General features: G+C 45.3%; 5 protein-coding genes and 3 long non-coding RNA genes across 18 annotated transcripts in view; 5 read left to right on the top strand and 3 right to left on the bottom strand.

Annotated features, from left to right (window-relative positions):
* Positions 1-4,123: 4,123 nt before the first annotated feature.
* On the bottom strand, positions 4,124-68,387 carry DDX31 (DEAD-box helicase 31). 2 transcript variants are annotated; one of them, XM_081179203.1, is made up of 20 exons: positions 68,139-68,387; positions 65,695-65,942; positions 65,106-65,181; positions 63,427-63,470; positions 62,326-62,396; positions 61,053-61,117; positions 60,566-60,610; positions 59,047-59,088; positions 57,236-57,300; positions 55,179-55,298; positions 54,735-54,841; positions 53,889-54,130; positions 52,687-52,848; positions 50,525-50,584; positions 43,342-43,392; positions 40,173-40,312; positions 32,477-32,558; positions 22,361-22,472; positions 14,933-15,110; positions 4,124-4,652 (listed from the first exon to the last, which is right to left on the bottom strand). In XM_081179203.1, the coding sequence occupies exons 1-20, from the start codon at positions 68,238-68,240 to the stop codon at positions 4,511-4,513; spliced, it is 2,154 nt and encodes a 717-aa protein (XP_081035329.1). In that variant the 5' UTR covers positions 68,241-68,387; the 3' UTR covers positions 4,124-4,510. The 2 variants fall into 2 exon arrangements, with proteins under 2 accessions (XP_081035329.1, XP_081035328.1); XM_081179202.1 differs by having other exon boundaries at positions 68,130-68,386.
* Positions 68,388-69,327: 940 nt separating this feature from the next.
* GTF3C4 (general transcription factor IIIC subunit 4) lies at positions 69,328-84,864 on the top strand. Of its 2 annotated transcripts, none has more exons than XM_081179199.1 (5): positions 69,328-69,837; positions 73,906-75,729; positions 78,235-78,365; positions 80,396-80,484; positions 81,549-84,864. In XM_081179199.1, the coding sequence occupies exons 1-5, from the start codon at positions 69,430-69,432 to the stop codon at positions 81,611-81,613; spliced, it is 2,517 nt and encodes an 838-aa protein (XP_081035325.1). In that variant the 5' UTR covers positions 69,328-69,429; the 3' UTR covers positions 81,614-84,864. The 2 variants fall into 2 exon arrangements, with proteins under 2 accessions (XP_081035325.1, XP_081035326.1); XM_081179200.1 differs by lacking the exon at positions 69,328-69,837 and adding an exon at positions 69,876-69,944.
* An 8,913-nt stretch (positions 84,865-93,777) lies between these two features.
* AK8 (adenylate kinase 8) lies at positions 93,778-215,436 on the bottom strand. 5 transcript variants are annotated; one of them, XM_081179233.1, is made up of 14 exons: positions 207,206-207,365; positions 196,174-196,258; positions 179,839-179,888; positions 178,346-178,459; positions 168,529-168,597; positions 156,915-156,996; positions 155,086-155,157; positions 154,091-154,291; positions 152,802-152,933; positions 151,050-151,139; positions 131,606-131,747; positions 102,356-102,436; positions 95,309-95,587; positions 93,778-93,932 (listed from the first exon to the last, which is right to left on the bottom strand). In XM_081179233.1, the coding sequence occupies exons 1-13, from the start codon at positions 207,287-207,289 to the stop codon at positions 95,332-95,334; spliced, it is 1,458 nt and encodes a 485-aa protein (XP_081035359.1). In that variant the 5' UTR covers positions 207,290-207,365; the 3' UTR covers positions 93,778-93,932; positions 95,309-95,331. The 5 variants fall into 5 exon arrangements, with proteins under 5 accessions (XP_081035359.1, XP_081035362.1, XP_081035360.1 ...); XM_081179236.1 differs by lacking the exons at positions 93,778-93,932; positions 207,206-207,365 and adding an exon at positions 215,201-215,436 and having other exon boundaries at positions 95,293-95,587; XM_081179234.1 differs by lacking the exons at positions 93,778-93,932; positions 207,206-207,365 and adding an exon at positions 215,172-215,400 and having other exon boundaries at positions 95,293-95,587.
* On the top strand, positions 95,594-102,328 carry LOC308578752. The gene is made up of 3 exons (XR_014004086.1): positions 95,594-96,209; positions 101,519-101,809; positions 102,140-102,328. It is a non-coding gene; the product is annotated as an uncharacterized lncRNA (long non-coding RNA).
* LOC308578754 lies at positions 133,096-135,200 on the top strand. Its single transcript, XR_014004088.1, has 3 exons — positions 133,096-133,671; positions 134,478-134,663; positions 134,998-135,200. It is a non-coding gene; the product is annotated as an uncharacterized lncRNA (long non-coding RNA).
* LOC308578753 lies at positions 138,783-140,776 on the top strand. Its single transcript, XR_014004087.1, has 3 exons — positions 138,783-139,062; positions 140,203-140,476; positions 140,565-140,776. It is a non-coding gene; the product is annotated as an uncharacterized lncRNA (long non-coding RNA).
* A 204-nt stretch (positions 215,437-215,640) lies between the features above and the next one.
* SPACA9 (sperm acrosome associated 9) lies at positions 215,641-230,166 on the top strand. Of its 4 annotated transcripts, none has more exons than XM_081179264.1 (4): positions 215,641-215,780; positions 219,148-219,303; positions 225,332-225,534; positions 228,654-230,166. In XM_081179264.1, the coding sequence occupies exons 2-4, from the start codon at positions 219,160-219,162 to the stop codon at positions 229,045-229,047; spliced, it is 741 nt and encodes a 246-aa protein (XP_081035390.1). In that variant the 5' UTR covers positions 215,641-215,780; positions 219,148-219,159; the 3' UTR covers positions 229,048-230,166. The 4 variants fall into 4 exon arrangements, with proteins under 4 accessions (XP_081035390.1, XP_081035389.1, XP_081035391.1 ...); XM_081179263.1 differs by having other exon boundaries at positions 215,751-215,890; XM_081179265.1 differs by lacking the exon at positions 215,641-215,780 and adding an exon at positions 215,897-216,102.
* A 4,204-nt stretch (positions 230,167-234,370) lies between these two features.
* TSC1 (TSC complex subunit 1) overlaps positions 234,371-247,126 on the bottom strand; it is a 24,149-nt gene continuing 11,393 nt past the window's right edge. The window contains exons 10-20 of one of the 2 annotated variants that reach the window (XM_081179190.1): positions 245,930-246,002; positions 245,195-245,299; positions 243,646-244,243; positions 241,779-241,822; positions 240,361-240,527; positions 239,399-239,581; positions 239,168-239,278; positions 238,675-238,797; positions 237,658-237,845; positions 237,148-237,306; positions 234,371-236,594 (exon numbers count right to left, since the gene is read on the bottom strand). In XM_081179190.1, coding sequence (XP_081035316.1) covers positions 236,105-236,594; positions 237,148-237,306; positions 237,658-237,845; positions 238,675-238,797; positions 239,168-239,278; positions 239,399-239,581; positions 240,361-240,527; positions 241,779-241,822; positions 243,646-244,243; positions 245,195-245,299; positions 245,930-246,002 — 2,241 coding nt within the window. In that variant the 3' untranslated portion in view covers positions 234,371-236,104. The remainder of the gene's footprint in view (positions 236,595-237,147; positions 237,307-237,657; positions 237,846-238,674; positions 238,798-239,167; positions 239,279-239,398; positions 239,582-240,360; positions 240,528-241,778; positions 241,823-243,645; positions 244,244-245,194; positions 245,300-245,929; positions 246,003-247,126) is intronic. The other variant, XM_081179191.1, reaches the window with a different exon arrangement.

The raw sequence follows: 247,126 nt of genomic DNA, 5'->3' as shown, positions 1-247,126 counted from the left end.
ATTTTCTTTTTATTTCTTTTTTCCTTCTCCCTTCTCTTTGCTCCTGTTTTTTTAAAAAATTAGATTTTAAAAATATTTCTTTTATTCTGGTATATAACAAAAAGATGCTTTGTATTGGGTATAAACTTTTGTACATCTTTTGATGAGTATCGATTAAAATAAAATGTGTGGAGAAAAAATTGTTCCTGCAACATCAGAGGGTAAAGTACCAACCATGTACAAAATACTAACTGAGGTAGAATTTGGACATCTTATGACCACAAAAATTCCCTGGGAAATGGACCTTGAAGTAATAATCTCCAATGAAAAATGGAAAACACTTTGAGTTGGGGGGCATAGGATGTTTTAAAACAGTTTCGGCCCAATTAATGGCATTCTCTTTGAAACGCATACATAGGCGATATATTTTCTGCTTGCAAATATCCCACAAGATACCAGGGGCAACATCAACCTGTTAGAAGGGATGTAGGAAGACTGGATCTTACATCCATATGGATGGTTTTGCAAATCTGTTTACCCATTTTTGGGTTTTGATATTTAAAAAAATGAGTTTAATATTCAAAGTGGACCTACAACCTTACCCTCTAACTTGCTTTACTTTGAATAAAGGACATATCTACTCCACCAATTGCTCATGAAGAACTTTTAATGTTCCTCCTCACAGTGGAAAACATGGAAATAGCCATGCTCGGGCCTGAAAACTGAAGTGTGATACTCCATAGCATGGACAATAGCCCTGACTGAAAAGCTGATGAGCCAGATTTGTGCTACCAAAGGGAATTCTAAGCAACAGCTTTTCTATATTGTGTGGCAACCATTTTTGGATGATATGGGTTAAGAAGACTGAGTTCTCATGGTAATATAGGGAAAGATTTCTTGGAGTGATTTGTAATAATTTTATTTGATATTTTTAAGCAACGTGGTTGATGTGTTTTGACTTACGTTTTATGCGTGATGTGAAGAATGAAAATGAATAAACATTATTTTAAAAACCTGAGCTTTTAACATTTGCAAGATTTTTTTTTTATTAGTTCATATTATGGTTTGTTCTTAGGTTTTGATTTGTTATACACCACCAAACTGATTTTCATAAAGGCTGTGTAAAAGGATAATAAAATCAATGGATAACTTAATTTAAAATGAGGCCCAGCCTTTCTCCTGGTGGCAGCCAGACAAGATGTATCCAGTTGGTCACAGAACAAAACACCTCCCATGGCTTATTCCGATAATTCAGGGGTCTCAGGTAGACAGTCTCTGCATATGAATGTTCCATTTAACTGCTGCTACAAACAACTGTTGCCTGGCCCATCTTCCATGAACTTGCCTATCTGTTTTGTATAAGAATAAAAATGGGGCCTGCAACAGGTGTGGAGTGTTGGTGGTGGCTGGTGGCCCTTGGGACTGGTGAGGCAGAAGGCAAGGAGACCAACAGTAGGCAGAGCCAGAGCCAATGACAGGTGGAGGCAATTCATTCAAGTTTTATGCCCACCCTCTTCCTTGCAATGTTCTGCAACAGCGAAACTTGGACTGACTGGAGGAAGTTAACTGGCAGTGCCACCCCCTGGACTGATTATAATTAGTTATAATTAAGGAAGGAAGCCATCAAATTTAACACATGAGGGGGCCCACTTTAACTAAATTGTATAATTTGGTATTTAAATAACCAGTATTAATAATTGTATTAATTGGATAATACTGGCATTGTTTTACTGAGGCTGTTATTGGAATGATATTGGAAAAACTGATCTCGTATGAAATATATAATTAGTTATAATTATTTGTTGTTATTATTATGACATTTCTATCCCAGCTTTCATCCAAGGAGCTCAAAATGAGAGTTGTTAGGAGATTCTTATTCCCCACAGAACTACAGTTCCCAGAACGGTTTAACAACCAACACCTCTTCCCAGGGAATATTGGGAACTGTAGCTGTGTGAGAAGTAAGGGGTCTCCTAACAATTCTCAGCACTCTGAATAAACTACAGTTCCCAGGGGTTTTGGGGGGAGGAAAGTAATGCCTGTTTAAAATGGTATAATAGTGTTTCAAATACATGGTGCATATGCAGCCTTAGATTACCATTAAAAGTTCCCCTGTCGTTTTTTCTTTTAAGAATGGAGTTTTCTGGTGCTCTACTTGGTGGATTCTTGCCTTTTTTTGTTTTTTAACCCCCCCCCCCAAAAAAAAAAACATCAAGGAAGCAGAAGCAGCTCATTAAGTCAAACATCTCCCTTTTGAAAGGTGTTGATTTTACATGAGAAAGGAAGCCCAGAAGCCCAGGTCAGGGGCTGAATTTGGTAAATCCCTAGGGTTTCTTTTTCTGTGTGTGAGTGTGTGTGTGTGTGTATAAGAAGGGTGTGAGAGGGCGGAGGAGGGGATTGTCCCCAGCTCTGGGGTTAATAAAGTGGGAAAAGAGTCTCTTTCAGAGGCATTGCAAACAAAGTCCCCCCTCCCCTAAAAGAATCCCTCTGTCCAAAGGCCTACATGGATTGACTTAAACCCAGGGGATAAGTGCTTTAAATTAATCTCATTGCCTAAGAATGAGGCCAAACAAAACTCTTTTAAAATCATATTAAAAATCTATCAAAGGAACAACTTGCGCTTTTCATTGAGAGAGAGAGAGAGAAAGAATAATCCAGCAACGGCCTTCCTTACATTTACACAGCCCAGAAATGCAAATCAAAGACGTTCTGTGCTATTTAATTGCCCTTGTAGCTCCCAGCCGATGCCATCTCGCACGTTAATGAACGACAACCCTTTCTAACACGACAGGAAAATGGCAAGATTGAAATTTGTCCTCACCAAGACACATTTGGAAATGAGTTGAAAGGTTTCACTTCGGCAAAGGGATTAAAAAAAAAATCAATTTGAAATATAGTAGGTGAAAGCATACAATCCTAGAAAGAAAAAGGGTTACAGACCAAAGCTGCTGGTGTAAATCAAAATATGAACTTGAAGGTAATAGGAATTGATAAAATAGTCTAAGGCTGAAACGCTCAATGGGACTTACTATTTCTGTGTAGATATGTAGCAAATAGCATTGGATGAACACATGTCCTGTCATAAAGGGTTTGGAGGCTAACAGGACAGTTGCAAATAACACGGGACAGAAATTCCAGATCTATTGAGCCACAAGAAATAAATGGATTTGAAAAATCATGGGAACACAAAAGCAAGCACATGGAGGATGCTGTCAGTTGCATCTCTCTTTAACTCACTGTTCTTGGAGAAGGCCCTAGCTCAGTGGTGAAGATTCTGCTTTGCGTGTAACATCTTGGAAAGCCACTGCCAGTCAGTGTAGACAATGCTGAGCTGGGTGGGCCAATGGTCTGACTCAGTATAAGGCAGCTTCCCAGAACTTTTAACTTGCCTCTGCTAGGACAGTTCTACTGTGTATCTGTATACCTGAATCACTCAAATCACCCTCAAAGATGCAAAGAATAATCTGTCCTCTGAGGAGGCTTCATGGTGTATCTCTGTATGACTGGCTACAGTACCCTGACCGGGGTGGGGGGGTCCCACAGCCTCTGCTGAAAAACCTCTAGCCAAGAAGAGCCCACCATCTTCAAGGCACTCTGTGTCACAGTTGGACAGCCCATTCTTCTGATATTCTTGATGGTTTCTTCTACATCTTTTCAAGCTCTATAAACAGCAGCATGGAAAGGTTTTCACCGCCAGAAGACCACACTCCCCTTGTGGCATACCAGTACAGTGGTACCTCGGGTTACATACACCTCAGGTTACAAACACTTCGGGTTACAGACTCCACTAACCCGGAAGTAGTACCTCAGGTTAAGAACTTTGATCCAGGATGAGAACAGAAATCGCACGGCAGCAGCGTGAGGCCCCATTACCTAAAGTGGTACCTCAGGTTAAGAACGGTTTCAGGTTAAGAACGGACCTCCAGAACGAATTAAGTTCGTAAGTTCAGACGTACCATTGTAATGGGCATGGGCAGAGCAATGGGTGCGACCCTTGTCTTTGTACAATGAATGAGGAACCCTGGCTTTTGGCCTATGCTGGCTGGAGCTGATAGGAGTTGGAGTCCGCCATCCATCCTTTGTAACGCAGACTGAAGAAGTCAAAGAGGTTTACACATATGTGTGTGCGCGCACACACTTTTCCATTTATTTATTCATTCATTCAATATATTTCTACAGCATCCTTCAAGAATAAAGTTCTTCCTAAGGCGGCTCATATTAAAAAATTACAATGAATATAATTAGGAGGGCCACCGCTTTCACCATTACCACTGTTTCAGGGGTTGCAGGCTCCACTCTGCATTCATAACCCCACTCCTCAAAAAAGAAAGTTTTGGTTAGAAGCTGTTACAACCAGCACACCTTAAATTTCATACAGGACAATGCTGTTCTGAATTTTGCTTCCCCTTCCCCTGGAGCAGGCTTTGAAAAAGGGGTTGTGGGGGAAGAAGCACCTCAATTTTGGGTGATACTCCCAGATTGCAGCTACTGTGAGTCTCAGCTGTCTTGGGAGAGGCTGAGAATTTCTGACTCATCTTTCAGTTCCCAGGCTGGCCAGCTTTTTCTTCCTCTTGACCTTAGATGCAACCATGTCCAAGCCACTCGAGTATTCAGACTGCAAGATTTCGGCCAGACGGCGCTTGCCCCGAGTTTTCTTGAGAAGAAACTCACGCCTGGGCAAAAGAAAGGAGAGAGATAAGGAAGGAGAAAACTGTTTTTAAAGGATTTGGTTTCACAAAGAGGTATTGTTGGATTTTAAAATTTAAGTGTGCACTCCTCAACGTTCCCACTTTGAAGAAAGTCTCACAAAACTTAGTGGAATTTTGGGCCAAACTAGATGTGCCATTCATTACATGATTAACATATCCAAGTTTGTTTGTTTTTCTAAAATTAAATAGCAGTTGTGGGGACGGGGGAGATCAGGACTTTGGCAGTACATGCAGAAGATCCCAGAATCATGAAGGCTGGAACATTATTTTTAGATGTAGAACAATAATGTGGTGACAGAACACATGCTTTGCAAGCAGAAAGTCCCAGATTCAATCCCCAGAATCTCCAAGTAGGGGATGGAATGAGGTTGGTGTGGGAAAAGAGCTTCATTCATCCTGACGGATCGGACTCCACTGGCTGAGTCTCCTTTCTTGAGTTCTTACCTTGAAAATCCATCTCCTGAGTAATCATACATTTAGGGTCAACATAATCCTAATCTCTCTCTCTCTCTCTCTCTCTCTCTCTCTCTCTCTCTCTCTCTCTCAAAAGAGATGGTAAGATACAGTTCCCTCTTTCAAAAGCAAGCCTTATTGCAGACACCCTTGAGGTGTGAATGCACAACAGGTGTGCAGGTGAAAGAGAACAGCAGTTCACACACGAGGAAAAAGCAAAGCACAGCTGAACCACAGAGACATTTCATATCTTCGCTCAACTCTCATGTTTTAAAAAAGCGCTCCCTTGTTCTGCCAGTAGTAAATATATGGGATGTGATATGCTGTACCTGCCCACCAGTCCCTCTCTTCAGGAACTGTTATAAGAGGGACTTGGGTTTGGAGCACATCCTATATTGTAGGATTCCCTCACAAGAGAGGTCAGACTGGCTCCCTCTTTGCTTTCCTTCTGCTGGCAGGCAAAGACCTTCCTGTTCAGATGAGCCTTTGAAAACTAAGGTGCAGGCGATGCTGATCACTGGGCTACGGTAGGGACAAAGCGGATTTGAATGGCTGGCTCTAAATGTGCTATTGTTATTAACTAGTTTCTTTTTATCATGTTCTATTTCATAGTGATGTTTTTAAATGTTGGAAGCTGCCTTGATCCCATCTTGGAAGAAACACAAATATATAAATACAACAACAACAAACAATGTAAAATGGATTTTTCAGCTGTCTCAAAATGGCAGGACCAATATTTTTGCCTCACTGGAACAACTGTTCTTCTAGTGATGAAGAGAAGAAGGGACAGCCAAAGTGCTGCCTCAAGGTGTTGCTGAACTACATCTCCCATCATCCCCGACTGTTGGCCATGCTGGATGCTGGGGCTGATGGGAGTTGGGAGTCCAACAACATCTGGAGGGCCAGTTGTTCCTCCATTCCTGCTCTGGAACAGCACTACACTGAGGAGAGGGTGTGATATGAAAATGCAGTAGTTTGGATTTGATATCCCGCTTTATCACTACCCTAAGGAGTCTCAAAGCAGCTAACAATCTCCTTTCCCTCCCCCCCCCCCAACAAACACTCTGTGAGGTGAGTGGGGCTGAGAGACTTCAAAGAAGTGTGCTTAGCCCAAGGTCACCCAGCAGCTGCATGTGGAAGAGCGGAGACGCGAACCCGGTTCACCAGATTACGAGTCCACCGCTCTTAACCACTACACCACACTGGCTCTTGCATGGAGTGCCTAGCTGAATTTTCTTTAAATAGGCTTAGAGAGGGGTCTTGGCTATTGCCCTGGAATGGCAGGCATGGGTGCTGCACCTGCCTCAGCCTACCCCACATGCTTGTTTTGGGGAGAAGATGGAGGCAACATGCATGAAAGCCAGTGGTTAGGGTGCTGGGCTAGGACCCAGGAAACCAGGATCCGAATCCCTGCTCAGCCATGAAACTTGCTGGGTAAAAAGACCCTAGGCCTAACCTACCTCACAGGGTTGTTGTGAGGATGAAATGAGGTGAGAGAGAACCTTGCGTGCCACCTTGAGCTCCTTGGAGGAAAGGTGGGATGTAAATGTAATAAATAAATATACAGCACTGCAATCTCTTCCTAGCAGATTTTAGAGTGAGACCCTCAGCAGACTGCAGGGTCTTTTCAGTTGCATCACCTCAGGCTTTGGAACTCCCCCAGGAGGTCTGAATGACCTTCCCTTCCCTCTCTGCTGTCCTATCAAAAGGCAGGTCAAGACCATTATTTCCCAAGTAGCTTTTGAGTTGGCTGGGATATTAATTCTGCTGCTTTCGAGTTGTCATTTATTTTTACGTGGATTTACAGGGTTGGATTCAAGTTAAATTCTACCCAGAGTAGATCCACTGAAATTAATTTACCCAGGTTAGTTGATGGGTCTGCTCTAAGTCTAACATCACATACAACTGGTGGTCTTTAAATGTAGTTTTGTACACTACTTTGGCAGATATTAGCTATTGAGTGCAGAAGAATGGCTTTAAAAACAAAACAAAAACAGACAGTCACAAATAAGGGTGGGAAGCGACAACAGCCCTGTGGTGGGCTCAAATGCTCTTTTTGCTGATGCACATGCAACACAGCCAGCTTTGAATTGCCAAAAACTCATCACAGTGGTGATGCTCGCCCCTCTTGGACCCGTGGTGCGTCTCTGGAGAAGAGGCCGCCATTTATCAGGGACCGTTTTCAACACGGATCATGCCGTCAATCCATTTGACGGAGGTTCCTCACTGCTTGCCCCATCCGGTGGCTGGCAGTGCCAAGCAATGAGGCTTGGCTACCTCTGGCTTAATGCTATCTGAACACCTGCTTTTCTACCCACTGAGTCAAATGAGCCATCTGTGGCTGATGTGTGCTGTGAAGGGGGGGGGATGGGAGTGTCTTACGGGGAGGGACGGTGGCAGCAGTAGGAGTGGGGCATAGCATCTATCAACTGAGATATGCTCCTTCAGACAACCTAGCAGATGTCTCCACTACATGGCAACGTTGGCTGACACTGAAAGGCATATCTCGGAAAGATTATTTTTTTAAAAAAGTATGTTCTCATCAAATCAGGACACAGCATCAACACACTGGTGGAGGCAAAAGGGTCAGCCTGCAGGGCAAAAGGTCCAGTAATGCTGCAATCTGCGACCCCTTCCTAGGGCCAGGGGTGGGGAACCTCTGGCCCATGGGCCAAACTTGGCCCGAGAGTCTGTTTCCTCACAAACCTGATGCCATACAGTTGGAGGGTGTTTTGTGACTCTGGGAATTAGATAAAGAACTTGTTCTCAGAAGCAGAGACATACTTAGGCTCCCATGCGCCCTTCACAAGGAGCTGTACAGTGCATCCCCCTCCCATCCACTGTGCCTTGGCAAGGATATGCTGGCTGCCCAGAGCAGCAGAGGGAGTGCATGGGTGGGAAAGTGGGCTCCTAGCCACTCTGAGCCAGGGTGGAGAGGCACATTTTTTGCACACACACCCTGGGCCTGGGCCCTTGGTGAGGGCCAAACTGGTCAACCCCCAGGTATGCTCTAAAGGACTGTACATCGTTTTGAAGGGGGAAACTATACAGTCTGGGTGTGCTCCCAGATTACATCTTTTCCCTGGAGTCTTGTGACTTCTGTAAATAGGAGTGCTTATGCCCAGTTTAGGCCACTCCTGAACTGGGACCGCCAGGCCTCAGAGGCCATAATCAGCACCCATAATCCCCGGCTACTGGCCATGCTCTTTGGTGGGGTTTGGGGGCCGACTGGAGTTGGAATCCAACCACATCTGAAGGGCACAAGCAGAGGTGCAGTCTAGGGGGGAAATAATGGAAACAGAGTTGAGAACATTACATAGGGAACCTGTGGCCCAATCCTGGTGTTGTACTCCAAATCCCTTCAGCCCCGGGCCAACAGTCAAGGATGATGGTGGGAGTTTTGGGACTGCAAATTTGGACTGCCCATGATGTAGACACCTGCAGATTCCCCATTCAGGTTGAAAAGGGTGAAGAAAGGAGAAAATATGAAGCAGAACGTTTAGGCAGGGAGCAATGCGCTGATGAAAAAGAGCTGTGGGTCCCCTACTGAGGCTCAGCGGCGCAGCTAGCCGCTCAGCCGCCTGGGGTGGCATGCACCCTGCACCCGGGGGCGGGGCAGGCCACCCATAGGGTGGGGCATGCCGCCAAGCCTCCAAGGAGCTGAGCGGGAGGCAACAGGCAGACGCAAGCCCCACACTGCCCTTCTGGGCATGGCAGATCCTGCAGGTGCCCAAGCCACTGTGTCACTCCCAGGAGAGACGTGTGGCTTGCGTGCACTGCAGGCCCCGCGGCAAGTGTTGCCCCATGCGGTGTGGCACCCAGTTCACCCCCCTAACTACACCTCTGTGTCTCAAACCACCCATCAAGTCTCATATCGTAAGAACATGAGAAGAGCCTGATGGACCAGGCCAATGGCCCATCAAGTCCAGGGTCCTGTTCTTATAGTGGCTAACTACAAGCCTGTGGGAAACCCACAAGTAGGACCTCAGCACAGGAACACTTTCTCCTTAAGCAGTTTCTAGCAACTGGCATTCAGAAGCATTGCTGCCCCCAACTGTGGGGCAACAGCATAGCCACCGTGGCTGGTAGCCATTGATAGCCCTCACCCTCCATGATACCACCCTCTCCCTTGCAAAACGAACCCCTTTCTTGATCTTGCACTTGGCCCAACTCTTCTCTAGTCTCAAAGCTCCCCCCACCCGCCGGACTCTATTTATTTCTGCAGCAGAGCACCATCCAGAGGAGGGAAAAACGCCCCAAATTCCTCCCTGGGCCAGGCTCCAAGCTTTCCCTGCCACTAATTAAGTGATATTAAGGAAGCAGCAAATGCCACAAGGAAATTGGCAGCTGAAAAAGGACTCCAATCTGACGATGAGGAGATTGCTTTGCAGGGGGAAAGCTCTGCAGCTGCAGCTTGGCCTGGGAGGGCTTCTTTGCCTGCGAGAGCCCGTCCTCTAAGGGGGCTGTGCCTGCCTCCCCACCCCCACCCCAAAAATAATCTGGCCAAAGAGAAAAGTTCAAAGAGCATTAGGATGTTAGGTCTGCTCATGCAATGTACTTCTCTTTCTCACAACCCTCTTCCACATGTTTCCCCCGACAAGGGCCAACTTCTCTCTCATTACTCAAAAAGCAATGCAGAAGAGGCTGTGTGTGACTTGCGTTTAATTAGACCTGATCGTTCTGTATTGGGGGCAATCGGGAGTAATCTGCAAAAGCTAAAATTTGAGGCTTGCTCTCATTTTGATCATGTAAGCTGAAGGACTATAAAACCATAGTTGTTGGTTTTTTTGTGTTTTTTTAACAAAACAATTTAAGAAGAAATATTGAGTTGTATAGAGTGTTAGTTATACTCAGTGTAGACCGGTTGAAATGAATACACATGGCTGACTTAGGCTCATTAACTTTAATGGGTCTACTCTGAGTATGTTAACTGGAGACAAGCCACTGTTTTTGTACTTGTAGAATATGCCTAGTCTTGGACATATTTCTTCTTTTTTTAAAATAAGAATAATCAGGCAAACTTTCAGGGCCAGATTTCAGATATGGAAAAGGACTCTGTACTACGCAGATCATGCCTTTCTGAGGTATTGATTCTTAACACAGGGAGAAAAATTACACATTCCACAGCTGTGCCAACTCCACACAGGCTTACCTGTGCAGACACCACAACCACTACTACCAACGAATATGTTTTTGGGTGCAGGATGCAGCTTCTGAAGAATATCTGCTTTCATTAAAACAATTAAAAATAATAAAAACTGAGCAAGTTTCTAGTCCTTATGGAGGCCAAACTATTTGTTATTTGTGTGTGAGAGTGTGATGTAGAACTTTGCTCTTTTTTTTATCTAGTTTTTAGGATTTTTTACTAAATGTTATTGGGTATATTTTTATGCAAACCGCATAGAGACTTATTATATTAAGCAGTATTAAAATTTTATGACTGGCTGAATGAATGAATAAATAAAATTACCTAAATAATAAAATAAATTAGGCATACTTCCAAACCTATGAGCAATATGTAGGGAGATCTGGGGAGCTGGGATAGTCAGCTAGATAGGGGGACTGAATGTTTTCAGAGTGTGGGGTTTCATGCCTCTGACTAGTTTCTCTCCCCACCCCCACCCTGTGCCTAGGCAAGCCAGAATAAATTATGCAAAGAAGCAAAAGTTTCAGAATATAAAATCCTGTAAAAATAACGAAAACAGCAGGCAACAGACCTTTTTTACCAGACCTTTCAGCTTGGAATTATACCCTCCAGAAATTCTTTTCAAAATAATGGTACTGTTACCCACTTAAAAGAAATTTTAGATCAATTAATCACAAGTCTTAGACCGTCTATCTATTAACAATTCAATTAAAACCTGCATCTACTTGAATATGAATTAAAAAATGAAAAACTACTCATGGGGTGGAGGAGGAAGCATACTTCCATAATACTTAACAGGTGACACAACCAGATCCACATAATATGTTTAAAGTGCATAGCTTCCCCCAAAGAATCCTGGGAACTGCAGTCCCACCACAGAGTACAATTCATAGCATTCTTAAACTACAGTTCCCAGGATCCTCTGGGGGAAATTATGTGCCTTAAATGCACACTGGATGTGCTTCAAATGTATGAGGTGGATCTACCAGTACCTGGTATTCTGACAGTGACAGGCAGAGAGAGTAGGAAGGGGGGACCCCCTTAGGTCAGAGGCGTGGAACCACCTGCAATGTCAGGGCTGTATTCAAACCCAGTCAACCTTTCAGGGGGTGCATTCCAAGGAAGGGTGTGGTCAAAGGCAAAATCCATCAGGATTAAAAGCTTTGTTTTACTTAAACTGCTTGGAGGATTTTGTTGATTAAGTGGTATATAAATCATGCTGTGCATCTTTTTAAGCAGCCCAGCGCCCTCATCCCCAAAGCAAAGGAATAGATCTAATGTAAGCCCTCCTCAAGAGTATACCCCCTGAAATTGATTGGCACGACCATCTTATGTACATTAATTTCAGTGGGTCTACTCTGAATAAAACATGACTGGATATAACCCCATAATCCATTAGACCCATTGCTATTAATGTTTTAACCTGTTTAATTTTTTTTTAAAAAAGAAAATAAATGTACTGAGCCCTAGCGAAAGCACTAAAAAGATCAATCTGGAAACACATCTGATCAAAAGTACACACCCCTCATGAATCTACAGTGGTACCTTGGGTTACATACGCTTCAGGTTACAGATGCTTCAGGTTACAGACTCCGCTAACCCAGAAATAGTACCTCGGGTTAAGAACTTTGCTTCAGGATGAGAACAGAAGTTGTGCTCCGTCGGCACAGCGGCAGCGGGAGGCCCCATTAGCTAAAGTGGTGCTTCAGGTTAAGAACAGTTTCAGGTTAAGAACGGACCTCCGGAACAAATTAAGTACTTAACCTGAGGTACCACCGTACTATATTCCTGTAGCGAGAATGACAGTACTTCCATGAATATCTCTCCCAGTGGGACGAAACAGCAGCTTGGAGAAGGGGGATGGGGCATAACAACCTTCCTCCTAATTTTTATCCTGCTCTTTGTCCAAAGAGCACAGGAATGCCGAGATGCTTCTCCCGCCTTTAATCTTCACAGCCACCCTGTGAGGTAGGTTAGGCAGATCAGGCGAGTATAACAGGCATGGCTTTCTTTTCAGCCAGAAACTCACTGGAGCTCTGTCCCGGCACCTCTCGGGTGGGTGCCATTGCCATTCTAAGAGAACGAGGCAGGCGTTCAGGGTGAGTTCCGGCACCTCTTTTTCTAAAAAAATAGCAGTGGTTATAGGGATCTGAACTTGGTGGGTGTCTTTGTTCCAAGATGCCACCCACTGGCTCTCTTTAGATCAAGAAGGGGGTTGGTTGGAAACATTAATCACCCCCCATCTCTCCTGATGACTCCCGAGCTGCTGTCCAGTTTTTGCTCTCTGCTAAGTTTGTGGAAATGGCAATGCAAGCTTTTCTCTCCCCCCCCCCCAACTGGGAGGGATGGAAAGGGCCCCCTAACACGCAACCTCTGGAAAAGAAGCGAGGGGGGGGGATAGCTTTAACAGAGAAACAACATCTCAGGAACAGAGGGAGACATTGTCCCCACCTGCTGTAATCCAGTGAGACTGCTGGTGTCAGTCATCACCCCGTTCCCTGCTGGGCTAAGGAGACATCAAAGCCTGCCCCATACCATCTTACATGCTCTTTATCAGCTAATCAGGCTATTCTTAGCTAAATAAAGCTCTGTTAAATCCCCTGCTCGCTGGGGCATTCCTGTCCTGCTGCCCATCTGCTGGTGAGGGTGAGCAGAAGCAGTCCGCAGGGAGAAAAAAGGCAGGGACAATGCGGTTCGTCCTGAATCCCCTCCCAACAACTGCTCTGTGGTTCCCGTCCCCCACCCAATCCTCCTGCACCCCCCAAAAAACATACTTCGTTTCTTTAATTTTGCTTCTCAGACGGCCCGAGCTAAAGGTGTCAGCGGCCCCAGCAAATCGTGACATGGATTAAGGGGGCCTTTATAATTGAACAGCCGACGCTTTGCGCAGATTGGAGCGTTGTTGTTTTTTTTGAAACAATTTTGCAGCAATGGAGTATATACAAAAAAAGAGAGGGACCCAAGTAAAGAAATAAAAGGAAAAACTGAGAAAAGCAACACAGGTATTTGCGAAAAGGAAGGCGGGCTTGGGAGAAAAGGTCAAGAATGAAACAGCAAAGAAAGAGAAAGGGAAGAAATTGAAAGAAAGTGAAGGAAAAGAAGAAGAAGAAGAAAGTAGTTTGGGAGTTGTTTCTTATCATGGTTTTCTTTGAATTAAAGCAAATGTGGTTTAGAGAGCAGTATATATGCATGGATTAAAAAGTATGATTTAGAAAAAGAAAAGCACACTTAAATAGAACACTCCACAGTTGAAGATTTCTTTAAAAGGGCAATCTGATGGGGCCTCTTATCTAAACATGAATGCTAAAAGAGGAGAGCATTCATGGCTTGGGAAATAATGTGGTGGCAGAGTGGTGAGGATTCAGAAAGGTGCAGAGAGACTGCATTTCCTCACACTCTAAAACGCTGATGATGACAAAGAGCAGGTCCCAGGGCAGGCTGCAACACTTTAAAATTCAGGATTCAAAAGTTTAAAAGAGATTACGGTCACAGGAATGGCAGGGCCCTGAAAAGGCACATCTCAGGTGTCTCAGGGTAAAGAGATGCATCTTCAGCATTCGCCTGCGGAGTGAAGAAGCCAGACTCACCCCTTTGCGGAGGGAGTTCCACAGCTTAGGGTCTGTTGCAGACAAGCAAGGCCCTCTCCTTGGCTGCCACCTGTCACAACTTGGTGGTGTAACTACCGAGAGCATCCCCTCTGCCAATGTCAGCACCCAAGAGGGTCTGTATGGAAGGAGGCAGTCCCTCAGATATTTTTGGCCTAAGTTATTTAGGATTTTATCCACTGAATGGTAGAGTCTGAGGTGACCCAATGACACTGACAGGCAGCAGGTCAAGGAGAGGCAGACACATCGATCTGGACCATTGGGCATCTTGGCTAGGGGCTGATGGGTGCTGCCATCCAAAACTGCTGAAAAGCACCACACTTAGGGCTACCCCTGGTAGACAATACAGAGCTAGATGGACCAATGGTCTGACTCAGTATGAGGTAGCTTCCTGAACTCCTAACTCTGGCAAAGACCTCCTCCTGGTGGCGGAAGAGAGGAGTGCATGAGTCTGGCATTGAGTGTGGGGTCCTTTCTGCTCATGCACCAATCATGCTGTACACAAGTACACAAAACAAGTGTTAACACAGAAAGGCTTCCTTTGAGTAGATGTACATTGCTGTATTGAGAGGAGGAACAGCTGAAATGGGGAAGGGTCTTGCCCAGGCCACCCTATGGCTCTACAGGTTAAAGCAGAACTGGGGAATCCCTAGAATATATTGAACTCCAAGCTCCTATTCTCCCCTGGCCATTGGGCCATGCTAGCTGGTACAGTTAGGACTGTACCAGTCCAACCACATCTAGAGGGGCTGCAGGTTCCCCACCCCAAATAGAAGAATAGGTATCCCCCCTTTTTCCTGAAGGATTTTCTCTTCTAAACAGAGGCATCCCTCCATTCGCTGTATGCAGTAGGCAATGCTGCTGCTTCTATCTGGAATGAAGGAGACTGTGACCCTCCACAGGCTCCTGCGTTTCAGCTTCCATTCTCCCCGGCGGCTCGTCATGTTAGCTGCAAGGGCTGGTGCGAATCTGGAAGGCCACCGGTTTCCCATTATTCCTATGTCAAACCCGCACACTGAGTTGGAAAGCAAAGCCTTTACCTTTTCTGCTTTTGGTTCTTTGCTTGCTTTGGGAAGGCAGAGGTGGCACTGAGATTCTTAGGGGCATCCCGGAGCCCAAAGCTCTTTGCCACATGGCCCAGATGGAGAGACTTGACGTGGAAGATGTGCTTGAGGCTGGCTGGGTAGGTTGCATACGACCGGATGAAAGACTGCAGAGCTGGAGGGAAAAGGGAGGAAGAAAAATGAATGTGGCCGTTAGGAATTTTCCTTTGCAAAAGGGATTACGTGCCATCGCCTCTCAGGTGAGATTATCTCCCTGTTGGGACACTCTTCATTTGAGCTCAAGCTCACCTCCAAAACAGATGCAATGTTCACTAAGCATATACAGAAAGCCAGTCACATAGCATCAAATTACCAAAATAAATCCCCTGCACTGGGCAACATCTGTGTATCACAACAGCAGTTAAAACATGGGTGGTTTTCAGAACTTGAGTCTGCAATTCTACATTAATATACTGAAGAAAGAGTCCCTCTGAACTCAACGGGGCTTATTTCTGGGTAGACACATAAAGGATCACATTTTTATTGCTTTAAAAAACCCACAAGTGCGTAAAATGTGATTTGATGTTGGGTTTTTTTCTGATTGGCATGGCTTAGGGACTAATTTTATTACAGAAGCTTCCCTGCCCATCAGCTGTGCAAGCTCTGCTGTCCATCCAGCTCACATGTGCAAACCGGAGGGGCAGCAGAGCTTGCACAGAGGTGCAGAGAGGTGGCTGCTGCTTCGCTACTCTGCACGCCAGCTGCTAGGCGGGGAGGCATCCTGCTCACGAGGAGACCCTCCCCAAAGTTTGAAGAGAATGTCCTCTCCAGGATCTGGGGAGGGTCTCCTTGCAAGTCAGGAGGACTCTCCAGGATGCTCCCCATTTCCGGGATCCACTTCTGAGTTCCCAGAATTGCATGTGTGCATGTTCCTGCACAAATACAGTGGTACCTTGGGTTACAGATGCTTCAGGTTACATACGCTTCAGGTTACATACACCGCTAACCCAGAAATAGTACCTCGGGTTAAGAACTTTGCTTCAGGATGAGAACAGAAATCGCGCGGCGGTGGCAGGATGCCCCATTAGCTAAAGTGGTGCTTCAGGTTAAGAACAGTTTCAGGTTAAGAACAGACCTCCGGAACGAATTAAGTACTTAACCCGAGGTACCACTGTACAGCATGCACATATGAGAAGTTGTTTGTATTCATATACATGTGTGTGTGTGTGTGTGTGTGTGTGAGAGAGAGAGAGAGAGAGAGAGAGAGAGAGATCTGTCTCAAATAATTCATGATAGCAGGTTGTCACCCATGGTAGTCCTACTCAGAGTAGGCCCACTGAAATCGAAAGACATGACCAATTTAAGGTGTTCATTTTAATGGGTCTACTCAAAATTTAGCCCTATGCATATTATCTGCAATCTGTATTATGAATTGTTTATTTGTAACGCTTGAATTATCATCTGTCATTTTCCTGTCGTAAGGTATTGGGCAGCTTACTACTTTTATTAAAGTCCCTTGTATCAGTAGCTCCCAAACTCACCCCACCCAACTTGAAGATTGCTGAAGGTCTTGGCAGGTGACTTAATAATTTTTCTGGCTGTTGTAACAATTGCAAAGCGGCATGCTGGAGCCTGTATGGTTTTCAACTGTATTCTTATTGCTCCTTTTGTTTCTTCTATATTGAAATCTATTGTGTTATAATATGCATCCCACAGAATCCAGACAATTCCAAACTGTAATTTGATAAAATACAAGAAGGAGAAATAAAAATGCAACTAAAAATCAATACAAATGTTTGATGTGATGGAAGGTCCGCCTAATGTCTTCAACCAGAGATCCGCAGACACACCGTGAAGCTCATGGACATAGTTTGGGAATCCTTGTCTTACAGTTTTTAGTGTCATTCTGAGGCTTGCCCCTCCCTCTCTGCTGACCCCAGATGGAGAAAAAGCAGCTGTAAAACAGCACAAACACTTCTTTTAAAAAACCAAATGCCTTGTGTGACTCTTGCAGGCCACCATAGGGACAGCTACTGCAATGTCCACTGAGTATTGGCTGTGAGTCCTGGAAGACTTGCACACCATTTTCCTCCTGGCCTGGGGGTATAGCCCAACTCCAGATAAGATACAGGGGCTGAGGCTGCTTAACAGATTCCTGGCCTGGGGAGTTTAGGGGGGTTGTCGCTGTTGAGTTTTTTAAAAAAACATTTTTATTTTAGATCTTCTTGTGATTTATGTGGAAATTGTTCAGTCCGGTTGTGTATTTTAAAAAATGTTTTATTTATTGTTCATGACTACTTCTGCTATGTTGTAGTTATGAATTCTTTTCATGCTGTAAGACGCCTTGAGCGTGGTTTGAACTGTAGAAAGCTGGCATACAAATAAAACTATGTAGGTACGTAGACAGTGGTCCCTCTGGTTGCGAACGGGATCCGTTCCAGAGGCCCGTTTGCAACATGAAAAGAACACAACCCGCAGCAGCATGTCTGCGCATGCACGGGTTGCGATTCGCCGTTTCTGTGCATGCGCGCAACATCATTTTGCGCATCTGCACATGCGCGAGCGGTGAAACCCGGAAGTGACCCTTTCCGGTACTTCCGGGTCACCATGGGACGCAACCTGAAAGAACGTAAAATGAAGCCGATGTAACATGAGGTATGGCTGTACTTGCAAAGGAGGCCACTAAAGATTTCGTGCTTTGCAGGGTTAGCCCCCAGTTCTCGTTCCCCTCCGATTCTCAACCCAGAATTCTCACATTTCTGGTTTTCAAATAAATCCCAGTGATGAGCTCAGGACCCCTCCCCACTTTCTCTCCCTACCCTCATCTCAGACCCCTGCCTCCCCACCCCAGACCACCCCAGTCCCTTAACTGCATCGAAACCTAACACTGCTCCCCCACCAGTCTCTTTTGCCCTTCCTCACTGAGTCAGTAGACCAGCACGTTTGCCCACAGCTTAAGCCTAATCTCTCAGGGGTGGCAGGAGATTGGGGTTTACGAACAGTAATAAAAATGTCATTTTAGCGAGATCAGTTCCTGGAAGGACTCTGGGAATCCATCAAAGCTCTGTTTGCCAAGCAAAGCGAACACCATTTCCCAATCAATGAGGGAGTAACGAAGGAGAGAGCGTTGCAACCCCTTCTTCTCATTTCACATCATCAATTTTTTAGAGACCCGTCTGGCGGGGGAGGGGGAACACAGGAAGAAAGAAAGGGGAAATTACCGGCGGGGGCGGGGGGGGGGGTGAGTTGCCAACCTTTCTAAAGGTAATGTTTGATATTTTAAGATGTTCAGTCACGACTTCAGGCCCAACTTCATCATACAGGTGGTTCAAAAGCCACATGGACAAGAGTTGCTTGGTTCAAAGCACAGAAATGCTGCCGGGCTGGCCTACATGTCTCTGCTTCTTTCCCACTCCACCACACAAAGCAAGTTCCTAGTCCATATCGGGCAGGGAAGAAGAAAAAAAACTGAAAACACAAGTCAGAGTTTGCCATTTTTGTGGGTATGCACACCTGTGCTTTCCCCTCCTGAGCTCAAGGCGAATGACCACAATACAGAAAACATCAGGGAAACCTTTATCTAAAAACCTTATTTAAAAAAGCAGAGGCAGTGGACTATGAAAAAAGCAGCTAGCAGGTTCAGTACCACTGTCTCCCCTAGTCAACAGCCTGACCGTAGATGGTCACAAGAGGCTTACGGAGCAATCAATAAAACAATTAATCAATTAGATTAATATGGCATTAAAAAATCAACAACCCAAGTTCATAGGTAATCCCCACCCCATAAAAATGCACAACACAACTCTGAATAGAAAGGTCTACATTAAATGTCTGAAGTTCAGCAGGGAGGCGGGGGGGGGGGCTGTCTGATCTCAGCTGGAAGGGGGATTTACAATAATGAATGCACAGTTCCTAGTGCACATGAGCTATATTGTAACTACCAATAGAGACTCTCACCTGAATAGCAAGGAAGCTACATGGCTGGCAAACCTCCTTTAGGAGGTTATTCTGGAGCCACGACTTAAATGGTCCCCCCTTTCTCATTGCACCCAGTTTGAATGTGCATCCCACCAGAACACAGAATTGAGGATGCCGTGGTCAACCTTTGAGGGGAGGGCAGCAACTACTAATGGTAGCTAATATGACGGATCCCATGAATTGCAGGGTGAGGGAGGGGTATCCAATGTTAGTCCTACTCAGAGTAGCCCCATTAAAACTAATGGACATGGCTCACTTAGGTCCATGAACTTTAATAGGGCCACTCTCAGTGGAACTTGGTTATATGCAATTCAAAGTAACTTCACATCTGTCAGATTGGTTTTGTGGGATCTGGAGTATAGCTATACAGTGGTACCTCAGGTTACAGACGCTTCAGGTTACAGACTCTGCTAACCCAGAAATAGTACCTCGGGTTAAGAACTTTGCTTCAGGATGAGAACAGAAATCGTGCGGCAGCAGCGGGAGGTCCCATTAGCTAAAGTGGTACCTCAGGTTAAGAACAGTTTCAGGTTAAGAACGGACCTCCAGAACGAATTAAGTACTTAACCCAAGGTACCACTGTAATGCATAACTTTGCATATTATCTTTGGGCATGTAAAAATCAAATGTATGAAAAGCAGTTGAAATTGTCAATTTGTCATCAAGGTTTGGAGTAAGTTTGTTGATTTTGCACATTCCCAATCCATGCTAAAACGAGTATGATCAATCTTTTGGGTTTCTTCTTCTTCTTCTTCCCCTCCCCCCTTTTACTTGTTGGCATCCGTCTGTCTTGAAAGACAATGGAGTGCGCCTCTGGGGGTTAAGTCAGACCGTTGGGAGAATCACAGTGCCTGCCATTTTAAATCTGCCCACACAATTCCCAGTGCTTTATACGGAGTCAGCCCATTGGTTCATACAGCTCAGTGTTGTCTACACTGACCGGCAGCAGCTCTCCAGCAACTCTCAAACAGGAGGTTTCTCCCAGTCCTACCTGGACTGAAACCAGGACCTTCTGCATGCAAAGCAGGTGCTCTGCAATGAAGCCATGGTGCTTCAAACAGGAATGTAGGAAGGTCCTTCACAGTCAGGCCACTAGTCCATCTAGCTCAGCACTGTCTACACTGACCGGCAGCAGCTCCCCAGGATTTCAGACAAGAGTTCTCAACCATCTGGAGATGCTGGTGATTGAACTCTGGGGCCTTCTGTGGGCAAAGCAGATGCTCTAAAAAGTACCCTGACAGTTAAGTCCAGTTGCAGATGACTCTGGGGTTGCGGCGCTCATCTATCTTTACAGGCTGAGGGAGCCGGTGTTTGTCCGTAGACAGTTTTTCCGGATCATGTGGCCAGCATGACTAAGCCGCTTCTGGCACAATGGAATACCGAAACCAGAGCAGCGCACGGAAACACAGTTTACCTCCCAAGGGAGTGGTACCTATTTATCTACTTGCACTTTTTGGCATGCTTTTGAACTTCTAGGTTGGCAGAAGCTGGGACAGAGCAACGGGAGCTTACCCCATTGCGTGGATTCGAACCACCGACCTTCCGATCGGCAAGCCCAAGAGGCTCAGTGGTTTAGACCACAGCACCACCTGCGTCCCCCACAGCCACAAGGGAAAGAGAGTTAGGAAAACGGTGGTGGTCAAGTCTCCACATGCCCCCCAAAAAGTTCTACAGGAGGAAACACAGCCCTTGGACTGCAAGAAGGGTTTCCATCCTGGCTCTAGCCACTGAGGTATGGGCCCTTCCTAAAGAACAGAGTGAGGATGAACAGCCAGATATTTTTTAAAAGTAGCCGCTCCTTTGGGAAGGGGTTCTGTGAGGCAACGCTGGCTACCAACAACATTGACCAGGTCAAAACATAAATTGAAGCGAAGAGCTTGGGGTGGGGAGAGAAGGCTAAGAAAGAGAGAGAGAACTGTGCATTTGGCATCGTTTCCGTTTGATTTCCTGCCATAAACAGGAGAGCCAGCTGCCGCGTTAATTATTCACCATCCTTGGCTTCAACAGAGGAGGAAGAATGGAGGGAGGTTTATGGAAGCCAGACGGTGTTTGGAAATCCTGCATATGCAGACAGCAAGAAAGATGGAGGAAGGGCAAGGAGGAGCCACCTTTGCATGGGACACAAAACTGGGAAAACACAGAGGGCGAGGGAGAGAGAAAGGGAAGCGTTTAAGATATTCATGGGAAATGCAGGGTTGGTATCTCTCCCTCTGCAGTCATCCAGCATTGCATAAAGGCTCAGGCTCTGGCACGGAAGAAGAGAATTGCATCTGCCTTTATGGAGCCCTCAACTGCATAAACTGCGAGCACCAATATGGGTTTGGTAATGTAAGAGCCTCTCCCCACCCCCACCCTTGATATCTTGTGCCACTGTTGATGGTGTAGAACGTGGCCAAGAAGATGCCTGCTGGTCAATTATGCCCAGTCCCACCAAGCAAATCCTGAAGACTGCAGAATTTGGAGGGTCACTGCTTCCTTGTCCGTAAAATGGGATGTGAGGGGAGAAATCATATTCCAGACTGGTTGTGTGCCAATTGCTCCACAGCAGAATAGAAAAAGGAAAAGGGGGGGGGGGAGTGGCCTTGGGATCAAATTTTAGAAGGTTTCTTCCTGGTTCTTCCTCCTGCTGAAAATGGGCCTGAAAGCAGTGTTCTCTTGCAGCCAACAGAATATGTTGCTTCTTGTGATTGGTTGTTGTGTGTGCAAATTGTGACTGTGTTGTTTGCAGATTCACTCTTGGGCTCAAAAAGTTCAGCTACCCTTGTGCTGAACCATAGTAGCATGATGGAAAGATGTTTCCGAGATGCCCAGGAAAATATTATTTTGCTTCTGATTTCAACTAACTATAGTTGCAGTGTTCAACTAACCATAGTTGCAGTGTTCAGCTTAACTGTGGTTAAAGCAAGAGGGTGGAATTCATTCTCGTGCCGAAGAGGGGAGGGTGTACATCTAGGAACATAGGAAGCTGTCAGACCATTGGTCCATCAAGCTCGGTGTTCTCTGCATTGACTGGAAGTGGCTTTCCAGGATTTCAGACATAAGGCTCTCTCAGCCCTAGAGATGCTGAGGGCTGCAGCTGAGACCTTCTGCATCCAAAGCAGATGCTCTACCATTGAGCTATGGTCCTTGCCCTATATAGGGTTGGCTGCTGAAAGCTGAGCTTGGTTATGACAGAGTTAGTACTATGGCATTTCACCTAAACCTATTAGAAGGTTTTAGCTGGTTTCAGAAGGTTGTTTTGGGGAGTTTTAATTGTGCTCTGTTACCCTGCTTGCTGCCCTGGGCTCCTTCAGAAGGAAGGATGGAATATAAAATATAATAATGTTTTAAGAAACACCACTCAATGATGAAATAGTAAAAAATGTTTTCCATCACCCCCTCTTCTCCTGCTAAAACTAAAAAAAAGGATTACATTCTAAGATTATCAAAAACAAAAAGACTCCTAACCTTTTTTGGCCCGCTGAACAGTATCTGCATTAGAGTGGACGTAATTCTCGAATTCCGTCTGCAAGATCGTGGCTCTGCGCCGCACTTCCTGGGGGTCATCGCTGTGGAATTTCTATAACAGACGAAGAAAGTGGGGGCGGGGGAAGAAGAATGAAGAATAAAGAGATTTTATACCCAGTTCTTCACTTCTGTTTATTCAGCTTATGAATCGCTCTGTCATGGGGACAGAGATGGGGGAAACGAACAGTAAAAACCACTGAAACGAAATATCCATTAAAACAGATCAAATGTACCAAAAGTGTTTGCCAATTAAGGAAGTCACATATTAAGTGTCCCAAGCAGAGGCCACCCTTTCCAGGTTACCAGACTTCCAGGGAAAAAACAGATCAGTTATTTAGTATTTAAAAACCTTTATGAGCTGGCTGCCTTGCCAACCAATTTTTATCATTATCAGCCCAAGCTGAAGAAGGTGGTGGGACAAAGAAAGAGGGTCCCCTCTGCTGATCTTAATGCCTGAAAGTATCAGTAGGGAGGAATATCTTTCAGATATTTGGGGCCAGGGAGAGGAGGGGTGGCCTGGGGAGACTCCTGAGGGCCAGAGAGGGACCCAGAGGGCCACATTCAGGGCCTGTGCTGCCTTATCTTTGAGTTTGCACTGATAGCCACCAAGCTCTCTGGGGTTGCAACTCCCCTCCCCTTCCTGAGATGTGAATGAAGCTAGCCAAATTCAACCATACAGCAAAAATGTCTAAAACAAAGAGCCCCTTCCCCAATATCATAAAAACCTGCTGGATACGGCCGATGGTGAATCTAGTCTAACATCTTCCTCTCATAGTGGCCAAACAGATGCCCCAATGGGAAGCCCACAAGCACAGCCTGAGTACAACAGCAACTCTCCCCTCCTGCAATTTCCAGCAGCTGGCTTTCAGAGGAACACCATGAAGGCTGGACAGAGCCATCATGGTCTGTATGACTGGCAGGTGAGATGATGTTACTAGTGCCGCCACTAGGGGCTGCTTGGTTAGAGGTGACCTGTGGCAGGGCCTTCTCAGTGGCTGCTCCCTATTTGTGGAATGCCCTCCCTGTTAAGATGTGCCTGTCTCCATCAGGACGAGGAGGAATCTAAAAGCATTCCTGTATCACCCAGACATTCAGTGGCTGAAATACACTGCTCCTGGCATTATGCGATCACTGTTGTTAAGTGTTTTTAGAATGCTTTAAAAAAAAATTATATTACTGACGTGTTTGCTGCCCTAGGCTCCTTCAGGAGGAAGGGTGGGATACCAACTGAATCAATTAAAAATATTACACACACACACACACACACACACACACACACACACACTCTTACAGTCTTCTCCTGAGATCATCCTAGGGGCAGCACTGACAATCTTCGAGATGCACACCTTCCAACGTATTTCTCTTCTTCCAGAGCAAAACCCCCTCACAGATCGCCTGCCACCTTTCCAAAATAACTTACATGGCCTTCAGCATCGCTAACCATATCTATGCGATGATGGTGCAATTTTACATAACATAGCAACCTGTCAGCATCTTTGAAGCCAATCTACCAAAGACGGTAGGCTCCCCTCCCCCCATCTTCTAATCCTTTGCTAAATAAGCATTTATGCCATTGGTAGCATATTCCCTGTTAACTCTGTGTCTCTCCCCTGTGCCCCCCACAACACCATTTTTTGGAATGCAACTGCCAGTATTGTTAAGAAGAGGAACGGGAAGAAAGCTTATGGAAGTAGAAAGAGGAAAAGGAAATGAAAGTACATATCCAACTGAGGTTTTGCTCAGAACAGACTCACTGAAATTAAAGCACCTAAATTAGTGATGACTGTTCATTTCAGTGGGTCTGCTCTGAAGTGGCCTAGTGGATTGGGCGGCTTGAAGAGGATGGTACAGATTTATGGAGGAGAAAGCTATCAATGGCTTCTAGCCACAGTGGCCATGCTCTGCCTCCAGTTGGAGGTGGCAATGCTTCTGAACCCCAGTTGCTAGAAACCCACAGGAGGGGAGAGAGCTACTGTGCTCAGGTCCCGCTTCCAGGCTTCTCATATCTGTGTGGCCACTGTTTGAACAGGATGCTGGACTGAATGGGACCCCTTCTGGCAGGGTTTAGCAAGGCTCTTTCCATGTTCTTCCTCCACCATCGGTGGCAGTATGCTTCTGTATGCCAGCTGCTGGAAACCACAGGAGGGGGAGTCCCTTGCGCCTGTGGGTTTCTGACAAGCATCCGGTCAGCCACTGGCCTGATCCAGCAGGCTCTTCTCATGCTCTTATACATCCCTATGTAAACAAGTGCAAGGAAGGCTTAGCTAAAGGTTTTGCAATCTAATTGTTAAGCAGCTTCCATCTTGTCTGAATGGTTTTCTTACATAAGCATTTAATAAAATGCTAGTGTTTTTGGAGAACAAAAACTCTGTTCCTAAACTTCCGCTGCCCTGCAACTACACTCATTCATGAGAAAGACTTTGAGAGGAAACCCTGAGGAACAATCTGTACCACTGTCCTGTGGGACATCTTCAGGAGAAGGAAAGGCTAAGGAGGAAACCCTACACAAATCTGGAGTTGAGTCCCTAAGACAGTTGGATGGTATCTTGTATGCCTCCTTCCGGCAACTCCTGCAGCTAAGCTGGTGTCAAATGTATTGCTCCGCTTTCCTTTGGACCACATCAGTGAGGCTGAGAGGGGGTTATTGTCATCTATACACACAGCCCAAGCTTGCACCCCAGAGAGTCACTTCAGTACTGCTACAGATGCAGAAATAATGTGTGAGGCAGCAATTATGAGCTACCGGCCTCTGCAGCCACAGCAGGTGCTGTGATTCTCCAGCAGTTTGACTTCACCCTCAGAGGTGCACTCCATGAATCCCTCATGATAGACAGAAGTGTGTGTCACTCACAATATAGTTGGGGAACAACAGACAATATAGTGCCCTCCAGATGTTTTTGGACTCCATCTCCCAGGAGCCCCGGCAGATGGCATGGCCAATGGCCAGGGGATGAAGGAGGTTGAAGTTGAGCAAAAGACAGTGGGCTACTCCTGTAGGAAGGCACGCTTCAACCAAAGCTGAACGCAATTTTAACAGCTCACATTGACTGCTATGGGGAATGGCCAAGTAGGGGCTTAACAGTTCAAAGGTCGTAGCTTGGTGGTAGAACATTGTGCTTTGCATGCAGACAGTTCCAGGTTCACTCCCAGAATTTCAAGGTAGGGATGGAAATGCCCCCTTGCCTGAAACCCTGGAGAGCTGCTACTGGTAAGTGTAGACCATACTGAGGTAGATGGACCAACATTCTGATGCCATATAAGGCAGATTCTGATTTACATGTCTCTAAAAGTAAGTCCCACTGAGTTTAGCAGGGTTTATTTCTAGGTAAACTGGTATAGGATTGCAACCCAAATCCTACTGATTTATCAGGAGAACTTTGAAGTGCATGATTCTTGGCTGCATTTTGCCTGAACTAAGCATAAATTTCTACTCAGGAGGGAGTGCACATTTCCGAGCCTAGATCTGGATTTGCAAACCATCGTTTGTGAGAAGACTGCATTAACTGTGCCAACTAAATCCAGGTTGCTGGCTGGTCTCACCAAAAGTGGAAAAATCTTTACACTCTCAGACACTTCCAATTCCATATATTCCAAAAAGCACATTCTGTGGCAATGGCTCGATGAGTGTGCTTTTAAATGGGCAATTTCTGTGTGGTGTTTACTTTGTTTACAATGCAATGCTGAAAACCAATTCAGATTTCAAACACCTAAGGGTGCTTGGTTACATTGTTTAGCAATGAGAAAAAGTCTTGCAATATATACCAAAATATGGAGTTAAAGGGGTGGAAGTGTTAAGATATGCTGCTGCTGCTGCTGCTGCTGGTGTGTGTTTGTGTGTGTGATTAAAAACAGAATGTGACAGTTCATGAGTAGAATAAATATACAAAGGGCACCTCCTCTTGGGCAGTGCCCCATATGTGGAATTATCTGCCCTGTTCAAATTAGTGGTGGCTAACCTGTGGCAGCTGGTGCCTATTGGAACTGGCAGGGCAGAAAGCCCAACAGTAGAAGGAACCAGAGGCAATGACAAGCAGGGTCAGCCCCATCCTCTCCTCCTTGCTGAATTCTACAAGGGGCTACACTGAGGCTAAGGAGGAAGAAGCTAACAGGCAGAGCTACCACCAGCACTGGAAGTAAGAAGGCAGGCAAGCAGGTAGGGGCTGTTGGAGAGAAGTCTGAGGTTGGTGTGGCAATGCCTCATTTGCCCTAATGGACCAGCCTTCTTTCCTATGTCCCTACAGGCGCTGGACTCCAACTCTCATCAGGCCCAGCCAGTATGGTCAACGGTCAGGGATGATGTGATTTATAGTCCAACAACTACTAGAAGGCCACAATCTTCCCATCCTTGGTTCAGATAATTTACCCCTTCTGCCATGTGACCTGTTGAGGGTGCTTTTTTCCAGCAAACCTTTGTTTTTAACAGCTGTTTAAAGTTATGATGTGTTGGTCCTGACTTTTTTAAAAAATGTTTTTACTATAACTGTTACTGTTATGCCTTTATCTGCATACACACAATGGGTTGTCTCCAGCTAAGTTCCACTCAGAGCAGACTCACTGAAAATAACGAGCCTACATTTCATAGGATTCCCAGACCTCCTGACGGCAACAAAACCACAACATGGTTTGCTTGTTTAGTGGATATATATCTCACCATTTCCGCCCTCCAAGGACCTTAAGGTGACGTACATGGTTCTCCCCCAACCCCATTTAATCCCCACAACAACCCTGGGAGATAGACAGGTCATGGGCCAAAGGTCAGGCAGCATGAGCTTCATGGCCAAGTGATGATCCGAACCCAGGTCCTAGTCCAAAACTCTACCTGCACTGCACCACACTGGTTTTTACAAAAGGTCATGCATATTGATTTCAATGGGTCTACTTTGAGTAGGACCAGTTGCAACCCAATGTTCTTTTATTTATATATATGAATATATGTCCATTTATGTACTTCCTTGTGCATTCTGGTGGACAAGCGACATACAATTATTATTTTTAAAGTGAGTCAAGTCTCAGCTGTTGTAAAACGCCAAAAACTTCCTTTCCTTCTCTCCCCCTGCTCCCCCCTCGCTCTTCGCCCACACCACCCCGATCCACCTTTTTTCTTTCCTTAAGCCTCCTGGGTGGCGAGAGAGTGTCACCCTCCTGCCATCTTTTTAATATGAATGTGAAATTAAGCGAGTTGCCCTTTCCCCCGGTGGACAGAATCCTCTGTTATTAAAAAGTAAAGCACTTTAATAATGAAAAACTTTCCCCCCTCCCCTCTCACCCCCCTCCCGGTGTTTTAACTGTTTAAAATTAATGAGAAGGGCAGAACGGTTGTCAAAAGCGTTATTGAAAGCGGGCAGCGAGGACGGCATAAACCCCGAAAATCCCTCCAGAGTGTTAAATAAACAGCGCTTCAGCCCTCTCCAAATCCCTCTGATGGTTATTGTATACATTCTGTATCTGAGCTCAGAATAGATCTGAGCACCAGGGAAGGCAGGAAAGGTTCCCGAATTCCAATAAAGGCCTCAAATTAAAGACAGCCCGGCGCGAATTCCAGGAGAAAATTAAAGAGACCTCAAACTTAAGTGACAGGTGACTTGCTTCTATGCCACAACTGTCTGGGGATTTAGTGATAATATGGCAATATATTACAAAGGACTCCTCATTCTCTCTCTCTCTCTCTCTCTCCTTCCACACCATTCCTCTCCCTCTCCCCCCCACCAAAAAAATCTTCCCACCTTTTAGGTTTCAGAATGAGGCATCTCTCCTTTTTCCAGAAAAAGAAGGGAGGAAGACTTGTTTATATATATCTATTTAAAAAACAATTTCATCAAGGGTGTATACACACACACACACACACACAAACCCCTATGTACAAGCAGGTAGAGAAGCAAGTTTGGGGGTCAGAGAGAGACAAACAAACAGGAAAAAAAGAAAAGAGAAGGAAATAGTGCGGGGGGAGATACAACACATTAAAAAAAGAAACCCACGCCACTAGCATCAACCCCCTGCCAACACACAGTTCCACCATTCTCTTTATACATCTTCTCATCCCCCCCCCCCCGGGAGCGATTTTATTTTTAAAAACTGCACTCTAATGGGCATGTTTTGATTTCTGCCTTCCAGGGTGGCTGGTCTGGGGAAAGGAAGAAAAATCTAAAATTAAAAACTGACTCAGAGCTGAAAAGGGAAAATACGCAGGACACAGACACACAAAGTACTACTTGCCACCCTGGAAATAGGGTAGAGTTGTAGCCAATGACCACACCTGTAACCCTCCCCCCTCAAAAATCCCCCCCCCCATTTTTGCTGCATTCGCACTTGACCTCAAACTTCCAGGTATATGCTTGACACATCATAGGCGCACACCTAAAGAAATACTGGCTAAAGCTGCACTTAACACTGCAGGAAAAATTAACACAAGCACCAAGTATTCACATTATGGTATGAACCTCTACAATAGGGACCAGGAACCTGCAGTTTAGGGGAAGGGCCACAGCTTCATGGCAGAACATTTGCCTTGCAAGTAGAATGTCCCAAGTTCAATCCCCGATATCTCTGAAACCCTGAAGAATTGCTGCCGGTCCACATATACAATATCGAACTAGATGTTCATTTGGTTCTGACTCAAATTAAATAGCCTTTAATTCAGAAACATGAGGACTAGAAGCTTAGTTCAGGAAGCACCATAGCTCAGTGGTAGAGCACCTACTTTGCATGCAGAAGGAGCCCAGGTACAATCCCCAATGGCGTTGCAAGCTAGGGCTGGGAGAGACTGCCAGAAACCCCAGAGGGGCTGGCAGCCCATGTATCCAACACTGAATAAGATGGACCAAGGGTTTCACTCAATATAAGGTAGCTTTATATATCCTAAGGGGGAGAGAGGCCACAAAGCAATGGGAGAGCAACTGCTTTGCATACAGACGGTCCTGGGTTCAATCCTTGGCAATCTCCAGGTAGGGCTGGGAGAGACTCCATGTCTGAAACCCTGGAGAGATGCTGCCAGTCAATGCAGACAACACTGAATGGGATGGACCCATGGTCTGACTCAGTATAAAGGCAATTTCAGATGTTGCGGGGAGGCCTGGCCAGTGGTCCAGGATGGTGGGAGCTGTGGAGCAACCTCAGTCTGGGAGGAGCCTCAGTTCCCCATCCCCAGTTTAAAATCATATGTCAGGAAGCTGCAGTTCAGGAATGGGAAACCAGTTATGGCCTGAGGACCACTTTTCCTTCTGGGCAACCCTCTGAGGGCCACATGCTAGTGGTGGGCCGGGCCAGATGCAAATGTAGAATTTACCTTTCTACAGCAGGCTAGCTTCTGCACACACTCACCCATCTGTCCTTCATCTAGGTAGACTGAAGAGGGACTGTCAAGGAACTAGGTCACATCACAGGACACAGCCAGGCAAAAACACCTGATGCAGGTCCAGTAAGGAGTGTGGCTTGGCCCCTGGACCTGAGTCTCCCCACCCCTGCTGTAGCTGGACCCTGCATTCATACCCTGCTGTGATCCGTAAGTTAGGATAGATGCCTGTTTAGATATAGCCTCCCACTGGAAAGACTCCAAAGGACCATCTCTGATGGCGTTTGGGGTTCAGCTGTTTCTGAGCACCTAATGCAACACAGAAGGGTTGGCAGAGGTCAAAATAAATACATTCACTCTGAGAAGAAGAAGAAGAGGAGGAGGAGGAGTAGTTTGGATTTGATATCCCGCTTTATCACTACCCGAAGGAGTCTCAAAGCGGCTAACAATCTCCTTTCCCTTCCTCCCCCACAACAAACACTCTGTGAGTTGAGTGAGGCTGAGAGACTTCAAAGAAGTGTGACTGGCCCAAGGTCACCCAGCAGCTGCATGCGGAAGAGCGGGGAAGCGAACTCGGTTCACCAGATTACGAGTCCACCGCTCTTAACCACTACACCACACTGGCTCACATAATAATACAGCTATATATATCATGATAAGGTGTGGTCACTATATATCAGCTAAGTAAACAGACATGACATTAAATGTAAAACCTCCAGCCATTCATGCTTACATTCAATGATTCAGTTATTGGATTAAGAGTCCCTCCTCAACTTTTCTTTTTAGATGCGACTGAAGTAAGCATGTAACCATGTACAGGTTTTGTTGGAACTGACTGGCGCTATTTTATTAAAAAGTCCTCTACTATGAATTTGTCTAATCCTCTTTTAAAGCCTTCCAAGTTGTTGGCCATCACTGCCTCCTGTGGCAGTGAGTTCCATAGTTTAACTATGCGCTGCATGAAGGACTTTATTTGTCCTGACTATAAAAGGGAGGCATCTTCCTTCCAGTTGGTGGTGGGCAGGAGGCAAGGTGAGAACTGCAATGCCTTCTCTCTTGATTTTTTTTTTTAAAGGGATACATACAAAACGAAGATTTTTGTTTTTAGCAACTTTTTGCCCTGCACCTTCCAAGCTTCTCTCTCACACACAGAGCGTGCCCCCCGCTCGGAGCCTCCCCCAGCCTGGCAGAAAAAGTGCAGGCAGATCAAATGTATTCTCTTTGTAGGCCGGTGAACATTCACACACCCAGACGCGGCCGCATATATATTTCATGTGCCTAAAGATAAAAAATACATTTTACAGGTGCTTTCGGCATCTTTTCCTCCATCAGCTCCTCAGAGAAGTCCAAACACACACACACTCTAAAGGGGTATTTATAATGGACATCAGTGAAGACTTCTGCAAGGAGAGAAAGCTATGATGAGGTTCATTCGGTAAAGCCTCATACACTGAAAAAACTGGAAGCACGCAAAGAACTGGAAGAAGGCAGAACACTCAGTTTCCAAGTTGATCAGCTCTAATTAGCACAAAGGGCCAGGAAACTTCTTCTCAGTGGCTAAAAAAGGTCTCTTTCCATGCTGACTGGGTGGCTCTAGGATACCAGGGACAGGGAACCTTCTGCAGAAATAATAAGTAGTTTCTGATCTGCTGCAAGGTCAAGGTCAACTTTGGAACACAGCTGTTCAAGGCAATCCCCAGTAGCTAACAATGGGCAACATGTATTGATGCTAGTCGTTTGGGCCAAAAAGAAAAAAACCACTTTGCAATGCTTTCCAAGCCTCATCTCCTAAACGGAGTTTCCGACTCACCATAGATGAGCAAGCAAATAGTTTGCTTTATACCAGGGTTGGGGAACCTTTTTCAACCTAAGTGCTACATTCCATTCTAGGCAACCTTCTAGCAGCCCCATGCCAGCAGTAGGCAGAGAGAGAAGCAAAAGTGGGTGCAGGAACAAATGCTAATTGACTCGCGCTCTCTCTCTCTCTCTCTCTCTCACACACACACACACACACACACACACACACACACACACACACACAATCCTCCACCCAGGCAAGCTAAAGGCATTACTAGAGTCCATGGACACATTCCAGCCAGGTAGAAACACTTAAGGAAGGTGTGTAGCAGGGAAGACATTTACTAATCTTTCCCGCTATACCTTCCTCAAACAGTAGCATCCTCAGGTGATGAAATGTCCAATTTAGATCCCACTCTTCACCATGAACTGATTGCAGAGGACTTTTTCTGTGGAATCTCCTCACCACAGACATGTGGCTGCCACTTTCCCATACAGCTTTCAATGAATGCTGAAGATGCCCCTCTCTGCCAGGCCTTTGACACCTGATAAGTGTGTGCTTTCAGGGCCCACCTTATTCCTGGGACTGCAATTCATTTTAGACTGTTTTAAATTCTGAATTTTGAATTGCCGTAACCAGCCCTAGGATCTGCTGGTAAAGGACAGGTAATAAGTTTAACAACAACAACAGGAAGAAGAGGAGGAGGAGAACCCCCAGACTGTGTACCTGGTCCTTCAGAGGCCCATCTCCCTCCAGAACAGGTCATTCACCTAATCCTCAAACCCAGGTTTAAGTGAAGAGTATAAGAACAGAGCTGGTGGACCAAATCTTAGGTCCATTCTCATTGAGCATCCCAGGAAGTAATGCCTCTTGTGACTAGGAGGAAGGACTGCTAACATTTAAACTTTCCTTCCTAGAAAGGAAGGAAACATGGAGGGAGAGAGGGGTTCCCTCTTCCATAAGAACTCACCTTATTTCCCCTCTGGCTGCCCTTGAAACGGTCATCTTTCATCAAGCTGGACAGGACAGATTCCATCTTCATCTCTGAAACACTGGAAGGCGAAAAACAAGGGATGGAAATATCACTCATGTTTTGTTATTTAGCGCATATTTTATTAAATCATGTCTGGAAATGGCACTTTAAAAATAAAATAGCGCTACATCAAGGGTAGCCCAAGGCGATGCCATTCAGGTTCTGCTGGGCTATAATGAAGGTGTGTAGCTTCATTTTTCAGCCTGAGGGCCACATTTCCCTTCTGGGAAACCTTCTGAGGGCCACATGCCAGTGGTGGTGGTGGGGGGGCATGAGTAAGAAAGCAACAAATATAAACATTAAAGGTAAAGGTAAAGGTACCCCTGCCCGTACGGGCCAGTCTTGACAGACTCTAGGGTTGTGCGCCCATCTCACTTAAGAGGCCGGGGGCCAGCGCTGTCCGGAGACACTTCTGGGTCACGTGGCCAGCGTGACGAAGCGGCATCTGGCGAGCCAGCACAGCACACGGAACGCCGTTTACCTTCCCACTAGTAAGCGGTCCCTATTTATCTACTTGCACCCAGGGGTGCTTTCGAACTGCTAGGTTGGCAGGCGCTGGGACCAAACGACGGGAGCTCACCCCGCCGCGGGGATTCGAACCGCCGACCATGCGATCGGCAAGTCCTAGGCGCTGAGGTTTTACCCACAGCGCCACCCGCGCAGTATGCTAGTTTCTATAGAAATACACTCTTTCTCTATCCTCCATCCAGGTATTTCACACAAAATACCGGGTGCTTATTCTATCTATCTATCTATTATCACAGGGCGGTTTACAACATAAAAACACATTACATAATGGGGGGGGGGGTGCAATAGCTTCCCCTCACACACACACCAGACACATTTAAGAGGCCATAGATTGTTTCATCAGCCAAAGGCTTGGGAGAAGATGAATGTTTTTGCCTGGTGCTTAAGGTTATTTAATGAAGGTGCCAGATGAGCTTCCCTGGGGAGAGACTTCCACAAATAGGGAGCCACCACAGAAAAGGCCTGTTATCATGTTGTCGCCTTCTGGGCCTCTCATGGGGGTTGGGCACAAGGAAAGGGCCTCAGATGATGATCACGGGGTCCGGGGAGAGGCAGTTCTTGAGGTACTGAGCTCCTGAGCTGTTTTAAGGCTTTATAGGTCAAAACCAGCACTTTGACTTGGGCCTAGAAACTAACTGGCAGCCATTACAGTCAGGTCAGGATTGGCATTATATGATCAAACCATCTTGCCCTGGTGTTCATGTGTTCACACATAAACACACACACACACAATCCAAAATGCCCACGAGCCTGTAAGGCACACCAATATTGTCATCTCCATATTGCAGATGGGAAGGACCAAAAGAAAGGTGTAGGGAAAGTAGCTACAGTCCTTCCTCATAAATGCGGCCAAAATGTTTACCTATGGTTTCTGAATATTGCCCTTTTTGTGGGGTAGGAGGGATGGAATGTCTTTAAAATGAGGCTATTGTTGTAGCGTTGCTAGTGCTGAATCCCACAACTCCTGCTTTAAGTTCAGGCTAGCCACCAAGCCATCCCCCCTCTTCCCTTCCTCCTTCCAGCAATCCTTCTGAGGACAGACCCTGCATCCATTTTACAGAGGGTAAGAACCACCACTGATGGCAGCTTGGTTGGTTTGCTGCTCATCAATGACGGCAGGCGCACCTGCAGGCTTAAAAAAATTACAGAGATTCATAATAATATGAGAGGCAAATGATGTGTGAAAAACAAAATTGTTCACAATTCCATATAGTCAATAATCATTTAAAAATTATTATTATTTACTCATTTCCTATCTCACCCTTCCTCCCTAAAGAGCCCAGAGCAGCAAACAAGAGACCAATCCATAAAACCCTCACCCAGTGTCCTGGGTATCAACTCAGTGCAACTGGGTTTTGTAGTTGTTATCTCAACCTTGGATTATCTTCCATTAACCTTTCTCTTAAGACCATGATAGCATTTTGTACAATCCTGCCTCTCCCCCCCCCCCCGATTTCTCATACACAGCTTTAAAATTTAGCTTCCTTTTGCATCCACATGGAATGAAACTGACATTTCAAAGGAGAAATAGACAAGGAAAGTGGAGGGGAAGTCAGCTCTAAAGTGTAATTTTTCTTTTGGTGTGTGTGTGTGTGTGTGTGTGTGTGTGTGTGTGTGTTTGCTTATGTCTCTCTTGGTTCCTTCGATTGAGACTTGCGGTTGTTTGGGGGTTGCAGGGGAGACGGGTTGAAAAGGATTGCATTGTTGTAAGAACAGCACAGGGGCTTCCTCGCCGACAGCTCATCAGACAATTGCTTTATTTCCTAACAGCTGCCTAACGAAGTTTATAAAAGAAAGCGGATCCCCGTGAAGGCATGAAGCCACACACACACACACACACACCAGCTTCAGCCCCTTTTTCTGTGACGTGCTCCCCGCTGAGTGAACGAAGTTCGCTTATATGCAAGGTTGCAAGCTGGCAGCATGCCAAGCATGAGGAGAGAAATGGCAGGGGTAGCAGGAGTAATTTTGGGGGAGGGGGGTGTTATCTTTATATCTCCAGGAAATCACTGTCAAGTGGGGAGGTGGGGGGAAGGCTTTGACATTTTCATTCACAAATGTGTCAGAGCAGTGGGGAAAACACCACTTCCTCTTTTTTAAAAAAAGAAAGAAAAGCGCTCTGCCATTCATATCTTAATTTTATGACTTAATATAATCAAGAAGAACCAAAAGGGGGTTATTGAGATCTAGCGCAGTGGTGAGGAATGATGGATCTGGACCATGTTTCCTCAGAGGGCAGTCCTGCCAGGTTCGGTGGGCCTTCCTTCCCCAGGTTAGACTGTGCCATGAATCACAAAATTGTTGGTTTTGTCTCTTGCCTCTGCTATGAACTCCTAATAATGTAAGGGGGCCCTGCGAGATGAAACCCAATTGTCTGTTCAGTTCAGCACTGTCTTTCCACAATGGCAATCAGATGCCTCTGGGAAGCCCACAAGCAAGGGCATAAGGGCACCAGCCCTTTTCTCACTCCCGATTCCCAGGAACTGAGCTAGATGAACCAAAGGTATGGTTCAGTGTAATGCAGCTTCCCATGTTCCTATTTAATGCAGCCCTTTATAAAGACTATTGTGTGGGGAAGGGCTGCACCTCAGTGGTAGAACACCCGCTTTGCATGCAGAAGGTCCCAAGTTCAATCCCCAACATCTCTAGGTGGGAGAAATACTCCTTGTCTGAACTCCTAAAGAGCTGCTGTCAGCTAGCACAGGTCCTCAACGCAGGGTTGTCCACACAGACAGAGTCTCTCTTCGTAATGTACTTTGCTGTACCGTCCATCCAACACCGCCAAGGGCATCGGTTGGAATCGTAGTTCTGTAAAAGTGATTCTTAGTAGGGCAAGTGGGAGCTTTGTCAGGTATCTGGCTTGGGCATACTCCATTTTGATAAGTGGGAACCATGGTGAGCTCTTGGTAGAAGCAATCACAGTTAGATCCCTTTCTGCATTGGACCTAAAGAGATAGTCTCTTAAGTGCCTCTTATCCATCTTCATGGTCACCTGAAGATCTTGTAATTGATATTGGGACAAGAGGCGTTGGATGCCACTGTCAGCTAGCGTAGACAAAAGTGAGCCAGAGGGAGGAGCAAGGGTCTGACTCAGTAAAGCAGTTTCCTATCTAACATTTCGTCCTGCAAGAACATTCTGCTGCTAGAAGCCAGTCTTGAACAAGATAAAGGGGAGGGCGGTTTCCAGTGTGAAACTGCTGAATTACAGCTTATTGAGAAGTTCAGTTCCATCACCTGTGGCCTGAATCTGTTTTTAAATCCTGCTATAGGTATTCATTGGTTTACCAATGCCTGTATGTAAGCGACGATGCTGCTTTCTGAGCAATGACTATATATAATTTTACCAAAAATGTACTAGAAAGAAAGAAAGAACTTATTCATGCAGCTCATAGTTAAACTATGGAATTACTCCTGCAGGAGGGAATGGTGGCCACCAACTTGGATGGCTTTAAAAAAGCATTGGGCAAATTCATAGAAGAGAAGGCTATTGACGGCTACTAACCAAGACAGCTATGCTCTGCCTCCACAGCTGGAGGCAGCAATGCTTCTGAGTATCGGTTGCTGGAAACCACATGGAGAGAAAGTGTTCTTCTATCCAGGTCCTGCTTTCTGGTTTCCCACAGGCATCTTGTTAGCCCCTGCGAGAACAGGATGCTGGACTAGATGGGTCATTGGCCTGATCCAGCAAAGCTCATTCTATGTTCTTATGTACATTTAAGCTTTATCACAGTCTGTGGGTTGCACATTGAAGTTAGTCACGTCCATCAATTTCAGTGGGCCTACTCTGAGCAGAACGAGCACTTACGACAGTCTTGTGTTCCTTGTATAATATATCCACATGATGACACTGCTAACATCTTCTCTCCCTCCACCCATGTGTACCTGTCAATGTATCTGTCAATAATAATAGTATTTCATGAATCCGATGAAGTGGGCTCTGGTCCACAAAAGTAGTACCTAAATTTGCTTTTTTCCTCTTCCCTCTCCATCACCTTTTCCTTTTGTGTTGCATCTTTTAGATTTTAAATCTTTGCATGGGAATGATCATGTTTTAGTTGATTGTATGTAAATTGTGCTGGGACTCTTTTCACCTGAAGAGCAGGACACAAATGCTCTAAATAAATAAAAAGACTAACAAATTTATTACAGCATAAGCTTTCATGGACTTAGAGACCACCTTGTCAGACACATAAAGCAATTTGTTCGCGTTAGTTAGCTCAGAGCAAATTGCTATCTGCCACGAATGTGCCCAAATCGTATTATTACTGTTGTCAGTTACATCAGTTCATTAAGCTTATTAGTTTAAAAAGGAGACAAGAGGCATGAGAAAAAAGAGACACGAGGCAGGCGACCAACCTTTCAGAAGGTGGCGGAACAGCTTTGCTTTCAAAGCACAATAGTTTATGCGCCAGACCAGCACATGGCCATTCTTCTGCCTCGTTTCCCACACTGAAATTGTCAGGATAAATTTCCACCAGGCTCCATTTATGAACGGAAAGGGCAATTAGATTTGATGCCACGTGTTGCCCTGGGCTTGGAACTGTCTATCCGGATCTGATCTGTAATCCATTAAGCCCACAGCCTGCTATCAGTCCCTTCTTACTTACACACAGGGATAATCCAGTTCCACATAGATAACTATCACACAGTAAGAAGCACCTACCTGTCCTAATTAGGCTCATGGATTCTGAAATGAGGACTTTATAAACACTCTACTAACCCAAGGTCCTGTCCCACAACAAAGGGGTCCTGACTCCTGTCCCCTTAAGATTTCCCCCAGTCCTCCTGGGAGATACTGGGAGCCTTTTCTAACTGGGGTGGGAAAATTTTACAGCTCAAGGGCACATTCAATTCTGGGCAACTTCTCAGAGGCCTCATGCCCATGACGAACAGGGCTAGAGGCAAAAGTGGGAGGAACAACAAATGCAAAAATTCACCTTTGTACAACAGGCTATCTTACACTCTCTCACACACCCCTCTCTATTACTATTGCTGCCATTGATAGTAATGAAATCCCAGCATTATCTATAGAAATTGTGGAAAACTTTAGAGCTACTGAACCACCTAATCCTATACAGTATACAGCAAATTGATTATCCTAGGCCAGTTTATCGAACCAAACAGCACCATCTTTGAAGAAGAGTGAAGTAGCAGCAGGCTTGGTGAGATCTCAAGACTTGCAGGAGTACAATAAATATTTAAGAAGAACCCACCCCCCCCACCTCCAAACACACACAGGGGGCATGAAATTGTGGTGACTGACTCCTGGTGGGAAATGATGGGGAACTTAGACCAACTGGGGAGATGGAATGGATTATAGTGGTAGAGGACATGGCTGACTGGCTGGCACCCTGAACAGGAAATCACCGCACTGCAACTTTTTGTTGCAGGTTCCACTTAGATGGGGGGAAAGTTATCGTATCAGTGAAGATGGGGCCTCCCATCAACAGAAAAGCTTTACACATACAAATCCAGAAGGCATAACCCAACAAGTCTCCTCCTCTACCACATGTTGTAACTACTGAGTACTCTTTTCACTTTTTACTCAATTATGAGGCCACCTCCTATTCTGTTTCTCTTCCTATTCTGCAGCCTCTCTCATACCTCCATTTTCATCTTTGTCCCCATTTGCACGTCTCCCCTGCTGTCCTTTTCTGCATCTCCTCCTTTGCACTCCCCGTTTTCATCTGCACCTTCTCCCCCTCCTCTTTGCCTCCTTTTACCCCTTGCAAACAGACCACCACCTTTCCACACCACCACCTCCCTATTCTCCTACATCTGCAGATTTATGTTCCTACAAGTTTAAGATGAATAGCATCTTAAAAGCAAGCTCGTTCAGTTAGAGAAGGCTAAGTGATGGATGGTGTGCATACATGAGTGTTTGCTTGTTAATAAAATACTTGCTGTAAATTACTACATTCTATTTGGAACTTCATCTTGAAGGCAACATTTGCTACCAGGAGTGAAGTGATATTTTAGCACTACTTTATCACTTACCCATGCGACAGCTGAGGAAAGGAAGAGGGGGAGCTTTGAGTAAAGCAGGGACGGAAGGACAATGAGAAGGAAAAAGTTGCAGTACAGTGGTACCTCTGGTTGCAAACGGGATCCGTTCCAGAGCCCCATTCGCATCCTGAAGTGAACGCAACCTGCGTCTGCGCGTGTTGCCACTTCCGCGCATGATGTCATTTTGAGCATCTGCACATGCGCAAGCAGCGAAACCCGGAAGTAATGTGCTCCGTTACTTCCGGGTTGCCGCGGAGCACAGCCCGAAAACACTCAACCTGAAGCTACTTCAACCTGAGGTATGACTGTATAAAACAATGGCAGAGGTTTTAATAAGGCATGGATAGAAAAACACTGAGAGGAATAATGTGGTGGTCTTAAGCAAGATTTCAGTACAGCTAGAAGGGAACTGAGAACAGCTTTGTTGTGTAAGCTTTTTGGTGTTGGTTTCTGTGTTGTACCCATCTCCACTATATCTCCTTGTTAAAACATTAAATAAATAAATCAGTATTTCTTCCTCCCCAATCTATTCAAACCTCTCCTGTTGTTTTAAACCTTCTCGCTTCCATGCAATGGTCTCTATTAATGGACTATTAATAACAATAACAATTATTATAAGTAATCGGTTGTGTCTAACTAAGTTCTACTCTGCATTGCCCCACTGAAATTAATGGGCCCACATTAGTCATGTCCACCAATTTCAGTGGGTCTACTGTGAGTAGGACTAGCACTGTTTTCATCATCATCATCATCATCATCATTTCTCCCATATCGGTCTCTACAGCCACAGCAGGTGCTGCAACGTTCCATTTGCTTGCCTTTACCCCCAAAGGCACACTCCTCAATTGTCTCCTGAGACGCAAAGATGCCAACCAACTGAGAATTTCATTAATTCTTTTTTTGTAATGATTTTTTTTTAAAAAAATCTATTTGAGAATCATACTTCGGCTGTCATTAAAGGCATCCTTCTAAAGAGAAGGTAGCAACTACCATCCATTTGTAATGAGACACAGCAGTGCAGATACCTTATTATTGGTTTAGCTAGGAAGTTTGGTTGGAGAGGAGAGGAGTGCGGGGGGGGGGGGAGTTTGTGACTCACTTAATCTTGCAAGAAGCCAAGAAGTTGACATATTCCGCCTCTGAAGGTGCAAGGATGAGCAGGCTGTTCCCGTGACTGCCAATCCGAGCTGTCCTCCCAACACGGTGGACGTATTCGGCAAGCGAAGCTGGAGGATTATACTTTAAAAAAGAAAAGAAAAAATAATGTGAGAGAGAGAGAGAGAAAGAGGAAGTTTGGAGAGTGGAGGGGAAGAAAAGGAATTAACAGATTGCATGGGTGGTTAATTATCAGAGAGAGTGCTGTGTCTGAGGTCATTTAGAAAAATAAATCCCAGGTCATATCAGCTTCCTTTTCCAAGGAAAGAAATGGCTTATCAGAACCCATCATCCTCATATCCCCGCAACCATCATTCACAGCTACAGTGGTAACAAGGGTTTTTTTGACATATGAATATGACACATTGGCCAAGCTGTCTTCTCACCAATTTTTTTAAAAAACAAAATTTGTTTCTATGCAGGGGGGGTGGGGGCATCAGTGACCTATTTGCTTCCTTTCTTAATATGCATCAGCTGCTCGCCATAGGCGCGAGACAAATAAACCCAGAGAGCGCACCTGAGTTGGTTCCCCTTAAAATTATATTGGCTTAAGTATACAGTAATTGGCTTGCTTAAAGCTTTCCGAGACCTGCTACTCAGCAGAGAGATGCATTTACATAGGCTTAGCTTTACAGTGTCATGGCATTTGATGGCTGATTCACACATTACACTGCTATCGTATATGTACCGTACACTGAGTGCACACTTCAAAAATGTTAAAAAATGACAAACGGGGGGGGGGGAGCTGCATTTCATACACTTGCAGAATCGCTTCACACATGCAAGGTCAATTCCTTAGGATGGACTACAACACAGGGCAATCACTCATATGTGCGAATCGGGTTTCGCAGACAGACTGATCGGGTTGCCTGCCCCCCCCCAAATCATTTCAAAACACACATCTTCTTTTTTGCAACAGGTTCCAGTTTATGCTTTTAATTAGCAAGCAAAGGAATCAAGGGTAGAGAACTCAAATGACACCTGAAGGTGAGTGTCATATTGTAGCGGCATCATATTTATTAAATTAATTTCTGAATTGCCTTCTTTGGAGGAGGGGGGAACTGTCCGTATCTGAGTGCCAGAGAATCTGCTCTGCACACAGAAACTTCCAGGTTTAATTCCCGAAATCTCCTGGCAGGGCTGGGAGATATCGCAGTCTGAGGGGAGAGGAGATAGCCATCTTCAAATATCTAACGGGCAGTCACATGGAAGATGGAGGCTTGTTTTCTGCTGCTCTGGATGCTAGAACCTGAACAAATAGATTCAAATTTCAAGAAAGGACATTCCGACTAAACACCAGGAAGAACTTTCTGACAGTAAGAGCTGTTCAACAGTGGAATGGACTCCCTTGGAAGGTGGTGGACTCTCCTTCACTTGAGATTTTCAAGCAGAGGTTGGACAGCCATCTGCCATGGATGCTTTAGCTGAGATTCCTGCATTGGAATCTAGACGACCTGCAGGATCCCTTCCAACTCAATGATTTTATGATTGCATGAAAACCTGGAGAGCTGCTGCTGGTCAGTACAGGCAAAACTGCACTAGATAGATCAAGGGTCTCACTCCATATAAGGCAGCTTCCTATGTTCCTGGAAAGCACCACATAGACTCTGTGGCAGAGAATCTGCTTTGCATGCAGAAGGTCCCAGGTTCAGTCCCCAAAGGCATCTCCAGCTAGAGCTGGGAGAGACCCCTTGTTTGAAATTCTGAAGTGTTGCTGCCAGTCAGTGTAAACAGTACTTAGCTAGACCAAGGGCCTGAGTTAGAATAAGGCGGATTCCCATGTTCCTATCTAGTACAGTCATACCTTGGGTTGAAGTAGCTTCGGGATAAGTATTTTTGGGCTGCACGCTGCAGCAACCCAGAAGTAACAGAGTGTGTTACTTCCAGGTTTCACCACTTGCGCTTGCGGTCAAAGTGATGGCACACGCGTGCGCAAAAGTGGCGAATCGCGACCCGCGCACGTTGTGTTCGCTTCTGGATGAGAATGGGGCTCCGGAACGGATCCCGTTCGCATCCAGAGGTACCACTGTATGAGCTTACTCTGCAGTTTCCTTATTCCCTCATCAGAAACCTAAAGACCGATCAGCAACAGCCCCGTTCCATCATTTTTCCCTGTGCCCTCTCGCATGCCTTCGACAGGCTGCAGGGCCACCCGAGACACACAGAGAGTAATCTAATTGCTTCCCACAGGTCTCTCCTCGGGCTTATCCGGATGACCGAGCCAAGCCTTCTGGACAAGCAGCAACTTCCGCAGGGTCTCCAACACACTGTCATCTAATATGGGGGGGGGGTGTCAACCTGCAAGCCAATCCTGCACCTGAAAAGAGGCATGACCATTCGGGAAGGAGGCAGCATTTATTTTATTTATTTATTAAATTTCTAAACCACCCTTGATCTGATTGCAGAAAAGCACTGCTCTCTTATTTACAGGCCAGTGGAACACCTGCTGTTAGGACTGGCAAAAGCATTTATGTTTAGAAGAGTATGTTGGTGAGATGTGCATGCTCATACATGGGGGCAAGTGTGTGCCTGTATGCCAGAGGTAGGGAAGCTGAATGCAGCCTCCCAGGCCTCTCTGCCCTTGGACACTCCTCAGACTACACCCCTCACTTGCCCTGATTTGAGCGGTTTTGCTTGGCTGGGATATGTCCTTGCTCTGATGCCTAGCATAGGAAACTGCCTTAGACTGAGTCAGAGCATTCGGTCCACCTAGCTGGTGACTGGCAGCACATCTACAGGATTTCAGGATTTCATTCCCGCCCGCCCCCCGCCCCCAAAATACACTGTCTTGGGAAGGAGGTGTAGCTCAATCACAGAGCACTTGCTTTGCATGCAGAAAGTCCTAGGCTCAATTTTCCAGTTTCTCCTGTTAAGAACCATCCTGCACAGCAAATGACCTTTGGGAAATAATTATGCCAGAGGCTGATTTTAGATCTTGAGAGGTCTAGCTAAAAGCCTAAGTAGAATCAGCAAGCCTGATGCCCACTCCTGATGCACAACCTAGAGCATACCAGAGCTCTGCACCAGGTTTCCGTGATGTTGAAGATTGATCCCTCCACCCATCAATCACACAACACACACATGCACAGGAAATAAAGGAAAGAAAAACTTACCTGTACAATCCAGGTAACCTGTGGCAGGTCTAATCCACGAGCAGCAACGTCCTTTGAAAATGAATAATGTATGATGAGCTCAGTTTTTATAAAGGTTTACGTTCACTGCATTTATTATCGTTTATCCTGTCATTCATCCAAGGTGTTCAGGAGCAAATTACAATCAATCAACGGTGGAGATGTTACACTAAACTGGGGTTTGGCACTCTATGGGAAATTGGGGCGGGGGTGTGGAGAAAGGGGAGAACCTTAACCTCCAAAAAGCTATTGCAATAAAGAAGGAAACAATTCTAAACTCAAATAAGAACATCCCCTATAGACCCACAAAATGGAAGAGCTAAACAAAAATGCTAGCAAGGGCCCGTGAACAACAATTCCCAATAAGTTGTATAATTAAATCAAATAAATATATGCATGACCTTATGTTCATAAGTTGTTATATAAAAAGATATTTCAACCCAATGCACTATGAAGAATGCATATCCACAGTCCTTTAAATAACATACTTCAGGAAAAATACGAAAAAAGTGTAATATTAAGAATGAGTCCTATGCTCATTAACTCCCTTCTCCACCTACATGCTTGATTTCAACAAATGACACACTACATCTGAACCGGCAGCTATGGTTTGCATTTTGTTTCTGAACACTAACTTAAAGCAGATTTTGCAAGGCAAAGTGAAAACCATTGTTTACTAGGAATTAACTCTCTTGAAGCCAAGCAGGAAAGGGGAAGTGTGTGCAAGCAAAGAACTTGTTCCCAAAGTAACAAAAGTTTACACATGAACCAAGCCAGAGGTGTGAGTCCTAACCTGTATCTGTCCCTTTGATCTCTGTGCTGAAGCCCAAGTTGTATGAGTTACATTGCACCCTCTTCCACTTTCTCTTGGACCTCTAGCTGTGAAGTCTACCTGGATATACCTTCTTGAGGGGCAAACTGGCTCATTTGTTTCTCCTGATTAGTTAGCTAGCACCAGAGACTTCCTATCAAAAAATGGACTTTCTTTAATAAACAGAAGCTTTCTTATTTCATACCGAGTCTCAGCCTGAACACTGTCTGTTTAAAGGTTTGCTCCAGCCATATGCCAACAAAACTTGGGATTTTAACAGCTGCAGAATCTGGGGCTCATGCATTCCTCAGCATGGAAACCTATACTGGCGGGTGAAAAATCCCTAACGCCAAATAAGAACACAAGAAAAGTCCTGCTGGATCAAGCCAAAGGCCCATCTAGACCAGCCTCAAGTTCTCACATGGCCAACCAGATGCTTCTAGCAAACCCGCAAGCAGGATCCAACCACAAAAGCCCTCTCCAACTGGAACTGCAATTAGCGATCACAAGTGTTGGAAGAGGATTTCCAAATTTTGTTTTTATATATGTATAAAAAAGCGTAACTATAAAATAACACTTTCCATCCAGGTCCAACCCAACCCTAGTTGAGCTTTCCTTTCGTAGCGCCCCCCCCCAAAAGGGGGGGGTTAAGGGATTTAAATTGGATTTGACCGATCGCTTCAGCTTATTAGATGCCATTATGCCAAGATATTGGATTTAGTTTTAAGGAGCTGCCAAGTTAAGAAGGGGGATTTATTACACCCAGCCGCGACCGGCGTCGAGTCGCCGCCTGTTCCCAGTCCACTTGATGAAGCAGATACACTGCCAAAAGAGGTTATTAGTTTAAGCAGATCAAGGCACAACACCATGCAAAGCCGTAATGAGTATGCAAATATATCATCTCTGGTTACAGCTCTTCGCCAGCATGGTTTTCGCTCTCTTCTCCTGCAATTAAAACCAGCTGCCTCCCAACACAAATCGCACTTGCATTCACTCACACCCCTCACGCACGGTCATTCTGATTCTGCAGGTGCAACTAGAGCCACATCTGCACCACACATTTAAAGCACTATGATGCCACTTTAAACAGCCATGACCTTCCCCAAAGAAGCCTGGGATCCGTTTGTTGTTAAGGGTCCTGAGAGTTGTTATGAAAACCCTATTCCCCCTCCCGGAGAGAAGTTTAACAATCAATTCCTCTTCCCAGGGCTCTCAGGCAAAGGCAATTTTTTGTACTCCTTGTCTGCCCACCATTGGCACAAGGCCCCTGAACATTTGTCCAGAGGAGAAAGTGGCCCTTGGGTTCCTGTCCCTGGTTTGGTGCAACAAGACAAGGAATCTTGAATGAGCATTGCAGCAGCTAGGCCCTGTTGTCTCACATACCACCCTTTAGGAACTGGCTTCTAAAATGAGACACAATCTATTCATTCCTTGCCAAAATGGCACGCTCAGTGGTCCTGGAAGCTGTATCCTCCTCTTAAACAAAAGTTCAGCAGTGAGTGTAATGCTGGAGAGAGAGGAAGAGGGTTCAGCCAGTAAACTCATGCCATGGACTATGTGCCCTGGGGCTTCAGAGTCCTCATCAGGCACAGAAGGGAATAGCAGCCTACAACTCCAGCTCCTACCATTGGCTAGCTGTTTGAAGCATCTAGATCAGTCAGGCCCACTATCAGTGCCCTGACTGCTGCGTTAGGGGAGGAGGTTAACTGAGAAGCACCTTCTACCCCAGGCTGGCAGAATGTATCCTCTGGGTTGGCTAGCCTGGTATAAATACCAGAGTCCTGATCCCTTCTGCCTTTGCCTGGTTGAGGGAATGGGGCCCTCATGGCCTGTTTCAGATTTCATTTCAAGGCCTCACTCAGGCTTCGTCCTCCTTGGTGGTTTTGTGCCTGTTTTGAAGGGTGGTAGGACAGAGATCTTGATTACTTGGAATGCTCATTTAACCCTAGTTCTCGACACCAGTGTCCAGCCACCTTCTCTTCTCCAGGGAACTTTAGCCAAATGAGATGATTCAGTTGGTGTGTGATATCACATACACACACCATTAAGTTAAAGTCTCGTAACATTTTATGGGAGTGCTATTGCTGTTCGCAGAGAATCTGGCCCCATCTACACTATACACTTAAGCAACATAATACCACTTGAAACAGTCAAGCCCCCCCCCCCAAAGGATTGGGGGAACTGTCCCTTGTTAAAGGTACTGAGAGTTGTTAGGAAACACCCACCCACCAATTCCCCTTCCAAACTTAAAATTCCCAGCATGTGTTAGCAATCAGTCCCTTTTCCTAGGGAACTCTGGGAACTGTAGCACCAGGAGGGAAATATGCCTCTCTGGAAATTTAAAGAGATACCCTTCTGGAGCTACTATTGTACAGCTAGCTAATTTCTAAACATACATACTTCTCTTTATTATCCTCCATCCAGAAAAGCAAAGGTATTACCTTGGGTTACATATGCTTCAGGTTACATATGCTTCAGGTTACAGACTCCGCTAACCCAGAAATATTACCTCGGGTTAAGAACTTTGCTTCAGGATGAGAACAGAAATCGTGCTCTGGCAGCGCGGCGGCAGCAGGAGGCCCCATTAGCTAAAGTGGTGCTTCAGGTTAAGAACAGTTTCAGGTTAAGTATGGACCTCCGGAACGAATTAAGTACTTAACCCGAGGTACCACTGTATTAGAGTTCAAAGACACATCTCTGCCAGGCGAAAAACACCGGAGAAGGATTTGAAGCAAGGTTGCTGAGAAGGCGTGGCCTGCAGAAAAAGAGGGTGGGGCTTGTGAAGGGGTGGGACGTGGGGAGACTAGTAGGCTGGAGTTTTCGCACAGGAAGTAAAAGAAAAATCAGTGAGCTTGGTGGCTTAAGAGGCCACAAAATTTGTTATCAGCAACCTTGCAATCAAAAAGGTCCCTTGTGAGCAAAGGCTGGGGGTCTACATGCAGTGACTGGGACTATGTGCACATAAAGCCCCCATTAGGTGGAGAAAGGAACAGCAGCACCCATGTCTTACCAGTAGTACGAAGCCTCTAGACTGGCTTGGCCTGGTATAAATACCATGAATGGCAAGGGCTCAAAGTTAGTTTTCTGTCTTTGCTGCACTTCCATCTCCACCGCTGGAGCTCTGGAGCTGAGGCAGGGGTGTTTTAAAAATCTTTCCAAATTTGGATCCTGTGTACAACCCCAATGTTCAGGACCCACCAACATCCCCAAGATTTAGGGACAGAAGAGAGAGAAAGAAATCTGATGAAGTCGTTCCTGAAAGGGCACTCAGTGGTGAGGCCTTGAAGGCCTTAGTCTTGACAATTGGCAGCCTCCGCAAGGCCGAGAAGGTGCAGATGGAAGGCAGCTCGTTCAGGTGCCAGGCTGTCAGTTGGATTAAAATGACTCATTTATTTACCAAAAAGAGGCACACACAAAGCGCTTTAGCTAAAACAGGGGGAAGCGCGAAAGAGAGGCAGAGTCGGAGGGTGGGGAGAGAGAGGGCCAAGCGGAAGGTAGGAGCTCTCATGACTTCCCAGCCTGCCAAGAGTCATTACAGCTGAGTGTCGAAAGCCATCAGCGGGGAAGGGACCCCCGTCGGCCAAGTGACAGATTGGGCTGCACGATTGGAGGAGGAAGGAGAGGGGGAGAGCGCAGAAAGCTGTCAGAGGGCGAAAGCGTTTGGCCGCGCCCGCCAGAAAACTGGCAGGATGAGTTAGCGTGATGGAGTTAACAGGCAAACAAATCTCCAAAATGATCTTCCTCTCACTGAACTTGCTCCCCCCCCCCCTAAAAAAGCAGAGGCACCTCCCTGAGAAAGGCAAGCAAAGAACTTCAGTGAAGGAGAAAGCACAGACATTTCGCAAGAGAAGCCCTGGTCTGTTTTTCAAACGTTAATTGGCGTGTTTAGGGGAAAAATTACAATTACTGCATAGGAACAGCATAGGAAGCTCTGGTGAGCCATCTAGCTCAGTATTGTCTACACCAGGGGTTATCAAGCTTGAAGGTTTACAGGGCTGCCTCTGGTCAGGTGCCCCAGACTGATTTTTCATTATTATTTTTACAAAAAGCAAGTCTCCAGCCCTTCTAGAAAGAAAGTTATACGGCAAAATGTGCAGGCACACACTAAGCGATTTCTGCATAGCTACCTCATATATTTTTCCTCATACTGAGGAATGCTGCATGGCTACCTCATATATTTTTCCTCATACTGAGGAATGCTCCTTGTTATTAGACAGCAACAGTCTGTCTGTCTGTGTGTGTGTGTGTGTGTGTGTGTGTGTGTGTGTGTGTGTGTGTGATGTACATAATCAGGACCAATAGGGCATAGCTGACTTCCCATGGTAAGCACAGTTGTTGGGGGTGGTTCTCTATTCAATTCTGTGTTATGCTGTGCTCCACATAAATCATTTTTGTGTCATGACATGCCCACTCCATGGCAGCCATTTTTTAACAGGCACCCCGAACACTCTGAAAATTTGAAAAATGCCCACTAGTCAAATAAAGGTTGGCTTCTACTATTAATTCCATGGTTTTGGAGGGGTGTGGTTGCCATTATTGTTTTTGTGCCATAGAAACTGGCACAGGGAAATAAACAGGAGATCCAGGGGAAACATACTGGTTACGACAGCAAGTGGCAAACACAAGCTCATGGGACTCACGCACTCTAGAGAAAGTCTGAAGCATAGGCTTTATACTTCTCAGGAGAAGATAATTTTGGGATCCGAAGGCAGAAAATCCAAGCAGCTTTCCTCACTACTCAGATAGTAGGAATTCAAAATCGAAACAAAAAAAAAACACATAAAAAGTCTTTCATTGGAGGTAGACTGCTGTAGCTGCACCAAACGGTCCCAAACAGTACGGCTGGCCATTCCTGCTTGTTCAAATAAAGGGAGGCCAGGTTACTCCAGCATTCTGTTCTCACAGTGGCCAACCAGATGTCCCAATGGGAAGCCCACAAACAGGACCTCAACTATGGCAACTGGAAATCCATAAGGACTAGCCACATTACAGCTCTGGCAATTGGAAATACAGCTGCTATACCCAAGGGCAGTCTGCTGCTAAATATGGATGCAGAGGACAGACAAGAAGAGAAGGCTACACTCTTCCTGCTTGGTTAGTGAGCAACTAAAGGCACTGGAAATTATCAGCAGTGGAAGGGAATTAGCTGCTGGAGCTTTGGGCCTGATCCAGCAGGACTCTTTGATGCCCACCTTGCTCCTATTCCCAAAACTTGCAACCATTTTCCAATTTAAAAAAAATAATCATCAAGCAAAGCCACGTTATGGCAACCCAGAACGTCAGAGGTGGCCAGAACTTTTCAGCTCCAATGGGTCCTGATTGCTGTTAATTTACACATTTATGGTAGGCAGCCATCACTGAGACACACAGATTTCCCAGGCTTAACAGCTGCCATGGCTAAGTGAGCAAATTGTGTAGTGATGCAGCAGTCTGAAGCAGTAGAGAGAAAGGTTACTAGCATCCCACAAGCAGTGATGGTCTTCTATCCGCCCTTGAAGCGAGTTTGAGTTTATAATAAAACAGGTTCTTGTGCTTTGATCTCAGTATTCTTAGTTTTCTAAGTTAATCAGGACTAGACAGACAATAGACATGGCAACTGGAAATCCACTGGGCATGCAGTCCTCACTCCTCCTCTATTTTGGACTCCTCTTACCCTGAATTCATTCCATGCCCTTCCCTGCCAGATGACAAGATAAACTGGGTGTCAATTATACTTGCTCATATTCAAAGCTATGCCAGGGACTGGTCGGATGCTAAAGAATGGTGGGAGGAACCAGCTGGGGAAACCTCAAGGGGAGAAGACTCAGAGTTGTGGTAGTAGGGGTTGGATGATGATGAGTGGTCAGAGAGAGAAGAGGAAGGAGGAGGAGGTGCCAGAAGCTGAAGCGGTAACAGGGCTTAGGGAGCGGGGAGAGTCTGTGACAGACAGCAGACCAGAATCAGAGGTAGAAGCTGAAGTAGAAAAGGAAGGAAGCAAAGAAGCAGAGATGAGTCAGGCTTGTGAAGCGGTATGAGTGTCTCCCCCTCCTGCTGCGATAAGTTACCTCCCCGCCCCCCCCCCCGGTCTCCCAGAACCAGGAGAGGCATAAAGTGGGAGAAGCAAAGACAGGCACGCAGGAACAGTCTCTGACCACTTGGGGAAAAACCCTGCAGAGGAGGAGACATAACCGGCTGTGGAGAGACAGGACTTTTAGTCTCAGCAACTGCCTCATGGGGACAAGACCTGAGTTGCTGTGCTCATCAGACATGCCACTCCTGTGCATATCCTGTTTTGCTAATGTAGAGTTAACTCCAACTTACATGGTGCGATACACTGCTCAACCGCTCCTGTCAACTTATTATCCAGTAACTTACTGTGCAGAGTAAAATGCTCGTCTTTGATTGCAAGAAGTCCTGAAAGACAGACGTCCTCTCCTAAAAGAAATGAAGGGATTTATGAAGCAAGCATCCATGTGCTTCGTGAGCAAAATGAATCCTGTAGATGGGCAGGACATGGATCATGAAAGGTTACAAAGGATTTGGGGGTTTGGATAGAGCCTATGAGACCTGTCAATGTGAGAGGCTGAGGAAAAAAAGATTATGCAAACTAATTATAAATAACCAAATATGATGCATGTTTAATTGGTTTTTTAATTATTTATACTGTAAGCTCCTTGCAGCAGGGACCTATCTTATACTGCTGTAACAAAAACTGTACTTGGATAGTGCTACACAAATAAGTAGATTAATTAAAGCCATTTAATTGGTTAATCATTGAGGGGGATTTCAACACAAGGGGCTAGGCAATGGGAAAACTTGTTGGTTAGATACTATCTTAGTTCTGCAATGGGGATGACATGGCTTTCCCCTCTAATAGTGACTGGTAGATTTTAAATTAACTAATTTACTGTCACACTAGCCTTCAAGGGCTAGTATGGGCTCTGGCTACAAATCCACCTAACAAGTTACCTCATTCAACTCACATCTTACCACCTTCTTTGCAGGAATATCATGGGGGATTTTGTCAAAAGCCTTACTGAAATCAAGATATACTATGTCCACAGAATTCCACCAAGCTGGTAACTCCATCAAAAAAAGAAATGAGATTTGTCTGGCCTAACGTGTTTTTGAGAAACCTGTGCTGGGTCTTAGTATTCACAATATCCTTTTCTAAGTGCTCACAGAACGACTGTTCTAGGACCTTTCCTGGTACTGATGTCAAGTTCAAAAGTCAGTAGGTACCTGGGTCTTCTCTCCCCCTCCCCTTTTTTTGTGAAGATGGGAACATTTGGCTACCTCCAGTCTGCAGAGACCTCACCTGTTCTTGTTTACATAATGCTGTCCATTGGCAGTAACAATAAAGCCTTGACAGACCAGTGGTGTCACTCGATATATTATAAGGCAATTTCCTAAGAGCCAAATCTGCATATCATATTAAAGGCACTTTTGCACCTAAAGTGCAGAGGTTTTAGAAATAAACTCTGCCAGCTGGGGTCAGGGCTGATAATTAATGAGAGCAGAATAGGCATGGAAGAGGACAGAACTAGATGCACCAGTGTGCGCCAAAGAAAGCAACTAGGCCAAGCTGCCCTCAAACCCCAAGCAAAGGAACTTGTATTGATGAGACCAGCCTGTGCCCAGCAGTGCTGTATGGGAGGCACAATTTAGTTCCATTAATGCCCTTAATTCGAAGATACAGAGGGCTAATTGCACATTGGGCCCTAAAAGACAGGATCTTCCCTCTGCTGCTGGCTTTGGAATGGTATGTTGGTTGTCTTAACAACTGGGGTTTGCATCAGGCGAGGCCAAGCCTACTCTGCCTCTCTCGGGTTGGAGAGAGGTTGGGAATTCCAAGGGCAAGAAAAGCACATTTCTAGGTGCCACGGGAAAGGAGCAGACGAGGACATAACTGCAGCTTCTTTATTTCTCAAGGTGTACCAGTTGCAACACAACTTGGAAATGTGACAGAGCCTCTTCCTGTTTAGGCACCCCACTGAGGCCCCCCAAGTCCTTTCGAAAACCAAAGTTGTCCAATGACAACTTCATAGATGAGTGAGGATTTGAACCCCCGTGTCGTCTCAGCCCTAGTTTGACTCTCTAACCACTACCCAATAGCTCTCACATTTCTTCCGTCTCTCACACGCAAGAAGGAGCACAGCTCAGTGGCAGATCAGCTGCTTTGCATGCAGAGAGTCCCAAGGTCAATCCCCGGGACCATCAGGTAGGGCTGGGAAATGTGCCCTGTATGAAATCCTGGAGAGTTGCTGCCAGTCAGTCAGTACTGAAGCTAGACAGACCACTTACTCACTATTAGGCTGTGGATAGTATCCAAGAATAGAGCCACTGAAAGAATAGACCTAATTTAGTCAGGGCTATCCGTTAGTTTACTCTGAGTAGGAATAAGCCCCATTTCTTTTTAAAGAACAATATCCCAAAAATGGCATGTGGAAGAAGCAGGATTCCTGATTGCCTTTGAAAACCTTCAGCCAATTTTGGCCGGCTCCTGAATGGGGAAGTTGGGAGAGTGGGCAGTTCACCTCTTGTTTCATGTCACCATGCAAGCGTGCGAACGTCAAGGGCGAAGGAGGAAGCCATGGCTGCTCAAGGTCCGCAGCCAAGACTTTGTGGAAGAGGGTGTGGTGAAACTCCACCTGCTCACAGCTGGAGAAGAAGACAATCATCTTGTTGCATTTTTCAAACTGTGGGAATAAGAACAGACACAAATCAAGGGCTGAGTGTACTGTGGAATTCCGCAGGAGGGTGGGGGGAAATTAACAGAAGATAAAGCTATTGGTGGCTACTAGTAGGCCTCTAAATACCAACTGCAGGGAACTGCAGGAGGGGAGAGTTGCTGTTGAATTCAGGTCCTCCTTGTGGGCTTCCCATAATGGGTATCTGGGTGGCCACTGTGAGAACAGGATGCTGGACTAGATGGGCCACCGGGCTGATCCAAGCTGGACTGAAGTGAAGTGGAAAGAGATCCCCCCCATATACAGTGGCACCTCAGGTTAAGAACTTAATTCGTTCTGGAGGTCCGTTCTTAACCTGAAACTGTTCTTAACCTGAAGCACCACTTTAGCTAAGGGGGCCTCCCACTGCCGCCACGCGATTTCTGTTCTCATCCTGAGGTAAAGTTCTTAACCCGAGGTACTATTTCTGGGTTAGTGGAGTCTGTAACCTGAAGCGTCTGTAACCTGAAGTGTATGCAACCCGAGGTACCACTGTAATACTAAAATTCAAGGACATCCAATGAAACTGACGTCAGGAGATTCAGGGCAGACAAAAGGAAGGACTGCTTTGCACAGCGCTCTAATTATGGCATTTGCTCTCACAAGATGTAAGAATGGCCACCAACTGGGGTAGTTTTCAAAGAGGAGGAGACAAATTTATGGAGGAGAAGGTTATTATTGGTGGCTACGAATCACAATGACTATGTTTGGCCTCCATGGTCAGAGGCAGTAATGCTTTTGGACACTGGCCGACGGAAGCCACAAGATGGGAGACTGCTCTTGTGCTGGTGTCCTGCTCACAGGAGGTCCTTTCTCACTGGGGCACCTCATTTTTGTCCACCGTGAGAGCAGGATGCTGGACTAGATGGGTCACTAGCTTGATCACTTCTTATGTTATTACATTCTAAACCACAAACCCTTAAGAGAGGGGTCATGTTAAGTCTACTGTAGGAAAAGATATGGGGAAGGCCCACCCATTAACCTGTCAGCCAACAGAACTAGAACCTCACCTTCAACTTCCCAAGGATAAATGCTGCCAGCGTCACAAGCCTTAGCTTGCTAGGGACAACCACAACATTCTGCTGGAGGTTTTCCGGTACAGCAAATCCTCTTTGTTCCAAGCTCACTGGAGCGACACCAGCATCCTCCTTAGCACACGCTTCTGTCTTGGAAGTGTTTGACCCCAGTGATCCTTCCGCAATGGAAATGTAAACAGGATCATGCAAGCTGATGTCAGCTAACCTCGAGACTCCTGTTTCAGGCAGGGGAGGAATATTTATTTAGTATCACTGTTTCTTTATCCTGTTCTTCAACATGAAATGGCTCCCAGAGGAGCTTGCAAATATTAATGAGATACTGGTTGAAAACTGTATTTCAGGGGTGGGGAACCTCAGGGCCAGGAACAAATGTGGCCCTCTAGGCCTCTGCCTGGCCCTGGGAACTCTCCCCAGAGCACAGCCTTCACTGGCTCTGCTCCATACCCTTCTTGAGTGCTTTAGCCTGGCTGAGAGATATCCTTGAACTCTGATCATGTGTGTGTGTGTGTGGAAACTAGTGTATTCTAAAAAGGTAAAATTTACATTTGCGCTCAGCCCACACTTTGCCTCTGGCTCCACCCACCACTGGCATATTGCCCCTAGAAAGCTGCTCAGAAAGGAATTCAGTCCTTGGGCGAAAAAAGTTCCCTCACCCCTGCCAGAGCTGCTGGGGGCCCTCTCAGGTCTGTCGCGTGGGTGCAGGTAGGGGTGGGGGAAGAAGTTCCCTGCAACCAATAACTTTCTGGTGAACTTCCCCATCTGCCCCTCCTCCCACAGTGGCTGCTGCAATGAAAATATGAGCACCTATGTAGCACTTACCATCTGTAAGCGTTGCCGACAAAAGAACGTTTTGCCGCTTCTCACCGTCAGCATTTATGGCATTCAGTATCGCAGTGACTGCCTTCTCAAAACCCAGATCCAGGATCCTGAAACACAGGTGAGAGATAAGGGGGGGGGAGGAACAGCACGAGGATAAGTAACACATCCAACTTTCCAGGTTCATGGTGGCAACCTGGCATTATGGGATCTCAGTAGCAGAGCATCCTCAGAAGGCCCCAGGCTCGGTCCCTACCATCTCCTGCCAGGAAGGGCTGGGGGAAACCCTGGAGAGCCACCCCCAGTCAGTGTAGACAGTGCTGAGCTAGACAGACTCCATATAAGGCAGCTTCCAATGTTCTTACCTGCTGTGTGTTGTCTCAAAGATCCCACCTCCCTCATGGGCAGCTACTTCCAACAACTGAGGATGCAGCCAGGACTGCTTACCTGTCTGCCTCATCCAGGATCAGCCACTGGATGTGGCGGAAGTGAATGCATTTGGTGGAGTTGATATGGTCCACCAGGCGGCCAGGAGTGGCAATTAGGATGTTTATTCCTTTGCGTAATCTATTTTAAATTAAATAAAAAAATCAGAAGAAGAGTGATTGAACACATGGGTAAAACAGACTAACTGTTAACAAAAGATCACACCTCGTTCATAAGCTCCTCCCTCCCTTTGTGATCTCTAATCCTGACACATACAACACACTGGACCTCTTTGTTTGCCAAGGTTCATGGTTTTCGTCTCGCAGGTGAATCTGCTTCCAAACCAGAATCCTTGAGGTATCCTGGACCCAAGTTGTTCAGGACTTTGCAAATCAAAACAGGAACCTTGATCCTGGCTCAGTAGCAGGTAGGCAGCCTGTGCAGCTTTTTTAATACTAGTGTCACATGTTCCTGACCCAAAACTCCCATCAGCAATGTGGCTGCAGCATTCAGCAGCAGATGAAGCTACCGAATCAGACCCAAGGGCAACCCCACCTAGAACGCATTACAGTAATCTAGGTTCTATAGCGGTGAGGCTACCCCTGTCCAAACCATGAACTTAGTCCTTCAGAGGGAGCACAACCCCATCCAGAACAGGTAACTCTCCCATTTTCCAAACATGGGAACCCCCCACCCGAAAAGGCTCTAAATAGAACACAGCATAAAGATAGCAAACATCATGGTTGAAAGAAAAAATTGACATAAATCAGTAAAACAGTAGCATGAAAGCACGTAAAAACAAATTTAAAAATAAGGAACTCAAGATAAACTTTAAAGGGGTACAATCTTACGGGTCGGGAAAAAGATTAGTCTTCACAAGATGTTTAAAGCAGCTCATGGCTGTTGCTTCACAAATGGCAGAGGGAAGGGTGGCTGTACAGGGGTGGCTGCTTCTTGTTTAGCTTGTGCAGAATTTCCCCAGAAGATCTAAGGCAAGGATACCCAACATGGTGATCCTCTGGATGTCGCTGTGCAAGAGCTCCTGTCATCCTTGACCATTAGTCATGCTTGAAGGGCCCAATGGGAGTGGCATCTAAGCTGCCCTTTTCTGACTCTTAAGAAAGACACACACACTTTCTTACTGCAAAATGGCAACATAGGAAGCTGCCTTATACAGAGGTCAAACCACTGGTTCAAGCACAGTATTGTCTTTGTTGATTGGCAGCAGTTCTCAAAAATTTCAAGCAGGGGTCATCCCCAAACCCATCTGGATTGAACCTGGGACCTTCTGCATGCAAAACAGATGCTCTAGCACTGTTGGTGCAGTCCTTCCCTCTTAAAAAAGCATGACATAGTTCCAAACAAATAGGAAGCTGTGTTATACCTAGTCAGACAATTGGTCCTTCTAGCTGAGCATCATCTAGGGTTTCAGGCAGGGCACATTCCCAACCGTACCTGGAGATGCTAGGGATTGAACGGGGGACTTCCTGTATGGAAAACAGATGCTCTACCACTGAGTCACAGTCCTTACCTCTAAAAAATAACTTCTAAGATCCCTGTTCTTGTCATAAGAAGTTGCCTTATACTGAGTCAGACAATTGGGTTCATCTAGCTCAGTATCAGACACTGAGAACATTCCCAGTCCAACCTGCAGGTTGAACAAAGGACAGATTCTCTGCCACTGAGATATAGTCCTTCCCTGTCCCATCAGTTGAGCAAACAGAAGAGCTTGCAAGAGACCTGGGTGGAACAGCAGATCTTTTTTGGGGGTGAGGGGAGCGGGGAAGAGTAGAGAAAGAATCTTACACACACCGACAGGGATCACAGGCTAAAGAAGCTCATCAACATTTTACAACCAGAGAGAGAAAGATGAACACACTTCCTGCTGGCTCAGCTGTCCGTTTTTTGTAAGATCCACAGTGGGGGGTACTCACAGCCTGATCCAAAGTCACTCTCTCCCCACTAATAAAAAAAAGGCACCCTGGGAGAAAGAGAGTGGCAGATGAAAGGGACTGGAGGGGAAAGAGTGAACTAAAAAAAAAAGAACCCCTACAGGTTTTATGAAAGTGATGTCCTACCTGGCTTTCTCAGACTTTTTCTTCTCTCCTCCCATCAACACGCCAGGAACAATCCAGGTAAAGGGCTAAATGGAGGAGGGGGAAGGAAGGAAGTGTGGTGGATAACTGAGAAAGTGGGGCACTCACATTTCAAACCAAGTTGCAAAGGCAGGGAGTTCGACAATGAGCGACAGGAAGCAGACAGGCTTTCCTTCGAAAACAAAAGCAGTCCAGCAACACCCCAGTGGTCTTCTTGCACTGATTCCTGCATTGACCAGGAGACCACATGATCTCTGAAGTTCCTTTTGACTCTATTATCAGGTGTGGGGAACCTTTGGCCCTCCTGCTGCTGCTGAACTACAACTCCCATCAGCTACAGCAAGCCTGGCCAAAGATAATGGGGGCTGTAGTACAGGAACATCTGGAGGGTCAAACACCCCCTACCCAACTTGCTCTCTATATATGATCCACATGCCATCTGCAAAGCCCAGGGGAGAGTTGGATATGTTCTAGCAAGCCCCCTCAGTTCACACAGCTTAAGATAGAAGGGGCACAGGCCAGGATGTGATGTGAATCAAGTGAGTGCCCTAGAACATGCTCCAGAATCCTCAGGGGTTATTTCAAAGCAGTGGAGACTGGCCCATTAGGATGAATGGGGCAATGTCCCACTAACCTCAGTCTGCTCCCAGACAGTCCACCCCTGCTTGCCTTCTCCCTTACAACCCATCCAGGGGTGGTGGCGCCTTGGCTGTCAGCTTCTGCCTCTAGTGTTGTCCCTTGTAGAATAATGTAAGCACAAGGCACTTATCCACAGTGGAGTGTCTCTGCTGCATCTCTGTATGTGACTGATCTAACGTGCTCCTTTCTATCAGGAGGCATGGCCAGTACACACAGAGATGTAAAGAGCCAGGCAGTGGTGGCTGATGGGAATGGTAGGGTGGAAGACAGGGAGACCAACTGTAGGCAGAGACAGAGCCTAAGACAGGCAGAGCCAACTAATTCAAGTCCCACCTCCGCAATCTTCCTCCTGCCAGCCCTCACTGCCTGCCTTCTTACTTTCATCTAGCCTGTCAGCTTCCTCCTCCTGGGTCTTAGTTTTGCCCTTTCAGAACTTAGCAGGGAGAAGAATGGGATCAAAACTAGAATGAGTTGGCTCTGCCTCCACATACTGTTTGGGGTCCCTGCCTTCTGTCCCACTAGTCCCAATGAACACCAGTCACCATTAGTTAACGGACAAGTCAATGCGAACAAGATCCCACCTTTGTCCATGATGTTGGTCTTGTAAGGAAGTAATGCTAAACGATGGCTTAATGTTACATGAACATGCACCCCTTGCCCCCAAACAGCACAGCTGATTACCTATGGCAAGCATGCATTTGCCTCCAAGTGACCTGGGAACTATTGTAGGTGCAGAGAGACACATGCACCCATTATAGTATGCGTTAATACAGTGCTATACAAAGGCTGTGCAATATCAGAACCATTGCTAAACTTTACATTCTATTGGGCAAGCATGGCCAATGTATGCTGAATTTGACCATTCAGAATCCCCCATCCCAAGACAGAGGGGGGAAACTGAAGAGGATTGAGGAACCTCTAGCTACCTCTCTGCACCCCAAGCTTCTCTCCGATTATCTCATATCTCCTTCTCTAAACAGTATCTTCAACCATGGGTCTCATGACACCTGTGGACCACAACTTCCATCACCCCTGAATATAGGGCTAAGCTGGCTGGAGATGATGGGAGTTATAGTCCAACAACATCAGGAAATCAAAAGTTGAACAACACAGAACTTAAAATGATTCCTACTTCCCCAAAAGTAAATATTTACCTTTAACAGTTTCTGGACAGTTTCAAAGCTCTGCAGAGCTAGCTGGAGAAAAGAAGGGATTAAACCAAATTAATACACATTCACACAAAATCGGCATTAAAACATCATTCTCCTTCGGCATAAACCAGTGGTTTTCAACCAGTGTGCTGTGGCACCCTGGGGTGCCTTGAATGATGCTCAGGGGTGCCACAGGCAACACTGGCCTCTGTCCCTCTTTCCTTCCCTCCCTCCCTTGATGCCCTCTCATCTCTGCCTTGCACAGCTGTTTGTTGCAGCAGCCCTGGCTACAAGCTCCCCAGGCGAATGTTGGCTCTGGGCTGACCAAGGGGTGCTGGTTGGCAGGAGCTGAGGAGGCCTCAGAGTAAGCAAGCGGGTGAGGGAACCCAGCCAGCCACCAACTTGCTGTTTGGAATGAATAGACAAGTGGGAGGCCGGGCAAGCAGGCAGGCATTGCGCTGGCCTTTCTTGTGCTTGCTGTGTGCATGGCCTGTCTGGGAGCCGAGTGCCTGGTGCTGAAGGGGAGCCTTTCCGCCATGCAGGCCCAGCAGCACCCACTGCTGCCACCCAAGGTAAGGTGCTGGCCCCATGTTAACCTTTGGTCAATCTCTGATGGGCCACTAGGGCTATGAGCATCCTCTTCCCAGGCCGTTGTGGGGTAGTGTGAGGAGGTACCTCTCCTTGGGGTGGGTGGGGGCAGCTCAGAGATCAAGGGCGGTAACAGTAGTTGCCCGGAGGACCCCCGAGAACAGAGAAGGAAAGAGGCTGAGGGAACACTCCACAAAGGAGGGTGTTCAAAAAAGGGTGAGAGGCTGCCAGCTCTGCAGGCAAGGGGTGACATAACCGGGCTCCTGACCTGCACAGGGTGCCACAGAAGGAATGGAGTTGGTCAAGGCAGCCATGGACTCAAAAAGCTTGAAAGCCATTGGCTCTCTTGCTATTGTTGTTGTTTGCATTTGTCTGTCTCAAGAGACAATGGAAGACTGTGCCATAGGGGGTAAAGTCAAACCACTGGAGAGTTACGGCATCTGCTATGGCTGTAGAGGCCAATATGAGAGAGACATGTTTTATTGCAGGTGGGGCCACTGAAGGTGTCCAGTTTCATTAGTGAAGATGCACCATGGCATTTCTTCTTTCTGCACTCCTTCCAGTGGTATACCCAGTCAGGCTAGTGGGTCCAGCTAGCTCAACACTGTCTACACTGGCTGGCAGCAGCTCCTCAGGGTTTCAAGCAGGGAATCCTTCCCAGTCCTACCAGGACCTGTTGGGTATGGAACCTGAGATCTTCTGCATGCAGAGCAAGCACTCTCTACCACCCTTCTTTCTCTCTCCTCCCCTTCTCCTCCCCACCCCTTCTCTCTCTCTCCTTCCCCCCTTTCAACCACCCCTTCCCTCTCTCTGTGCCCCTCTCTTTGTTACCCACATGCAATTAGGTTGAAGGCTGCCTGCTGCCCCCCTAGCAACATTACTAACCATGAAACCGGTGTGGTTAGGAGTTAACCACAAATGCCCAGCAACTTACCTCCCTGGTTGGGACCAGTACGAGAGCATACGGACCATCACTACGCTATGGAAACAAGAGGCATAGGGTAAGTGGCAACATTGGACACAGAGGAACGCGAGAGAGAAGGGAAAGAGCCCTTGTCATCTTCGACCGACCCAGCATGCCACAATTCCCCACAGTGCCAGAGTCTGCTTGGATCACTCTCTTTTCTCACATGGTGCTTCCAGAAGAGCTTTTTCAGGGACTATCAGAAAATCTCTGAGGGAGCCACAAGTCATGCCAATGAACTCAACCTTCATAGTCATTTTTAAAACAGCAAGCATCCTCCCATAAGTGAAAGGCACAAGAACAGCAGTCCTTGGTCCTGGTGGGGGGGATGCTCTCCGCCTTAAAGACATCATCCAAGGTTGTTGTGAGAATTACTGATAAATATGAAGTGGTTGAGAAAACCGGCTATTCTTTTTTACAAGGTGGAGAGAGAGAAAGCCCATTTCAACACACTCACCTTTATTTTTGGCTCTGCTCTTTGCAAGGCCTGTACTAGAGGGATTCCGTAGGCCAGAGTTTTACCTTCAAGAGAAAAGATATTAGATTTTAACAGTCATAAGCAAAACTGTGTGTGGAGTAAGGCACAGTTGCCTTCTACACCCAGAGCATAGGCCTTTATAAAAGACCAATTTCACATATCTCCTCATTCTTCAGATTAGGAGTGGGGAACCCTTTGGATATTGCCAGACTACAGTTCCCATCATCCTCAGTCTGTTGGCCATCCTGGCTGGGGCTGATGGGAGTTGGGAGTCCAACAATGCATAGAGGGAAACAGTTCCACAGCCTCCCTCCGTTTCTCTCTGTCTCTCTTGGGAATGTCTCTTCTAAATAAGAGGCATTCTTCCATCTTTTGCATCCATCTATCTCTCAGGAGGTGCCACCACATAACAAGATTGATTCCTTACAAGTGCAGAACAAGTATTTTGTGGCACCTGTAACATTGCCAGTTCCAGTGATTGAAGTGGTTGAGTGGGAACATATGGGGTTGACTCAACAGAACTACAGATGCTGTTGGACTCTAGCTTCCATCTTCCCTGGCCACGCTGCCTAGAACTGAAAGGAGCAGCGAGTTCCCTGTCCCTGCACCAGACATTTAGCCATTGACACGCCATGTCAAAGGTGGCTTCCCAAATCTAGCACAGAGCTTGCTCGCTTGCCAATGACATCACCACTGTTCTTTCCCCATGGTGGGCCAGAATCAATCAACTGCCCTACTTCTGTTAGATCCCTGAGACAACAGAGTGCCCACACAACTGACCATCACACAATGCAGTACAACCAAAGGGTCACTTTACACCAGGTGGAGGGAATCTTTGACCCCTCCACATGTTGCTGAAAGACAACTCTAATAGTCCCTGCCTAGTATCTGGAAGGTCAAAGGTCACCTACTACTCCTTTATACTATACAGTGGATGCTCGAGTTGCGAACGTGATCAGTGTGGGATGCACGTTCGCAACCCGCGTCTGCGCATGCGCGGGTTGCGATTCGGCGCTTCTGCACATGCGCAAAGCATGATTTAGCGCTTCTGTGCATGTGCGACTTCCGAAACCCAGAAGTAACCCATTCCGGTACTTCTGGGTTTCGGCAGTCCACAACCCGAAAAAACGCAACCTAAAGCGGCTGTAACCCGAGGTATGACTGTATTTAAAATTATTTGTAGGCCCCCTTTTAAAGCAAAGCCCAAACAAACAGCCTACATATACACACACAACCCCTCCCCCACACTTACCAGAACCTGTCTGCGATCTCACCAGTGCATCTTTTCCTTGCAATAGTATGGGAATAGTTTGCTTCTGAACACTTTTGCAACAAAAGGAGAAGTTAAGAAAAAACAAGACACGGTCTATTTTAGGTCGAAGTATTAAGAATGTAACAGTTGCTAGTTCATCTAACAGTGCTGGCTGATCATTAGTGTAAGCTAGAAAGATGCTGGTTCAGTCTCTTAGGTGATAGCTAATTAATACTTAGATAATAGTCAATGAGATAATAGTCAGTCTGTTAAGTAATTGTCAGTTAATAGTTAAATAATAAAATCCTAGAACTGTACAGCTGTAAGGGACCACAAAATCCATCTAGGCCAAGCATAGGCAAACTCAGGCCTCCATATGTTTTGAGACTACAATTCCCATCATCCCTGACCACTGGTCCTGTTAGCTAGGGATGATGGGAGTTGTAGTCCTAAAACATCTGGAGGGTTCAGTTTGCCCATGTCTGATCTAGTCTAATCCCTCACAATACATAATAGTTGGTTAAGTAACTAATATCTGTTAAGATAATAATAGGTTAACTAAATACTGTGGTGCAGCAGTGTGAACCTCCAGTCTGGGAATTAGAAAGCGTCCCAATTGCTGTGACTAAGCTGTTGATGGGTAGCATGCAACTCCCTTATGGAAACAGCTAAACTGGCTTCCTGTTTGCTTCCTACACCAACCCAAAGTGCTGGTGATGACTTCTAAAGGCCTGTTATTGTTTGTAACTGGGATGTCCAAAGGGATGTCCTGTGTGTTCCAACATCCCCAGGAACACACCCTGTTGGGACCTAGGACAAGACCTTCTCAGTGCTGTAACCAGGCTTTGGGTCTAAATCTTAGGAAGAGTTTGCAAGCCATCCAAAATTAACATTCACTGGATATCCCAGACTTCTAGTATCACGAGATTCACTTCCTCCACACCATGTAGAATTACATATTTATCATGTCTTTTCCAATCTGCCTTTTCTCCAAACAAAAATGAATTTGATTAATTGATTTGTTAAGTCATCAAACCCAGGACAGTCCCTAGGCAACTTACAATAAAAACTTCTATTCATGAAATAATTACACACACTTACCTGGTCATGCTAGATATTTTTAAGACAGAGATTAGGGTTGAAACCTGGTGGGGAGGTAGAGAGAAAAATAAAACATTTAGGGCATAACATGTTTGATCCTAGAATAGGACAGAAATAGCCAAACCAGTATCATGTCAAAAATGTTAAAACAGAGAGGAGAAGGGGGGAAAAGCAACAAGTATTTTAACGGGAACAGTCAACATTAGGGGAAAACTCAAGCATGGGCAGGCAAACTAAGGCCCGGGGGTTGGATCCAGCCCAATCGCCTTCTAAATCTGGCCCATGGACGGTATAGGAATCAGCATGTTTTTACATGAGTAGAATGTACCCTTTTATTTAAAATGCATCCCTGGGTTATTTGTGGGGCATAGGAATTCGTATATTTTTTCCAAAATATAGTCTGGTCCCCCACAAGGTCTGAGGGACAGTGGACCGGTCCCCTGCTGAAAAAGTCTGCTGACCCCCTGAGTGTAATTGCTGTTTAAGAAAAGACTCCCTCAGGAGGTTGTGGGCTCTCATTTGCTGGATATATATAATCAGAAGCTGGATGGCCATCTCTGCAGGAAGAGGGAAACTTTTAGGCCTACAGGACCAGATATTTTGACTGCTTCCACATCTGTGGGCTAACTATGGCAGGTGAGTGGGAGCCTAAAAAAATGCTTCTTTGCCCAATCGACACCAGTGCGCTGCCCCACAGCCTCTGACACAAAGCGATGAGCTGCATGCAGCCTGAAGCCTCCGACACAGCTGCCAGTACGCTAGAAAGAGGTGGCAGAAATCAGTTCCAGTGAGTTCCAGCCCCCCCCCCAAATCCCTAGTAACTTCAGATGATTGACGGGGGGCCAGGGGGGCGGCATCCCATCTACCTGCCAAAGTTTTCATAGAAGGCATTGTTAAAAATGAGCTTAGTACCCCTTTTTGTTTTAGCTGCAGTTTCAATGCAAGCCACTTTGTACTAAAGGAGTAACATATGGGAAAATTTGGCCCATGGGACAAAGGCTCCCCACTTCTGCTGTAGATGCTGCATCCTGCAATTCCAATCCTGCATTAAGCAAAGAGTTAGAGTAGATCTCCAAGGTCCCTTCTAATTCGATGATGAGAATGATCTAATTCTGGGGAACAGAGGAGGGGAAAGGTCCAGCTAACCCACCCCACAGGGTAAAGTGTGATACAGCTGGGGAATCTGTGGCTCCTCATATATTTAGTGGATTCCAACTCCCTTCAGCCACAGTCAGCAGAGCCAATGGTCAGAGATTGTGGGAGCACAGCAACCTCTGGAGGACTTAAGATTCCCCATCCCTGGACCAGATAAAACATAGTATCCACCTCTGATCTTCAGATACAGGCACAGCTGTCAACTTTTCCCTTTTCTTGCGAGGAATCCTACTCGGAATAAGGGAATTTCCCTTTTAGAAAGGGAAACGTTGACAGCTATGGATACAGGGTGGTATAAAAATTTAATTTAACACAACAACAACAATTCCAAATGAGGCAGCTGGCCCCTCTGCACACCAAAATAGTATTGTGGACATTGTAAATAATGCTTTAGTGCTGTATGCTGGGAACTGAACAGGAACTTTTGTAAAGTTGCACTGGATCTTTGAGGAAAGGCATTTAATAAATATCATTAACTACTCCTACACCTACTGAGACATAGCACAAAGAAATAAAGTACCCACCAAATGGGGATGGAGGCCCAGCTGATCAAAGGAGTCTGAAGTGAAAACTTTCTCCTGCACTTGCTTCACTGATGTTCTGTAGAAGGAATTAATTTATTAAGTTGCAACCTTGAAACATGGCTAGAAAGGATGGTCCCAACTTTGTAGAAGGGAGAGCGCTTCCAGTGTGCTAGAGGAACACCAAACCTGAGACAAACATGCATTTGTGGCAAGGGCCACAGGCACTTTGGTAGGGCAGGGTCAGAGGCAAAAGTAGACAGAGCAACTCATGTATTATTATTATTACTGTTGTTGTTTTGTTAACCTTTGTAGGCTACTTCTAAACACACTCACACATCCCTCTCTATCCAGACAAGCAAGAGTCCTTAGCACAATCAAGACTGGCAAAAGCATCAAAGGGGGCTGTGAAGAAAGACTAGTTAAGGGTGTGGCCTAAGAAAAGAGAGTGTGGTTGGGGAAGGTGGTCTACATGAAACTCCTAGGGCCAGACAGACAGGCCTGGAGGGCCACATTTTGCACCTAGGCATGAAGTTTTCCCTCCCTTTGGTTACCCACATTTTATCAGAAAAGCGGGATTAAAAATAAGTACCTCTGAATGTCTGGAATTTCAGGGTTGTTTTTGAAGAGGCAGGAAGTCTTAACAAAAGGTCTGTTGCCACTGGCGTCATTGTCCTTTGCATCAGTTAAAGGCTTCTGTGAAGGAAACTTTGGCAACCCTGCTTCTCTGATGCCACTTTTAGCTTTCTTCTGTAGTCTCCTGGTTTGGGGCGAAGGTGGAGCTGGCTTCCGCTTTAGTGGATTCCCTTCCTGGGGGCATTCAAATTTTATTTGCCCAGACTTAAGGAAGAAAAACAAGATGAAACAGGGGGACAGATTCAGCAACGAATGTCAGAATTAGCCTAGGCTTATGTGGTTCCCACCTCCCACGTGGCTGGGACTTGGCATTCAGAAGTTTTTGCTTAACCATATTTGTCATGGCATTTGGACTGACAAACCATGGTTCATGGAAAGTATGGTTAGTTTCAAACCAACAACTTCAAACCATTGTCTGAGACAATATACTTCTAAACACCAGTTGCTGGGAATCACAAGTAGGGAAAGTGTTGCTCATGGGTAGGCAAACTAAGGGCCAGGGGCTGGATCCGGCTCATTCGCCTTCTAAATCTGGCCCGCGGACGGTCCGGGAATCAGCATGTTTTTTACATGCAAAATGTGTGCTTTTATTTCAAATGCATCTCTGGGTTATTTGTGGGGCATAGGAATTCATGTATTTTTTCCAAAATATAGTCCGCCCCCCCAGAAGGTCTGAGGGACAGTGGACCAGCCCCCTGCTGAAAAAGTTTGCTGTCCCCTGGTATTGCTGTTTGTGCTCAGGCCCTGCTTGCAGGCTTCCCATTGGGGTGTCTTGGTGGGCCACTGTGAGAATAGGATGCTGGACTACCCTGACTGAGCACAGCTCTTCTACTGTTAGAGATACTGAATCTGGCTCACTTAAACCAAGGGTGGGCAGACTTCTGCAGGGCTTTTTTTTTTTTTTTTACGCAAACCCTGAAATTCACCAACCAGAGCCTGATACAAAAGGCATAAAATTAATTTTGTGCTCAGGAATTTGTCTTAAGTACCGGAACTTAAACTAACTTCACAATCCTGCCACATAAAAATCCATGCACCCACTCCCTAAAAATCTTAATTCTATTTCAGCAGTATAATGGAGAGGGAAAATTTATTAATTATGTTATTGCCACTCAGAGCTCTCCTAGTTTTGGGGCATTGCAATGACCTATCAGAGGATAGAAAAGCCTCACAATACTTCTAGCTTTTCAGGCACCATGTTATAATAAACATGGCCACAAAAGGATTATGACATATGCAAACAAAATATTTTTAATTTGGCACATTCTTTTCTAGTCTTTTTCTGTGGTATGAAATCATTTTTGATGAAAAAAAACCTTAGTTTCATGCAACATCACTGTTGATATTAGGTACAGAACAAAATCTTGCACTGCAGGATGTTGGACCAGATGACCCTTGAACTCCCCACTATGATTCTTTGACCCTAGGTTCTATATCAGTTAACAAAACTTGTGCATATTTTACAAAATCACGTCTCTTATTTGCTTAGATTTGCAGCTATAAGATGAGTGTGTCACAATTTATTTGCTGCATTTATATCCCATCATTTTTCTCCAAGGTGGTGTACATGATTCTCTCCCTCCTTGTTTAATCCCCACAACTATGCTTTGAGGTAGGCTAGTTAGGCCAAGAGGCAGTGACTGGTTCCCAAGTCATAGCAGAGAAGAGATTTGAACCTGGTCTTCCAGGTCCTAGTCCAACACCTCTAAGCACCACACCACACTGGCTCTCCAATATGATCTAATTCATATTGAGGAACTTTTCAAATTCTCCAAAAAACCAAGTGTCATAATGAGAGCCCCCCCATAACGAGAGCCCCCCCCAGAGCCAGATCACTGCCCTGACCACCACCACTGTACAACTTGTGGGAGCAAATCCCATAGTTTAATGGTGCCCTGTGTGAAAAAATCCTTCTTTCAGTCTGCCCTGAATCTCCCAACTTTCTGCTACTTTGGATGACCTCAGGTTCTAGTTTTATGAGAAGGGGAGATAAACCCATTCTCCACACCATGCATAATTGTATACACGTCTACTATGTCCTCCCTTACTCAGCCTTTTCCCTTAAATAAATTAGCCTCAAATGTTGCAGCCTTTCAACTCTATGAACTTAAATCAAAGACACTGTATGTACTTTTGTAACACAGTAAAATCTTAAAAAAAACCATTTAAACATGTTGCAGCCTTTCCTAATACTAGAGGAATTCCTCCAGCTCCTTGATCATATATATATTTTTAAACATCTCACTCACCCACATCCTTACTCAACTCCCAACCTAAACTAAAACGCCCCAACTGAGGTAGGTACAGGAGCTACTCCAACTCCGTTCACTCTGGCGGCCCCCTTTCCCCCAAAACGCTTTCTCCCTCACCAGCAACCTCAGACAAGCATACCTTTTTTGCCTTGCCATGCTGTGGCTTTGAGGCTGTCCTCTGCTGAGTGCGGGGCTGCAAACCTGAAGGACGCTGGCAGACGTTGATGAACAGCCCCTCATCGCAATCCATGGCTGGCTGAAACGAAGCACTTCTGACAGGGAGTTAGGGGACCCAGAAATCGATTTGATACCAGGCTTTTAGGGGAACAGCAGTAGGAACTCCCAATACAGACTCCCAGAGTTTTGCACACTTGAGTCATTACCCCACCAGCACCCACGTGCGTATGTTGGAAGTAGAAGGACCCCAAACATAGGTGTCTAATAAGATCCCTTGCAGAAAAGCAGAAGTGTAGTGGATTCTGTGTTAGAAAAAGTTAAACATAATCGCGAGTGTCTTAGTCTTTAAGGTGCCGCAGGGCCGTTTTTCCTGTTTGAATCGTGTTACTTTGGTTGCGGACACTCACAACAGACACACAAAAACATGATAATAGGAGCTGTGGTCTTTATTCCCCTCCGCGTTTTCGACAATTGAAAGGTGGATTTTTAGGACCCATCTTACGTGATTCCAAGTCGTTTTTAACATAGTGTTTTAATTGTTATATCCTGTCCTAGAACCTGAGGCTGGTGGTCTCATAAATGATAATGTTAATAATAGAGTCAGTGTGCTGTAGTGGATCCAGTGTCGGACTAGGACCTGGGACACCAATCTTCGAATCTCTTCACTCGGCCATGGAGGTCACTGGGTGACTTTGGGCCAGCCACTCACTCTCAGCCTAACTAACCTACCTCGGAGGGTTGTTGTGAGGGCAAAACGGGGAGAAGGAAAAGTAGGTGAGGTATAAATAAAAGCAACATAAAATAATAGCGTAACCCAGCAACGCCTGGATAGCCACTCCTTTTGTTCTCTACTTTTTAAGGCCAGTTTTAAAGTATGTACATCGCTTTGAGTTGCCCTGGTAAAAAAAAAAGCGAGTAACAATAACAGAAATTTAAACTAATGCTTGGTTAAAGCCCCCCAGGGATACTAAACAAAATAAAATAAAATACCGTAATTGCCTTCCTCTGCTAATACCAAAAAGCACCCGCACTCTCAAAAATCCAAATTCCTTTTCTCAGGCACTTAATTAGACACCCCTCGAACGGATTCTCCCTCCCCACCATACACGCGAGAGATAAACTAAGGTCCTTCCTCTCAGGCCCCACTAAGCGCGGCGGCGCATGGGCTCTCTGTGCTCGGATGGTGGGCAGTGACGGTTGGCGGCGGTGGAGCGTCGCGGGGGTGAAGGGGAGGGTCGCGCGGCCTTTAAGGCGGCGATAAGATGGCGATGGCGGTGGCTGAGGGAAGCCCAGCAGTGGAGCCGGCAGCGTCGCCGCTGACAGAGGGGAACGACGACGACGAGGAGGCTGAGCCGCCTCAAGAAGAGGAAGAGGAGGAAGACGACGAGGCGGCGGGACCGAGCAGCGGCAGCGGCAGCGCGGGGTTCCGCTTGACGGCGGTGCGTCGCGAGCCTGCAGTGCGGCTGCAGCACGGCGTGAGCGGTGTGGAGCCGCTGGCTTGGTCCGAGGACCACCGCGTGTCGGTCTGCACAGCCCGCAGCATCGCCGTCCTGGAGCAGCTCAGCGACGTCCAGGGCGGCGGCGGAGGAGGAGGAGGTGGAAGCAGCGGCGCTGACCTCGTCATCCACCGCACGGCCGTGCCGGCCCCCGCCGCCGCCTGTCACCTCAAGGTGGGCAATGGATGGCGACCGCTGCAGGGTGGGATGGGCGGCCGCGTCTAGGCATGCACGGCGTGTGCATGATCAACCAGCGGAACCCACCGCCACAGGATGCGGAGGTGTGTCTGTTTTAAAGGAGTTCACTCTCAGTAGGACTAACGTTAAGCGCAGCCTGTGCTCTCAAATGACATAGAGTTGGAAGGGACCCCCCCCCCCAAATCAGGTAGTCCAACCCCCTGCAATGCAGGAATCGCATGCAGACCTTGCCTTTTCTGCAAGGAGATAAAAAAGCATAACATGGTTCTTCCACTCTCTGCTTAATGAAGTAAGTGATCCTTATTTCACTGTAATCCAGCATGTTAGGTTAGGCAAAGAGAAACAGAGGCTGGCCCAAGGTCACCTAATGAGCTTTATGTGGCTGAGTGGTGATTTGAGTCTTACAGATCCTAGTCCAGGGTTAGGGGACCTCAGGCTCAGGAGCATGAATGTGGCCCCAGGCCCCACTCAATCTGACCCTTGGAACTCTCCCTAGACCACACCCCCTATTCAGGCCACACCCCCTCAGATATCCTGCTCCACACCTTTTTTTTGCCTCACTGAAATGTGCCTTCAAACTGCCTCTTTCTTGCCTGGGTAGAAAAGTCAGATGGTTGAAACCTCTGATATTTGAATGACTGGAATGTGCAAAAGTTTTGTTGTTGCTGCTCTGCCCACTTGTCCTCTGGCCCCATCTACCACTGCCGTATCCTCCCTATGAAGGGATGAAAAGGGTTTCCTGCACCTCTTCCATAGTCCAACACCAACCACTACACCACATGATAGATCTCCTGGCTATAAATAATAACAATAATTTATTTATTTATACCCCGCCCATCTGGCTGAGTTTCCCCAGCCACTCTGGGCGGCTCCCAATCAAATGTTAAAAACAGTACAGCATTAAATATTAAAAACTTCCCTAAACAGGGCTGCCTTCAGACGTCTTTTAAAGATAGGATAGATGCTTATTTCCTTCACATCTGAAGGGAGGATGTTCCACAGGGTGGGGGCCACTAACGAGAAGGCCCTCTGTCTGGTTCCTTGTAACCTCACTTCTCGCAGTGAGGGAACTGCCAGAAGGTCCTCGGCGCTGGATCTCAGTGTCCTGGTTGAACGGTGGGGGTGGAGACGCTCCTTCAGGTATTCAGGACTGAGGCCGTTTAGGACTTTAAAGGTCTGCACCAACACTTTGAATTGTGCTCGGAAACGTACTGGGAGCCAATGCAGATCTCTCAGAACCGGTGTTATGTGGTCCCGGTGGCCACTCCCAGTCACCAGTCTAGCTGCCGCATTCTGGACTAATTGCAGTTTCTGGGTCACCTTCAAAGGTAGCCCCACATAGAGCGCATTGTAGTAGTCCAAGCGGGAGATAACTAGAGCATACACCACTCTGGCGAGACAGTCTGCGGGCAGGTAGGGTCTTAGCCTGCATACCAGGTGGAACCACCAGATCTCTGGGTGGTTTGCAATAATTCTGGAAGGATTTCAGGTGTTTTAACAGCAGCAGTGAAATGAGTCCCACCCTTTGCTACTACTGAAACGAAGAAAACTTTGGGTAATCAGAAGTGAATTTTGGGGAAGTTAGGAATTCTTTTCATTTCCAGGCTCAGATTTTCTTGTGCTTGTCTTCCACATCATAGCTGGTTTGGTTTATTAACTCAGAGTTCTATCTTTTTAAAAAAACTAAAACAAAGTAGATCCCACAAACCTGAAGTCTGTGCACCTCCATGCTTTACATATCTAGAACAAGGCATGGCCAGCATGTGGAACTTACTGCTGCAAGATGTGGGCTTGACTGCAAGTCTCATTCTTGAACGATTGGGCGTGGGGAGAGATGGTAAGAGGGCTCTTAAATGAAAGCCACAGTCCCTCCCTCCTGCTCATGTCAAATGACTTTTAGTCAAATCAAGAATGGTAAACTTACTGCTCTCCAGATTTTGCTAGACTAGAGCTCCCATCATCCCTGACCATTTTCCAGTGTGGCTGGGACTGATGGTGATAGGAATGCAATGGCTTCTGTTTCCAGGCCCTCTTCAGGGGGGTCAGGATATCTGAAAGACTTCTTCCTCTCATTTGTAATGGCTCATAGGTTACAATCACCTTCTGAACAGGTTTTGGTGGTTGAGAATACCAGGCAGGGCCTTTTCTTCAGCAGCTCACTGGCCATAGAATTCGCTCCCCAAATAGGATTAGATTGGACCAATCCCAGTTGACTTTTGGGCAGGCAGCTAGAAATGTTTTTATTTCATCTGATGTTCAGCAATTGCTGATTGGGCGATTGATATTCTCATTCCATTTTCCTTGCTTTTTTAGTATCTGAATGATTCTGTTAACAGTGTTTTAGTTGTACTGATTTTCAGTGTGTCACAAATTGCTTTGGCCTAAAAGGTGGCATAAAAATGTTTTTTTATGAAAAAAGATAAGTAAAATAAATTTGGGTGGCTACTGTTGACAGGAAGCTTGACTCCATAGACTTTTAGTTCAATCCTGCTGACACTGTCTTACTTTCTGACAAGGACTGGACAGATCCATGGAGGATAGGGCTATGGGGTCATGATAACTGCCTCTAAGTACAGTGGTGCCTCGCAAGACGAAATTAATCCGTTCCGTGAGTCTCTTCGTCTAGCGGTTTTTTCGTCTTGCGAAGCAACCCTATTAGCGGATTAGCGCTATTAGCGGTTTAGCGGCTATTAAAGGCTTAGCGGCTATTAAAGGCTTAGCGGATTAGCGGCTAAAAGGCTATTAGCGGCTTAGCAGCTTAGAAAAAGGGGGGAAAGCGGAAAAAAATCAGAACACTTGCAAGACGTTTTCGTCTTGCAAAGCAAGCCCATAGGGAAAATCGTCTTGCGAAGCAGCTAAAAAACGGAAAACCCTTTCATCTAGCGGGTTTTCCGTCTTGCGAGGCATTCGTCTTGCAGGTCACCACTGTATCGGGTGTTAAGGACAAACAAGAATGTGATTGTCTTCATAATTCTACTTCTGAGTGTTCTTGGCTTGCTTGCAGCAAGAAACAGAGGAATGTATCCAATTTAGTTCTACTTAAAGTAGATCCCCTAAAATGAATGTATTTCAGTCCTCTCTTCCTTTAGGGTTTTGTTTTTTAAAAAAGCAATCAAGCAGTGTATTAATTTTATGAGATAAATAAAATATGAAATAAATATATCAGTTTCAGTGAGTATTCTGAGTAGAACTAAGTTGTAATACAATCCAGAATGCTGAATTGCATGGCATTGGGTCTGATCCAGGAGGGCTATTGCTCTGTTCTTACAAAGCCAGAAGGAAATGTGCTAAATATAACAGTTTGTATTTCTATAATTTCTATTACTTTGATCATTGTTAACTGCCTTTGCCTCTTTATGGAGCAAAGGTGGGCGATAAGAATAATAAGTTATAATAATATTTTCCTTTTCTCATAAGAATAGAACCCAATGGGGTCATGCAATAAAGCAGAATGGTGAGAGATTCAGGACAGACAAAAAGAGGGACTTCTTGGTGCAGCCTGTACTTAAACTATGGAATCTGCTGTCACATGGTGTAGTGATGGCCACTGACTTGGACTGATTTAAAAGGAGATTAGTCAACTTCATGGAGAATAAGGCTATCAGTGACTACTTGTCATGATGGTTATATTACCTCTAGGCTCAGAGGCCTCTGAATACTGCACCATTTGCAGGGGAACAATGACAGCAGGTGGCTATTGTGCCAGGGTGGTCCAACATGCAGCCCAAGGGCCACATGCAGTGTTCTGCTCACAGTTTCCATGTCAAACTACTACAGCCGCCCACTTGGTATAAAAATTTGGACCTCCCTAAGATAGGTCTTCAGTCTGATCTTACTGGGCTGCTCTTACGGTATTTAATGCTAGAGTGTTCAAAGTTGTGGCAAGAGCTTGCTTGATCAGATGTTTTCACCAGTATTGCACCAGGCTTTTGCTAAAAGTAGCTCATTTATATACCTTTAAGCTGCTACACCAGCCTTCATTTTGAACAAGCTAGTAAAATGTTTAATTGGTTTTTTTTTTTTAACACACTTATTCTTTTTCAGGTTGGTTCCAAAAAGGAAGTTGCTGAATGTAAGGAAAAGTTTGCCAGTTCTAAGGATCCAACCGTGAGCCAGACGTTAATGTTGGACAGGGTGTTTAACCCCGAAGGGAAGTCGCTGCCGTCAATGCGAGGCTTCAGATACTCCAGTTGGTCTCCGCTGGGCTGTGATGCAAACAGCAGGTGCCTTCTGGCAGCATTAACCATGGACAACAGGTTGACCATCCACGCTAACCTTGACAGACTTCAGTGGGTGCAGTTGGTTGACCTGACTGAGCTCTATGGAGAGCGCCTGTTTGAGAACGGCTACCGGCTTTGTAAGGGTGAGGGTCCCAGGGTGGATTTAGGGGACTTCTCCGAATTCCAGAGAAGGCACAGCATGCAGACCCTGGTGCGCATGGAATGGTCTGGAATCTGTACCACCCAACAGGTGAAGCATAATAATGAGTGTCGGGATGTGGGCAGCGTGCTGCTAGCCGGAATCTTTGACAATGGCAATATTGCCATCTGGCAGTTCCAGCTCCCATTTATGGGCAAGGAATCAATTACCTCTTGCAATACTATTGAGTCAGGAATCACTTCCCCCAGCGTATTGTCATGGTGGGAATATGAGCACAATAATAGGAAGATGAGTGGTCTCATTGTTGGGAGTGCTTTTGGACCCGTTAAAATCCTCCCCGTCAACCTTAAAGCAGTCAAGGGCTATTTCACCCTCAGGCAACCGGTGGTTTTGTGGCAAGAGATGGACCAGTTGCCTGTACACAGCATCAAGAGCATTTCTCTCTACCACCCATATCAGAAATGCAGCTGTAGCTTAGTGGTGGCCGCAAGAGGATGCTATGTGTTCTGGTGTCTTCTTTTAATCTCCAAAGCAGGTTTAAATGTTCATAATTCACATGTTACAGGGCTCCACTCTCTCCCAATCATTTCCATGACAACAGACAAACAGAATGGGACTGTCTACACATGCTCTATTGATGGGAAGGTCAGGCAGCTGATTCCCATCTTCACGGATGTTGCATTGAAATTTGAGCACCAGCTGATAAAGTTGTCTGAAGTGCTTGGCTCTGTGCGGACTCATGGGATCGCAGTGAGCCCATGTGGGGTGTACCTGGCGGTAGTGACCACAGAAGGCATGACCAATGGCCTCCACCCTATCACCAAGAGCTACCAGGTCCAGTTTGTGACTCTTAAAACATTTGAGGAGGCAGCAGCCCAGCTGCTAGAATCACCTGTCCAAAACCTTTTCAAGCAAGTTGACCTCACGGATCTTGTCCGCTGGAAGATCTTGAAAGATAAGCACATTCCACGATTCCTACAGGAAGCCTTGGAGAAAAAGATTGAGAGCTTTGGGTCCACTTATTTTTGGCGCTTTAAACTGTTTCTCTTGCGGATTTTGTACCAGTCACTGCAGAAGGCTCCCTCTGAGGCCCTGTGGAAGCCAACCCATGAGGACACAAAAGTCTTAATAGCACATTCCCCTGGGATGGGCACCAGTGAAGAGCATCAACAAGACAAAGGCACTTCAAAACAGGGCAGCAAGCAGAATCCAAGTGACATAATCCGAGGAGCAGATGTGGATGATCTGGCAGATGACTCTCTTGTCTACTCCAGTGACATAGGAGGACGGGAGCCAATGGAAGATAAGCTTCTTGAAATCCAAGCTCAGATTGAAGCAGTAGAAATGCATTTGACACGGGAACATATGAAGCAAGTGTTGGGCGAAGTCTACCTGCACACATGGATTACGGAGAACACCAGCATTCCCACGAGGGGAGTCTGCGACTTCTTAATGTCTGATGAAAGTTATGATGACAGGACAGCAAGGGTAAGTGCATCCCAGCATAAAAGCTGTTGGGTTGCAGTAGGATAGCACGGCTTAGTTTGCCCTATCAAATCCTGGCTTAAGAAACCAGGATATGCACCAGCTTCATGTATGCACATACAGCCCCATTTCTCTCACTTTGCTCCTCTCTTTGTGCAATCAGCAAAGCAACCATAGTTTCTCGTTATGTGTGACAAACAAACCACAATTCAAAAGCCAACTGTAAATCTTGGTGCATATTAAAATTTTAAAAAGATGGTCTCTAATCTGGAAAAGTCAAAGGCTACTGTGTCTAGGTCATTGGTGCAGGCTTCTGATGCCCTTCAGTGTTTATCTGTCCTTATTCACTAGGCAGATCTGGTAGCACTGACTGTGCTCCTGGCAAAGAAAGCAGGTCCCACCTGCCCATATTAGCAAGTTATAGTTTGGATTCCTAATAGTTCTTGAAGGTCTGCCAGAGGATCACAACTTCTGTTACTGGCTTCTGTAAATATCGTGGACTTGTTGATCTGATCTAATGCCAGATCTCATCAGGGAGCAAAGGGGAGGTGCTCTTTGCTAAGGCCAGAACTACCACAGTCAACTCTGCGTCACTCCCCTTCTGTGACGATTCTAACTACCATCAAATCACCTGTCTCAGGAAAGAACTGTGTGGCAGGAGCTGCCTTGTCCTCCTGGCCTGGGCATTATCTGATACTGAATTTGGTCTGGCGGGGTTGGGGTGGGAAAGGGTTGCTGGTCCCCCCAAGACAAGTGGCACCTGTATAGACAGTCTGTAAGGCAGAGGAGACTGCTTACTTATGCTAAACTGGACTGCGAGCAACTTTCTTGAAACCTACTTGTAAGCCACTTTTTCACAAATAAACTGCTTTCAAAACTTGTGAGTTACCCAGTGGTATATTAATATCCTAAATAAAATCAGTAAATATTTGTAGAAGTCAAAACATCACACTTTTCAGGAGGGAGTGCTAGGGCCTTCCCCTGCTGCCTCTCCAGTTGACATACGAATTGTAAGATCCTTGGGGCAGAGGTCCTGACCTTTTGCTTATGTCTTATTTACTTACTTTCATTAATGTGTATATATATATATATATATATATATATATATATACACACACAGTCCTTCACAATATTCAACTTTGGGTGCTTACAGTACAGTTTAAAACATAAAGTAATTAAATATGCAATAAACCAAATGAAGGTAACAAATAGCATAAATAGCACAATCCTGGCAGCCCCCCATTTACGCAGAGTTATGTTCCGTGGCACTGCACACATTGATTAAATGGGGTGTAATTGAAACCCATCGAAAAAGCCTGCAAACACCATGTTCCACCCCTGCTCTGCCCTCATCCAACCCTTTTAGTGATGTTTTTATGACATTTCCAAGTCACTTCCAGGTTTGGTGCGATTCGCATATACATGAGCAGACATACTGAATGTGCATAAACAGGGGGCTGCCTGTACATAGAATAGCAATTAAACTGGAAAGTAAAAAAAACAACTTCAATTCCAGTGGTTTTAAAATGTATATTCTTTCCATTACGATCTTAAAGTACAAACCGTTACAGTGTCTGAGAGAATAAAAATGTATGAAGCTGATGCCTTCTAGATGATAAAGTAGGGGCCAGGTAAGCTTCCTTGAGGCTGGAGCAGTCAGCAAGGCCTACTTGGATTCCCAACACCAAGATCGTTGCCAGGTACCAGGGGAAGGGTGCAGGTGGCCAGGAGGTTGGCATTGGGAGGGTGCAACCAGTCTGATGCCTGCACCATGCCAACCTCCCTTCTTCCTCTTGTTAACTAGCAGCAACCTTGGAATTGGGAAGCCAGGTAAGCACCACCACCCTGCCCTACTGACCAATCCTGACTTCAGGAGAGTTCCCCAGCTTGGGATACCCTAGATGAAGAAGCCGTCTCTTTTGTTTCCTTTTTAATCTGTGATGAATGCAAAACTCTTAAGAGCCACAGCAAAAGATCTTTCTGCTTGGTTGATGTGGGAGCAGGTGGTCCATAGAGCCCTGCCTCCATTGATGGTTCTACATAAATAACAATTGTGCAGTGCCGTGGTTGCCACAATCCCGTATTTTTCTGCAGCTTCCTAAGTAGCTAAGACTTGAAACTCTGCTGACATAAGAAAGAGTGTTCAAAAATATTTTATCATGTTCTCTTGAGTGGTAACATGCGCTTTGAGGCAAAGCTCCTCTCTTTTCGATTTACCTTCAGCCATCAGTTTTCTTCCGAAATGCGTGGGGGGTTAGGGCAATTAAGTTCCTCAGACTACCTGAGCGGCATGCGGAGAAGTCATTCACTCTGCATTTTGCATGCCTGAGACGCCTTTGTTGCTTTTTTATTCTGTTGTATTCCGTTTTAAGCAGGGCTTGGGCTTTTGCATCTTGTGTTCTTCAGAAAGCCTGCCTCACAACTCCTGTGAGATTTCCCCACCTTTCAGCAGGCAGCTGTCTCTTCCTATAAGTGCTGCTACTGACTGCTGCTGCTGTGTGTTCCCAGGTGCTGATTGGGCATATCTTAAAGAAAATGAACAAACAGACTTTCCCAGAGCACTGCAGCTTGTGCAAAGAGATCCTGCCGTTCACAGATCGCAAGCAGGCAGTTTGCTCCAACGGTCACATTTGGCTCAGGTAAGCCCAACTTCAAGCAAGCGCTGTCAGGTTCCCTTCTTTCTGATTTAGCCAAGTGGAGGGAGGGGGCAGGTGTTTATCAGTGGCTGTGAAATGCCTTTCTGCATGCCGAGGGGAGCAGAGAGTTAGAATCATGTTGATCTCTGCTTGCCTGAGAAAGTCTGCAAACAGGCAGGGTGCTTGCTTGCAAGGGCTGGAGAAGTATGGCTCTTAGGCAGTCAGTTTGAAATTCCTTTTCAATGCTATTTCAGCCTGTTGGCAGTTGTGTGCCTGAGTGTCTAACTTTTGCCACTTCCCTCATTGCCATCTTGTTCACAACAGACACCGGAATGTGGTGTACAGTGGTACCTCGGATTACATACTCTTCAGGTTACATACGCTTCAGGTTACAGACTCTGCTAACCCAGAAATAGTACCTCGGGTTAAGAACTTTGCTTCAGCATGAGAACAGAAATCGTGCTCTGGCAGCAGCAGGAGGCCCCATTAGCTAAAGTGGTGCTTCAGGTTAAGAACAGTTTCAGGTTAAGAATGGACCTCCAAAACAAATTAAGTTCTTAACCCGAGGTACCACTATATCGCTTTTGAGGTTCCTGGGAGGCAAGTGGGCATTCAACACCCAGAGGTGTTTCCCAGCCTGTGCTGTTTTGGACAGACCTGTAAATCTGCACCCCCCAAACTGTCTTTAAAATTGTGTCAGAACTTAAAATGGTTTTAACTTTGTGCTTATTTCTTGGTGTGTGTGAAATGTGTTTTATCTCAAGAAATTGCCTTGGCAGCCTAAGATGGGCTGAAACAAAGGGTATAGATTCATTAAGTTGAAAGAAATTAGCCAAAGGGATAGGAATCGGAATCTGACCATGAAACTACAAGTGCTGAAGCTGAATATTGAGCCTATTTGGAGTATGTTACCTGCCTGTGCTCAAGTAAAACTCTGTTGGAGAATTGTTTGTTGCTGCCAGATTGATTTGAAACCTCTGGTAGATCTGACCAAATGGATTCTGTTCCACCAAAGTTCCTGTCATTATAGACTTGTAAGCCTTTGATTGTGCTGTTGAATCTTGGCTGTTCTGATTTGAAACTAGTGTTTCCCGATTGCCTCCCTGACAGTGATGTAGTATTTTTTGATACAGTTTCCCAGTATTTTCAAATGTACTCATTTTAAAAACTTTTGTATACCCCTAAAAACATGTGTGTAAACCAACAGTGTGGTAGTCTCAAATACTGGTAGGTGGGCAACGTGGCCAGCTAGTTTCAGTAAGGTGGGTAACTGACATCACTACCTCAGATTATGCAGGATAGTTCTCCCATGCCAACAATGTTTGAAAAATAATGTCATCTGAATCATTATTTTGAGTGTATTTGCTAAAAGATGCTAACATTCTGTGCCCAGGCCATCAAAACTGATCTTGAAGCCTCAGGGCAGAACTAGTGGAAATTTTGCTTGACAAAATTTTGAGATTTGGAGGCAAGCCTATCATTGTAGCTACAGTGGTTAAATGTGTTCTTTTCCCACTTTATAGGAGAGATGAATTATGTGTCTTACCTGCTTTCCTACCCAGTCAAGAAATTCATATTTTTCCTGTACTAGACTTGGATAATCTGATTTGCTTTCGTTAGTTGTATTCTACATTTACATCCAACTGGTGATTTCTTTTTAGAAGAGTTTGGATCTAGACTAAGTTAGTTCATCTTAGGCCCCACTGAAATTATTGGGCAAGTTACTCATTACTCATCTTGTTTATTCCCATGGGAGCAGAATTCAATTAATTTCATCCAGTCCAGTATTTCCTTTCTTGGTATCATTTGAAACAGGGCTAGGGAACCTGTGCAGTTCTACAGAACTCCAGCTCCCAACAACCCTGACAGTTGGCTCTACAGGCTGGGACTGATGGGAGTTGGAGTCCAATAGCATCTGGAGGGCTGCATGTCCTCCAGCTATGATCCGAAGGGTGGCACAGATGGCATTCTGAGAAGCATCTGATCCTTTTAACCACAAAGGCCTTTCCATAATTCTTTTCCCACTTCTGCAGGTGCTTCCTTACCTATCAAGCCTGCCAAAGCCTGGTGTACAGAAGATGCTTGCTTCGTGACAGCATCGCCCGGAATCCAACCCCAGAAGGTGAGCTCTTTCCTTTAGACCTAGGAGTGGATGATGCGGCTGAGTCTGGCTGAGTTTCTGATCTGGGCAAAGATGCAGGCTCTGCATTGATCCACCCTAGGCACCTATCAAGCATTCCTATCAGATATTGATTTACCTTGACCTTTTTGTTAGGTCATAGATTCTCATTTCTCCATTTCAAAATCCACTTGAGATTTCATTCCAGAAGCTGCACTTCTTGGAATGGGGAGGCATCCTCTTTTTGTGTATCATAATGAGACTGAAGTCGTCCATGAAAGAAAAGGCAAGAAGATCCCAAGTTGCATATAATGCTGTTTCTTTGGTCCAATATGTTTTGAAGCAAATCTGTGCTCCCCAATAACAGTTTGCAAATAATTACATGTGTGAAGAATATTTGTGACCACAGAACAATGTGCTTTGTGGAGCCTCCCACCACCCTAACCCCCAGATTATTTTCTTCAAAACACTTTAGGCAGTACAGTGGAGCCTCGCAAGACGAAAAGAATCCGTTCTGTGATTCTCTTCGTCTAGCGGTTTTTTCGTCTTGCGAAGCAAGCCCATTGACGGATTAGCGCTATTAGAGGCTTTTAGCTGCTTTTAGCGGCTTATCTGCTGATTGGATCAGCTGAAAAGCGGCTTAGCGGTTTAGAAAAAGGGGGGGGGAACCATCAGGAACTCGCAAGACATTGTCGTCTTGCGAAGCAAGCCCATAGGAGATTCGTTTTGCAAAGCACCTCCAAAACGGAAAACTCTTTCGTCTAGCGAGTTTTCCGTCTTGCGAGGCATTCGTCTTGCGGGGCACCACTGTATTTATCTGTGTATAACATGCCCCCGTGTATAAGACTCAAAATTAAGAAAATGGGGGGGTTGCCCCCATGTATAAGACTATCCCCCTTTTAAACATTATTATTAGTTAAAAAACCTAGTCTTACATACGGAAAAATATGGTAGTATTCTGTGTACTGTACTGTGAGGCATTTCCCCCTATTGTCTCATGATTGGCCTTCTCTTTCGTTATCGCCTTTCCTCATTAGTTCTCCAACAACCTGTTTTCTTATTTTCAGATCCTGATTGGATCAAGAGGTTGCTGCAGGGGCCTTGCAGTTTTTGTGACTCTCCTGTTTTCTAAAGAACAAGATTGAGAGCCTGATGTATGTTTTTCCAGCGCACAAAGCACCACTCTAACCCTGGAAACTGCCTGAAGGTGCAAGCATGTAAATTACCCAGAAAGGAACTTTTGAGTAGAAGACAGTGAGCTGGACATGCTTAGTGGTCCAGCATCCCATTTCAAACCTGAGAGGAAGCAGAAAAGCCTTCTGTTGGGAAAACTTCAGCACAGACACTTTGGAAACAGCCCTGACCCATCCCAATTAAGCATTGGTACTTGACTCCTTTCTTTTCTTGTCAAGTAGGGTCTGGAATTGGAGAAATGCACCGGGGCTGACTTCACACCACCCTCCAGCCTGCTTCATTTGGCAATGGGATGCTTTTCGTGCAAAGATCCCAGCAGTGGGGGATACCGCTCCTGCTGCTGCTGCTGCTGCTGCTGCTACTACTACTTCATAGGACTTCATAGAAATTCATAGGACTTCATAGGAATTCATAGGACAGCAGGATTTGAGCCTGCTTTTTGCTCTTTCATTTATTTTTCAATAAATATTTTGAACAAATGGTGCTCACTGTGCCGGAGACAATTAAATATTTAGAAATAACATGCGGGTTTAAGAATATTTTTTAAAATGTCCTGCATGCCCATTACATGAGGGTGAAAATCCTGACCATTTCACTCCTACAGAGGTTGGCAATCAAGTCCAGTGGCTTCTTATAGGAAACGTTAATCCCTCTGTGCCAAATGTGGGAGGGTAAGTTTTAAAAGGCTAATCAAGCTATTTCAGCAGTGGAGCATGTCACAAAAGGCGTCTTTTCTAAAAGTCTGAGCATCAGCATTTCTGATCAAACTCTTCTTGCCAGTGAATTTTTACCCCCTTGCAGCCCAGTTCCCCCTTCTAATCGCATAATCCCCTCCCAAATTTTTGCCAGTGCCTTTTATTTTTTTTTAGCAACAATTATGCTTGCCAGGAATTCTTCTTCCTCCCATTATAGATGGATACATTATTTGTAGCTGTTGGCTTTGGCAGTCAATACGTTAGAAAATGCAACCAGGCAAATGTCTAACTTTCCCACCAAAGTTCTGTGGCCATTCAATCTTGTCTTATGAAATGAAGCTATCCAGCCAGAGAACTAACACTTGTAAAAATCCATTTTCTCTTTCAGTTTAGCTGCTTAGGGCTCTGCTTTCAGAGAGGTGGGGTGTAAATGTTTTAAATAAAATTAAAACATTTGCAGCTTGCTGTGGCAGAATCTGCAGCTGGATCCCTCCCACAGGAGGTGGTGATGGCAACCAACTTGCAGAGCTTTATAAGAGGATTAGACAGATGGATAAGGCTGTGTTCTCGCTCTGCTGTCAAAGGTGGTATGCCTCTGAATACCAGTGGTTGGAAACCAGAGGGAAGGGGAGACAGAGGCGCCAGCTTCTGAAGGTGAATGGGGGAGTGTGTCGTGGTACATGATGTCAGGATGTTGGAGGAGCTGGGGGCAGAGCCGAACGTGGCAGCAGTTCAGTGGCAGCCCAGTTTCAATGGCTGTGTCTCCTCCTGCTGCTGCTGCTGCTGCTGCTGCTGTTGTCACCATCAGGGTCTGTTTCCCTGCTCCTTCCGCTCCATGACTGGAGGAGGAGAAGCCAGCTACTGAAGCCATGCCACGCTTGGCCGCCTCTGCTGCTTTTGGACTTGGGGGCCCTCCCCAAAAAATTGGGAGGGCAAAAGGGCTCAGCTTCTAGAAGATGGCACCCCTGAGGGGAGAGTATTCTTGTAATCAGGTCCTGCTTATGGGCATCCCAGAAGGGGCTGTGCCACTGTGAGAACAGGATGCTGGACTAGATGGGTCATTGGCCTCATCCAGCAGGGTTCTTCTTAGGGTCTTACAAGCTGCAGCAGAATAAATCAGAGGTCCTACTTCAGTGGGGAGCACATTTGTAGCACTTCTCTCTGTAAATAATAAAGTCACCAGTAAAGAGTTCCTGCAGGTTAAAATCAAGTATTCTGCTGCATATGTAGGCTAAGCCCTCTGAGGACATGCCCTTCATAGGAGTGAGCAGGAATTCTCTAGGACTCTGTTCATAGGCTGTAGGTACACTTTTTAGTTGTCTTTGACCAAAATACTGCACTTTAAAAGGTGGAGGTCAATTTGGATTGATCAGCCAGTTCATGGAAATAGGAATTTATTGGCAGGGTGAACCGAAAGGGATCATAAAATGTTGTTGGTTATGTTAATCATTTTGTGCTTTGGGGCTGATGTTTTTAGTGCCTCTGATGACTTTGTTCTAATGCTTTCTCCTGAAGTTATCTACTGCTCCCCTTGTACTTTCCAAGAAGGTCTTTCACGCTGTGGGTATGAAAGATCCATGTAAGCAGGTCAAGATGATAGTCCTCACCCTGCAATTCCAGCATGAAGGTCTCCTCCAGTTTAAAAGGATCTTGAATAGAACAGTGAGTGCAGTCTTGAGAGTAACTACAAATCAGTGTAGACAACACTGGGCTCAATAGGTTGATGGCAAAGTAATCTACTTTTTGTTTTGTTTTTTATTCTGGAGATGAGTAGACCCTGCTGGAGGAGGCAGTGCTATTTCCCAGCGATCACTCCCCACCCCCCACCCCTAGCTCTGCCTGTTGGAGCCCATTCTCAGCCTATTGAGAGGACCTAAACAGTACGCATTAGGCAGTATGCTGGGTTAATTGGATTAAAACAGTGTAAAAGGCTAATTAAATATTGAACAATGTATTCTTGCTATGGTAAGCTGAGCAAGAGAGTGGAGTGTATGGAGCTGAATTCTCATCAATCAGCACTACTGAAGAACTCTACAAACTGCTGTAATAGATTTGGTGTTGTGTGGGAGGTTATATGCGGGCAAAATACAGCACCTGTACTTCTACTAGATGGACTTCAATTCTTTCCTGTATCGACTTTCTACTTCCTTCCAAAGGTAAATGCCCAGTATCTTTAGTTGCAGAGAGATTTAACAATGGGAGGAACCCACTGAACCCTCAGAAGCACATGAGAGCTGAGTTCAGACTCAGTTCTGTTTTTCGACTGTCTTGACTGTGACAAAACTTGTCAAGTGGCTGACTCAAGCCCATGGCAGTTGAAGGGGCCAATTTTTGATGAAGGAACATTGTAGAATCAAAATGGAGGAGCACCAGTCTGCTGTTGCTGACAAAATGGGTTTACAACTTAGCAAATTCTTCTGTCTTGTGACTTATTTCTGAATGCTGTCCTCATAACCAAACGACTCCCACTTCTGCTGTGTGTTTGTGTGTGTTTTTTTTAAAAAAACCCCACACACTGAATGTAGGAGGAGTTTATCCATCCCACTTTAGTTTTTTATATATATATATATATATATAAATAATTTTTATTAAAGATTTTCCTCGTTTACAAAAGCACATTCATTGTCTCTTTCTTCAGGTTTTGTTTTCTACAGATCAGTTACATTTGTTGTGAGACATTGGTGTTATATGCAGTATAGGGTTGGGAAGAAAAGAAGGAGATGGGAGAGGGGGTGGGGTGGTAAAGCTTATGTTCTTTTACTTAGTGTATGTGCCAGGTTTTTGTGTCAGTGTCACTTGGGTAGGTTCCCTTTCTATTCACTTGTTATGTTTCCTTGGTGGTGAGAGAGGCTGGGGTGGCCTAGGGACAACAGTCATACAAGAAATAAGCAAAATAACTAAACAGGTACTAGAAGTCACCCCAGAACTGGCCCTACTGAACATCTTCCAAGATAACAATGCCCACTCACACTATAAAGAGCTCATAACCCCCTGAGCAGCCAGAAACATCATAGCCAGACACTGGAAGGACCTGTCAGGAATAAACATGGAACACTGGTATCAAGTACATCCTTGTGCAAATTAATTGAAACAAAACATGTTTTCTATCTTACTCGTAATCCTGTACTCAGAACAAACATGAAAATTCAGTTGATCATTATGGTGTTGGAAGCCTGCAGCCAATAGAAGGAATGATGCGCTCGCCACAATATGTTGAGGTTCTACGAAAGAGAGTTATTCCAGAGCTGGAAAAGAGGTATCCTGACAGTGCTGGGATATTGTAGCAGGACCTAACCCCCTGTCACACATCAAAAGTGGTGAAGAAATCCATGACACAGCAGCAAATACAGGTACTTGATTGGCCAGAGAATTCCCCAGACATAAATCCCATTGACAATTGGTGGGCTATATTCATAAGTCGCCTCAATGCTGTAGACTGTATGACTATGGAGAAGCTCATTCAGGCGCTGATTCAAGTGTGATACAGGGATCCGAAAATCAACAGTGACTGTTCGAAAGTAGTAGACTCCATGCCAAACTGTGTTCAAATGCTGCTTAAAAATAGTGGAGGTCATATCTGTTACTAATGTACATATATGTGAGTTTTGTACATGTATATGTGAGTTTTGTACTGTACAATAAACTACTTAAATTCATTGTTTGTTTCAATTAATTTGCACAAGGGTGTAGTATGGGAAACAGCCTTACTAGAAAAGCTAACCAATAGACAAATAGATGAGGATGCCTTTACTGCTCCCCTTTATCACATCCCGCTTAAGTTGAAGATGAAATTGGGGCAGATCACAACCTTTCTTCCAAGGCTCAGAGTGAAAATGAAAACCATCCTTTCCATTATTTTATCGTCTTGCTTACAGAGGATAGATGGGACCAACCTCCAAGAACAGTTATTTGGAGTTTCATTCTTTTAAAAATCCAGAAACTAGAAGCAAGAGATGAGAATACTAAGTGATGTTAATGCTTGATCAGGCCAGTTGTCCGTCTGGTCTAACAACAGTTGGCCAGGCATCAGGAAGCTCTCATACAGATAACAATAATGAGCCCAAAAGGCTCTAGGGCACTGCTGTCCAAACTTTTTTCAAAGGGGGCCAGATTTGATGAAGTGATGGAGTGAAGGGCCGTGAGGGCCAACCAAAGTGGTTGACCTTTTTTAAATTTTGAATTGAAGTTGTTGAGCTTTTTAGGATTGAAGTTGTTGATTTTTTTTTAGGATATTACCCCAGGAAATAAACTGCCACAGGGGCCAGATTATACCAACCGGCAGGCCAGATTAGGCCCCCAATGTGGACTTTGGACATGAATGCTCTAGGGCAAGTGTGACTAACTTGTGGACCTCAAGATGTTGGATTCCCAACTCCCATCAGCCCCACTCAGCATGGCCAGTGTTCAGGGGTGATGGGAATTGGAGTCCAGCAGCAACATGGAGGGCCAGTGGTTTGCCACCCCTCCTCTAGGAGTATCTGACTGATCTAACCTGTAGTCTTGGAATGGGTTTCCTGTTTTCTTTCCAGCTACATTCAAAAGCTTGAATAGATTTCTTTTGACTCATACACCTCATTTGAAACAGGTGAATACAGAACTTTATGCCTATTGAATTAATATCAGTGTGGCTGTGCTCCCAGTACTTTCTCTGAACACTGGTTGTCGGCTCAAGATTTAATGAAGGCCAGCACAGCTTGACTGTCTAGACAAAGTCAGACTGCTCTTCCTTAAAGAATTGAGTGTCTTACAAGAATTAGGGCAGATATTTCTGATAGGCAATATGGAGTTAATAAACCTGCCCAGTCACATTGGGGTGGGGTTTTTTAATCACAGAGGTGACTATTATGTTGTGTTCAGCTACAAAATGTAGCAAATTCTCAACTAGCTTAACATTTGGTCTCCTTTATTAAAGGACAGGGGTGGGGAATGCTTCATTGTTATTTTTATGAAATAGAAACCAATGCCTGCCAGTCTGATGGATAGCGTGGGTCTGGAGATTGGGCTTCTGTCTGCCAAGGATGCTGTAACACAAGGTTGGCAAGGGCCACATTCACTCAGTGGGTGCAACCACTCCTCTCCCCTCTTCTCTCTTGTGCTTTTCCTCCCCTCTCTGCAAGGTTTCTGAGGGACAACACAGGTCACTCTTGCCAGTAATAAGCACTCATTTCAGGGGTGCTGCATGAAATTAGGCTAAGGGATGCAAGTTGCCTACCCATAGAACCATGGAAAGGTAGAGGTGGAAGGGATCCCAAGTTTCATCTAGTCCAACCTCCTGCTATGCAGGAATCTCAACTAAAGCATTTGTGACAGATGGCTCTCCAATCTATGCTTAAAAAGCTGCAATGAAGGTTGGAGTGTGAGACATATCACCTAATATTGGGGTGAAGTGCAACTTTGTCTTTACTGCAGGTTTTCCCCAAAACAAAGATTTGTTTTTCTCCATGGGTGTGAATGGCACCCGAGGCTTGTGAGGGAGCCTTAATCTGGTCCCAGCCCCCAGTGGTCCCATTAAAGTGTGAACCTGAAGTTCATTTAGAATCAGAATTGTAGAATTGTTGAAAGGGACTGTGAGAGTCATCTAGTCCAGCCCCCTGTGATACAGAAATCTCAACTAGATCATACAAACCTCCAGGGAAGAAGAGTCCACTACCTGCCATGGGGAGTTTGTTCCACTGCTGAACAGTTCTTACCGTCAGAAAGTTATTCCTGGTGTTTAGTCAGAATCTCCTTTCTTGTAACTTGAATCCATTGGTTCAGGTCCTACTCTCTGAAGTAGGTCCTACTCTCTCTGCAATCCATGTGACAGCCTTTTAGGTATTTGAAAATAGCTACCATATCTCGGCTCAGTCTCCTCTTTCCAGGCTAAACATACCCAACTTCCTCAACCATTCCTCATAAGGCTTGCTTTCTAGATCCTTTATCATCTTGGTTGCCCTCCTCTGTACACGTTAAATTATGTCGCGCAGAATTGGGCACAGTATTCCAAGTGTGGTTTGACCAAGGCAGAATAAAGTGGGGCCAATACTTCCCTTGATCTGGACACTATACTTCTGTTGATCCAGCCTCAATGAGCTTATGATCATTGCCCAACCCAACCCAAATTCGTACCATAAAGAAAGATCAATATATAGTCAGCATTTTTAAATTTATTAATTACCATTACTGGGAGTCAGAGCATGTAAAAATAAGGAAGTGAAACAAGCAGAGATAATGTTACCAGAGGTTCCTCATTGGTGAGAAGGGGTGCACTCTGCACATGCCCACATCCTTTATTTCTGAGACTCACAGTTCCTAATTAGATTTTTCACACTGTACCCCACAGGCTTCTTTACAACCCCCAGGTTTTGACCCTCTTTCAACTGCATAGTCCCATTGACCATGTTTGTGAATATTGAAATATTGACCACTTTGGGAGATCCTGCTATAGTGGGACAGAGCAACCTTGGGAACTACCCATTATGGATACAGTTAACCCTTAACAGCATATTTCATATGGCAAAAGAACAGTTCCTTCTGTTTCAAGGCACTTCATGCAAGTTTTTGCCAGAGAAGGTGGTGGGGTCTCTGCAATACAGAAATAACTGTCTTGAAGGAACCCTTCACCCCAAAACACTATATCCCTCCAACCCCCCTTGGTGGTATGTGGGATGCTGGGTCTGATGACACTGCAAGATGGAGCCAGAAGAGAAAATGTTTTCTGTGTTGCTGTTCTGCGGAAATGGGGTGAGGAGGAACATTATCCAACCCTCACGATATCGGTCCCAAATAAAAATGGGCTGAGATTTCCTTTTGAATTAGATTTCTAGTTGTAAAAGCTCACCTTTTCTGGCTCTCTTTTACAAAAGTTAAAAAGTAGCAGAGCCAGAGGTCTGACACACCAAACCATCAATTCCGAGGAGAAAAGCCATCAAAAATTATAGTCATTTGTAAAGACATTAATTATCCACCCGCTCAGCATAAATATAAAATATGTGTTATGTCTATGCATTGTTGATTTCTTAAAATGCTATGGTGCAATAAGGGAGTCTGATTAAGGGTTCATTCCTTAATCCAGTTAGGGCTTTTGCATCTTGGCTATTAAACAAAAAACAAAATCGATGTGTTGTAGAAAAGAAATGTTAATCAACTAGCTGGTTCTTGTGTTACCAAGCTGACCGCATTAAGACTGTGTTATGAAAATGCTCTGGTTCCCTCGAGGACGGTACATTACTGTGAATATTAATGCTGTATATATGGTTGACTTCTTTTGTAAATGTGAAACAGAATCTGGAGAATGTGTTTGGTATACTGCAACTGTAGCACTGTTATATTAATCTTTTTCTAAATAAACACACAACTTGTGTATCGTGTTTAAATAGGTGCCTTGGCAAAGTGAAGGAGAATGGGTGATCAAACATTGGATTCTTGGCCGATAAAGCATTATGCTGATTTATTGACCAATTTGTATTGCTTTAAAAGAGAATTGGACAAATTCAAGGAGGAGAAGGCTATCAACATCTACTAGCCATGATGGCTATGATCTACCTCAGGCTTCCTCAACCTCAGCCCTCCAGATGCTTTTGGCCTACAACTCCCATGATCCCTAGCTAGCAGGACCAGTGGTCAGGGATGATGGGAATTGTAGTCTCAACACATCTGGAGGGCCGAGGTTGAGGAAGCCTGATCTACCTGCATGGTTCGGGGCGTTAAAGCTTCTGAATACTGCTTGCTGGAAACCTCAGGCGGGGAGAATGCTGTTGCAATCAGGTCCTGCTTGTGGGTTTCCCACAGGCATCCAGCTGGTCACTGTGAAAACAGGATGCTGGACTAGATAGAACATTGCCCTGATCCATCAGTTTTTCTTGTGTTATGACAATTAGCCCAACAGAAGGGACAGCAAACCTGACTATATGTTACTTCCATCCTATGTGCAGTAGCTAGCCATGGGTAAGCCAGGGACTGAAGAGACGGAGGATTCTGAAGGGGCTCCCAGAGCCAAAACAGAGAAAGCTGGAGGGGACAATAGTAGCACTTCCTGCCACCTTTCTCTGTGCTTTATTCTCCTTTCATCTACTAGATAGAGGTCCTTCTTGCTTCTCAGCATGCAAAAATTCCATCAAATAAGCCCCAAATTTTGAATTAAGCTGTAACCCTAGTAGCAAGGACTCCATGAAAACCAGACAAATAAGAGTCTTACTGAGCTGAAAGCAGTACTACTTTGATGGCCACTTTAAGAACCAGAGGAAGAATGTTTAAGGACTGAACACTCAGCCCCACCCCATCAGTATCTATTGAAGGGGAGAGGCCCCATCCATGTACAGGCTTCATTCCATCCCTGTTAAATGACTTGCTAAAGTCATTGCATGACTTGGTCAAGTGGAGACTCTTCCCTGACCTGGCATGCAAGCCACTGCCGCTTACCAGAAGGTGTGAAGTAACATTGGTGTGGTATGAACACACTGGCCAAGCCAATCTGGTTCAATCTGATGACTGAACCTCGTGCACAGCGTGACTGGGGAGGTATGTGCAGGACCTGGTGTTTCTCTATGCACACTGAGCTTAGGCAGTTTTGGTATCATGATGGTTTGTGCTTGAGCATATTGCATATTGTCACAAGACGAGGTGAGTAACCATAGTTGCCTTGCTTTGCAAGGGAAGTCCTTGACACAGCCAATCCTCTACTGGAAGCCTTTTCCCCCTCCCCACTCTCAGCAGGAATTCCCACCATAATTCTGGGACATGATTGCAAGGGGTAATAAATTCCATGACTGCAGGTTCCCTTGAGCCCAAACCTCTCACCCACACAGGGGAGTCTGCCTGTTGCATCTCTGAATGACTTTGCTCGGGCCTTGCCCCTGCTGCATAAAGGATTCCGCTATGTCTCTGCCTAGGGCATGATGAGATCAGTTAAGCCCTCATAATGCAGGCATGTAAGCAAATTGGCTGCCTCTTCAGCCTCTGCCTGGAGCCATTCTGTTTGGCATTCCTCTATCCGGTCAGGAGACACACTCACAAACAGTGATGTGCTTTTGCACAGGGCAAAAACAGGTTGCCTCCTTCTGAAGTCAGATTATTTCTTACCCTTTTTTGTGCATAGCATGCGCTTCCAGTTCCAAATCAGACAGGAAGATGTGTGCCTGCTAGCAGAATCTGGGCAACATTTCTCTTGAGAATGTAGCAAGTTGGTGGATGGGACAAGAGTTGCATGTTTTAGGGGCCACACAAACATCCAAGGACTAGTTGTTGTCACCTGATGCACTCCTAGCTTTCTTTCTTGAGCTTGTGCTCTCCTTGCCAAATGTTTATTTGGCTGGAATCAGATGCTAATCAAATCCAGCCCAGCTCCCAAATTGGTTTTGAAGCATCGTCTTCCAATTATAAAAGTAATTCCTCCTCTCACCCGCTGAACCTTTTGTAGCATTAACAGGGCCTCTTACTATGCAAAGTGGATGCAAAGGCCTCTTTCGTTTCCCCAGTAATTAAATGAATGTCAATTGTTTTAGTTGTTTCTGAGGGAGAGTCCTACAAGAGTATTAGCATGTTCTGCTAACCCAGACGGCCTGCACTCCAGGCCTGGCGGAAGCCCTTGGGGGGTTGACCACTGACCCGAGAACTCTCTGGGCGGACACACCGGCTGCATCTCAATGAGCCGGCCTCATTCGGTTTCTCTGCGACTGGCTGAGCGGAACTAATATTGCCGACGCATATAGATGAAAGAAGGGGGGGGAGGGAATAGCTTTATGGCTAAATTAATTAAGCAGATGTACCTGTCTAATTAAAGAGCCACTGTCCCCTTTGTACCCTCACTTGCACGGCAAACAGTATTTAAATGCGCGGCCGAGCCATTTCGCCTATCAATATTTAGTAGGAACACTCTGATGGAGGTGATATTAGCAAGATGTACTCTCCATTTATTATTAATAGCCGCCATTCCAATTTATGCACGGGAGCGGCAGTGTAGCTTTACAAGCATTGGGCCAGGGCCTGGGGTGGAGAGGAGGCAGCTGCTGAGGTAAGCAGCCACGCATCCCACCGGTAAGGGGAAACCCGTCAGAAATGCCCCAGGGTCGAGCCACTGCAGCCCTTTCACAGGTGCCTGCTGACGTTATGCTGCTGAGCTCCAGCAATCCAAAGGTTGCCCTTGGTCTGATGTCACAGCCAGAAGCAAGAGGTGAGCAGGGGCTAGTGGGCCACGGGGATTGCTAGGTGACACCCCCCACATCCACACCCGTTGGGCTGGGGAGGACAAGGAAAGAAGTCCTTGCCTACTGTTGATCTGGAGCCTGGCCTCCTTGCCAGAGATTGCAACTACGTCCACAGCAAAATGGCAAAGGGGGAGCCAGGTGGCAGTGGCTGGAGCTGGAGCTGCAGTCGAAAGCCCATGCACAGAGGCATGGCAATGGGCTGAAGCCAGAGTAACCAGCCTGGGAGGGTAAGAATGTAAAGCAGCATATTGAGCTTTGTCAGATCCGCTTCCTGTGAGGTTGGGGGCAAAGATGGTCCTTCAGGAAACATGAAAAGGTCATTGAGGCCTGAGCTGGAAGCACATATAAAAGAGAGCCAGGGGGCTATAATAGGACGTAGAGAACCTCAGGCCCAGGGGCCAGATCTGGTCCTCCAGACCACACCCACTGTCCTCAGGCCACACCCTTCACTGGCCCTACTTCTCCCCCCTGAATGCTTTTGCCTGGCTGGGATGTATCCTTGAATTCTAATAATGCTTCTTTCTTGCATGGATGGAGCATAGAGAGGGGTGTGTGGGTCTGTGTAGAAACTGGCCTACTGCACACAGTGTAAAATCCACATTTGCCTCTGACTGTGCCCACCACTAGCACATGGTCCTCAGCAAGTTGCCCTGAAGGGAGTGTGGCCCTCAGGCTGAAAAAGACAGTCAACCGTGGGCTATAGAGAAAGATGGACCTATTGGGGGCCTTTTAGTGCAGAGGCTGCCTGGGCCTGCATGGCTCAATTCATGCTCTCCATTCCTTTGGTCAGAAGCGATGTGGCAGTGTGTAGATAAATTCCTCAGGTCATTGGCTAAAGACCGGAGAGGAGACCTGCTGGAAAGGAAAGGGGACTTCTAGCTCAGACAGACAGTTCATGGGTTCTCTGGAGTCCCACTCAAACATATGCTGACTCAGCAGGATCCTGGCCCCCTCCACCAAAGAAGACGCCTGGTGTCACCAAAAGGGCACAACTGGAGTCCATCAGCCATCTGCTGTGAGATGCACAGACCCTTCCCCCAAATATGTCTGGCTCTGAGACAGGATTATGGCCCTATTGTTTGTTTCCATTATTATTTATCATTTCCTTTATAAAAGGCTTTTATGTTCTGTTTTCCTCCTTCCCCCAACATTTCAATGGCACCTTTTAATTTTTTTCTTCCAGTGCAAGTCGGCCAACATCACACAATAAGGAGGCTGGAACGTAAGTTCAGAGAGCTTTTAATAGTCTGTTCTACATCTTCTGACCCAAGAACACATCAGGCAACATTTGGGAGGAATCAGATTTACAGCTTGCCTTGAACAATCATCCATATAGGAAAGGACAGGATGGGGTAGGGAAGAGGTTTTTCTTCTGTCGCTGAACCATGGGAATGAGCAGGACACAAAAATCCCCCCCAAAAAAGAAAAAGAAAAATCTTGATTGGTTGATAATCAAGAATGTTAAGTAAAGGTAAAAGTACCCCTGCCCGTACGGGCCAGTCGTGACCGACTCAAGAATGTTACCACCCCTTTAATTTATCTTGGGAAAACAAAACATCAAATTTACAGGGGGAGGTGTGGGTTTCTAGTCCAACTGGATGCTCTCAGGTCTAACTCTCAACATATGGATACTAGCAGTCCGCCGCCACCTATTTTAGGTCAGGTTTGAGGAACCTGTAGCCTTCCAGATGTTACACACCCAATTCCAACAACATCTGAAGAGTCACATGTCCCCCATTCATGATCTAAGGAGCAGCATTCCCTAGTGCATGCAGAGAGTGGAAGAATGTCTCTATTTAGAAGAGGCATTCCATGTGAGAGACGATGCCTCTTCTTAGATCAAAGTGGGACTCCCAACTCCTATCAGTCTCAGCCAGCAGGGCAATGGTTGGGATGGAGAGCCATAGGTTCCCCACCCTCTTGTAAGAAGCAGGGCTGTTTGCAGCAACACTTAAATCTAGATCAGGAAGGTGCCTTATCTCTAGCCCTGAGATTGGTGACCTGAGTAGGTGGAGCCAAAAGACCCTGCTCCACTAACTAGACAAAGGCAGGAGGAAGCACTCACAGTTCTGCTATATATACCAGGCCCAGAGGATCCAGAAAGTTTATGATACCTAAGTCAGTGGTGAGGAAACTGGCCCTCCAGCCTGACCAGACTGGAGGGCCCCAAGTTCCCCACTCTTATTATAGGGAATCCATCGAGGGCTTTGTAGGCTGTGGGGAACTTGTGTTTCCTGACCCTGTTGAGCATCTGCAACCTCCTGGGTGGAGGGGGTGGGGTAGCTTAAAGCAAAGGTTAGTGCAGGATTGATGTAAAACTTGTAGTTAAAATTTTGAAATAAGGAACAGTTAAGGATGGTAATTATATATGTAATACATGGGATATTTTATATATATATATATATATATATATATATATATATATATATATATGCATATGCAGGGTGTGGGTGTGGGGTGTGGGTGGGTGTAAAATGCAGGGGATAACACACACACATATATCCACCTCCCCCCTTTTGTGGAGATAGATAGATAGATAGATAGATAGATAGATAGATGATAGATAGATATAGATTTCCCCTGCATCTTCTTGGATATATATATGGATCCACAAAAGGGGGAGGGAAGTCCAATGGAATATGTGTACTGTTTTGTTTTTGTTTTTTAATTGGTGTTTGCAAAAATTTGAAAATAATTTTAATTTTTTTTTAAAAAAGGAAAACAACGTAAAACAAAGCCAAGCCAAGCACTTGCCTAATCATTTTCAAGAAGACACTTCAAGCCATTTCTAGTGGAAAGCCTAGGGTGGTGGGTCGGGGATTGACAATGTAGCTTTCAATGTACTCAAATACTGTCTGAGGGTCTTGGTCGCCATTGATGAAAATGGCATCTTCAAATACAGTCTCCAAGCCTTCAGCGATCCTCAAGTAAGCGTCCACTTTGAGTTTCACAGCCTCTTCCAAGTCCCTCGGATGTATCAGGAGGCGTTCACTGGCCTCCTTGGAGGCTGCCGGTTGGTACAGTGTGTGGTACCTGGAAATGGGGCAGAACAGTAAAAAGCTCAGAGACGAAGCTCTACCCTACCTTTTTAAGAGTGTCCTGGTGACAGCAGGAATGGGGAACCTGTGGCCTTCCAGAACCTGTAGCCACAACAGTCAATGGTCCAGGGATGAAGGGAGTTGAAGTAAAACATCTGGAAGGCCACGGGGTCCACCACACCTGTTTTAATAAACAGCATTCCCTACTGCATGTAATACATGGAAGGATGCTTCTCTTTAGAAGAGCAGTCTCTCATTTGAGAGAGGGGAGTGCCTCTTCTTCGATCAGCAACTGTGTGGCCCTCCATATATTGTGGGACTCCCACCAGCTCCAGCCAGCATGGCCAATGGTCAGGGGATGCTGGGAGTTGGAGTCCAGCAACATCTGGAGAGCCACAGGTCCCCCAATGCTGACATAACAATATATAGCCATAATTCAGAAAAAATACTCTTTAAAAACACAGGAAAATTGTTGGCAAAAGTGCTCACAATTCAACCAACCAACTGACCAGCCAAAGCTGGGGAGGCTTGGCCTACAGTTTTCTAGCCCCTGAACAAAGATTTTTTTGTTTTTAAATGGCAAGTCTTGCATTCAAGTTTACAGCCTTGCCCCAAAGGTATGTTAGGGTGTGAAACCTAAGACGCTGGCAAGTTAGCAATGTCATGTGACTTTAAGTAGTCAAGCTCGTTAAGTTGTTAAGTTGTTAAGTTGTTAAGTTGCTCAGTATATAAAGAGTGTTTGTTTTCTCTGTGTTTGGGGCGTGAAGCAAAAATGTCCGAAAGCTCCGGAGGTGTTTCTGTTATCTTTCTGCAATAAACCTGTCTTTGGAAAGACAGGCTTCCCTGTGTCCTTATTTCTTTGCTGCTGAGACTCTGAAGCCTTGTACTGCAACAAGAATCTCTGCACTGGACTTAATTAATGCTCTGCAAAGAGAGCTGTTGCTGGTGGCGCAGCGGAAGCGTTTACTGGACCAGTACAAACTCTCTTAGGTTATGGACTCCTTCTACGTTTCTACAGCTGTATTGTGTGCAGAGAAAGTGAAAGCAGCTTTCGGATGAGAGAAGACCGGCTTGGTCATAAATCCAGCTCTTAAAGGAACTGAGAGGCTGCAGAAAATTGAGAGAGCTACGTAAGTGAAGATTTACAGCTTCATTAGCTGCAAAAGGCTAGCTTGACCTCCCGTTGTGTTTGTGTTTTGTTAACAAAACCAGAGGACGGTGGTAGGTTGCTAGTGAAGAGACGAAAAAAAAAAAGTTTAAAAGGCTTCAGAGGAGGCTGGAGGCGTCTGAAAAGTGAGTAAAACAAATCCCAAGGGGAAAGAGAAGGAAGGGCACACAGAGGGAGTAGCAGCAGACCCAAAGAATGGCAGCGGAAAATTTCCAGGTTCCCTTTACAAAGTTGAACTCTGCTAATTACGTGCAGTGGTCTAAGAGGGCTCAAGTCTGGTTGGAAGCCAAAGAAGTGTGGGCTGACTATGTCCAGAGGCGAAAGCCGTTTGTGGCTGTTGCAGCAGATGCCACAGCAGAGCAACAGGCTGCTGCACATGCTCAGAACAGGGAACATGATAAAATGGACACTAAAGCAAGATGCATGTTGATGGTATCGATAGACGATTCCCAATTACCTCATGTGGAAAATTTAAGGACTGCATTTGAAATTTGGGAAGCTCTTAGGCGAATTCACCATAGAGCCACGCCCGGAGAGAAGGTGAACATTATACGTGCTTTGTATGAGTTGAAACTGAAGCCAGAGGATAGTGTGGTTGAACACACGTCACAGATGACTGAGTATTTCAACCAACTGTCATCTTTAGGTGTGAATTTTCCTGAAAATATTAAAGTTTATACTCTGCTTAGCAGCCTGCATGCAGGGTTTGAAAACTTAGTACTAACTTTACAAGTTTTGCCAGAGGACCAGCTGAATATGAATTATGTGACTGGTAGATTGTGTGAACAAGAATATCAACATCATCGAAAACGTATTGATAATTCAAATACCCCAAGGGTTGGATGTTCAGATAATTCCCAATGTGGGAAAACTAGCAGGCAGAGCTGTAAGGAAGCCTCACAAGTGTCTGCTATGGCCAGCAAGTCATGTTTTCGATGTGGCAGCAGGTTTCATTTGATAGCAAAGTGTCCAGAAAAGCAACAGGAATTTCAACAGTCCAAGGCCAGTTTCCGGAGTTACAGGGGAAGACGACGTGAGAACTACAAGAATCAACGATCCAGAGGGGGAGCAGGTGCTGATAAGGGACTATCTGCAATGGCAGCACAACAGAGTCCTAAAAGGAGCCAACAAACTTTGAAGTGGATAATTGACAGTAGAGCAAGTCACAGTTTAGTTCCAGCGACATCTAGTGGCAGCTTGATGAACTGCAAGACATTGCCAGTTGCAAAAACCGTGACTATAGCAGACAATAGTAAACGAGAAATGAACCTTAAAGGCACAATTTATGTTAACTGTTTGCAAACTAACCTTCCTGTTTTTGTTCTTCCAGGAATGAAGAATGGACTTTTGAGTGTGTCATGCCTGGTAAAAAGTGGTTTTAAGGTTGAGTTTGAAAATGATGTGTGCATCATTACGAAACAGGGAAAGGAGCTAGTTAAAATTCCCTGTGAGGATGGGCTTTTTGTTTTGGTTGAAGAGCAGTTAGCAGCAGGTAGATGTTCAACAGGTGAAGCGCAAGCTAAGTGTGTAAATAAGGCTCCTCATACAGGTTGTGCACATCTACTACACAGAAGGTTAGCTCATATATGCTTTAAGTATGTAAGCAAGATGCCAGATTTAGCTGAGGGGTGTAACATTAAACCCTGTCCAAATTTTCTGGATTGTTGTGCTTGTAAACATGCTAAGGTTAAGACATGTAACTATCCTAGATCTGATAGAGTAAGCAAGAAACCCTTTGAACTTGTGCACACAGACGTGTGTGGCCCTATGCCAGTCAAATCGCTTGGAGGTGCGAGATTTATGCAAATTTTGGTGGATGACTTTTCAAGGGCTAGTTGGGTTTTCTTTCTGAAAGAAAAATCACAAGCAGCTTCCATCCTGATGGATTGGATTGAAGAAGTCGAATGTAAATTTGACACCAGGGTACGTAAAATACAATCAGATCGTGGTGGGGAATTTGTGAACCACACGCTGGAGACATGGTTAAAAAGGAAAGGTATAGTTCATAGACTTACCAATCCCTATTCACCACAGGAGAATGCAGTTGCCGAAAGAAAATTTCGAACATTACAGGAAGCCATTACTGCTTTGCTGTTTGATTCTGGACTTCCACAGCGTTTTTGGGCTGAGGCTGCACTGTATGCGAATTATACTTTTAACAGAGTGTACAATAGCACAGTAGGCAACACTCCTTACTTCATGCTATTTGGGAAAAAACCAAAAATTGATCATCTAAGAGTTTTTGGATGTCGAGCTTATGTGCTAGTGCCTAGGGCACAACGTAGGAAAGGCGATCCTAAGTCTAAAGAAATGTTTTTCTGTGGTTATCAAGCAAACACAAAAGGTTGGAGATTTGTGAATGTAGAAGGCAATCAAACGAAAATCACAATCAGCAGAAGTGCGGAATTTTGTGAACAGGATGGTTGGAATAAAATTCATGGAAATCCTGACATACTATTTGATGTGGTGAACAGTAGCAATGAAACTCAGGCCCCAGGGCAGGTATTAGTTCCAGAACAGACTAAGGAATTTGAGTCTGAGGACAAGGGTGAGAAATCGCCTAGTTCACCCAAGTCTGTAAAGTCAGAATCTTCTAGCTCTAAAAGTTCACCTGTACAGCAAGAGAGACATGTAAAGTCAGAATCAGAAAGTTCTTCAACTACTAGTGACAAACAGGTGACAACTAGTGATTCTGGGTCAGAGGGGGAAACTGAAGGAACATCGCAGGAACTGTTAAGGCGTTCTCAGCGTACCAACAAAGGTATACCTCCTGAAAGGTACCAAGCTATCAGTGTTTGGGCTGGTTTGGCAAATTGCGAACCTGAAAGTTTTGAGGAGGTTGAGCAATTACCCCAGGAGGAGGCCAGTAGATGGCGTGAGGCCATGCAAAAGGAGTTGAATTCTATGAAAGAACTGGGTGTGTTTTCCATCACCAAACTGCCAGAAGGTGCCAAGGCAGTAAGTTGTAGGTGGGTGTACAGGATAAAGACAACAGCGATGGGGAAAACAGAGTACAAAGCAAGGCTTGTAGCTCGAGGTTTTACGCAAAGAAAGGGGTTACATTATTCCGAAGTCTATGCACCCACTTCAAGGAGTGAAACCCTACGGGCACTATTAGCAGTTGCTGCTCAGAAAGGGTTCAAAGTGAATCAATTTGATGTCTCTACAGCTTATCTTCATTCAGACTTGGCTGAAGAGCTCTATATGGAGCTACCGCCAGGATTGAAAGTTGGTAAATCAAATCAGGTATGGAAACTACATAAATCTATTTATGGACTCAAGCAATCTGCTCATAATTGGAATGAGTGTTTGAATGACATTTTGGTAGGCATTGGTTTTAGCAGGAGCAAGGCTGACAATTGCTTATATTTCAGAAGTTCAGGAGATGCTCAAGAATCTTTGCTTGTTTATGTAGATGACCTGATTTATACTTCAAAGACACAAGAACAAGTAAAAAAACTAGCCAAAGAGTTAAATAAACACTTCAAAGTTAAGAATCTTGGTGATGTGAAGGTCTATCTTGGTGTTCAGATAGATAGGACCCAAAATGGCAGTTTTCTACTGAATCAAAAAGGCAAGATATTGCAAATGTTGAAAAAGTTTAACATGACGGAGTGTGCAGGTGCTAGAACACCAATGGAAATGGGTTTTGTAAAAGACAATGAGTTCAAGGATAGTGCTGAATTCAAGCGTGCTGAAATCTTTCAGTCAGCACTGGGAAGCTTACTTCATCTTTCGCAATGGAGTAGACCAGATATTGCTTACGCTGTTATCTTACTCAGCAGAGAAGCTTCGAAACCTAGTGTAAATGCATGGAAAGGAATTCAAAGAGTGTTAAGATATTTACAATACACCAAAGATTTTTGCCTTGAATTGTCTTCAGAAGGACAAGCACAGATTACTTGTTGGACAGATAGTGATTGGGCAAATTTAAAAGATAGAAAATCAGTGTCTGGCTGTGTAATAAAATTTGGTAACTCTCTGATTGGGTGGAGATCCAAGAAACAGAACCTAATTGCTTTGTCGTCAACAGAAGCTGAGTTCTGTGCCTTGTCTGAGTTATGTAGAGATCTAGAATTTTACAAATGCTTGGCACAAGAGATGTATGAAAAGGCCATCACTCCAATCACTGTATGGGGTGATAATCAACCGTGTCTTAAGTTAGCACAAAATGGGCAGTTTAAAGGTCGTACAAAACATTTGGATATCCGCTTTCAAAATGTTTGTCAAACGGTAAAAGCAGGAATTGTTAAATTAAATTACTGTCCCAGTCATGAAAATCAAGCTGATGGTTTTACAAAACCGCTTGGGTTTCAGCGGCATGAAAACTTTTGTGAAGAAATGGGTCTGAAGTAATTTTGTTTTTTGTATTGCCAGCGAGAGGGGGTGTTAGGGTGTGAAACCTAAGACGCTGGCAAGTTAGCAATGTCATGTGACTTTAAGTAGTCAAGCTCGTTAAGTTGTTAAGTTGTTAAGTTGTTAAGTTGCTCAGTATATAAAGAGTGTTTGTTTTCTCTGTGTTTGGGGCGTGAAGCAAAAATGTCCGAAAGCTCCGGAGGTGTTTCTGTTATCTTTCTGCAATAAACCTGTCTTTGGAAAGACAGGCTTCCCTGTGTCCTTATTTCTTTGCTGCTGAGACTCTGAAGCCTTGTACTGCAACAAGAATCTCTGCACTGGACTTAATTAATGCTCTGCAAAGAGAGCTGTTGCTGGTGGCGCAGCGGAAGCGTTTACTGGACCAGTACAAACTCTCTTAAGGTAAACTCCCTTCCTCTTGCTTGTCTGGATGGAGGACAGAGCAGTGTGTGTGAGCGTGTGATGAAACTAGCTTACTGTATAAATGCGAAAACTGACACTGGTTGATCTGCCCACATTTGCCTCTGGCTCCTACCATCACTGGCATGCAGCCCTTGCAAGGTTGTCTAGAAGGGAAGGCAGCTTTTCAGCTTAAGAAGGGTGACCCACCCCTGGAGTAAATGCAAATGCAGACAGGGTCACTGTCATTCCAATGGAAATTCATCTCGCCCTAGTGGTGAAGGCTGTGACTAGGTCAGGGGTCTACAACCTTTAAGACAAAAAGAGCCACTTGGACCCGTTTCCGAAGGGAAAAAAACCTGGGAGCCGCAAAACCATTGCGACATTTAAAACAAATATATCTCCAGAGCCACGATCTGACAGCGGGCGGGAAGGTGACGTCAGGACTAATGCACGCACCGCCCCCATGCAACGTCACAGCCAGTACAGCGCCTGCCACAGTGGGGAGTGTCAGGGCGCACAATGCACCTCCTCCCCTCGCTAGTATCCGCTCCGGAGCCGCGGCAAAGGTGTAAAAGAGCCACATGCGGCTCCGGAGCCGCGGGTTGCAGACCCCTGGACTAGGTGCATATGCCTGCTCAGTTTGCTGTCCAGGTGAGGCTGCCTGTTGGGAAGGGTAACTCAGGGCTGTCTTTGAATTGCATTTGGAGCAGACATCCCTTTAAAAAGTGAACTGTATTCTGCAAAACAAAAACAAAAAACACGCCGCCCCCCTAGATTTGGATAAATTTTCCAAAGCAGGGAAACTATCCCCAGCACACTTGCATTGGTGCTACTAACCTTTCTCCAGTGACTGGGTCAAGCATACGGTAACACAGGCGCTCCAGAATGGACTCAGGTGTGATGTGCAGGAAAAACACCCTATGAAGAGAGAGGAGAGGGGAAAATGTTCAGTTAATGCCACTAGCAGTAACACACTGTTTTCTGAGAACAGCTGGATTCTTCCTATATGGTAGGCCCGCAACTTATGCAGGGGTTATGTTCCAGGGATCAAGCCTAATGCCAAAATCACGTATAGTCAAAACACATTGGGTTCTGTGGCAGGTGGGACTGCCAAAGTCATTTCCACCCGTTTCTGCCCCCTTTTTTATTTTTAATAGGTTTTTTTTTGCCATGCAAGTAAAGCTGAAAGCACACAAATTAAATGCACCCAAGTTGCGGGCATGCTGTATCCTAAAGAATAATGATCTTTGATTAACAATACAAGAAGCTGCCTCAGTCCAGGGCCAGGGTCTGTTCCCGTCACCTGCCTGCACTTGGTCCTCTAACCTGCAGAAGCCTTTTGGATGCTGCGGTCTCTCTCAGTTAGCCTCCAAGTTAAGAGAGATAATTTCTCTTCCATCAAAGGGACCCTGGTGGTGCTATCTGGCTGGAATGTTCCCAGTAGCACCAAAGTGCTGTGTCTAGGTGCCATTTTAATTTCCCACATTGCCCTCATTGGAGCATCATTAAAATGGTGGCCTTTAAGGCAAACTGGAGTGTCACAGCTTTGAAAAAGGTGAATTCCATGCTAGGAATCATTAGGAAAGGAACTGAAACTAAGAGTTAAACTGTGGAACTTGCTCCTACAGGAGGCAGTTGTGGCCACCAACTTTGATGGCTTTAAAAGAGGATCAGACAGGTTCATTGAGGAGAGGGCTATTGATGTCTACTAGCCATGATGGCTGTGTGCTACCTCTACTCTCAGAAGCAGTGATGTCTCTGAATGGCAGCTGCTGGAGGTCACAAGTGCTTGCTGGCTTCCCATTCAGGCATCTGTTCAGCCCCTGTGAGAACAGGACAATGGACTAGATGGGATCATTGGCCTGATGCAAAAGGGCTGTTCTTATGTTGGGCTATTATCCTTCTTCAGGCATTACCAGTAAGCCCTCGTGGAGCCCAGGAAGCTCAGTCCATTTGAACCATTCAAAGCAAGGAAAGGCAGGTGACCTCTCCATAGAGGATGTGCCAGAGTTCCTTCCTGTGCTGGCTCCTTCCCTAGATTTTATTTCTGAGCATGCCTTAAAGTCCAATCTACACAGAGGGATGAGCTGGAAGAAATCTGCCCTGTATCACTGCCAGTTGAGAGTTATGCATTTTTAAATGCGCCCCAATATTAAAAACTCCCTGCCACACATAAATATTGTTTATTTAAAATGAGCACAACAAAGGCCATGATTGAACCTTTGTCCTTGATCTGCTAGTTTTCTCTTTGCATGGTGTGTGTTTTTGTAAGGGAAGTAACTGAGAGGAGCATTTGAATCTGGAACTCCCCCACCCACAGGCTGAAGAGGAGCAATCTGTTCCACCACTCATTCATCATGTATATCATTTTGACCCTTGGGAGAAAAGCACCAAGACTTACACTCCTGGGCTATCCCAACTGACTACAGGAGTGTGCTCCTATTTTCAGATGCTCCCCTGAGCCCAAAGCTCCACGTGTGTAGTAGGCCAGCACTTGAGGGAGATGACTATGTTAACCCTCTCTCACTTCTTTACTATATGGAGGGGAATTTTTTATGCTCATTCATAACTACAGCCACCACTTTCCAACCCTGAAGTATGAAGTGCACCCCAGGATTTCTCATGCCTCAAGCTTCATAATGCAGAAAATATCTTTACCGAAAGGATATTGGAAGAGGTAACTTGGAAGAGGGGGAAATCTCCTGTTTATTATTTAGCTTTCTGTCTTTCTCCTGTTCCCTAATCCATTCCAAATTCTTTGTAGAAATGAACTTTTATTTTATTCTGGGCGGTGGGGAATAGGATATTTTGCCGGCTTTCCTCAGAATGCAATTTCTCCCTGCGGCTGGCTTCAAGGCTATACTGCTTAGTTTTTATATTTCATTTCAATTCATTTGGGGGGGGGCATGCACGTGCCTCTCAGACCGGTTAGTGTAAGCTTTAGACATTCACCAAAGGGAACATTTTATCCTTACTGGGGAGAATCAGATCAGATGAAAGCCGGAGGGTTCTATCACCGTGGCATGCACGTAGCAAGATTATTTGGCTCCTTTGTAGAACTTAAAGTTATGAAAATCATCGCGCTGGCTCTTCAAATGTTTACAGATAATGACTTCCACTTGCATTGAGTTAAAAAAAAACACACAAAAAAAACACACACCTCAGCCCAGCATTAAAAATAAAAAAAGCAGAAGATCTCAATGATTCCAAAGACAGGAGGAGAATATAACAGTTTTCAACAGTCTTTTATCCTTTACACTCCAAACATTTTGTTTCTGCTTTGTTTCTGTTGCCCAACAACCGTCTAGAATTGTGATTGTCACAACGGGTAACTAGTGATAAAGTGTATTGAGATGAATATTCTAGCAGAAGGCAGGGAAAGGCGCACGCGGGGGGGGAGGCAACAATGTCTGCTTATACAGTCCTGATAATTGATACGGCTCCCCCTATTATTTTCCAAAATAAACAAAACAAAACAAAAAAAGAAGGAAAGGATTATAACCTGCCATATCAAGGAGCCTTGTCGCTACTCATAGTCACTAAGTTGAGAAAAAGAGAAATGTAGCAGGAAACTGAGAAGGAAAAGCCAAAGACCCACCCCTCGTAAGAAGCTGCCAGGAAGATGAACAGTGGAAAAGCCTTGTCGGAAATACACATTTTGTGTGTGGAGAAAGCGTGTCTTATTATTCAGTCTGGTGTCAGCAATAAAGAAAAGCAGAGGGAAGGAGGGGGGGATGTTGTAGGGAGTCAGGTGGGTAATTCCTGACTCAGACGTGTTCATTGCCTAAATCAGCCATGGGGGAACGTTTGGCCTTCCGGGTGTTGCTGAACAACAGCTTCCATCAGCCCCAGGAAGCATGGCCAATGGCCTGAGATCATGGGCACTGTAGTCTAGTAACACCTGGAGGGTCAATGGGACAAGCAAGGGACAAGCCATCACCAAGCCCCTACTACAGGCTTCCTCAACCTCGGCCCTCCAGATGTGTTGAGACTACAATTCCCATCATCCCTGACCACTGGTCCTGCTAGCTAGGGATCATGGGAGTTGTAGGCCAAAAAATATCTGGAGGGCTGAGGTTGAGGAAGCCTGCCCTACTATATCTTGGCATCACCCAGCAGTTGAAGAAGGACGCCATTTAAATGTGTCTGTGAGAGAGGGGTTATTGGTTTGCCCACTTTTGTTTTTATGTTTCGGGTTTTCATTTTGTGTTTTTATGTTGTGAACTACCCTGTGATCTTTGGATGAAGGGCAGTATACAAATTTAACAAACAAACAAACAAACAAACAAACAAACAAACAAACAAACACATTCTGAAGAGGATTACAAGGCATCTGTCCATGCTGCCAGAACTGCACAGCCCATCCTATTTATTGGTCTCCAGGGATAATCAATTTGGTTTCCTGAGCAGAAGATTCGGAGCTGGAGAACAGAGGACAGCTCCAGCCCCACCATTAGGAAGAGCAGCAGGTGTTTGCGGGGGGGGGGGCATACGGATGTAATCAGGCAGCAATTTCCATCCAGTCCTCCGTTCTTCACAATCAGCACTGTTTCCATTCTGCTAGGGTTCAGCTTCCACTAAACCTACATTATTACTCCCACTGTCTGCTAAAAATTAATTACAAAGAGTTGTATCCAACTAAGTTTTGCTCTGCCACTGAACTACAGCCCTTACCCAATTGTTTTAGCTTTTATAGATTACATTAGTATTTTTACTGTTTAAAATTTTTGAACCAGCCCCAGCGGGCATGGTTAATAAGTGCCCTATAAATGCCCTCCCTCCCAAAAATGTATAGGGTTCTTTCTACATGTGTAGAGCAGGTATCTGAATAGATATCAGGAGTGGATGCAATCAAACTGGGATGCTGAGTGTTGGGCCCTGGGTTGGACAATGGAAATCTGTTGGATGTGGACCAGATGGAACGGGAACATTCTTGTGGGCACAAGTTGGGACTCCTGGGTGCTAAACTATGGAACTCACTTCCACAGGAAGTGAGTTGGTGACGGCCACCAACTTGGATGGCTTTAGAAGAGGACTGGACAAATTCATGGAGGAGGATAATGACTATGAGTCATTCTGGCTAAACTGCCTCCAGTTGGAGACAGTAATGCTTCTGAATACTAGGAGGGGAGAGAGCTGTTATGCTTGGGTCCTGGGAGAACAGGAAGTTGGACTAGATGGGCCATTGGCCTCATCCAGGAAGGCTCTTCTCATGTTTTTAGTGGTGGTTGTTGCCCATTGGGCCTTGTAGGGCAGAAGGCAGTGACCCTGCCAGTAGACAGAGACAGAGCCAATGACAGGTGAGGCTGGAAGCAATCAGAGGTGGGGCCAACTCATTCTAGTTCTGTCCCCATCCTCCTCCCTACAAGGGCAGCACTGAAACCATGGAGGAAGAAGCTGCCTGGCAAAGCCAACCCCTAAAGAGAAAAAGCAGGCAGGTGGGGTAGAGGGGCACAGGCAGGCTGTGGTTGGTGGGGCACTGCCCCTATATGCCCTAATGGACCAGCCTCCTCTGGTTAAAAGCTACTTTTAAATTTCTGCTTTTATTGTGAGACAGCAACTTTCAAAAATAGAAGGCCATTCATCTTGTTCTCAATTTGCTAAAATAGCCTATACATCTTCCCCTTGGTAAGCAGGGACCAGCTGCCTGCTTTCCATTCTGCATGCTCTGCACTCGGCGGGGGGTGGGGGCAGGGGGGGCCACTGGCTGATCCTTGCTTAAAATGGGAGCATAACTGATAATGCCACAACTTCCCCCAGCTGTGCCTAAACCTGAGAGAGAGAGAGGGGTTACTGCTGTTAACTATTCAGTTGCCAAATGTTCCAGGCCTGCCTTGCCATGGCCCCAGAACAATACAGATCCACAGAGAGGAAAGAGGCGGTGAAATCCAGTCTTCCTTCTTAGCCATGTAAGGCTGTCATCTAGGGCAGGTGCAGGGAATCTTTGGTGTTCCAGATGTTGCTAGACTACAATTCCCATCAGCCTTAGCCAGCATGGCCTGGGATGATGACAACAGTTCAGGAATATCTGGAGGGCCAAGGGCTCCCTCCCCCTTGATCTACGGTGACACTGCAGAGTGAATAGCCTAAGAGGTTCGCACAGAGACACTTCCTGCTCTGCCTTGCCCCTTCTGCTTCTAATTAGGAAGGAAGGATTTGATGCAGTTCACGTTCAAATCCACACTTTATGATACAATACATAAACTGTAACACAGCTCTCCTTCAAAATTCACACTTCTCCAAATTTTGCAATGCAGTCCTCTCTAGCCAAATGATGTGTACAAAAATGCAAGGAGAATCTGCTTCAGCTTTTAAACTAACCACAGTTCTCAGTGGGAACTTGGTAACTGTGGTTACAGCCAAACTACAGTTTAGTGTTACAAGGCTCTCTTTGCTGAGTCTGATGACTGGCAAACCGAAGAAGGGGGAAAGAGCCTATTCAGGACATCACAATCTGCCCAACTGATTCACAGCTTTTTGTACTTCAAAGCAGAAAAACTGACATGGCCTTCATACAGGAGAAGTCTCTCTCATCTTACCAAATCCTGAACATATACAACTTTGTTCTGATAATATTATGTAGGGGATCAATCAGCTTCAGGGCAAACATGCCCAGTCTAATCCTCCTCCCCACCCCACCCCACCCCGTTCCAGTCACTAAATCTGCTAGGAATCAGGAATATCTGGTTGTAGCCAATGAGCAAACCCACTGAAATTACCAGATTTAAGTTAACCATACCCACTAATTTGATAAGACTGCTCTGCGTAAAGCACTGAATACAACCCATCATCCACTGAGGGGGTGTTATATAAGCATACGGAGGGAGGGGAAGCACAGGCAATGCAAACATTTTAAAGGCTTTTCAAGATGTCCATAAAGTTTATTTAGAGAAATTGCTCATAATGCCCCACTTTTTTAAAAAGAAAGGAACTGGTGGTATCAGCAACTGCTCCTGAAATGACATCACATCTCTTCACGCAAACACACAAACACACACACACCACCTCTCTCATTTTTATTCTCTGCCTCCTCCTTCCTCTCGTTTGTTATTCCATCATTGTCAGATTCCCCCCAGAGTTTGCTCCAATGGCACTTCACAGATCAGGAATAAAGATGGCAGCAGCAGGGAGCTCCTTCAGTGGACAACTGAGCTGGCCCCATTTCCCCTAATTGTGAGCTTAATCGCAGCTCGTCTCGGCAAGGAGGGGGCTTCTGTGGCTTGGAAGGGAGTAGAGAAGACAGAGCCTTTTGCTGTTGGAGCCACAGGCATAATCTGGATCCCGTACAATGCCAGGAAAGAACTTTTGTGATGCTGCAAATGATCCTGAACACATACAGGGAAGGGATGTATCTCATCTCAATATCTCCAGGTAGGGCTGGGAGACTCCTTGCCTAAAACCCTGGAGAGCTGCTTCCAGTAAGTGTAGACAGCGCTAAGCTAGAAGGACCAAAACTCTGGCTCACTATGGCAGCTTCTTATGTTCCCCTTGGGCTGCCCAGCAGACTTTCTACCCTGCAGTTGGGGCTGCTATTGAAATGTCAGCTGGCTTGCTTGCTTCCCTACCTGCCTGGCTCTCGGTCGGCAGCCCCAACAGATGCCTTCCAAGCCTACCATGTTGTCTGAAGAGGCCTGAGTGCTTAAGTTTGGTCAAGGACAAATATGATGACATCACACAAGGGCCGGTAGACAACCTCTCATCACTACAGCCATAAGGTGAGGGAAAAGCAGGTCAAGACAACTGAACAGCATCAGAACGCAGATGTTTGTTTTGGCTACATCATCTGTGCCAATTTTCTACATTAACATCAAAATAAGATGATAATTGGCACAGCTGAAATGCAAGCTGAGAAGTCCCAGGTTCAGGTGTCACCTTGGCCACAACCTCATCCACTGGCCTTTGTAAGCCACTGCTTTGGCCCATCACTTTCCTGGAGCATCAGCCACGCTTAGTGAGAGCTGATGCGAGTTGTAATTCAGAAGCATTCAGAGAGCAACGCCCCCCACCCGCTTTAAATACCTGAAAAATGCTATTTAAATTGCCAAGTATTAGTATAAAGAAATAGCGTGTTTTAACACTGTCTGTGTCCACAAAGCAAAGTTAATCCCTTTGGCCAAACGATAGTGGCAGAAACTTTTCCAGGGGCAAGATCTATGCCCTTGAATAGTCTTAATTTTTTGAAGAAGAAAAGGAGACACATTGCAAATGCAAAAGAGGGAGAAGGGGGGGGGAGGAAAAGAGCCGATGATGTGTCACTTTACACACGTGTCAAGAGTAACCAATTTCCTAATAGGGAATAAATTTCCCCCATTTAAATACTGTCAAACAGAACCTCTCCAGCCTAATAGGGTTCGCTTCTGGGGAAAACGCAAAATAAATCGGATTAAATATTTATATTTCATAGTATTAATTAAGAGGCAGGAGGGAGGGAAAGAGTGGGGAGGAAAGCAGTCCATCAAGAGAACCCCAATATGTTCAGCGCGTCCCCAGGAAGCCAGAGAAAAGGAAATTTCACAATCAAGTGTGTAAGTGTTCCAAAAAAGGGTGCTGAATATTTTATGAATATTTGTCATAAGACAGAAATAATAACCACCGTGCAGAGCTATTAGAATTAATATTTATGCTGCCCACCATGAAATATTCATGGGGACAGAGAAACGGGGGGGGGGGGAGAGACGGGCGCCCGTTAAGACAAGAAATAATTTACATTGGGTTCGGTTTACCCGCCGGCTTGATGTTTAAAGACGGGTTGACAAGGCTCCGTATGAATCCGTCAGTCACTTCCAGCCAGTGGGTGGGGTGAAGAAGGGAGGGATGGCAGAAGCAAAAGTGGGGAGTGGTGCCAGGAGGAGAAAGGGTCCAGGCTGCTGACAGCTCACAGATTGAGTTTCTGACAGCCCTTTAAAAAAAAAGGGAAAAAAGACCCTAAACGGCCCCCCCTTCTTCCATTGCCGGAGGCGGTCGGTATTTTGCCACACCGTACATCCGGCACTCTCCCCTTCCATCTGCTGAAATTAACGAATTAATGAGTGCGATCCATTTTACAGTGGGGCCCCAGGAATGTTTACTGGTGATTAAATTATAATGCAGGAGGAGCTGTATAATTCATGAACCAATTAAAGGAAGTGTTAGTTGATTTGATGGGAAGCGCAAATACAAAAAGCATTTAACTAATAGGGAACCGCGGGCCGCCCACCCGCCTCAGCTCTCTCGGATTACGCGGCTAATTGCTCTGCTTTATAGGGCTGTCACAGATAGCCATGCATATTTCATTGTTCTCAAAGACTTCAATTGTTTGCATGCGTGTCTCTACTGTAAGATGCAGAAGCCCGGCCAAATTTCGGTGTAGTTAAGGCACTCCCCCGTTTCAAAGGCCAAAGAGGAGGATGTGGGGGTGCACCAGGTAGAGAGGAGCGGGTGCCCGATGCTTGGGGGGGGGGGAGGAGAGAGAAACTTAAGGCCACCGAATTGAATGTCACTCAGCAATTACGTGATTAAAAAAGTGTGGCGTACACACACAGCCATCTTTTCCGTTGTGGCCTTTTCTAGATGCTTGTTTGCAAGGCTCTCTCTCCAAATTTATTACTGTGTTTGCTAAATGCTCCCATTTCCTCCACCTTTTTTTTTTTTTTTTATAACAGAGATTGGGGTGGTGAGGGGCACGGGGAAAGGTATGAAAAACTAGGGATTCAAATCACTCCAGAAAGCACAGCCTTCTGTGGCTTACGCTGATGGCCACCAACTTAGATGGGTTTGAAAGAGGATTGGCCAGATACATGGAGGAGGAGAGGGCTATCGGGGGCTATTAGTCATGATGGCTGTGCTCTGCCACTGCAGTTGGGGGCAGCATTTCTTCTGAATACCTGTTGTTGCAAACAACAGAAGGGGAGACTATTCTTGTGCTTAAATCCTGCTTGGGGGCTTCCCACAGGTATCTGGTTGACCACTGTGAGAATAGGATACTGGACTAGATGGTCCACTGGCCTGAACCAGCAGTCTAAGAAGAGACTTCTGGCCTCTGGGCTCCCGGCCAAAATGATCGGCCAGATTGGGTGGTGAGGGCCAGCTGCCCATTGAGGCAGAGGCCTAATGCCCCACTTGTACAATAATAATTGTACTGGCCTTGAAACATGGAAAGCATTGGAAATTGGGTAAAGAAATGTTAAATAGATTATCCCCTGGCACCCTAACATTGGGAGAAACAGAAACAATACAATGTGATAATCATTTCATATTTTAAATTAACAGCATTCTTTGGGGGTTTAAGACTGAGACTAGGAAGAGGGTAAGGCTATTGATGGCTACTGCTCATTCTAGCTATACGCTGTCTCCGGTCCTGCTTGGCTGCTATGAGAACAGGCTACTGGAGTAGGTGGCCTGATCCAGCAGGCCCTTCTTATCTTATCATGTCTGATGTCTTGGGCCAATGCTTGAGCTAATAGCTCTGCAAAGTGGACATGCAGTGGACTGGCAAAGGAATTGCTATATTGGCTGGTTTAGGAGGCATGTTTCTCACTCGCCCCTCTTTGTACTGACAGGGCACTTGGCAAAACGAGCCTGCCATCTTGGCTCAAGCTGACCAGCCACAGGCCCTAGAAGCTTAAGAGAAAACTGATTCTTAACGAGAATGAAAAGAATGTTGCTTTTCACACAAAATGTTGTGGTGTGAAAAACAGCCAAGAAGATTTGAGCTGAATGATAAAATGACGAGTGGAATTTTAGTACTGCTCTCCTGAGAGGCAATGATGAGATGCATCAGGAGTTTATGCTCTTGGAAGAAACCTATGCATTTCTTCTATAACTTCTGGATTTTGCTCTCCTCTAATACAGCTGGCCCCAATGCTTGCTGGTTTGAATTTAAAGCAAAAACTACTTGATATTTCTGTGGGGTAGGAATTTCTCTGGGGGCAGGGGGGATAGGTTGTGCAAAGAGTCCTTCTTTTGATGACACTGGAAAGTACCACCATTTTCTCCTGACGTGCTATTTAGTGATACCCAATTTCAGTGGTTGGCGGGGGGGGGGGGGAGGTACAGTTGCAGGGTCTGACTTCCATCTGGGATGCAGACCTAGATGCTTAGTCTCTGCTCCTTGTTCTAGCCTTCTCACTCCTCTAGAAAGTACTGTTAGCATATCCACTGAGCAATCTGGTTTGGTGCTGCTGTTGCTAAATGCCAGATCAATCCATAATAAGACCATGCTCATCCATAACTGGATCATGGATGAACAGGCTGATTTAGTCTGCATTACTGTGACTTAGATAAGTGAGCTGGGTTGTCTTGCTTTATGCAGCTGGGTCCACCTGGGTACTCAGTACAGCTAGGCTAGGCTAGAATTGGGGGGGGGGGGACTTGGAAGGAGGTGTGCTATTGTCCATCAAAGCACTACCCCCTTGAACAGAAAGCCTCTTGATCTTGGGACAGGGTTGGAGGATCTGCACTTGGATGCCAGGCCATAGAGAGAGTTTGGGGATGCTGCTGGTTTACTGACCATCCTGTTGCCCAGAAGCATCCCTGAGAATCCCTGGTCAAAGTGGCCTCTAGGGTATTGCTGGAGGACCCCAGGATGATAGTCCTGGGTGACTTCAATATCCATGTGGAGGCTACTACTGGGTAAGCTCAGGACTTCATGCCCTCCATGACAACCAGGGGTCTCTCTCAAATGGTTCAGCACATCAGGCAAGGCACACTCTTGATATAGCCTTTGCCCCTGTACAAAGGGGTATAGGATGTTAGTCAGCCAAAGGCCTGGTTGAAAAGGAATGTTTGCACCTGAAACCTAAAGGTATATTAAGAAGGCTCTATCTGATTCTCCCTGGGGAGAGCAATCCACAAATGGGAAACTGCTGCAGAAAAGGCCCGTTCTCGTGTTGCCACCCTCTGGATCTCTCATGGAGGAAGCACACCAAGAAGGGCTTCAGATGATGAACACAGGGCCCAAGTTGGTTCATGTGGGGAGAGGTGGTTCTTGTGGTCCTGAACCATTTAAGGCTTTATAGGTCAAAATCAGCACTTTGAATTGGGGATGGAAACTAATCAACCACTGCAGTGAGACCTATAAGTTACCAGAGCATAGGCAACACTAGTAAGGCTACTCCTGTCCAGATAGGGGGAAGCTGGGCCACCAGATGACATATTGAGGATGCAATGGAGGCAGCAAAGTATGCCTCTTTTACTGCCTTCATTGCCACTAGGTAGGCTCGATGATGAGCCCTCACCAGTGTTCACTTGCATTTGATCAGATCTTTCCTCCATTCACATTCAAGCCATCTCCCATTTTATTTCTTCACCCTAAGCTCTGGAGGATACCAGGGAGCTAAGCAGGCTCCACAAGGTGAGAGAGGGAGGTCAGGGGCAATTGTGTCAACAGTCTGATACATTTGGATAATCCATTCAGATGTTCCAGAGGTCAGCCAGGGCTTTGACAGAAGTGCCAGTCATATCAGCCAGAAAATCTCCCAAAGCGATCTGGAAACCCATTGGATCCATCAGCCTCCAAGGATGGGTCATCCCTTCTGCAGAGAGGGAAAGGTGCTGAAAGCCTAAATGTCAACAGGCAGTGATCATACCATGACAAGCTGAGAAAACAAGGTCCAGAGTATGGCCTGCCACAGTGTTGGGTCACTGACATGTTGGGATAGTCCCATTCTTGTCTTGGCAGCCATGAAGTCCTGAGGCACCCCAGAGCCAGTCATCTCAGTATAGATGTTGAAGATCCCCCAGAACCAACAGTCTGGGAGGCCTCAACACCACCTCCGAGACCAGCTCTGTCAGCTCAGACAGGGAGACAGCTGAGCAGCAAGGCAGGTGGTAAAGCAGCAGAATCCCTAATCTGTCCATGTTTCCCAATACCAGGAACATACACTCTAGTTCCCTCTAACTGGACAGAGATCCTGGAAAGAGAGATGGAATCAGCAACTCCCCCTTCCCACCCTTCAAATCTGCTCTGCTGCTGTACTGAGTGCCAGGTGGTGGGTACAGCTGGCCCCACCCTGCTCACCCACCCAGGTCTCAGTGATACAGAACAGATTGGCCTCCTCATCCACAATCAGATCATGGATGAGGGAGGTCTTACTCCAAGCCCACCTGGCATTCAACAACAGCAGCCACAGAGCCAAGTGCTGGCTGATAAGATAAACCCAATTCGCCAGATTGGAGGAGGGTGTGGAACATGGCAAAGTCACTGGCTGCCTGTGCTGTGTGCCCCTTACCCAGCCTGCTCAAACCCCTGCCCCATATTATACCTCCCCTGAACTACAGTGACTGGGACAGAGGAGGAGCTGCTCTCCCCAGCTCCTCTCTTCCCAGGCACATCCCACAAAAAAATAATAATTTAAAAACATACAAGATAGAAACAGTTAAAAACAATTTAAAACAATTTAGACAACTGGAGCAATAATAACAAAATTGAAACCAGCTAAACAATACCATAACCCAAATGTCCTGAATGCTGACAATCTTAGTCTCCCTTTGGAACGGGGCAATATAGAACAGCACAATGAAACAGGAGGCTGACATGATCATTCCGGGGCATCTCCCCCCATTCCACATTTGTAAGAAATCAATATTTTAGTGTGACAGAGCCTACACTTTGGAACTCCTGCCTATTGTGTCTCTGCTGTACCTTTTTTAGCACTTGCTAAAAACATTTATGTTTAGGCAAGTCTACCCAAGTCTACCCAAGTCTATACATTTCATTAAATAAAATACATATCCCTACTCCCACCACTCTTCGTATATCAAATGAACCATCCCATCAGGGTGCAGGATTCAACCTAACATGTGGCATGAATATGTCACTGGACATCAGTTAAAGCTTCCTGCTATCAATTGGATTCGACTTTGTGATGACATAACTGAAGCATGTGAGAGCTCCTGACAGCGGCAATTTAAACAGCTGCAAGCATGCATGCATGTGTGCATGTATCCAAGGAGAGCAAAAAAAAAGATATATAACATTGCAAGAGAACATATAAATAAATAAGACAACTGTTCTAGAGAGATTGCACTCTTCGTAAATACTTGAAACTCTCTGCAAATGCTGAAAGCCATGCACATGTATTATCTCTGTAGTTCTTCCAGCGGCGTAGCGTGAGTTGTCAGCACCCGGGGCAACGCAAGTAATTTGCGCCCCCTAACCCGGGGCAAGGCACGTAATTTGCGCCCCCCCACCCCCTAACCTGCGAGTTGCCGCTGGCGCTGCTGCCCAAACGACGCCGCTTACCCGGAGGAGGAGGGGGGCAGAGAGGCGAGGAAAATGCAACGGCCCAGCAGCGGCAGCGGCGGAGGCGGGGCTGTGAGGAGGGGCTGTCTGGCGCGTCCTCCGCGGCGAGCGCTGAGAGCCGCTGCCTGCCGGGCGCCTTCAGCCGGGCGCCGCGAGACATGCGGCTCTGCTACAGCCTGCGCCCAAGGCTCTTCGGCGACTCCGAAGGCAGCGAGCGCGCCCCCCCCCAGATGTTGCGCCCGGTGCGGCCTGCCCCCCTTGCACCCCCCACGCTACGCCACTGAGTTCTTCAAAGACTTTTCATATAAAATATCTCCTATTTGTTTGTAATATTTCCATTTCCTTCTGGACTGTGGACATACCAAGCATCTGAAGCATGTGACTTCCTCCAAAGAATCCTGGGATCTATAGTCTGTTAAGAGTACTGGGAACAGTAGCTCTATGTGTGGGGTAAACCACAGTTCCCAGGATTCCTTGGGAGAAGTAGTGTGCTTTTAAATGTACTTTACATGTATGGCATGTATACAGCTCAAACATTTCTGAATGGCCATGTTTTCAAATGAGCTCATTCGGCATTCAAATGACAAAACTGGACCAAGTTGTCTCCCTTTGCCCATTGAACAGGGGCATTATCAAAAGACCCTCCAAGAGGTTACTAGAGGTTTATTCCCCCTTTTGAGATGAATTTTTCATCTTGAAAGGTCAAACTTCCAGCTCCTTTGATTCCAGCTAGCTGCATTTCTCTGCTCTCAGCTTCATGGTTCCCAAGACACAATCAAGATGGGAGGAAGCAAGGCATTTTGGCGACCAAGTCAGAAAATCCAAATGGCACTTAAATAATTTACAGAATTATCAGGGGGCACCACCAGACGGCTGGAACGAACATCACTGAAATGACCAGGGCCTTCTTTCAAAAGAATTGCAGTGCTTCTGAACAGGTCTCATTCACTTCGGTGGATGTGTGTGTGTGCAGGAGATGGTACCCACTGGGTTTTCCACTGGATGGTATCAAGGGGTGTAAGAAAGCATTGGTTTCTATTCTTCCTTGTATTCGTCACCTGCAGCCCTGTTTCCATTCTGATGCAGAAAGCCACATCAACTGTCTGTCTGCTGTGGTGAGATTACATAATTTATGCAGTTAATTGTGTAAACTTCACTGCTATTACTTCATCTCACCCTATTCATTTAAATGCAAAAGAAACACAATGAAAATGGGGTGTGTAATTAACATTGATATCCCACCTTTCCCCCAAGGAACTCAAGGTGGAGTACACAATTCTTCCCTTCCTTTTTTCCTCAAAACAACCCTGTGAGATTAGCCTAAGAGACTGTAACTGACCCAAGATCACCTTGTGCACCTCGTGTGTTGAGCTGGGGATTTGAACACTGGTCTCCCAGGTTCTAGTCCAATGCTCTAACCACTGAACCACACTTGCTCTCATTGTAGCTAGCAGCCACTGATAGTGAATTTGTCTGATCCCCTTTTGAAGCCACCTAAATTGGTGGCCATTGACACCTCTTGCAGGTGCAAATTTTGTCATTTAGTTGTGTGAAGAAGTGCTTATGGTGGAAGAGAGAAGGAGAAGGAGAAGGAGAAGGAGAAGGAGGGAGCAAGAGAGGGAGAAAATACTGATTTTCCCACTGGTCCATTAGCCTACTTTACTGTCCTGGTTTGGCAGCATCTGTTCTATTGCATCTCTCTAGCCGCTGTCTCTCGCCGGACCCTCCCACACAGTCAACCTCACTGGCCGCTTGCCGAGGATGGACTGTGAGGAGTGTTATTTCCACCGAAACACATCCAATATGTCTCATTTCTGAACTGAAACCCTTTTGTCTTTTCATTGCCATCTTTCAGGACGCTCCTCTAGTGCCAAAGGGTTGCACTTCTAGTAACAGTTGCTTGTGTATCGTCCAGGCTTGGACACTCAGGAGAAAAAGAGGCTCGTCATCCTGGTGCAGTCTCTTGGCTAAAGTACAAGATGTGAAGCTAGGAGGCTTTGATGGAACTTGGGGTTTGCCAACTGTCCTTGGTTTGGGGAAGAAAGCCAGAAAAACTGTCCAAGAAGAAGCTTTTTTGGTGCCAGGCACGCGTTTTGAAATCTTTATATGGCTGAGTGAAGACTGAAACCTGTTTGCTGGGTCAGCATTTGGGGGTGGGGCAGATCTCCATCCCAATTTGGACAGGGATCTGGGTCAGCAGCAGCAGCCCCTCATAGTGATAGGAGCCTTAGAATGGGAGTGAGGAACTTCTTTCAGTCCTAGGGCTGCATTCTGTTGCAGGTAATGTGCCAGTGGTGGGTAAAAGTGAGTAGAACAAATCATGTGAATTTTACCTTTTTACAGAAAGCTACATTCCAAGCATGAAAACACCCAAGCTTCTCCTTCTTCATCTTTCACCAGGAAAGTGAGAGGTATTGCTCACATGCTGTGTTGCCTGGGGAGAGTCGCAGGGACTCCTAGAGGGCTGTATTTAGTTCCCAGGCCTGAGGTTCCTTATGCCAAGAATATTTCAGCCCTCTCTACCCCCCACCAGGACTGCATGCCCAGAAGCCTTTAATACTGGGAGAGGAATGTCTGAGAATTGCGTCAGAAACAGAAATGGGAGTGAAAATTCCTACGATTTGCACATTCATACAAGGTCAGGAACAGAAATCAGGCAAGTGAGTACGAGTGGTATTGGCTATTTTTTTTAAGTCTGCAAATGATAGGTAGACAATCATGCTGCTTACTGTATTGTTTTTGATGTTTCCTTTCCACTGAAATACATGGAAATTCATTATGTAACTCGTTAAGTTACAACCACAGCGTATATTGGGGACAAATAACATCAGTTAAAGTGGAGGCTAAAGTGCAGCAGAACAAAAACAGCACTGGTTGGTGCAAAGTCAAGATAGGATGGTAAATGCTGTCTCCTTACATCGCTATGTACATATGCACGATGGCCAATTCACGCTCCTCATCATTGTACATGCCTAATTACATCTCTAGATAAAAAGGCCCTCAGTGGAGATGTATACACCATACATTTAAAGTACACCTTCTCTACTCAAGAATCCCAGGAAGTGTAGTTTACCTCCCATGGAGCTACAATTCCCAACACTCTTAGCAAACTATGGTTCCCAGAAGTAGGGGGTGCTTTAAGTGTAAAGCATGTTTGCAGCCTTTATTTTGCAAAACATCATCAACAATGCCTAATTCAAGTCTGGTCAGATTTTAATTTTCATGGGTCACTGAACTGCCCAGATCAAAAATCAAGAGCAAAAGTTATCTGAAAGCCAACACCCCTCCATTTTGATGGGTCCAAACACAGCCAGTACAGCAGCATTAGGAAAAAGCTCTGCAACTCATTGCCTTGGTTGTATATATATTAAAAAACAAACAACCTTTTTCTCAATCCTCCTATCACTACAGCAACATATATATAACCCATCAAGATTAGTACCCTGAGACTCTCACTCATCTGATTTCCTCTGATCTGCTTATTACTCAACAACTAAATGTTTCACAAAGCCATTTCCCAGAGAAATATTTATGGCTCCCCAATGTTTATTGAACCCTCCATCATGATCAAGGTTTTATGAGCACTCTGTACACAACTCTGAATTAAAAAACATAATTCTTGCTCCATAAAACCTCAGCTTGATGTGGCATTTCTCTCCCTTTATACGAGTCAGCTTCAGAACCCCTTACAGGAGAATTTGTTCGCAGACAAGGAATATTTCTCAGCCAGAGATGGTGGCTGTGAGGCGCTCTGGTTGCATAAACACAATGCGATACAGCGAGAGCCAAGCCTGGAATTGATTTTCTTGGAGGATAAGGCTATTGCTAGCTACTGTGCTCTGCCTCCACAGCTGAAGGGAGGAATGCTTCTGAGAACCAGCTACCCAAAACTCAAGGAGGGGAAAAAGCTCTTCTGCTCAGGTGCAGCTTGAGGGTTTCCCACAGGTGTCTGGTTGGACACTGTGAGAATAGGATACTGTTTGACAGTCTATTGGTCTGATCCAGAAGGGCTCGTCTTATCTTATGATTTTTCTGCTTCTGTTACAGAGGTTAATGCAGCCTTCATCAACATGGAGCCCTCCGGATGTTTTGGACTAGAACTCTCATCAGCCCCAGCTAAATGGTTGGCTACAGCCCAACTATTATTATTATAGCCTTGTAACTGGAATATAAAAGTTAGGTTCTGGTAGTTGGTCACCCCTCCTCCTCTTTGCTATTTCCTCCAAGGGGCAACACTGAGACTAAGGAGAAGGAGGAAGCTGCTGGGCAGTGCCACCCTCTGGGCTGGTTGTAAGAAGGCAAGCAAGTGGGGTCCAGCTGAGTGCAGACTGAGGTTAGTGGGGCAGTGCCCCCCCACTCCAATGTGCAAGCCTCCACTGCTGGAGCTGGACTGCAAAATAATGTTGGTGGTGGTGTGTGTGTACTGTAGTGTGTGTGTATCTTCCTATATACATAAAAGTGTAAGGCTGTTGTCATTATGTGGTTTGCATAGCCATGAACAATAGGCAGGCAGATGAGGAAACAGCATGGGTGGCAGGTGGTCCAAGCAAGCTGTTTAACCAAAGAATGAAGAAGATTCAGAGAGAGGCTTGGCAAACCCCTCTTTTAACTGCCCCCCCATTAAACTTTCTAAGGTGCCTCCCCCACCTTTTGAAAGGGGTTGGGACAAATTGTGAGGGAGGAGGGGAAGTATAAAGGGAGGAGGGGTTGGGAAGGGGTGGAGGAAGGGAGTGGAAAAAAGGTCGGAAGGTAAGTGGGGTTGGAAGTGAACAGAGGTGGCAGCCCCATGGGCAGGGGAGAGAAGTGGGGGAGAGGGAGAGAACGTGTGGGTAAAACATTGCTCTTTCCTGGCTCATTCTTAGGGATTTCAGAGATCCCTGTATCCAAGTCCTATTGCTCTTGCAACATCTGTGATGACTATATTGCTTGTGGCACAGTGTCTCGCTCTCCCCCCTCCCCCCCTCTATCTGACCCCCACTATAGATCTCAACGGTTGTTTTACCTTGTCAATGTTTTGTCTATATTTGCTTTAACCCAGATGCCCCCGCTTTGCTGGCAGCTGTGGGACTTGGTCCCCTCTCTCCTATCAACAATAATTAGGCCTTGTAAGACTAATGGAAGAAATCGTGTCTAATTACCTTGCTGAAGACCCAATTATACTATTAACATTCACAGGCTAGAAGCTAATGATGAGGAGAGCCTTTCATTTGCATAGCATTAAGTTAATTGAGCTGGAAGCTATAGGGCAAAGAGTAGTGGGGGGGGGGCAGGGAGTGATGCTGGCAAGGTAGAATTACAGAATGGATAAGGATGTCCAGACCGGGACAATTAATCTGACAGTTTTATTAATTAACGGCTATCTGACTACCTAGAAGGAATAGCATTTGGCAGCCTTTGTGTGTGTGGGCGGGGGGGACAGCTCACCTCCTTCTTCCTACCCAATGTTAAGAGCCTGCCCTACTGCTGATTATGTATTATGGTGCAATTTGTGGATAGTAACAGCGCTGTCTCTTTGAAAAAGGCTAGTCTGCAAACTTTGAAGCATACAGGGAACAGCCATGGAGGCAGAAGCTCCCAGGTTCACTCCTCAGCATCTCCTATTCAGAATCATGAGAACTGAAGTCTTATTTTATTTTCAGATTAAAGATTAAAGACTCAAAGATATAGCACATGTTCTGAATGCAGAAGGTCTCAGCTTCAATCCCCAACTGACCTGCTGTCAGCAAGTGTATTGAGTTTGACAGCGCAAGGGCCTAACTCTGCATAAGACAGCTTCCTATGTTCCTAATTTTACAACACTTGCATACAGCCAGAGAAAGGATTCCCAGTTCACAACTCAAGTAGCTGCCTTATCCAGGCAAAGTCCCATCTGTTCTAAAAGAACTTCCCCGAGTTAAGGTTCCCACTTAGCCAACATAATCTGGCTTTCTGCTTTTATTCCCAAAGTTCCTGGGAGCTGGCCAGGTTCAAAGGTAATTTACATTTTTGAGGTAGCTGCTTCAAAAGTTAATTGCCCCACAGCTCTCAAAAGGCAGATAGCAAACCTAGTAACAGACTTCCTTAAACTAAGTTTTAACCCTTCAAGAAGCAAGAACGACCTTTCCACATTTACTCAGAATAATAATATTCATCAGTTCCCCTCCCCGCCCTCCAGCACAAGCACAAACAGTGGAAATAAATAGTCAAATGTCAACAGCTTAGAAATAACAGGACAGCTTCATTTCCCTCTCATATATTTCTTTTTCCTCTCTCATTTACAATGTGCCGCTGTCCTACGACGTGTGAAAAAGACCCTGACCTTCCCAGTCTGTCTTAAACCCCCAAAGGATGCTGTTAATTAAAAATATGAAATTATTATCACATTATATTGTTTCTCTCAATCTAAGGTGCCAGAGAATAATATATTTAATATTTCTTTACCCAATTTCCAATGCTTTCCAGGTTTCAATTTCCACATCCTGCAAGGCCGGTACAAGTGTTGTACAAGTGGGGCATTAGGCCTCTGCCTCAATGGGCAGCTGGCCCTCACCACCCAATCTGGCTGATCATTTTGGCTGGCAGCCCAGAGCACATAAGAAGAGACTGCTAGATCAGGTCATTGGTCCTTCTAATTTAGCATCCTGTTCTCACAGCAGCCAACCAGATGCCTGTGGGAAACCCACAAGCAGGATTGGAGCACAAGAACACTCCCCTCCTGTGGATTCCAACAACAGGTACTCTGAAGCAATGCTGCCTCAAACTGCAGCAGCAGAGCAGAGCCATCATGGCTAATAGCCCTTGATAGCCCTCCTCTCCTCCTCTTCCTCCTCCATGAACTTGTCTAATCCTATTTTAAAGCAATCTAGGTTGTTGGCCATCACTGCCTCCTGCAGGAGGCAGTTCCACAGTTTGCACTGCATGAATAAGTCCCTCCTTTTTTCTGCCCTGAGCATTCAACTTCCCTGGATATCCACAAGTTCTAGTGTTACGAGGGAAAGAAAAACTGCAGACTACTATCCACCTACTTTCTCCAGGCCATGCTGGTTATAAAATTCTATTGTGTCACTTCTTACGTTTAATCTAAACTAAAAACTCCTAAACACTGCAACTTTCACAGGGGGTCACTTGATCCTCTCAATCATTTTCGTTGTCCTTTTCTGAACCGCAATATTGGATAATGCTCTGACCTTCAGAAGCAGCTTTCTTGGGGCTCAAGGGGCTGTAATGGGAAGCCCCCTGCCCTCCCCATAAACACTCAGTGCCTGTCCAGGAGGAACACTACAAATAGTCCTTTGGATCTTAGCCTTTCACATTATTGCTAAAGATGAAAACAGAGTTGTAAATTGCAAGGCAACCACAGGGTCCACGTCCCAGTCACTGAATTGTCCTGGGCTTGCTTGATGATTACTGTAGCAGTGGCAGCAGAAACACCTGCCAGAACCTCCCTATGCTGCTACTGACTTGGTGGGCAGAAAACATCAGCTCTCAGGCATGATGAGCAAAAAGATCCAACAACTGAGAATAATCCTGGCATTAAGTTTTGGAGAGTGTCTAGTCCCCCACTGTCATTCCAGCAAGACCAGCAGAAGATCTGGGGAGATGATTTGATCCACTGTGCCCTCCCGCCCCCAAGAAAACCACCATTTCCCCTGAGAGTTTGAAAAACTGGGCATCTTTTGACTTCTGGGGAGAAGGAATGGCAGATGACTGTCTCTCTGTTGACAGAAGATAATTATGTGGTAGTTGATGACAGTCAGACAGATGGTCTGACTATTATAAACCACTCTAGAGATAAGAGTGATCCAGGTAGATAGAACCTCAAATGCTTTGATCAAGGTCATTTTTTGGAGTCTGCACCTGGGAGCTTGGAAGGGGGCTAGAACGAGCTGGTAAGCTGAGGAGTCAACACCATGCCCAAATGCCACGTAACAACCCTTTGTGGGTATGAAGACCCTCATCCTCTCTTTCTTAAATAAAAGAAAAACTGTAAAGTGGAGAGATCTCTTTGATATTGGTGAAAAATGACAATCAGGAAAAGTTTCTTCTTGTTTCGTTTCTTTCTTTTTCAGTAGTAGACAAGAGAGGGAGCCCTTTCTGTGGCTATTCTCATATTGTGGGATTCTCTCCCAAAAGAGGTCAGTCAGACTGGCTGCCTCTTTGCTTTCCTTCTGCTGGCAGGCAAAGACCTACCTTTTGAGACCAGCCTTTGGAAACTAAGGTGCAGGTGATGCTGATCACTGGGCTGCTGTTGGGGCAAAGTGGATTTGGATAGCTGGCTCTAAATATATTCGCATGTATTTTAACTATTGTTATTAACTACGGTAGTTTCTTTTTATTACTTTGTATTTTATAAGGTTGTTTTTTAAATATTGGATGCAGCCTTGAATCCCATCTGGAGAGAAAGGCAGGATAATAGAATAATAATAATAATAATAATAATAATAATAATAATAATAATAATAATGGAAGATTGTGGAATGCCTTCCCTAATGAGGTGTGCATGTGTCCATTATTAGTAACTTTTCAGGAAGAATGTGAAAACATTCCCATTTAGCTAGGGATTGAGTGGCTGAAGAATACTGATCCTGGAAACCATGAGGTCATAGGATGGAAGAATGTTTTTAACTGAAATTGCTTTTACAATGTTTTTTTTAAAAAACTCTAACTGCTTTTAGATGCTTTTGATTGCAACTGTTTTTAGAATGTTTAAATCTGTTTTATAATTTATTTCATTTTCATCTTTAAAAATTGTATCTCTATTAACTGCCCTACAATCCTTGAGGAGGAAGGTCAGGTTACAAACTCAGTAAATTATAAAATTAATGATTTCTCATCTTCTTTTCTTCATTGATCTTTGTGTGGTGCCATTTTGCAAAGCAAGCGTATAGAATGGGATAAGAGCCCAGTTTTTTAAATTTATTCAAGTGTTGATTAATCCAGCCATCAAAAATAATCTCTCTCTCTCTCTTTCTCTTTCACATACACACGAGCACTTTTGACTCTGGACTCCAAAAACTTCCCTCATTAACTTGTTGGGATCTTAATTAAGTCACGTACCTTCATCTCTCCACTTTTTTAAATATTTTTTCGATTGGCCACGGAAAGCAGCAGGTAAATGTTAAGAGGAGGAAAGAACAGAAGATTTGAAGTTAGGTGATCTTTAACCAAAATCTTTCTTCCAACTGAAACGGGAGCATCCGCAGAATACATATTCAGCTATAAGTATTCCTGCCCACGTCTGGCAAACTCACGGATAATGGCACCATGTGAAGGTCACTGGGGTTCTATTAGCTCAATTAATAGAGGAGTAAGATAGGGCTAATACCTAGCTCTTCAAACGGCTAAAGAATAGAGCTGGTAGTAATAGAGTTATTAACCTCTCTCAGCCATTGAATTTTGCTGCTGGTTCAAACTCCATCTCCTAGTTCAGGCCTCCATTAATAGGCTGTTTATTATCCCTAATCCAACCTGAAAATCAGATGCTGGAAGATGAAGGCCTAAATAATGACCAAAAGAAAAAATGCAGGAAGAATCATCCAAATTCCCACTCTTCCCTCACCACTTAAAATTTGTTCTTAAAATTTAAAACACTCATCCTATATCTGGTTTTGGGAAAGTGGAACATATTACCAACAAAGCAGAAATGCTGGGGGTTAGGGGAGTGATCCAATTAGAGAGACCCACCAGAGCCTTTTAATATTGGCTCAATCTGTGAAATATTAAGAGAGAAGTATAGACAAATTACATTTTATTGGAATTGGGCCTGGAGCCTTTTGCCAGCCCATTTGGGCACTTTCTGAGTGCCCCCAAGAGCTTGGAAGGGTCCCTCACTGGCTGCACTGCCATTCTCCACTGGCCCCTCTGATGCTTTTTAGTGGCAGTGCCACTTTTCTATATGAGCCAAACTCATCTCCTATCCAAGCATAGGTGCCACCAGCCCCCTCAATATTTGTAGCAGGGGACGAAGCCCCCGCAATGTTGAGGGGATGGACGAGGCCTCCTTCCAACAATGTGCGCCACATCCTGACAATGCGTGTGCCATGTGGCATGCCCTGCCGCCATCACCCCCTACCTACGAATGTGGCTCAGACTGCCCCAAACTGATGCCACCATCTGCCCACCCAGCCACCCAGCACCTTCCCTCTGCTGGCTCTCTGCCACCATCACAGCAACTAGACCAAGGTCTCCACTGCCACTTCGAAGCATCCACTGAAGCCAGATCCAGCTGCAGATGTACTTCCAAAAACCAGGTCACACTTCCAGAAGTATGTCTGCAGCTGCACACATTACCTGGCCAGAGTACTGCACTTTGGAAATTTTGAGAAGTGTGAATCCTGAAGGATAGCTCTGTGTCGGTTCAAGTTTCATTTCGGGAAGTGAGAATTTGGTAAGACCGCCTTTAAATGCAAACTGAATCATGGACTTCCGGGTTAGCGCCATCGGCAATGGCGGAGTTCCTCTGACTGAGAGGAACCCGCTCCGTGAGAATCGGGTCTTGCCGCCGCGGCGAAGGCGGGGACCCCTTAAAAATCCCAGGCAGAGGAAGCCTGGGAATGTGGGATTCGGCGGGCACCAAGAGCGCCTCCCCTACTAGCGGGGAAACCCATTTTGGGGCTCCGGAGCGACGTGGGGTGAGCGGCATGGTGCTTCGAACGATTGCTACTTTCACGGAGTGAAGCCGCACAGCTGTTGCCGGAGAGCGCTGACTTTTTCCTGTGGACAATTGGATTTAAAAGTAACTACCCGTGAGTAAAGTGAAGAATTGGAGTTTTAAAAGTTGAATTAATTTGGCACTGAAGCGGGAAGGTCTAAACTGGAAGTCCGCCTTCCGCTTTTGTAAATAGATTGAAGCAAAGACATTGCAAGCTAAAGTATGGAAAGTCGTTTGTAAAGGACTAAATTTTCATCAGTTAAGAACACCAAACCCCCCTTGGAAGCAGGAGAAGAGGGGGGAAATCTTAGATTGTTTAAACCTGCAGGAGAGAGAGTAAAGAAAGATAAATTTCCACCGTCTTGAACCTGGGAACGGGGTGTCAGAGACAGACGCTTTGGGGAAGTTCATTGACTGTAAATAAAACGCTTTTTGACAGATAGTTAAAAAAGAGAAACATATTGATTCCAATGTTTCCTTCTGCATATAAAAAGGAATAAAATATCTGGAAAACGAAAGTAATTTTGTTGCTGGAGCTGCTTTCAAAAAGACGGATACAAACAGAAATTGTTTCCTCTAGAGGGAGCTTGTGATACTGTTGCTGGAATCGATCTGGGGAATTTTACAGCTGCAGAGATTAAAGATCGTGGGAACCTGACATTGACCTTGAGCAAGAATGTGTCTAGAAGAAGTTTTAGCGCTTGCTCTTTGCAAGACAAGCGCTTTCCTGGAACAGCTAAATGAAAAGATGGATTTGATGACTGTTGCAGTTAGCAATTTTGGACAAACGGTGAATACCTACATAGAAACTACTCAGGAACCATCTCAGGAATTTGCTTTGACAGGGCAAGTTGTGCAGAAGACAAAGGAGGAGGTTGTTGCTGAACCTCAAGTAATAGAAATGGAGAGAGCCACAGCCTTGCAGGAAAATAAGTTGTTGTTTCTGACGACTGAACCTGGAGAAAGTCAGATTGGGAGAGATGGAGTACTGTTTGGTTTGGAGATGGGAAGCTGGATGGATCCCCCTATGCAGGAATGTTCTGACTTTTGGGATCTGGTTGTGGGCCAGGGGGAGTTTGGAGTTGTGGGGGCCCTTAACTTTGGAGGGACTTTGAAACATGCCTTCAAATATCTTTTGGATTTCAGTGCTGACTGTGGAGATTGGGCTGACCTGTCAAGAAGGGATAAAGACATTGTCAAGTTGGAGTCTCCCCGAGATCTACCCCTCAGTGAGAAAGGAAGGAAATTAAGAATAAGATCAGCAGAAGATAAAGTAAAGTGCAGGTATAAACATGAAGAAGACCTGCAGAAGGGACATGGAAAAGACTTAAGAGCCTCGGATAGAAGGTCACCAGGTTAATGGACTAGATGGAAGGGATAGAAAGGACTGACAAAACCCGAGACCAGGAAGAAGAGACGATGGATGAAGATTGGAAGAAAGTTCAAAAATTCATTTAGAGAGTTAGTGTAAAATTAACGAGTGTTAGAAAAATGCTGGAATGAAACTATTTGGCTTTAGTAGAAATTCTATAAGGAATTATGTATAAATAAGTTTTAAGTTTTAAGCTCTAGGGCTTTTTATGGTAAGATAAGCTTAAAATAAATTAAGGTAATTTCATGATAGAATATAGTGAAAGATGGAAAGGATTTGCTGAGATAATTAATTAGAATACAAAAAAGGGAGGTGTGAGGAGGTCGATGAAACAAATTAACGAAAGATAAAGATTTGGGAATATTGGATTTGTTTTTAAATTTTTTGTTTTTCCTTTTTTTGTTGTTGGTTTTGATGTATTGTGTGTTTTGTATTTTTCTTTTTTTCTTTTTATTGACTTGTATTGATTAATTCCTTGTTTTTCTGATTATATATATATATATATATATATATATATATATATATATGCAGGTTTTGGTGTCTTCGGGTGTCTTCCCGTGTAAGAGTTGGGGTGTCTAGGCGACGTTTCGACGAGGTCTCACTCGTCATCTTCAGGCTGGTGCTTTCGGCTTCTTGTTACTGGAACAGAGCTCTGTTCCAGTAACAAGAAGCCGAAAGCACCAGCCTGAAGATGACGAGTGAGACCTCGTCGAAACGTCGCCTAGACACCCCAACTCTTACACGGGAAGACACCCGAAGACACCAAAACCTGCATTCCTGTACCCGTGAAAATCTACGAAAGCATATATATATATATATATATATATATTTGCTTTCGTAGATTTTCACGGGTACAGGAATGCAGGTTTTGGTGTCTTCGGGTATCTTCCCGTGTAAGAGTTGGGGTGTCTAGGCGACGTTTCGACGAGGTATATATATATATTTCTTTTTTCTGTTCTTTTCCTTCTTTTCCTTCTTTTTCTTCTCCTTCTCTCTTTTTTATTCTCTGTAATTTTAAACTTTCAATAAATATCATAAAAAAAAATGCAAACTGAATCACATTCCCCCTCCTGTCCCATTCAGTGGAATAGTACTTCCTCATAGGGATGCTCCGTTTTGTTATTATGCTTGATAGGCTGCTCCTCTAGGTGTCTATATAATCGTTGTTATAAGCCCTTGGGGCAGGTGGCCATCACCAGGTATTGCAGTGAATTCCATAATTTAAAAATTACATTGCTGTGTGAAGAAGTACTTCCCTGATTGTCTGTCAGTACAGCCAACTCCTGTTTTGTGCATGTTCAAAAACGAGTGACAATATATGCGCGAGCTGTTTTCGGACCAGAAGGAGGATGTGACGGGGCATAACAGGGCATAACGGGGGCAAGGGAGGGCTTATGCATGCTCCACCGAGGTGCACAATGACCTGGAATGTAACCCCCGTGCAAAATGTGGGTTGCCTGCATGTCCTTTGTGAGCCTGCCGTTGTTCATCTTGCTTTGGAGGCCAACGCTGATTTAAACAAAATTTAATACCTTCTCTGTTGGCAGTGTGAAATACATTATTTCCTTCTTTGCTTTAAGGGCAGATCTCTGGGTGCTGTTCCTGAGGTTGCAAGAGATCTCTCTTTTTTATTATTACATATTAAGGAACTTTATAGTCCAATTTGCTCCTTGTAGTTTGGGGGGTGGGGGTGTTCCTCCCCACCCTTTCAAATAACTTGATTTTTCATTCTTCCCTGCCATCAATTACTGAGTTTCTTTCCTCTACTCTTCCATAAGACGGGAGAGCCAAGAGACTGATACTGCTCAAAGGTATATAATTCAGTATTATTTGCACCAGGTTTATGAGATGGAAGTCAGATAAAACATCGTAGTTGAACACTAAACCATTTATTACTTCTAAGAAACAGACTCACAAGTTTATGTCCCGACAATAATTCTGCCTTTTGATCAACCAGAGAGGTCTACTCGGAGTTCCCAGCACAGAGTAACGGACCTTTCCACCAATAACTTTGTTTACTGATGTGACGGGGTTTTAATAATAAAACTTGATATATATGTAAATTTATTTTAATCTAATTTCATCAACCTGAGCCCACCTAAAAATGAGGAGGCAGAAGGGGAGATGCAATTGGTTCAGGCTGTGATTTATACCTTTCCACTTCCATTCCCAGATTGATTTCCAAGCACTAATTCTATCTGGGTTTCCCGCAGCCCCTCCCCCGCTGAAATCACACTCCATTGCAGACAGTGTGTTTTATAACCTGTGCCAGAAGCAACTGATTTACAGCCCAGCTTCCACCAGACCGCTAGCTGTGCTTCCACCAATTGTTTCTCTCTCGCCCAGTGCTTGTCAACAGCTTTGTGTGTGTATGTGGAAGGCATCAGTCTCAGAATCAAATCAGTTTCTCCGTCCCCTAATAAAACACATACACCCCTCCCATCATACTCAGGAATTTCCACACTCATGCAGGAGTGTAGTGGCAAATTCAGAAGTGAAGGGACCTTTTGTGGGAGTTGTAGCCACGCCCCTTCTAAGATTATACAACCTTCTGAGATGATGAAATAATCTTATAACTGCACAACAGTAATTACAGATGCATTGCAACAACAAATGCAGGCTTCCATGTGCTGCTTTTCAGCCAGATCTGCTATTTTCTGCGAACGTACATAGCCAAATGATTTGGTGTGCTCAGATTATTTTCTTCCAGAGTGGCTTAAGATCTGTTTCCCTTGAAGTTCTAGTCTATGTAACAGAACTTGCACTCCACTCTCTGGATACTTAAGCACTTTGTATTTTCAGAACACTTAAATGCTTAGTTTTGGAGCTTACAGTGGCTAATGGGGTGGCTCTAGGATGCTAGAGGCAGGGATCATGCTCTGGAAATAGTAACAGGCCTTTGAAATCCCTGCCCCCACTGACCCCACAGCATTACACCACTGCATTCACATCAATAATCCCTACCTGTGGCAAAAGGTGCCCTCTACAACTAGAGGCACATCCAGACTGCTCTAATTTAATGGTCTGGATGTCCCATTTCTGCACATGCAAGGCTTATTCTCCTGAGGCTTCACAGGTCTATACAGGAATGACAGCTTGGAGAATGGCCTGGGTGCCTTTTTCAGTCTACATTCCTTCATGGGCAAGCTCCCAGGGGCCACATGCCAGTGATTGGTGGGGCCACAGCTGTAAGCAGACAGATCAACAGTTGCCGCTCATACATTCTGTACCATGGTTGACATTCCAGCCAATCAAAATCCAGAGGCTTCCACCCCACCAGCACCACCCCACATCTCCATCCTCCACACAGGTAAGCGAGAGCCATGGTCACAGTTCAGAGACAGAGCATTGCTGGGGAGGAGTGTGGCCTCTGGAGGGCCATGGCTTATGGAGGGTTGTCGTGGGCAGGGAAGAAGTGCAGGGATAACAGAGGGTATTCACACAGAGATTTGGGGGCAGGGCAGAAGGGAAGATTCAGGACAAGAAGTAGTGATGCTCAACAACCTAGGTGTGTTTAGAAGAGGATTAGACCATGGAGGAGGTGGCTAATGATGGCTAATCTCTGCCTCCACTGTCAGAGGCATTATGTCTCTGAATACCAGCTGCTGGAAACCACAGGAGGACAGGTTGCATTTGTGCTCAGGTCCTGCTTACAGGTTTCCTACAGGCATCTGGTTGGCCACTGTAAGAAACAGGATGGTGGACTAGATGGGTCACTGGCCTGAACCAGCAGACTCTTCTTATGTTCTTATGGGAGCACAAATACCCACCACTGCCTCAGAGCAGGCTGTGAAGGAAAGATCACTGCTCTGCCTCTGAGTTACTCACACACAGAATGTCCCTGAAGAAAAGTTTCTTTGTTACCTGTTTGGATTAATATTTGCACGCTGCATCAGCTTTGCCTGGTCCTCATCCCGAGGGAATCCGTGGAGCACCCAGCCTCGGATGTGGCAGTCCAGCCTGTTCAAACGCTCTGACAGCATCTTTACAACAATGTTGTCTGCAACTGGATGGAGAGATTTGGGGAGAACATGCTGGAAATTGACATCATGGAAATGAAAGCACAGGAGAGTTAATTAAGGGTCCTAGCTAAGCACCCTACATTGATAAAAGTGAAGGTGAATTAGGTGGGATCGTTGGACATGGCTAATGTTATGCTGAGCCAGTAGTCAAGGTAGAGGGGGTGGGGTGGAGAGATGGTCTGCGAGATCTTTTCATACTCGGGATGTTCCCCAGACTGATGAAAGCAAAGAAGAGACCAATGTTCTAACTAAAGCCCTTGCTTTGGAGTTACTAGAATTTGCTTGAGCCTTACCTGGCTAGATATCAGAGGAAGTGATGAATTTATACACAGGCTAAGTGAGCTACAGTTTAGGGCCTTGGATTGTGAGAAGCCTATACACACACATAAATGACTAAATATCAAGTTTTATATAACTGGTTAAAAAATAAAGGAAATGGGAAAACAGACCCTAAAGCAGTCATTAGCGTTCTGATATGACAAAAATATTCTTAGTGGTTATATACTTGTCATACTGTGTTTATAAACCTGTGCAGAAATACCTGTATCAAATTTTCATCAGACCAGGTACCCATAAGGTGTCAAACCACACTAGTGCCAGGTGAGGGCTGGGTCAGTCCTCAACATATCTTAATCTGTCCCTGATCAGAGCCTAGAAATAGCTTGCTATTTCGGAATCATCACCATCATCAGTGGAGCAAACTGCCAAGGGTTCAATTGCATTATAACAAATTTGCATTAGTAATCCTTACAACAGCCTTCTGAGATAGGCTAGCATTTATTTTTTATCCCCACACTGTACAAGGGGACAAGGAACTGAACCCAGAAGACTAGGCTTGCGTTGGTGACTGGAATGAGATCTGAACCCAGGAATTCCTGGGGTGAGAGTCAAACCCGGGGATACAACTCACACTCTTGGACACAATGCTTCACCAGCACACAGGATCACGTGATAAGATGGCAGGTGACTAGACCCTTTTTAGTGATAGTCTCCTTACTTGTGGAAACAAGGTCTCCTTTTAGCATTAAGGTCCTGCTTGAAGGCTTCCCATCAGTCAATAGAATTCGTTTTCTTATGTTAGTTTCACTAATATACGTATTTGTTCATGCACACATTTCCCAAATGTATTCATTTTTGTGCACATTACTTGGCTAGACAATTGTAAAAATTCAGAGAAGTGTACGTTTTGAAGAACAGTCATGTTTTGGAAAGTGCAGATTCATAGGTGCAACTTTAAATGTGAACCAAATCAAATTTCTTCTTCTTCCCTCCCACTCTCCCCCTTGCCCTGCCATCCACAAAATAAATAAATAAATACTAGCCTACCTTAAAAGGCTGTTGTAAGGGTTGCTAAAGAAATGAGATAGTACCCCAAATAAAACAGAAACATAAAAACCCTAGAATCCACTTTCAGAGGGGAACAAATCTTTTGAGAATTTGGAGAACTGCACTACTTAGAACAGCTGCATTAAAGAAAACATCTGAGCAGGTTTTCAAAAGGCCAGGATGAAGAAGAGATGAAATCTACATCACTTCTATTTCCCTGTGATTAAAACAAATGAGGAGGCAGTAATGTATGGTAGATCTTCTCACATGGGGCTTCCTTGAGGTTGTCAGGAAAATTGGCTAGTCTCTGTAATTGCCATTAGGGTAAGACTAAAAAGCTAGCCCTAGATCTCTCAGCCTCAAGTGTACCACTAGCTAGCAAAGTTGAGTTCACAATCCTTCTGATGAAGTCATCAATCCGCCTGCTTTAAGGGGATTATGATGCATGAGAATTTCAAACCATCAGTTCTCTTTCACCCTAAATGTGTGCGAGTCTTCAGCCTCTGTCTTGGAGCTAGAGGGGTTGTGTGTGTAAGGGAATCTCTACAGACAGAGGTTTTTGGTCTTTGGAGAAGTCCAAAGGTAGATTTCTAGTGGAAAGGGCCCAATGGCTGGCAATGTTTGGTTAAAAAAATAAAAAGAGAGTATTCATCAGGGGTGATCATAAGGGAGTGTGTGCACAGGAGATGAGCCAAACTGAAGAATAGGATCCTGGCTTGTGGGAATCCCCAAGATGCTTGATTCTTACCATGCAAAGAAGCTGCCCACTCAGCTCACTTGTAGTGAAAACAAGCCAATTGGGATTGGCTGCAGCTCCCAGGGAGCATGAAGCCAGCACCTGTAGTGCAGCCAATCCCAGCAGGCTTGCCCTCCCCACCAATCAGCTGATTGGCAGTTACTGTAACCTTCTGACTAGATGCCATGTCTCCACCTGCCCCTCACCTGATGCCACATATGATGTCACGTGTGGGGCAGGTGGGCATGGGTTTTGGGAAAATGGCCTCGGCCAAACTGGGACCTCTGCAAGTCCCAATGAGGCCTGCAGTCTGGAGATTCCCTACTCCTGGGCTTATTGGACTAGGACCCAGAAGACCAGGGTTCAAATTCCCCACTCAGCCATGAAGTCACTTCCTCTAACCTGCCCAACAGGGTTGTTGTGTGGATAAAATAGGGAGGGAGTAGAAGCATGTACCTTGAGCTCCCTGAAGGAAAGGTGGAATATAAATGTAGTAACAACAATAATTTCTGAAGGATGCCACTTAAGCTCTTGCCAAATTCTCTTTACTCTATAAGCCAGCTACCTAGATCTATTATCTCTGTATGCTCCTTCTATTAATCAATCAATCAATCAATCAATCAATCAATTCCTTTCTCTTTTTCTTCCTCAGACAGAGCACTGAGTGGCTAATAATAAGGATGAAATAGGAGGCTAAAAAAGAAAGTTAAAACAGAACCCACTGTAAAGAAGAAGAAGCATAAAATACTCGGATAAACAAACAGGGCTACCTGTCAAATTGCGAATGCCCTGCAGAAATGGGAGGGACCTCAGCTGTGTGACCTGAACGAATATAAAGGTACCCCTGCCCGTACGGGCCAGTCGTGTCCGACTCTAGGGTTGTGCGCCCATTTCACTTAAGAGGCTGGGGGCCAGCGTGACGAAGCTGCAGCTGGCGAGCCAGCACCAGCGCAGCACACGGAAACGCCGTTTACCTTCCCGCTATAAAGCGGTACCTATTTATCTACTTGCACTTAGGTGTGCTTTCAAACTGCTAGGTGGGCAGGAGCTGGGACCGAAAGACGGGAGCTCACCCCGCCGCAGGGATTCGAACCGCCGACCATGCGATCGGCAAGCCCCAGGCACTGAGGTTTTACCCACAGCGCCACCCACGTCCCCAAACAAATATAAAGTGGCAACAAAATTGGCCAGGGAAAAAAAACCAACCTCCCAGAGCAGCTTGTTTTGTCCTGGTGCACTCCAGATGTTCAAGACTATGTAAGATCAGAAAGAAGAGCCTGGCTGCTGGATCAGGTCCCACAGGCCCACATAGTCCAGCATTCATTTCTCACAGTGGCCAAGCAGGTGCCTATTATGGGAAGTTGAAAGGCAGAACCTGAGCATAACAGTGCTCTCCCTGCTTGGGATTGCCAGCATCCTTCATTGAGAGGCATACTGCCTCCAGCAATTGAGGGAGAACATACTAGTCATTGTAGCCAGTAGCCACTGATAGCTTAATCCTTCATTAATTTGTCTAATCCACTTAAAAAGTCATCCACATTGGTGGTCATCACTACATCTTGAAAATTGATTTTTTTGGGGGGGGGATTAATCCCCACAATAACCCTGTGAGGTAGGTTAGGCTGAGAGGTAGTAACTGGCCCAAGGTCAGCCAATGGGTCTCCTCTGGGTCCCTGTCTGTTGCTTTAACCATTACACCCCACTGGCTTTACCCTAATATATTTTCCTGCAAAAGAAGGAGAAAGCAAAGAAGCAACCTGACACTTCTTGATCTCCACTCTAAACCCATAAATCCTTGATAATCCAAGAACCATACAACAATGTTCTTGGGATGCAAAACTTCTAAAATTCACATGCATTCACATGTGAAGCTTTCCTAACCCAATATCTTTGCCTCCTTTAGAAAAACAAAAAGGAAAATATTTCTGACATATATTGACCTACACTCTAAACCTATAAATCCTTAATATCCAAGAGACACATAACTACGTTCTTGGGGTGGAGGTCCAGGAAGCTCTCCATTCTAAGCAGGTGAAAGTTAGAAGCTTCTTTGATAGTGCTGTCCACTTACCCTTTTCCCTCCTCTTAGATATTTTCTCCCTCCTTCCCCCATTAGGTCTAAAGCCTTCCAACATTAATTCAGATGCCTGAGGGTTGATCTCAGGGTTTGACAGTTAACATCTTGCCCTGAATACCAGCTACCGCCAACGGCTACTTTCCCTGGATCGGCCTGTCATCCCTAAATTCAGCAAAGTGTGAGAGCAGAATACCTTATTATTCCACAAAGGTCAAATTGGTTTAATATTATTTGAGTCCTCCAGGGAAATCCCCAGTTTTCCTGCTGACCATGAAGTTCGCAGGAGTTATTTCTTTTTGTTAACAAATGGTTTCAGGAAGGGATAGTCTATTGGTTACAGTATGTGGCCAGCCAAGAATGACAAAACTAGACAAGACCTGGGTTCTGACCTTTGCTGGAGCAACACCTGTTACCCCCTGGGAGCTATCCTAGGTCCTGAATAACCTGGTTCTGACCTGTTGCATAGAAATCTTTCTGCTACCAGGTAAGCATGATGGCTATGTTGTAAGTTCCTAAATACCAGTTGCTGGAAACCTCAGGAAGCGAGAGTGCTTTTGCACTTGGGTCCTGCTTGGGGGCTTCCCCTTGGGGCATTTGGTTGGTAACCGTGAGAACAGGATGCTGGACTAGATGGGCCATTGGCCTGATCCAGAAAGCTATTCATAGGTTTTTAGATAACTGCTGCTGTCTTCCAAGTCTAACACCCTCAGACTTTACCAGCACCCTGGAAACACTTGACCTAATCTAAAGTAGGCACAGCATGGGAGCAGACGATTGGATACCTCTCCGTTGCTACACCATGAGATTCAGCTTTTGGAATAATGACACAAGCGCTCACTAAGCAAAACTTATTAACAGCCTGAATATCACATTTGGCAGAAGCTATTACTGGCTAGTGGTCCACAAACTGGTGAGTGTGCAATTTCCCATTGGCTCTCATGACCCAGACTCTGGTGGCCATTCACGAGTATGCTCATTCTAAGGCTCTCTGCTAGCGGAAGCATAAGCCCAGCCCTCTTGGATCAGTCCAAGTATATCTGATTAGGACTGGGAGAGATTCCCCTGTCTGAAACCCAGGACAGCTACTGCCAGTCAGGATAGACAATATTGAGCATATGGATCCATGGCTTGAGCATATGGGATCCAAGGCAGCTTCCAATGTTCCCAGTGAGCTTCCTAAGCTCAGGTCTCTATTTCAAACATTCAATCCATTTCAACACAATGGGCATCCTCAGAGAAAAGGCTTATAGGGTCTTCTTAGGGAGGCCAGCCTCATACTTGCAGAAGCCTTGAGGCAGACCACTGGTCTTCCTAATTTTACAATCCTAATGTGCAACAGGAGACTGAGTTACTCTTTCTGTCTATCTTTCTCTCCTTTCTCTCTTCCTCCATTGCCCTCCTCTTAAAAATAAATAAATGAACATTACACACACACACACACACACACACACACACACACACCAGTGGTGATGTTGCTTGTGCAATCCAGGGCTCATTTATGGGCCCTGACACACCAGTGGAATATCAAATGGCCAAACTCTGTTCTTGTTATGAGTCTTTGGGCTGGAACATTCAATGGGAAGATTGGCTCAGGAGGGTATGCAGTGTCACGCCCCAACAGCTTCTTGCAGCAGAGCCAGAATCAGACAAGGCCTCCTCAGAGAAGGAAGATCCCATTGCTGGTTCTTAGCACATAAGCGGCTCAAGAGGAGTCAGTGGAAACTGAAAACCCCTCTGAACTTACTATCCAGGAAGGTGCCCCACTCAGGGATGTGACAAATCCAGGGAATCCGCAACATGCTGACTGGTATGTCCCCTTCCAGCTGTAGAAACTGTAATGTCACTTCCAGGAGCAAAAATGGTGGCACAGTGCCAATTTAATGGTAGCATGAGGCCATCCTTCTAGTCCTGCTTCAGAGGAAGCCAGAATGAAACCTACTCTTGAGTACAGCTGTTGTGATGCACCAGGAAAGATGAAGCACCAGGGGCAGCTATAAAGCCTCCTAGTTGGTGCCTAGCCATTGCAACACATCAATTAGCTTAGCTGTCTATCGTTGGACAGTTGGGCCATTCTCCATTCTTGTGGTTAAGAGGAAAATCAGGGGAGGGGGACATGGCTAGACTACTACTCCCATATAGTCCTTGACCATCAGCCATGCTGGTTGGAGCCAATGGGAGTTGAGGTCCATGTGGGCACAACAATTTAAGCCACACAGCTGTGGTGGTGGGAACAGGGCAGTTATAGTCAGTTTGGGAGCTAGGGCTGAAAAATAGTTGAGTTGCATGGCATATCTGTCCACAGGTAGATGAACAGGGGCCCTCTTGGCTTTCCAGAATGTGCATGAGATCACCACGGATGTGTGTGTGTGTGTGTGTGTGTGTGTGTGAGAGAGAGAGAGAGAGAGAGAGAGAGAGAGAGAGAGATGGAAAATTTACTGAAGTTATTAGGCCTTGACTTCCAGGGGAGGAATATGGTGGACTGAACATCTTCTGTCAGCAGGCTGCAAAGGAGACAACTCCTAGGGGCCGGTGGGGCATTCCCATTCAAATGGTGTATGGTATGGACTGTGTCACGTGATCAATTATGTGGGAAGGGGTTTACTTGGGCCCCAACATTATTTTGTTCATCTTGGCATGCCTGGCAGGTTGCCAACAGAAACAGGGAAATAACCTCTGACGCTCTGAAAAAGCCATTTTCTAAACTGAGAGACTGAGAAGCTGTCAACTCCTGGGAACCCAGATGGGGGTGAGCGACTTAAAGCGCAGGAATAAACATTGTGCCCAAAAGCCATGTAACAGCACTGAAGGGCAAAGGGTCTGCAAAAGCCTCCATTTCTCTAATTATCTTTGATAAGTTTATAATTTACAACTGAGGACTCAGCTACATTCATAAAGATAAAGCGCTTTATATGTGTTATAACACTGTGACACCACATGGCGCTGTGGAGTCCCATCTTTTGCCAACAAGATTTCCCTGCATGAAGTTTACAACAAGTTTAACTGAATCGCCTTTTTGATGTGTCTAGATCCTGCCTGAGAGAGGTTTCTCTGTCTGCCGGTTGAAATTTACAACTGTTGTATGAGCTACTTTCTGGCTTTAAGAAAAGTTTATCATTAAATGGCTGAAGCCAGAACAAAAAGCATGCTCCGTTTGAACCAAGTAAGTTTTAAACGATCAAGGGTGTTTTGAATGCTAATAATTTTTATTTTCTTTAAATTTGTTTTCTCAGTGAAAGTGTTGCCTTGAAATCAAAACTAATGTTGCTACTTCTTATTTCCTTTGTGGGAACGTGGTTTGATAGCAGATAATGTTACAAAGATCTTAAGGTCATGACAGGGGGTTGAAGACAGGAGACTGTGAAGATCTTAAAATGGAGCCTGAATTGTTAATATCAAGAACATTCAGTATGGCAGATAAATTGCTGGACACTCCATTGGCTGTTGGTGTCCTTCAGCAATTGTCTGATGAGTAAATAAAAGTGATTAGAGCTGAGACTGGTGAATGAAAGCAGACCAGAGAAGGATGAAATGGAAAGTGGCATTAAAGAAGACACAGGGACTTCAGAGAGAAATATGGATGAAGGATTGTCAGAACAGGAGGGTGAAATGGATGCAACAGATGGTGAAATGGAGAAGTCCTCCATACAGGTATTTGAAACAGCCAAATGGATGGATAGATGAGAAGACATCCTGAGCTGGCTGAGATAGAGTTGAAAGGACTCTGTTTACAACTTTAGTGTTTTCCTTGGGAAAAGAATGGAAGACGCATAAATGGAAAAGGAATTAAAAAAAAAAATCAAGATGGAACACCACAGCACATACAACAGGAAATGGGAACGGAAGATATGGAACTAGGCACGAATTAAGAAACGCATAATAAGTAAAGAACTATGGAATAGTTAATATACTGTATAATCACAGCAGAAAGAATCTTGTGTGGACTAAGACAGAAAGACATTATTGTTTAATATGTTGAAGTTACTGGAGATAAAGTTGATATGTTTGATTAGAGAAAAATTATTGCTTACATTTATTATTAATAATAATAATTAGAGAACCCCTTTTGAACTTTTTGTGGAAAAAACCAAAATGAATTAATCTATTTGGATTGGAAGATTGGGAAAATATTATCTAACAGAAAGTAGATCAGTTGGGTGTCATTCTAGAGTGAATATTTTGAATAATTTATTTTTATGTAACTGATGGAAAATCAGAAGTCCTTTTTATTTTTGTTCTTCTCTTTTTTCCTCTTTTTAAGTTTTCCTTTGGTGTTTTCTTTTCTCTTTTTGTTTTTATTTAGATTAGATTCTTTTATCCTACTGTATTATGAAAGAGCTTTAACTGGCCTAACTGCAGATTGGAATGGGCCCTTCTTCCTTTAGGCCAATTGATTAAAGTTGTGTCAAATTGAGACCATACTATTTCAAAAGTCCAAGGGGACAACCACCTATGTGATGGATGAACAATCTAAAACTATGTTGATGCAAGAAGCAAACAACAGAGAACAACAGAAAGAACTTGAAGAGGAATATATCTAAAGATGGATGTGAGACACTTCAAAAGAAAGAAGAAAAGTATGTGTGAAACTAATGCCATTGCATCTCTTCCTTACAAGGGAAATTGTGAGCAATTTTTAAAAAGTCGAACCTTATTTTAAACCAGGCTATTGAGAAGCCTGCAATAGAATTGCTTTGGGGATGGGGGGCAGTTGTGATCCAGCGATCCATCATCGCCATTTCCATTCCAAGAGACCATCAGGTCAGGAAAGGTCTGTTTTTGCATTCAGACAAGAGCGGCTCACAGACCCAAGTCTGGATCATCCTCGCGCCTGCAGTAATCTCTTGGTGAAGCATTCCTTTCCTCTTCCTCCTCAGCTTCTAAGTGTGGGGATTTTATCTTGCATGAATAAAGATGATAAACTTGCACCTCTTTTAGTCTGCAAGGTTTTTCTCCCCCCCCCCCACTTCCTGCCCCCATGTCCAGCTGCCTTTTATTCTCCACTTTCTGTCTCTTCACGTGTGGGTGTTTCTTTTTTCTTGTCTGAAGATTTTTCTAGATTCCCACTTTGAAGATGACATCTAAGGCTGCATCTGGTCTAAAGTCTGCATTATGAGAATTCATGTAAACTCCAGTTCCCATTAGAAATTGAGGTCCAGGCCCTTCAAAGTGTGGCTAACATAATAAGTACAGGAGGCATCTAAGACAATCATTATTTCCTTAACACCACCGCTGTTTTTACAGCTTTTGAGTCCTACCGATGGAGGCTCTGGTTATGTAGCTTGCTAACGTTTGCCTATGATGTACTAATAAACAGAACAGTGGTGATCAGAGGCAAACCTCTTGGCGAAGTGAGTTTGTTTATTAAGCAGCGCCACCTGCAGGTGATACATGGTTGCTGCAATGTGGAGCTGTGCTCACCGAAGGAAGAAAGGTACATTTTTGGGTGCCAAGACTGAATTTTACAGAATAGGATAGATGCCTCTACCCCAAGACAGGGCGGGGGGGGGTGTTAGAGTGTGTGTGTGTGTCGAGTAGACAACAGTTACAGCTGCTACATCAGAGCTATGGCTACCTAGCATTGCAGCACACAGTTAAACAAGGGCACTTGCTCTTTCAGGAAGCAGGAATGGCCATGATCTTTAAGAGAGGATTGGACAAATTCATGGAGAAGGTTATCAATGATGACTAGCCACAATGTCCATCCTCTGCCGCCACAAACAGAGGCACTAATGCTTCTGGAAACCAGTTTCTGGAAACCACATGAGGAGAGAGTGCTCTTGCGCTCAGCTCCTGCTTGCTGGTTTCTCCCTGGCTGGGCACTGTGAGGCAGGATGCTGGTAAACATACTTAAGAATGTTTTTAAATATCGGCTTCAGTGCTGAGCCGGCCTTAATCTGGGAAAAGTGGAACTCAGGTGGGCCACAGGCTCCCTGCCCCAACATTAACTGATAAAATACTGCAGTGGGTGGTAGTGTGTCCATTTGTTGCCCTTTTCAGGGTTAATGCTGAGACTGCCCTCGGCTAGCGGCCTTCATAGGTAATGTTGTGATGGGGGAAGAGAGGGGCAATGAGTATTTCCCACCATGTAAAGACACACTTGGATCTTCCCCACAAGGGGCCCTTCTGCCCTGAACACCCTTTCTTCACACAAACCCCACCCAATGAGATCCAGCGTGGTATGGTGGTTACAGTGCTAAACTAGGACCTGAGAGACCAAGCTTCAAATCCCCGCCTTGGGTCAATCACTCATTCTCAGCCTAACCTACCTCACATGGGTGTTGTGAGGATAAAATGGGTAAGAGAACTATGTAAGCCACCTTAAGCTTTTTGGAGGAAAGATGGATAGAAATTAAATACAAAATAAAATAAAATAAAATAAAATAAAATAAAATAATTGTCAGAACAAGAGCATTTGGTTCATAGTAACAACTCTTAGCATTCAGACCAGTTGTTCCCCTAAGTGGACAGTACCGCTTTGCTTGTGGGGCTGTGGGATTACATAGGTAAAGGTAAAGGGACCCCTGACCGTTAGGTCCAGTCGTGGCCGACTCTGGGGTTGCGGCGCTCATCTCGCTTTATTGGCCGAGGGAGCCGGCGTACAGCTTCTGGGTCATGGGGCCAGCATGACTAAGTCGCTTCTGGAGAACCAGAGCAGCACACGGAAACACCGTTTACCTTCCCGCCAGAGCAGTACGTGCTTTCAAACTGCTAGGTGGGCAGGAGCAGGGAACGAGCAATGGGAGCTCACCCCGTCGCGGGGATTTGAACCACCGACCTTATGATCGGCAAGTCCTAGGCTCTGTGGTTTAACCCACAGCGCCACCCACATCCCTGTGGGATTACACAGGGGGTACTAAAAGGCAAGAGAGTGTGCTGGATGTGCAAATGACTATCAGACATTGAAAAGCTGGCATTACTGGATGAAGTTCATCAGTTTTGTTGAATTAATTAAACCAAACACTTTAAATTGAATTTTTAATAAATGTGCAATTAATTGTTACTGGTGTGAATTATATTGTGCTATTATTGTCCTTAGCGAGCTATGCAAATCACTGTTTTTGAATAATGCTTTCTATAGGATAGGGTAAGGGAACACATGTTTTAGACAATACTTTAGTGACCCTTGCAACAGCCTAGTTAAGGTAAGCTAGTACTGTATTGGGGAGAGAGAGAGAGAGAGAGAGAGAGAGAAAGAGAAAGAGAGAGAAGCAGATACAGAGACAGGAATAAAGACAGAGAGAAGGGAAGATCCACTGGCAGGTGGTTTATTTGTTCCTCTAACCCTCAGTTTTTGTCACTCGGGTTGGGAGGACAGACATAGCCCCATGAAGAAAACTCTGTAGTAATTCCCTAGTGCAAAATGTCAGGCTTGAGAATAGCAAATAGCAGGTGGGGGCAAGGAATTACTTCTATAGCACTGCTAAACAGCCAATGGAGCTAAAGGTGGAACATCCGATCCATTTCAGGTTCTTATCATCCCAACTTACGTTAGCTCACCACTTTTCCAGTTCTGTTGCAAAAAAATTTTTTAGAAAGCCCTTACGAGACTGTCTGCCTTTTAAGGCACATTTCTGTTGTTGTTGTTGTTGTTGTTGTTGCGATTATCATTATCATCATCATCATCATTAATTATTATCATTATTATCATTATCATTGTCATCATCATCATCATCTTACCTGCCCTCCCAGAGGAGCCCAGGGAACCACACACATTAATAATAACACCATCGAAAACATTTTAGTTAAAGGTAAAGGGACCCCTGACCATTAGGTCCAGTCGCGGATGACTCTGGGGTTGCGGCGCTCATCTCGCTTTATTGGCCGAGGGAGCCGGCATACAGCTTCTGGGCAGGATGACTAAGCTGCTTCTGGTGAACCAGAGCAGCGCACGAAAACGCCGTTTACCTTCCCGCCAGACCGGTACCTATTTATCTTCTTGCGTTTTGAAATGCTTTCAAACTGCTAGGTTGGGAGGAGCAGGGACCAAGCAATGGGCACTCACCCCGTTGCGGGGATTTGAACCACCAACCTTCTGATCGGCAAGTCCTAGGCTCTGTGGTTTAACCCACAGCGCCACCCGCATCCCCGAAAACATTCTAAAACCAACTAAAAACAACCACATTCATTCAACCAGTAATTTCAGAGTTTCCAGGAAGCTTCCTCATAAAAAGCAGAGCATTCCACAAGCAGGGAACCAACAGAGGAGACCCTGCCATGGGTCTAAGACCACTGGGCAGTGCCCCCCACAAGGCCTCACCAAGAGAAAGCGGAGTCTGAGATGATTGGCATATATATGATTTTGCAATGATTTCCCCTAATATAATGCACTCTTGTATTTCCTTTTCATGAATTATATGCATTTTTCAGGTACACTTTCCCCTAATATATACATTTTGCTGCAGGAGAACTCCATCGCAAAATTACCCCCCGTCACCAGGAGACTCGAAGAGGGCCGGTCAACGGGTGGATAAATAGAACTTTAGGAGAAGAGGAAATTAATCTGATTTTTCGTTCCTGTTTGGACTTGTGTGTATAGAAAGAAAAATGAAAGAAAAATGTAGAGGGATTTTCCATCCTCCCCCACCCCCCAATAATAAAAAAGAGAAAGTAGCTCTCTGCAGGGCCCCTACAGCTTGTGAAAAATTAAAGTCGACGGATTCAAACTGTCCTATTTCCACATCAAACGAGGAGAGGCACTGTGCGCTTCCCAACTTATCTTCAAACGCCCAGCACCCTCGAAAGTTTCTTGAAAAAAAGAGAAAAAGAGCGAGAGGGAGAGAGAGAGACAGGAAAAGGAAAGAGTCTCCAGCTCCCCCAAGTGCTGTGCCCGTTACCGTAGCCGCTGTCTCTCTCTCTCCTAATTATACCCCTGTGAGTTTATTAATCAACTTGTAAATTATTTAGAGAGCCATGCGTGCGCGTCTTCAGCTAGTACAAACACACGTGTGAGAAGAGGCGCTTGGAAAAAAACCAGCGGAGGGTCCCCCAAAGGATGCTCCGGCAATGTTGCAGGCTGCTTGCAGGATGGCTGGCTGGTGTGTGTGTGTTTGAAAAAATAAGAAATAAAACCGAGCTTATCTCCTCAGATAGAAAGATTTACCTAGCCTTTCAACTGAGAAATTATTTGCAACTTACGGATAGCAAACGATCCGCTACCACCCCCCAACTCTTCTTCATAAGAAGAGAAAGAAGGCTCTATTGTCAATTTTTTAAGCTGCCACTTTAGAGATAAGAATGTTAATTTCACTGTCAAAAATAAATAAATATGAGGGTGGGGAAGAAAAGCTGTGATCTTGGGGCCACCATGACATCCAAACTTGCAAAAACGAAAAGAGAGAATAAAGTAAATCATTGGGGAGTGGGGGGGGGGGGCGGAAACATCCCAGTTTATTCATTTTTTCTGCAAGAAAAGTTAATGTTGTTATAGTAAAGACTGGGGTTTTTTTTGTTAGTAATAGCAGAAATTAGGAGATTCCCAAATCCCCCTTCTTCTACTCCTCCCTGTTCTCCCTCCGCCCAGCCAATGAAGCAAGAAGAGAAAGCCACTGGGATGGATTCAAATATTACTATTTTATAAATGGAGAGTAGCAGAGGTGGGGAAGACACCAACACAGAGAGCTTGTGTCTAGCTCAATGGGGCTTGAGACAAAAAATGGGGGGAGACCTTATCTTTCTTTTCGTTGCTTTTGTTTTGTTTTGTCTATTAAATTTGTATACCACCCTTTCTCTTCTCTCTTGTCAGACTAAAAGTTGTTCTGACCATAAGTGAATAGCACCAATCAAGAGCATGCCAAGGCCCCAGCCTGTCCACAAGCTCCAGTGATGGGGAGCAACTGGAGAAAAGAGGGTGAATAGACCCCAGATCGGTTCTGAATAGACATCAGACTGGGAAACCTCACAATTAGTGAGGCAAACTCTGGCCCTCCAGGCCTTCTCTGGCCTTTGGAAGCCTCCTTCTTGACGCCTTTCCCCCAGCCTACACCCCTCACCAGCCCCACTTTGCACCTTCCTTGGATGCATTTGTCTGTCTGGGGTGTGTCCTTGGAACTCTGCTCTTGTCTCTTGCTTTCCTGGAAGGGGGACAGTGAGAGGCATGATAGCGTAGCAACTATCCTCTCTTGCAAAGGTAAAATCTAACATTTGTTGCTCTGTCTACTTTTGCTTCTGGCTCTGCTCGCCACTTGCATATGGCCCCTGAAAAGCTGGCTAAAGGGGAATGCAGCCTTCAGGCTGAGAAAGGTTTACCTACACCTGGGGGAGCAACCTGGAGGAGCCTGTGATCTTAACAATCAGAAAAAAAGGTGTGGGGAAAATTCTTAAGAGTGGAAGAGGAGTGACAGAAGAAGGGGCACTGAAGTTAGGAGTACTACAGTCTTTGACTAATATGACTTTTTTTTTATAAAAAAAAAGGTTCACCAAGTAGCCTAACTCTCTTTCATTTCCCCCAAGGTCTTCTGCAAAGCCACTAATGAATTCTTGTTAGTATTTACTCATGCAAATTCATGCTTTGTTATCTTGAGGAGGAGTGGATTAGCAAAATGATCAGACTTATTATTTGTCTTACAGCATAAATATTGGCTAGGATGCATCCCTTCATTCTGCTAAGATATGCCCCACTTAAGCCATAAAGCCACACAGATGCAAAAAAATATCAAAACAAACTTGGAGAAAAACAACTCTGGGATACTTATTGGTCATGTGGACAGAAGATAAAGCTCCAATGGGTGTCCTTAGGATTTGTTATGACCACGTTACAGTATCTTTGCCTAGTAGAGAACCCTAACATTTAAACCATGGGAATGGCCAGGATCCAAAGGACTATTTAAAATATCATCTCTCCCCACACACCTGGCCATTTACCCAATTAATCACTGTGCTCTGCAGGTGAGGGCCTCTGCAGATGTACCAACTTATCAGGAGGTCTGTTGGGCTTTTAGTGTTATGGCACCTACTCTTTGGAATGCCCTCCCTTTAAATATCAGGTCCCGTCTCTGTTGTCTTTTCAGCACCTCTTGAATACATCCCTCTTTCAACAAGCATTTCAAAGTTGAGATCTTTCTTCATCTGCATTGGAATTGTTTTTCAGATGTTTTGATTGTTTTGTTACTTGTGTATTTGCTGCCCTGGGCTCATAGATGAGGAGAAGGAGGAGGAAGAGGAGGATCTACCCAGTCATCCTCTGGATAAGAGATGCTGAGAATTAGCAGGGAAAGTCTATTGCCTTAAGCTCTTGCATGTGTGCTTCCCTTTAGGATGGGGCAAGGTAGGTTACTGTGTCAGTGGGACACCATAGTGGGACACAGTAATGACCTTTGAGGAGCACAGTTTTATGGAGATTAGTTTTTGTTATATCTTATACATTTCTGATACTATTTTACTTTTATTTTAAATTCTGAAGAATGTTATCATTTTTGAAGTAACTGATACATTGGAATTTTTTCACAAATTGAAAATATTTATGGAAAACACACAGTGGAAAAAGAGGATGTCAAGGAAAGTGAGAGTACCACCAAGTCTGTAAAAGAAGATGGTACTGTGCCTGACTTGAATTACAGTGACCCTGCCAAGAAGAACATTATTGAGGGCAAGTCTTGGAACACTTGATTGCTTTGGTCAGAGTTCTTGGCATACAAAACGTGGCATTCCATGGTACAACTAAAAAGTTGTATGGTACTAGTTGCACAGTGGAAATATTTTGAAGTTTGTAGAATATCTAGCCCTTTTTGATCCCATCATGAATGAACATTTGCACAGAGTTAAAGATCAAGAAACAATGGTTCACTACCTAGGAAAAGATATCCGAAATGAGCTTATACAGCTTCTAGCAGGTACTATAAAGCGGGGGGGGGGGAGCACATGAAAACGCAGCCCAATACTATTCAATTATTTTGGACTGCAAACCTGATGTTAGTCATATTGTACAAATGACAATGATTGTATGTTTTGTTGATGTAATCAAACCATCAGATAATGAGATATCTGAGCCTTAGGTTTTAAAAAGAGAACATTTCTCAGGATTTGTTCCACTAAAGGAGACTACAGGTGCCTTTAAGACAGAAACTCTTTTGGACAGCTTGAGCAAATGGGATTACCAAGTAAGAATCCGTATTGTCAATGTTCAGCAATGTGAAAGGCAAAGAAAATGGCACACAAAAGAGAGTCCTGGACATAAACCCATGTGCCTTTTTTGTGCCCTGCAATGCACTCTCTTTAAACTTGGTTGTCAGTGATGCCACTGTTGTCTGAAAGCAATTCAGTTTCCTCAGTTTAGATCAACAGATCTATAATTATTTCTATGCATCGACTCAGCGTTGGCAAATTCTAACTAACAATGTATCAGACTTAGGTATAACTGTTAAGCTGCTGAGCGAAAGAAGATGGGAGAGTCAGATTGATGCTTTGAAACCACTGAGATATAATCTTAGAAGTATATATGATGCTTTAATAGAGATCTTTGATGACACAAGCCTAAAAGGTTTATCTGGAAATGCTTCCCGAATTGAAGCTAAGGCCCTTGCTGATGCAATTTGTAAGTTCAGGTTTGTGCTGTGAACTTACAGCAATATCTCAAAGACTTCCAAATTCGATACCACCACAAGGAGTACTTCTCTTCATACTACAACAAAAACACCTGGATAATGTGCCTAATGGTTCTGTTGCTCTAAGGATCCTTCTCACACTTCCAGTTTCTCAAAGCTCAAACTTATAAAAACTTACACTTAATGTTGCAAAAGAGATTAGTTGGCTTGGCAACTATATTAACTGGACTTGCCCAAGCATCAGCCCTTGACCAGAAGGAACTGGTGGCAAAATTTGCACACAAAGTGAGATTTTGATGTGCCTGAAATTGAAACTTTTAAGAGATTCATTTTGAGCTTCGTAATTCACAAGATTATTCAAAACGATTTGTATGCTAAAACACTTTCTTTTGTATTTGAGAAAGATAATCAAAGATTGTTGTACTACTTATTCCTGCAATTTTAAACAAATTTAGCAGTTTCAAGTTTTGTGCTTTCCCTTTTTTTCTACAAGAATCTGTTTTTGAAAATCGAAGTTAGCAGTTTGGGGGGGGGGTGCATGTGTGCACGTAGCTAGCCTTGCCTGGGGTGCAAAATAGCCTGGCACTGGCACTGGGAAACAGGGAGGCTGGACAAGATAGCCCTTGCATCCTGATCTAGCAAGGACATAAGAGGAACCTGCCTGCCGTATCATGCCAAAGGAGGACCCATCCAGCCAAATAGCTTGTTCTCACAGCAGCCAAACTGATGCCCCAATGAGAAGCCAGAAAGCAGGACCTGAGTGTGACAGCAACATTCTCCACTCGTGATTCCCAGCAATGGTTATTCAGGGGCCATGCTGTCTCCAACAGGGAGGGGAGAACAGGAGAATACATGTGCTTTAAATGTATGGTGTGTATGCAGCAAATGCAAGCCTTTCTCCTTACCCTTGTGTGATTCAGCCACCACTGATGGATAATACAGAGTGAGGGGAAATGCCACTCTGTGTGCACAGCACACAGGCATCGCAGCCTCCTCCATGGCCCCCTACAGTAGGCAAAACTCTCCCTTGTGTATATCCTAGCTTTCGTGTATTGATGAGCATTTTATTAGATGTTGATGGTATTACTGTTACAGTGGTACCTCTAGTTACGAACTTAATTCATTCCGGAGATCCGTTCTTAACCTGAAACTGTTCTTAACTAGAGGTGTGCTTTTGCTAATGGGGCCTCTTGCTGCTGCCGCTGTGCCACCAGCACACGATTTCTGTTCTCATCCTGGGGCAAAGTTCTCAACTCAAGGTAACTCTTCCAGGTTAGCGGAGTTTGTAACCTGAAGCGTTTGTAACCTGAGGTACCACTGTACTATTATTACTACCATCACCAGTGGGCATTTCAAGAAAAGGTTGCTAGGAGGAGTGTTCTTGTCACAGCTCCAGCCAGCTGGCAATGACACTTTTCAGCAAACTCTATTCCATTTGCTCTCCAGTTTTCTTGCCCCTCACCCAATTGATAATCAGCCAACATTCTATGTTTGCTGAGCATTCTCAGTTCTCATTGGCTGTTTCAAATTCCCTCTTCTCTCAGGGTCCCCACAACCCCCAAAAATTGTTTATTTGTTTACTTCTGAAAACTTTGGGATTCCTCCAACCCTGCTTATTATTTACTCCCTCATGTGCAGACGGTACTTCTTTGGCTTACCTATGGATCCACTCTGAGAGAACAGAGTTCCCTATTATTTGATGACTGGTGATGGTACTCAATAAGCCACGTGTAGATGTCATGGATGGACAAATCAGTCCATTTCACTTTCTCTCAGATTCTCATTGTTCCAATCTTAAGTTTGGTGCTCCACATATCCATATCAGTTTGCAATATTTTTTAAAAAATATTTTTCCTCATGAAAACTCAACAGCATTTTAGTGCTAATCTCTCCTAATATACACATTTCAAGTATAATTTTGACTAATCTTACTGCATAATAAAATTGTAAGATGTTATCACTCTGTTTTCATTAGCTGCTTTCTGAGGTTCTAAAGGCAGGAGTGGGGTGGGGTGGCTCTGAAAAAAACAGTGTGACAATTGAGCAGGGGAGAGAGAGGGCAGGTTAATATGGGAGTTTTAGTCCTCTGGTGATGGGTGGGAGGCAAAGAGAAGGAATTGGGAAGGATAGATAGGGGAGCAAAGTGGACATCTGTGGGGAGAATGGTAGCAGGGCTGGCAAATGAAGCAAGCAGGGGCACAGCTCCTAGTATACATATATTTTTGAAAAGCGTTTCCCCCAAATATAACTAATTTTTTGTACATCATTTTTACAAGTACTGTCATGGATGCTTTTCTCTAGCAAGAGCATTTTTGCGCACACAACTTGACTACAGAACCACACAGTAGAATTTAGGGGTACAAGGGTTTCAGAGGACAGCTGGGTTTCAGTTAGCACATTATTTCAGAAAGGGTAAACTAAGTAAGTTCGCAAACAGAACCAAATTTCTTCCCCTGCCTGACAAGATGCATCCTCAGCTCCAATCATGCCACAAAGATGCCCCCCTCCAAACCCCAAGATTATGCATCTGTCGTCTGTTCCCCCCAACTTCCCTGCCTCCCCACAGATTTGTAAGCACTGCATGGGAAGTGCAGAAATGTGACCTTACCTGGCCAACCACTGTCAAAATACGGCTTAATGAGTTCTCCAAGTTTTGTCTCGTCGGCTACAGCTTCCTTTAGCAATTGCCCGCAGCAAACTGAGAGGAACGAGGAACAAAAAAGACATAAGGTTAATTTTTAAAAAGGAAGTAAGAAAGCAAAAGTAGAGGGGAGGGGAAAGGTGGATTGTGGGGAGGGAAGAGAGAGAGAGAAATGGCAAAGAAGCTGCATATTGGAAAAAGGGCACTGAATAAAATAAAAGACATGGGGGCTTGAGGTGGTTTCTCCATCTCACCTCTCTCTCTCTCTCTCTCTCTCTCTCTCTCTCTCTCTCTCACACACACACACACACACACACCTCTTTTTGCCCTAGCCAAACAAAAGCTGGAAAAAATATAGGATAATAAAGAATACATTTGGCTAGGAACATTTTTATTTTAAAAGAAAAATATACTAATCAAAATATAGAATGGAAAACAGCAAGTCAAGGGAGAGTCTATGGGTTGCTGACTGGTTATAAACTTATAATTACTGGAGGAGGAAGTTACAGCTTCCAAATTTTTCTGCTGCAGGTGCTGAGGAGCTCCTGGCTTCCTCATGTGGAAAGCTGGCCCAAAGGGCTGTCGGCTGCTAGTGCCAGAATGCTGGTAGCTGGAAAGGATTCAAGAGGTCCTTCTAATTCAGCGCCCCAAGAGCAAACAAATAGGAAGAATGTAAGGAGTGCACAGTGGCTGGATTAGGCCTAAGGGCCATCTGGTCCAGTTCTCACAGTGCTTGATGGCTGCCCAATTATGGGGCAGGAGCACAACAGCAGCACTCTTCCCACTTGTGCTTCCCAACAGCTGTTATTCAGAGCAACTGGCATCCCAGCAGCTGGTACAGAACTTTGATAGTGCCTTTTACTCATCTGGATGGAGGACAGAGGAGTGTGGGAGAGTGTGTGAAGCTAGCCTACTATACAGGCGGTGGCCACTTTAGGCACGTCCAATTCATGCGTGATCACTAACGGGAGGGTTCTGCTCAACTCAGAAAGTGCAGAATGGGAGCAGGTCAAGGTGGAGTGGACACAAGGCGAGGTGTGTGTGCTTATGCACACTCTGTTGGTGCGTGCAGGGGCCAGGAATGGAACCCCCGTGTTGCCACCTATACAACGGTAACATTTTATTCATTGTTCCACCCTCTTCTGCCTCTGGTCCCATTCACCACAAGCAGGTGCACTCTGGGAGGTTGCCCAAAGCAATGCCTTGCCATGACCTTCGCGAGTGCCATCAGTGGGGGAGGAACGTGTCACACACCATGCCACTCACTCTCATGTTCCTTGGGGAGTGGGACTCATGCACTCTGGCCAACCCCAAGGGGTGGCAGCAGCAGCCCAGCCCCACTGGGGTTTTGTTTATGCTGCAGCTCCCCATGCAGCTGAGCGTTTCTGGGAGATAAAAAAATGTGCCGGTACTACGTAAGCAATGCCAGGAAAAAAGCATTGCCCAGAAGGGAATGCAGCCTTCAGGCTGCTAAACATTCCTCACCTTTTCTCTAAGGATATAAACATGGAAACTTTAAATGTATATATATATATAAATGTACATACGTCAGTGCTGTCTTGTTAAAGTTACAAAAGTTTCTATTGCCTAGTGGCCTTTTATCAGGGGATTTTTGCTTTTGATCTGGGGTGGTTTGGAGAAATATTACATCCTCAGCAATGGACAGAGAAAGAGACAGCCTGAGACCATTGAGGATTTAAGACAGAGAAGGTAACAAACCATTGATGATGCCATATTTCCGAGAAAGTAACGATGCTTGCATGCTTTTCCCAGAGCCTGGTGGTCCACAAAGGAGAATCCGGGGTGAAAACGGGGCAAGTGTTCGAGGAGGAGCTTGGACATGGGTGAAGACTGACAAACAATAGAAGTGGTGGAAAGTTAGGATATTCAAAGGGTATCCAAAGGTAAGCACAGAGGAATAGCTGTGGGTAGTACTGTCCCCCCCCCCCTTCTGAAATCTGCTTGTTTTGCTTTGCCTAACAGTAGGACCCTTGCACCTTGCAGGTTAAGGAGACTGGCTGTTGGTTTCATGCCGGGGAGGGGGGCTACCCAAATATTAGAACTAACCCTACTCACAGCGGAGGGAAACAGTCCATTTGCACATAATTTATTCCCAAATAAATATCAGCTAACCAGAGACAGCTCTAAGCTGTTCTTCCCAGCCCAGCATATCTGCAGCAGAAACATAACAGGCCAAGCAGCCTGCTTACAAATGATGCTTAATTTGCAGTAAATAACCAAGTTAATTAGGAGTAATGATCCCCCAGACAGTCTCCACATCTAATTATTCTTTTTAAAAAATCTGGCTGCTTGATGCATCAACTGGAAGAAAAAGATGGGGGGAGATGATCTGGAGAGGATTTTTTTTCCATTCCAATTTTCAATTTATTTCACTGCATTATTAATTAATAATAATTAATATTCAGCCTGCATACATATATTTACAATTCAAGGCATGAATTGTTTATGAACGATGATGTGAACTTTTAAATGTAATTAAGTAATTTAGAGGTAATTAATTTTGTAAATTCCGGATATAAACCTCCAACTTGTTTACCTCAAAGTGTGGCGCTTGTGATTAGAAGGAAAGGCCCTTTTTCCAAATGAAAATATTAGCTGGGTGATAAAAACGGGCCACTGAAAGACTGTTGGGAAAGGGGACAATTAAAAAGCAAAAGAGAAAGAAGAAGAAATGTGCTTTGTGGCTGTCAATTTCTCAATTTTCCCTACGGAGAGCTCAAATGAAAGGAATCATTTATATACAAAGTCATGATAGCAAACCAAAGAAATGAGGGTACATCACAAATATGTTTGTGCTGAGATGAGGGTTTGTTTCATGAATTGTTCCACTCCAAAACAGGGCTTTTAGGCTATTTCATCTTAGAAGATCTGGGGAGTGGAATTTTCAAAGTGGGAAAGAAATGATGCTCACCCTCTGAAAAAGATGGACCTGAAACTGACCCTGTTGACAAAACCACATAATCTAACAGCTGTCCATCTCTTCCTACCCTGTGCAAAAACATCTGCGCATGGCTGGTCGGCGTTGATCAACTTCATGCAACTCCCAAAGGACTGAAGAATCCCAGGGTAGTCTTGATGGTATTTCAATATCCGCCTTGCGGTCTCCACTTCAGATATGCCATGCGGCACCTTCAGGCGCTGCCGTATGTAGTCCTCAGTTGGCCAATCAAAAGTTGTATGGTACACCTCTGGAAATGGGTTGGCAGAAAATATTCACTTGAACAGAGACTGGGCTGCATCCGCGCCATACATTCAAAGCATAATTAAAAGCATATGACTTCTTTCTCCTTGTCTAATGAAGCATCCTGGAACTGTAATTAATCCCCTCATGGGTAACTTGGAACAGGCTCATAAATGTGGCTGCCCCTGTTCTGTGGAACAACACTGCTGTTGAGACACTGGTGGAGGAAGAGGAGTGCGGGGGGAGCACATCGCCCCTGGCAGCACGAACCCGGCAGGGTGCCATTGTGGCTGTCCCCCCATGCTGGGCGCCCCACCCCCAGGACACGCCCCCAGGATGGCACGTAACGCCCCCAGGACACGTGCCAGCCCTGACCCCACCTGCTCTCTGCCCCCCCCCCCAGTGCCAGAGCATGAAGCTCCGCCACTGTGTTGAGATACAACAGGCACCCACAGTCTGCACTTTCCAGAAACAAATTAAGACATTTTTGTTCCATGAGCTTTCCTAACTGGATGAAAAGGATCTTTTATCAGAAGTGTTCACTCCCTAGCGATTTAGACTTGTTTCAAATGTATTTGCTGTTTTGGTGCTTTTAACTGTTAATTATCTTTTGTGTAAATTGGCTTGAAACAGTGGTTTAGGAGATGATTAATAAATCTGTGGTGATGGTGGTGGTGATGATATCCTAATCTACTGTATCCCCTGAGCTAAAGATTCCATTGCCCCTGCCACCTTTATCCTGCCATTCTCAGCCACCACTTCCCCATTTCTGTTAGCAAGAAAACAAAAACAACGCCACACCTCCTGTAGAAACATCCACTCTTTTCCCAAGATTCCTCTCAATCAGCACAATATCTGGAGCGAAAAGCACCACTAGGAAGGAAGAAAGGAAAAATAATTGCAAATACAACTGACGTTAATTTGGCTTTCTGGAAGCCTGATTAAAACAACAACAACAACAACAACAACAATTAAAAGTATGCATTCCAGATGTGCAGAGAGGACTTTAAAACATATAGTTCTGTATATGTGTGTGTTCCTTTTTCTCCAGGTATCAGGGAAGTTCCTAGATCTGGTGCCAACCTGGTGCCCTCTAGATGTTTTGGACTATAGGTGCTATTAGTCCCAGTCACCATGAAGGCTGGCAGGTTGTGAAAAGCTATGCTGGACTTACAATCACACTAATTTGCATGAGGCAAATTCCTCCAGGGAATTATTTCACACAACCCTTATTGCAAGGTTGGGGAACCTCCTGCCTGCAGGTCAAACCTGGCCCAACAGGCTGTTTTTCTGAAACCACACCCATCTGACTCACACCTGATGCCATATGTGAATAGGAATATAAGGTGGGTGGAGATGCAGCTGCTGAAAACAGAATTGGAGCTGGTTTGCAGGGAGTTCAACCCAGTTTTGTGCACTATCTTCCCCCATCCCAGCAGGGCAATTTTGACATGTGAGTGGGACACCACACCTGTCAGTCACCTAGTGTCAATATGACATCAGATGATTGACTCGTAAGTAGTCAAAGTTGGCCAAAATTCCTCTGCCTTAATTTCAATGGTGCAGGGGCAGAGATTTCTGGGGATAAGATGCTGTGATTTTCCTCCCCATTACAGTACTGTGCCAGGAGAAGAGGAACCTCTCCTTCCAGCTGTTCTGGTTCTCCATCAGAATCAGAACTCAAAGTATCACCATGTTTGGAAGTTTTTATATTTATGAAGTCAGTATAGAGTCTCAAAATTGGTCTACAGGTTTCATATTGGTAAGGCACAGCAGAGACCTACAATGCATGACTAGGCTGAAGTGAAGACGTTGAAGTAGAATTTGACAGCCCCTCCCATGTGCTCTCCTTTTGAAGGTATCTATCTCTCAAGCTCTGGGGTCCTCCCCACAGTTTAGACTTCTCCTGGGGTCCCAAATTCTCACCCCCAATCTACAAAGATCCTCCCTCTGGTCAGCCTCCTCTAGCTTTCCTCATCATCATCATCATCTGACCACTCTCTCTAAGATGCCTCCATAGGACTCATGATACTAGCTCTGGGCTGTGTTGGGGCACAAAATTGGGGTCATGAAAGTTGCCTGAGGCTTAGTAGACCTGGGCAGTGGTTTAGCCACCACTGCTCTAGGCAGTAATGGAATCCATGGAAATGCAGTGGCTCCTCCCACCCGCACGAATCATTGGTTCTTCTGATTTGGACAGTGAAAGTTTTTCCTGGCTCTGACTCCTGGCTTGATTCTCTAGCTGCGACTCCTGGATTGACTCCTGGCTCCAGAATGAGGCCTGTACTCATCAGCCTTGATGTTGACCCCTTTATAGTATTGGGCATTAGGAAATGCCCAGCTTCACCAGTCATGGGTGCTCTTCTGCCCCATGATATTCACAGAACCTATTGTTATGTCTATACTACTTTCTCTACCTCATTTCTGTCAATGAGGCTTACAAGTTTAAAACACTAAAGAAATAAATTATGTATCCTGTAAGAAGCCCTGGGGCAAGGGGGTAGGGCAGTCTGTTGTGTTTGACCTGATGTTCTCTTGCCTCTTCCTCATTCTCTTTCTCAAATGGAAGAGAGAGATTAGAAAGTCAGAAAGAATTTGTAAAAACACAGTGGAACTAAACATGTTCTTACCAACGTGCTTGGGAATGATGCCCATTGCCAGCAGCTCCCGGGCAAGTTCTCGACTTTGGGGAATAGCCTCCATAATCCAGCCCTGGTGAAATAAGACATATAACAGCTGATCATTGAAATGAAGCACATATTGGGTCGCGCTGCTGGGGAGTCATGGAAGGAAAGGTCTCTGGTTTGTGACTGCTGGATAGGGATGCGGGAGATACTTGATTCAGTTCATACTTCATCTGCACCTCCTGAAATAATACACCAACCAAAACAGAACCACCCTTCTCATAATTTTGCAGTGCATGTTTCCAGCAAACTGGTGTGTAAAATATGCATTATATTCATGAAAATAACATACAGAGATGCATTCTCTTAGGAGAAATAGCTTTGCAGAAATGCAGTATATTGAGGAAAAATGCATACAAAAATGTGCATGTTTGGAGAAACTTGCATTAAAATGCTGCTGAATTTTCATGAGACCTTTAAAAATTGCAGACCAATATACTTATTTTATTTATTGCATAAAACTTATGCACCTCGTAAAAGGCGGGGGGGATACCTCAAAGTGGTTTACAGCCCAATGTGGAGAACCAGAGACTGCAAAACGAGAAACAGAGAGAAACAAAAATCAACATCCTCATCCATCCCTAGTTTCAAGCCTCTGAGCAACTTTTCCCAGTACAAGGCCTATTGAAGCAGAATGCTTGTTTTATAGGAACAGAGATAGAGATATAAAGATAGAGATAGATACCCTTGCAACTCTTAAACCATTTTTATCTGCACACGTCTTTATTGAAATATTTTAAAAAAATGGGAAGAGAAGAAGTCTAGGTATTTTTGAAATATTCAGGAGGATGTGAACTCATACAGCCAACTTTTAAAAAGCTAAACCAAGCTAAAGAGGACAAAGGGGGAAAGATATGTGCATGTCCATCCCCCAAATTATAATGGAAAATGTGCTGTAATGGAAGCCTCCAAACCCCCAGAGCTAACGAAGCAGGCAAGCTAAAGAGATCTATATATGAAAAGGGCTGTTTGCTCCCTAAAGTCCTTGTTATAACCAGCTAAGTGCTGGACTGAAGATCTTTTTTATGATTATGTAAAACAAGACGAAACAGAAAACAAACAAAAAACAGGAAAAAAAACCACAAATACTTATGAATCTGTACTGGTCTGACTGAGGCTGAAAGGAGATGTAGTCCAAAACATCTGGAGGGTACCTGGTTGTCAAAAGCTGGTTTACGCAATACAGTGGTACCTCGGGTTAAGAACTTAATTCGTTCTGGAGGTCCATTCTTAACCTGAAGCTGTTCTTAACCTGGGGTACCACTTTAGCTAATGGGGCCTCCCGCTGCTGCTGCTGCGGTGCCACTGCACAATTTCTATTCTCATCCGGAAGCAAAGTTCTTAACCCAAGGTACTATTTCTGGGTTAGCGGAGTCTGTAACCTGAAGTGTCTGTAACCTGAAGCATCTGTAACCCGAGGTACCACTGTACCAGACTGGAAGCCAAACTGAACCTGAGCCAAATACTGAACCAAACCTCTCTCCCTGCACCTCCCTGAATTGGAAACCAACTGGAATCACTATTTGAAAGCCAACCAAATCAATCTTGAATTGCTAATTGAACATGGACAAAGACACAACTTGGGTGTGGAGAGGGAAGAATGGTTGGCATTTCAAAACAAATCGTAACAACTCACTAGAAGAATGATGTCTCTCAAAGAGAACCAAATCAGTCCTGGAGGTTTGCAGGCTTACTGAATGCTTGCTTACTGAACCTTTACAGTAGTACCTTTGGATACGAACAGGTTCCATTCCGGAGCCCTGTTCGCATCCTTAAGTAAATGTAACACGCGACTGCATGTCTGCGCATGTGCGGGTCGTGTTTTGCTGCTTCCGCGCATGCGTGTGCCATCATTTTGAGCATCTGCGCATGCGCAAGCGGCCAAACCCGGAAGTAACGCGCTCCGTTACTTGCGGGTCGCTGCAGAGCGCAACCCGAAAATATTCATCCCAAAGCTACTTCAACCCGAGGTATGACTGTACTAGCTTGAGGGAGGACAATTCAAATTGTAGCTGAGCACAAATCTAAGCTGAACCAAATCCTTCAGTGGCTTGACGCCTGACTATGTGGCACCAGTGTCAGCTGGAGCTGGGCAGCTGTGGGGCCCATGTGCTGGCAGAGCCCACTGGGGCTCCTCATAGTTGGTAGGGTGGTCAGTCATACATTTCCAAAAAAAGAGGATATGCATCACGAAAAGGAGAAAAGAGGGGTTAAATTGACATAACATTTTAATTTATATGTATCAATGCACTTTTAGAAATAATGTTTTAAATAGAAACACAATACATCAAGCTGCAGTGGAGGCAGACACCAGCTGACTTGTGTGCCTACTAACCAAGTAAGCCCAACTGCGGATAAGCTCCTACGTGCCATTTTTATGGCTCCTTGACCAGACTTGGGGACTGGATAGCTCTCAAACAGAAGCGTTCTTCAAAGGATCAGCTCTTCACAGCAATAGATGGTCCTCTGTAAACTAGGACATGTGGCTACAATAGTGCTGGGTGCCACAAGTAGTGCCCCCATACTTACAGGTGACAGCACCACCACTTACCTGGGTCACTAACACACATGCAGCCTTACCTGGTGGTGCTAATATGCTTCTTACTAGAATGAGCCTCGATTTTTAATTTCCTATAATTCAGGGGTCACCAACATGATGCCCACAGGCACCAGTATCTCCATCAATACCTCCTATGGTGACTGCAAAAGATCTCTTGGGGGAAAATCCAAACTGGTTATATACCAAGGACCCACTTATGCCTGACAAGCCAGCCCCATTCAACTCCCAGAAACACAGCTCGCTTCCATAGCAACACTGAGCAGTGGGGAGGATGGCATTTAAGACTGCTAAATCTGGCCAAAATTTTCCCTCTGCTTGGTGACTTGACCCTGCTGTTGCATTACTACCAGGAAATTTTCAGAGGAATATGGGAGAAAATTGTGTGTGGGTGAACATGTACCATGAAATATATATTTAATATTGCATTAAGCCATTGATAATTATCAGTTCCTGCCTTAACTTGAATCTGTAATCAATAGGGGACCCCAAAAGCTGCAGAACTGTTCAAGGGAAACATATCCCATGAGGAAGAGACCAAAACATTCTAATTACTGGAAAACACAACTGTCTGCTGGCAACTTCCTAATTAGCCCAGTTTTACTAACATGCTATGCCACGGATTTCTTCAGGAAATGGGAAAACAGTCTTGAGGCAAGGGTATCGTGGAAACCGTCCACTGTCACCACTGCACCTCCCAGCATCGTGTCTGCAACCAAAACAGCACCTACATTAAGGAAGTCCTAGTATCTGAAAGAGGTGGGGGAGGAGAATGGTCCATATCCTATATGGCTGACAGGCGGTGGTGACTGTTGCCTATTGGAATTGGCAGGGCAGAAGGCAGGGAGGTCAAAGAGCAGGTTTAGCCACAGCAAAAGACAGATGAAGCCAAAGCCAATGACAAGCAGAACCAACTAGATGAGGGAAAATAGTATTAAGCAATCTAAAATGGCTGTTTATAAGACTGCATAGATGAATCACAGTTCAGTGACAGAGCACATTCTCTGCAAGTAGGGATGGATGGATGTTTCCAGTCTGCATCCATTTCCTTGTGTGATAATTTGTAAAAGTTCTCTCCTGCTTCCACATTAATATGTGTTTTTTAAAAAATCTGTGTGAAGATTTCATGTTTAAATACGTATATTTTACTGCACTTTCTCACAGAATACAAATTTATAAACCTACTTCATTGGGGGGGAAATTTAATCAGGGAGTCAAACCATTAATTTTGTTTTATTTTTTGGTTCAGCCACAACTGAAGGTGTCCCAGTTTGGTTCTGGTTCAAGATAAAAAATGTTCAGCCTGTGCAATCGAATTGGTTCAGCTCCAGTTCACTAGAGATTATCTTTGTAGTGTTTGATTTCAACTGTACAAGCACAAGCACACAAGCATCTGTAGTAGATTAAGAAATAAATCAAAGTAATTTTAAGGAAGGAGGAAATGATTTAGTGAATAAACACTGAACAATTACTGTGATTAATTGACTTTAAGGTTTTCAATTGAGTTTTTCTTCCTCTTTCATAATACTAGAACTTGTGGATATTCAATGGAGTGGAATGGTGGAAGATTCAGGACAGATAATAGAAGGTACTTCTTCACACAGTGCATAATTAAACTTTTTAATTTATTATTAATTTAACTCCATAGTTGGAGGCAGTAATTGTTTCTGAATACCAGTTGCTGGAAACTACAGGAGAGGAGAGTGCTCTTGTGTTCAGGCATTGCTTGTAGGCTTCACATTAGGGCATCTGGTTAGCCACTATGAAAACAGGATTCTGGACTATGTGTCATTGGCCTGATCCAGCAGAATCATAGAATCATAGAGTTGGAAGGGACCTTGGGGGTCATCTAGTCCAACCCCGTGCCATGCAGGAATCTCTTCTTACATTCTAATCCACTCCCACAATAGGTAGTGATGGACAAAAACCTGGATGGCTTTAAAAGATGAGTAGACAAATTCATGGAGAAGGCTATCAATGCTATCAATGGATAACAAATTTATGGAGAAGGCTATCAATGACTATGTTCTACCTCCATTGTCAGAAGCAGTATGGGAATCACGAGTAGGAAGAGTGCTGTTGTGCTCAGGTCCTGCTTGCGGGCTTCCCATAATGGGCATCCAGCTGGCTACCATGAGGACAGGATGTTGGACTAGACTGGTCTGATCCAGCAGGGCTCTTACATTCTTATTTGTGATGGCATCAATGTAGGATTTTAGGGTGAATGTCCCCAGCCTCATACAACAGAACAGGACGGCTCCCAGATCCATCAGGGCTGGCTGACCACATATTGAAATCAGCAAAGTAATGCACCTTAGCACAGGAATGGGGAACCTGTCGCTCTCTAGTTATACTTGATCTCCAACTCCCTCCCATCAGTCCCAAGTCAGCATGGCTAATACTCACCAAAAGACCATTCAATTCAGAACTGGAGACCAAAGTTGGAGATTGCAAAAATTCTCCGTGGCTGAGGTCACTGATTTTTGCCCACTAAGTTCCATGCAAACATACACACATTTGCTACTCCACAAGTAGAAACACACCACCCCTGAGATCACATATGAAGCTAGTTCCCACATCCCAGTCTATAAAGTTTGTGATTTCACAGTTTAAGGCTCTAAGCAAAGCAACAACAAATGAAATGAAATAACTAAATAATAATAATCCAAGAAGGTAGCTCAACAAACAAGTTGCTTGTAATTAAGGCGCCATGCTAATACATTATAAATAAGCCCTCTCTAAAACAGTTAGATATATGGGTCATTCTCCACCTCAGCCCCCCCCCCAAGGTTTCCCAGTTCCAAGGCCCCAGCCAATCCCTAATTAGAATACATTATCCGTCGGCTTGACACTTCAGTGAAATGTCTAGCCTGCCGCCGAGGTGCAGCTACGCTCGGCACAGGGTTTATTGATATTCCGCTGCATTTCCTTCGCCATGCCCCCAGTGGCTCAGTTCTGTTTTATCACACATCAAAAGGGCCGTATGCTCAGGGCGCCCCCCCCCCTTGCACATGGCTCAGAGCCGGAGGTCTGGAACAGCTGCAAGTAGGATGGTATCACAGAAGGGACAAGCTCCAAACAGATGTCAACGATAAAAAAGGGGGGGAGGATAAGAAGACAACAGTGGTGGGGGGGAGAGGGGGAAGGATTGTGGCTTGGGAGCCAAGGATGAAGGAACAGCACAGAGTCCATCGAGGCAAGTCAGGCTTTGTGCAAATGCTGGTCGTTCCTGCCCTCCTGACTGCCATTAAAGGCTAATTAGTACCTTCACAAGCTAAGGATTTGTTTCTTTGCGAAGCAATTGGGAGGGAGAGAATGCTTCCCCACACAGGCAAATAATCCCCAGACGCTTGAATAAACGGAATAAAAGATCCTTCACACTTGGTCCCACATGTCTGTCTGCCTCTCCCATTTGATCTACTTTGAAACAGGGCACCATGCACGTACCCCAGTCATTTAAGAGCTCATCCATACAGTGGTTTAATGTGAATGGTAAGCTTCCTGTGCCTCCATTAATTTTTCCGTTGTACACATGGTGTTTTCCTCCAAGTCAGTGTCTTCCCCACACTTTCCCCACCCTCAATCTGGATTCCCCCCCCATCCCAATCCCTCTGCAAAAAAAGGAGATAGCATGAGAAAACCATAAGAACAGCTCTGCTGGATCAGGCCAATGGTCCATCCGGTCCATCATCCCGTTCTCACAGTGGCCAACCAGATGCCCCAATAGAAAGTCCACAAGCAAGATATGCACTAATATTGCAACAATGGTGTGTGGCAGAATGAACTTGCATGTTGTTGGGAGCAGGGAACCAGTGTGTGTGTGTGTGTGTGTGTGTGTGTGTAGGGCAGACCCAAGACATTCTGGTGCTGGAGATGAAGGAAAAAATAGTGCCACTCGTTCATCCTACATGCAGAATCAAACCAAATTGTCAGCTGACTCCACTTCAACCTGGCAACAGATTGGTCTCCACCACTACACTTCAGCTAAGCAGGGTAGCTTAGGGAAAGCAGCATGTTGGTGGGCTTCTACCACACACGCATACACCATGCTTTGTTTCTTTGGGGCAGCTACCTCACCTCCAAGTTACTGCATTTGTTCCATTTCACAATTTCTGGGTGACTGAGTTCATCGTTTTGGAAAGTTTGGGATACAATTTCTTTTCTTTTTCTCAAATTAAGGAAAATATAAGAATGGTAGAAAAACATGCTTTTTATATATGTAATTGTTTTATACTTTTTATTGTATGGTAAAATCAATTGGAGATGCTTCATGGGAAGAGATTTCTAACTGGAATGTAATTAAGGGTACTGGGAATTGTAGCTCTGTGAAGAGGATCTCCTAACAATTCTCAGCATCCTTTAACAAATTAAAGTTCCCAATATTTTTTTCTGTTAAATTGATATAAGAGTTCTTTGAAATGCATAGTGTGAACATGACCTATTTATTTCCTCACAGCATAGTTTTGAGCAGGCCATAACTACGCTGGTGGACTCGGTAACGTTTTGTGTGAAGGTCTTCAAATAATTCCTCACCAGGGCTTCTTCAATTCCTATAAATTAACTCTGCTACCACACTAAACCAGCACAGCTGTGGCTTCAAGGAACAGCCAGTCAGTGGGGCTGCAAGGACCTTATACGAACCTCGTAAGGCACTGCAACCCCAGTTCCCATTCCCACACATAGCTTGCTCTAGAACATAATGCCTGCCATAAGTTTTCTCGGTTTGCTAAGACCACCACCACTCCCTGCGTGATCCCTCAGCACCCTAACTGCATTTGGATTTGCAGAACAAGCCCTATGGGGTCCTGGAAGAGCCATTGATCAATAAAACCGTGTTCCTCCGAGGATACAAGCGACATCTATAAACCTGAGAGTGTCAAAACAACGGCACACAAAATCCGGCATTCCTACCATCGGCAGGATGAAAGCTGGGCAATTAATGCCAGCCGAATGACACCACCAGGAGAAATAAAACAAACAGCTGGTAGTACAGTGGGCTGGTGGCCCGCTCCTGGCAATCTATTAACATTTTTTTCCAGGATAATATACTGACTTGTGTTATGAACCACAACAGCATAAATCTGGCTCAAGAAGCAAGCTGACGGCCTCTGCAAGATTCAAATATTTTGGGGTGGGGTGGGGGGAAGTTTTCTATTCCAGAAAGGCACAAGCTCCAGATGTAGCGTGTTTTCCCTTCAAGGTGGACATTTAAAAAGTGCTATCAAAAAAGTATTGCACTTATAAGGCACTAATCACCAAGACGATTCCTGTGTGCTTGTGCTACAGCTGTTGTCCAAGGACAGGGGTGGTAGCATGAGCTGAGGTCACAAGCACCACACTAGATATTGAACAGGGCTGAGGCATGGCTGAGCAAGATACCCATGATTGTAGGAACATCTGAAGAGCCCTGCTAGATCAGGCCAAAGGTTATTGAATCCAGCATTCTGTTCTTACGCTGGTCAACCAAATGTCCGTTATGGGATGCCTCCATTATGGGATGCCTGCCTGAATGCAACAGCAACTCTCCCCACTTCCCAGCAACTGTTATTCAGAGGCAGACTGCCTCTGGTAAGAGACAGCCTTATCCTCCATTAATTTGTCCTCCCTTAAAGCCATTCAAGCTGGTGGCCATCACTACAATAAGTAGAACAAGTCCATTGTTTTTGTTCATAGTTCCTGAAGAAGTATTTTGCCCTGAATTGTGTTGAGCTGCAAGAAAGAGCTTTGCGTCAGTGAGCACTACAGCCTATTGTCCTTTCAGTTTTGTACCCATGGATTAGAATGTAAAGTTGTAAACTATAGTCACAGCTTCCCAAGCAAACCATGGTTTAGAGGAGTCTATCTCCTTTTGTTTGCCATCTGATCGGCTCATCCATCTCTGAGTGTGGTGGCTTCTAGGAATCTGGATTAATTGTCAATTCAGACATTTGCCAACCCATTTTTTTAATTCTGCTCTGCCAGTGTATCACAAAGCAAACCTCCTTTTATTAATCTTAACATTATGTCAAACCATCATTAAGCTTCCTGAACCATGGTTTGGCATGATGTCTGAATGAAGCCTCAGAGGTCTAATTCCTGTGTGCATTAATACACATTTATGCAAATACAAGAAAACCACACTAGATATTTGGCCCTGTGGGATAAATATCTATCTATTCATCATGAGTGAAGGGGTGGGGTAGGGAGAAGGATAAATAAACAGATAAATTACTGAAGCAGCTCAGCTTTAAAGAGCTCTAAGAGAAATCAGGCAGACCCAAATAATTCAAGCGCAAGTCATTTGCAATGCAAAAGTTTAATTCTACTTTGCAAATTCAAAATGAGCAGATAAATTATGGATTAAGGTGCACGGTATTTTGTACGGGCAAACTGACAACCACATTCCAGTCATTTAGATTTCCCTTCAAATCTCTCACCTCCCTTTTCCTCGAACAATTCAAAAGGACTGATGCAATTTTCTTGTAGTTGATAGAGAGGGAGGGACAGAGAGAGTGTGTGTGTGTATAAAATGGCACCCTAAAAATGTAATGATTGGCCATTTGAAAACAGAAAGCAGATGATAAGAAAAAGGCTTTTAAAAGTTAATGAGCTAAAAAGAATTAGCTTTCTTATATCTTTGATGCAGCCTATTACAAAATGAAAACCTGTAAATGAAGTAAAAATAAGAGTCAGTGTGGTGTAGTGGTTAGAGTACCAGATAATGATCAGGGAGACTCAGGGCAAAATTCAACAAAATTCCTGAGCTAGCCCAAGAGTTAGGGGTCAGCCAACAGGATTTCCCCTTTCTTCCCCCTCACCGTGCACTTTGCCATGCCAAAAGCTGCTCAGGAGGGTTGAGGGAACCCTCAGGACAGATTTAGGGGTGTGGGAGGGAGAGAATGTTCTGTTGTGCAAGGATAAGGTTGGTCACTGTGGTTGGTTACTATGAGAACAGGATGCTGGACTAGAGGGGCCTTTCATCTGATCTAGCAGGCTCTTCTAATATTCCCCCCCCCCTTTTATTGTTTTTCAAAGTTTCAACAAATACATGTTCTACATATTTTCTTCCATCCATTCCCTTTAGAACCCCCCCCCCCATGGCTTCCTATTTTCCCTTTTTTATGGGGCAGATCGTCAAAGAAATTGCCACCCATTATCATTCTATTCTTTATTCTAGTTAGGCTCTTCTAATATTCTTATCCTTCCAATATTTTTATTCATCCTTCAACTCTCTCTTTCCATCCATTTTCCATCCATTTACAAGAGGCAGTGGTGACCACCAATGTGTGTGGCTTTAAAAGAGGAAAGATTCATGGAAGATAAGGCTATCAATGTCTACTGGTCATGATGGCTAGGTTAATCTCCACAGTCAGTGGGAGTATGTCTGTGAATGCCAGTTGCTGGGAATCACAGGTAGAGACAGCTGCTGTTGTGCTCAAGTCTTGCTTGCAGGCTTCCCACTGAGGCATTTGTTGGCCACTATGAGAACAGGATGCTGGACTAGACGGGCCACTGGCCTCAGCCAGCAGCGCTGATGTTCCTGAAATACCAGGGAATTGCGACAGACACAAGGATACACCGACTGCCCATCCAGTCAGTAGCCTCTTCCTATTTCCTTTCATGAGGGCTGCTGGGACTCAAGGACAGTCTAAGAGGTCTCAGGTGAGTGGGGTAAGGCTGAGGGAAAGAGGCACAGCCTCTTATTTTAATTGTTCCAAAATTGGTAGGTATGCTGGTAAATGGCTACTACCTTTTGCAAGGTGATGCCTTCATGTTTTAGATTCTCTTTGTAACAACCACCTCTTAGAGGGACAGAGAGAGGGAAAGTCATGGCAGGAACTAATTATAAACATCCTGATTGGTCTCCCCCCAAATTCTTATTTATTTTCCTTTTCTTGGCACAAATCCCATCTCCTTGATTAACATACCTTTAGTTAAATATGCATTATGGTATTTATAAACATCTTTATTAATTCATACCATGTTACATAAATATACCTTCAAAGATACTGGTGTTGATTTAAATAGGGCTCCTTGAGCAAAGGGAGACAGCAGCCCCTACCAGGAGGCAAAGCAAGGTGGCCATCTCCTGCGGCAGTGGATCTGAAGTGCCTCTAAAAGGTGTGTGTGTCCAGAGACACACAGATCTGACCAGTGAAGACGGTACAGCTAGGAATTTTCTACCTCCATCGCTGGAGGAAGTATGCCCATGAAGACCAGTTATTGGGAATCCAAAGCAGGAAGAGTGCTACCATGATACATCTTGTTGGCCCCTGTGAGAACAGGATGCTGGACTAGATGGGCCTTTGGTCTGATCCAGAAGGCTCTTTTTATGTTTTCCCTCCACTGTCAGAGGAAGTATGCCTCTGAATATCAGTTGCTAGGAATCACAAGAAGTGCCATGCCCGGCCTAGACCTGATGCCAGACATTGAGTCCTTAAAGGAAGGACCAGGCACCCCACAGATCAAGGACCAGATATGGAGGTACCAAATAGTCTTGCAAGTTTACATTTTTAATTGCACTGATATTTTTATTGTGATTTATTTTTTTTTGTAAATTGCTTTTGAGTTTTCTTTTGTTTTTTACAATCAAGCAGTGCATAAATTTTATGAAATAAATAAATCTGCTGAAGAGAAAGAGCAGGATATGAAATTAAAAATAAATAAATAAACAACACTTTAATGAATGCACAATTTGGGGGGGGGAGATCTATGAAATGGTTGGTTGGTTGGTTTGCTTGTTTGCTTCTTAATGTTGCCTGTTTGTAACAGGTTTGCCCACTCAGGACTCTGCCAGTCGCCTGCGGCAGTCAGCAGAACTACACGGCTGTTCCCCCTTTGGTCGTCTTGGTAGCCAGACAATTAACATATGTGTACCTTCAGCTTCCCCATTTATGCTGTTAATCATACTCCAAATTCCCTGCAACAACCTTGGGGAATCAATCCCATCCACAGCACAAACTTCCACGTCACCTATCCCACCACACCCCATGAACAATCTCATCCAGCAAGAGCCACACTTACGCTGTGAATACAGTCCTCAATCTGCAAACGTTCCACAATCAGTTCAGCCCACAGAGCGTCGGGGATTTTCTAAAAAATTTAAGAAAGATATACGGTGAGTTTAATATCCACAAAGCAGTTCAAAGAGAATTACTGCACTTTCTGTGTTTGAATACCCCCCTTAAAAAAAAGAAAACAGCTGGAGGGATCAAACCCTCTGCAAGAAAATGACACACAAAAGAAAAACAGAAAGCTTCCACCACTCCAGCCAGTGAAAGAAACAAATTGTCAGCTAAGCAGTGGAGTTGAAATGTACAGTTGGTTGGGTTAACTGTTTTTTTTAAAAAAAAACACTCTTGACTAATTAGGCAACATTTTTATATAAAACGCACACACATTATTTTAAATTTAAGTATTTTCAAAATCTGCAGGTGGGAAGCCCCATCATAAAAGAGGCAATCTCCCTTGCCTCTAACGCAATAGGGAACACCTACTCTAAAGTCGTACACAATTTTAAGCACTGCCTTGTGGAAGGGGTGTGGCTCAATGGCACAGCATCTGCTTTTTTGGGTGCAGAAGGTCCCGGGTTCAATTCCTGGCATCTCCAGGAAGAGACTCCCTGTCTGAAACACTGGAGAGTTTCTGTCAGTCAGTGTAGACAGTATTGAGCTAGATGGACCAATGGACTAAAGCAGCTTCCTATGTCCATTACAGCTTGGTTTGTTTTTAACTAGAGATGCTGGCAACTCCAGGTCCCAGGGACTGAACTTGAGATCTTCTGCATGCAAAGCACATTTCTATGGCCCTTCCCCAGGTATGGAGTGTGCATTTTCCAGGCCTGGATATCCCCCTGAAGTGAGTTTTTTGAACTGGAGCTGGAGATCTGAGCTGGAAGCTGAAGTCTGTTATATCAGAGTCTTGCTCAGAAGACCAGGCAAGAACAGAAGGCCATACTCCTTGTATGCCTGCCAAACCAGGCAAATCGCCAATGACAGGCAGAGCCAGCTAAGGCTACATTCCTACCATATATTTAAAGCACTATGATACTTTAAACAGTTGATGCTTCCCCCAAAGAATTCTGGGAGCTTCTTTGGGGTGCTGAGGATTGTGAGAAGACCCCTTAATCCTCTCCCAGAGCGACCAATAATTCCTAGAGTTCTCTGGGCAGAGGAATTGCTTGTCAAGCCACTGGGAAATGCAGCTTTAAGAGGGAAAACAAGGGTGACATCCAACATCTCTCTGCACCCTTAACAAACTCCAGCTCCCAGAATTCTTTGAGGGGAAGCTATGATTGTAGAAAGCAACACAAGATGGCTTTAAATGCATGGTGAGAATGTGGCCTAATTCCAGTTTTGCCCCCATCCTCTTTCCTGCTTAGTTCAATAAGGGGAACACAGAGGTTGAGAGGAGGAAGCTGACAGCTTAGGCCCCTACTCCATGACTGGTTTTAAGAAAACAAGTGCCACAATTAAAGGAGGCTATCAACAAATTATTGTTATTTTTTTATTCAACAGAAAATACATAATAAGAACAAAAACAAAGACAGCCCAGTAATATCCCCTTCCACAACATGTTTTAAAAGGGCATGTCAAAAGGCAGGGGTCAGCAAACTTTTTCAGCAGGGGGCTGGTCCACTGTCCCTCAAACCTTGATGGGGGCCGGACTATTTTTTTTTGGGGGGGTGAACGAATTCCTATGCCCCACAAATAACCCAGAGATGCATTTTAAATAAAAGCACACTTTCTGCTCATGTAAAAACACCAGGCAGGCCCCACAAATAACCCAGAGATGCATTTTAAATAAAAGGACACATTCTACTCATGTAAAAACAAGCTGATTCCCGGACTGTCCAGGGGCTGGATTTAGAAGGCTATTGGGCCGGATCAGGTCCCCAGGCATTAGTTTGCCTATCCATGTCAAAAGGCCTTGTAATAGAGGAAAGTTTTCACCCACCAGGCACCTAAAGGTGAAGAATGAAGGCGTCAGCTGAGCCTCCCTGAGGAGAGCATTCCACTGCAGAAAAGGCCCATACTCATGTTGCCACCTTCCGGACCTTGTTGAAGAGACACACGAAGAAGGGCCTGAGAAGAATGTGTGCAGTGGAGAGCAACCAAGATGATTAACAGTCTGGAAACAAAGCCTTATGAGGAACGGTTGAGGAAGTTGGGTATGTTTAGCCTGGAAAGAGGAGACTGAGCGGAGATATGGTAGCTATTTCAAATACCTAAAAGGTTGTCATGTGGATTACGGGGCAAACTTGTTTTCTCCTGTTCTGGAGGGTAGGACCTGAACCAATGGCTTCAAGTTACAAGAAAGGAGATTTCAATGCAACATCAAGAAGAACTTTCTGATGGCAAGAGCTGTTCAACAGTGGAACAGTCTCCCTTGGAAAGTGGTGGACTCTGTTTCATTGGAGGTTGTTAAACAGAGGTTGGATGTCCACCTGTCATGGATGCTTTAGCTGAGATTCCTGCATTCCAGGGGGTTGAACTAGATGACCCTCAGAGTTCCTTCCAACTCTACAATTCTATTATTCTATTATTCTAACGGCAAATTGATGACAGGCAGGCAAGGGAGCAACAAAATGACCCACTTAGGTCTTTTCTCAAACATCTCCTGAGCTCCATCCCACTCAAAAGCAGGCACATTCACGCACACACAGGTGAGGGGGAAAGAAGAGCAAAAGGAAATAAAACGTGTTCCTTGCAAGTCTGCGGGTCCCGCAGGGAGATGCGTCAAAGCCTCATGCAGCCTCTCGCGGCTGGAGCTGGGACTGGCAGCTTTGAGGCTGTCATTTTACAAAGGTGCCTCATGCTGCTCTCAGAAACAGCTAGACTCCCACTTCCCTCTTTGATGTGTCATTTCAAGAGAGGCTAGTGGGCTGCCAGGGGGTCCACCTGGCTAAGGCTTGAGGAGCCAATTTAAACTGGAGTCCTCTACAGGTTCCTTTAGCAGCCTTGCAATCTGAGCAATCTGCAGAGCACCTCTGTTGACCAGAATTTGGGGGTGGGAATAGTCAAGGGGGCGTTTAGAGACAATGCAAAGGGGCTGCTGAGCAAAGCCGCTCTTTCAAATTGCAAAGGCCCAGATCCAGCTTTCGCTTCTAAGTGCTTTTTGTTCTGACTCAAGTTCTGCATACTACCACTGAGCTGCAACCCTCCATCAAAGTCAGGAGCACTGGAAGCGGCCTTATACCACACCAGACTCCTGGTCAAACTCTCCCAATATTGTCAGCACTGACTGGCAGCAGCTCAGTAGGCTTCATTCAAGAGACATTCCCAGCTGTACCTGGAGACAACAGGGATTAAACCTGGGACCTTCTGCCTGCAGTGCAGGTGCTCTGCCATTGAGCTACAGCCCTTTCCTGCTATATATCACCTCAGTAACAAAGGAAGTTGTCTTATAGAATGCCAGACCACTGTGGTCTACCTAACTCAGTACTGTCTACACTGACTGGCAGCCACTCTTCAGGGTCTTGGACAGGGCTTCCCCCTAGAAATGCCAGGGATCAAACCTGAAAACTTCTACATGCAAACAATGTGCTCTGCCACAGAGCCACAGTACTTTGTCCTCAGAAACACAGGGTCTGATACAGGTGCTTGGCACAGACTCAATTTTCCTCAATTTTCCATTTATAGAGCCAGCCCCAGACTTTTTGCCCTGCAAGATGGAAGGCCCCTCTTCAGTCAGCTCCCGCCGTCTCCCCTCCCATATGGTTAGCATCTTTGAGCCCTCTTGCCACTTAAACGTATTTGGCTCCTTCCTCTTCTAACAGTGGCAGGGTGATAAGCAGTGGCCAGGAGCTGGCCCGGCAAAAATCACTCAATGAACTTTCAGCTTAAATATTTGCAGATTCTTCAATGATGGACAAAAGAAGAGTCCTCTCCTACCTGGAGCACCCATCATGATATAAGTTTATAAAATTATGCATGGCATAGAGAAAGTGCATAGAGAAGAAAATATCTCCCTCTCTCATAACACTAGAACTCGTGGACATCAAATGAAGCTGAAAGTTGGAAGATTCAGGACAGATAAAAGACAGTACTTCCTCATGCAGCGCATAAACTATGGAACTCACTCCCAAAAGAGGCAGGGATGTAGGACCGGTCCACCCATGAGGTCAGAAGGGGCAACTGCTTCAGGCAGCACGATTCCTAGGGGCAGCAGATTCTGATGTCAATTTCCTGTCCTCTCCCCACCCATTGGTCCTGATGTTGATCTTCATTCACCCCACCTTCCCTGGCAAGGAGAGCCTCCCGCCCTATTTTGAGGTTTGCCTCAGGTGCCAAAATCTATTGGGCCATGTCAGGGAACTGCCATCGGAAGGAAGGGAGGTGGAAGGGCTCACACAGGTTGGGAGAGACTCAGCAGCTGAAGAGGGAACCAGTAGGGGGAGAGGAGCTGAGCTGAGGGAAAGTGAGCAGGAGGGATGGCTCCGAGACACTTCCAGCGAGGGCAGTGGGGAGGTTTCAGGACCTCCCGTAGGGACACCCACTCCTCGCCGGAAACTGTCACGCAGAGAGTCCAGAAGACGTGTTTCCGTTAAGGAGCTTTTATGTTGGAAGCGATTCCGAAAGCAACCACTGTCAGAATCTGCCAGCGACTGAGGGAGCCATGTTTAAGGGGCTCCGTTACAGACAGAGGTTTGCAAACTTGATCAAACTCTGAGGGACTTGGATTTTACGCACAAGCAGCTCATCGTCCCATCACAGGCCAGCGCTGCAGTGATGGTCACCAAGTAAATGGCTTTAAAATCGGGTGAGAAAAATCCGTGAAGGAGAGGACTATTGATGGCTACTAACCAAGATGGCTATACTCTGCCTCCACAGTTAGAGGCAGCAATGCTTCTGAACTGAAAACTACAGGAGGGGAGAGTGCTCTTCTGCTAGAATCCTAATTGCTGGTTTACTACAGGAACACAATGCTGAACTAGATGAGCTCCACTTCCTGAGGACCTCTTTGCCTTCTGCTCCACCAGCCTCAATGGTCCCTATCCACCATGGTTACTCTCTGGCTCCTGAGGCTAACCTTGCATTTTTTAAAAAAGATAATACACTTGTTTTCTTTTTAACCAAAAACATCTTCCTATGCAAACACCCTGCCAACTCGAAAGAGCATGTAAAGCACTGCACTGATTTCACCACTTCCCTCTCTTTCTTCCCCTCCCCATACAGCCTGATTCCTTGCCAGATCTCCTTGACTTTCATGTCCCACCCCATAATAATCAAGGAAACCCTACAGGGCCCCCTTGAAAGTGCTGCTGATTAGCCTGAAGTATGCTAATAATGAGAGTAATTAAACCAAAGGGGATTTTTGTGCGTGAGGCTGTGTTCCTTTCTATTTTTCTCCCTCCAAATCAATGGTGGGGGTTTTTCTTGCACAACTGAATAAAAATAATCTTTGACAAAATGAACAAAGTTTAGGATTTATTTCCACATTTGTTTTATGAATGCAGTTTTATTCCTAGGGTTTTATTCTGTTCACTGCCATGACATTCACAGTACATAAATGTTTGCAAATGTATATCTATATTTTCAAAAGATGCTCATTTGCTATGTGTTTGGACACCTCTGAAGATATCATAACCAATTATGCATGGTGGTTCCTGAGATCAAAGAGTAGACTTTTGTCTATGTCTGAATACAACTGGATTCCATTTTGAATCAAGATGGCGGAATGAATATTTCAAAACTGCACTGATTTTAATTTGGACAGGTGACAGGTTTCAAGTTGAATAAGATGAAAACCAAGGTTCTAGAGAAAAATGTAACTATGAATGAGAGAGAGACGTTTCAGGAGGAGACAGGACTAACATTGGTTTAAAAAGTGAAATACTTAGGGGTTAACATGACTGCTAAAAATGTGAACTTATTCAAGGATAATTATGAAAAATGTTGGACTGAAGTGAAAAAGGATTTAGAAGTATGGACAAATTTGAAGTTATCATTGTTAGGCCGAATTGCTGTGATAAAAATGAATGTGCTGCCAAGGATGTTATTTTTGTTCCAAACATTGCAAATTTTGGATAAGATGGATTGTTTCAAGAAGTGGCAGAAGGATATCTCTAGATTTGTTTGGCAGGGCAAGAAGCCTCAAATAAAATTTAAGATATTAACGGATGCTAAAGAAAGAGGTGGATTTGCCCTGCCAGACCTTAAACTTTATTATGAATCAGCTGCTTTTTGCTGGCTGAGAGAATGGCTGCTTCTTGAAAATACTGAAGTGTTGGATTTAGAAGGTTTTAACAATGTATTTGGTTGGCATGCATATTTGTGGTACGGTAAGGTAAAAGTACATAAAGCATTTAAAAATCATATTGTTAGAAAAGCATTGTTTAATGTTTGGATAAGATATAAGGATTTGTTAGGGGGGGGAAACCCAAGATGGTTGTCACCAATGGAAGCGAAGGCACAGAAAAAACTCAATATGGAGGCCAAATGGCCGAAATATTGGGAAATTCTGGAACAAGATGGAGAGAGAATAAAATTGCAGAGCTTTGAAAAATTGAAAAACAAAGTGCGAGATTGGCTCCATTATTACCAAATAACGGAGGCATACAAATTGGACAAAAAAGTTGGTTTCCAGGTAGAAAAATCAAAATTGGAAACAGAATTGATAGAGCCAAAAACCAAGAATTTGTCAAAAATGTATAACTTGCTGTTGAAATGGAACACTCAGGATGAAACGGTGAAATCAGCTATGATTAAATGGGCACAAGATGTTGGACATAATATAATGATGGCTGACTGGGAACGGTTATGGACCACAGGTATGAAATTTACGGCATGTAATGCCCTAAGAGAAAATTTAATGAAAATGATTTACAGGTGGTACATGACACCAGTTAAGCTTGAGAAAATCTACCATTTGCCTGATAATAAATGTTGGAAATGTAAGGAGACTGAAGGTACATTCTTTCACCTTTGGTGGACGTGCCCAAGGATTAAGACATTCTGGGAGATGATTTATAATGAAATGAAAAAGGTATTTAAATATACCTTCCTTAAGAAACCAGAGGCCTTTCTCCTGCGCATGGTCAGCCAATTGGTGTTAAAGAAGGATAGAACTTTTTTTATGTATGCAACATCAGCAGCAAGAATACTCATCGCGAAGTATTGGAAGACACAAGATTTACCCACCAGGGAAGAATGGTAGATGAAGTTGATGGACTACATGGAATTGGCGGAAATGACTGGCAGAATCCGAGACCAGGGAGAAGAGTCAGTGGAAGAAGACTGGAAAAAGTTTAAAGCCTATTTACAGAAATACTGTAAAATTAATGAATGTTAGAAAAATGTTGGAATGAAGTTATATGGCTTTAGTAGAAATGCTGTAAGGAATTAAGTATAAATAGATTAATAGAGCTTTAAAGGGAAGAATGTGGTTAGAATGTGTTGAGACAATTATAGGATAGAAAACAGAGAAAGATGGGAAGGAATTGCTGAAACAATTAATGGAAGTGGAATACAAAAAGGGAGGCGTGAGGAGGTCGAGGAAATAAGGGAAAGAAAGACAAGATGTTGAAATTGGATTGTGTTTTAAATGGTTTTTGTTTTGTTTTGTTTTGCTTTGTTTCTTTTATTTTGTATTGTATTGTATTGTATTGTATTGTATGTTTTTTTTCTTTATGGTTTTTTGTAGTGTTGTGTTGAACTTGTTGGAAAATTAATAAATATTATTTTTTTAAAAAAACTGAACTGATTTTAACCTCAGATTCAAAACCGTACTGATTCTTTGCTATCTTAGAATCCCCAGGAAAAATGCTAGGTACACTGCTAGGGAATATATAAAACCAAGTTCACCTCTTTTAAATTAGAGAAAGGAAGGAAGGGGAAAAGACTGGGTCTGTAGCAAGGCTGCTGCTAGTGGAGCAGGGGAGCTGTCTAACTGAAGTGTGAGAAGTGGAGAAAAAGACCAGGAGAGACAGAAGAGGAAGAGTTGCACAAGCAACAGTCAGACTTTATTCCTGGTCCTGCTCTTCCTGGAGCATCTGTAGGACCCTAATCAGTGAACATGGGCTCACCATTCCTCCCCAAGGCCAGAGATCCCAGATGGATGTCATCATGCTGTGTACCTTTTAATCTGTGTACCTTCAATCTAAGGCCTGCAACTTTCAGTTCCAGGAATGATTGCAGAATGTAGAGTGTCAGAAGAGAGAGAGAGAAGAGAGAGAATATAAACAATTGGGGTCTGATCCCTGGACTCTACAACAGGAGTGAGACACCTCAGGCTCTCCAGGCTTCAGAATTCCCCTCAAGCGGCAACCCTCACTGGCCTTGCTTTGCACCCTCCTTGAGTGTTCCTGCTTGGCTGGAATGTATCTTTAAACTCTGATAATGGGCCTGCTTGTCTGGATGGAGAACGCAGAGGGGCATGCGTGAACGTGTGTGTAGAAACTAGCCTATTGTATGAAGGTGAAATTTACATCCCTTGCTCTGCCCACTTATGCCTCTGGCCCTGCCTATCATGTGGCCTTGCCCATGGCTGAAAAGGGTTTCCCATGCCCTATTCTACAGGCTCAAGGCTACTGATTTTGGACTGTGTCTTCCCAGGACCACCCTCCTTGGCACTGACTCTGCAGGAGACCAAACCGGATGAGGCATCTTTCAGAGGAGAAGATCTTTGGAGTGCTTGTCAGGGTCTGCTCTGTTCACTTCATTTCTAAATATGCTAGGAACTGACAATGGGGTCTTCCTCTAAGAAAAGGGATGCAGGTGGCGTTGTGGGTTAAACCACAGAGCCTAGGACTTGCCGATCAGAAGGTCGGTGGTTTGAATCCCCGCAACGGGGTGAGCTCCCGTTGCTCGGTCCCAGCTCCTGCCAACCTAGCAGTTCGAAAGCACGTCAAAGTGCAAGTAGATAAATAGGTACTGCTCCGGCGGGAAGGCAAAGGGTGTTTCTGTGCGCTGCTCTGGTTTGCCAGAAGCGGCTTAGTCATGCTGGCCACATGACCCGGAAGCTGTACGCCGGCTCCCTCAGCCAATAAAGCAAGATGAGTGCCGTAATCCCAGAGTCGGTCACGACTGGACCTAATGGTCAGGGGTCCCTTTACCTTTACCTAAGAAAAAAGTCCCCACCTGGTTGCAGGATGGTCCAAATAGGTGGGTGGGGCGATAAGTAGGATACTCTCCCTACCCTAACCTCCCCCATCCTTAAAAAAGAAAGTTGTGAATAGGGATGTAAGAAGGCACCAATTTTTGTCCCATCCTGCTTTCATGAGAACCAGTGCTGTTTCTGCTCTGTTTACACTAAAACTCGGGTTATTCATCTGTTTTGGGCAGAAACTAATGTTATTATGTACTGTAATTAATTTCAGTGGAAAGGAAATGTCAAAAATGGTGCACAAAATGGCACAGACTGAAAAAAACAACAATGGTAAATACTGCTCATATTTGCTTGTGTGATTTCTGTTCCTGACCTTGGTCAAGCATGCAAACTGTCATGATTTCTGCTCCCATTTCCAAAAGAATTCTCCAACATCGCAGCTATGGACTGCATTACATTCAGACACACTGTGCTCATGAATTTCTATCCACCTGGAGGAGTTTTTAATACCTTGTTTTTAGTAACAACTATGGCATAGGGTAGATTGTGAATTCAGAAAAGTTCAATATTTATTCTCAGCTGAGGATGGCAAAGCTCCCTTTGCTATTTCATCCCTAGAATGGAGGGAGCCCACTGCCACAAATTCACAAGTCTTTCTGAAATCACCACAGATACAAAACAAGGTGCGATAATTGGATCGCTCGTTTGTGTCTGCAGAAAAATAAAACGGCAAATGCCACAACTTATATTTCCCTTCCATGCAGAGATAGCATCGTTACCTCTGCCCACGCACCTGTTTTGTGTCTTGATACTCCTGTACTTTGTCTGTGAGGTTTGACCACGCACTGGTTAACAGAGTCTCCGGAGAAATCCGTGCAGTTCCCAGTTGTTTACAAAGCCACATTGCCTGGAGGGAAAAGCAGGTGTTTGGGGTGGGGGAGAGAGAAGGAATAAGAGAGAGCTGTATCTTCCCAAAGGAAATGAAAGTGAATTTGAAGAAAATTTAAAAACAAATAACACCAGCATTTTCACAGTTTTTCCATCGGAGTGTGCAAAATTCGTAACGCTTAAGTGGAAAGTAGAAAAAGAAAGCACCATCTGTAACAGGAGAGGGGGGAACAGCAAATATGTTATCTGTCACTTTTAAAAGGAATATAGTGACCATTTTGAAATTCAGCACAATGGAGATCTGGAACGTTTTCATTTACGATGTCACTTTAAAACCTGTGCTCCTTCTGCCCCCTCCCTCTGGAAGAGCCCAATGCCTGGATTTTCTCAAAGACTGCTAGGGAATGAAAAAATAAGCAGCAAAACCTATACACACACAGGGAATCTTACTTAACCTGTTTCCTTCTGACGAAGGGTAATTAATCAATAAAGAAATTTATTGAAATTAAAATTAATCTGTAAAGAGTTTAAAGGATTCAGCCTTAGGCAGAGTAGGAGAGAGCAATGATTTAGTGCAAGGACAGGCCTGTGTTAATCATACTACTTTATGTTTATGAAGGGCTTGACTTTGCAGTCCTATACCTAGACAGATGGGTAGAGGACCGCAGCTTCAAAGTTTTCCAACACTTTCCCATACATTGCACAACCCCACTGTGAGGTAGAACAGAATAGCTGCAAAGATGTGGGCTGAAGAGAATCTGAAAGTATACAGTGGCTCCTTGTCTAAGGCTACTTTTGAGAATCTGGAAGAGACGAAAGATTTGAACTGGGAGTTTCCTGACTCTTGCGGCCAACTGCCCTATCACAGGCACTCAAGGAACTTTGGAAAGACTGATTTATACCAATGATTACTAAAAATGTCAAGCCATAGGCCAAGATGTCTGCGTTTTCATGGAAACATCACAGGTGGTCTGAAGCACCGTAATAATATAAGGCAAGCCTGTTGGAGCATACCAGTGGCCCATCTAGTCCAGCATCCTGTTCTCACAGTGGCTGGCCAGTTGCCCCAATGGGAAGCCAGCAAGAAGGACCTGAGCACAGCAACTCTACCCACTTGTGATTCCCAGCAACTGCTGTTCAGAGGCATACTGCCTCTGATAGTGCAGGGTAGAACATAGCAATCATGGCTTATCCTCCATTTGTATAATTTAAAAACCATCCAAGTTGGTGGCCGTCACCCACATCTCATGGGAGTAAATTCCACAATTTACCTATATTGGAGCTTTTTGTCCAGGTCCAGAAAAATGCTAAGTACTAATATAGACTTTAATAAAGGCAATGAGTCCTACATCTGCTATCCATTAAGAACATTTCCATGCATGCACAAAATCCACTTACAATAGTCGTTTTCCCAGAAGCAGGAGGTCCAAGTACACAGATCTTTGGAACTGTAGATGAAATAAAAAACACATGAATGTCACAACATTGTAGCTGTTAAGGATCCTTGTAATTTCCTGAAGATAACTGCAATATCCATTGCCATTCCAGTTCCTTTTATTAGCATATGTTTAAATGCTGGAAATGCTGGGGTGCACTGTAGGCTTAGTCCCCTTCCTAGACTGTCCTTTTTATGTTGACCTATTGAACTTTATCCAGTGCTAGACTGATACCCAATTCCTCTTCCATTTTCTCCATACCTCCCTGGTGAGAGGACACCTTTTTGATTCTCTCACCATCCAAGATGCAAGATCATGCTTTCTCCACCTTAGATAGAACTAAGCCCTTTCCAATCAATCATGCATTTTGTTCAAGGAACATAGCTTTCCTCCCACCCAAACTCAAAGAGTCTCAGTGTGATTATATACAAAGAATCATAAAAGTAGAAAGGACCCCAAGAGCATCTATTCCAAACCCTGTAATGGAAAAATCACAGCTAAATAATCCCTGACACATTGTCATCCAACTTCTGTTTAAAAACCTCCAGTGAACAAGAGTTCACAACCTTCCCAGGTAGTCCATTTCACTATTGAACAGCTCCTACCATCAGAATTTTTCCCCTAATGTTTAGTTAGAATTTTTCTTTTAATTTTGGTAATCAAGAGTAAAGTAGGCTCCTCCAGCAGGGATTAACTCAAGATGCCAACAATTTACCCCCTTAGCATGAAGACCTCAAGTTTGGACTAGTGGTCAGCTAGTAATTGTGGGGAAGGAATGCTGCTATTTTACATAGGATAGGCAACATTGTGCCCCTCCAGATGCTGCTAGACCTAGTTCCAATCAGCTGCAACCTACGTGACCAATGGCCGGGAACAATGAGAGTTATAGTCCAGTAGTATCTCAAGGTGGTAAACAACAGATTGTATTAAGAAAAGCAAGCTTTGCTCACTGTTCTGAGGAGATAGGCTACAATCTCAAGCAGAGTGGGGAGGACCTAATGGCCCAGGGTAAAAGACAGATTCAGCTGCTATTCCAAAACATATATGGGACCTCCCCACTACTTCAGGAGACCTGCAGCCTAAGGACTACCTGTTGAGTGCACTCGGGTTGCCTGTGTATCCCTGGGTGCTGGTTCTGACTTTTCTGGCTTTCAAAGCCCTGAACACCTGGGACACCTTCTGAGAAATGCACCCGCTTAGAATTTAAGATCCAGATCAAGAGTCCTCAACATGCTCCAAATTCAGGGGGCAGAGATTGGATCAGTCATGTTGCTTGCATTATGGAGTGACTGCCCCCACTTCCAATGCTTTTAAACAATGACTGATCATGGCTGTTTTGATTACAGTGGGCCCACCACTTCCACAAGGTTCGGTTTTAGGAGTCCACGCACAGAGGCAGGAACCCTTGGAACTGCCTCCCACCCCTGCAACAAGGAGAGCAACTTACTAGGGTCTGGAAAGGTTGTGGGAGAGTCCTGAAAGCTTCCCAGGGCGTTTGTGAAACCTTCCCAAAGCCCTGTGCCTCACTTACCTAGCTTTGGGAAGGTGCCGCAAGGACCCTGGAATGCTAGTGCCAGAGTCCTCCTGCAAAACCTAGTGGGTGAACAATGCAGGGAAAATTAATAAATGGAGAGCAGAGGTGGACCTGGCTCTCCATTTATTTATATATTCCCCACACCAGCCGGACATAAGGTTATGATCATATACGTAAAGCAAGCACAATTTGAGGGCTTGATGTATTGCTATTTGTCCTGTGCTCTTATTAGTTTTATGTGGTTTTGCTCTTACATGGTTTTTAATCGGGGCACTATTTGCTTAACAAGAGTGTGGGTTATGGATTTATTTATCTTTTAATTAAAGCCATGATTGATTTTTGTTAAAGTTACCTTGCTTTGTGTATTAAGGCATATCATTTCTTTTTTAAAAAAATAAGTCAAAAAATTAATGGCTGCAACTAGTTCCCAAGGTAGAAAAAATAAAAAGGAATATGTAACAGTGTTGTAAGAGGAAGCGGGCCTTCCAAGGCCTCATCCTGGCCAGTCCCGGCTCGACCAACAAATATCTGGGGTTGAGGGGCATGGGGTGTGTGCGCTGGGGGGGGTGTGTGTGCAATGCACTCTCTGTGTCAAGAGAACAGACCTACCACACCCCTCCTAGATGTGTGTGACGTGGCAGGTATTTTGCTAGTTTAGAAAGAAGATGGTTTTCATTTCACTTTCCCCTCACGTCTCCTTGACCCAGAGACTAGCTACCTCCTGGGCAGAGCTGGGAAAGATGAGACACGAGGTGCGTTTCCCAGGTTCCTTCTGGAGCAAGATGGCAAAAACTCCCCCCCCCCCTTTCAGCCGCTAGAGAGAGAAAAAACAAGTTACTCCATGTGTGTTTTCACCCTCCTCAGTCCTTTTGTCTCGCTGCTCACTCGCTCTCCCCCCGGACAGCATTAATATCAGATTCCTCCCTGCTCTTTTCTTGTTCATTCCTCGAGTCCATGGTTGTCCGTGGCACAACCTTCTTTTGGTTTCAGAGCAAGATTAAAGGCAAGAGGAGCTGAAGAAGAAGAAAGGGATGGCGCGCCAGCCGCCTTCCCCCTCGGCACATATGTCCCCGCATCTTCTTCGTTACGCGGACGTGTGCGGGGTTTTAATGGGCCCTTCCATCTCGAGCACCGTTGCGGGCTTTTAATGATTAAAATATGGGAGAGAGGAGGCCCAGGTGCTGGGAAACGGCAATCAAGTTGAGGTGGATTACCAGAAAGGATGGTCTAGCAAAAGCAGGGGGAGGTGGACATAAAGGGGAAACAAAGGGTTGAGAGTGTAGTAGGCAGGAAGCCTTGGAGAAGTTCTTGGCTGAGATTAAGGCTGTGTACACACTAGGCCTTTAAAGCACATTTGAAACGCATTCTTTCCCCTCAAAGAATTCTGGGCACTTTAGTATGTTAAGATTTGCTGGGGATTGTAACTCTGCAAAGGGTAAGCTATGGTGCCAAGAAATCTTTGAGGGAAATAACGAACTTTAAATATCTAGTGCAGGCACAGGCAAACTCAGGCCTCCAGCTGTTTTGGGACTACAACTCCCATCATTCCTGACCACTGGTCCTGTTAGCTAGGGATGATGGGAGTTGTAGTCCCAAAACATTTGGAGGGACGAGTTTGCCTATGCCTGATCTAGTGTGTACATATGCCCATTTTCAGGAGGTGTGGTATGGGGTGTCAGCGGCCTCTGGATCAGAGCTGCTAGGAATTGCAAGTCAGGAGAATGATCTCTGTGCTCAGCCCCTGCTTGTGGGTTTCTCACTGGGGCATCTTGTCTGCCACTCTGATAACAAGATGCAGAACTAGATGGGCCTTTGGTGTGATCCAGCAGGCTTGTCTAATGTTCTTATGGTATTTCAGCCCACCTAAACCGATTATTTGAAAACATAGTTATCTTGGGGTACAACTCAACGGCTGAGTAACTATTGGTATAAGTCAGCCTTTTCAAAGTTCCCTGAGTGCAAGAGACAGGGCTTGGTTATGGAAAGACAAAGACCTTTTTTGTTTCCACACCCTTTTAAACTTTACTCTTTTAATATCTCCTTTGATCCTTTGTTTTAATGCAGCCTTCCCCAACCTGGTATATTCGACAAGTATACTGGCAAGGCAGCTATGGCTTCCTGCCTCCTACACTCTCAACCCTTTGTTTCCCCTTTATGTCCACCTCCCCCTGCTTTTGCTAGACCATCCTTTCTGGTAATCCACCTCACCTCTCCAAAACAGTATGGGAAAATGTGATGCTAACGACCAATGCTGCATCACACTGCTTTATGGAAGTGAGTCGTAGGCAACTTATACCCACCAGAAGCAAAGCCTCAATCTCTGCCATAAGTGCTGCGTCAGGAAGATTTTGGGCATCACGTGGCAGGACAGTCTCAAACAAAGACGTGCTCTCCCAAGCCCACATTCTCAGCATGTTTGCACTCCTGTCTCAGTGACATCTACATTGGATTGGTCATGTCTACAGAATGGAAGATGGCAGGATCCCCAAGGACGTGCTCTACGGGGAGCTGGTTTCAGGCACCAGGCCTGTTAGCAGACCAACTCTATGCTACAAAGATGTCTGTAAACATGACATGAAGGCTGGCAACATCACCCCCTCCATTTGGGAATCCCTTGCAGATGACCGCAATGCCTGGAGACAGAGAGACAGGTTTATACATCCATAGCCATAGCCAGAGGAGGAATGACCACTGGGAGGAGTGCAGAAAGAAGAAACGTCATGGTACACCTGCATCAGCACAGCCAGATGCCATCATCTGCCCCAGCTGCAGCAAAACATGTCTCTTCCATTTCGGTCTCTACCACCACAGCAGGAGCTGTAACCCTCCAATGGTTTGACTTCACCCTCAAAGGCACATTCTTCCATTGTCTCCTGAGACAAACAGATGCCAACCAAGCAACCAGCCAAAACTATCTATCAATATGACATGTTAAAGTTATGTGCCTGGGTAAGCTTGTTGGAACAAAAAAGGTTTTGGCACCACAGGAAACAATACAGTGAAGGTGTATTGATATTAGGTAATAACATAAATGGGCAGGAAGTTCCAAAGTGTAGGTGCTCTTACACTAAAGGACCAATTTATTGCAAGTGCAGAACAAGCATTATATGGCAGGTATAAAACAGACAGAAAATAACAACCTTAAATACTTTTTTTAAATCCTGCTTGCTTTGGAGATTTTGTTTGCAACTGAATCTTAATTAGATCCACAAGCAAATATATCCTTTGAACCTCACTCTGTTGCCCTCTGTTCCTGAAATCTTTCAGCTTTGTTTAAAATCTGAAATTTGGACACCTGCCATTTTCACGATGCCCTTTGAGGTTGTGATCTGTTGCCCCTTTGCCCCCCCCCACACCCACCCACTGCCATGCTATATACAAGCACTGTGATGGCTAGTCTCCCAGTGCATTTTCTTGGAAGCCTGCTCCCTTCTACCCCTCATATCTTTTCCAAAGGTACCTGTGGAGATAATTTCAGTCGAAGATTCCAGCCGGCCAAAATAAAAAATGACAAACCTCGCTGGATCTTGCTATCCAAAAGGGAGCGATGCTCTCTGATCTTGGCAAGAGAGCCGAGGGAAAGAGAGAAGTGTATTCCCCACCCCACCGTCCACCCCAAAGCTTTGCAACCGCTTTCCAGTATGGAGTTGAGCAGTGGAAAATTTTAAATCATGCATGAACCCCCAAATTACAAATTCATCTTTACAAAGTTCTTTGACTTGGGAGGTTTAAAGGAAGGGCTCTTACTGGCTCTTGTAAGAGCACCAAGAAAAGGCTATACATTATCAGGAAAAGAATGCTTTAAAAGGCTACATCAAGCTGTTTTTGTCACCTAATTTCTTTCAAAAAAATAATGTGATTAAAACCTGTGTGGCTTTTTTCTCCTCCATCCCCCTTTAAAAAAAAAAAATCTTAACACCTTGAAACTCCAGCCTGGTAAGTGAGGAATTATTTATAAACAGAGCCACTGAAATGTGCTGTGGTGCCAACACTAATCAACTTCTTCAACCCGCTTCAAAGCAATATATATATATATATATATATATATATATATATATATATATATATATATATATATATAATATCACGAACCTTTCTATCTACAGATCCTTTTGAGGTTTAAGTAAGGAGCACGATTTAAAATTCACAAGAAAACCCTGAGGTACTGAAGCTTTAATACACAGCTTTTTGGACAAACGTTTGATAGGAGGGGGGAGAAAAAGGAAATGTACCATTATACACACCGTATCACGCTTTAATATTGCCCAGGGCTACTGTAAATGCTCACTTTGTACTAAATCTGCTTTTCCTTCTGCATAGGAGCTGGCAGAAGACGTGCCAATGCAGAAATGTGCCAATTTACTCATCTGCACACCAGTAAAAATCATCTGGGGCTCAGTCCCTAAACGTACCACACGGGTAGCAGAGTGTTTCTAGGGCAACTTTGTAATGGACTGTTTAACCCTTCTGGTCTGCACACCGATCCCTTTATACAGTCAACAGTCCACCATTCAACAGAGAGTTATGCCAGCTGAATCCCACTGATTTTTGTGTACTTAACTCCTTCTTGGACTAGGGCTATGGCATGACCACCACCACTACCCCCCAAGCAGCTGCTAAAATGCCAGTGTTATACATTTCCAAGATGGAAATTTTAACACAGAAGGCTGTCAAGGATTTGGCTTCCAAAATTTCTGTTATCTAACAAGGTGTGACTTTGTTGAATAAGCAATCCATGTTCAATTATCCAACCACTACCTGATTCTGCTTCTCTGCACTTCATTCATTTTTCTGAGATTAAGATTCAGCTTTGATAATCATCATCATCATCTTTATTTTGTTCACAGCTAATTTACATTCAGATTAGTGCTACAGTTTCTGCTGTTTGTCCTGGGTCCAATTCATACTCCTAGTATTAATCTTTAAAGTAGCCCTAGGGGTCAGTTTACCTGCAAGTGAGTTCCTATCCAAACTCTAAAATGTACCTTCTGAATGCCGCTGCCAAATGTAGTGAGGTGGATGACTACTAAAGGGGGACGGGGATTGAATGAAGGATGAAATTTTATTTGGATTGCATTTAAAGATGTACTTGCTTAATTCTCACTTTCTGAAAAAACTCAGACATACAACCTTCCGAGTTTACATTTCTCCTAATTTTTACAGTGCAGTTCTCAAGCCCAGTAGCATGCCAAAAAATGTACATGCCCTGGTAAAGTGTGCACAAAAAGCATACATCTGTGGAAGTCATATATGCATTCTGTTAGGGGAAATTGCTTTGCAATCATGTATCTATTGGTGGACTTTGCATACAAAAATGTTAATATTAGAAGAAATTTGCACAAAACACAGATGAATTTCCACAAAGAGTTTTAAAAAAGAACACCACAAACTGATGTGGAACTGTAACTAGCTGAACCTAAAAACAGAAAACTGAGAAACTGAAAGAAGCCACAATTTTCAAATTTGCTCAACCCTACCTGAATGTAGAATACCATCCCTATAAGGGCTTCCTAACACTAACTGCACTCTTTCCGGCACAAGACCAAGACCCTTTTATTCTCCCAGGCTTTTAAAAAAACTTTCACTATTTCTTAATTATTTCAACCCACCCTAATTTCAGACTAATATATTTTATATTGTTTTAATTCCGTTATAGGTTGCTTACTTTTTAACCATTATATGTTTTTAGCATTCTGCGATTTTTTAAAAAAATAAATAAATAAATTGTAAGCCACCTTGAGTCCTGGTTCTGTGGGGGGAAGGCAAAATACTAATAAATAATAATTAGTCATAATAACTCTTATTGGGCCGACACATAAACTTTGCAAAATCTGAGGCTATGTGCTTCAACACTGCCCCCCCCCTCTTCTGCATACCCAAAAGGAATTCACCAACATCAAAAAAAACAAAAAACAAAAAAACAGCCGTACCAAATTCAGGTACCTAGGGGATCAAATAACCAGAAACCTCAACAAACTACAGTCGTACCTCGGGTTGAATGTGCTTCAGGTTGAGCACTTTCGGGTTGCGCTCCATGGCAACCCGGAAGTAACGGAGCGCATTACTTCCAGGTTTCGCCGCTCGCGCATGCGCAGATGCTCAAAATGACATAACACGCATGCGCGGAAGCGGCAAAACACACCTTGCACTCGCACAGAAGCGCAGTCGCATCTTACGTTCTGTTCAGGATGCGAATGGGGCTCTGGAACGGATCCCGTTCGCATCCCGAGGTACGACTGTATACCTCCACAATTACAAGCCCCTGTTCAGGCTGCCTCACACTTTGGAACTCCCTGCTGCCTGACATAACTACTCTTTTTGGTGCCTGCTAAAATATTTTTGTTTAGAGAAGCCTACCCAGACATGTTTAACCTGTTTTTTAGTTTATAAGTGATTTTATTTATTATTCTGGTCTACTCAGGTAGACTAGAGCAGTGTTTCCCAAACGTTTTTGGGCAACGGCACACCTGTTTACCGGAAAAAAATCTCGCGGCACACCACCATTAAAGCCCCGCCCCGTGACGTCAGCGCGCAGCGTCACGCCGGGAGGGACGCACAAAAGTGAAAGTTTTTTCCCTTCCCCTTGCCGGGGTGGGAGGAGGCAGCAGAGCGAGGGACTGAGGGACGGCGGCGGCTGTTGTGCTGGTGGCGGCGATAGCGGGCGGAGGAGGAGCCGTCGCCGGGAGTTGCTGCTGCTGCTGTTGCTGCTGCTGCCCGGACATGCCGGCCTCCTCCTCCTCCGCTGTCTCGCAAGCAACCCACCCTCCCCCCGCTTCCCCAGACCGTCTCCCCCCCCCACCGCCGTGTCCCCTACCTGTGCTGCAGCCCCACTAGCCCCAGCGTGATCACATGGGGCACGTCCAGCTCCGTGGGCCACAGGCCGGAGGCGATGCACCCGAACACGCCGCACTCCTCCTGAATCCCCAGCTCCTCGAATTCCATGGTGCCCGAGCGAACACGTGTTGTTGTCAGCGCAGCTGCTTCTGTTATTGCTGCTGCTGCCTCCTGCCGCCGCCGCCGCCTGGGTTTGAGGGGGGGGCGGAGGAGGAGGAGAAGGAGGCGGCGGCCTCAGAGGCGCGAGTTCCTCTCCGCGCCCACCCCTTGCGCCCGCCTCATTTACATGCATACATTACGAAGGGGCGAAATTCCCCGCCTCGGGGCTGTTCCGCGTGGTGGAGTTGGTTTCCCCACCCCAGAGGAGCAGAGCAAGAGAGGTCGCCTTCGGGGCGGGGGGGGGGGCTACTTTGTATCTGCCTTTGGACACAAGTTAGCTCCCGCTCGCTCTTTCTCTCTCCCCACAAGTTAACTTTGTTTCCCTCTCTCTTTCTCTCCGCGCGCGCGCGCTTCTGAGAGCGAGTTTTGCCCAGTGGCTCCGAGAGTGTAAACGGCTGGCTGAAGTGCTGAGGAGACCGCGAAGGGCGGAGGGAGCTGGGCTTTGCGCGCGACGGAAGGGGTTATTCCCCCCCCCTTATGGAAACGGGGTTTGAGGGAATAAGGGGCAGGGAGGAGACTTCGGTTTTTGCGCGACTGAGCAGGGGAAGGGGGCGTCGGCGGGCGCTCGTCTCAGATTGGAGAAACGCTACCAAAGGGTTGTGAGCGGGGGTGTGTGTGTGTGTGTGTTAAAAACATCCCTCCCTCCGTGGGTGGAGGAAAGGGGGCTGGGAGGCAGGATGTGGCCCCGGCGGAGAGTTTTAGGTGGCCCAACCCCTTCCCTTTCCCAATGAGGTGGAAGCATTGGCGGGTTTCTGCAACCGCGCCCCGCCCCCTTCCGCCGTCCGTGCTCCCCCCTCCCTTCGTACGCAGCCCCAAAAGTGCCTCCGGACTCCGAACGCGCTTCTTTTTCGGGTCGCTTCCCTCTCGCGCGCTGCTCACTTGGTTTTGTTCTCTCCTAGGCGCCCGACTCGCCCGCCTCCCTCCCACGGCACACCAGCCGGTGTCTCACGGCACACTAGTGTGCCGCGGAACACCGGTTGGGAAACACTGGACTAGAGTATGGTGATACCCACAGGAGAGGTGTAGCTCGCAGAGTGCAGGGCTGAAGACTCACTCTGATTGGCTGCAGGTCCAGCTAGCCAGAAGGTCTGTGGAGACAGAACTTTGTGACTGGGAAAAGAATAGCAGTTGAGAGTCTGGGTTCCTGGCATTTCAGCTGGATAGTGTAGCCCATGGGTAGGCAAACTAAGGACTGGGGGCCAGATACGGCCGTATTGCCTTCTAAATCCAGTCCACGGACGGTCCAGGAATCAGCATGTTTTTACGTGAGTAGAATGTGCCCTTTTATTTAAAATGCATCTCTGGGTTATTTGTGGGGCATAGGAATTCGTTCACTCCCCCCCCCAATAGTCCACCCCTCCCCCCAAGGTCTGAGGGACAGTGGACCAGCCTCTGCTGAAAAAGTTTGCTGACCCCTGGTATAGCCTCTGAACTGTGTGCAATTTGCCCTGAGAATAGTATCTACAGCCAGAGAAGGAAGTCTCTGAGCTGGGTGTTAGATTAAAATTAAGTGGCTGGTGTCTTTTAAGAGTATATAGACTAGTGAGTACCAGGAAGCTCAATTTGAGAAAAGAGAAGTGGAGTTGTGAGAAAATACTCTATTTGGGTCTCAAGTTCAGTAAAAAGGGGACAGACCTTCTGAAGAGAGGAGTAATCCCAAACCAGTTAGGAGGGGAGTGTGTGCTGATCCCCTGGGCTAGTATACCAAAAGAGGAGCCTCAGGGGTGAGATTTGTAAAAGGTTGGAGAAACTGACAGAAAGTGTCAAGTTTTCAGAACCCTAGTTTTATGACCTAAACTGAAACTGCGCTGCAATTAGTTTAATGAACCAAAGCATAGCTGTCAACTTTTCCTTTTTCTTGCGAGGAATCCTATGCGGAATAAGGGAATTTCCCTTAAAAAAGGGGAAGCGTTGACAGCTATGAACCAAAGTGAAAATAATCTGTGCATTTACCATCTTGTTTAGAACGGTGACATCCACTGTGATATCAATCAATCAATCGATAGATAATTCTGTCCCCTGACACATCTTCTCTTTTGCCTATTTTACTGTAAAATAAAATCTTTTACCTTTTTAACTTCCCTAAGTCTCCAAGTGCCATTTTCTTTAAAAAGCAAAAATACCCAGTAGGAAGAGGGGACACATATCCTATGTTTTAACCTGTTTTTAGTTTATTGCTGATTTTATTTTTTTAATGTTTAAATAGTTGTTTTTACTAATGGTTTTATTGTTTTGTTATTTGTAAGCTGCTTTGAGGGTTTTTTTAAACAGCAATGTATATATTTAAGAAATAAAAATAAATTTTGATTGGTTTGTATCCACTCAGTGAGACCCATTGAAATTAACAGACCCAAGTTAGTTATATCCATTCATTTTAATGGGTCTACTCTGAGGAAGACACTGGATACAACCCCATTGTCCTTGGGTTTTTCTGAGTGATTGTTCAGCTGGAACTGAAGCTGGACGACATTGAGGAGTTTGACGGCACCCGCAAGGAACTTGAGAGTCTTAGGAAGTGCAAGGAGGTGGACGTGGTGGGAGCCAGGGATGGTGAAGGTACGCTGGGACTCTCAACACTGATCATAAGAGCCGGGAGCAGATGATACATGACCAGATTAGCTACAAACCCCAGCCCAAACCAAACAACCATTCATCTCAATTTGGGAACTTTGAGTTCTAGAGCCCAAAGGGTGGACAGTGGCAGTGCCTGGTACCTGTGAGCTTCGGAAGAAAGCAGGAATTTGTTTCAAGAGCCCGACAGGCTCTGTTTAGAAATAGCAAAAGAGACTAAGCTTCTCTCCTCTAGGTTTTAAATGGAATTCCTCCTTCAAGCAGAGCAAGTCTTGCTTTCCCTACAAAGATGGGATCTCTGCCTTACTTGATGGTTTCTTTTGTGAAACCTTGCTAGGCTGCTGTGCTTAAAGAATATTTGTTTTTAACTTTGCATGCTTCATTGTATAAACATAGATGGACATTCTAGCTACTGTACTTAATAAAAGATTTTTTTATTTTTTAAAAAAAGTTTCTCAAGGCCTGTTGTCGTTTGGAACTATAAATTACCAGCACCTTTGTGTATAGCGTCATCGTGCCCACGCCACACTACTTAAAGGAGTACTTTAGAACCAATTATTAATTAAAAGCTTTTCTGCCTTCACACCTGGGAAAAATACAATCTCTTTTTCTTTTCCTTCCACATCTCTGTTTGAATTTTTCTCTGGGGCGAAAGCTGCCTTGGAAGGAGAGATCATGAAAATTCATAGCTTTCCTGATGACTTTAATAAGGTAATGCTTCTCCCTCTCTTCAGTCAGTACCTTCTTCTGTAATCAAGAAATTTGTTTAAAACACACACACATTTACACACAAAGAAACCAAGATTGCTAGAGATTCCTCCTCTGTTATTCTTTCTTTTTTTTCTCAACAGCTCTTTTTAGCATTGTTCCTTCCATTATTTAATAAGAATACTCTGAACTTGAGCAGACAGCAGTGCTTCATTTAAACCAAAGACAATCTCTTTTACTAGAAACTCAAAATCAAGAGCTTTTTGCTTTGTTTTCAAATCCCACTCTGAAAAATAAAAGGAACAAACTGTAGCTTGGTCATTTAGGATGTTCAGCTCAAGAATTTAAAAACACAGTTCAGCTAACTGGTTCCACTAACAGGAGCCACTACAAGAACTTTTGCTAGCACAGTGGGGCTTTCCTCCATCCTTAAACACACCCCTACACCCCAAATTGGCTCAGGGGGGTTGGGAGAAACTCCAGAACAGTGCACAGGGGAGAAGAGGGAAGATCATTCCATCAGACAAACAGGATGTTGGAGCAATCTCCTTAGCACTGTGTTGAATTTCTCCCCAAAAAAGCTGCCTTATACTGCATCACTCACTGGTCTACGTAGTATAACATCATCTAAACTGACTAACAGTGGATCCCCAGGGTTTCAAACACAAGACATCTGTGGAATGCTCTCCCCAGAGAGGCTTGCACTGCATGAGCAGGAAACCCTCCCCCCACGCCTTCCAAAATCTTCTTTGATCGCTCCCCTAACCATCCAGAGCAGATTGGGGGAGTGAAAGGGGTCACATTTCACCAGCAGCATTGGAAGCCCTGGTGGCACCTGGGGCAGGGGCATGCACACCCCACTACACCATGGGAGTGGGGCATGCCATGGGGTGGGCTGGGCACCAGAGTGATTATGCCCTAAATCAAAATAGCAATCATTATCATCAGTTGAATCATGCCCTTGCTTCAGCAGCCAAAAGGTTTACATGAAAACTTTTCTATGGTGTACTTAAAAACAAAACGAAAAAACCCTCTCTTAAACAGATCAGAATGGGCGCAAGCTACATTCAGAAACAGCTCCTGGATGCAAATTGTTTTTTCTCACTCACCAACCCCAAATATTTAGCTTCAAATTCACCTTGATATGAATCTCAACCCTAAAACATAAAGAGCCCGAGACGTCTCTAGTGACAGAGATTTTATTGATGTGACACAACAGAACGTCTGGTGTGTGTGTGTGTGTGTTTTAAAAAAGCAACAACCCAGAGTAAACCGTTACAGAAACATCAAAGCAACATGACACCATTCTCGCCTTGACAGCTCATGTGGAATGAAAAATTAGAGTGCCGTTGTGCATAGCCAAATCTAATCCGCCTAAGGGTGAACAGTTTGTAAATCAAATACTTTTGATTGAGGGTACACGGCTCTTCATTGTGGCAGGAACGCAGGCTGTTCGATTCGTCAGCCTGCCTTACACACAAACACACACTCATGTTAAGAAGCCCACTTGCAGCTTCCCCGACTGCGAAGCTGTTGAGCTGTGGAAGTCATTAGCTGTGGCAAGTAAGTAAGTAATTTAAAAATAAAAATAAATGGCAGGCAAAAGCTGCCAGAGCTGAGAAGCCAAATTTTCACTTGACAAAAGGAGTAATTAGCAAGCTTAATGACATCAGGAAGTTATCAGACGGAGGCACAGAGAGTATAAATAATGGATACACAAGAACTCCTGCCATTCCCAGGAAAGGCATCTTGGTTGTTGTTTTTAAAAAAGGGATCTGTTAATGCGCTTTTCTCTTTGGCTTTCCACAGGAAAAGAAACTTGAAGCATCTTACAAACCCTAGAAATTAGCACATGGTGGGCAACGGGTAGGAACATAAGGAGGCAGTGATTTCTGTCCTGTCCTGTACTTGCCACAATCAGCACTGTTTACATTCTGCTACAGTTTGGCTCCTGCTAAATCCTGTTTGCCTCACTATATTATGTCTGAAACTAACACAATTATTTACATAATTAATTTCTATGCATTTCAATGGAAAGGAAACATAAAAATAATGCAGCAAATCACATTTTTGCAGACTCAAAAAAGAAAAAGAAAGACCATAGCGAATTCCACTCATATTCACTGGCATGATTTCTGCTGCCAGCATCAGACAAACATGTACATTGTGTACAAAGCTAGCCTTGTTTTCAAAGTTGCCATTTCAGGTTTCAGGACAGGGGAGCTATGAGATTACAATAGTGGGACACAATTTCCAGCAAGGATCAATTAACTTGTCTTAGAGATATATAGATATATACATATGTATTCAAGTTCAAAACTGATGGTTATTTTATGAGTATTTAATGTGGGGTTTCTTAATATCTAGGTCAGGGTTTCCGAACTTAGGTCACAAATTGTTTTTGGACTGCTACTCCCATCACCCCAAGCTAGCAGGCTCGGTGGTTAGGGATGATGGGAACTATATAATCCAAAAACAGCTGGAGACCCAAGTTTGGGAAACCCTGATCTAGGCAGAGGCTTTTCAATCAGGTTGAATGGGGTGCTGCCCCACCAACCCCTCAGCCAGCCCCCACCTGCCTGCCTTCTTACGCACAACCAATCCAGGGAGTGGTGCCCCTGGCTGTCAGCTTTCTCCTCCTCCCAGGTTTCAGTGTGGCCATTGTAGAACTAAGCAGGGAGGAGGATGGGGACAAAACTGTAATTAATCCCCCCCCAAAAAATGGGTCTAGCTCCACCTGCTGTTTGGACTCCCTGCCTTCTGCCCTTTCAGTCAAAACAGGCATCAGCCACCACTGTACCTAGGTGCTCCTGGAAAATAATTAGGTCTGAAAGGCATAGCCCTCTTGGTATACCATCCCTAACCAATTTCATCTCAGTCGTGCAGATGATGGTTAGGTCCTACTTGTGTGCTTCCCACTGACACCTGATTGACCACTGTGAGAACAGGATGTGGGACTAAATGAACCATTGGCTTGATCCAGCAGGCTCACATCATTATGTTATGTTATGTTATGTTATGTTATGTTATGTTATGTTATGTTATGTTATGTTATGTTATGTTATTTTGTGTTGGTGTTATGTGTTAGAGTTATGTTACCTATGGTTTCCATGCAAAGTGGCAGAGGCATAGGAAGGGGGGGTGCAGGGGTACGGTCCACCCCGGGTGTCATCCTTGAGGGGGGTGACAAAACGGCACACCACAGGGGGTGGCACTTATCGCGGGTCCTGGCCTGCAGCGTGCCCGAGCCAAGCATCTCTCCTGGGATTGACGCGGTGGCTCGGGGCCCCGTGCTGCCTGAAATGGCGGCGTGGGGCTTGCGTCCGCCAGGCAGACTCTGTGGGCAGCTCGCCACACCACCCCCTTGGGCAGATTGCCCCGGAGCCCCCATGCACAATCGCTGCAGTGCGTCCGTGCACAGATCACCCCGCCCCCACCGCTCCAGGTGTCGGGGCAGTTAGCTACGGCCCTGCAAGGTGGTACCAGCGGCGTAGCGTGGGTTGTCAGCACCCGGGGCAAGGCAAGTAATTTGCGCCCCCTAACCCGGGGCAAGGCAAATAATTTGCGCCCCCTAACCCCTAACCTGCCGCCGCTGCCAGCTTCTTCTTGCTGCTGCCTGGTCTGGTCTGGTGTGGTGTGGTTCTCTCCCGCGCTCAGCGCTGCGCTGGGCGGCCGTTGCACTGTCCCTCCCCCAGATAGTCCCTCGCTCTCTCTCTGCACCGCACGCCTGGCACCCACCCCCTCCACAGTGGACGGCGACCCAGCGGCTCAGATCGGATTCGCACAGCCAGCACTGCAGTGAGAGAGAGTGAGTGAGCCAGGTAGGGGCAGAGAGCTGCGAGTGCGAGCGCGCCTCCCCCAGATGTTGTGCCCGGTGCGGCCGGCACCCCCTGCACCCCCCACACTACGCTACTGGGTGGTACTGTTGGGTACTGATTAGGGCTGGTCAGCCAAATCTCTACATGAAGCAACCCCTTGAAACTAAGCCATCACTTTTTCCCCTTCATCACTGCAATATGGCCTTACCAGCAGATCCCATCACCCTGGGGCTGAGCCAAGCATAGAGGAAGTGGGGAACTAAAAGCTGAGGTAGGCTCCCCTGTTATTTTAGCTTCCCACTTGTGCCTCTATGCTTTGCTCAGCCATGGGGTGATGGGATCTGCTGGAAGGACCATACTGGAGGAAGAGAAATTGTGGGTGGGGGGGAGACTGTCTGCACTTTGGGAGGAGGCCAGAATATATAGTTGGTGGCTGATCAGCTGTCTTGATGTCCTGCGTCCTAGAGAAACTGATCAAAACATTCTGGTGGCTGCCATAAAGGGAGAAAATGTGTAGGAAGAGGGTAGGCAATAAGACAAAAAGGATGGTGGGAAAGACAGGCTTGAGGTCAACAACTTGTAGGGCAGGAGCTGCCTCTCATAGGCTGGATTCAGCTCAGGAGCTGCTAGTTGCCCAATTCCCCAACTAAAATTATTTCTTCCCTTTACTCACCATCATAGTTGTCTTGTTTTAATTGTTTGATCAAGAAGTCTAAAGGCTCTTCCGGTTTATGGATAAGCAAACCTTGAAGCATTTCCTTTAAAAACAAAATTAAAAGAATTATTACAGTGGTACCTCGGGTTAAGTACTTAATTCGTTCCGGAGGTCTGTTCTTAACCTGAAACTCTTCTTAACTTGAAGCACCACTTTAGCTAATGGGGCCTCCCGCTGTGGCTGTGCTGCCAGAGCACGATTTCTGTTCTCATCCTGAAGCAAAGTTCTTCACCCAAGGTACTATTTCTGGGTTAGTGGAGTCTGTAACCTGAAGCGTATGTAACCTGAGTGTCAGGGAACTGCCATCGGAAGGACAGGAGGTGGAAGGGCTCACACAGGTTGGGAGAGACTCAGCAGCTGAAGAGGGAACCAGCAGGGGGAGAGGAGGGGCTCCGAGGGAAAGTGAGCAGGAGGGATGGCTCAGAGACACTTCCAGCGAGGACAGTGGGGAGGTTTCAGGACCACCTATAGGGACACCCACTCCTCGCCGGAAGCTGTCACGCCGAGAGTCCAGAAGACGCGTTTCCGTTAAGGAGCTTTTATGTTGGAAACGATTCCGAAAGCAGCCACTGTCGGAATCTGCCAGCGACTGACAGAGCCATGCTTAAGGCGCTCCGTCACAGACAGAGGTTTGCGGACTTGACCAAACTCTGAGGGATTAGGATTTTACGCACAAGCAGCTCATCATCCCATCACAGCATTCCGACAGTCATTGAAAGCAGCTTGTGCAGGAGAAAGCATCATGAGCAACCCAGCCGGAACCGGAGAAGCAGGAGGAGCTGGAGCGGGTCCAAGCCTGGAAGAAAGGTACAGGATGTTGGAGGTCCAGCTAGCGCTGCAGACGGCGAGGCTCGAGGAGAGGAGGGCTCAAGATGCAGAAAAGGGGAAAACCACCTCGCTCGCCAGAAAGGTGCCAGGATTGGTGCAGAAGTTTGGGGGGAGCCCAGGAACTATCATGCCTTTAGGACAGAGATGCAATATGCCCTTAATCTGCAGTTTGATGAATTTCCAGACGAGGAATCGCGAGTGGGATTTGTGATTGCACATCTCGAAGGGGGGGCGAGAGACTGGGTTAGGTCCCTGATGGCAGCGAATAATGACATCCTAAAGGACACGATGAAGTTCTTTCGTGCCATGGACCTGATATTTTCCAGCGATATTGAGCAGGGAGTGGTACGCAGACAGTTAATGGCTTGTAAACAGGGGAGCCGATCCGTCCGTGAGTACTGGACTGAGTTTACCATGTTGATCCATAAATTGGGGTGGGATCTATCGGCGGAACCCATACAAATGCTTTTTGAAGAAGGGCTTTCTTCGGCTGTGAAAGACGAACTTTCCCGGGCGCCCAGGGCGGAGTCTATGGACCAGCTGACCAAATCCGCGCTGACCATAGGAGCATGCCAGGAGGCGAGAGCCTTGGAGAGGCGGGAAGGGAAGGGGGAACGTTGGAGGGAGTTTCGCATTCCAGAGATTCCAGAGCCACCTTTCCCGCCAGGAGAGCCGATGGAAATTGGAACAGCGCGCGCACGCGCAGTTTCAAAGCCCAGTGAAGGGGAAAGAAGGAGGGGAAAGGCGCCAAGAAATGTTATCTCTGCCAACAGCCAGGTCACTTTGCCAGAGTCTGCCCCCAAAGAAAGGAATGGCAAGGGATGGCGGGAGCTGTTGGGGAGAGAGAGGAAGAGCGCCAGCAGCAAGTAAAAGCCAACGCCTGGCTGCCACCATCGGGGCACAGCAGCCAGGCCAAAGAGCAGTGAAAGTGCCCACGCCGGAACCTCCTAGACCCGCCCTAGTGATAGAGGTGTTGCTAGAGCTGCCAAACGGGCACCCACTAAAGATAAAGGCGCTATTGGACTCAGGCAGCTCCTGTAATTTCATGAGCAAGGAGTTTGCAGCTGAACACCAGATACAGACTATCCCTTTAAGCAACCCTTTGCAGGTGACCACGATCGATGGGAGGGAGCTGTTGGGAGGAGAAGTCAGCCAACAGACAGTCCCAATGATAATGAGGGTGGCAAGGCACACTGAGCTAATAGCGTTCAACGTGGCCACCTTGGGAGGGGCTCCCATTATTTTGGGAATGAGCTGGCTAGCGTTACATGATCCGCTAGTAGGCTGGCACCAGAGAGTGGTCTCCTTTGGGTCAGCACATTGTCTAGAGCACTGCCAAGAGGGGAAAGCTCTGGAAGGGGCTAAGGCCACTCTAGCAGGGACGGAAGTAGCGGACAAGGGGAAGGTGCCCCAACAATACGCCGACCTGAGCAACGTCTTCAGCGAAAGGGAAGCTGACAAACTACCTCCGCATAGACCCTTTGACTGTCAAATCAATTTACTCCCTGGGGCTCAACTCCCAGTAGGCAAGCTGTACGCCATGTCAGACAGGGAGATGCAGGAGTTGAGGGAGTTCATTGACAAAAATCTGAAGAGGGGTTTTATCCGAGAGTCCAGAGCGGTGGGTGGCAGCCCAGTGTTTTTTGTGGATAAAAAAAACACGGACAAACCGAGACTTGTGGTGGACTTTAGGGCCTTAAATGCAGTGTCAGAACCAGTGGCTTTCCCTATGCCCAGAATTGATGACATCTTGAGAAGGGTCAGGAAGGGAAAGATTTTTACCAAACTGGACCTGAGGGGGGCGTACAACCTGATACGAATGAGGAAAGGGGATGAATGGAAAACCACCATGTTCACCCCTTTGGGGGCATTCGAATATCTCGTTATGCCCTTCAGCCTACAAGCAGGCTCAGCGTGTTTTCAATCGTTTATGAACCACGTCCTGGGACCTTTGCTTTACAAGAATTGCGTGACATTCTTAGATGACATGTTGGTATATTCAGAGAATGAGGAGCAGCATGTAAGAGACGTCAGGGAAGTGTTGGGCAAACTGCAAGCGAATCAACTGTGGGTGAAACTGAAGAAGTGTCAGTTTCATACCAAGGAGGTGGAATTCCTGGGGTACCGCTTGTCAGACAAGGGATTGGCCATGGATCCAGGCAAGGTCCAAGCGGTGCTGGAATGGAAGACACCGAAAACGAAGAAGGATGTGCAGAGATTCCTAGGGTTTGGAAACTTCTATCGGAAGTTCATCAGAAACTTTGCCCACCTGACGGCTCCCATTACTGACTGTCTCAGCAGTAAGAGGAAATTTGTTTGGACGGCGGAGGCGGAGCGAGCATTCGAGGAACTGAAAAGGGCGTTCGCTTCTGAAGAACAGCTCCTGCATGTGGATTTACAAAAACCGATGAGAGTAGAGATGGACGCATCAGACCGGGCGGTAGGGGCGGTGCTCCTGCAGCCTGGAAAGGAGAAGTCGGTGATGGACTACATGACACTGGCTGAGATGACTGACAGAATCCGTGATCAGAGGAAAGAGACGGCGGAAGAAGATTGGAAGAAGTTTAAAATCTATCTTAAGAACTATTATAAAATTGATGAATGCTAAAATGTCGAGGTGTTGAGAAAGAAAGGGATTACAGTGACATAAGATTAAGTTGAAGAAAAAATTAAGAGGACACATATTTGATAAAACTATTTAGAAGCTGCTGAAATAACTTTGGAAATTGGGATGCAGAAAGGGGAGGTATGGGGGAGTCCGAGAAATGAGGGTTATGAAAAAAAGGTCATGAAATTATACATGTTCGTTTGTCTTTTTATTTGTTTGTATTGTTTAAAAAAAATACTGTAAAACCAATAAAAAATTTATTAAAAAAAAAAGGAAAGGAGAAGTCGGAGTGGAGACCGTGTGCCTTTTTCTCGCGAAAGCTGAACAAATCCGAGAGGAACTACACGGTGTATGACCGAGAACTACTCGCCATTCACGAAGCGTTCCGAAGATGGAGGCACCTATTAATTGGCGCACAACATAAGGTGCAAGTGTGCACTGACCACAAGAACCTAGAGTATTGGAGAACGGCACGAGTACTCAACCAACGGCAAGTGAGATGGGCGCAGGAGTTCTCCAAATTCCACTTTGAAATTTGTTACGTGCCAGGCCCAGAGAACGTTAGGGCGGATGCTCTCTCGCGTAAACCTGAATATTTGGAGGGGGAGGGAGCACCCGAAGAGAGACATGTCATCCCAGAGGACCGCTGGGTGTGTGGGGCGGCATTGGTGGGGCACAGAGAACTGGTACAGGTAACGGAGAATGATGAATACACCCAGGACAAACTCAGAGGTCTTAGGAGGGAGGGAGAGAAACCCGGAGGGTTTGAGGAAAGAAATGGGGCATTGTATTACAAGGGGGCACTGTATATACCCGAAGGAGAATTGAGGGGGAGAGTACTCAAGCAGTTGCACGACAGCCCCACAGCGGGGCATTTTGGGCAACACAAAACCATGTGGTTGGTCACCAGGGAATTTTGGTGGCCCAAGGTGAGGGAAGATGTACGGGAGTATGTTAGAGGGTGTGACCAATGCCAGCGAGCTAAAGGGGAGAGGCGGGCGCTGGCGGGGTTATTAGAACCATTACCCACACCAGAACGACCATGGGAGGCAGTGTCGATAGATTTTATGACTGATCTGCCGAAGTCCAAGGGGAAAACCGCCATCATGGTAGTAGTAGACCTATTAACAAAGATGTGCCACTTTGTAGCATGCTCGCATGCAGTCACGGCGGAAGAGACAGCGAAATTGTTTGTAGAACACATTTTTAGGTTGCATGGCGCCCCCTTGAGGGTGGTCTCAGACAGAGGGAAACAATTTACGTCCAGGTTCTGGAGGAAGCTCATGAGCTTACTGCACGTAGAGGTAAATTTTTCGACTGCCCGGCACCCTGAAACCAACGGGCAGGCGGAAAGAGCGAACGGTATCCTCCAGCAATACCTGAGGTGTTATGTCAATGACAGAGAGAATGATTGGGTAGAGAAGTTGGCGTTGGCGGAATTTGCCTACAACAATGCGGAGAATGTGTCCACAGGGATGAGCCCCTTTTTGGTTAATTATGGGTGTCATCCCAGGGCATTTCCCGGGGGGGGGGAAGGGGAGAGATGGAGCGTCCCGGCAGCCGAACAGTTTGTAGAAGAAATGGAAGCGATCCATCGTCAGCTCCAACTCAACTTAGAAAGGGCCAAGGAAGAATATAAGAGACAGGCAGACAAGCACAGAAGGGAAGGTGAAACCATTAGGGTGGGGGATCAGGTGTGGCTGTCAACCCAAGGGTTGCCGTTCAAAGGGGGTTGTAAGAAATTAAGACCCAAAAGATTGGGTCCATTTGAGGTCATGCAACAGGTCAACCCAGTGGCTTTCAGGCTCCGGTTACCGAACCACATGAAATTGCACCTAGTATTCCACAGGTCGTTGCTGTCACCGTATAAGGGGGAACGAGAAGGGAGGTCCACACGGGGGCCAGCAATGGAAGAAAGGGAACACAGCAGCCATGTTGCGGAAATCATTGACTCCAGGTGGAAGGGGGATCAGGTGGAGTATTTGGTAAAGTGGGAAGGGGAACCAGAGTCAGAAAACACCTGGGTAATGGCAGGGGATGTCAATGACGAGGTCTTAATAGAAACATTCCATCAAAGGTTCCCAAGAAAACCTCAGCCTGTAGCGAGGTTCCGGAGGGAATACTTTGGCCCCACCGACGAGGAGGAGGAGTTGGAAGGATTCACGGACTCGGAGTTGGAAGGAGGGATAGACTCTGATGAGGAGGAGTACTTAGAGAGCAGGAACAGCAACCGGTGGAGGGAAATGTTCGAGACGTCGGAAGATGAAGCAGGTTCTTTCCGGGGTTTTGCCTCCTCACCGCCCATAGAGGAGGGCACGGGAGGGGGTGAAGGGGGCCCTGGAGGGGAGGTGGATGTCAGGGAACTGCCATCGGAAGGACAGGAGGTGGAAGGGCTCACACAGGTTGGGAGAGACTCAGCAGCTGAAGAGGGAACCAGCAGGGGGAGAGGAGGGGCTCCGAGGGAAAGTGAGCAGGAGGGATGGCTCAGAGACACTTCCAGCGAGGACAGTGGGGAGGTTTCAGGACCACCTATAGGGACACCCACTCCTCGCCGGAAGCTGTCACGCCGAGAGTCCAGAAGACGTGTTTCCGTCAAGGAGCTTTTATGTTGGAAACGATTCCGAAAGCAGCCACTGTCGGAATCTGCCAGCGACTGACGGAGCCATGCTTAAGGCGCTCCGTCACAGACAGAGGTTTGCGGACTTGACCAAACTCTGAGGGATTAGGATTTTACGCACAAGCAGCTCATCATCCCATCACACTGAGGTACCACTGTACTACTACTATTATTATTACTGTTACTGTCTGCATACACTCCATACATTTGTTTTTTTTAAATGATATTTATTAGAAGTTTAAAGATTACAGAAAAAAGAAAAAAAAAGAAAACAATAGAAAATTTAACAGAACATACCTTACAATACATAAAAAGAAAAACATGGAAAAACAATACAAAAAGACAACAAAAAGAAACAAAAACATTAAAACACACATCCAATATTCCATATCTTTACCTTTCATTTACTTGTTTCATCGACCTCCTCACACCTCCCTTCTTTGTATTCTAGTTCAATTAGCTATTTCAGCAAATTCTTTCCACCTTTCTCAATTTTTGTTCTATAATTTATCTTAACGGTCTAACCTTAAATTTTTCCATTTTGGCCCATTATCAATCAGTTTTTACTTAATTCTTTATTACATTTCTGCTAAAGCCATGTAGCTTCATTCCAGCATCCTTCTAACATTCATTAATTTTGCAATATTTCTGTAAATATACTTTAATTTTTTTCCAATCTTCTTCCACCGACTCTTCTCCCTGGTCTCGGATTCTGCCAGTCATTTCCGCCAATTCCATGTAGTCCATCAACTTCATCTGCCATTCTTCCCTGGTGGGTAGATCTTGTGTCTTCCAATACCTTGCGATAAGTATTCTTGCTGCTGTTGTGGCATACATAAAGAAAGTTCTATCTTTCCTTGGCACCAATTGGCCGACCATGCCCAGGAGAAAGGCCTCTGGTTTCTTCAGGAAGGTATATTTAAATACCTTTTTCATTTCATTATAGATCATCTCCCAGAATGCCTTAATCTTTGGGCATGTCCACCAAAGGTGAAAAAATGTACCTTCAGTTTCTTTACTTTTCCAACATTTGTTATCGGGCAGATGGTAGATTTTTGCAAGCTTGACTGGTGTTATGTACCACCTGTAGATCATTTTCATTAAATTCTCTTTTAAGGCATTACATGCCGTAAACTTCATACCAGTGGTCCATAACTGTTCCCAGTCAGCCATCATAATATTGTGTCCAACATCTTGTGCCCATTTAATCATAGCAGATTTCACCGTTTCATCTTGAGTATTCCATTTCAACAGCAAGTTATACATTCTTGACAAATTCTTAACTTTGGGGTCTAACAATTCTGTTTCCAATTTTGATTTTTCCACCTGAAAGCCTAATTTTTGTCCAAGTTCTATGCCTCCACTATTTGATAATAATGGAGCCAATCTCGCACTCTGTTTTTTAATTTTTCAAAGCTCTGCAGTTTTAGTCTGTCTCCCTCTTGTTCCAAAATTTCCCAATACTTCGGCCATTTGGCCTCCATACTGAGTTTTTTTCTGAGCCTTTGCTTCCATTGGTGACAACCATCTTGGGGTTTTATTTTCTAACAAGTCCTTATATCTTATCCAGACATTCAACAGTGCTTTTCTGACAATATGGTTTTTGAACGCTTTGTGTGCTTTAACCTTATCATACCACAAGTATGCATGCCAACCAAATACATTGTTGAAACCTTCCAAATCCAACACATCCGTGTTTTCAAGAAGCATCCATTCTCTCAGCCAACAAAATGTGGCTGATTCATAATAAAGTTTAAGGTCTAGCAGGGCAAATCCACCTCTTTCTTTAGCATCTGTTAATATCTTAAATTTTATCCGAGGCTTCTTGTCCTGCCAGACAAATCTAGAGATATCTCTCTGCCACTTCTTGAAACAGTCCATTTTGTCCAAAATTTGCAATGTTTGGAACAAAAACAACAACCTTGGCAATACGTTCATCATACACTCCATACATTTGAAGTGCATGACTTCCCCTGCCTGGGAATTTTTGGAACTGTAGTTTGTTAAAGGTGCTGGGGTTTATAGCTCTGTGAGGGGTGAATTGCAGTTTCCAGGATTCTTGGGGGGAGGTGTGTGCTTAAATGCTAATGGTGAGTATGCAGTCAATATTACTAGTGGTATTTATTAGACATTAAACATTTCTTACACAAAAGTCTCCAAGCAACTTTTGGAGTTTAAACACAAAACGTATTATAAGATTAAAACATTCCTTTAAAAAAGAACACATATAAGTCACAAGAACATACAAAAGAACTTACTCCTCCAAACAGCTGTGGTATATAGAAAATCCATCTCTCTCCAGGCTCCCTGCCAGTTGAGCGGAGATCTAGAGTGTTTGTCCCTGACAGTGGGTCATCAGGACAGATTAGGTGCTGGTTTACCACCCACCTCACTATCCAGCAGTCTCCCTGCATGAACTGACAAAAACAGTGTTGACAGGGCTTTTTTTTCAGCTGGAACTCACCAGAATTTAGTTTTGGCACCTCTCATGTGCACAACGTTACCATGATAAGAGAGCAAGGGAGGCATTCGTGGTGAGTTCTGGCACCTCTTTTTCTAGAAAAATAGCACTGGGTGCTGATGACTCCCAGTCTTTTGGTTCTAGAAGACTTCAACATCCTTGTCCTAGGCTATTAAATTGGGGGTGGAGGTTCAGGGCTTCAGGGCTGACATTACAATATGTTATTGGCCCATCCACACTCTGTATCTGGTTTTCTTGACTGGGCAGGAAAAAGGTGGGTTGGATTTAGATAGTAAGTGCCTGCCCCTTATTCATTCTCATCACCAAGGCTATACCTGCAACTGTGGCTGATAGCCAGCAGAGGCCACTGTGGCCTTGCCAAATTAGCCACAACTCTGCAGGTCACCCTGCTGCTCCCTCTGCTCGGATTCAGTTGCCTGAAGACGGAAGGAACAAGAGGGGGAACAGTAGCGTTGTCATATTTCAAACAGTGAAAATCCAGACAGAAAAGCTGTTGAGCTTCTTTTGGCAAATTTGTTGGCAAAGACAGCACTGCAAGCATATAATCTAATGTCATTATCCTTCGGTTTAAGGCTGCATTCTCTCCTCATTCACCCACAGTCACTTTAACGTCCCTCTCTTGAAAGTTGATTACAATTTCCAAACAAAATGAAGAGAGTAAGGCAGTTGGGGAGCCGCTATTTTTATTTTATCTTTGCATTTTATTTTCTATTATTAAAACCACCAGGTTGCCAATAAAACCAGGATCATTGGTTATCATCCCCAGAGATCTAGCCTGTAAACTTTGAAAGGAAGAAAGAATGAATGGGGAACTTCTGGCCTTCCAGATGTTACTGGACTCTCTCCCACCATTCCTTACTATCAGTCATGCTGGTTGGGGCTGATGGGAGTTGGAGTGCAATAATGTATGGAGGGTCGACAGTTTCTCTGCCCTGATCTAATAATAATAATAATAATTTATTATTTATACTCCGCCTATCTGGCTGAGTTTCCCCAGCCACTCGTGAGGGAATGACTCTTCTAAATGAAGGCCTTCTTCCATCTATTGTGTGCTACTTCTTTGATCAGGAATGGGGACCTGTAGCCTTCCAAATATTGTCAGACTACAACTCCTATCATCCCTGAGCATCAGCCATATTGAGTGGGATTGATGGGAGTTGGAACAAAATCTGGAGGGCTACAGGTTTCCCAGCACTGGATTACAACTGCCCTGATGCTCCAGTTCATTAACCAAAGTTCATTATCCTTTCTCCTTATTGTGGCTGGGAGCCACAAGTTAACAACAGATCACATGCTTCTGCTTTATATATAGGCAGCAATCATTTTAGGCATGTCCAAATGATGAGTGATTACCAACATGTGAGTCCTTTTGGACCTGGAAGAGGAAAGAACAGTGGCAGGGTGCTGTTGTCTAAACCACTGAGCCTCTTGGGCTTGCTGATCGGAGGGTTGGCGGTTCAAATCTCCACAATGGGGTGAGCTCCCGTTGCTCTGTCCCAGCTCCTGCCAACCTAGCAGTTCGAAAGCATGCCAGTGCAAATAATGAATAAGTACCTCTGCGGTGGGAAGGTAAACGGCGTTTCTGTGCACTCTGGCACTCATCACGGTCCTCCGTGCACCAGTTGTGGTTTAGTCATGCTGGCCACATGACCCAGAAAACTGTCTGTGGACAAACGCCGGCTCCCTCGGCCTGAAAGCGAGATGAGCATCGCAACCCCACAGGTGCCTTTGATTGGACTTAACTGTCCAGGGGTCCTTTACCTTTACCTTTTTATGTGCACTCCACTGACGTGTGTTAGCCATTGCCTGTACAATTATTTATTATTATATATTGAATATTGTGATGAATTATATTTCTCTAACTTTTTTGTATTTTATGGATATTATAGGCAGATCCACACAATATATTTCAAACTTATTTCTCCCCTCCCAAAGAATCCTGGAAAGTGTAGTTTATTAAGGGTAGCTGGACCTGTAGCTCTGTGAAGAGAAAACTACACTTCCCAAGATCCTTTGTGGGTGCAGCTTATAACAATCACATCACCACCTTCAGGCTTATAATACTTTTTCAATAAAATAAAAATGAAAGAGCAAATCACCAGCACTCACTCTGACCTATAAATGCAGGGTGGACAAATACCCTATGCTAATCTAGCTACTGCATTTCCCCAGAGCAGGAATGGGGGAAATGAAATACAACTCCCATCATCCCTCACCATTACCAATGCCAGCTGGGGCTGTTGGTAGCTGGAGTCCAACATAGGTGGCACGTCCACCCACTTTTGCTCTAGAGCATGCTGGGAACTGTAGTCTAATAGGCTTCCCCTCCCTCGGTGGTTGCCGGGAATTATCGAACTCTCACATATCCCGTCCCGGTAGGACAACTCCCTTGTAAGTTTTATATTCTCCGGGCCGTTTATTCCCTTCAAGTCGCCTGCGCCAAGCATCCCCTCACCTGCATAATTTGGTGGAGACGGTGTTTCTCCGCGTAGAGCCCCATCTGCGGAGGGATATGTATAGGTCTCTTAGTGGCGTCCATGGGTGTCCTAGCAACAGCTCGTCGCTAAAGGAAGAACGTCACTAGAGAGTGACGAAACCCATGGCCGCCAGATTTGGCATCACCCCCTCATAGATCTAGGCTTGCTAGTTCGTGCAAACGCAGTGTATGTCATCAGATAGCGACGAAGCTATCTTCTCCATCACACTCCCTGCACCTTTAAAGGGACAGTAACGGCTAACTGGTTACAGGATTGAGATAGTTTCTAAATCGGGCCATTTACCTCATCGTATGAAAAGGACTACACATCACATTTCAGCTACTCATTAAGACGCATAAAGATAGATAGATAGATCGATAGATCGATAGATAGAGATCGATAGATCGATAGATAGATAGATAGATCGATCGATCGATCGATAGTTAGATAGATAGATAGATAGATAGATAGATAGATAGATAGATAGATGTGTGTGTGTAATATGTATCGTTCTGCTAGGATAACTAAAGCATCACTAACAAAGAAAAAATGCGTGCACACAAAAAACAGGGAAAAGGGAAGGGCACATATCTGCATATGTTAATTCATTAGTATAAATGCAAATTTAGACAAATACTATATCATAGAATTGTATAGTTGGAAGGGATCCTGAGGATCATTATAGTCCAATCCGCTGCAATGCAGGAATGTGCAGCTGCCCCATTCAGGGATTGAACCTGCAACCTTGGTGTTAACACCACTATGCTCTAACCAACTGTTGGTTAGAGGTTATGGTTACGGAAGAAGAAATATCTCAAAATAATAAGAAAGACCATGTTGAGGTGACTTTGTGCCTGCTGGGTGTGGTGTCTAAGTACTCCCTCGAATATCCATAAATGCTTTTATTAGGTAGCCTCAGTGGCTAGAACTGCTTTATACCAACTGCAGCTGGTTCAACAGTTATAGCCATTCCTGGACCATGAAAGCCTTGCCACAGTTGTTCATGCATTCGAGACTGGATTACTGTGGCGCTTCTCTCACACTTGCCCCAAAAGTTGCAGTTGGCACAGAATGCTGCAGCATGATTGCTGACAGGAGTGAGGCCTGCGCTCAGAGAGCAGCACTAGTTGCTGACTTCCTACATAATTGTTGCACCCGAGCAGAGACAAAAGGAGCCAAACGACACCAGGGGGTTAATCCAGAGAAAGAGCGTTTTATTCTGCCATCCGGGGGGGCAGAGGCACCTGTGTGATTCAGTTCACAAAAGACAGGCCGCACCGAAAACATTTTACAAGCAGGTTTTATCCTTTTTTCAAACCCCTTTTTTCCTCTCCCCCTTCACAGATTCTTACATAGAAATGTTGCTTTTCGTTCTCTGACTCTGTTCCCGGAAGTATGTTGCAAATCAATGTACCAGGACAAGGTTATCTTGGCTCTGGGAAGCGAAAGCTTTACTGTTCTCAGCTCTGAGTTGTTACAGCGTTTTTGTTACAGAGAGGACTGCTTAGCTCATGCTTTTTGTCTTAGAGGAAAATGCAGTTTTTAAAATGCGTACTCCGAGGCCTGGCTGGGGGGGGGGGGAATTCACAAACAGTTTTTAGGGCTTTCTGGGGTAACCCTAACTGTACCCCTTCATTCCATACCTCTCAATTTTGGACAGCCCTTTTCTTAAAAGGGCTCGTCCCAGGAAGGCACAGGCTGATATTCTCGGGTCAGAGCTATAATCTGGGGGCGAAGCATGCGAGAAATCATATTGCGTGTCATTGTATGCAAGCATTGCAGGAAGCAAGGTACAGAAAAGCAAAAAATTAGCAAAATGAAAAGTGGGCCAAGCAGCAGTAAAAACAGGCCTTTTGCCCATCCTAGGTTTGGCAACCAGTCAAGCCATGACATGTCCCATCCCTCCCAGGTTTGGGTAGGAATATGGGCCACTGTTTCAAGTCCTGCTGCCAAATTGCGAATGGCCTCACCATGATCAGAGATGTTAAAGCAACAGGCCCCACCTGTGAGATTTAACGCTGCACAAAAGCCGCCATGTTGCGCCAGGAGAAAGTCCAACGCTAATCGGACTGAGAGAAACGCATTGCGTGTCTCATCCAATTGCGTGGCAATTAGCCTAAGGGCCGTGGCTGTCGTGTTAGCAACAATCTCTACCACTGCCTGGAGTCTGATTACGCGGTTCAAGTTATAGATCGGTCCCCTTGCCCCAGAGATTTTCTCTCTCCGATTCCATGAGGCTGGAGCATAATGGGCCAGTATCCTTTCCGGAGGCCACTGATTTTTGCCCCACTTCTGGGAGCTGCCACCTGCAAGTGTTGCCAGGTCAGCCGAACGCCTCCGTCTAGGGGGTGCAGAGGGTATCTGGTCAGGAATCCACATGGGGGGTATTAAGTAGGCTGGAAAACAGACCCCATACCATCCTCTTGGGAGGGCATGATAGGCCTTCCTGCCACACACCCAGTAAACGTCCTGACCATGGGCAGATATGGTGCCTCTCAGCAAGCGGGCCAGGCATGCAGTCAAATTGGAACCAGAAAAGGTTCCTGTCTCGGACTCAAACATGTTAGTTGGGGCTGGGAAGGTACGATCACAGTGGGAAGTGCCCACATAGGTCTGAGCATCACTGGCGTCATTTGATTTGTTGACACAAAGGCAGCCAGTGATCCTGTGAACCTGGAAAGGGCCGGAATGATTCCATAAAGAAGAATGGTTGCCCAGAGGCTGGAAGGCAACAAGTGGAGTTGTAACCAAGGATTCATTCCAAGGCACAGGGAGGAGTGGCATTCCTCCGAGAGCATCTACAGGGGCCAGAGTGCAGACGGCACAATTGGTCCGATTTGCAGAGAATGCAACCATCTCAGCAACCTGAATCCACTTATTATATGTGTGGTGGGCCCCCCACGATTGCAGCAGTTGTCTGGTCACTGTGAATGGTATTGGCATTTCAAAGGTCAAAGGCAGCAGAAATACCAGCACGGGGACCCACAGTCGTATTTGAGGCATTGTATGCACGGGGAGGGGCTCAGGTAAGTGCTAGAGAGTGGGCTGGGGTGTAATTACGCTGAAAGAAAAGACCCACTAGACACCCTCCTCTGCAGGGGTGGTGTAAAACAAACCAGGTCCAGGTACCTTCAATAAAGTTCAGTTATGCAAAAGGAAAGGAAAGAAAATGTGAAAATGTCCTCTTTCAATCCATGCTGGATTCTTGAGCCGTGCAAAACGCCAGCGTCCAGAGTGACGTGAGCAGGGCTGTAGTCTCGCGGGTGTCAGGGGTGATGCAGGAGGGCAGGGTGGTCATCTCACGGGCGTCGGGTTGTCTGGTGGGCGTTGGGCATCTTGGGTCCCTTCCAACAAGGCTGGAGCGATGTCTGGGCGTCTGGGTCCTCTTCACCTGGTTCATAGGGATGCAGGGGTATCCTGGCAAAAGTCCACCTGTTAAGAGAAGAGATAACAAAGACGGCAGCGATTGCACAGAACAAATTGATAGATAACATTTGCACATAAGGTATATTAACTCAAAGGGGATGCTTGGCAGGAAACTTCGCAAGGGGTTAACAGTTCTGTTCCTTGGGTTAAGTTTTTTTGCCAGCTGAGTTTTTTAAAAGTCTTATTTGTGTGCTCTAAGTTTCAGAACTCTAAGCCATGTTGCAAATTTCAGTTCATTTGCCAGTGTCTGTAGAAAGAACAATGCGCTCCTTGCTTCTGGCAAAGTTTCAAATTCCTTAAAGTATCAATTCCTATGTATACTGCGGCTCCTTTCAGAGTAAAATTGCACAAGAAAAACTTGACAAAGTTCACAGAAAGCATTCACTTGCTTTTTTAAAGAAAGTCACTTCTTCAGGTTAGTACTTTGGGGCAGGGGGGTGGGTAACTCTTGGCCTTCTGGGTTTATGTGGCTGAACTGTAAATCCAGAAAGTGTGAGGTTCAGGGTAGCTGGCTGAATGCAGCAGTGTCCTTCTGAGATAGCTGCCAAGAGATAAACTACTCCAAGCGCCTGGCACAAGGGGGAAAAAAAAAAGCTGATGTCCTGTTACTTGCATGAATGAATGTTAGAAACAATTAGTTCACTCGCTTCTAGCTGCATATTTGTAGGCCTTTTCGCTGCCCGTCTCATGCCTTCTAAAACATTTCTGTGATAAGTCTCTAAGGCCGCCCTTCCCTCTGTAGTATTGTAATCCCAAGGGGGGGGGTCCTTCTGGGGTAAGAGACCTCAATTGCAGCGTCAGTATTATTTGCTGCCTTGAGCTGTTCCCTGGCACAGGCATTTACCTTGCGGACCTCCTCAGTGGTCAGAATTGTGTCCAAAAGCTGACTTACATCATCATAAGTAGGCATATAGGTTTTGAACACACCTTCAAAAAGTCTAATTATTTTTGCAGGATTTTCCTCAAAAGAAGGATTTTGATTTTTCCAATTGCAAATATCGGAGCTTGTAAAAGGGACATGCTGAATGGTAAAGGTCCTTGGGGGTCGAACACCCCGATCATTTGGCTGTTCCAAAGGATCATACACTTGCCTGAGAGGGGCCACCACAGTGGGTTTGGACAAAGCCTTCGATTTAAGTGTCTCTACATGTTTTGTTGCCCTGTCCCACGCTGTTCTCAAAACCTTTTGCTTTTTTCTCCAATTCTCATCCTGGCACTGGGCTGCTTCTAGAACCCAGGGGGCCACATCCAGTTCTGTTTTAAACGGTTCTACATACTGGAACACTCTGTCAAACTGCTTACTAGTCCATCTTATCTCTTTATCTAGAGTTTTTCTGAAGTCATCATCATCATCATCATCATCATCACCTTTCTCTTCACCTTCCTTGCTTGCATCACAAGGGGGTTGAGGAGGGGCAGAGGGGGGAATCTTCTCATTTGGGTCCTCAGTCTGGGCATTGGGCGGAGAAGCAGCCCTATTTGCTCCCAGATTTGGTTGCCTTGGCGCAGTGGCTGCATATGGTGGTGGTGGGGTAATTATCTCCTCTTCTAGGACTGGCAAAACTGGTGGCTTTTTAACTTGTAATTGTACTGAACACAGTTTGACTTGGGCAGTCAAAATTCTATTTGTCCGAAGCCATGAGGGATTTTGATCCACATTGGCTTTCCAGATAGAAATATAGGGAATCTGATCTGTGTGGGCCTTGAAAATGTTACTCCATAAAATGTTGACCAAGTTTGGATCAAAGGATCCTCCAGGAGGCCATTCTGGTAAATACAAAGTCCAGTCAACTTCACATAAATGTTGGAGTCTGCTTTTTTTGAGTTTACATCCCCACTCTTCTGCTTTCATGGCACTTTTCCAGTTTTCCAGAAAGCTCTGTAGTGGTGTCTCAAGGATTGTTTTACTTCTTTTATTTCCCATGACTCTGGGATCCTGGGGACACTGGGACACTCAGCCCTCCTAACGTTATTTTTTTTCACTCAGTCACAGGCCAGACGTTGCTGTCAACGTCTCACACACTCAAAACATTCACTGGAGTGTCCCCACACGCACATTCAGAAAAAAAAACAACAAAAAAAAAACAAAAACAAAAACAAAACCCATGCACCTCCCCCAATCCCTTTTTTTTCCCCAAAAAAAACCACAACCGGCAGCGCTTCACGACTTCGACCGGGGCCCAAGAGCACCCCTCACTGCTTCTTCTGGGCACAAAACCAACAACCAACCATAACCGGCAGCGCTTAGACTTCGACCGGGGCCCTAGCAGCACCCTTTGCTGCTTTTTCTGGGCGACACCAAAACCAGTGGCACTTCTTCTACCCTGCTGGCGGAGCTGATCAGGCTCTCTTTTTGCTCGCACCTATCCTTGTGGAGCTTGCTCCCACCTATACCCTGTGGAGCTTACCTTTTTTCTCGAGGTACCTTTTTTCTGCACGGCCGTTGCTCTTTCTCTCCGTCACTTTGTCGCGTGTCCACTCAGGAACGGGTGGACAGTCCCTCCCACGAAGTTGGCAGGATGCGCGCTGGAACTGTTGACCCAGGATCCCGAGCTACTCGCCTTGCAGTGACGCCCTGGACCTCTTTGTCCCTCGATCTCGGGGAACGTGCTTATTCCCGGCCAATGCACCAGAAATATGTAGCCTTATTAATCCATGGGTCGGAATAATTGTTGCACCCGAGCAGAGACAAAAGGAGCCAAACGACACCAGGGGGTTAATCCAGAGAAAGAGCGTTTTATTCTGCCATCCGGGGGGGCAGAGGCACCTGTGTGATTCAGTTCACAAAAGACAGGCCGCACCGAAAACATTTTACAAGCAGGTTTTATCCTTTTTTCAAACCCCTTTTTTCCTCTCCCCCTTCACAGATTCTTACATAGAAATGTTGCTTTTCGTTCTCTGACTCTGTTCCCGGAAGTATGTTGCAAATCAATGTACCAGGACAAGGTTATCTTGGCTCTGGGAAGCGAAAGCTTTACTGTTCTCAGCTCTGAGTTGTTACAGCGTTTTTGTTACAGAGAGGACTGCTTAGCTCATGCTTTTTGTCTTAGAGGAAAATGCAGTTTTTAAAATGCGTACTCCGAGGCCTGGCTGGGGGGGGGGGGAATTCACAAACAGTTTTTAGGGCTTTCTGGGGTAACCCTAACTGTACCCCTTCACTACCAGGCCAAGGTGTTGCTAATACAGTGGTGCCCCGCAAGATGAATGCCTCGCAAGACGAAAAACTCGCTAGACGAAAGGGTTTTCCGTTTTTGCGTTGCTTCTCTAGACGAATTTCCCTATGGGCTTGCTTCGCAAGACGAAAACGTCTTGCGCTTTTTTTAAAAGCCGCTTGAAGAGGCGCAGTTGCGACGGACCGTGCTTCGCAAGACGAAAAACATCGCAAGTCGAAAAGACTCGCGGAACGAATTCTTTTCATCTTGCGAGGCACCACTGTATAAAATCCTTACCTTGGTACCAATTTATCTATGAGATTGACTTACCCCACGTGTGCCCAATCAACTGCTTTGGCACTACTTCAGGTGCCACATAATACCTATTCCACATTTGTAAGAACTCGATTGTTTAGAGTGGCAGCACCTACACTTTGGGACCCCCTGCCTATAGATATCAAGTAGGCACCTTCACTGTACTCTTTTTGGCAATTGCTAAAAACATTCTTGTTTAGACAAGTCTACCCAGATGCTTAGAAAGTTGAGGTAATTTTACTCTGTTTTAGTATTTTAACTTTCCTATGTTATGAAATATGGTTCTGATTTTTTCTTCATTTTACTGTTTTAACTTTTGTAAATTGCTTTGAGGTTTTTTTTTACAATCAAGCAGTGTTAAAACTTTATGAAATAAATAAAGTAAGAATAAATAATAATACCTTTATTTCTGGCTGGGCACTCCCCCCATCCTGACTGATCCATGGTGGACAGAAGATTCAGCAGGTACTTCTGACCCCCATTTTATACTCACAGCCATCCTTTGAGGCAGGTCAGGCTGAGAGATTTTGATCAAGGTCATAAATGAGTTTTGTGATAGAATGGGTCTCTGATCCTGGCAAGCCCCATCAGTACTATACATTTAAAGCAGTATCAAAGGCGGAATTGATGTCCAGGGGAGAAGAAGGGTGGCGCTTTGTCTTTAAAAAGCTCAATAAATTTTTAGGGGGGTTCCTTAAGAAAAGCTCAACAACCTTTGGGATGTCCTGGCTTTTTACTTTTTGAAATATGGCAACCCTAATTATACTACTTTAAACAGCCGTGGTTTCTCCCTTTCCTGACTGTTCAACCATTATGGAAACTGAACAAATCTTTATTCTGCATTAATTATTAATTATTATACGCTTTAGGAGAGGAACCCCACCTCCCAGTCTATTGATTACAAGAATGTTCCATGGCCACAAAAAGATGGGGAACGTGGAGGGAGAAAAAAGCATGGAATATCCAGGAAGCAGGGATGGCTGTCTGGCTCCCAGTGCACGAACCCTTTCGCTATCACTTTTTGTAATTTTGTACTGTAATTTCACATTACCTTCCTGCAACAGACTAAAGAAAGCTCACATGGTGAGCGGGTCGGGGAAGAAGAGGTTCCCGGTCGCTTGTCCCCACAGGTAGACTACGTCTGAGCGTGGAGGCTCCACTGGGAGCGCGGCGCTTAGTCCAAATCCTATCTCCTCGCACTCCAAAATATATCCAGAAAAAGCAGCCGACCCCCTCCTCTCCCAACTGTAGGTGGGTCGGGTGGGACTGGGACAGGGTAGGATGGGGTTGGGTGGCCCTGGACAGGGAGGCGTGCCGGCTGCGTCAGCAGAGCCTCCCGCGGCCACGTGCACACGCGTACACACACCCCGGTTGCCCGGGGTGACGCGTGTAACAATTGCTCCGGCCGCTTGCCTCCAGCAAGGAGCCGGCGAGTGCCAACAACAGCCAGCGCCCGCGGCGGAGGCGGCTTCGGGACATGCACAATCGGGGAAAGGAGCGGAGGGAGGAGGAAGCCTGAAGCTGCAGTCGGAGAGACAAATTAATGACATTCCTGTCTCCGACCTACCTCACAGGGTTCTTGGGAAGGCTGCGGAGTTGACGCGCGCGCTTTGCGCTGAGAACATTCTAAAACGGCGTTTGAACGGGAAAGGGGCCGGAGGTCAGTGTCAGAGCGGCGTCGTGGCAGACAGAAGGTCTCAGGTTCGACCACCAGCATCTCCCCTGCCAGGCTGATGGGAGTTGCAGTCCAAAACATCTGGAGGGCACCAGGTTAGGGAAGCCTGATCTAAGGCACACAGACACACAGACCCATCTCTCTGGGAAGAACTGCAAAGCCCAGAAGGGCACCCCACTGGTGTAACTCAGTTTATTCAGTTGGTCTCCAGTTCTCAAACTTGTGTGCCAGAAGAGAACTGTAAATCTAAACAGGTTAAACAACAAAAGGTTCCTGGGAATCCGGGGAATAACGAAAAGGCTGTCCGGTATGTTGCTGCTCTGGGCTGACATTCAGTCTGCGTCTGCTAGGGCTAGGTAACTGCTCCGTCCCTGAACCAGGTATATCTCTGCATTCAATACCTCCTGGTGCAGGAACAAAGCAGATTTGCCTGCTCTAAGAAGTGGGTGTCTGTTGTGTCTCTGTACAAGTCACTGCTCTGGGCTGACCTTCAAATCAGGGGCAGGAGATGTTCAAAACAGCAACTTATTATTTTTTGTTTTACTGTTTTGTTTTAACTTTTATTGTCATTTTTCATAACAGAAGGGTTGCAGACATAAGCAAATGCAAAATGCAGCAAAAACGATGGTAAAAATAATTGATACTGAAGAACGGGAGGGGGAAACAACATAGTGTGCAATTCAGCATAGAACAACTATTGCATGTAGAAGAGTCAGTTTAGTGCTCAATAAATTTAGTTCTCTGCATGTTTACCTGTAAAACAGGGAGTTCAGTGGGCTGTGCCAGTCAAGTTTACATAAGAGAATAAACATCCCACATTGAATAGAAGTGATCTATTTTAGATGCACCATTAAAGACTCTGTTGGTGTGTCCGAATTTCTAACAGTACAATGTCCCATACCTTTCCTAGACACTCCTCTCAGGAAGGAGGGAAGTGAATGAGACCAGCTAATTCTTATACTGTACAAACCATTCTGGGCATCAGTGTTCAGTTTCTGACCTGCCTACTTTTGAAGGAGTTGATACGCAACCCTGGCCCTTGTGCCAAGGTTATATTCCCTACATCCTCCCTCTACCTACCTACACACATGCACATGCCCTCTCCACCTTCCACTTGGAGGGGACCAGTGAAAATCTGGAGACTCCACATCAGACCCAAAGATCTGGCAAACCTAACCCCTTACCAATCTAGATAGGGAGCCACAGCACATCCTATAAATGTGCCCCCCCCCCAATCTCAGCTTAGAAATGTGAATGATCCATGCTAGAAAAACCACCACCACTTCTAGAATCCTGTCTCCCCCAATAGGTGCAAGCAAGCAAAGGTTAACATCAGCTGCAGGGGCCCCTCATTCCAACGTCCATCAAGCTAGCCTTTGCGTTTAATGACCAGGAGGAAATCTGAAGTCACTTGGGCCACTGTTTTATGCTAGCCAAGAGGAGGCTTCTGTCCCCTCGGTCTTTTCATGGCATCACAGTTGATGCATTGCCGCATTATGTTTACAATCGACTCACTAGGGTTTATGGCACCTGATTGTCAGTCAGTCTTTTCTGGACTGGAGGTCTGTTTCTGCTGTATCATTACAACCATATTGACTTACTGTTTGGGGATCAGGGGCTGCAGAGTTAGATTGTGATATATCTTTCCCACTCTCCCTTTAAACACACACACACACACATCTTGCAACTGGGCTCTTCTATGGCAAGATAGCTTCGGGTGTCCGCAAATGGATAAGCACCAATAATCGAACCACCTGGGAAGTCGTTAGTGTTAAGATCAAGCTTCTCCATCAAATGAGAAGATGGGTGGGATATGAAGCAAACACATATTAAGTATTTTAGAAGATTGCAATCTTCTGACTGTATATTCAGAAGTTACGGGAGGTAACCTGGCATGTGGGGGAAAGGGGGAAAAACTTATTCACATTCTTTATCATTTTGGTCACACTCTAGCATGACCAACAGACAAAACTCAGGATGGGGCTGTTTGTTATCCTTATTTGTTGTTATACTTCCACCCCACTTTTCCTCCAAGAAGTTCAGCAGTGTACACAGTTATCCCCCTTTTATCCTCACAACAACCCTGCAAGGTAGGCTAATAATTTGACTTTTTTGTATGCTACCCATCTGCCTGGGGTGCCCCAGCCACTATAGGTGACTTCCAGAAAAATATAAAAACATAATAAATATTAAATACTTCCCCATGCAGAGCTGCCTTTAGATGTCTTCTAAAAGTCATGTAGTTGTTTATCTCTTTAACATTTGATGGGAGGGTGTTCCACAGGGCAGGTGCCACTACCGAGAAGGCCCTCTGCCTGGTTCCCTGTAACTTGGCTTCTCGCAGTGAGGGAACCGCCAGAAGGCCCTCGGTGCTGGACCTCAGTGTCCAGGCTGAATGATGCGGGTGGTGACGCTCCTTCAGGCATAATGGGCCAAGGCCGTTTAGGGCTTTAAAGGTCAGCACCAACACTTTGACACATGGGACAAGGGGTTTAAATTTTAATTTACGGATTTAATCCTCAATCCATCCCCATCAGGGTTACTGTGGGGATTAAATGAGGTGGGGAAGTATCATGCATGCTCTCTTGAGTTTCTTTTGTGGGAAAGGGGGAATATAGGCTATAATAATTCAATGAACAAATAGAAAATAAAAAGTACTAGATCTAATTCCATTCAGATAGTGCAAGAGGACAATGCAGGTGTCAACATTTATGCAGGTAATTATGTAAGGAAATAGCGATCACAACTATAAGGCATGTACTGGCTTTATAAAAGCCTGTTTGTTTGTTTGTTTGTTTGTTTGTTTGTTTGTTTCATTTCTATACCACTTAATATTTTTAAGAAAAATCTCAAAGCGGTTTACAGAATATTAAAACATCAATAAAACAATTTGAGGAAAGTAAAATTTAGAGTATACAGTCAAAGCAACATAATTAACAGAAAACTAAAATATCTTGAAGATTTCAAAATAAAACTACAAAGGAGGTCAACTACAGAATACATATTTAACACAGACAAAGTTAACAAAAAAAAATCTTAAACATTTCAAAAGAAAGCATTGCTAAGGAAAGTCAAATATAAGATGCACATTTAAAACAGCATAATTAACAAGAGAATAAAATATTATAAGCATGACACGGCTGTGAGGCAGACACAAAACGATGGGGCAAAAGAATCCAATAGTTGTTGTCAGGCATAGTGATGTCTCACAGGAGCCTCTTTAGTAGAGCTGGTGAGTCTGGGCCCTACCCGCTAAGCGAGATGGAAAGGGCCTTGCGGGGAGAGGTCCTTTACGACTCACAGCTTGGTGAAGAAATTGAACAAATGTCTCCTTGTTTCTTCCAAATCCTAGGAGCAGGGGAAAATGAATGAAATCAAGGAGAGCCTGCGGAACATTGAACAGACTTACAAGATCTTCCAGCAACAGCAGTTCACCTTCATTACTGCACTGGAACACACCCGAGAGAATGCCCATGACAAAATCAAGCCTGTGTCAAGCATCGGACAGGTATGGAGAGATCCCAGAACTAGGGGATGAGGGAGAAATCCACTTCAGGCCATAGCTCAGTGGTAAAGCATCTGCTTTGGTTACAGAAGGTCTCAGGTTCAATCCGCCATGGCATCTCCAGGTAGGGCTGGGAGAGATTCCTCCCTGAAACCTTGGAGAGTCGTTGCCAGTCAGTATAGACAGTGATGTACCAAGGGCCTGACTCTGTGTAAGGCAGCTTCCTAGGTTTCTCTGTGTTTACAGGTGACTCTACGTAATGCATACTTTCCAGTGCAATTTTGGAAAACCGAAATGCAGCCTCCCTTCGAAATCTGTGCTTCTCTGAATTGTGTGATGCAGGTCCAAAAATTTGCCAAGAAATTATGAACATAACTAGGGTGAAGAGTGCATAAATGTACATAATATAAATGAAAAGTGCATGCAAAATGCATCACATTAGAGGAAATTAATATATTTAGACAAAATTGCATATATATTAGGATAAATTTGCACTAAAATGCTTATGAATTTTCATGAGGACTTAAAAATAATAATCGCAAACTGATGGTGAGAATTGAAACCGATACACTGAAATGGACAGATTTGCCCATCCTAGTTTTTTTCTCTTCCCCCTGATTTCCTTCCCCCCCATTAATCTTTATTAAATTTTAAAACACATAAAAAGAAAAAAGAAAAAATGACAGTTGTCAAAACAAAACAAAAATAAATGACTTCCGTAGTGTATACCATTTCTAAAACATATCCATTATGGATGTTTGAGTGCAAAATAAATTACAAGGTTTTAACATAAAGATTCAAACATTGTTTGCTTTTTTAGTTAACCATGTAAGAAGGAAAGGAGAGCCTATGTCAACCAAACCTTCCTATATATCTTTACTGGATTTTGGGGGGAGGGGGGAGGACTTATACAAACATAACATAAAGGCCCGAACCAATGTACCCAAATTGCAAAATAGGAGATTTAAACTAAACATTAGGAAGAACTTTCTGATGGTAAGGGTTGTGGAAAAGACTCCCTTGGGAGGTTGTGGATTCTCCTTCCTTGGAGGTTTTTAAGCAGAGGTTGGATGGCCATCTGTCAGGGATGCTTTAGTTGAGATTTCTGCATTGCAGGGCGTTGGACTAGATGAAACAGGGCACCTTTCCAACTCTACAATTATGATTCTAGGAACAAACATAGTATGCTAACTAAAACAAAACATAGACTTGGTGTCTACCCACAAACTCTAGCATTACAATCATGGGTAGGCAAACAAAGGCCCGGGTGCCGGATCTGGCCCAATCGCCTTCTAAATCCGGCCCGCGGATGGTCTGGGAATCTGCGTATTTTTACGTGAGTAGAATGTGCCCTTTTATTTAATAATAATAATAATAATAATAATAATAATAATAATAATAATAATAATAATATCTTTATTGTCATTGCCCCCTCTCGGGGACAACGAAATTACTTGGCTGCTCCATCCACCCAGGTAGGGCACTCCACACAAAATCAAATCAACTATAAAAACACTAATTAAAACAATACAGTATAAAACAGCAAGGAAGATTAGATGACTTTCAAAGTCCAGGCTTCCCATTCAGGGCCGAGATCGCTCTGGGGAAGAAGCTGTTCTTAAGACGGCTTGTTCTTGTCTTCATCGTCCTGTATCTCCGTCCCGACGGCAGGAGCTCGAAGAGACAGTGACCAGGATGCGATGGATCTTTTACTATGTCCAGTGCCTTCCTATGGCACCTTGTGGCATAAATCTGCTCTAAGGTGGAGAGTGGGCAGCCAACAATGCTCTCTGCTGCCTTAACAACTCTGCACAACCCCAACCTGTCCCGGGTAGTACAGCTTCCGTACCACACACATAAGCCATAAGTGAGCACGCTCTCAATGGCACAGTGATAGAAGGCAAGCAGCAGTTTCTGCGGAAGATGGTTTTTCCTTAGAATTCTCAAAAAGTACAGTCTCTGCTGCGCCTTCTTCACAAGCCCCCTTGTGTTGACACTCCAGGACAGATCCTCTTGTAATTCAATGCCCAAAAATCTGAACGTTGTTACCCTCTCCACACAGACCCCATCAATCAAAAGTGGCTGGACATTGCTCTTCTGTCTCCTGAAGTCCACCACTTTAAAATGCATCTCTGGGTTATTTGTGGGGCATAGAAATTCATTCATTTATTATTATTTTTCAAAATATAGTCCGGCCTCCCAGAAGGTCTGAGGGACAGTGGACCGGCCCCCTGCTGAAAAAGTTTGCTGACCCCTGATTACAATGAAAGCAAGAGAGTTGGAAACAGTTTCACATCTTCACAGTGAAAATTATAAACCTTATGTGCTGTTTTCTTCTCAACAACCATAGTCTCCAAACCAGCAACCAACAGTAGTGTTTGGGAACCGTATCCAGCAACATAGATTTTGAGTGCAATTAATAAATCCTTTGGCCCATTGAAAGGAATGCAGTTAATCCATCATAACCATCTCTTTTTCATAGATGATTGAGGACATACTGTCCTTCGCTGCTCCTTGGTAAATCTGGAATCCATAATGTATTATAGCAACAGACTTTTCCCATCTCTCTCTCTCTCTCTCTCTCTCTGACACACACACACCACTTTCCCTCACCCCACAGTGTGCGTCCCCATGGTGTAACTATAACTTTGGAAACCGCCTATTAAAAATAATGGCTATGTGTCAAAAGCGGAATGATGAATGAAGACCCTGCCTCTCCCTCCTTGGGGGACACACAGATTCTTTCTGGGTTGTACTAACGTGGAAAAATGTGTCAGCTCTTAAGTGATCAGTCTTGGAATATTTCTCTTTTAAAAATAAATAAATAAAACAACCTCATTTTTCACACTTCCAGTTCACAATAACATTTAGACCTGGGGAAGGGGAGTCACACAATAAGCATTCCACTTGAACAACATGCTTTTTTAAAAGCAGGCTGATCTCTTGCTAGTCATTTCAAAGTTATCCCTTTCCCAAGGGAAGCCTTTACAATGTTTACAGAGTAGTCTTTTTTAAAAAAAGAGGAAAGTGCTATGGAGCCCTTTATTCTCTTTGTGATAATCTGCTTATTTACAAATGTACAGTTAAGGCAGAAGTGCAGAAACAAGCAGACAGGAGTACCAAGCAACAGCATATTGTTCCCTCCACCCCAGCTAAATCCAAATATTTGTTTCTTTCTGGGTCGCCATGTATATTTGTCCCCTCCTACCTGCTCAAATTCATTTTTTCTTCGTCTTCTAACGCTCCATGTATACTCATACTCTAGATGTCCAGAACTTGGAAAGGTAATTTTTTGAAAAGCAAGTAGTTCTTGCTCAGGTGTGGCATGTCCAAACAGGAGCTAATTTCTGTTCATCTTCATCCCTCTGAAAAAGAAGCAAGCTCAGTTCAAGTTCATCCAAATGATCTTCGGCAGAAAGAAGAAAAAACGATATTCAGAATGTTGCAAGTATATTAAATATACTTAAGACTAATAAAAAAAATTAAAACACACGCATACAGTGGAATGTGAACGGCTTATTTCCTTCCAAAATTATTATATTTTTAAGTTAAAGGCTGGATGAGTCTAAGAAGTTAAAAACACATGGTCCGTCTAGCTCCCCACAGGCTGGCAGCAGCCCTCCAGGGTTTCAGACAGTCAGCCTCTCCCAGCCCTACCTGGAGATGCCGGGGATTTAACCTTTGCTCTGCAGCTTCAAGTCATTTGCAGCAGAGGCTGAATTAAACAGGGATATTAGAAGCTGCCTTTTCACTGAATCATATTTTTGGTCCATCTTGTTCAGTATTGCCTACAGTGATTGGCAGTGGCTCTCTAGGGTTCCCAGCCCTACCTGGAGATGCCAGAGATTGAACTCAGGACCTTCTGCATGCAAAGCAGGTGAGCCACAACCCTTCCCCACAGGACACTAGATTGCAGACAACTGGCCTAACGTGTAATACTTATGTACTTAAGTCACAGGTAGCCAAAGTGGCGCCATCCAAATGTTATTGACTACATTCCTATCAGCCCCACGCACCCACCCCAGCCAGCGTGGTCAGTGATCAGGGAGCTAGCCCTGAACATGGATGATGGGAATTGTAGTCCAACATCATCTGGGGACCCAAGGCTGGGGAAAGTCTGCCTTAAAGTACTGCTTCTCTCTGTCCTTTAACCTCCCCACTTGTAAGTTGGGCCACACACACACACTCACAGGCCTACTAAGCCGGGCTGTCGTAATAAGGTTCCCCAAGATAAATAAGGTACTTCAGACAAGCACTTTGTAGTAGTAGTAAAGCACAGGTGTGAGGAATCAGCTAAAGATTCTTTAACAACCAGGAATGGTCAAAGGTTCAAGCATCTGCCTTCCACCTTTTGGGAAGGAACGGGCATCCTCAGAGACCCTCCAGCAAGTAACATGCACAGTTATTTTGATCTATTCCTTCCATTAGGGAATGTACGTGGCAACAGCTCTCCATCTTGGCGATGTGGCCGAGCTCAAAATCTGGTGGGGCCACTTAAAAAGGAAGGAGGAGGGGAGTTCACTCAGACCTGCCTGGGCAACCTTGGCCCTTTTCTGCTGAGTCTGTCATCCCGGGACTCAATTAAGCAGAGCCACTGTGAGTGGCTTCTGTTGCGCAGTGAGCTTGCCTGTCCACTAACGGCTGACCCGAGACTGCCAAGCAGCCAATTGAGGATACAGATTTGAGGATACAGATTTGCAGCAGGTGACCGGCCTGAACCGGATTGAAGCCAGCAACCTCTGCACCCCATTATCTTTTCCCTGCAACAACCCCCCCACCCTGTTTGCATTCTCTTGCGTGGAAAAGGCAAAGTAACAAAAAAATATAAGCACAAGAGGTGACAGTATTTGTCTCCAAACAATTGTCAGGACTAGGAAATAACTCCTTTTTGCAGGTTCAATGTCCTAGTTCCTGGTAGTTGTCCTGGATTTAGGTAGAACTGTATAACTATCTTTTATTGTTTTTTTGAGGATCATTTTATCCAAGGCACCTAGATTATTTTGCTTATTTAAAAGCATTTATATACAGCTTAGGAACGTAGGAAGCTGACTGAATCAGACCTATTGGCCCATCTAGCTCAGTACTGTCTACACTGACTGGCAGCAGCTCTCTGGGGTTTCAGGCAGGAATCTCTCCCAGACCTACCTAGAGAAGCTATTGAGGATTGAACCAGGGGCTTTCTGCATGGCAAAGCAGATGCTCTGTCACTGAGCTACAGTCCTTCCCCAAAGCTTAATTGTTCAAAAATCTCTAAGCAATGCATACCCTAATATAGATATATCATTCAAACACAAACTAAAACCAGAAAAACTGCAAGCTTCTTTGGAGAGACGAAGGATCTCTGGCTGCAGCCATCATGCATACAGTGGAAGAGAAGGCTGGGTTAAGCCCCATCCAAACAAGGAAGGAGATGAATCACACAAACTTTGGCTGTGTGTTCCAGGAACGTTTTCCAAAGCCCATTAGGACAGGGGTATGGAACTCAGGCCTGGAGGCCAGGTGTGCCCCCCAAGGCCACTCTATCTGCCCCTTGGACACCCCCCCTCCCAAAGCATGCTCCCCGATAGCCCTGCTTTGCATCCTCCTTGAATGTTTTCGGCTGGCCATAAAGGCATCCTTTTACTCTGAACCTAAGCCTCTTGCCTACCTAACCTCACACTCAATTAAGACTACACAGAACCTTTATTCTCAATAATGATGGAACTCACAGGTGGAGAATACCTTTCTTCTCTATATATCTTTATTATTTGTAAAGGGAATATTTGTATAAGTGAAAACTTTACTATCCCATTGGAGTTGCGCTGTGTCTTTGTACTTTTGTCCTTGGAGGCTGTGATGATTTATGTTTCACACTTTTGACTTTGTTTTCTTTCCGTTTTATTAACTTCGCACTTGTTTTTTCCGTTAACAACTTTTTTTAAAAAAAGAGCTGCTGATTCTGAAATTCATATAGACTTCCACCATGCTAGCTCCGCCCCTGCCCTTGCCAGTTGGTATAACTCGCCCTCCTTCCCCCTTGTGTGTCCGGCAGGTGCAGACCTACACGGACCATTACTGCAACAACTCCACTGACAAACGTATCCTGCTCCTGTTCCTCAGCATCTGCAGCGACTTGAACAAACTTTGCCAACGGCTGGAATCCCTACACCCTGGTAACAGTGTCACCAATGCCCTCTTGGACAAGTGCAAAACGTTGGTGAGCCACAGCAATGACCTCAGTGGGATCAGAGCCAAGTAGGTATTTATTTGTAGAGCATGGGCTGGCTGGGGCTGTTGGGGACTGTCACCCAAAACATCTGGAGGGAGCCAAGTTGGCTAATGCCATCATAGCAACATAGGAAGCTGCCATATGTCTTGTACTTCATCTGAAAACAAAGCAACATTCCAGTCCCCATTATTCTGAACAGCAGCATAAAAAGCTGCTATAAACCAAGTCAGACCCACTGATCCATGTAGCTCAGTATTGTATACGCTGGCAGGCAGTGGCACCCCACGATTTTGGGCAGGAAACATTCCCAGCCTGTTATGTACTGAGTTGAAAGCTAGAGATGGCAAAGACTGAACCTAAGGCCTTCTGTATGAAAAGCTGGTGCTCCACTACTGAGCTGTAAGTGCTCCTGATGAACACATGAAGTTGCTTTATACAGAGCCAGATCTTTGGTCCATCTAGCTCAGTATTGTCTACACTAATGCACAGAGGTTCCTCAGGTTTCAGATAAGAGTATATCTCAGCCCTTCCTGGAGATGTCAGGAATTGTACCTGGGATTGTCTGCATGCAAAGCAAGATGTTCTGTCACCGAGCTGTAGCATTTCCCCTGAAAGCCAGGATTCCAGTCCTGATGGTTCCGAATTAAAGGATGATTTAAATAGGCATGTAGGGAGTTGCTTTCTGCTGAATCTCCATCTAGCTCAGAATTGTCTACACCGGAGCTTTCCAAACTTTTCAGGTTGGTAACAAACCTTTTAGACAAGCATCATTTCACAACACAGTAATTCAGTTTTACTAGCAAACCAGAGGTTAAACCCCTTTCCAGCCCCAGTAGGAGGGCGAGGAGTGTTCACATGACACGCCTACACACTGCAGCCGACACACAGTTTGGAAAGCTCAGGTCTACACTGACTAGCAGCAGCTCTCCAGGATTTCAGAAGGGATGCCTCCCCCAGCCCTAGCTGGAAATGTCGGTGGGGATTGAACCCGGGACTTCCTGCATGCAGAACAGATGCTTTACCATTGAATTACAGCCCTTCCCCCATAATTAAATAAGATTCCAGTGCTCCTGGTTCTGAATAAAAGGATCATGTAAATAAGAAGTCGTCTGCCGAACCAGATCATTGTTCCATATAGCTCAGTCTGCACTGACTGGCTGAAGCTCTTCAGCTTTTCAGGCAGAGATCTCTCCTGCCTCTACCTGGAGACACCAGGAATTAAACCTGTGAACTTCTGCCCATAACTGCCCTACAGCCCTTCCCCATTACATAAGAACATAGGAAGCTGCCTCACATTGAGTCAGACCGTTGGGGTCCATCTAGCTCAGTACTGTCTACACCAGCATCTTTTAACCTTGGGTCCCAGATGATGTTGGACTAAAACTCCCATCATCCCTGACCCTTGGTCATGCTAGCTAGGAATGATGAGAGGTATAGTTCAACAACATCTGGGAACCTAAGGTTGAGAAAGGCTGGTCTATACTGACTGGCAGTGGCTGTGTGGTGCTCCATATAGGCAGCTCTCCCAGAACTACCTGAAGAGCTTCACTCAGAGATCCAACTTTGAGACACGTGGAGGAAGAGGCGTATCACACAGAAAGGGCCTGGCTTTCCCCTATTCCGACCTGTTGTCAATCCAAGGAGGAAGGCCTACAAATAGTTGAAGGGGGGGATTGTTCTGTAACCGCCACAGTAGAGTAGTGGAAAATTTAAAAGTGCAGGATCCCTTCATGCAGGATCCCCTTTTGAGATTATGAAATTATCTTGTAAAATTATATGATGATGATGATGATGCAGGATGCATTCCAACAGTTGGTGCAGATTTCCATGTTTTCTGTGCATGAACACAGCCAAATGATTTTGAGTGCTTCAATATCTTATTTTGGAGTGATTTAAGTTGTGTTTTTATTGACATTCCATTGTACATAACAGAACTAGCACATCCTTCTCTTAAAAGTGAGGAACCTTTTCCCAGTGCTCCTAAATGCTCAGCTTTTAGGACAACTCCTTGGTGTCCTTCCAGTGCATCTTATCCAGAGGGACCCTAGGAGACCATCCTCAGCAGCTGACTCACCTCCTTTCACTCTGATTGGCCTCCAATCAGCAGCACAAAGAGGCTTTTTATCAGTGCCAGAAAAGTTCCCCTTTTATGCTGATTGGATAGCTCTAGAATGCTGAAGACAAGGACTGTTGCAGAAATAGTAATGGGTTTCAGGGCCACTCATGACCAGGGCTGATGAGGGTGGAGGGGAAGCCAGTACAAGAGGGTCAGAAGGTGACCCAGGGCCTGACTATATTGCATGTATTTTTGTCTTGGTTGTATCATTATTTATCCATTGTTTCTGACATCCATTGAAAAACCGCTTGCAAACTTATGCTTGTGAACCAAGCATTCCCATTTATTTCTGACTCTGTATGAACATTAGCTTCTGTGCATTGACAGTAGGACAACAAAGCCTCATCTTATTATGCACAGTCACCTCTGTATGTTTTCATAAGTGAATTCTGTGTGAATACAACAAAGTTGCCGCGGGATGCACATCATGTTGCCTTACATGTACAAGTTCAACATTTAAAGTATTTGGCTAATTCAGCTGAGATCACATGGGTGCTTCTATTACTTATATTAGCTGTTGGGACCTTAATGTTCTCAGCTGGCACATGAATATTATACAGTGGTACCTCGGGTTGAGTACTTAATTCGTTCCGGAGGTCCGTTCTTAACCTGAAACTGTTCTTAACCTGAAGCACCACTTTAGCTAATGGGGCCTCCCGCTGCTGCCGCGCCGCCGGAGCCCGATTTCTATTCTCATCCTGAAGCAAAGTTCTTAACCTGAGGTACTATTTCTGGGTTAGCAGAGTCTGTAACCTGAAGCGTATGTAACCTGAGGTACCACTGTATTTATTATTAGCACACACATGAGATCACACGTTTATTTTTATATCCCTTGTAAAGATTTTTAGCCACTCTGCCCTCGCTGGAGGCTGTGCAAAAAATAAAAATAAAAAAAATAAAAAAAAACAAACACCAGGGCCCAACTCTGCTCTGAGTGGCCCTGCCCACAACCCCAAACCACTGAACTGCCATTGACTGTACCAATGCCTTTTGGCCTTCTCCTCCCCGCCACCCCCAAATATCCAACAGGTACCCTCACGATGTTGTGAACCACCTCAGCTGCGATGAAGCCCGGAACCATTACGGCGGTGTGGTGAGCCTCATCCCCATTGTCCTCGACAGCATGAAGGAGTGGGTGGCTCACACTGAGAAGCTCCCGCGGAACATGTTACACAGTGTGAGTGCCCGGAAGGCCGCCGTCTACAACCAGGCAGAGCTGCCCATTCGCCGTGTGGGCGACCGCGACCACTTAGGCCGGCCCGCTTTCATCACCGAGGGCACTCAGACCTACATTAGCTTGACAGAAAAGGCCAGGGAGAGGGAGGACAGGAGGGTTAAGCTAAAGCAACTGGGTGGCCTAGGCAGGGCCATCCGGAAGTTTCTCGACGGGCCCTGGAGACCGCCTGGCAAACACGCATTTTAAAAAAAGAGAGAGAGAGTAAAGACCAAAAAAAAGAAAAAGAAAGCAGCCTGCTCGCTTAGCATCCGGCGATTAAAACAGTCTCCCTATATTTGCTTCAGTTATGCCCTTTCCTGAGGGGGAAAAGAAAGAGATACATCTGCTTTGGTAGCGACAAGCATGATCTATCTTACCCCTTTCTTGGAGCAGGTCACCCTCAGATGAAGATACTTTAGCCTACTCAACAGTGTTCGAGTAACACCAGCTTTAGAGCAGACCAGGCCTACAGAATTAATGGCCTACTGTGGTGAAATTAGGCCACCACCAAATACTGGTGTGGTGTCCGCCAGGCACTTAATGATACCTCAAGTTGTGGGGAGGCAGGGGAAGGGTTAGTGGGTCACCATATCAGAGCACAGGGTTTTGATTCACCTTGACAGCTGCCCCTCTTCTGCACTTCTTATAGGCTTGAGTGTTACATGTCTGCCCAGTGTGAACCTCTGGCCAAATCATAACTCTAACATGGGTTACTTATTTAGCTGGGGAAAGAGGTGGTAAAACAACCAGAGAAAGGAGGATCCATCTACACATTTTTGAGAGGGTGGAAATACGCTTTAAAAGAAACAAAAAACTTGTACACCCACTTAGAACTCACTACTATCTGGCACCAGTTAAACCAGGATACACTGAGTTTCTGGAAGCACTGAATTTGGTTGAGTAAAGCTTTTTGACACACAGAAGGAAAAGCACAGGGCAGGAGAGGAGTATTTTTGTACTTAAGTAAGATTCCAGGTCACCTCAGGAGACTTGGACCACTTTTCAAGGCAGAATTGCACTTTTTTAAAAAATTAAAGCACCCCTGGAAAAATGAGGGCTTGACTTCTCACAGAAACATAAAAAGGAGGAAGAAAACACATTTCCAACATGCCAGGCTCACACCAACTCACACCAACTTCTGCCAGGGGTGGGATAGGGAGTATCCATTGTTTTCAAGAAATGGAGCATTTTAACATTAGATCTTGTCAGTACAACTCAACTCCTTTTGTCTGATTGTTTCTTTTTCCCCTCCTCGCAGGATCCTTAGCTCCTGTTTTTTTGCCTCTTGCCGGAAGATGCTTCTGAATAAAGCTGTTTCCCCTGCAAGTGCAGCTCGTTGCTAGAATTATAGAGGTGTTTTCGTGATCAAATTACTAAAGGAAAATTATGCTGAGCCCAGGGATGGGGGTGGTAGAGAAGGGACAGGCAAACTTGAACCCCAGACCCAGGACTACCCTCACCCTCATTTTAAACCTATAAATCTACAACATGGTACCCCCACTTCTAATTACTATGACTTTTTTTCATATCCCCAAATTACACACTGGAAATCTAGGCCCTAATCCAGTTCCTAGATTCTTCCCAGACACCCTCCCTCTACTTCTTTTTGACAGTCCCATTTGGAGATTACAGACAGGCAAAGGAATTTCATCACACAGTGCATCATTAAACTATGGAACTCCTTCCCACAAGAGGCAGTGATGGCCACCAATTCTGATGGCTTAAAAAAAAAAAGATGAGATCATGGAGAACAAGGCTATCTTGACTACTAGATATGTACTCCACTGTGTATCAGTTGCTGGAGGTGACAAGTGGCGAGAATGCTCTTGTGCTCACTTTTTGCTTGCTGGCTTCCCACTGGAGCATTAGGTTGGCCACTGTGTAAACAAGATGCTGGACTAGATGAGTCGCTGGCCTGATGCAGCAGCCAGGCTCTTCTAACATTTTCTGTTATTCTAACATTCTGTTATTCTTTTCAGAATACTGCATGACTTTAAACTTCCTAGCCTGGGATAGTCTGAGCAGAAAGGTGGGTTTAAAAGCTGCAATAATAGTGGGAGAATGGTAGAAACAAATCCCAGTTCTCTGCAGGGGAGACTGGCCCATTAGGGTGAATGGGGGGCACTGCCCCACCAACATCAGTCTTCCCTCAGCCACTCCCCACCTAGCTGTCTTCTTTGTTTGCAACCAGTTCAGGGGGTGGCACTTCCTGTCAGCTTTCTCCTCTTCGGTCTGTGTGTTGCTCTTGTAAAACTCAGCTAAGGGAAGATGGGGAGAGGTAGGATTAGTTGGCTCTGCTTGTCATTGGCTCTGGCACCACCAACTGTTAGGCTCCCTGCCTCCTGCCCTACCAGTCCCAATGAGCACCAGTCACCACTGGTCCTCTGATGTCAGATGAGTTCTAATTTTCTTTAAAGAATAGAAAAAAGAAGAGGAAGATAAGATAGCTATCACTTTCCACCAACACCTTTGTAGTAAGGTAGCAAGTTAAAATGCACTGTGGGGTTTGAGTTTCTACTCTGCATTCAGGAAGTAAAATAAATGAATAATTGAGCCCTTTCAACCTACATCCCCAACTCTTTCGGCATAAAATGTTTATTATTTATGGTGGTGTTTATAGACCTACCAAAGCATTCTTGCTTAGCACTAGAAAGCGCTGGAAGGTAATTTATTTTTCTCTTTTTCTATCTTGCTGGCTTCCTTTCTCTGATATAATACATATTTAATCATTTTGATCCAGGTAGGGAAGCATCCCCCCTTGAATATTAAATCAGCAGTGAACCATAAAAGTTATTTTTCCAAGTGCCAGATTTCTTCTGTATTTATTAAGGCAAACCCAGCCTCCACCCCAGCCAATGATTTATGCAAGAAATCCAACATATTCCTATCAAGTCATTCACACACCCCAACATATAGAGTAGTACCCTTTTATTGCTTCAATAGCACACCGAATGTTGTGCATTAACCATTTATAGCCTATTGCATTGGCATCCATCTGTCTCAAGAGAATGGATTATGCCTCCAGGGATGACGTCAAACCACTGCGTAAGCAGCACCAAAGTGACCTCCCCATGACACAGTATGTAAGGTGGTCCTGGGCTGCCCAGATGACAGGAACCACCCCCCTCGGCCTCACTGGTGTGGTCCAAAGGAAAACAGAGCAATACGTTTTGCATCAGTTTGGCTGCAGGAGTTGCCAGGCCATCCAACCGTCTTCTCCAGATATGTATAGCCTTTTCTGCTTCTGAAGACATCATGCAAGGCAGCAAAGGTTTAGGACCAGTTTTCCTTCTCCTAGATGGGCTACCTTCCCAGGTTGACAAGCCTCACCTGCCCCTCACTTTCCTCTACAACACATGCAGAAACCCCCCCTCTTGATCATTGGACCCACTATTTATCTTGTCCGCTCAATATGCTGGAGCCTGTCTTCTCATGCAGGGAAGTCCTTAACCTACTGAGGGTTTGAGACCCAACAGCTACTCTTACCTGGTTTAGCCAGGCAGTCAAAGTCACTTCCCAGGGTGTAGCTGCTGTCGCATGCTGACAGCTTCAAGGAGCAACAGATGAGAGTTGAGTGCAGGATGGAAACCAAGGTGGACAAATTACTGTCGAAGAAGCACAATGTGTCCCCTCCCAGAGGTCCTACCCTTCCTATAACACCCCTTATTGCCTGTATTTATTTTAAATCCCCCATTAAGGTAAGGCTAATCTTGACAAGAGACTGTTTCGAACCAGCATACGTGAGTGGAAAATGGGAAATTTACACTTTGCTACATGTAAACAGTTACCTTTCTGCACCCAACCACACACGCGCGCACACACACACAGGTTCTTGAGTTAAAACCCATAATTATTGAGAGGTAGGGTGAAGGAGGATTAACCTGGATTCTGGAAACAGAGTGCTCTTGTGCTTGAATCTTGTCTGGTTGCCCATTGTGAGAACAGGATTCGAGGGTTGGATGAGCCATTGGCCTGACCCAGCAGGGCTTTCTATGTTTTTCCTAGAAGCCACCTGCAGAATCTCTTAACAGCAACCCCCTTCCCAGTTACGAATTCATTAGCGGTTTATAAAATCCCAGGTTACAAAATTCAGATTTTATACACAAACCCATACCCAAAAGAACTGCTGGCCAGCTGCCTTTTGCCCCGACTGCCCAACACACAACTTACATCTCTGGGTTGGTGTTTATTGGATCAACACTTGGCTATTAGTAGCTGATCCCTACTAGACAGGTACATAAAAGTTGGGAATCGTTTGAGACGTTGCTTCACAGAGTTCCAAGGCAGGCACAGCTTCATTCAAAATGGAAGCAACTAAAGCTACAGCAGCCACAGAACTTCCAGAAGGACCCCTGGACAGAGGAATCATCTTGCTAGGCAGGCAACTTGAGATGGCTTGAGGGCTTTTGATAAAAGGTGGCGGGGAGAGCAGGTCTGCACCAAGAGTAGGGTGGTGGTAACTTTTTTCACCCAAGGGCCACATGATATGGTGGGCCGGGCCAGAGTTGAAAGTGGGCAGAACAACTAATGTAAATCATTTCTCTGTACAGGCTAGTTCTACACAAATCTCTCTATCCTTCATCCAGTCAAGCAAGCAGCATTGTCAAGAGTTTTTAACCTGTCTTTGAAAACACTTGACAATGCTTGACAACAACACACCCCCCCCCAAGGTGCAAAGCAGGGCCAGAAAGGGTGCATAACCTGGAAAACATTCAAAGGGCCATACGCAGAGGCCTGGAGGGTCACATTTAAGATTCTATACCCCAGGCATACTACACACACTAAACAGAGTAAGTCTAGTCCAGTATTCTCCAAAAGTTGGCAGATGCCGCTGGGAAACTCTGAAGAAAGGAATACTGGGAAGAAGAGAGGTTCCATTAAGCTGCCATTAACTATTAACGATTAACTAGAGTAATCAGATCTTGGTCTAATGAATCCCACCAAACGTCACACACTGTGAAGAAGCATTGTTACACCTCCATGCTCAAAACCACATGCACTGTGGAACACTGAAATCCTTACTTTAGGAGACAGGGAACTGGGGAGTCCCATCAACATCTGAAGAGCCACCGGTTCCAGCTAGTCTGGTCAAGAATGATGATGATTTATTATTTGTTCCCTGCCCATCTGAATGGGTTGCCCCAGCTACTCTAGGCAGCTTCCAGCGTATATAAAAACATAGTGAAACATTAAGCCTTAAAAAGCACATCTCCTTCACATCTGATGGCAGGGCATTCAACAGGGTTGGCGCCACTACTGAGAAGGCCCTCTTCCTGATTCCCTGTAGCTTCACTTCTCACATTGTGGGAATCTCCAGAATGATGTGAGTTGTCACTCAATCTCTGGGAGGGTTACACTTTCCTTAACCCTGCCTTGCTACGGTTGGAAAACCAATCCAGCTGTTCAGTAAAGTGCCCACTCTCTCAAACAAAAGGAGTTTCTGCACACTCCTATTAACATTAGTTAGCCAGTATAGGTCCTCCAACAGGATCCTTTTATGGTTTTACTTGCAAAAACCATTCAGTCTAACATAGTACAAAAGAATTCTTTTTATTTTTGTTCACAGTAAAACACAAGGAACTGCTGTGACATATTACAACATCCTAGCAAGGACAGCAAATTTTCATCCATTTGGGGTTTTTTTTCTTTAATTTACTCCTTTATCTTGAATTGCACCATTTCTTACTTACAATTTCATATTTACGGCATTTTACATTTTATAAATGTAAAATATTTACTTATACAAAGAGCAAGGCAGGAATCAATGTTAAATCTAAATAGAGAAATCGCTCTCTGACAAACGGTTAACTAAAAGCAGCCAGGTTGTTGGTTTTTTTTTTGTTAAGGGAACAAAATAATTTCCAGCTTTACCACCGGGATCTTCCTGCATCTCCTTGCCTTTTCATGTGCTGCATTCATGATTCAAGAGATTTACTGAATGCTCCATAATTTCTGTGGTCCATGGTGCAGTGGGGAGAGAACATACTGGGAGATTCTGGCAGGTGATCATGTGCCCTTTTAGTGAAAAATGCTGTCTCTATAAAAGAAAGAAGGCTCTCTCAACTGAAGGGGTACTTTTGTATTGAAAATAAAGCCCACTTTGCAAATGAACCACAAGGGGACAGTTTGCATGGGGGGAGGACACAATATAGCCAATCCCACTGCTTTTAAATCAAGAGGGGGGGGATTCAGAAGCATTCCCCCTCCCATAGAAATGTAAATAGGCCAACTTGGGGAGGGGGGAACCAGGGTGGCATCTGGGCAGACAATGAGAAACAGGACTACCACTCCTTAGGAAGGAGTGGAAGAGGAAAAAAATCAGCTCACCCTTTTCTCATAAGACAGACACAGCGGCAAACACAAAGAAAAATTTGTCTCAGCTTAGGTGAGGCATTTGCTTTGCTGAGGAAGTTCTGCATCCACTGTACTAACCAGAAATCTCCACAGGACAGGTTTTCAACAGAAAAGCCTCAGTTTTCTTTTCCACTCAGGGTGGAAAAATAAACACCCACACAACTGGAGGTCAGCTCAGTACCATCTCATCCAGCAACAAAAGCAACAAAATTTGTGGGGAGGGGAGATGAGAGAAAGAGGGTATGGTTTTCAATGCTGGAGGGGACTCTATCTCATTTCACGGTTAGAGTGAAGTCCAGTCTATGCACAAAATGCAAAAAGTTGAGGGGTGGGTGGGGAGGGGGAAGGCTGAAGGCGGGGAAAAGACTGAGTTGCCATCATATTATAACACTTTGAGAAAAACAAATCCAGGGGTTTCTCAATAAGAGTAACCCTGAGTTGCTTGCAGGAGAGGAGACAACAGATGCTTAGTTCTCCAGATGAGCACACCCCGAGTATTCCTTGGGGGAGGCTCTGCTCCATATTGCACACAAGTTCATTTAAACCAACCTCTCAGCAGGGGGGTAGGGCAAGAAAAAAGTGGATGGGTTGACAAAAAGTTTGGAGAAATCCTAGCTGCTGCTGCTGCTGTGTCAAAGTGTGTACTACACAGTGGCTTCAAGAGGGACAGAAGTGTTTCAGGGAAGGCCTTGACTGATCACCTACACTTCTAGACCCAGAAACTCAGCCATCCCATAAATCCACTTGGGGCAAACAAGTCCAACAAAAGAACTGCCGCCTGTGTAAGCTGGTAGGGTGCTGGACTAACAAAACTCAAAAGCTTTTAGTTAAATTGGGCAGCCACACCTCCCTGTTCTATGCCAAAAATATGAAAATGTTAATACTGATTTTGATTTTCCTTTCCTCGTTTCTAGCTATGGCCATGAGATTCATTGTAATCCATGATATGAAGCTGTCCAACATTGGCGTCCTGGGTTCTGGGGGAGGGAGGCAGTTCCTCGGGGCTAGGGGAGGGTGCCTGGGCTGCCTCTGTGACCTCCAGGCTGGGATCTTTGCAGGTCTTCAAAGGTTCACAAACGTTGCCAGTGGCCACCCCATCCTCATTGCAGTGACCCTTGCTCTTGTTGTGGAACAGCTCTTGGGCCTTCATCCCTAGGAAACTCTCAGAGCTTGGGAAGGAGCCCACTGTGGGGGGGACGCTGCCAGAGGAGGGCTCCAGCAATGCAGACGACTCTCTGCGGTTGTTGAGCTGCCCGGTGCGCTGGCTGGGCTTCTCAGGGGTGGACACCTCACTGCTGCTGCCCCGGGTGCTGGGAAGTTCAGTCTCACTGCTACATTCCAGCGGTTCCTCACTGTGTCCCACAGTAGGGTCAGCACTGCTTTCGTTTGCTCCAGGCAGCCTGTTGTGAGGGCCGGGGGGAGAGGAGAGAGACAAGTCAGCCCAAGTGACCAAAGGTTTGCCTTCAGAAGCAGCAGCACATGGGCTGAAAACTGCCCCACCTACCCAAAGATTTCACTCCCCCTACATAAGAACAGCCTGCTGGATCAGACCACTGGCCCATCTAGCCCAGCATCCTGTTCTCAGTTAGTGAAACTTAGCCAGTGCGGTATAGTGGTTAGAGACTAGGAAAGCAAGATTCTAATACCACCCCCCTCAGCCATGAAGCTCACTGGGAGACCTTGGGGCAGTCTCTCAGCCTAACTTACCTCACAGAGTTGTTGTGAGGGGAAGAACTATATAAGCCACACTGAGCTCCTTGCAGGAAAGGGGTGGGGTGGGGTTATAAATGCAATGAAGAATAGACCCATGTGTCAAACCCATTAATTTCAATGGGTCTACTCTGAATATGACAAATGTTGGCTGCAACCCCTAAGCTCTGAAAGCCTGCCTCAGACATAAATTGTTTATTATGAGCAGCCAGCAAGCCTCACAGCTGCACTTGGCCCCTTTACCTTTCATTGGATTCAGCTTGTTCCACCTTGTTTTCTTCACGGTTGTTCAACAGCCGTTCATTCTGCACTTGGCCATGCAGACTCAATATCTCCACCTCAAACAGCTGCGTAATATTTTTCTGCATTTTGTACCAGCCCTCAGCTGCTTGGAGTTGGAAACTGAAAAAAGAAAATAAACCTGTGTCTGGATTTTATGTCATTACATTTCCCCTCTGTGTACAAAAGCATTTCTCTTTCAAGGGGGAAAAAGAGGTATTCCCCTCCTGGCTATGGCCACATTAACCCCATACATTTACAGTACTATAATACTACTTTTAAGAGTCACAGCTTTCCCCACAGAATCCTGGGAGCTGGAGTTTGTGCAGGATGCTGTGAGTTGTTAGGAGACCTTTGCTTGCCTCAAAGACCTAACATTCCTGGAGGTTGACAGGAGTGAAATTGGGATTTGGGGGAGGCCTCTGTACTCCCTTGCTTGGTAAAATGAGCTGAAGGGTGGTGGTGGGGGGTTACCTGGCTTGGATTTTAACATCTTCCAAGTATTTCTTCTGCTCCAACAAGAGGTGGTCCCTCTTTGCTAGCTGATATTCCAGGTCGCCTACTCGCTTCTGAGAAGCCTCCAGCTCCTGGCTCTGCTGCTGAATGCAGTAATGTGCTTTCTCCAGTTCTTTCTGAAAGGCCATCTGCAGGCATTCCACTTCCTGGAAGATGGAGGGGGTTAAATAAAGCTAAATGATTGTAGACGGGAGAAGAGACGACTGAGAGGGAACAAGAGAGGCCAGGCAGAATTATGACAGAACTAATTAAGGAATTGCTGCTTTTGACCTTGGATCTGGGTTTAGCGAAACCACTAACTCGTCGTAGGCGCTGGCAAAGGATGCCTGGGGTTAAATTCAACCCTATCATTCTTCCTAGAGGTGTGAGATTTTCAGGTGCTGAAATATTGGCAAGTATCTCCCCAGCCACAGATAATTTGATGAAAATTGAAATGCCTGCCATCATTTTCTTATTGGAAATAAATATTACTACTGTACTTCTTTAAGTACATGCTTTTTTCAAAGTATGCAGGGTTCAAAGTAGTGCAGCAGTGGCTAACCTATGGTCCTCCCAGCTGCAGGCCTGTCTGTAGCTGCCATCATCCCTGATTGGTGGGGCTAAGAGGGGTCCAGCAACATCTGAAGCACCCAATCTATTGATCTGATGCATGCTCATTTGCAAAACTAGGCTTTATTTCAAAGACCCAGTTTGGCACCAACACCCCACACATGCATTTGTGCACACACACACAGGCTTAAAATGTCAATGGCACCCTTCTGGAGGCTTCACCTGGGGTAAAAAACCTGGCTAGTGCCCCCCCCCCCATTGGTAGCTATGGCACTGATTAACTCCCCAGCACCCCTGACCATAAGGCCACACTGGCTGAGATTCATGAATGCTGGAGTCCAGTGGCATCTGCAGGGCCAGCCTGTTGTGTTTGCCCAATGTGAGCCACAAGCAACACTGCTGGCACACATCTCTCCTGAGGCATACCTTAGTTGTACCAGCCTGCTTGTGCTGAAGCTGTTTCAAACACAACTCTTTCATTTCCCCAAAGACTAGGAGTTGCCTGTTCAACATCTCCATCTGCTGTTGGGCCGACTCACAGTTAGAAAGCTTAAAAGAGAAAGTTTTAGTTAGAGACTACACAATTATTATCTTTTTTAAAAAATACTGCTTATACCAGAAGATGGGGAACCTGCTGCCCTTCATGTTTATTTTGTATTAAATTTATATAACACCCTTCATTCAAAGATCACAGGGCTGCTCACAACACAAAATGCATACTAAAACAAAAACCAATAGACCCCCCCTCCCACACGTTACTGGACTCCAACTCCCACCAGCCCCAACCACACACACAAACACAGAGCAGGGTCCACAATACTGGGATGCAGCTGGAAGAAGTCTTATTGAAAGCAAGGACACACACCTATGCACACAAAATAGGGGAAGTGGGAACCCCACAGGAAAATTTAGCTCTTACCTTCTGAGAAACCTGGCTCAGCAACAATTCCGTGTGACACATCTTGCTGCTGGCCGTGTTCAACTCCAGCCGCAGGCCTGCGATGATTTTGTGGCAGTCTTCCAGTCTGATCTTGTAAAATGAAACCCAAACAATATTAGTGAAGCTGGTTAGTGGCACCATATCCTTGGGAGACACCTCCCCCTGCCCTTGCTGGCCTCAACCCCCAACTCAGAGAGTCACTTCTTGTACCTTCAGTTCCTGGCTGTGATTGTAATACTCTTCCCGTTCCTGCTGCAACTGGCGGATCTGGCTGTGGAGCCGAGCCATGAGCATGTCGTGTTCCTCCTGGAACTTGCAGAACTTGGCCTGCTCCATCTTCAGGCTGAGCTTCAGGACTTGGATGTCCTTCTCCTGGAGCCTCAGTTGGTCTTTCTGCCAGGAAGCAGAGACCAGTCAAAAGGGCCCACTTCAAATAAGGGCAAGTTTTGTCAAACGCAAAGTGTAAATGTGTTTATACCATGCCTGCTGCATGTCAGTAGGTCTGTATTTTATTTCATAGAATCTATACATTGTTTAAAAGCCTCAAAGCAGTTTGCAAAAAAAAAAAAATATGAAACAACAAAATCAAAGAATAGAATTAATAATTTAAGACTTTTCAAAAGTTTAAATAACTCAAAACTCGAAACAGATTAAAACTCATACCAATTTTCTAAATATCTGGGTAAAGGTTAAATGTTTTAAGCACAGTCTCCAGCCATGCAGAAACACTCAAGGAAGCCACAAAGCAGAGTTGGTGAAAGGTACGGCCTGGAAATACAGTGGTACCTCAGGTTAAGTACTTAATTCATTCCAGAGGTCTGTACTGAACCTGAAACTGTTCTTAACCTGAAGCACCACTTTAGCTAATGGGGCCTCCCACTGCCGCCGTGCAATTTCTGTTCTCATCCTGAAGCAAAGTTCTTAACCCGAGGTAATATTTCTGGTTAGCGGAGTCTGTAACCTGAAGCGTATGTAACCTGAAGCGTATGTAACCCGAGGTACCACTGTATGGGGCAATGTGTGAGAATTATGGGGGCCACATAAGAAAGTATTGGAATCCTGCACTTCACTCCCAGACCCAAAGTTGCCTTCTGTCCCCCTTCCCCAGTAGTAACACAGCAGGTGGTAAACTGCCTGCAGTGTAGGGGCTCCCTGTAGAAACCTTGACTCACCATGGCAGCGTTGTGTTCCTCCAGAGCCGTCACCTTTATCACTTTGCGCAGGAGCCGCCGGTTTCGCAGCGCATGCTGTTGCCTCTTGAAGCGCTCATACAGCAGTTCATTGTGCAGCAGGAGGAGCTGGATTCTGAGAACACTGAAATCATCTGGTGCAGGAGCACCTGAGGGGAAGGCAGAAAGAAGACAATGGTACGCAAAGATGCTGGCACCATTCAACCAGCAGGCCTAAGACACCTTGCAAACAGGACACACAACCAAGGCTGCATACACACAATATACGTAAGAACGTAAGAAAAGCCTGTTGGATCAGGTCAACAGCCCATCTGGGCCAGTATTCTGTACTCACAGTAGCCAGCTAGACACCTGTATGAAACCTGCAAGCAGAATTTGAGCGCAATAGCGCTCTCTCCTCCTGTGGTTTCCAGGAGCCAGTGTGGTGTAGTGGTTAAGAGCAGTGGACTCGTAATCTGGTGAACCGGGTTCGCTTCCCTGCTCCTCCACATGCAGCTGCTGGGTGACCTTGGGCTAGTCACACTTCTCTGAAGTCTCTCAGCCTCACTTACCTCACAGAGTGTTTGTTGTGGGGGAGGAAGGGAAAGGAGAATGTTAGCCGCTTTGAGACTCCTGAAGGGGAGTGAAAGCGGGATATCAAGTCCAAACTCCTCTTCTTATTCAGAAACATTGATGCTTCTAATTGTGGGGGCAGAGCATAGCCATAAAAGCTAACTGCCATCAATAGTCTTATCCTTGATGAATTTGTCTAATTCTCTTTTAAAGCCCTTTAGGTTGGTGACCATCACTCCCTCTTGTAGTAGTGAGTTTCATGGTTTAACTATGTGCTGTGTGAAGGAAAACTTTATTTGTTTTGCATCTGCTAACATTCAGCTTCAATGGATGTCCACGAGTTATAGAAAAACTACTCTCTATCCACTTTCTCCATGCTATGTATAACTTCTATCATGTTGCCTCTTACTCGCCTTTTCTCTAAGCTAAACTGTCCCAAATGCTGCCACGTTTCTTCATAGGGGAGACGACTGTCCAATCCAGCCTTAGAGATGGATGTCCAAGCATTGCCCATAGCATAAAGCACCTTCAACCAGGTTGGTGTGTGCTCTGCAGCCCTGTTTTGGAAAAGTGTGATCTGGCCAGTTTTCCCATGTTCTGGTTAACATCTAGGTTAAATGCCACTGCACTCAGGTTCACGAAGTCTATGAAGAAACTGCAATGGATTACCAGATGCCAGTGAATAGAGGATACACCATTTACACTCTTGGAAGCTATCGAGCACCATCAAATGCAAGATGCCAGTGCAGTGAGGAAAGATGCACAGCAGCTTGATACAAAAGCTGAGCAAAGTTTTGCTCCAACACATGGATTAAAATACATGCCTCAAAAAAACAACAACCTCTTACCTCCAAAGTGAGTCCAGTCAGCTGATTTGCTTAACAAAGGTAATCTGAGGAACAAATAAGAATGGTGGGTTTTCTGGATTGCAGTAAAAAATGTTTGTTTGTTTTTAAAGCAACAACAAACCCCAGGTGGTTTCAAGCATCACCCTACTGCTCTCACTGTCCTAAGGTACAGGACTACGTGAGTGACCAATTACACCAATGTAGTGGTAAATTTGGGACGCAGGCAGCACTGTGGTCTAAACCACTGAGCCCTGGGTTTGCCGATCAGAAGGTCGGCGGTTCGAATCCCTGCGACGGGGTGAGCTTCCGTTTCTCTGTTCCAGCTCCTGCCAACCTAGCAGTTCAAAAGCACACCCAAAAGTGCAAGTAGATTATTAATAGGTACCGCTCTGGCGGGAAGGCAAACGGCGTTTGCGTGCACTGTTCTGGTGTTGGTGTTCCGTTGCGCCAGAAGCGGCTTAGTCATGCTGGCCACATGACCCAGAAAAACTGTCTGCGGAGCGGACCAATGCCAGCTCCCTCGGCCTGTAAAGCGAGATGAGCGCTGCAACCCCAGAATCATTTGCAACTGGACTTAAATGCCAGCAGTCCTTTTACCTTTAGTGGTATATGTAGCAATTAGCAAGCCATAATTTAAAAAAAAAGTCAAAAAAATCAGAGCAAGTTCTTAAAGTGGAGCATGCAGGTTATATGCACTGTTTTGCCAAGCTCTACATAATGAGATTAAGATTTTGAATTGTTTGGCAAAGGGGGGGGGGGGAGCTGTGCTGAAGGAGACCAGAGGATGAGAGGAAGGTCACACGGCTATTTCCAAGCTTTCCACAGCCCCATCCCATTTTTCCAAGAGCCACATTCCGATGGGGCCAGAGGCAAAACTGGGTAGGGCAACAAATGAACCTCAGTGGTGGCTCCCCATTTATGGAACAGTCACACCCCAGGAAGTATGCCTAGCACCATCACACTATTTTATTTTAGGTGACAAGGCAAAAACATTCTTATTCAAATAGGCCTTTGGATCTTAGCTTTTTGCTTATATTTTAGTAATAATAATAATAAATTTTATTTATATCCCGCCCTCCCCAGCTGAAGCCGGGCTCAGGGCAGCTAACAACAATCAAATAATCCCACATTCTAAAAACATTCCATTATAAAATTAATTAAAATCAAATTGATGGCAACCGTTAAGCAAAATTCTGTGCAGATTGCCAGAGGAGGGAGTCAGGCTGCGCCCTGACCAAAGGCCTGGTGGAACAGCTCTGTCTTGCAGGCCCTGCAGAAAGATGTCAGGTCCCGCAGGGCCCTAGTCTCTTGTGACAGAGCGTTCCACCAGATTGGAGCCACAGCGGAGAAAGCCCTGGCTCTAGTTGAGGCCTCACTAGTGAGGTTCATTTGGATATTTTTTTATATGTTACTTGCATATTTCAGAGTTTTGTTTGTTTGTTCTTTTGTAAGTCGCTTAGCATTTCTTTTTTCCTGAAGAAAGGTAATTAGAGGATAGAGATTGTTGTATGTAGAAACTAGCCTACTGTATAACACACACACACACACACACACACACACACACACTCAAGACTACTTTTCTACAGCAGGCCAGTTTCTACATACTACATACTACACTCTCTACCCTCTGTTCAGACAATCAAGAGGAACCATCTACATTCTGGTCATGCAAAAACACTCAAGGAGGGCAGTGGCCCAGGAAGCATTCGGGGGCGGGGAGAGAACCAGAGTGCCCTGGAGAGTTGCATTTGGCCCCAAGGCCACAGCATTACAGGGAACAGGTGAGTAACTTGAAACAGTGGTTCAGTCCTGTTCTTGTCACCGCACTAGCTCCAGCCTTAAGAATACAAGCTCTACCGTCACTTACTGGTCAAGCCGTTTGCTGTGGGCATCTGCTCCATGCTGTATGAGCTGATCCAGCATTTCCAAGGGGGATGGGGAGGAAGAGTTCACTTTGTCGTGACCTGCGTTGACATTCCTGAGAAGCTCTTCAGTCTTCTTGCTTACAAAATGGTAGGCGGTCTTTGGCAAAGCCACTTCGAAGAGGTGCTCGTAATCAGGGGGCTGCTCATCCCCAAACCCCATCCACTTGCGTGCAGGAATCTTGCAAGGGCTAGGGGCAACAATGTTTGACTCCAGAGACACCTGGCTTTGCTGGTGACCAGAAGGATGATTCTCGGAGTATCGGCTGGGTAGGTCAATAGGCGTGAAGGTTTGCTTAGGCATATCCAGTGACCTTTTGAGCCCAGATTGGGCCACACCTGGTGTCGATGCTGCAAGGGGTGACAACGCCAGGGGCTTGGAGTCCAGGTTATGCCCCTGTGTACTTGAGGCAGCCAGCTGGGATTTCTTTGAGCTGGGGAGACCCTCATTCAGGCGATAGAAAGGGGAGTCAAAACCTCCCCGAGGCACCACAGGTTCCGCGTCTGCTGTGGTGATCTCTGAGATCTCTCTTGATATGGCATCTAAGGACAGAGAAAAGCAAAGTGTGGATGGATCAGACATGCTGCCCTATATTTGCTCATCAGTGGCAGGAAATCCACCCGCCTTAGCTGCTGTTGCAAAAGGTGGAGCACTGAAAATAATTTAACCTTCTGGTGTTATCACCCCTGGAGGAATCACTTTGTTATTAGGGTCTGAGACCTGCCAGGGCAGATTCTATGCCAAGACAATACATACTCCAAATAAAGAAAACACTTGGGATTCTGTAACTATGTATGTTATTCCAGTATTTCTTTTTTAAAAGAATGTTTCTTCAGGACAAAATGCCACATTTGGTATTTTGCAGAATTTATTTTGGGTTTGCTAGGCATGAGGCAGTGAAGCTCTAGCCCCTTGGCAGTCCTGTTCAGACAGCCCAATAGCTTTCTGAGATTTCAGCAGGCATTGCCCTACATACTTTCAACAGTCTCTTTGCAGCCATGACAGATAGAAACTTGACAGCGGAAGCTGCTTTAAACCAAGTCTGCCCACTGGCTCATCTAGTTCAGTATTGTCCAAACTGAGCAGCAGCAGCAGGCTTTCCAGGGTTTCAGACAGCGAACCTTTCCGAAGCCCTACCTGGAGACGTTGGTGGATTGAAGCAGGGACCTTCTGCATGCAAAGCAGATGCTCTACAACTTGTTTTCAAAAGAGAGATTTCTTCAAGCAGCTGAAGCTGGTGCCTAACATTAAGTTCTGCATTCCCCAGGGAAACCATGACACATGCACACACATACTGCCCTGCCCTGCCCATGCCTAAACTGCTAGTCTATAAAAAGACTGTTTTCATTCAGCACCTACCCAAAGCTGGACAGAGGCATACAATTCCCTCTGGAGCCACACAAGGTGATATTCCAACAAGCAGACTCATGAGCAAAGAGTGTACCCTCTTGGCCATGATGTTCTTGAACTTCCCAACGCCCCCACCCCATTACCTTCCTCTCGGTCCTTCTCACCGCTGTCTTGAGAAGAGGCCTCCAGGTCACCCAAGATGCCAGGAAGGTCACTTAAAGTTACCAAACTTTTACTGCTGTGAGAATCTTTTATGGGAGGGGAGAGAGAGAGAGAGAAAGAAAACAAAATATTTTAACTTGTTTGCTATGGCAAACATTGTTGCAATGCAAGTTCAAACCACACCAAAAGGCCTCTTCTCCAAACTATCACAAAATTTGGCTGTACCCACACACACTCTGGAAGAACTTCCACACTTAGACTGCCATCTAATGAACTAGCAGAGACATGATGTGCAAATGACACTCCCAATTTGTAAGAGATGATAGAGGATAAAGATTTAGGACAGGGGTCAGCAACCTTTTTCAGCCATGGGCCAGTCCACTGTCCCTCAGACCATGTGGTGGGCCGGACTCTCTCTCTCTCTATATATATTTTTTTGGGGGGGAGAGATGAACGAATTCCTATGCCCCACAAATAACCCAGAGATGCATTTTAAATAAAAACACACATTCTACTCATGTAAAAACACCAGGCAGGCCCCACAAATAACCCAGAGATGCATTTTAAATAAAAGGACACATTCTACTCATGTAAAATCACGCTGATTCCCGGACCGTCCAGGGGCTGGATTGAGAAGGCGATTGGGCCGCATCTGGCCCCTGGGCCTTAGGTTGGTGACCTCTGATTTAGGAGGTAGGAATTCAGGTGAAGCTTACCAACAGCTTGAGAACTTTGGGTGATGTTTGGCTGTCGGGACAGCGAAGACCTTGCGGGATTGGTTCTGCCCTCCTAGAAGAGAGCAAGCAACAGACACATCTCCATCACAATGCTTCACATGTTCCCCAAAACCAAACAGAAGAGGAACACCCCCAACACACACACCCCAATTAAAACCAGGACCACCAAGAGTGTGTGCAAGGGAAAATATAATACATGTTTTCTGGAGGAGCTTCCCTCATATACCCAAGTCACTGCTCCGGGTGTGCCTCCTCCAAGGGCAGGTAATTCAGCCCGTGCATAGGAATGAACTGACAAAATGACTGCACCCCACAAGCCAAGACTGATGGGAAGGAAGGAGACTCAGCAGCAAGTATGGTGTAGAGTGACCAACTAAGTCCCGGGAGACCAGTGTTCAAATCCCTACTCAGCCATGAAGCCCACCGGGTGATCACAGGCCCATCACCGCCTCTCAGTATAACCACCATCACAGTGTTGTTGTGGGGAAGAACCATGTACATTACCATGAGCTTCTTGAAGAAAAGATGGGCTGTTAATACAGGCGTCCACCCACTTATGGGTTTACATTCTGGGCCCTGGTGCGCACAAGCAAAATTGTGTAAAGTGGGGTTCACCCTCTAAAAAGCCTCGAAATACCTACTTTCCCCTGCTTTCCCCTATTTTCCCCTCTCTTTCCTGCTCTTTCTCCAATCCAGACCAAAATATCTAGAGCTGAAGCTCTGAGGCTGGCTGGAGGATGTGTGGGAAAGCGGTAGTGGCTGCTGCTGCGCTACCCCGTGTGTCAGCTGTTAGGTGGGGAGGCTGATCAGCCTAAACAAAGCCCCACTGGGCCTCCAGTCTCTTCCTCCACCCTCACTGTATCTCCTTTTTTGGCTCCAGGGAGGGACTCTCCAGCTCTCTCCCATTTCCTGGTATGATTCTATTTATTAATTTCCTGGTGCCATGCATATGCAAGGGCACACATTAGTAGAACATGTATGTGGGGAGGCGGGGAATGCCTGTAAGTCTTGCAAAGAAACAGCAAGTAGCCTCCTACCTAAAGTAGAGTTCTTTGGACAGGGCTATGCAGACTTCAGACTGGTCCCCCCCCCTTTTTTAACAACTAGATTTCAAAGTTCTATGAAACAAAACCAGGTGCAAGGAACATACGGTTTAAAATTAAACAAGAGGATGCC

This window comes from Podarcis bocagei (genome assembly GCF_964188305.1).
Source record: "Podarcis bocagei genome assembly, chromosome: Z".
NCBI lineage: Eukaryota > Metazoa > Chordata > Lepidosauria > Squamata > Lacertidae > Podarcis > Podarcis bocagei.
The sequence above is the reverse complement of the archived record's forward strand: the minus strand, read 5'-3'. Positions and strand labels throughout refer to the sequence as shown.

Bases quoted from the DNA above. Each gene is read 5' to 3' on its own strand.
- DDX31 (XM_081179202.1), bottom strand. From the start codon at position 68,240: ATGGATTGCGATGAGGGGCTGTTCATCAACGTCTGCCAGCGTCCTTCA. The intron at 55,299-57,235 runs GTAGGACATCAC...AATTTAAAATAG, and splicing joins AAAAAGTCTGAGAAAGCCAG to ATTACGCAAAGGAATAAACA. The intron at 50,585-52,686 runs GTGAACTGCCCA...CATTTCTTTTAG, and splicing joins ATGGTGACATGAAACAAGAG to GAGAGGACGTCTGTCTTTCA.
- GTF3C4 (XM_081179199.1), top strand. From the start codon at position 69,430: ATGGCGATGGCGGTGGCTGAGGGAAGCCCAGCAGTGGAGCCGGCAGCG. The intron at 78,366-80,395 runs GTAAGCCCAACT...CCACTTCTGCAG, and splicing joins AACGGTCACATTTGGCTCAG to GTGCTTCCTTACCTATCAAG. The intron at 80,485-81,548 runs GTGAGCTCTTTC...TCTTATTTTCAG, and splicing joins CCGGAATCCAACCCCAGAAG to ATCCTGATTGGATCAAGAGG.
- AK8 (XM_081179233.1), bottom strand. From the start codon at position 207,289: ATGGACGCCACTAAGAGACCTATACATATCCCTCCGCAGATGGGGCTC. The intron at 155,158-156,914 runs GTAAGAACATGT...CTTCCTTCCTAG, and splicing joins CATCATTCCCAAGCACGTTG to TGGTGCTTTTCGCTCCAGAT. The intron at 154,292-155,085 runs GTGTGGCGTTGT...ACCCATTTCCAG, and splicing joins AGTGGATGTTTCTACAGGAG to AGGTGTACCATACAACTTTT.
- SPACA9 (XM_081179264.1), top strand. From the start codon at position 219,160: ATGAATGAAATCAAGGAGAGCCTGCGGAACATTGAACAGACTTACAAG. The intron at 219,304-225,331 runs GTATGGAGAGAT...TGTGTCCGGCAG, and splicing joins CTGTGTCAAGCATCGGACAG to GTGCAGACCTACACGGACCA. The intron at 225,535-228,653 runs GTAGGTATTTAT...AATATCCAACAG, and splicing joins CTCAGTGGGATCAGAGCCAA to GTACCCTCACGATGTTGTGA.